General features: G+C 31.5%; 18 protein-coding genes, 2 long non-coding RNA genes and 6 pseudogenes across 31 annotated transcripts in view; 7 read left to right on the top strand and 19 right to left on the bottom strand.

Annotated features, from left to right (window-relative positions):
- Positions 1-23042: 23042 nt before the first annotated feature.
- LOC107163834 (tubulin polyglutamylase TTLL13-like) lies at positions 23043-29411 on the top strand (annotated as a pseudogene).
- Positions 29412-48606: 19195 nt separating this feature from the next.
- Positions 48607-50136, top strand: LOC149058157 (uncharacterized). The gene is made up of 3 exons (XR_016190303.1): positions 48607-48802; positions 49318-49539; positions 49835-50136. It is a non-coding gene; the product is annotated as an uncharacterized LOC149058157 (long non-coding RNA).
- A 3388-nt stretch (positions 50137-53524) lies between these two features.
- LOC149058156 (uncharacterized) lies at positions 53525-55457 on the top strand. The gene is made up of 3 exons (XM_089221008.1): positions 53525-54455; positions 54518-54738; positions 54822-55457. The coding sequence occupies exons 1-3, from the start codon at positions 53900-53902 to the stop codon at positions 55152-55154; spliced, it is 1110 nt and encodes a 369-aa protein (XP_089077134.1). The 5' UTR covers positions 53525-53899; the 3' UTR covers positions 55155-55457.
- A 2945-nt stretch (positions 55458-58402) lies between these two features.
- Positions 58403-222574, top strand: LOC107170766 (uncharacterized). Of its 4 annotated transcripts, XR_016190132.1 has the most exons (5): positions 58403-58801; positions 59016-59174; positions 74716-74817; positions 222058-222165; positions 222271-222574. XR_016190132.1 is itself a non-coding variant. In XM_089218728.1 (4 exons), the coding sequence occupies exons 3-4, from the start codon at positions 74775-74777 to the stop codon at positions 91285-91287; spliced, it is 339 nt and encodes a 112-aa protein (XP_089074854.1). In that variant the 5' UTR covers positions 58403-58734; positions 59016-59174; positions 74716-74774; the 3' UTR covers positions 91288-91556. The 4 variants fall into 4 exon arrangements, 3 of the variants coding, with proteins under 3 accessions (XP_089074854.1, XP_015376445.1, XP_089074855.1); XM_089218728.1 differs by lacking the exons at positions 222058-222165; positions 222271-222574 and adding an exon at positions 90992-91556 and having other exon boundaries at positions 58403-58734; XM_015520959.2 differs by lacking the exons at positions 222058-222165; positions 222271-222574 and adding an exon at positions 90992-91556.
- Positions 61097-63705, bottom strand: LOC149058155 (protein ZBED8L-like). 2 transcript variants are annotated; one of them, XM_089221488.1, is made up of 3 exons: positions 63429-63705; positions 63191-63363; positions 61097-63106 (listed from the first exon to the last, which is right to left on the bottom strand). In XM_089221488.1, exons 2-3 carry the CDS (start codon positions 63263-63265, stop codon positions 61394-61396), a joined length of 1788 nt encoding a protein of 595 aa, XP_089077614.1. In that variant the 5' UTR covers positions 63266-63363; positions 63429-63705; the 3' UTR covers positions 61097-61393. The 2 variants fall into 2 exon arrangements, with proteins under 2 accessions (XP_089077614.1, XP_089077615.1); XM_089221489.1 differs by having other exon boundaries at positions 63191-63353.
- Positions 68461-72000, bottom strand: LOC149058154 (uncharacterized). 3 transcript variants are annotated; one of them, XM_089220238.1, is made up of 2 exons: positions 71138-72000; positions 68461-71073 (listed from the first exon to the last, which is right to left on the bottom strand). In XM_089220238.1, the coding sequence occupies exon 2, from the start codon at positions 69671-69673 to the stop codon at positions 69011-69013; it is 663 nt and encodes a 220-aa protein (XP_089076364.1). In that variant the 5' UTR covers positions 69674-71073; positions 71138-72000; the 3' UTR covers positions 68461-69010. All 3 variants share the same exon structure in this region; 2 of them are coding, with proteins under 2 accessions (XP_089076364.1, XP_089076365.1).
- LOC149058153 (uncharacterized) lies at positions 92251-94714 on the bottom strand. Its single transcript, XM_089221287.1, has 3 exons — positions 94075-94714; positions 92830-93281; positions 92251-92767 (listed from the first exon to the last, which is right to left on the bottom strand). The coding sequence occupies exons 1-3, from the start codon at positions 94198-94200 to the stop codon at positions 92599-92601; spliced, it is 747 nt and encodes a 248-aa protein (XP_089077413.1). The 5' UTR covers positions 94201-94714; the 3' UTR covers positions 92251-92598.
- On the bottom strand, positions 94496-96364 carry LOC149058152 (uncharacterized). The gene is made up of 2 exons (XM_089218323.1): positions 95248-96364; positions 94496-94542 (listed from the first exon to the last, which is right to left on the bottom strand). Exons 1-2 carry the CDS (start codon positions 96362-96364, stop codon positions 94496-94498), a joined length of 1164 nt encoding a protein of 387 aa, XP_089074449.1.
- Positions 104963-105724, bottom strand: LOC149058151 (E3 SUMO-protein ligase ZBED1-like). Its single transcript, XM_089218322.1, has one exon. The coding sequence runs from the start codon at positions 105722-105724 to the stop codon at positions 104963-104965; it is 762 nt and encodes a 253-aa protein (XP_089074448.1).
- On the bottom strand, positions 105744-111697 carry LOC149058150 (uncharacterized; annotated as a pseudogene). Its single transcript, XR_016190075.1, has 10 exons — positions 111642-111697; positions 111264-111566; positions 110982-111204; positions 110611-110874; positions 110112-110489; positions 108200-108378; positions 108006-108082; positions 106863-107209; positions 106565-106799; positions 105744-106501 (listed from the first exon to the last, which is right to left on the bottom strand). The product of XR_016190075.1 is annotated as an uncharacterized LOC149058150 (transcript).
- LOC149058149 (52 kDa repressor of the inhibitor of the protein kinase-like) lies at positions 120530-122076 on the bottom strand. The gene is made up of 5 exons (XM_089218725.1): positions 121615-122076; positions 121366-121524; positions 121108-121300; positions 120703-121031; positions 120530-120643 (listed from the first exon to the last, which is right to left on the bottom strand). The coding sequence occupies exons 1-5, from the start codon at positions 122047-122049 to the stop codon at positions 120530-120532; spliced, it is 1230 nt and encodes a 409-aa protein (XP_089074851.1). The 5' UTR covers positions 122050-122076.
- LOC149058148 (uncharacterized) lies at positions 128957-129657 on the bottom strand. The gene is made up of 3 exons (XR_016190133.1): positions 129328-129657; positions 129114-129191; positions 128957-129047 (listed from the first exon to the last, which is right to left on the bottom strand). It is a non-coding gene; the product is annotated as an uncharacterized LOC149058148 (long non-coding RNA).
- On the bottom strand, positions 136234-137492 carry LOC149058147 (uncharacterized). 2 transcript variants are annotated; one of them, XM_089218726.1, is made up of 3 exons: positions 136838-137492; positions 136510-136767; positions 136234-136443 (listed from the first exon to the last, which is right to left on the bottom strand). In XM_089218726.1, the coding sequence occupies exons 1-3, from the start codon at positions 136886-136888 to the stop codon at positions 136345-136347; spliced, it is 408 nt and encodes a 135-aa protein (XP_089074852.1). In that variant the 5' UTR covers positions 136889-137492; the 3' UTR covers positions 136234-136344. The 2 variants fall into 2 exon arrangements, with proteins under 2 accessions (XP_089074852.1, XP_089074853.1); XM_089218727.1 differs by having other exon boundaries at positions 136510-136735.
- LOC107170792 (uncharacterized) lies at positions 143763-155601 on the top strand. Of its 2 annotated transcripts, XM_089218720.1 has the most exons (4): positions 143763-144428; positions 154363-155085; positions 155150-155287; positions 155349-155601. In XM_089218720.1, exons 2-4 carry the CDS (start codon positions 154378-154380, stop codon positions 155592-155594), a joined length of 1092 nt encoding a protein of 363 aa, XP_089074846.1. In that variant the 5' UTR covers positions 143763-144428; positions 154363-154377; the 3' UTR covers positions 155595-155601. The 2 variants fall into 2 exon arrangements, with proteins under 2 accessions (XP_089074846.1, XP_015376471.1); XM_015520985.2 differs by lacking the exon at positions 143763-144428 and having other exon boundaries at positions 153647-155085.
- LOC107170794 (uncharacterized) lies at positions 162561-163348 on the bottom strand. The gene is made up of 3 exons (XM_089218724.1): positions 163276-163348; positions 162730-163222; positions 162561-162662 (listed from the first exon to the last, which is right to left on the bottom strand). Exons 1-3 carry the CDS (start codon positions 163346-163348, stop codon positions 162584-162586), a joined length of 645 nt encoding a protein of 214 aa, XP_089074850.1. The 3' UTR covers positions 162561-162583.
- LOC149058146 (uncharacterized) lies at positions 186381-187928 on the top strand. Its single transcript, XM_089218722.1, has one exon. It carries the CDS (start codon positions 186902-186904, stop codon positions 187565-187567), a length of 666 nt encoding a protein of 221 aa, XP_089074848.1. The 5' UTR covers positions 186381-186901; the 3' UTR covers positions 187568-187928.
- LOC107170796 (uncharacterized) lies at positions 191649-193665 on the bottom strand. The gene is made up of 5 exons (XM_089218721.1): positions 193551-193665; positions 193282-193475; positions 192575-192749; positions 192274-192465; positions 191649-192192 (listed from the first exon to the last, which is right to left on the bottom strand). The coding sequence occupies exons 2-5, from the start codon at positions 193465-193467 to the stop codon at positions 191789-191791; spliced, it is 957 nt and encodes a 318-aa protein (XP_089074847.1). The 5' UTR covers positions 193468-193475; positions 193551-193665; the 3' UTR covers positions 191649-191788.
- LOC149058145 (uncharacterized) lies at positions 206723-208173 on the bottom strand (annotated as a pseudogene).
- A 2025-nt stretch (positions 222575-224599) lies between the features above and the next one.
- LOC149058144 (uncharacterized) lies at positions 224600-225947 on the bottom strand. Its single transcript, XM_089218321.1, has 4 exons — positions 225838-225947; positions 225417-225541; positions 225027-225308; positions 224600-224937 (listed from the first exon to the last, which is right to left on the bottom strand). The coding sequence occupies exons 1-4, from the start codon at positions 225945-225947 to the stop codon at positions 224600-224602; spliced, it is 855 nt and encodes a 284-aa protein (XP_089074447.1).
- Positions 225948-230226: 4279 nt separating this feature from the next.
- LOC149058143 (uncharacterized) lies at positions 230227-235728 on the bottom strand (annotated as a pseudogene).
- Positions 232848-234623, bottom strand: LOC107172717 (uncharacterized). The gene has a single exon (XM_015523013.2). It carries the CDS (start codon positions 234621-234623, stop codon positions 232848-232850), a length of 1776 nt encoding a protein of 591 aa, XP_015378499.2.
- Positions 235729-239297: 3569 nt separating the features above from the next.
- Positions 239298-240533, bottom strand: LOC149058142 (SCAN domain-containing protein 3-like). Its single transcript, XM_089218320.1, has one exon. The coding sequence runs from the start codon at positions 240531-240533 to the stop codon at positions 239298-239300; it is 1236 nt and encodes a 411-aa protein (XP_089074446.1).
- A 2840-nt stretch (positions 240534-243373) lies between these two features.
- On the bottom strand, positions 243374-245530 carry LOC149058141 (uncharacterized). Its single transcript, XM_089218319.1, has 2 exons — positions 244409-245530; positions 243374-244345 (listed from the first exon to the last, which is right to left on the bottom strand). The coding sequence occupies exons 1-2, from the start codon at positions 245528-245530 to the stop codon at positions 243374-243376; spliced, it is 2094 nt and encodes a 697-aa protein (XP_089074445.1).
- A 33409-nt stretch (positions 245531-278939) lies between these two features.
- On the top strand, positions 278940-287991 carry LOC149058139 (uncharacterized). The gene is made up of 2 exons (XM_089220288.1): positions 278940-279173; positions 287899-287991. The coding sequence occupies exons 1-2, from the start codon at positions 278940-278942 to the stop codon at positions 287989-287991; spliced, it is 327 nt and encodes a 108-aa protein (XP_089076414.1).
- On the bottom strand, positions 280324-284162 carry LOC149058140 (uncharacterized; annotated as a pseudogene). The gene is made up of 7 exons (XR_016190359.1): positions 283902-284162; positions 282336-282769; positions 282053-282184; positions 281768-281979; positions 281017-281611; positions 280599-280939; positions 280324-280538 (listed from the first exon to the last, which is right to left on the bottom strand). The product of XR_016190359.1 is annotated as an uncharacterized LOC149058140 (transcript).
- Positions 287992-288007: 16 nt separating the features above from the next.
- Positions 288008-288358, bottom strand: part of LOC149058138 (uncharacterized) — a 4450-nt pseudogene continuing 4099 nt past the window's right edge. The window contains exon 3 of the transcript XR_016190391.1: positions 288008-288358. This exon is cut by the window's right edge and continues 430 nt beyond it. The product of XR_016190391.1 is annotated as an uncharacterized LOC149058138 (transcript).

The raw sequence follows: 288358 nt of genomic DNA, 5'->3' as shown, positions 1-288358 counted from the left end.
AAATAAATTTTCTGAGTATGACTTTTTTTCATCTTTACGGCACTGAAAATGTTCAAGAATTATAAAACAACAATACATCTATAATAAAACGTGGTACGCAATTATATATGACTCTTTATTTTGATCCGTTGAAAATATATTTCTTCTTACATTTAAAACGGCCATGTTCACCATCACAAAATCTTACACCGACTATGAATGTAAAAAAGTAATCAAAGGCAGCTGCATACAGATAAGAATCTCTTATCGGCGAACAACAAATGACAATACAATAAATCGAAAAACGAATATTAAAGAGCAATAAAAAATAGTAGGTTCACTTGTCACTTCAATGACAATAGTAAATTGAAAATTGAAATACTCATGACAGGTGATAATGTTGATCGTATCTTTCAATGTATATGTCACAATTGATGATTTAATAATAACATACAAATATTAGGATCGTTTTTTATGTACATATCATATACTTATTACTTATTAGGCTTACTATTTAAAACTTTATGGTGTTTAATATATGAAAAAGTAATAATTGTTTAATAGTTTATGATTTAACAAAAATTACAACGATGAACTTAATATATCATAGAAATTATAAATTAAACAGGTAGGTAAGCAACAGGCTTTCATAAATCTGCTTTTTATCTTCCGTATACCTATTAATGAAAATATCGAATAAAAAATAAAATACCTACAGTCACATTGATATTTTTTTTTACCTAAACACAGTAATGAATACATTTTTAAAACTCATGATAAACACGTGATATAAAATCCAAATGAACAATAATAAATAATAATTAACTTACTATATATTGACGGTATCATGTACACGCATATAAGATAATTTAGGTAGGTATGATAACTATTATACAGTATAGCTGGTATTATGACGGGTACAATATGTACGTCATTCTAAATGAATATTAATCATTTATTTTTATTTTATTTTATTTTAAAACAAGACAACGAAGGGTTTATTTTACGTTGTTTAACTTATTTCATATATATATATATTATATATTGGATAATATAATAATAATGTATATATATTTAATATCATATTAAATATAACACACGCGAGACGTCGTTAGAAGTTAATGTTATTCAATGTGTTTCGTTATACTGTTGTCTGATGCTACCGTCCGATTTGGGCGTTACTACATTAGTTTTTCGAAGCTCATTTAAAAATAATAATAATAATAACGTTGGCCTAGTATAATTATACAGTATGGGTCCGGTAGTATGATGATAAAACATGCGTGAAGATTCACCGAACAAGGCCTATAATAGAACGTTGTCGGGATAATGTAATGAACTCCGACGCAGTGATTGCCCCGCGTGTGTATAAGTGAGTTATTCGAGGTTAGTTATTCAAGGTACGAGTTACCTGCAGTTACCTACAGTTACTACCATCATCCGCTACCGCTGTCGACGATCGGTATAAAAATGTAATGATGATTCTTTTGCTTTACATTGTCGGAAATATCACACGAAACACATGACCCGTCTCCTCTGTTCGGAATTCGATTTAAAACATTCTATACTGATCAACGTGTCCGAAGAAAACTTATATCCAAAAAAATAATAATAATATATGTGGTACATATGTTGCGTGTACACTATCAGTTATATGCTACAAACTTCATTGTAGGTACCGAGTGAAGTTATAGGTGAAAATAATAAAACGTCGTTTGCGTGTCAACTGCCGAGACTGAAATGCGTTGACACGAACGGCGTGTTTTTTTTTTAATTACGAAAAAAAAATTAAATAAAACTAACAACAAATATCAAAGTAAATATACACTAAACACACGACAACATTTAATTGAATAGGTAGCAGTGGTAGCACACACGTTTTGAGAATTAATGAGGTTACTTCTATATTATGCAAAAATGAATTACTTCAAATCAATTATATCCCACTTAGAGTAATGCCTTTATAATATGACATGACAAATTAATAAAATGCGTGTTTATGAATACATCTACTAGAAATGTATAGAATTTTACTAGCACTTACTTACATATTACATATATAAGATTATGTATCATATATTTATATATTATATGTCATAATATTATATTAATGATATACACACAAATTACGGAAAGATGAAACGAATTACCAGCTATCAAACTATCAAAAATAATATTGAGATAATTACTAGATGTATTACTTCAGCAGATTAAGTCCAAATTCATATTAAATAAAATAAGTATAATTTAAAATTAAAGTGTCAGCTAAAACGTTATAGGTTAGACATTTGCATATAATTAAACTACCATGATTCAAAAACTCATTAACTAAGATACCGTAATTTTTTTAAATCAAACACTAGAAGCATCAGGTCTTTTCAGAGGTTTGTCAAATACATGTTAGTATAATACAACAATATTATACAGCGTTCCTATGCAGAAATAATTCACTGAAATAAATACGAGTTTAAATAATTTCTGTCTGACACAATGTTTATGAAAAGTAGTACTTTTACTGCCTTTTCGTACCCTTTCCTATTTTTTTCGTTGCAAAAAGAGAAAATATCATCATACCAGCTGGCGTTCATGGTTCGCAAATTTTCTGAGATGACAAAATGAATATATATATATATATATAGGAGTCTTAGCTACCAGATTGAATTCCATAAACACAAGGGGTGAACCACAAAAGAAACCATCTAGTTGAATATTTAATTTAGAGAGACTATGTTTTTTTCGCCTCGGGCAAATGAGAATATTGGTGAAAAACATCACCCTCTTTTTTTCGATTCAGCGAATTCGTCATTATTTATTTATTTTTGGACAAAACACCGAAGTCAAATATCAAAAGACACGTTAGCTTAATATTCGAGTTTTCCTCATAACAGGGAGGTACCTCGCATTCATTCGTTTTGACTAAACATAAATCACTCAAAGAATATTTTATTATGTGTAGGTACCTATATCTCGACTAGCTCGATAAGACATACAAAATCAATAACGTTTTAAGGGGGATTGGGTTTCAGATATTCGGTAGAACTCGTTTTCCGTTTGACTAAAGTAGTTGAATCAATTGATTTTAGGGTTTTACTGTTTCACCGAAAGAAACTTGGCTTTGTATTTGTTTGTTATTATTATTATTTTCAAAGATAAAGTGAAATTCAAATTCAAAATTGCCGGAAGGTAAAAATCTGCATTCGACACTTGTTACACATCCACAATACGGCCAACTAGAGTTTTTTTTATTATTGTGAGTGGATTACTCTCAGGACCTCACCGTCATTGGACTTAATGAATTTTACATTTAGTTTTATGTTAGTTAATTAATTGATAATAGTGCCTTAGTAAATAGATAAAGGATAATACCTTTTACTTTATTTTAATTTCATTAATTCAAAAATTTGGATTTAAAAAATCCGTTTAAACGTAAGAATTTAAACATTTAATTGTATGAATAACTATAATTAGGCACACATAATTCCTATAATATTTTAATATAAGACAAATCAAATGATAAAATAAAGTCACTGTCAAAATAAAATAAAATAATATATTGTATTCATCATTCACATGCCACATGCGTTCCATATACCTCTATTAATTATGACAATTATTTCATAATAGAAACACAAAAACATATTTCCATAGAATGCAAAGTTAATTTGTTATCATATTCATATAACATTATTTATATGATGTTGACTATTTTAATCTAAATTACCTAATTTTCAAAATTTTTGATATCTGGTGACGGAAGGGTATACGTACAACGGTTTGATCAATCATATTTATTGAAAACGGTAGCAAATATCTTTTACACATCAATTAATTATTTAGTGAATTTTAAATAACAATTATATGGAATATTGAGAAAAAATAGTGGTGCCAACCCCAAATTTCCGTTATGTGTGTGTGTGGGTGCGCGCGCACATGTGTGCGTGAGAGAGTTGTATCATTTACCATATTATTATATATTCATATGTTTGTTGGCATGACGCATGAGGATCTATAAATGTTAATGTATATTGCAGTAATTTTACTCTTTGAATAGTCTTGAAAACAAACAAAAGCATCGTCCTCTCTCAGTAACCGGTAGCTCGAGTTGTTTGTGTTTTCGGGACGCCCCGGGGAAGACTCCTACGGCGATGCCCTTTAACAAGGGGAGAAGATTAAAAATATCTCCCGCAAATGTGAAACCCATAGATTTTGGAGCCTCAGACCATTATCGTAATTGCCACCACAGGCACGTTGTGTTTAAATTGATTCAGAAAAATGCGTAATTCAGTTTATTCAATATATATATATTATATATAACCTACTCACCTAATACAATATTTTATTTGTAATACTAGTTTTTCAGTTGTAATTTGTCCTAAGAGAAATGAAAACAGTACCTAAGTTACAAAAGTACAAAAAATAAAAATCCATTTCCGTCAGATTGGTTGATGCTGTTCATATAATATTATACGAATTTGGGAACAATAGTAAGCGTGATTAGCGTGAAACTGAAATTTAAATTAAGTAAACTCAATTTTAAATTAGTAAAATCATTCTCAGTTATCGTTTGGCATAACCTAACCTATATAAATTGTTATATATGAAACATACTTCTTACAGATAATAATTTATTTAATATTATATCTACACTATACGCTCGTTTAATCTTGTTACTATTTTCAATAAATAAATAGGAACTACTATTAAGGATCACTAAGACGTAGAGGTTGGTGAAAGATACGAAAAACGGATACGAGAAATACGTGAACACGGATACACGAAAGAATGGATTACTTTTTCCTTTTCACTGTTATCCATCAAGCCCTATTATTGAACGGCTTTCTTCTGTTCTCCTCGTATATTTTCTCATGACTTTATCAATGAAGACAAATTACTTTTTCGATGTGGCTATAACAACTAGAAAAATGTTAAATTGTATCGTCGAGTTGAAATAATAATAATTAAGTTTTACACAAGGCTTATTGATTGTAGCTGTCAATAAGATTAAAATAATTGTATTACGCAGCTAACACCGAATAACTGACATCAAATTTACCTACTCATATTCTGTATAACAGATATTAGTGTTAAGAAAGTGGATAAAATGAAATGTATTTGATATGATTATATATTTATAATATTTACTTATTAAATTATATTAGAGTCACAAACATTTTTTCGTGTATAAATTGAAAACTTATTTCTACAGAATTATACAATTTGTTTAGTTTTTTAGTCTGGCGTTTTAAAACTAGAGGTATAAAAAAATGTACCTATCATTAACAATAGGACGTGTAATATATTTGATACATTGAAAAAACCTACAAGAATTTTCATTAAAGTATTTTGAAAACTTAAATTATTGGTTTAATTAATATTTTATGAAAAAATAAATGTAAATATCATAGGGTAGATGTTAAATTCCCTGTTGAGGGAAATATTTTAGTCCTATTATTTTTTAGATTCCGAGCGTATAGTGATTGTATTGGTTTTACAATGATGTTTATTTCTTTTTCTTTTTTATTCTGTAAACACTTTTTCTCCCTCTAAACTTGCTCAAAAGTATCAAGTATACCATCATTTCTGAAAGGTAATGTTCTTGAACTGGTACTTTAAAGAGGTCATTTTTTTTATAAGCATTTTAAGTTCAAATTTTGACTAAATACTTACAAATTACGACGATGTTCAAATTATCTTAGATAGAAATTCATAAAAGTTTTTCCTTTTATATTTAAGGTTTGAAAATGTAATACAAGGCTCCTAACACATTTTTACAATAGCAGTTGAAAAATAAAAGAAATATATAATCAATATTTTTTTTTTGCAAGCATTAAAATTTTAATTTTGACAACATACGTAAAAGTCACAAAAATTCGCAAATTATTTTAAGTTAGAAATTCATAAAAAATTTGCTTTTTAAATCTAAGATTTGAAAATTTTTAATAATCTATAATATATCCTAGACAGATAAACCGTCTCCGCTCAGAATCGTTTTTTGTATACAATGATATAATATCGTTGGATTCAAATTTAATTCCATCCATTACAATAACACACGTGTAACCTACTGTACAGCAAAGCAGTGGCGCCGAGAACATGATTCAAGTCTGGCAATGGCCAGACCTAATTTAGGGGGTGGATGTATGGTGGTAGGTGGTAAAATTATAAAAATGTATATGACTAATGAATATCATAATATTTTATAGGTTAGGTTAGACATGTTACCATTATTTAGATCGTAACTACATAGTGTATTTAGCTATGTAGCCAAGCCGGCCAAAGGTAATACCACAGAATAAATATAAATAACACCACAAATTATGATTATTTTACCACCTCAACTTTAATGGTGTAGTTTTAAGGGGTGGTGGGTGGTTCATTAAAATGATTTTTTCCAGACCATTTTTATACAACTTCGTCGCCACTGCAGCAAAGCAACGTCCACGACTTACCCGCTTTTTTTTTAATTATCTAAAAATACTTGATTTGGTAGGTGTCCTATATTAGTTGGACAATATTGACTGATATTTTAACTGATGTTTATTATTCGATATAGGTAGTCTGTGATTTATGTATTATTATTCATAATGCAGTTAACTGGTATATATTGTATAGATTTCAATTATTACTCAATTTATGTTCAGATTCAGTTATTACTTATCAAAAAAATAAGCTCATATTATTAGTAGTACTAATAATATAATATGACCATTTTACTATTTTGGGGATGTTACAGTAATATATTCTTAAGGGGCGGTGTTCACAGCTCACCGTGTCATGTAGGTATAATTTAGTAGCGTGTATTCACAAATTGTTGGTAGGTACTAAGTACCTATAACGTGTTAGATGCAAAAAAATTGAATATAAGGTATTTTGTGACGAATCAGTGAGATTTAATGATTTAATATTTTTGATGTTAAATTTACACGTATATATATTTTCTATATATCTACAACTGTTCAATTTTATTTTGAAAGTATCAATTTAGACATATTCTGCTACAGATCATTCTTAAAATATTAAAATTATCAATTGAAATTTCACTAAATGTAAATAAACAATAACTAATTACAAGTCACAATTAATATAAAGTTGCCTATTTACGTATAATAATTGTAGTAGGTGTTTTATAAAGATTTTATAAAATATATAATATTTTATAAAGATCGTTGAATTTCTTAATAATAATTTTTTTAGTTAAAATTCAAAACTGAATTATTCTCCATATACTTACCCAGAAATTTTGTAAAACATTTTTTAAGCAAAGACAGTAGCACACAACTATGCCTTTACCAAAATGATAATTGGATTGCTAAATTTGGTAAATTAAACAGTAGTATTTTTTCCATTTATTCCATTTCAATGTTTCAAATTGGAAAGAAACAGAAGCATGTTCACAAATCACAATAAGTAATATTTACCTAATATTGAGATATATAAGAATAAAAGGTAGATAATAATGCTATTAGTAATTACTGAATATTCGATAATGTTTTTTAGGCTGTAGCCCATAAGCTTAAAATATGACGATATTAATACCTATTCGATTATTTTTTTTTTTAAATCTAAATCTAGAGAGTTATACAATTTCGGACCAAGATAATCCACAAATTTTTGACCAAAAGAAGTAAACGTATAATTAATTTTAGCATCATAATATGCCCTAATTTCTCTTGTTTGTTTAGACTTATCTATATTATACAAATTTTCCATATTTTTTACTACCCACTTAATAGCAATTTTCTCACACAGTGAGCTAATAGGCAAAACTTTGTATTCTTTATAATTTTGAGACGTAGATCCTTCTAAACTGTATTTATTTAGACATATTATAATAATTTTATTTTGTTGCAGTTGTAGTGGCTTAATAGCTTTTTGGGTAAGACCTCTCCATACTTGAATACCATATTGAAAGACTGCTTGGTATAATGATAAATATATATTACGAACAATTTTAATAGAAAAAATATCTTTAAGTTTACATAATTTATACACTGATATTCTTATACGATTAACTATGTTATCTATATGTACATTCCACCTTAAGTTTTCATCATAGGTAATACCCGGGTACCGTGTAAAAGGTATTTTTGAAATTGATTTACAAATATTATTATTACATTGCTCCTTATTGTCTCTACAAAAATGGACAGTGATGTTATCGGAAGGAACATTTTCTTTGTTTATAGTCAAAGTCATAAAGACTTTTTAATAAATTTTTTTTTAATATTTAATAATAGTTTCTTTGAGCTTAAATTATTGACCACTCTTGTCAATCTATTTTCTGACTTTTGGTATACTGAATTCCAAGTGGGACCAAAAAAAAATCGGGTAAGTGGGTATCGCTCTGCTGTACATTAGTCGGCGGGGTGGACCTCTGACTAGGGTAGGTTAAATTTGTATGCAATGATAGGTATCATTGTATACGAAAAACGATTCTAAACGGAGATGGTTTATCTGTCTAGGGTATATTATAGATTATTAAAAATTTTCAAATCTTAGATTTAAAAAGAAAATTTTTTATGAATTTCTAGCTTAAAATAATTCGCGAATTTTCGTGATTTTTACGTATGTTGTCAAAATTAAAATTCGAATGCATGTAAAAAAAAATTGTGAGTATGTATTTCTTTTATTTTGCAATTGCTATTGTAAAAATATATTAGGAGCCTTATATTAAATTTTTAAATCTTAGATTTAAAAAGAAAAACTTTTATGAATTTCTATCTAAGATGATTTGAACATTGCCGTAATTTTTACGTATTTAGTCAAAATTTGAATTTTAAATGCTTATAAAAAAAAATCGTGCCTATGTATTTTTAATATTTTTCAACTGCTATTGTTACAATGTGTTAGGATCCTTGTATTTAATTTTCAAATCTTTGATCTAAAAAGAAAAACTTTTATGAATTTCTATCTAAGATAATTTGAAAATTGCCGTAATTTTTACGTATTAAGTCAATATTTGAACTTCAAATACTTATAAAAAAAAATTGTGCCTATGTATTCTTATAATTTTTTAATCACTATAAGGATAACTTATGAGGAACTTTGTAATTAATTTTCAAATATTTTGATAGGGCCAAAAAAATTTTATCGACACTTCAAAAAAATTTTCAGAAAAATTGAAAATTTCAGTTGTCTATAAATACCTTAAAAAAAGTCAAAATATTTTGAAAATTAAATCATGTAAAGAAAATGACAATCTTAATAACTGGTAAAATTTTCAAGTATCTACGACTTATACTTTTTGAATCATAACAAATATTAAAAATCGTTTGAGGATAAATTGTTATTGTTATGCTATTTCGTAAAAATTTAAATTTCAAACGCACTTAAAAGTTTTCCTATAATGATGCATCGAATTTTCTCTATAGCTACTTAAAGGAAAACTTATGCAAAACTTAGTGTTGTATTTTTAATCCTTAGTTATAAACACAAACAATTTTATGATTTTTAAACTTCAAAATTACTTGCGAATTTTCGCGTATTCGACAGATTTCGTAAAAAATTGAACTATAAACGCTTATAAAAAAAAATTGTGGCTAAGATTTTTAATTTTTTTTAGCTATAATAAGAACAACTCATAAGGAACCTTGTATTAAATTTTCAAGTTTTTTTGGTCATTCAAACATTTTTTACCGACACTTAATATATTTCAGTTGTCTATAGATAACATTAACATAAACATTTGGTGAAAATTTCAAGTATTTACAATGATTTATTTTTGAATTACAACCATATAAAAAAATCTATTTGGTCGAAAACTGGTTTTGCGTAAAAATTCCCGTTTTTCTGTCATTTTTTTTTTGTTTTTCTCGATTTTTTTGAAATGCACCAAGGATATTCATTTTACATCGAAAACTACCCCCAAAATTTGAAATTGAAGCATTATTTCGACTAGTTATGCTGTACACAGACACAAAAACAAAAAAAAAACACACATCATTGTAAAATCAATATATTCATCACTTCGTTCAGAATCTAAAAGTACCATCTATCTGTTTCTGCGTTATTATGAATATTTAATTAAGTATTTACAATGATATTGAAATTAGTTAAACAAGTATTATTAATAAATATATTAAGCTAATATAATAATGAGTAGGTACTTCAAAATTAAATTTGAAATTTGAAGCCAACTGTCTTCAAGTATTCCGATTTGGAAATTTTTTTTATTTATACAAGTTCCAAATTTATGCATTGGAGATAACTTAGGATTTACAATTTATTTTTGTGCTTTTGAGTTATCGAAAAAAAAAGGTTAAATTGTGCCTTTAGGTTTCATCGGTTTTTTATGTCGTCTATTAATTTATCGGTGATTACTTACAAAATAAATTCATAAAAACAAAATAAGATCATACTTTATTTTATTATGTGAACCGGTTCTATAATGATGATTATACACAATGCAATTGTACTTGAAAATAAATAAATAAATTTCAAAACCATCAAAAACCCATTTCACATTAGCTCAAACCCTACTAGCTTATTGAATGCGGTTAATGATATGAAATTAATCGGTAGAGTTAACTTATGTAAGGTTAGGTTAGATACATGTTTTTCGTTACCATTACACCTAGTAAAATTTACATATGTCAAAATATATTCTAGATACATGTTAATGGAATTTATAATATGTATCTATCTATCAACTATAAAATTCCGACCACATGTCTATTGTAAACATTTTGTAATTTTTTTAAATGCATTAAATTGAAAAATTACGAACAGTAATGTTCGAAACACACGACGCAATACCTAGATTTATCTACAACTCATAAAATTTGTTTAATTGTGTTCATTTTGAACAAAGAATGTACGCGTTGTGTCAACACCCGAATAACTGGATGCGCAGCGAAACGATAATATATTAGTTTAAGGAGCGCAAAACATACTTTAGGGATAACTGTATGCTGAAGCGATTAGGGAAGGGTATTCTGAATAATGCAGAATAAGGGATGTACGACAGTTGGGTTTCATTAAATCTTACATAGTTACATTCTCTGGCGGGAGCCTATACGGTATCATCCTCTAAACGTTTAATGAAATTTGTGATTAAGAACAATAAAATCACATATTGTTCTACCGTAAGATTTTTAATTTGATTATTCTAAAGTCTCGTGTACTCATTTTTTTTTACTAAAAAATGCTAGAAATTCAATTATACTCACCAGCTAAAAACTATGAAATATTTTGTTGATCAATTTTTTAGTCGTAAATATTTTTTTCTTTATTGCACATCGTATCCAAGTTATACAATAGTATAGTCTATATAGTTCGATTAGTTATACTATTCAATATATTACAGAATTTAACACTTTAATTTACTTAATGAAATATTTAAATACATACCGAAAACGTGCAAATATGACTTCAAAATTTCTCTAATACTGTAAATAATAAATTTACCTTATTATAATTTACTTTTTAAAGTTGCGCAGATGGTACCCGAGAAATGCATTTAAATATGCAATTGAGTGATACTCAAATAAAATTGAATATTGAAGTTGAATAATAATTCAATATTTTTTTGTTATTAAAAAATGCAAATTCAAAGAAAACTTGATTATTTATTAAGTACATTTCTTTTTACCTATCTACATGGTATGTTGACATTTTCATGATGAATCAACTATTGTATACAATATAGTAGTGTTGGTTATAAATTACTAAAAAAAAAAAATAATAATAGAAGTATATAATTGCTAAGAAGTAAAATATTAGATATATATACTCCTATGTTATACTTAAGCATTACAAATGCATTTTAAGATTTTGGAATATTAATATATTATAATATTTGGTAACGTGGGCTATAAACAACACGATCCTAGTGGGTTCATTGTTTATTTTATTGCTTAAAAAAATATATGCTTTGTAAAATAGTTCACAGCATAAGTTTGTATAACTACAATGAAAATATAGTTTCTGTGTCAGAACAGTGGGATGAACCCACAACTATAAAAATAAATTTAAATACAAATCAGTTGAACAAAAATATTGAATACCTATCTAATATATTTTGTTTTATTTTTATTTTTTATGTTTGAATCTTTCATTAAGATACAAAAAAGTGTATTTCGTTAAATTGAACTTCTATACAAAAAATGCTAACATTTTATTTTATACGTATAAATTTACCAATTCTATCAAATTGATATTATGATATAAATTTTATTTTATGTTTTTTCTACAATTAATTCCAGTACAAATAATAAAATGCAAATTAATTTGTGATAGTACGATAAATTTACCGTAATAAATAAGCAACATAAATTAACTATGAATGCAACTATTTTTCAGGATTTATCACTTAAAGACACCTATAATATACGTTTAATATATGCTTTAGTCGCTTTACATACTGCATTAGATTAGGAATTAAAAAAATACAAATTCAATGAACATTAATTTATGAATTTAACGTTTAATAACTCTAATATCATGTTCTTAAAGGAACCATTTTTATAGTTTACATAATTGGTGGGATTTTATTATTTGGTAGATTTTAATTTTTAAATGCAAGTTTTAAAACAATAATTGTTCAATATTCTGACCTTCTTTCATTATACATTAGACTGTCGAAATGTATTGTGGGCATCATAATAATTTTACTGGTAAATTCGTTAAATCACATAAGTCTGAAACTCCACTAAAAGTATCATAAAACAACTGCAATAGGTACCATGTAATAAATAATAATAACAATTATTACATAAAAACAAAACGTGGAGATATTTTTTTTTCTGGAAGGTATGATATATATATATATAATAACAATATATATACCTACCTGCATATCATAGTAAACACATACTCATACTATATTATAGTTCCAGTTTTTTTTCATCTGCAACCATACATAGGCATGTGTCCAGGTAATATGCAGCCTGCAGCCGTGTACTCGTCTCCTCCTAACCCCCCTCCCACCCCTTCACCTATACAACCACCAAAACACTATCAGACTATCGTTATATAATATCTGTCTGCCTGCCTACCTGTTGATATGCGCATGGGGGCTATAATTTATTTTTTAGATTAAAAACAAGATAATTACGAAACCCGAGCCCAAATGATTCCAGCATCAGTCTACCCCAATGGTGGGCGGCGACGGCTGCATTGTGTTTAGCACGTTCCAATTGCACCCACCAAAAACGAACTATTAATTTACAGTGTAACCGACCGCCTGTTTCTGCTTTCAAAATATACGCTAGGTGCGTTATATACCTGATATATATATATATATATATATATATACAATATATGATGAGTTTAAAAATTACGACTGAGTCGGGAATGTAAAATTTCTGTATGGATACCGGCAATTTTGTGGAACACCCGCCATTACTGCTATTAATTAAAGGCGTATATATACGCCTGCAGCTGGGTACCCACTAAACCCTAATAGGACACCCTTATTTTTTTTTAACGGAATTCGCAATTTGACACAGAAATATCGGTGAAATATTTCTGAACTGCATCATCATCACACAGTCAACTGCAGCTATTATAGACCGTATGCTCCATTAATATTGTACTCCTCTAAAATTATAGCTGTCGTTAGGATATAACATATTGTATTTGTTAACACGCGTTAGATAGTTCCAATTTAATTGCTAACGAAGAAATATAAATACATATACAAGTTTCTAAAGTATCAAAAATGTAACATAAATTAGTGTTAATACAAAATATACAAGTATGAAGTATAAAACAATATAATATATTATATAATATGTTATTATTTTAGATAATTGTTCGACTGAATAATTAGGTTGGTAAAACTATAATATTACAGCAATGGACTTATAGTATTGTATATAGATAAATAATTCCTATTTACCGAACTGAGATACTAACATGCTGTTTACGTATTACTAGCAGAATAACACAATATTTTTAAATTGGTCTTTGTAATTTTATGTAAAATTTGATACGTATGAGTAAAGAATTTCAAACTCTATTAAATTGCATATTGTTTATTACAGGTAGGTACTAACAATTATTACTGTATCACAATAGCCAAACTTTTCAATCGCTAAATGTTTCTTCTAAACCTAAAGCCCTACAGGTATTTTATATCTAGGTACAAATTCAAATACATGACAAAAACGTTGTTAACTGTTTGAGAGGAAACTCAATATAGATAAAAACTAAGCAAGTGGAAACTATATGTATTACATTTTTCAAAATCTGCTAAAATTTATTTTCGAAGAAGTAAAACATAATATTGTCACAATAACTTTCTTGCACTCTCATTAAGTGTAAAATAATTAAAATTTAGTCAGCTGTATATAAATTAATTCAATTCATTGTATATTTTTATAATATAAATTTGTTATACTTGATTTAAGTTTTAAAACTTAACTCTTCAATAACACATATTTTTATTTCATTCAATATCATATTTTTAAAAGTCAAATATCTATCTTTCAGTTTGAATTCAATATTCCATCGATTAAACACAAACTATGACCATTAATAAAAACAAAAAGTAACGTGTATTATTATTGCACAATAAGAGTAAATTAATACCATAAAATACACATGTAAACTCAATATTAACGTATTGAATCCGCTCAGGGAGTGTTGTTAAACTATTATTTATGATTCTTTGAACTGATGACACAAATAATGTAAAATTTAATAAAAAAAACCCCAATAATATTTTATGTCTTTGTAAATCTTAAGATTGCGTGATTGTAATTTTCACGTATTACTATTATTACTATATACTTAAAGTATATTTTTATTAAAATTCTATTATATATTATGTATTATTTTTGTGTACAGTTTTACAAGTTCTATATTATTTTAACAAAATAGGACAAAAAGTTAGTGAAATTTATATCGACTACTAAACTAATAGGTACCTAAACACAGCAGGTACTTGGTTTTACATTTTTACCATTTTATACCTGCATGTCCATAATTTTGAAGAAAACTGTTATTAGCCAAACATTTACTATCGATAAGTTTCTATTTGTAGAAAGTTTTTAATCCATGTATAAAAATATTAAATTAAATACCTTCAGCAAGAAATATTACAATTTTATTTTCAGCTCCGAAAAGTATTATTATGAAATATAAGATTCCATTGTTGCCCAGAATCTAGAAATTAGATACCTATGATCTTAATGTGTACTGCAGTCTGTGATAGTTGGTATGAAAATTAATTTAGAATGTATATACCTAAACAGTGATGATCGGTACACCTTAAAGCAAGGTACAGGCCATATAAACAAATGTAATATAACATTTTGAATATATTAAAATCGATTCGGTTTACTGTACACTCTGCGAGTTAACAGATGCGTGTATAGGTCCGAAATTCAGGACAAGCTTAGTTATAAAAATAATACATTTTTGAATTTAAGGAAAAATTTTTTATTAAGTCATAAGTATGTGTAACATGTCATCATAACAAGAATTATTTATAATACGTCACGACTATTTATTTAGTAAATTGAATCCACCTGTTTTTCATATTGGCCAGTTATATAATCAGTTTGGTCAATATGATCGATATATATACGATAACACTGTTGCCTACGCAGTATGTTGATGTACTTACATTTTACATTCAATATTCAGTGTGTTTATGTAAATAAAACAATTCTTGTTTTTAATTTTAAAATGCATATTTGGGCGTAATTAAGGGTTACAAATCAGGATAAGTCCATGTCTACCAGGTCTACCTACTGGACATTCTTCTGCGAGTAAAATTATCGTACCACATCAAAAAATTTTATAAACTCGCCACTCATAAAAAAAAAATAATCATCTGAAATTTATCCATAAGCAAATTACTTGATTATTAAATTTTTTTCGAATATTGGTGACTAATCCAACAATCAATTTTAGTATGATATTCTCAAAATAATTATTTCACATTCATTTTCGTTTGATTTTAAAGTTTAAAGTGTTCACTGCATATGAGAAATTTGTGAGTTTTATGTATTTTAGGTCATTGTTTCGTGTTATTCTGTTATCTGTAAACATTAAGTTCTATATTGAGTATAGTGTGGGTTTATAGTGTTGTAATGTAGGTTATAGGAATTTAATTTAAAAAGTGTATAAAATACCAATCTGCTATATTTACAATGAAATCTTGTAGTGAAATGTTGTACCAAGAACTGAATCAAAAGAACGTTTGAGCTTTTCAAATTATAAGATCTCTTTGTACATTAGAGATAAGAAGGATTCGAGAAACTGATTTATGTTAAACAATAATATGTTTTATATTTAAAACATGATTATCTGTAAAAATATATTCTTGCACGGAACAAAATTAGAACCATGGTAATTTTGATTCATTAAATACAAGAATATAACTTTCTTTATATTAAAGTGATCATATAGATATGGTTAAACATTTCAAATAATTTATAAAAATTTAAAGTAAAATTATTTTAGAAAGGGTTGAAAAATAATTATGAAAGTCGTAATCCTTCATCAGTTACTGAACAAATAAATTGTATAGATACTGTATAATAATATAGACTTCTATAGTTATTTGTTTCAATAAACAATATGAATATGAATATGAATATTTACTATTAATATAGTATCGATTATTTTTTTTTTTTACTTTTTGCCACTAGTTTCTAATTTTAACTATTGATTTTCTTGAAATTATAATAAAAATCATTATACATAATACTATACTATATATAAATAGTAAATAATAATACTATACCATATACATATATACATAATATGTATGAAAACTATTTAATTAGTTCGAATTTGTATTAAAGTCAATAAAAATTGTTGATAAAGTTTTTTTTATTTATTAAGAAGCTGTATAAAAATATTATTCATCTTTAATTTAATAAAATATTAAATAAATTTTTAAATTGAAGTTACCTTATCAATAATTAGGTACCTACTTGTCAGTTTCAGATGATTCGAATAATACCGATAAGCCGTCTTAAGAAAGAACGGAAAAATATATTTGAGTGCATGACTTTACGCAATACACACGGGTTTTCATTTTATTTTTATTAGCCTAAAACTCAAAACAGTAAACGTCTGAATGAACCTTGAAAAATTAAAAAATTCGTTTTGTTTTAGAGTTACACCAAAATAAGGAAATCGCTAAAAGTGAAAATCCAATGTTGTAAAAATTTAAATTTCAAATGCTCATAAAAATTTAATTTGAATTTCCGGTGGAATTTTAATTTGTGATAAAGATTGAAAAACTTATAAGGAATCTTGTATTAAATTTTTAAATCTTAGATTTAAAAAGAACATTTTTTATGAATTTCTAGCTTAAAATAATTTGTGAATTTTCGTGATTTTTACGTATTTTGTCAAAATTCAAACTTTGAATGCTTATAAAAAAAAATTGTGACAATGAATTTATTTTATTTTTCAACTGCTATTGTAACAATTTGTTAAGAGCCTTGTATTAAATTTTCAAGCTTTTCTGCCTAAAAAATGAATTTTTATCGATATTAATTTAAAAAAAAACTAATAATGATCGAAAATTTGAAATGCCTATGAATAGTTCAACTTAAGTCGAAATTTTTTGAAAATTATATAGTCGATAGAATATACTTATTTAAACATTCGGTGAGTATTTCATGTATCTATGGTCATTTGTTTTAAAGCTACATCAAAAATCAAAATCGATTTTGTCGAAAAATGAGTGTGCGTAAAATTTCCTGTTTTTCCCTTAATTTTTAGTTTGTTCTTCTCAATTATTTAGAAAAGTATTAAGAATTTTTTACTTTTGACCCCCAAAGTACCAACTAGATTCACTTTCTGATCGAACGAGGTACTGAAGTAAAAATCGAAGCACTTTTACTGCCCCAAAACATGATGACAGACACAAAAAAAAAACACACACACATCATGATAAAATCAATACATTCATCGCTCCGCTCAGAATCTAAAATGTGAAGATATTTGAATGCATAAACAAGATTACTTTACATCCGTCTGAGCACTTTTCATTTTTATTAATTTTTCTATTTAAAACTATTAAAAGTATTAAACTAAGCTTCAACCGATAAATTTCAAAATCAAAAATCTCCACATTTTTTTTTTTAAATCGAACCACTAGAAATAAGTACCTTATTTTTTGTCAGACACTAAGAATGTTCTGATAAAACAATAATAGGGTTGATGGAGCCTAAAGCAACAATCAATTTATTTCAAAAATCGATATTCATGGAAATATATTTTTAAGTACCTCACAGTGCAGTTATAACCATTCGAAATATAAAAACTAGATATTTAAGAGGTTCCCTGCAGAAAGAATATAATTGAATTCGTCATTGAAAAATTAAAGTGGTCCTCTATTGTTTTAGGTTTTATTACTAAAGTTTTAATCTCACCCTGATGTGCTTTGTGTATTATTATTATCATTATTGTATATAGTACTAATAAATTGTAGTGTATCAGCCAGGAAATGAAAAAAAAAACTCGCCAAAGATTTACTTTTCTGAAGAAATGCCAGTTAAGTTGAGTTTTCGCCTATGAAAAACTTTATGTACTTATATAATATGGTTACTTAGAACCTGCAAACGATTTAACAATAAGTAGCAAAACGCATTACCCATATCTGTGGGCAATAAGTTATTGATGGAAATCTTTCTTGCTATAAGACTTTTAATTTAAAGAAAGTAAACATCAAAAGCGATTGGAAAACACAGAGATGCAAAGAAAATCAATTAAATAAGTCGCAATAATAGGAGTCCAAGTCACTCGATCCAGTAACTTTATTTAGTATTTTTTTTTGCATTATTTTTTTCTTACCCTTAGCTTTTAATTTGAATTCGAAGACCCTTAGTTATAACACTGCCTTTTTTTAGAAGGGGTAAAGTTTCAAGAGTTTTCAAGGGCTCGTTAACCTTTTCCGCTTTGCCATTCACAAACAATAGTCGTTCAAAGTTTATAATGGGGTCGGCGACCATAACCCGGGCCAATGAAATAAGGTGAACAACCCATTAAATTATAAGAAATAATCACAGACAAAAAAAAAGACTAAAAATTAAAACAAAGAAATGTATAGCCAAAAATCAAAACTTAACGATGTAACAATGCAATCGATTTTATTAAGCATTTCAGACATTTGTTCTCAAGGTTTTGGAATCGAGATGCTTTTTCTGTTTCTTATATCAGTAGTTACTTGCCGTATTAAGTTATGTTTATACCAACAAATGTCTTACTTATGTATTGAAATTGTGAAAACTTCTGCTGCATTTCAAAACAATTAACATAGTTGTTGATCACTATATAAAAAAAAAAAAAGGTGTAGGGCATTAAAACAAACATATTGCTGACCGTAAGGAAAAACTTAAAAACTAGAATCATTTGCTACATAAATTATTGCAATTTGCATTTAAACACCATATTCATTTATTTTTTTATTTTTATTTTTTTTTAATATTGAAAATTGTATGAGATAAATAATTGTATTTATTTTTATTTCAAAATATTTCAATAATATTTACAAATGTTAAAACAAACCTAATCTGTACTTTTAACGGTCAACCACATCATTACAGAATGTCAAAAATATAACCAGTATCGAAATCAATACCATATCTCGGAACAAATTTGTCAAACACTAGGACCAAACCCACAGGACGTTAAAAGCTTAATCTCATTCTTAAAAAAAACAGAATTGTACAAATTAATTTAATGTAATCATGTAAATACTAAAATACTAACAATGTAATCAAAAATTCGTGTACTAATGGCCTTGTTGTCGATGTATATTTCAGATCAATAAAAAAAAAAAAAAAAAACCTAATCTATTAAGAAAAATCATAGGTAACGTATTCTTTATTTTCAAAAGTTTAAATAAATGTGTATGTATTCACTTGAGTATTCTACTAAAATATTGTGTAAGAAAAAAGAATAAGTAAAACTCGTAAAAATTGAACGTGTGTGTTCAAAAATAATATCACATGCATGATACAATTGTAAGTTACAAGTTAAAAGAAAATATACTTTTTATTGGTACATTATTTAGTTTACTAGGTAAAGAATATCATATCTTAAGTATTTGTCTTATAATATGTATGTATGCATTTTTCTTTCAATTACGAAAATATTTAAAAGGTATACATTTCACAAGTTAATTTTCCATACCAAATGTGTAAAAGTGGGTGGCATGTGACTTTACGGTACTCGTATAGAAATATTCCGCTTTGAACACAAATCAAAGTATTTACCTATAACATGATACTACCATGTATAGCGTGAAATCTGTTAACGGATACTTTTGATCTACAAAATATTTTTAAAACGAAAGTAAAATATACTAAAAGTATAAACCTTATACTCATAGACGGAATATAATAGTAGTCATAGGCGTGCGCAGGAAGTATGCAAGGTATGCAGCTGCATACACTGAAGCTCTTTGAGGGGTGAAAATCGATACTAAAAAAAATAATTAGGTAGTACATAATATATTAAAATATTTACTATAATAACAAATGATTAAAAATGAGAGAAATTATATCAGACTAACGGCAGTGACAACGTTTGATTCACGTATAAAATCATAATAAGGTGATTACTATGCTAACCTTCGTCTGGTGTATAAACATCCCTATAGCCGGGTGCTATTAGCAAATTGAAACATACAATTATTAGTTATTAACTATAGCAAGTATTTGCGAAATACATACTTTTTGTATTTTTTCATAGTATTTGTTTCAATATGTTTTTAATTAAACAGTAAGACTTTTCAATATTTGTGTATTGTGTAGGTATATAAATTATCAGAACTTGACATGCTTAAAATAACTTTCAGGGTACGCCAGTGGCAGCCTTTTGCATACCGTGAAAAAGAGGCGTACGCATACCTATGATAGTACTTACACATGTTGATGATATTCTACGCCCCACAAAACACAGAAGCATGCTGTACATACGCACTAGCACGCATTCATGTGTACAATATAAAATATATCTATTTAATTTGTGAAGATATACTTTTTTTGTCGTCATTAATTATATTTTCTATTATTAACACTAATTATGTGATAATTCTCTCAACCGGAACACTGTACCACGCCAATTCGACATGTTCCATCTATATTAGTATAGGTATGAGGTCTATGATTAAAAATCATTCTTTGTTTCACTTATCAGATAAGTGATAACACTGTACCATACAAATAAAAACATCGTTCAATTTTTTGTAAATTTATTGATTTTACTCGAGAAATCGAAATAGATATAGGTAGTGACTATTAGTTTTTTTGACATAATGTAATATTAGAACAAAGAATATTCACATTTAGTAAACTTATGAGTATGTAAATATAATATTACAACGAGATCACAAGATAGCTATATCTTCACGTGACTTGTGTTTTTTCCAAAGAATGTTGATAATCATTGTCACATGAATCAAATGTGCGACTAATAAAATATTTCCAACTCTGGTGCAGTAATAGTTAGTAAATATTGAAGAGTGATGTTTAATTTTAAATTAAATTACAATAATTCACATATTATTACAATTAAAATTGCTTTAATTATTTCCAACAATTTATGTTATCTAGCGTTTATATGTACCTACAGGCAGTGCTGTAATGGAGGGTATACGGCGGTATAATATGCCGTATACTTTCTGGTTATTTCTAATAAACTCCGTATACCTTCTGATTAAAGTCGTATACTCTCTGTTGTAGTGAAATTAACAAATAATATAAAGATAAAAGTCACTAGATTATTATTAATATTTTTGATAGAAAAACTAAGAATGAACTGATACCAGATAATTTTAAACCCATTTTAAATACAATCGCATCATTACCATGTTCGACAGCTGAGTGCGAAAGAGGTTTTAGCCTTATGAATAATATTATTACAAATTTGAGGGCATCACTTTTAATTTCAAACATATCAAGTTTAATGTTTATTAAAAGTAACGGACCACCTATGGAAGTGTTCAACCCAGAAATGTACGTAAGATCGTGGCTAGAAGACCATCGCTCAGCTGATGACAACCAATCAAGATTGAAAAAAAATAATTTAATAAAATTGGAATCCAGGCAACATTTATGGAATATTTTTCAATAAATTTATTTAGAAAAAAAATGTTTAGTTTTAATTTATTAATGTATTAATGTATGCCGTGCGTTGTGTTATTTACCCTCTACCAAAGACCAAAGTATTCAGTCAGATTTAAATAATAAAAAAAAACAATGTTTAGTTTTAATTTAAATTTGTACAATTAATGTATGTGTGTTGTGTTATTTACCCTCTACCAAAGTGATGACTAATGATAGTATAAATGTTTAATATTATAACTCATAGTATACCCTCTGCTTTTTTTAGGACTACAGCACTGCCTACAGGTACAGTGAAATGTTGTACCATTATGCAAAATAACTGAAATGTACTCTATTATTTATTTTATGTTTAGATTTTAAACTGTTTATATGGGTTTATAAAATCTGGATTTAATTCAATGTAAAAATATATATAAATTAAAAACCATTTGTTCACAATATTTTAGAAACAGGCGTTTATTTTTTATCGCAAGTAAAATGAAATCGACGTCCCGGATTATAGTAAAAGATATTATTACTTGTCTTATGCTATTTTCTCGTGTCTGGAGTTGAATAGAAAAAAAATTTAAAAACAAACAAAAGTATAAATTAGTATATTTACTGATTTAGACTTTTGATATTTAGTAGAGTGACGTCGTCTACCCTATAAAATTTACCCAATGGACTTGATGAACGGAAATATTTCAAGAAAACACGATTTTTGGCTTCTTTACTATTATTGTTTTATCTTAATCAAGCGATTAGCGAAACATGTAGGGAAATATTAAACAGATCAATATTCAATATTTAAAAAAATCAAATACATTTAATTATAATTAATTATAATTATAATTATAAAATACAATTACCACTCATCACAAATCATTATACAACATACATGCACTCTTTAAATTATAACAGCTAGGGAACGCATTGAAACAGTTCTCATGACGACAAAAAAATAACCCGAAACAATGAATTTTGTTTAAATATTATATTATTTTAATAGTAATTTTTTTTCTCATTTTCTGATTAGATTCTATGATGGATAAAAGATTTTCAATTCAACAGCTTACTGAGGAAAAGGAAATACAAAAAAAGTAATTGAACAAAAAATAACATTCTAAAAATAACTAGCATAGTAAAGAAACGTAATATTTTCCTAAATTTATTAGAGAACTACAAATGAAACATTTCCTTGAAACTCTAAATTTTTACCATTGTTATGTTGATACTAAATAGTAATACTAACATACTTAATCTAGACATATTTTTTAGTAAGGTATAAAATAACTTATAGAATGGTGGATAGTGTTCATCTCAGTCGGTATTTTCAAAACGTTCTATAATGTTCTCCAAGATTATCTACGTTGTATTGACTATTGACAAACTCAAATGTATAGTACCTAATAGTCTTCTAAGTTTTGAATTATTGAACACGATGCTTCATAACATTGCCTCATCCAAAAGTGAACGCAGTGGTTTTAGGGTTCTAATCACCCCTGAAATGTATTAGGTCTACAAAATAATCGTTATAATCAAGTGGATAAATAATTGTCAGTCATTTTTAATAGGTATAAAATAAATTGTATAGTATAAATTAACATCGTGAATCATAAATTCGGTTTTTTTTTTTTTGCTGATTCAGAACATTGCTACACCTTTACCCATAATCGAAAATCGTATCATCTTTCATTATCACGTTTATAACACCCTGAAAAAGAAATACAACAAATGACTAAGTTAAATACTCTACTAACTGAAATCTTGCGTACCTTACTAGCCTAATCTTATATATTGTTATCGATTATAAAATGTTAAAGAATGAATATTTATATACTAAATATTTTGTTGTAAATAGGGGTGCAATATGCTTGCAAAATTGCAATTATTCTATTGTACATGAAGTAGCACTATCAATGGGTATGCATATAGTAAAACCTGAAGAATCGTGGGATTTGTGGTGGTGTACCACACCCATGGACATTAAAAAAGCCAAAAATCTAAAAAAATACCAAGTAAGAAATTCTAAATATTAGCTAGTATTTGATATTTTATCATAGACAAAATGTATCGATACGTTCATGATACTAATCTAATGTAAACCGTTTTTGACGTAAAGGGAGTTAAAAAGCCTTTACTGTCCATTGGACGGAAAAGGGTCATTTTCCTAACGCTTCAGCCTGCATCATAAATTAAAATTTCGGTGTAAGCGTGATAAAATGTATTCGAAAACTCTTAGAAATCATAACTTTAGTTCTTGACTGTTTTCATACTATAATATTTTTTTAAATGCGAATGGTTGTCATTACTTTAAAATGTGTATCTCCCGATCCGACGATGGTAAAACTAACCATATATGTATAATATACCACACCATGTCCATGTATTGGGATTTACTCTTGAGACCAGTCTGGTTTTCCTTTAAATTCTATTTCAGAGCATATAGTTAGTTGCTAGTCAGGAGGAAACTCATTAGGACCATTAGCTAGAAACACTAGAGACAAAGTGGGTTGTGGATTCTTGCATATAATATAGTTTAGCAATGAAACCTATACAAAAACTGTCACCCGTTGGCTCAATAACTACTTAATTTAGGCAGTGGCTAATCACCCAAGGTGATGCTTTTGTAATGGTTGAACTTTTATATATGGACATATTTGCGTTTATAATATTATTTTAATACTAAATAAATTCTGATATACAATTTTTTTTTTCGTTTCGGTCTTCATATAGCAATTTTAAAAGAATATTTATTGATTTTTTAATTTTTTTAATACTTAAAATAAACTATGACTTATACAATTTATTGTTACTGTCATATAATATAAATTTATAAGTAGGAAGCATAAATCATTAGCCACTAGAGTATGAAATTCCTAATACTTTTCTGTAAGTCATGTTAGTATAATTATAAAATTACTAAAATCTAAACTACTACCTATTACTTGTAAGATACCTACTCAAAACATGATAATAAAAGACAAAAAAACCCAAATGTTTTCTCCCAAAATATATAAACTGTGTTGTATTACGTTGTAATTTTGTAGTAAATTCAAGCATTGCGTAAAATTTATAATTATTAAAATCAAATTTTAATTGTTTGAATATAAAATAAGTTCTAATTATTCAAGTGATAGCTTTAGTACCAACCCATAGTATTTCTGGTATTAGTTCATACACTTTTCTTTGAGTAGGTAGATACTAAGCATTAAGCATACCAAGCCCTAAAAAATATTAAAATGCATGGAAAAGTAATAAATTGAACCGATTATGTAGTTTGTAATTTTCAGAAGACGAATCATTTTTTGGGTATGTCAGAGATTTGTCGTAAGGATTCATTAGCTCGCAATCTCAACACAATGTCAAATAGTTTTGGTGACGATTACAATTTTTATCCCATGACATGGAATTTACCATCAGAGTTAAATGTTTTTAATTAGTAATTGACATGCAATAAATATAATTTATTTTATTTTAGTTACATAAAATTTCAAACTTATTCAAGTCAACATAAAACTTCAGCATATATTTTAAAACCAATAACAGGAAGTCGAGGAACCGGAATATCCATAACAAAATCTCCAAAAAAAATTAATCAATATGAACATATGATTTGCCAGATTTATATTTCCAAAGTAAGCCATAACAATTACAATTTATACATTTTAATACATATTATTACATAAAACATAAACAGTTAACTATGTTATTTTATATTGTTGTAGCCATTACTGTTGGACGGCTATAAATTTGACATGCGTGTGTATGCTTTAATAGCATCATGTAATCCACTTAAGATATACGTTTACAATGATGGTCTTGTCAGGTAAAACTAATACTGTAATATTTAAGACTTTGTAAATCCAACAATATTTGGATATGGGTACATAATCTTTGATATTCTCTCTCTCGTCATCTCCATAGAAAGTATTATTAAGAATTCCAAATACGAGTGTCACCATTCGATCCGGTGTTAAATTATATACAAAACAAAAGTATAACAACACATTTTTAAAAATTGACTTAATATCTTTTACAAAAAGACTGTCGACTGTCCTATGTTATAATGTTCAGTATTCAACAGTCCATCAAAAAATCTTTTTTTTTTTACTGAATAATAATTTACGATTACTGCCGAATAGGCTTCAATAATATAGTTGAACATGCACAAATTCAGGAACTCACAGGTATGGCGTCACCTCAATAATGGACAGCGCAGTTTAATTTAAATCTTAAAGTTTCAATCCACGAAAAATCATCACTTTTGAAAATAAATTTTAAGTTCAGTTTGAATTCAATATTCGGCATTTTTAGTTAAACTAATATTGATAGCATATATTTATTTAAGAAAATTTATTATTTCCACAATTATAGTGATACGTATATTTCATGCTAATTTTATATCTAACATTTACAAATTTCATAGTTGTTATTACAAAGACTCGGAACAAATCATTTGGTACATCTAGAGTTTTCTTTTGCGACTCATAAACGTATAAAAGGTGTTTATTGTATACGTGGTATGGTACTGCGTAGGTAAATAATTTATTTTACCTACTTCACATTTCGTTAGCAATGCGCTAATGCCATAATAGTTCCATAGACAATGCAATTCAATTTTCACCATTACCGTACACGATAACTTCACAGATTAGCAACAGAACCCTATGCAACGCCTACACACAATAATGTGAATGATCGATATATGCACCTAACCAATTACTCCGTGAACAAATGCAATAAAATGTACATTGATAACGAACTTTTTGGAAGTAAACGGTAAGATATTAAAAATAAGACAGAATCTGATAAAATTTTAGAATAGTATGCATCGATGAGTTTAGTCGAATTACAGCTCTCAGTGATTGGCTCCGTTCAGAAGGCTATGACGAGAAAAAAATATGGAACGAAATTGATGACGTGATCATTAAAACAATGATCTTGGCCTATCCGTTTGTCAATCGCAGCTATCAGACGTGTTTCTCCGGTCATAAATACACACCGGCATGCTTTGAGATACTTGGATTTGACATACTTTTGGATGAAAACTGCAAGCCATATCTCTTGGAAGTCAGATATTTTTGCATAGTTGATGTTTAATTGTTTTAACATCTAAATGTATTGTGCTTAGGTTAATCATTCGCCAGATTTTCACACGGATACTTCGATAGACAAAATAGTGAAACGAGAACTATTGATTGATACGTTTAAACTATTGCAGTTGAATAAGACTTTAAAAAAATTTGTTTCTGGAGAGGATAAATGGAAAATTCAACAACAAACCATCAATGCTGATAAAAACGTTTAGTATGTTTGATAGCCAACTTACGTCTCACCAGCCCACCCCATATGGATACATCGAGTTTGTCAAAAACTTGTTACCTTATTAGTACCTAGTACCTACACCATTTGTATGGATTTCAGAGACAGATCCAGGAGGTCTAAGAGTCCAACCTCCTCAGACATAATATTTCTCATTTTTTAAAATAATTTCCACAAATCCTTATATTAGTGATATTGCTATATTTAAAATCACATATAAGTCTAATAATATAGTATATTATTATACGTATAATTCTGAGGTGCACAAACTAAGATATAATTATTACAGTTCATGGGGGACAGTGATTAAAATATTGTATATTATAAGGGTGTATCAGATAGAACTGACAAAAAAAAAAAAATTATGCTAATTAAACGTACAACAAAAATTGTGAAAATTATATAATTAATAACTAATTTAAGAAATATACTCATTTCAGAAACAATATTGAAAATTATATTTGAAAGAAGTTATAACGCTCCAAATTAATTTATGCAAAAAAATATTGATATTTTAATATATATATATATATATTGTACGTGTAGCGCAAGGGTCTCTTAATAATAAACAAAAAAAAAATTAAAAAAATATTAATTAGAACAAAAGTTATTCTAAAAGTCAGTTCTATCTGTAACACCCTGCTTCTAAGTATAGTTTGTGTGTTACCTATAAGTGTAGCAGCTACACTGTAGCTACCACAGAACGAAATTTCTCTACTCTGGGATGGGTAAATATCTGACTACGCTCTAGAATGATAGAGGATCGCCTTACTTCGTTTTTTTTACTAAGTTTTCATTGGGAAATTGAAAAAAAAACATTGACCAAATAATTGACAGATTTAGAAAAGCAACACTGTAAAAAGACGTTTAGATTTTGTTATTTAACATATAAATATTATATTAAATAAATTAAATCGTATATTAAATAACAAATAAACAAAATCTTAACTTCTTTTCACATTGTCACCTTATATATTAAATAATCAATAATTTATTTATTACATTGATTACCTATACCTACTATTATGACAAAGTTTTTAAATTCTGAATAAAGTATAATATAATATTATAATTGTATAAAAAAATGTTTGCCCCCCTCCTCCCAGATCTTTTCTCTGGATCGGTGCCTGATGGATTTGTATAGACATTTCCATAGTGTTGTTTTGGTCATCATACTGAAGTTAAAAATAAACTAAGAAATATTATGGGTCGGTGAGACATCTCATTTATTTGTGATTATTTGATTTGATAATCATAATAGGAACTAATGTCAATATGTTTGTAAATTATTAAATGTGGTTTAAAACTATAGTATAACCACTCAATATTCATGAATAAACAATAAATTGCATAATTTTTTCCGTTAACTTAAATTATTACGTTTAATATTCTAAGTCTTGTGGTATTTTACCATAGATAAATAAATTATTTAATACATTTTGTTGGTCAACTATTTTAATCCGAGCCGAATAGTTAGTAAATAATTTTGTATAATTCCCCATTGTGGTTACTGGTTTAGGTACTATTGTACCATTGATGTCAACCAGATACCATAATTATTAAACTAAAATTTTGAATATAATTCTGAAATACGAGTAAATGACTTACAAAGAAAATAAACACAAATACATCTTATCTATTTGTGTATTTACAATATTTTCAATTTTTTGCTTAAAGTAATATAATATTTTAATATTTTTCCTTATTAATTTGTAAGTAACTTTATTTTGTATGAAACTTTTAAAATAATAAAATATTAGGTAATTTTAGTTTAATATTTTATTTAGTATCATTTAATAATCTACAATATTATACCAATGGTTTCTATACCTATATAGGTAATAATGTATTGTTTTTTTTTTCATATATTAATGTGTGTACATCATTTATAGCAAACAAAGAACGTTAAAGTGCAAAGAACATTTTGAACAGCAAAATAATTTATGGCAAAGCAAAAATATGGGCAACTATAGATTAGTGTTCTCAGAGAAAAATGCGCATTTGTATAAACATTTTTTTTACTGCAATGAGAGTGCAATTTACCGACACACGTGCCGTACATAATTAAACCAAGAATCTGAAAAATAATTTCAGGGAAAAGTATATTTAATTATTAGGAATAAATAAATATATGATTATTAAAAACTTAAGTAAATGATAAATATTTAAAAACCAAATATAAATAAAATGTGAAAAAGTCGGCGTTGACGTTAATGGTTTGCAAAAAAGTTGTATTTCCAATAATAATAATAATAATATACCAATAACTTAAAAAAAAATAAAACAATTATTGATTCTACAACAATTTTAGAGCTTACTATAAATTATAATACCTAGGTACCTATTTACTTAAGATATATAGGATATTCTATTATGCATGAATGAAGTATAACCCTTATGTTAAATTAATATGATGACCCACATGCTTGTTAGGTGGCATTCGCTAGGTAACTCGTAGTTAAAGCGTATATAGAATATAAATCATTAATATCATATATTTTAATCTATAGGCCATACCTAATCCATCCATTGTAATATTGTATATGATCTAAGGCTGTGACGATACAACCAATAATGATATATTAAAGCGAACAACAAAATCTGTTTATTTATATGGGGCGCAATCGGCCAGTCCAATACTTTTAAGATGCAAGTCTTGAGCTGAGCAACTGTGTTTTAGTTGATATATAGTGAATCAGATTGATACTTGATGAACAAATTGTTGGAAATTACGTAAGAACGTTTGACTAAATTCGTTATGCTAGACAGCCAGACGTCAACATGGCAGTTGAAGCCTGTTGGATAGAAGTCAAAATTGCCAATGGTTGAATGCGTTTGATAATCAGATTCAAAAGAAAAACTACTAATTTTAATTATGTTATTAACACCTATTATACGAATAGAATAATAAGAGGCCGTCATTACGTGAAAATATGTATAAAAATATCACAGATCGAATTTGTCTAATATAAAATTATAAACCATTATGAATACCTCCATTCAATAAAGTTATATTATTGACATAAAAATAGTGACGTATAAATAATGACTGTTTATTAAACACTTTCTCTTTACTGACAATGTAAACATGTAAACAATTTTATAATTTCTGTCAAACACTTCAATCCTAGTTGGTTCTTTTCCGCGCACAGATGACACAAACCTTTTATGTTATAATTTAAATTCCATCAAATTTCATAATTCTATAATTACGCTCTTAGTGATATTTTACTTACAGTAAGAGTTTTTAAAAAATACCTAAACTATATTATTAATATGTAGATACACTAGAAATCGGGAAAAAGTTCGAGTGAATACCATATGAATTGATCATTACCTTAGACGGATAAGTACGCTCAATTAAAAAAAAAAACACTAAAAAGTATGTAGTTACCTCATTTAATAAGTATGAGAAAACTGAAAATCAATAAATATCTATCAATAACAGATTTGGTATATAATTATTATTTTGTATTGATTATAAACCCGGAGACTATGGCCATTAGCTGTTTGAAGAGAGGAACGGTTGGTTTGGAACAGATAATGAATGTGTGACAACAATTTTGTTGCTAAAAATCCCGAGTGATTAAGAGCGAGTACGCAATATTAAGAGAGACACTTGGCAAACTCTGCTACACCAAACCACCTATGTAGCTATAATTATATTATTAGGTTGATAGGTATATACTTTTTTTTAGTAATAAGTTCTAAAAAATAAAGTTTTAAATCTCAAGATGTCTAGGCATAATATTTTTTACCTTATTTTACGTGTTTTAAATAATTAAAACCCATAAAATTAATTTTATTTTTTCATTGTACTATATAGATTATTAAACATTGTAGAGGCTTATTAGAAAGAAAAAACTTTACCTATTGATAAACAGTGGTTGATACACATATTTGATATTAATTTAAACTTGTCTAATACGTACTTCAAGTATTTTTTTTCTTTGTTTCTTTATTAATGTGATAGGTTGTAATTTTCAAATATATTATTTAATAGGTACCTATATACAGGGTGTCCCGCGAGGATTTACCCATTGCGATATTTCACGCAATGGAGATATCAAAATTCTGGTTTTATAATAAGATTCACAGGGATAAGAACTACAATTATTTCATTTTTTAATTTATTTCAATGTTTTTGTAAAAAATGTAAAAAATATATTTTTTTATTTAATTATTTCCAAAAATATTAAAGATAGACATTTTGTAGAGTTTATTTTTCTGAAAATATTGACGTTTTAAAATGTTATTTTAATTAATTTCCTGATTTTTAATATTTTTTCTAGTTTTGAAGAAATAAAATATAATTATAATTTATAACAACTATTATAGGAACACGGAAGGTATTCGGCCGGCCGTATGGGAATGCGCGCGGCGCGGCGGGTCACATGTTTGATAGTAATGTTATCTGAATTAAATAATTCACAATTTTTCTCGAAACTAAAAAAAAATATTAAAAATCAGGAAATTAATGAAAATAAAATTTTGAAATGTCAATATTTTCAGAAAAATAAACTCTACAAAATGGCTATCTTTAATATTTTTGGAAATAATTAATAAAAAAATATATTTTTTAACTTTTTTACCAAAACATTAAAATCGATTACAATATAAAATAATTTTAGTTCTTATTCCTGTGAGTCTTATTACACAACCAGAATTTCGATACACCATTATTTCGGGAAATATTGCAATGGGTAAATCTTCACGGGACACCCTGTATATTTACGGACATACATTAATCAATAATCACTATATTATTGTTATTATAACAAAATTATAATTATAATTAGGTATAGTAAACTATACCTAAATACAATAAAATAAATTACAAATGATCCATAATTTTATAAATTATTTAAATATACTGCATAATACACATACGTCTAATATATAAGTACCTATATTGTATGAGTTAAAAATAATACAATAATTTTATTACATTGAAAATTCAAGTTTAAAATGATATAAACAAAATGTTAACAGAAAGTATACTCGTACCTATTTTCTAAAGTTGCGTAAATATTATTAGGCGTTTTTTATTAGCTTAGCCATCGCACTAAACCATTAAACTCAAGTTACATTCTCGCTCGATGTAAGGAAACTATTAACAATTGATATATAGGGCCTTAGTCAAAAGTCGTGACTACGAAAAAAACACAAAATATAACAATTTAAAAATCTTATTATAATATAATACATATTTATTTATTATACGAGTATAAGGTACTTGAAACAATGTGCACCCTGGTTCCCAATCAGTAATGTTCATACGATACATAGCTAACTTCAAAATAGTACAACAATATATTTTTATGCTGCTAAATAAAAATTGTATTTATAAATCTAAATATTGATTTTTAGATTTTATATATATACACTTCGAAAATAATTTACTAATACTATAATACTAAAAATTAGCTTTATTTAGAAATATATTGATTATTTAAAAATTTGCCAACACACAATTTCTTTGGGACAAAATATAATAGGAAATTAAATTATATTGTAAAGTGCCGATGTTTACGAATCATACGATTGCAGTGTAAGCAGTAGTAGGTATGGCAAGTGTAGGCATTATTATATATATAGTAATACATTATACTTAATACTTATGTGGCTATTCTGTTATTCTGAATTAGATTAACCTCAGTCCTGAAAGGTGTCAGAGTTTAATAGATGGCTAAAATATGTTGATATGCATCTAGAAATCTGGTACAATTAAAAAAACATTTTATAGAATAAAAAATAATGGAAAATACAGCGTAACATACACAAGTAAAATTAATTATTTATGGAAACAAATCTTACACAACCGTCTCTCGCCATCATATATTTATAGCACTAGCATAGTACCTACACATTTTGACCAAATAAAACCATATTAAGTCATACTCGAACTATGTTTGAGTGTTAATTTATGTTTCGGTCGAGTTTGAGGTGAACTACAAAATAATATTAAGATAGGTACCTAAGTATTAAGCATATAATACGCATACTATATAATATGTAATTCAAAATATTAAATTTATATTTAATAACAAGCTGAATGGTATTTTTACCAAACCGATTCGTTCACGAATTAGTATATTATATTATATTTATTTATTTTTCTTTAACGTACCGAGACGTAAATAATTAGGCGATATATTCAAAATCCCATTGTCCCAACATAAGTGTAAAAAAAAGTGGTCTGTAACAAATTAGTATTCCCAGACAGTGCCATTTCAGACGTCCGGTAAGAATCCCATATAAAATATCCCTAGTATAATACATAAAATACAAATAATATTATGTACATGGTGGTCGCTTTTTTCCTGATATTGTATACTAAAACGAATAAAGAACAATTATATTATTATTCCAATAATAATAACATAAACAATGTGTTTTACTCGGCATAATGAATACAGATGGTACCTACCAATATTTCACTTGAAACTTGAAAATATAAAAAGAAATAACTTTATAATATTAGTTTTTGAATAAATAATATGATATACACATGCAGGCATTATATGTATAATGTATATTATATATTGATCAGAGACACGGCATCGACACGGTAAATTTTAAGTCACGCAAAACCACTTTTATAAATTACATTCATCATTTATTAATAGCATAAATATGTATTTTTGGACTGTGTTGAAAATAATGAGTGAAGTTTGTTGTATTATTGGTTCACAATTTAGTATGAATTTGATAGTTCGTCAAATGGCCGTTTAATTGGGGTGATTTTTATTCATTCCTTTAATGCTATATGAGTGTATGATCACTTAGGCATACATATATTATTATATAATTTTAATTAAGATATAATGCGCGTATGACATATAGCCTTTATAGACCAATGATTCTCAATCATTTTAAAATAACACAGGCCCGTGCACAAGGGTAGGGAGTTTGAGGGGTTCAACACCCCCGACCATGACCAAAAAAATCGTGTTATTCATTTTTGATCTATAACTTATACCTACCTATGTAATATTTTATAATATTATTTGTAATAATACATAACATATAATATAGTAAAATACTATAAACTAATATAGTATTATTATCTTCACGTTTGCTGCTTATCGACAATATGCTCGTATAATGACAATACAATTTATGAATAGATGCATAGAATATAGGTACACGACGCACAATAATATTTAATTCAACCGCAACTAGTAGAACACAAGATTTCACGATAACGGATTTTGGATATTTTAAAATTTGTTCATAATCATATAACGATTGTATACTCACAGTTATAGTCTCACTAGACGTTCGTTATACAAACAAGCCGTTAGAAATAACATTAAAATGGATATTCGAAAGTTTTTCAAAAAAAACACAGTAAGGAAATGATAAGATACAGTATTTAAGTACATTAAAATTAATTGTGAATACAATTAATTCGATGATAATTTTTCAAAATTAAATTGGGCTACTATATTATAGTGTAATGAGGTATGTTAATTTTTTGCTGGGTTTTTAGCATTTTCACTGTCACGTATATACAAAAATATTTTCGAACGTGCAGTTTTCGATTACTTGTGCATTCACGAACGTGTGCTATAGAACATAATAAAGTCGTCTGGTTCGTGATTTGAAACCTATTGTTATCTAAATATTTTTTACGGTAAATTTTGTTAAATGCAAAATTTAAATCTATGAAAACAGTTATTCGATTAATCTAATTAGTTTTTACTTTTGATTTACAGGAAAATAGTTTTAATAACCAGTCACAATCAACTGAACCAGCGAAAAATGCATACCTAGAAACAAATGTATCAGTGTTACTTACAGAGTTTGTGCACCAACATGACATAGGATATTATATGTGAATAAGCTTGCCACTGAAAGTATTGACTTGATACCAGAACTTCAAAATTTCAAAGAAGTTGGTTGCTCAAATATAAATGGTTGGCTTATTCAGCAATTATGAATGGCATATTTTGTAAGTATTGTGTGTTGTTTTCTGTCAGTGGTGGAAGAATTGGACATCAAACGTTGGGACTGCTAGTGAATAAACCGTTTACAAGCTGGAAAAAAGCTTTAGAATCATTTAGTCACCATAACTCACTAGAGTATCATAAAACTTTATTATTAAAATCAAATATGAAAGCAGAAATTGGTAACCAAAACATTTTACTGGTTGATTTACAAATTTCGGAACAACAATTAGATTTTATTAATGAAAGTAAAAAATGTTTGATTCCTATAGTCGAAACTTAAATATTACGTGGCTGGCAGGGTTTGGCCCTTTGTGGCTCAAATGATTCTCAGAAGAACCTTTAACTAACGATGGTAATTTTCGGGCTCTTTTGAGATATCGAGCAAAAATTGACGATCAGCTTAATACTTTTTTGCAAAATTCCTCAAAAAACGCCATGTACATCAGTAAACGTAAATAAACCGAATTTATTATCATCTTTTATAATTTAATTTAAAAAAAGATTATTGAACGAGTCAATAAATCTCAAGCTTTTTGATATGTGTAAGGTATTTTAATTATGAAAGTAAATTAAAAATATGTGAAGAACTTTTAAGCTTTGTACCTGTAGCAGATGTAACTAGGTAAGGTTTATCAAATGTTATTTTGAATTTCCTTGAACATTCTGAAATTGACTGCGCGTATTTATTTGGACAATGGTATGACCGGGCTAGCGTACTATGAGTGGTGATTTTCACGGAATTTAAGCGTATTTCAGAGAAAAATATCATTTAGCTCTACTCACACTTTGCTGACCAGTGACCATAGTTTTAATTTGGCTGTTAGTGCCGCATGTAGTATTTCCCAAATTAGAAACTGCCTTAGTACAGTCCAATTTATTTACAATTTATTTAATACACCAAAACGAAAAATTGCACTTCATGATGCAATACAAAAAAAATGACACTTTGTTACAAGAAAAGAAAAAAAACTTAAAAATACTGCGCAACAGTTTCAACTACTATTAAAGCAATATGTTGGAAGCATTTTATTAAATTGTCAAGCTTTTTGACCAAACCAATACAATTATATTGACGTTAATAGAAAAAAAAACTAAAAAAGTTGAAAAATTAAATTGTGAGTAAACAGCTCAAAACTAATCAAAATATTTTGAAAATTTTAGCAAATATAGAAAATGTCTATATCCATTCATTGAAAAATTCAATGTTTTAGAGTTATGAAAAAATAAAAAAATCGCTAAATGAGAAATCTAATGAAAACCCAATGTTGTAAAAATTTAAATTTCAAACGCTCATAAAAATTTAATTTGACTTTCTGGTGGATATTTATTTTATGATAAAAGTTGGCAAACTTGAAAGAAATCTTGTAACATTTTTTATGAATTTCTAGCTTAAAATAATTTGCAAATTTTCTTGATTTTTACGTATTTTGTCAAAATTAATACTTTGAATGCTTATAAAAAAAAATTGTGACTATGATGTTTGTATTTTATTTTTCACCTGCCATTGTAACAATATGTTAGGGGCCTTGTATTAAATTTTAAAGCTTTTCTACCCATCAAATACATTTTTATCGATATTAATTTAAAAAAAAAATAATAATGATCGAAAATTGAATATGCCTAATGCCTATATATAATTCAACTTAAGTCGAAATTTTTTTAAATTTGCATGGTGCATAGAATATACTTATATAAACATTCGGTAAAAATTTCATGCTCAAATCTATGGACATTTATTTTAAAGTTACATCAAAAACCAAAATCGATTTCGTCGAAATTTGATTGTGTGTGAAAATTTCCTTAATTTTTAGTTTGTTTATCCCAATTTATTATTGAGAAAAATATTGGGAATTTTGACCCCTCAAAGTACCAACTAGATTCACTTTCTGATCTAACAATAAGGTACTGAAGTCAAAAATCGAAGAATTTTTACTGCCCCATAACGTGATGACAGAGACAAAAAAAAATAGATATTCAAAATCGCCTCTTCAATAACCTAGTAAACTTGTTGATCAATATAAATCAGTTTTAAATATCAAAATACGTCTTAAAACATAACCGACTGCCTTAAGGAAGTTCCAGTCAATCACTTTCTAAGGAGTAAGAATTATGCAAAATATGTAGCAGATACTCTAATAGGTCTTGACAATGTGTGCATGTGCGAGAGTATAAATTAACATTAGTGTTTGTTCGCTTCACACCACAGAATATAATATCTTAACACATTCTTACATTCGTAGATATAAGTCAGTAAATTAAGCTAGAAAAAAGTATACGTACACTTTTAAAGTAGAAACACAAAAATTGAATATGTCCAGTACACCTAGAAAATAAAATTTAAATAGGAAAAATATTTTAAAATTTTTTTCAATTATAGAAAACGATAAATAAACATTTTCTGTAAATTTCAAATAGGTATATCTACGGTTATTCGTTTTTTAATTATTTGAATCATAGGAAAAAAATTATTTATGAATTTCTAACTGAAATTTACACGACTTTTTTCAAATATCGAACTTCAAACCCTCATAAAAAATTACCTTTAAATTTTTTTTTGATTTCTTGAACAACAACTTATAAACAATTTTTGAGCTTCTTGGACGAGCAAAATATTTATAAAAAACTCATACAACTCGAAAATTTCATATGCCTATAAATAGTACGTGAGTAAATATTTTGAAAATTATATGGTGTTTAGAAAATGCAATTATAAATATTCACTAAAAATTTGATGCATCCACGATCATTTCTTTTGAATTACTTTAAAAAACAAAGTCGGTTTAGTAGTTTAGTCGATAATCGATTTTGTGGAAAAATCAAGGTTTTCCTTGATTTTTTTTGGTTTTTCTGACGCTTTTAAAGATTACCCGGTAGGTGGTGAACCTAGCTTCACTTTTCCATCGGAAAAGGTATTTAAGTTGAAAATTGGAGTATTATTTATACTACTACATCTTGAACATAGACAAAAAAAAATATATATAGAAAACCTATCATTGTACAAAATAATACATTCGTCACATTATGGAAATATAATATATTATTTTATAAATTATTATTAGTTACTTACCAAATGACAATAATACAAGTTAAGAGGTTAGCATAATTTATTATTGTTCGTGTTGACTGGTAACAATAATTTATCATATTATTCTATCGACGCAGCCAAATATAATGATGACTGAGAACAATATTAATTTTATTATAATGCTAATTTATCATTGTTAAAATGTTAAGAAGTAATATTATTAGGTACGTAGTTTTTCCCCATTAAGAGAGTGATTGAATCATAAAATAAATAATAACGGCAGCGCCATCTAACGTCATGATTTCTAAACTTATAATATTTGTTATTTTGTCTGAAAAACGGCTTACAACTATCTGTTATTTTAACTAGAAGATAGCAGTGCCTATTACGATGTTTTACTAAATTTAATTTTAAGTTCTTCGTATTATTTTATTAGTATATTAGGTATTATTAATGAAATAAATTTTATTTTTGTATTGCTGTATAGTGTATACAAGATCATTCATAAATGTTTCTAAAAATAATTATTTCAAGAATATTTTTTTCACATACAATATAGGTACTGACGAGTCCAAAAATTATGTCAATGAAGTGAGTTTTGCAGCTATCATAATATTCATAGTATATGCTAATCATATATTTTCATTTTCTTCCAGCACCAACATCTACACAGCTGAAACCTATGCTATCTTTGAAGCGCTGAAAATCGCCTCCTTCTAAAATTCGGATTCCTTCGCTATCATAAGTGACTCTCTGAGTGTCTTAAAATAAATTTCAAATTTCTACTCTAAGAACGAACTATATAGTGCAAAGTGCAACATAACCAGGAATTGACATAAACAAGTAATGAATGTGGGTGGTGGGTCCCTTTCCACGTCATTATTTCTGGTAACGAAACAGCAGATAAATTCTCAAATGAAGCTACTCTTCCTCACAATGCCTTAAAATTAAACCTAACTACTTCTTAGAAGTCACTAGACACCAATAATATCAAAATTCCGGGTACATGGCAGAAATACTGGAACAACAGTCCTCTCATAAATAAATTAAAAACCATCAAGTCTTTCACCAATAAATAAAACTTGTCCCTTAGCCTAAAAAGAAGAGACAAGTTATCATAATCCATGCAAGATCAGGTCACACCCACCTCGCACACTCTTTTCTCATTTCGAATGAACCTGCTCCAGTAGGCAAAACCTGCAAGGAAAACCTCATGATCGACCATATTGTCATTAAATGTCCGAAATATGCTGAATCACAGAAAATTTTCAACATCCCAATTATTTACTCTTAGTGAAAACAACACCGAAACAATTTACAATTTTTTTCATTATTTACATTAAAACACAAATTATAAATATATTAAAATATTACATTCTTGTTCATATTTTTACCAATTATTGTAGACTAATTATTTCAAAATGTTGAAGCCTTTATCTTATTGTATAAAAAAAAAATAATAAATAAATATTTATACAAAAATATATTTTAGAATTTTTATGATCTAATTTTCACTATTTTGAATGACAACATCCAGTATTAATTTTATATTCCTAAGCATAATCTTTTGATTTTTGATAGGTACATACAATTTATATTTTGGACAAAAGTCGATAATTAGTTACTTACAACACCCGTCACCCACAAATTTGTTTGGTCTACATGTCATACATGCATGCGTTTGAAGTTGAATATTTGAAAATTGTTTTTATTAATCATTCATATAATATATTTAATTTTAATACCATAGGCTTGGAATCGTAATACAAGATCTTATAAGTCATTAATATTTCTTAGTGTAGGTAATTAAAAAAAAAAAGTTAGAGCCGCTAGTGATAATTAATAAAAATATCAAATATGTTGTAAAATATTAAAATATTCTTAGAGTTTAACTTGACTAGTTTGAGAGATTATCATCAGAAAATAATGGATACCTACAGTGACATGCCTTAAACGCTCAGAATGGTTTTTGGTCATTATCATTGCAATCGAATTTAATGGGTCTAAAACTTTAAGGCGATGGTGTTTTTCACATGAGTATCTGTAGATCTAAACATTTTGTTGGTATGTTTCACATAATTCACATTCTACCATTAAGTAGGTAACAGGTAAAATGTTAATTTTTCAATAGTAATAATATTTTTAATTTATATTGAAACTAAGTAGCTGAATATTTCAGTTAAATAGGTACTTTAAATTTTAATCAACTTAATGGTGTATTAAAATGTAAAGCCAGCTAGTGTCTAAACTCTAAACCCAATTGAATTTCAAAAGAAAATTTAATTAGTTTAACTTACTTTACAAATTTACTTCTCGTTGGGAAATATGTAGGTAAGCAACATAACTTACATGTTTTAATTTTATATTCACAAATTACAGACATTATCATCCATGACTATGCGACATTTAAACATAGTACACATCAAAGAAAAATCTCAAATTTGTAATGATTGTTTATTCTCTGGTTTCTACTCATAGAAAATTCAAATAAAACATTTTTATAGTGAACAATGAGCAATTGATTAACTAATCAAAAAATTCAAAACACAACATATATTATTATTATACGTGCATAGTTGAATTATTATGATATGGATATTAAACTGTAAGATCTTTGACTGTAAACCATGAACATTGGACACTAATATTAAAGGTATTATCATTTAATATATTTTCACCCCCTCCCTCAATGATGATCAGTCAGATACACACATATATAAAAAATGTATTTAAAAAATTATATTTTTACCATTTATAAATGAAGCAAATATTGTTCGTGTTGGGTATCATTAATATGAATAATAACACAAACGTAAATCATAGTATTTTATTGTCAAATATATAAATCGTAATGACGTACATTATAGGTATAATTCTACTAACTAATAAGTAATAACCGATGGACAGTCCCCACTGATCGTAATATGATACTTATGATATTATTGTTAAGGCGGTCACCGGTGGGTCATCAACATCAACATCTTATAGTGTCCTCGTATTGGCCGCATTTCTTTTTTTGAAACATATTATCTAATATAGGATTACTTTTGCGTTTTGACATAATTAATGGCCAAAAAGCATTAAAACACGACCATACTGAAACAAATCAACTGATGTTTGGCGTAATTGTAAACGCGTTAACCACTACACTGTCAGACGACCATACAGCATATTTTAAACATTACAAACATTCGATAACGGATAAGGTTAAAAAAGTACTTTATGAATTTCTTCACTAACTGGTGATAATATTGCTATTTTTTGAATATTGTTTTCGATTGCATTTGCCAAAAAAAAAAAATTGTCAATTTTGGCTAGAAAATTGTAATATCCATACCTGTTTCAAAGGTTACCCAATAACTTGATTGAAGTTCATCATGGACTCTGTCTAACTAGTTGCCATTTTATATTAGTATGAAAACAACACTTGAAACTTCTAATGCACTACAATTACATTATTATTTTATTCGTCGCCAATTTTTTAAGTATTGTTAATATGAATAATAACACAAACGTAAATTATAGTTTTTTATTGTCAAATATATAAATCGTATGACTATACGTACATAATAATTCTACTCGCTAATAACCGATGGACAGTCTCCACCGATCGTAATATAATACTATTATGATTATTGTTAATATAAACAGTATACGTGTAACATAATATAATAATACAATATAAATACTGAGTATACAACAGTTCGACCAGTTATTGGTTTTTGGGATGGTCACAAGTCACACCTCAGTTTACATAAGAGTAAATTTTGGGAGAAAATTGTGTATTATATATCCTGACTCAACACACATACTGTCACCACTTGATTTTGCTGTATTTGGACCACTAAAATCAAGATGGAAGAAGATAGTCAAACAGTGGTGTATCAACAAAGAAACATAAATACCTTAATTTAACGTGCTAACAGTTCTATCCCAAATTAATTATGAACTATTATAAAGAAATTACTACTAATACCAAGCCTAAATTTTGCACAACTGGGATATATCCTTACATTTCAGATAATGTGGATTATTCTAAAATTATTGTAAGAACTGTATCGGAGCATGATACTTTAATTAATCATAATATTAAATGTCGCTTAAGTTTAGTAGAAACAAAAATTTAAAAAATTGATATTAATATTAATAATATTAGATGAATTTAAAAGAACTAGATGAGGACAAAATAAGTGAGACGGAAATACAAACGCCACAGTGTTATTCACATGGAGTGTATGGACAGAAATAATGATGTGAATAATAGATCAGTGCCGGGGAGGACTAGGGAGCATACGCTCGGGACGCATTGATTAAAGGGGCGGCAAAAATTATTTTATTTTATTTTTAAATAAGTTTAATAATATTAATAAGAAAATAATTAAACATATTGCTATTTACTAACATAAATTTACATAATAATTAATAATTGTTTTTGATAAAATAATTAGGAATCAAAATTTCCGAAAAAACCCCCGGGTTTTCTGTTTTTTTTCTTCGGAGATTAGGTTTTTAAGGCTTTCAGTTTTTATTAGATAGAGCTAGATCATATTATTATGTTCATAAATAGAAACTGTTGGTTCTACTGAACAATCACTTGATTCATCTATCTTCTCTTCCTCAACAATAATTGTTGTTAATTTTGAGTTATGCTGTTTTTTTCTTGGTTTGGCCAATACTCAAGTTTGATCTAATGGCAACTAATTTTTCTACTCTATTATGTAGAAATTTATTCCTCAACTTAGTGTCAATTAAACCAAAACTGAACCAGTTTCGCTCACAAGCAGCTGATGAACAAGGTACAATTAGCAACCTTGAAGCAATAATTGGACAGAGGAATTTATTGACAGGTCAAGTTAACATTATTAATTAAACTAAAAAAAACAGTAGAAACAAGTATTCCTTTGAGAGCTTGCTGATTTTTTTCACACTTTCCATCATTAGGATACCATCAGCCCATCTAGTGTTACTAGGTATAGGTAATTTTAATGTTGAAACTGAAGCTTTATTTTTAAATATACCATGTAATACGTGAGTATTTTTGAAATTCTTGCTATTTGTTTAACTTTTAAAAGTATCTTACTTATAGTGGTAATAGGACATACATCTTTAAACAGCAAAATCAACCCATGCGCCAAATAACCAACTGAATATATATATGATTTTCATATTTGTCAATTTCCTATATTTTGGATTCCAATGTTTTGTATTTGATTAAAGACATGACCATTGGTTATAAATATAATAAATATTTATAAATTATAACCAATGATATGGCGAATATTCACAATTTCCCTTCCTTCAAGTTTTCTAAAAAATAGTATTTTGTATAACAAAAATAACTACAAAAACCTTAATTTCTAATATTTTTTTACCATAACACCACTGTATACATACTTTGATTCAGTAATTAGTGATGAATCTTGAAATGTTACGCTCAATTCGTGATTTACGACTGGTGATTCTATCGGTTCTAATAATTCATAACTAGAATATTATACAAAAATATTCATGTATTACAGTTGTTTTAAAATTCTATCTACTTTTTAGCTAGGTAATAAATTTAAAAAATTTAAATTTAAATAATTTTTTTTATGAGTGTCGTAGAATTTTGACAATATTATTAATTTTTAGACTCTAAACGGAGTGATTTAATTTTCCAAGTCAGAGTCGATTTTGAATTTTGATAGCGATAATTTAAAAAAATAATTTAAGGTTCAACACTTGGTTATCCACAAGTTTTTCTTCAAGTAACTATAAAAAAGAACTCGAGCGTTACATAAGAAATACATTTTATGAACGACTGAAATTTAAATTATTACAAAATTACGCATAACAACGATTTATCCAAAAATGATTTTAGATAATTGTTATTATTTAAAAAGAATAAATAACTTGTTATAAAATAAAATATATAACGATATTTAAATATAATATATTCTAGGCTGACAAATCATCTCCGTTCAGAATGATTTTTTGGATGGGTACAATGATATCTATAATTACATTCAAATTTAACACAAACATTATATAGTAATCTACTCTATGACCTAGTGGATACTCCACCCCCGACTGAACAGCAGAGCGAGTTTCCGATTTTTTGTCCTATATAAATGTAGATAAAAAGTGTTTTGATTGGTCAAAACTTAAAAATATATCATACAAAGTTACTCGTAAGCAAGGCTGTACACAGAAAAATTTAAAATGTATTTTTTAAATGCTTTTTATTAATTACACTTACTTTGATGTAATTGATTCATTGGAGTCAAACAATTTTAAGTTTCTTGATGTAGATGGTGAAGATTCATCATTTCCTAATACGGAAGGTGCGTCTGAATCTTCAATATTCAATGTACCTATTTGGGTTCACCGTATTACGGGTGTCCAAATAAGAATCATCCTCTTGCTCAGGAGTAACTTTTAATATAAATATATTTTATAAATTTAAATTCTAAATGGTATTGACTTGTATTTAAAAATTAAAATAAACTACTGATGTTATAAATTTTTTGTTTTTATTTTTACTAATATATTAATATATACATTAGGTAATAGGTATATTATATTTGTTTGTATACTTACCTATACCTATTAGCCTATAGTAACTATAGTATACCTACTTGGTATAGTTTAAATATAACCAAAGTAAAGGGTAATTGGGAGTTTTTACGAGAACTTACTTGTTTGTTGTATTGTAAATTCGTATGCAAACGGTAAGTGGTCTACCACCCTTTGGCATGGTACTTCTATTTTTATTGGTTTTTCCATTGTAAGACCAAACGAAAAAAATTTCAGAAATAATAATACAAATATCCAATGTTAGAAAAGAAAATTTTCTATGAGTTCCAACTATATTTGTTTAGTAAAAACAAAGAACATATCTATAAGACTATATTATTATAAAATTTTCAGATGTTTTAAATTAGTATTCAGATGAGATTTACATCAAATACGATTTTGGTATATTTCTACTTTACCGGGCACCCTAAATTTAAGATTTTTTTTTTTTGATTATATGTATTTTTTAACGGTGAAAACGATGGTTCAAACGAAAATTGGCGCAGATCATTAGTTTGGAAGTTATAGCCCATTTAAGTTTGATAACTTTGGTTAAATAGTCTACATTTAACTTCGAAATTTACAAATGCCGTGGTGCAATGGCTAACGCGGCACCACCGAGAACATCGCGGTCACAGGTTCAATGCTCCCTCTTTCAAACCAAAATTTTTGCATTTTTTTTTTCATTTTTTTCGACGATAGTGAATTATATTATATTATAATTGCTACGTATTATGTGTAATGTGGTTTTTTATTGTCTAAAGATTTAAAATCCATAATTAATTTAAAAAAAGTATATCCCGGAGCGTTATCATCGTCACTGTCGTCACTGTCGATGTTGCCGTCGTTATTGCCGTCGTTGCTGCCGTCGTTGTTGTCATCGTTCTCGCTGTCGTCATATTCATTGATGTTAATGTATAAAATCCCTGCTTGTTTAAAAAATTCATTTGTGGCATCTAATTTAAAGGTCCGACATTTTTTTTGGAACATGTGTTTGGCTAGGTAACCTGCGTAAAACTCTTTCTTTCTACAGTATTGAGAAATAGAAGCTTTAGCGTGTCTCCATGAGCTTTCTATAGCATTGGAATGAACTCCTGTATCAGGGATCCTTGAAATGAAGGCTGTGATTCACCGTTAGATGAACATAGCCTTGGTTGTTCAAAGTGTTGTAAGCCTAAAATTAGGTGATTAGAAGTTTATCTGTATTTACAAGTTTACTATTATAGAAATACCTTCCAACAGTCCGATATAATTGTAGTTCCAGGCTTTACCCAATCTTTAATTATTTTTAATAACGTGTCGGCGGTACGATTTTCAACGGGAATCATAAAACAATTTCCTGTTTCTCTTTCATAGCCCCCAAACACCCATTGTCCCTCGACACGGTGGCCTCGATGGTGCTTACGTCTACCAAATTTTGACTCGTCAATTTCAACGGTATGTCCATGACCACCAATCATTACTTTCCTAACAATCATATAATCGTAAACGACTTCGCGACAAAATGATGCCCAGTCCACGATTGTTTGATTCGCCAGCCGCAATTGTAGTTGGAGTACTGGGAATGAACAACTCATCACCCATATAAATTTACGAAGCCACAAATATCTAACAACGACAGGCGTGACTTTCCAAAAAACGTGTTTTTTCTCAACGACATGCTATAAATTGTATTATAATTATTTTGTATTTATTTTAATTTAGTTTAGTTTTAACAGTAGTAATTATAATTTAGTAGTTTAATTTAGTTTTAATATTTACCTATAGTTACAACTTTTATTTTTTTTATTTTGTTTTTCCCTGCATTTCCACTTATATTTGTCGAGGGATGCTTCATCGCGTGTTAATTTCATTCTGTGACCTCTTACGCATTTCGGTTCAGTGTGTAATGCACCGACACGTTGTAGCATTTCTATTAATCCTAATCCGTCATTGCGTATAGACAATTCTTTTAAGTCGTATAAATTTAAGTATGGGATACTCATTATGACTAATAATAATTAATGCAGTACTACAGTAAAATATTAAATTTATACAATTTATAAAGAAATGCTATCAATGGTACACAGTAAGTACGACACTGTTCAGTCTTTAACCATCATTTAAACATCATTTAACTTTTGTAATCTTATCTAAGTTGTTTTTGCTCAAAATATATTACTATCAATCTTAATAGATGTCGTTAAGATAAAATTAATACACGATATTTTCCATTTCAAACACGTTGTGTTGGAAGTAAACGTACCTACTTAAAAACAATATTGTTGAAATTTGAAGTTTACCTTAGGTGGTTTTATACAGCAAATCGAGGGATATTTTTGATTTAAATGTCCGAGCGAACGAGTCACCAAGCTTGGACTTCCGGTTCATGCGAAATGCATTTTTTTTTTTTTTGGTATTTTTGAATTTTAGCACGCAAGCGATTTTTTTTTGAAAAATTGAAACATGTATTTCAACGAGAAATTTTATTCTTCCAAACGAATGTCTACTATATACATTAAAGTTTAATGTCATGCGGAGGTAGCCACTGTATAATAATACTTAAATGTTACTTTAACAATCGGTTGAATCTGGTGACTGGTTAGGTTAAGTTAAGGGATAAGGGCTGTTAAGTTAGGTTACCCGTCTGCCCGAAGGGCATGGATGCCCTCCCCCCGCGACCCCCTCCCCGGTTAGGTTAGCTATTTTAGCCCCGGGGGGTTTGGGGGCCGAGCCCCCATCTAACGAGAGGTCCGGAGGACCTCGAGTTTGGCGACCGGAGCCGGCAGGCGAAGGGAGCCACTATACTTGATTATTTTGTTATTTAACTGTTAGCTCCGTTTTAAAAAAAGAAAATATGTTAATAATAAATATCATTAAAATTGTAAGATCTTAGTTTTTTTAAAAAAAAAAGTGCAAAAAAAATTTTGGGTGGAACGGGTAGGTTAGGTTAGGGTATCGATCTCTCGGTACCATGCTAATAAGAATGCGATGTTACCATTGCGCCATCAACGAACACTATTAGACATATGGCATTTTAGGTATTTAAGGGCTATCATATTATGTTAAAACTTCAATTAGTTATAACTACGAAACTAACTTCGTGCGCCAAATTCTGATTACACTAACGTTTTTTTCAGCCAAAAAATGACTAAGTCCACCAAAAAAATTGCAAAAAAAAAGGGTGCCCGGTAAAGTAGAAATGTTCCATAAAAGGGAATTTCAACTGTGCAACGTTGTTTTTATTTTTTTGATATTAGAACTGAAAAAAAAGTTATTCGATTTTGAAAAACGCAAAAATAATGAATTTTGAAACAATAAGAACTTTTTTTCTATTTGTGATATCGAAAAATTGAAAACAACGTTGCACAGTAAATGTTCTCCTTATTATGTGGTGAAAATTTTGTTTCTTAGTTATAACTGTAGCCTTCTCGGTTCTTTCCCGCGCGAAACAGTTTTTGCAATGTTACGCACTTGTAAGACGGAGACAACACATGCGGGTGTAGCGTCCTCTTAAGTGGTTGCGGGCTGCGGGCGCTGCGACAGAGTTTTAAAGTATAAATAACTATTAGGTACGTCACGCGCATTGTAGTGGAGAGGGACGCCGATGTGTACCGTGTATGACGACAGCCACTCGCGCCAGCACGCCCTCTGGTAGAGTTATCAATAGTCTTTATAGACGTTAGACTTGAGCTGTTCACGGTAGTGACTAGTCACTAGTGATACTCACGGTACACATAAGTAAGTTAATATCTGAGGTCTCTGAAATTTTAAATGTTTGTTAAACGCCACTTAATAGTTAACTGCATGTTGTCTGTTACTGTTTTTAGTTCATACAATGTATTATATCATGGTTCTCAAAACTGAAATACATGATGTACCACCTACTAGGAATTAGGAAGTCCAGCCAATGAATTGACAATTTTTCAGATGATGATTTTCTTAAAGGCAATTCTACAGACAAAGTATACATTTTAAGAATTCTAATTCAAGTTATAAAAACATTAATATTAGAGTGAATTCTAAAATTAAAAGCTAAAAATGTTATTGTGGGAACCTTAGATAATTTTATCGATATTTCAATTTAAAAATGAGTTATTTGTATGGTCATATTATTATATTGTCTGATATTTTATGTGATACAGTTTTATTATGGTATATCTAAATGTGTGCGTTGATTGATACTTGTGTCCAAAGTGCTCAGCCCGTTTAGTCATGATAAATATATAAATAAATAACAATGTAAAATATATGTTACAAATTTTAAATACCCATAACTTCATTTAAAAATAAAATATAAATAAATATTTACTTGTAAAACATTTTTTCTTTCAATTTTGATTCTATGTTAATTCTAATATTAAAGCTAACATTACAAAATTGGATCTGCTGTGCGCAAATTTGGTTGTTATGTTTATCTTAGGTCTGAGAGAAAATATATGGTGCATTGAAATATTTTTAACAAACTTTTAATTTGTAGGTGTTAAAATTTTGTTGAACCAGTATCCAGTTTTAATAGTACAGACAGCTTGAACATATTAATTAAATTGTAAAGAAACACTTAACAAGTATTAAAAATTCAATATTCCGACAATAGAACATTCGGAGTTTGCACTCTCGTTAGCGGTTGTTAACTACTAGCCAATCACAGCAGTCCTATCATCAGAGGCTGCACAGTTTTTCCAAACTTATTTGGAATATAGTAAGTATAGTAATATAATTACTTATGACCAAAATAGCCTATGAAATAGAAAAATAATACAAGTTCACACTGTACCTAATATATTATGCATACAACTACACATATATTAACTATAGTTAAATATGTCAGTATGCCATATTGGCAATATACTGTTTGTCCTCCAAGGTGTTATCAAAATAAATCAATAACACATAATTTGTGGTAGTTGAGTTACACAATATGATCTATATGGTTACACTTAAAATATATTTACAAGAATTACAATTAAATACATTTGTTTCTTTGTTGTAAATAGCAAAGGAGGGGTTCCAAGTTCCAGATAGACCAAGATATCAATGTATAACATTAAGTTTTCTTCAGTTCATTTGTATATTTCATCTTTGTCAATTTCAGATGGATGATATACTGAGTGATATGACTGGATAACCATTTGATCATTTTTGAAATTAATTATGATTGTGAGAAATGAAGTATAGACATTAAATTATTGTTAAGATTGTATGAAACAAATTTGTTTATTAACATGTTATAAATTAAAATTAGATTAAGTTGTGCATTTGTTTAATATTGTAATAAATTAGTAACAATTATAAAATATATTGGTTTAAATTTATAAAAAATAAAAAATAATTTATTTTTATTTAGAATTAAGCTCACCAGAAACTTAGGTCTTAAGTATTGAAAGTATTATAAGATATTTTAAATGTCTAACTACATAAATCCGACTCTTTAGTATAATGTGCAAACATTTCTATTTGCTGTCTAATAATTTGTCTTAAATATAACTAATGAGATTTTATATTTAATTTATAATTAATACAACTAATAACTTATCTACCGATAGGTACTACCTTGAATATTCAAATTAAAAATGTTCTTGAGAACTTTGCATGTCAATAGAGATTTGGTTACCAGCTTATTTGTTTTACATTATTAAACATACCATAAATTATTATATTTGTATAAAGGTGTATAAATTATATTTATATGTTTATATAATAGTTTAATGGAATTAATTATGAATGTTATGATGTTAGAAATGTAAAATTTTTTAGTTGTATGCAAGAGACTTATACAGTATTACAATTCACACAACGAACATCTTAATATGTTATTGTAATACACAGTACTTTAAAAAAATATAAAAATCACTTGTGTTTAAAAATTATTTCTAAATATATTTATAACACAAAGATATATTATAGGTACTTAGGTACATATTACAAGTATCTTTATAGGTATGTATAATGATTTATTTACATTATTTCTTCAAGAAATGTATTTTTGTATGGTCCTTTATTTAAGTTTGATAATTTAACCTGTGCATAGGCGTGCACAGACATAATAGCTTGCAGGTGGTCCATTCCTATTTTACAATTAATCACTATATTCGCTACTATTTTTGCCACCATCCAAAATGTTTTTCTATCCACAATAATAGAAATGCTTGGCATGGTCTATAAATGCAGATGTACCTAGCAAGCCTATAGATACCTTTTATTATAATATGTCCATGCCTATTGCCTATGATAATTGATAACTATTAAGAAAACAAATTTTAGATTTAATTTTTGATTGATTTATTACAAAAGATATACTAAGAGTAACATACTTGAATAAAAAAATAGTTTTCAAGATTCAGCAGGTGGTGTATTTGCATACCCTGCACCACCCATGCGCACGCATATAGAGCATAAGAGATTAATAAATGAATAATAAATTAACAATCTTATATTATGCTTACCTGTTTAAAGCCATTTAACATATAAATCCAATACAAAATACATAAATATAAAGTTTAATTCTATTACTTTTTTCCTTGCTATGTTAATAAACATAATCTAAATACCATTGTAATGTATGATTAAGAAGTTATAAATAAAACTATTTGATGCCATTATATTAAACTCTTATGAAACTACTATGTGGATATTAATAAATCATTGTCGATTTATAATTAACCAATTTATGAATAATATAATATTAAACAAAATAAAAATTTAAATATTATTCTATTTGGCGGCCAGCAATACTATAATTTGTTATTTATTCCAGAACAGATATGACACATTCCTTCCATGATACTGATATAAACCGTTTTTTTTTCTAGTGATATAAACCGTTTTTATTTACTGTCTGGTACGGCCTCTCTATATTACTCTATGATTTCAGTGGCGACGGGTATATTATGATAGTGATAGTGTGATAAATGACAATATTGATTAAAAAATAAAAATTATCAAATACTTTATTTAAAAAGTAATTTAGCCAAAAAAAGCTAAAAAAGGCAATATTGGTTTGGTAAAAATGCTAGTAAAACATGCACCTGCTAGATGAAGAATTTTATAGCTAGACGACTATTAAAAAAGCTAAGTCTAGCTATAAAATGGCTAGTTTGGCAACACTGCAAGTGGTGATAAGGTCGCGGTATCACCACACTCTTATTGATTTACATATTTATGTTTTTCTTCCAATTCGTGCATCATTTTCCATTTATAAGATTCTATAAATAATAATTTATAATTCAATATGATTCAATGTCTATTTAACTCGAATTAAATGATATGATATCATTGTACCTATACAAAAAACGATTCTGAGCGTAGACTGTTTTGCTTTGGACCACCCAAAAGTACCAAATACATTCACTTTCCTATCATAAAAGATGCTGAATAAAATCATATCATTTTTAGTGAATTAAAAAAAAAGATACATTCATCGCTCAACTCGAAATCTAAAATCCATTAGTTACTTTTAATGTATGAAATGATTATTATTTCGAAATATGAATAAAAATCTGACTTAAACAAATATTATTTTAGTGAAAAAACTTATTGATCGACATGTCATGCTCAGAATTTAAATGATCAATCATTAGAGTTTTCTTTTTAAAATTAAGATTAATGCAACTATTACATTTTGAAAAATGTGATTTTTCAAGAATAATATTTTCTAATTTGTGGACATTTTTTTTATGTCTCTCTAGTAAGTATTTCGTTGTAAAGGTTTTACTACAAATATCACAAGGAAAATCCAAAAAGAAATAACATATCGCGAATTAAAAAGAAGTTATACACTAACTAATATTATAATATTAGTAATATAGATCAGATTTTAGCGTATCATATTCACCAGTGAATATTCAGAAATTCCCACTTATTGATTATTATAATATAGGTTAGGTTTAAACTTATTTTAATTCTTATCAATTACCGGTGGTCCAAAAACATCAGTGATACTACCGAAATACATTAAATATTGCATATTATAATATATTAATGAAATTTATTTTTGATTATTATAATATAGGTAATTGTTATTAATTGTTTATTGTATTAAATTGTGTTCGTAATAAACTGTTATAAGTATTATTCTATTCAGTGGTGTTAATTTATAAGTATAATGGATTTAACACTAAGTAATTACATTAGGAGTATGACTAAGGAAGTTAAAAAAAGGTACCTAGAAAAGATATACAATATTGACTCCCATGATCCATATTTTATGCTTAAAGATCCATCTATTAAATGGTCTAACAATTTAGATTTAGTACCAGATGTAACATATCCTGATATATTTAATTACCTTGTTTTAACTAAAAGTGCATACACTTTACAAGAGTTTAAGGCTTATAAAAGTTTAGAAGCTTATAATTTTTTTGTAAGTGGATGGATATCCAATGTTAAATGGCTTGATATTAATAATAATACGCTTGTAGTTTCAGAGGTAAGTTTATATGCTTAAAAGCTCCTATTATAAATGTTTATTTTGCTTGGTGTAATTTTGCTTCTGCTTTTAACAATTTATAGGTGAATCATTCTCAACGGTTGAATGACACCAAACTTATACCATGGCTTATTTTAAAAAAGTCGGGTGATGTGTTAGCTGCACACTGTACTTGTATGGCTGGTCTAGGAGAATGTTGTTCGCATGTTGGCGCTGTTCTATTTTTTCGGCATAAATGCAGTTTGGTTCCCACGCGAATTTTTCGATTTTTTTTTTTCCAAAATGTGTGTTTCACGACACTGAATACAAAAGTCTAATTCCAAAATTCTCGCAAATCATTATTTTGGAAGTTATAGCCATCCAAAGTTTGCGATTTCACGTATTTAGTATTTACGCATGCATGCGCGCAAACCGGCTTTAGATACCCACTTTCTTACGTTTTCGTATTCTCGCCTCTCATTTATATGTTATTTTATTTTATTACAATATTATCTAAAGTAGTTTGATGAAAAATGTTAGATTATACCCTATAATTATATTTTTGTAAAAGTTATATTTAACTTATTAGTTTTATGTAGATATCTACCTCATTATAATTTTAATTAACGAGTTTCAAAAGGCAATAGAACTGATAATGTTTTATTTTCGTTTTAAATATTACTTTTTGAAGATTGCTATGTTAGTACCTACAAGCGTACTCCAGATCACTACAGTTTTTGTTACAGTTACGACAACATATCATTTTAAAATGACATCTATTAATTTTATTGAGTTGTATGATATATTTGAGCATAAAACCAATGGCCCCGTCTCAATGAGTGTTATACAAAAATTGCAATCGTGGAATTTGTTAGCCCGTGATGGTGTATTAAAATGTAAAAATGGTCATTATTTACAATTATACAGCGATATACGTTCTTTAGACGGGTTTAGTTGGAGATGTAGGGCACCTATAAATAAACAAAAAAACAAATGTGACTATTATCGATCGATTCGCATAGATACATTTTTTCATAAATCGCATTTGTCGTTATACCAAATAGTATCGTTTGCATATTTGTGGTTAGAAAACGTGTCACTGTCATTTATTGTTAAACAAATTCGAATTTCTCAACATACTGCTGTAGATTGGTCATCATTTCATAGAGAAGTCGTCTTCGAGGCTATGATTACGAATCATAATAAGATAGGTTAGTTTAAACTTAAATAAATCATTTTTTTATAGTATTAAAATAATTAATTCATATAATAGGTGGAGTCGGACAAGTTGTTGAAATTGATGAGTCCAAATTTGGTCGAAGAAAATATAACCGCGGGCATCGTGTAGAGGGGCAGTGGATTTTTGGTGGTGTTCAGCGAGAAACTGGGGCTTGTTTTTTAATACCCGTAGAAAAGCGAGATAAAGATACCCTATTAAGAGCAATCAATGATTGGATCTTGCCAGGGACTACAATTATCAGCGATTGTTGGAAGGTAGATTTAGTTTTTACTATGTGGGCTGTGCCGAGGGATATTGTGGTACTGAGTTGTGATATTGTGTTAATTTGTTTTACTAGAGTTATCAATGTTTGGAGGATGAAGGGTATGTTCATTTAACAGTGAATCATTCCATTCAATTCAAAAACCCAGAAACCGGAGCACACACTAATAATGTTGAGGGAATGTGGCGTCACGCCAAGGCTTCGCTTTCCCAATATTGTCGTAAAAAACGGTTTTATGGTGGATATTTAGCAAAGTACATGTTTTTGAAAAGGTGTCGTATATTAAACATTGAACCTCTAACGGAATTTTTTAAACTTGCTGGTGAGCTGTATAACTCAAAAGAAAACGATGTTTTGATAAGTGATGATGATAAAGACTCTTCTTCTACAGGAACGGATGACGATTAATAAAATATTGAAAAATTTAAATAAAATTAAAATTGCAAAAAATGTTTGTTTTCAATAACCCTCCCCATTCAAGTTTGATTTTTTAGCCCGGGGGGTTTGAGGGCCGAGCCCACATTCAACGAGAGGTCCGTAGGACCTCGAGTTTGGTGACTGGAGCTGGCAGGCGGAGGGAGCTACTTATACTTATTTTACTTTATCTGGCCATCAAGTCCGGCGACCGGAGCCGATAGGCTCCGGGAACCGGGGGTCCCTTGAATTTAAAGACATGAGTCATTTGTGTTAAATTAGTTTCAGATTACTTGTTAGGTCATCAGGCTGCCCGCAGGGCAGGGACGCTCTCCCCCCCGCGACCCCGGAGGGGTCGCCCCCCCCCCCCCCCCCCCCCCCCCCCCCTCCCCCTCCCCCCAGGTTTGCTATTTAAGCCCCGGGGGGTTTGGGGGCCGAGCCCCCATCCAACGAGAGGTCCAGAGGACCTCGAGTTTGGCGACCGGAGCCGACAGGCGAAGGGAGCCACTTATACTTATTTTATTTTATCTGGCCATCGAGTCCGGTGACCGGAGCCGATAGGCTCCGGGAGCCGTGAAGTTTATTGACTTTAAGACATGAGTCATTTGTGTTACTTAAGGTTCAGTTTACTTGCTAGGTCACTTACCTACAGCGAACGTGCGTATATATTGGCGATGTGCACGGCATTAAAGTAGTGTTGCGCGTATATGCGTATAAACATAAAATCGCAAACTTTGGATGGCTATAACTTCCAAAATAATGATTTGCGAGAATTTTGGAATTAGACTTTTGTATTCAGTGTCGTGAAACACACATTTTGGTAAAAAAAAAATCGAAAAATTCGCGTGGGAACCAAACTGCATTTGTTCCAAATACTCGAATACTTAATATGAAAGATATATTTTATATTTTGATTTGTGTCACTCTATTCTTTCAAGGGCTACAACAAAGATTGTTACCAATTCATAAATATTAAATATTGAGCGATATATAACAAATAGTTTGAAAAGTGAACAAATTTCAAATAAATATAATTTTCATTCAAGCAAAATCATGTTAAAATATTTAGTTCTCATTTTGATCATTTAATTTTGTTAACCTATAAATTGTATTAGGTACCACTATAAAAACAAAGTATGTATGTTATTGTATATATTTTACATTGGCAGTTATTTTTAGGGTTCCGTACTTCAAAAGAAAAAAACGGAACCCTTATAACATCACTTTGTTGTCCGTCCGTCCGTCCGTCTGTCAAGAGCGTTTTTCTCAGGAACGCGTGGAGGTATCAAACTGAAATTTGTATATGATACTCAGGTCTACTGTCCCTGGAAGCTGTAGAAAAATCAACCTTCTAAGCCAACGCAATCAAAAGATACAGCCATTTAGGCCGCAAATTTCCGCAAATTTTCGAAACTCGCACGGGAATCAAAACCTACAGGGTACTTCCCGTGAACTTAGAATCTTGAAATTTCGTACGAAGTCACGTCATATAGTACAGATATAGGAAAAATTACGAAAACCGTAAATTTTTAGTTTCATCATATAAAAAAAAAATATTTTTTTTTTTTTCAAATAATTTTAAACTTCTAATCCTTTTCCTCACGAACGCGTATTTATGATCCTCCAGCTTTCCATATTTTGATGTTATAAATTTAATTTTGCAATAAAAATACCATAACTATGACTCGATTGTCGTGATGGGTGAACTTTTACTTATATACCTACAGGTTTGTACGGACTACGGAACCCTCGGTGCGCGAGCCAACTCGCACTTGACCGGTTTTTTTTTTTATAAATGTAATATGAAAACTAATGGGATGAATGGTGTGGTGGTGTGGGGGCTTTGCGGCTTTGCCTCTATGGGCCAGTGAGCTTTTCACTATTTGTGCACCCCAAAAAATATTGGTCTAGTTGCGCCCATGAATTTGGCATTAGAAGTTCTTTTCATCACACATTATGGTAAAAATTAATTTAACATGATAAATGTTTATTCTAAAATGTTGTTGTGTGTTGAGGTATATGTTTCATTACTCATAAACTTAATGTTCATTTTAATCGAACTTAATTTTCAATAGCTTATGATTAAATTCTATAATTCTCAAGCACTGTACTAAGGGGTGGCGAGGGAAGGCTTTAGTCCTCTCTAAAAATGGTCCAACCCAAATAAACCAAATATAAAAAATATAACATAGCCCCACATGTTATTTTTATAATAGATAAATTATTATTTTTAAATACTTATAAAATATATTTTTTAATTTTTAAAAATTAACAAGTATTTTATTTATTTATTAGTTAGTTTATTAAGTAACTACTAAAAACAATAATTTAATTTATATTGATCAAACAAAAGTAAAAAGTACCTAGTTCAATAATTCAATCATAAAGGATCATCATGTTATAAAACTAAAATTAAATATACTTTAATTTGTACATCATTTTTAAAGTTTTTATTTGAAGTCTGTATTTAAATATTTCCTTATTTACATAAAACAAAACAGCCTTTTAGCCATATAGGTAACATTATTAAAACATTGTACCTACAATGCATATATTATCTATTGAGAACTTAGAATTAAAAAAATTTGGTATAGTGTTATAAAATTTAAATGTGTGGTATATGTTAAAATAAATTAAATTATATAATTAAGTAATCTCTTTTGTTTTTGAAAAAAAATAATGCATAAAATGTATCTGCTCAGCTCAGAATCCCTTGAAAAAAAAGTTTAGTGCCAATGTGTCATTATACTATTATATAGTTAAGTACAGTATAGTGTAGGAATATTGCAAGAATTTGGATTTGTTTTTTAAATTAATGTATTATTTTGATTATTCTGTTTATTAAACACAAAAGAAATTCACTATATCAATTAATTATTTTATTATCATTGTAGCAAAATACAAACAAATCTAACAAATTTTATATACTTATACAATTAAAGCAATTATAATATTTAATATGCCTTATTATACCATTTATTTTGTAATTTGTTGTTAGTATATTGATAACCATTAGTTATAATTGATAAGCGGTAGTTAGGTTTTTAGATATTTTAAAGGCGAATAAAAAGGATTTTAGTATTTTTATGTTGGCAAAGTTGGTCGGGTAAAAAAAAGCAATATCTTATGCGGGAATTTTATTTTTCCAATGTTGGCTAAACTGATCTCCCGAATTTTGATTTTGATGATATCTGCTGTTATCAAAATCGGGAAATCTGTACCAGCTGCCCCACTCGAGCTGCTCGCCTGCTCGACGTCGACTCTTCGACCTTCGTCACTTCGACAGTAAAGGTGGTAGTTATGTCTTGTGCGTGTTGTGTGTATTTTGTACTACACTTGTAGCCCGTTTTTTGTAGACTTAATTAGTATAATACTATAATTACTAATTTCTGAACATGTGTTATTTCATGACGTTCACTGTGTTTTTTTTTACCAGTTTAAATAATAATGTTCATCGTATTTTCAATATGATAGTATTATAATATGAGTTTAAAGTTTTAATAACTAAGTTGACAATTTAATAGCTCCGTGGTACAATTTGTCGTGTAACAGTTTTCAACCATCATCAATTATGGTAAATTTTATTCATTAATCACTGACTTATCGCCATGCAGTTCTGAATCCGTGCTTACGTAAATCCAGTGAGTCTGGCAATTATTTCTTTTTGTGTTCGAACTATGCTGTTTTCTCCAACTTTTTTTTAAAAAAAACGACATCACGATGTTGTGTTTAATGTAATGAGTAATGACACACGAGTTGTTTTGTTTTTGTTTTGTTTTTCGCCTGATTAGGACACGTCGTAAAGGTTTCACATTATATGGACTGCGTTTTATTGTAATTTTATTTTTTTACTAGTATTACACTTGTCAATTTCTCGATTCAACTGGATGAAATTGACCTGTTATGGATTTACTTACGTAGAAGTCCGACTATAGTGTGGTATTTGGATATCCATTTTGATCGTGTTGTGGGTCTCTCGGTATTGCTTTTCTCGTCTACAATGATGCGTTGCAGGTAAGCAGTTATAACCTATTTTACCTATTAAATAGATTGTTGTCTATTGAGTCTAACAAATTAATTAATTTAAAAAATTAAAACTACCTACCAATTTTATTATAATCTTGAGTGAGCTCTATTATTATCAAGATTATTTATTATTTTTTAAAACAAGGTACCTAGTTGTAGTTACTTATAATATAATACCCATGTATTTTATTTTTTGGAACAAAATTACGTAATTGTGTAATTTAAATTTTTTAATGATTGTTTTACTCATATGGTTTTATGGAAATTGTATACATTTGCAGATATTTTTGGTATAAAAATTATGGATAGATAGGTAGGTATTATGGATGAAAATATGATTATTATAATGAATTTAGTTTTTTGATATTGACTTTAAAAAATTGGAACAAGATACATAATACAGTAAAAACTTTTTATGAAACTCGTTACAACGAAAAACTCTATAGGTATAGGCCGAGGTATAGGCTTATATTGTATGCTATTGTTTGTAGTTGGCTTGTAGAATCATTTGGAGTGTTAATTTGTTTGTAGTTGGCTTACAGAATCATTTTAAGTTTTAATTGTTTGCAATTAATTTGCCTCACAATTAATAGAAGGTTGTAATATATTTTGATTCTGATAAAACAACATTTTATTCTATACATCATATAAATCTGAGACAGTCATAGAACCTTCCCAATCAGTGTTTCTATCTTTAGTCATATAAAACTCTTGAAGAAGATCAGGTTCAATATATTTTTAAAAAATTTTAAGCTATAATAAATTAGTTGATTGTTGTGTAGATTTTCTAGTTGGACATTCTTTTAAAGAACACTTTGTATAAGCTACATTATCTGCATTCCATGGGAAAAGTCCACACACTCGAAATCCAGACTTAATGGAGTTAATTAAGTTGCTATTATTTAAAATTGTGTGCAATACTGTAGGAACATCTTGTTTGCATATTTCTTTACCATCATTATCAACTCTCCATTGACGAACTGTAGATTTACACTTAGCTTTTAATGGAGCAAAAACTGAAATGTCAAGTGGTTGCAGGATGTGTGTGGTAGGTATTTGGAAATAAACATACCAAAATTATTTGGTTTTCTTTGCAGAACTTACCTAAATGCAAGAAAACAATCACAGGAAGTTTAATTTTACTACTCACCAAATATGGATGAAATACATTACTAACATATTCATAAAATGCTTCACCTGTCATCCATCCAGACTCCAGAGTCAGTTTTTCCAAGTCCCCAGTAGCTAGGAGCAGATCAAGCTATATCTTGGTTCATACATTTATACTTATACACTGTCAAAGGGAGGCAGGCATGCCAACTCATTTTTTACAAACTCCTTAATGTGGGTATTAAATTTTCCCTATTTTATCCATGATAAGTAATTGAAAAATTAGATGGGGGGCTCTGCCCCCCACACCCCCCTACTCACCAACAAAATAGATTACAATAATTATATTATTCATAATAATATATTATTTCATTTATTTCATTCAATAATTCACCAAAATAATAACAGTTACCAAATAGGTAGGTAAAATAATTTTTAAACCTTATTTTTTTTTTTACATATATTTAATGAACAAATAAACAGACAGTTTTCTTTTTTAATAAGACAATACATAATAAATAATTATAATTAATCTGTTTGCAAAATAATTATAGTTAACAAGTATATAATATAGCAATAATAACTATTGCTAAATGTTTTTTTAACAATATTTAGTGCACTGCACAGATAAAAAGAAAGTTTTGCTTTTTTCATAGGTATATAATATAATATAATAATAACTGTTGCTAAATGCTTTTTTAACAATATTTAATGAACAAATAAAAATAAGGTTTTCTTATCCTCATGGTATAAAACGATAAAAATAAATAATAATAATAATAATAGGTAGTTAACAAGTACATATAATAATAACAACTGTAAGAATGCTTTTTTAACAATATTTAGTGAATAGATAAAAAGAAAGTTTGTCTTTTTTTCATAAAACAATACAAAATAAATAATAATAGGTAGTTAACAAGTATAAAATATAATAATAACAACTGTTGCTAAATGCTTTTTTAACAATATTTAATGAACAAATAAAAATAAGGTTTGTCTTATCCTTATGGTATAAAACGATACAAAATAAATAATAACAAGTCTTTAGTAAAATAATATTGAGGAACATGACAGATAAATAGTAGTAATAATTATAATTATTTAAAATTATACATACTTTTATTAAAGAGATCAATATAATCTTTATCATATTTCATTGAATAACAATTTGTATCTTTAATAGCTCTTTTACTATGTAGTAAACCAATTAAATTCGATGTATTTAGGCGATTACGTTCTTTAGTTTTTATCATATTTATCATGGAAAAGATTCTTTCCACACAAGCAGTTGAGTGAGGTAGTGTCATGATGTTTTTTACTAAAATAGTCAATAAGGGAAACATAACTGAGTCGTTCCCTTTTTTTAGAGACATTATTTTAGACCAATATTCATTTACATTAGAATTAATAACTTTCTCTTCTAAGTCCATGATAATTAACTTCCTCCACTCCCTGTCAACATCATCTAAATCTAAATTTTTAAACAATATTGGTAGTTGAGAAGCCATCGGTCCTAAAGTTGTTATTTTACCACCATGAATTATTTTAGGGTCAATCATTTTGAAATGTTGTAATACTTGCATTGATCGAAAAGGAAATCTTAAATTAATTTGCTTTGCAGCTTCAACATAAAAATTTAAGCATCGTGTCTTCAATTCGATTACATCAGTTGATTTAATTTTATTTTCGGCTAACAGTGTTGATAAAGTTGCTGACACTTTACCACCAATATATATATCATCATTTGATAAATACAACTGAGGATTTCTATAATTGATTTCATGGCAACATTTATTTTGAATATGTATCCTTTTTATAAAACAACTTAATATCTCTTTATAAATGGAAGAAATTCTGTCATACACCACATGAATTTTGATATCTTCAGATTGCATTTCCAAATTCAAATCAATAAAAAAAGGCAAAACAAAAGATAGAAATTGTAAATAAACAAAGGTCATTGGAGCTGTAATGGTATTCAATATTGTTTCTGCGTTTGCAATTTTGTCTTCCAGAGCAGCCTGAGTAAAATATAATTTTAAGGCAAGAAATTGTAATATTAGCCTTTCAACAACTGACAACAGAGATAACCATCTGGTTTGTGACGGATGAAGCATTTTATGTGGTTTTAATTCCAAATATATTTGAAACTCTTTAAAAATGCTCAACCTTTTTGGACTGTTGTTGATGTAATTGTGTACATCCCTAGCAAAGTCTTCAACATATCTGGGTAACATCAAACATGCATAAGATGCACAAAGATGGAACGAATGGCATATACACGTCATCACAAATAGATTGGGAACATCATTGGTTAATTTAGTCTTCAAAGAGTTGTTAACACCTACCATATTGTTTGCTCCATCACTAGCATAACCGATCATATTATCTTTGTACGGGATATTGTTTTCCACAAAAAAATGTATAACATGCTGGTACAACGATTCTGCAGTAGCACTTTGTATTTCGATTAAAGTGACAAATTCATCTTTAACCGAAAAATGATTCCCAGTATTTTTTACTAAACGAACAACAACTGCTAAATGCTTAAGTGTTGATCGATCTGTACTTTCATCAAGCAATATTGAGAATTTGTTTACTCTGAGATCATCAATTATTCGAGACTTACTTAGGGCACCAATAACATTCGTAACTAAAGATGTCGCCTTGGTTCTCCCACATTTAAGTTCCTTGGCTATTTTTGAATCTGGACATGCTGCTTGTACCAATTTTGGTAGATGTTCCATTATTGTGAACGGGATGTTGTGTTCCGCAACAAACCCAGCCATTAAAAGTTCACAATGTTTTACCTATAATAAAGTACACTGTACTTAGTATAATATAAATGATAGTTATTTATTATTATAACAACATAAATGAAATAAAAAATTTACCGATTCGTTCAATTTTTTACTGGTTGCAATTGAAGGTAATGTTAGTAGGGTTTGTTGTTTATTACATGTTGACATTGAACGCTCATGTTTCTTGGTTACAGCATGTTTTTGTATCTCTGATTTTCCTGCGACACCATCAATATTGCACGGAGTGCAGTGAAAACTATATATACCTTTAGATTAAATTGAAAATATAATATTAATATAAGGTTTACTAGTTAAATAATTTATTACATACCTACTGTTTTTAGACTTAGTGAGCCATCCTTTAAATTTTTGTTCTCATTCCCATTCAGGGCAATATTTTTGACGATAGTAAGGAGATGTTAGTTTTTTTTTTGGAGGAGTCCTATGTACATCTTCGTCGTCCGACATTTTAGAACAATAAAATAAAATAAATAAACAAAATAAATTATAATATGGCAATTAACAATTTTTTTTTATAGGTTAGTACAAAGTACTTGAAAGTACAATATATTTTATATTATCACAGAAGAATTATAAATTATAATATAGTATATACAATTATAATTTCAAATACTTGATAACCATATTAACCGTAAACCATAAACGTAATCATTGGAGGTAAAATAAATCTTATCAATAACGATATTATCAACGTGATCCATACGACAAGTTGTTAGTTGTTTCAGCCTCCAAAACATTATATCATGGTAGTTTTTTTTTCGTCAAATACACTTGCAGAAATCAATTAGACACATTTTTGTATGATGATATACGAAAATCCCTAGATTTAATCGATTTTTAAATAAATTTCCCGTGTCCCTAAATGTTACAAGAATTCCCTAGAAATAGGGAATATTCCCTGTGGTTGGCATGCCTGAAGGGAGGGGCTATTACATCAGCAGCACTTACAGTTATCAATGTTGTTATATTTTCTTTATCTGATTTGGCATAGGATTTGGCTGGAGTACCATACACATCAATGCCCCAACGAAGAGTGTCGTAACCACGGCTTAAGATAGAATGGTTGCACATCGGGCTATACTACGCAATATTAGAAGGTGGTATACGAGAGTTCTTATCTAACAAACGAAAAAGTGAACTACTACTAACGCTCTTGGTGGTTGTTAATTGGTACTACAGTATTAAAATATTCCCATTTCCCGCCATAATATTAAATTATTGCATTTTCAATAATAAATATAATATAATTGAGTTAATAAGTAACTCAATTATTATAATCACGATTCACTGATCTCATACTCTATCTATATAATAATTAAATGACAATGTTATGTTTATGTATTATCTTTTAAACGAAATCTCATCACTGTAGTCTGTGTTTGATAATTGGTTTTGTGAATATTCAATTACGTTTATTGCCTTTTTGGTCATTATGCCTAATTATTGTGCAATTCACGAGTCACATTGTGCGTCCAAAACTCTTTTTGGCGTTCCTAAAGAGGACGAAATAAAAAAACATTAGGAGGATGCTCTAGGTATTAAATTTAAAAAAAGTTTTAGAGTGTGCGCCTCACATTTTAAAGAATGGGATATTATTAGCACATGGGAGTCTGGTGAAGGACTTAATAAGTACACCATAAGTTTACTTCTTTATTGAGCTACATACAATAAGAATTTGTTGTATTATGAATGATATGATATTATTCAATACACTATGTACCTATGTGTTAAAATATGTTGTAGTCTGTAGGTATTATTTTAATTTATAGATATGCTTAAAAAAATACAAATTAAGAAAGGGAGCAATTCCATTAAAATTGTGTGAACCAGAAACTTCAGAACCCGCAGTGGACCCAGTGGATATTGGAGTAAATAGCAATTAAAATTTGCTGATAGATATTATATCTTTTACTAATAGTATAGAGGCTATTACACACATTGCTATTTACGAAATAGTAAATTTTAAATTAGTGTTTATTTGTTTTGGGATATAAAGTTTTATTACATATGTGAAGCCACTATAAGCACCTTATTATTATTGATGAAATAATTTTTCATTTTATAATTTGATGAGTTTGAAACTTTAAAGGATTATCGGATTATCCATAAAATTTGTAAATTACTAATTAGTACTTTTTGAATACCACAATATAAAATAAGAATAGAATTTTGATGATGTATATGTAAGCAACTAGATAGCGGTGTAACGTAACTTTTAACAGATTTCTGATAAGAACAATTGGTGATCACAAAATAATGACTCGTTGTGCAACCATTCTATCTTAAGCCGTGGTCGTAACTCACTTTTACGAAATGTTCAGGAAATACAATATAAACATTCAAAAATAAAATCTTCTTCTGGTTTTCAAAAATTGTAAATTTAATAATTATTTTTGAAATCTTTCAGGTTCTTTCTTAAAATCCACTTATTCTATTTCCAGATAATTCTTTTTGTTGACCATAAAAAATAGGTTTAAAAAAAAATATGATAGTTATCTGAAAAAAAACTGAACTCTTCACTACCACTTTCCATCATAATTTTAATAAACTTCAATAATCATGTTGATATTTCATTTGAATCTCTATTAGCATCTGTTTCAGTCCACATAAAACAATACCCTTGTTTTTGCCCAATGTCATAAATGGTAAAATTATAGCTGGCAAACTTTCACTTGTAGTAGAAACTACTAACTTCACTTTGCGGTGAAGTTAACACTTTCTGTAAATCAAATACAGCTACACAAAATTTGGGATCAATTTCAGCTCTTTCTTTATCTGCTTTTTTAATGTTTCTTGCTAATGTCTTGTTCAAAATATGGTCTTCATAAGAAATTTGTAGATTATTTTTTTCTTCATCTCTGGCTAGTAGTTTTTACTGTACACACATCACAAAGATCTTTCTTCTGCTTCAAAAAGACAGATTAAAATCATTATTAAAAACATCATTATACTGCCTAAAAGTGGCATTTATTGCAGTAGAATTAGTAGGTTTTTCTTTCATCCATTCTGTGTACAATCTTTACATTTTTGAAACAGATAGACCAGTTTCAAGATATTCCCTTTTTGAATCTTGTCCGAGGGGCAAACCAGTATTGAAAATTATGTACACCAGATTACTGATTATCAAGATTATCATGATTATTTAAGATTACCTAAGATTATCATATGATTATCAAGATTATCATAGATTATCATAGATTATCAAGATTATCATAAGATTATCCAGATTATCAGAAATTAACATTTTAAAAAATAAGCGAGGAAATAAGGTTACTTTGAAAATGTTAACTAGGTACTATAATTCAGGGGTGTGTCCAAGGAGGGTTTTTGGGTCTGGACCCCCTCCCTGTTTACAAAGAGAATTTTAATTCTTAAGTTTGAATGAATACTTTTAAACTTATTAAAAAAAATTTGGACCCCCCTTGAAAAATTCCTTTGTATTCACAGGGAACAAATTAAATGCCTATAGCATTTGTAAGGTAGAAGTTTGAAAACCTTGGTAATCATCATGAAAAGAAAAACAATTTTTATTACTAATTAATTATAATAAACAACATTTTAATTAACAATACATTAATTATAATCGAGATTATAATTTATATATGGCTTAGATAAAAAGAAAACAAACATTATAATATCATTTATATTTACCTACCATAACAAGAATAATAAATATGAGTATGAATTGAGTAATAATAGCGAGTACTTAACAAATCTATCTTAAAATACTTAGTATTTTATAGTACCTTTAAAACAGTCTTATGTTTTAATTATAATAAACATTTTTTTAAATAAAAATATATTCATTATGATAATTTTGGTATGATTTAAATAAAAAAAAAACAAACATAACATTATTTATATGGTTTAAATAAGAAGAAAACAAACATAACATAATTTATTTGTACCTATCATGACTGGAATAAAAAATATGAGTAGGTATTGAGTAATAATATTGAGTACTTAACAAATTTATCTTAAAATACTTAGTCTTTTATAGTACCTTTAAAAACAGTCTTATGTTTTAATTATAGTAAATATTTTTTTATAACAATATATTCATTATGGTAATTATGGTATGATTTAAATAAAAAAATAACAAACATAATATCATTTATATGATTCAAATAAAAAGAAAACAAACATAATATTATTTATATGATTTAAATAAGAAGAAAACAAACATAACATAATTTATATGTACCTACCATAACAGGAATAAAAAATATGAGTAGGTATTGAGTAATATATTGAGTACTTAACAAATTTATCTTAAAATACTTAGGGCCGTATTTATAATCAATTCCCAAGTCTATTCTTATCTTTTACTTTTAAAAGTAATGCTTAATCATAAGTATTCATAAACAGGCTTAAGTCATACTTTTAAAAGTTATAAGCAAAAGTAATTCTTATTCTTATTTTGATAACCAAAGTCATGGTCACACATGGTTATTGATTGTTATCACTCATTATCACTGTTATCACTCACGAATTGTATATTATTATACGATATTCGTTTTTATGTAAATACATTTTCAAAAAAATATCATTTTTTTAAATACGACTAGTCAAAATGGGTAAAGGACTTGCCTATTCAGCATCCGAAAAATCTTTAATTATTGAATTGATACAATTAAATAAAGTGGTGGAAAATAAGAAAACCGATGCATTTAGCATTCACGATAAAAACAAAGCATGGGAAAGTATACCAAAACTTTCAATGCGAGTGGTGATCATCCAAAAGTGAGTTGAATTTTAAATATTATATTTTATGTTTAATCATTGTTTAACGTTTTTAGTATTCTGAAGTAGAAGACGTGTATTAGATAGGGACTATACCTATTTTGATTATCAAAAATAATATTTAGACAACTTGCTAAGTTCCTATTGATGGTATTATATAATTGTTGTATCTACTTCTAAGATTAATTTATTACCAATTATTTATATAATATAATATGGTAAACCATGGTAGTTTTCTATTAGTGATACGAACAATTTGTTAAAATTAATTTCACACCCCATCATTATTTTAAAACAATTATATTATTAATTTATTTGATTTTAACAATTTATTATTTATTTATAATTTTTTTGGAATCAATCTTGCAAACTGCATATACAAATAATACATTATTTTAGGAACTTCCAACATTTTTGTTACATTTTATATGTTAGTAGTCTACTATAATAAAATTAGCATATTTTCAATTTTTTTACTATTTACTAATTTTATAGAGAATATTAAAAAAAATATTGTTTTATTAATACCTAGGTAGGTTATCATTTAATTTTTATTTATTATAATAAATTTACTCACATGATAATAAATTACCCTTTGGAATATTTTTATTTTAACTTAGGCTTTAGGCATAAATAAAAATAAAATAAATGACCTCCATATGACCATATAATATGGTGATTTCTATTGAAAATTATTTCACTTACCTGAATCTGTTAAAAAATTCTTTATCGTCATAAAAATCAATTGGATTTTGTATGTCTCTAATATATCGTTTAGGAACACGTTCATTATTTTCTTCAGCACGTTTGTAAAAATTAACTAATTCTACAAAGTGTATTATATCCATATTTTCAATTTTTATAAAACTAATCAATGTGATATGGTCAAAAACAAAAAAAATCATGAACGTACCTCGTATACAATATCATTATTATTAAAAGAATTTCTTAAGCATGGTCAAGACCAGTCTTTTTAAAATCTTCTGAATAAGTCATACTTTTCATTTTCTTAAGCTCGAGTACTATTTATGAATCTCATTTAAGTCATAAGCATGACTTAAGCAATACTTATTCTTAAGAATCGATTATAAATACGGCCCTTAGTTACCTAACTTAGTTTGTAAAAAATCTAGAATTTAATTATAAGTGCTACTTTTCATTTACATCAACACTCCCAGGAAATTCATAAATAAATTTTCTATTGCACTGTATAAGTTTTGGTTCTGGTAGAATAGCTAAAATCATATCAATGGTAACACTTGATAAGTCATTCTCTTTTATAGAAAATTGGGTTTTTTGATAATTTTCTTTTTGTAAACCCTGTACACTGATACATCTATTTTGATTTTCATCCATATGGCTTACACAACATATGTATGTAAATTTGGTTTTTTTTCTATTACCACCAATAAATTGTACTAATAGAAAGTCACCAGTTTTGATATCTGTAAATACTGGCTTCCTATATTGAACTTCAGTGACATCATTTAAAACATTGTCCAATAATATGTCATCATCTTCATTGTCATCACACAGTTTTAGTAAATCATTTTCAACATCAGAGTTTTCATCCGATGGCAAAAGTAAATTAGGTGATTTTGAAGATTTATGTATATTTAAATCATGTTTTTTTTGTTTTTTAACTTTCTTATGTTCTAAATTATACTGTTGCTTCGATTTTATACTTCTTTTACTAAGTTTTACTGGTGGATTTTGTTCGGTGACATTCAGAAAACGACGAAGACGATCGTTGCTCACTCTATGGATTTTATTATCAAGCAACCAACATAAACTTGACTTTTTTATTATCATTTGTTTTTTATTATTTAATGTAATACGTGTAAATTCAGTATCTGAGTTTTGATCATCTGTTTGAGTAACAGTTATAGTATTTAAAAACTGTTCGCAATCAGAATAATCTTTTAAATTTAAAATATCACCAAAATGTCAAAACTTGGATATTTCACATAAATCTTTACAAGTGTCTTCTGATATTATGTCAACTGTTGAAGAGTTATTTAAATTTATGTTGGTTGTTGGTGTGATATTATGGTGGTCATCTTGACATTCATTGTCATATTCATCGCCTTGTATAGATGATTGATTATTCGCGATTGAAAGCGGAACAGGCGCTGCCTAGTGGAAGTCATCAGAACTATTGTAACGGGGAAGATGTATAGTGGTCCGCACACGCGAAGTACGAATTAATACGTTATTATTTATTTATTGTAATTCATTTTAATATTTTATGAATATATTATAATTATATTATTATTTTGTATGATGGATGATCATACTTATTACCTTAATAGTAGTCTAAAAATACAAATTAATAAAACCCATAAGGCTTGTTCTGTTCCACAGTGTTCAAATAGGTAGGTAATTGATACAATTATTTACATTTATTTTGGTGTAATTCAAAAACGAATAACTGTAGATACATGAAAATTTAACTGAATCTTTACATGTTCATTTTCTACACACCATACAATTTTTAAAACATTTTCACTCGTTATGAGTTGTTTTATGGATATTTCAGTTTTCATTTTTTTTTTTTTAGTTGTCAATTATTTTGTAGTTAAAAATGTATTAAATGTTGAACTTTTATGGCTAAAGATTGAACATTTTAAAACAAGGTTCTAAGTAATTAGGTTATAATAATATACTATAAATTACTTTATAATTTATACACAATATTGCAAATATACTTAGTAAATATCATAGGTAGGCTGACTGACTGACCGTCTTCGCTCAGAATTGTTTTTCTTATACAATGATATTATATTATTGAATTAAAATTTAACACAATACATTACAGTGCCTCACCTGTAACCTACTGTACAGCAGAGCAACACCGAATTTCATTTACCGAATTAAACATTTTAATAAAATATATTTAAATGTAAAACTTAAATATAATTAATATTATAATTTATAATATTGGACACTGGACACTATAGTTAGGTATGCTGTATAATATAATTTATATTATAAAAAAAACAGTAAGAAAAAAAGTGGAAAGTAAACTAGAAACACTGTCTAAACAGCATGGGCCTTGGCCGTTAAGCGACCATGTTCCCCGTTAGCCTTATCATTAGTATCGACTAGGGCGCTACCTATATTAGCTTTCAATCGCGAATTATCTATGTTAGCATCTTTATGTCTAGTCAAAAATTGAGGCTCTTCAAAGGATTCCGTAAACAATGGTATACCTAAAAATTAAAATTATAACACATTATACACATTTTATCTAAATTTTTATTATTTTTTTGTTACCTAAAATGTTGGCCATTTCCTTTACATCACTAAGGGATGAAGTACATATATTGTCAATTACAGAATCACTCATTGTTTCATAAGTGGCAGTCTCAGTTACAGTTGAATGAAATTTGGAAGCATTAATGAAATGTCTACTATGTTTATTGAACCGAGGAAAATTGAAGTTGTTCTGGTGATTCGATGAGCTGTCTTGATCAGATAGATTTTTGTTTTGAACTTCCACTTCATTTTCATGCAAATCATTCTGAACTGAATTTAATAACTCTATTCTGGTTAACCGGTTTAATATGCATTTGTTGCAAAAAGTGTTGTGATATTTTCTTTATCAGAATTAACCTGTTCATCATAAATATTTGAACCACGTTGCCCTAGTATAAGGTCTCCTTTTGGTGCCAAGTAAAAACATGTCTCATCCATGTTGAAAACTCTCTCTGGACATTTCAACACATTAACATGTTCTTCTAATAAATCATAGACTTCAGCAAACCATTTCCGAATCTTCTCCTCTGTAACTGAACCCCTTGCTCTATTCACATATTCAGCATGTTTTTGTGACAAACATTTATTACGGTTCATGAAGCTATAAAACCACTTTTTACCTGGACGGTTTTTTGTAAAAGGTGTCTTCAAATTGGCTTCATCAACTATTTTTTTCACAGAATTTAAAACACCATCTCGATTTATTGGAAATCCCATTTTGGCACATGTAAGAATCCAATCTACTGATGCTTTTTATGTATCACTACCAAGTATAGATGATACTCCACCATGCCCAATTGATTCTGTCGGTGACTTACCTTCAATTTTATTTCTCAATGTAGTACGAGGTACCCTAAATGTCTTACTTGCTTCAGATTTACTCATCCCTAATACAACAAATTATGTTAGAACTTTAAACAGTCAAATTATACTTTACTATTTACTATTTACCTTAATTGATTGCATCTAAAGCTTGCCTTAACCTTTGATGGTGAGTATAAACATCTTTTTGGAGTTTTAAATTTATTTTGAATTGTTGTGGGAGACATCTTCCTAAGGTATAAAATACAACACTAATTAGTACATTTATAAAATAATTCATATTAGACCCATGCAATTAAGTTAAATTGAAAATTTTTAAAAGTGGCCATTAAAGGAACTACATGAGACTCCATGTATGGCCATCGCTTGTCCATAGATAGATTTTTCAACGAAAAGGAGTTCCTTTTATGGCCAACTATAAAAATGTAGTGTAAAATAAATTATACTTAGAAACAATGGTATAGTAATAATTTGATTAATTTTACATACCTGATGGTTCATTGACAGCAATGAAATGTAATTTTATCCTTAAGAAAAAAATTTGAAAAGATTTACATTTCCTTAACAGTTTAAATAAGAAATATGAAAAATTATGAGATAAACATTTTGTAACAGTGATAAAAAAATAAAATCGAGGGAAAATGCTCCGATGCATATGTATTAGGAATCAGTGTATCCAACATAATATTAAATTACAATAATATCATGTTATGGTCTAAAATTATGCTAATAAATAATATATCAATTTTAAGTGGCCATAGCTGGTGTACTGGCTATAGATGGTGCCATGACCCTACTACTTTAACATGTTGGGCAATTAAATCCCATTGCCTAGTATAGTCACCTAATTCCCAATATGCATCAAATATTGCTTTACGATCAATATAGTTTAGTTTTTCATAACATTTACTACGGCACTTTAGTATGCATGGTGGTCCCATTTTCTTTTCCTTTATTAGTTTATTTTTTCGGTTCACATGCTCTTTCCCTTTGTTTAGGAGAACTTTTGACTTAACATCTATCCAATCACCATTGTTTTTTGAGCGTTTTCTTTTTAATACTTTTTCTGATGATGGTACTGTCACTTTTCTTTTGCGTTTCATTATAGGTGTAGTATTTTCCTAAATAAAATGTAATTAAATTAGTTTAAATTAAACAGTGGTACCTAATTATATTTAAAATGTTATACATATTATTTTTAATATTATAATTAATAATATTATGATTTATGATCAATTAATACAAATTTAAATAAGTGATATTTAAATAATTAGCACGTCAAGCTTAAGTGCAGTTGACAATATTCATAATAATTAAAAACAACTTAATTATTTTTTTTATAATATTAAGTTATAATTTAATTTATTTTTACAATTTTAACAATTACTTTACAATTACTTACAAGAGTTACATTTTCAACATCAGACAAAATGCTTGCATTATTGTTTTGTAGATCTACAGGTATATATTCAGGATCTTTGTCACTATAGACGTATATCCGTCTTAGTTGGCCGTGTATCATTTGCGCATCGTCTGCTTACCTGTACCAAATTATCGTACGTCAAATGCGCATCAATATTCTAAACAATAGAAGGGTATAACGAACTGTGTTAGGTACATGATGTATAATATTATATAGATGATAAATAATTTAAGATTTTTAAAATTAAAACATAATTTATAACCATTAACATTTTTTTGTTCAAATTTTGGCAAAATTCATCAAAAACTCGAAAATGTAAGTTACAAAATTACATTTTTACTTAGTATATTGTACATCATCTGATTCATATATGCAATATTACGTGAGCAAATTTAGAAATGAGCAAAGTTTAAGACCAAAGTCAGAAAAAATTGCATTTGGGGTACACATTTTTTTTTTTCATTTCTATTGTTGAATAATTTTGATATGCAAAATGATGTAGGACCTTTTAAAAGGTCAATGCGCAAACGATGTTAACCCAAAAACCGAACGATGCGCAAATGTCTTATAAAAAAGGTTTAAATTAACAATAGTGATGCGCAAATGATAACCAGCGTCTTAGTTACGGAATTTTAAAAACCGGAAACAACCAAACAACACAATGGGCTTTACAAAACACTATATCAGCTCTGTCTCTTTTTGTGTGATAATAATGATATGATTTATTTAAGTGATAATGCATGCCACTCTCTCCTAAAGACCGTGTTCAAGGCCACAGTCACCAGATTTTGCCATTACACACAGTGTCTATACCCTGATAATAGAAGGTATTTTCTCGTGCACAATATTCATTATACCCGTGGTAACTGGTAGGTAACCCTAAATGGTAAGTTATGGTCATCCATCTTTTTCATCATAGATACTAATTATACCATGATAAAATATTTTATCATGGATAATACTATACTACTATCTAACTTTGAAATAAAAGATATATATATATTTATATGTTGTTGGTATTCTCATATAAAAAGTTACGAGGATAGGTTAAGTTAGGTACCTCGTACAAATGGTCCAAATTCTCGTATGAGTACGAGCAGCATTTTTTTTCTAGCATTCTTATTAAATCATTTCAATTTTTATGGTGCATATTATGAACAGATAGAATAATAAGTACCTACTAAAATTATTTCATTTAAATTTATCTATTCAAAAATTAATGAATTAAAAAATGGCAATTTTTATACATATTATACTAAATTCTAGTTCAAAGATACTTATTATCGATTTATTATTTAACTATAATTTTATAATTATAATTATTTATTAAATTAAATTAATTGTATTTTAGGAAGTGCAGAAAACCCTGAAAATAGTACCAAATGTGTGGATAACATTATAAATGAAGATATGAAGATACCTAAATCTAAAAAGTTGACAAATTTCCAGAGCAGTGAGTATTACTTAAATATTTAATACATTTTTCAAACAAAAGTATTTTTTTCTAGCATTCTTATTAAATCATTTTAATTTTTATGGTGCATATTATGAACAGATAGAATAATAAGTACTTACTAAAATTATTTCATTTAAATTTATCTACTCAAAAATTAATGAATTAAGTATTTGTATGAATTGACCATTATTATCTTTTATTTTTAAATGATTAATATAATCTATAAATGTTGTACACATTTGTTAATTTCTTGAAAATGTTCTTTACAAATTGCTTTTTTAGCTCCAAAACATTTTCCACTTCTAGAGTTTAATATGTCAAAGGATTTATTAAACATTTCTATAAACAGAACCGTAGCGTCTACTCCTGAAAACTCTTTCAAATTCAGGTGATCTTTACAGAATGTTAGGGCATAAGCCACAGATTGGCTAAGAGGCTGGGTAGCAAGCTTAACCTTCATTTTATGTTTGAAGAAAAGTATTATGTTGTTTTCTGATTTTATTGTACAGTTTTAATATATTTACCTGTATCAGTGTAGGGTAAGATGGGGTAAGATGACGATGTTAAGCTCCTACGATTTTTCCTGGCCACTGTAATTACATTTAAGAACTGAAATCTGTATGAGAATTTCTTTCACATCTTGCTTATTATTTAAAATTGTTTTCAATTGACTCTTTCATCTTTAAATTGACGAAATACGGGTTTCCCTAGAAAATGTAATTTTCGTCATCTTACCCCATGGCTGGGGTAAGATGACGTATGGTATGGTGTAAGATGACGAACAAAAACTGGGATTTCAAAACATAATAAAAACCTTTATTAACGAGTAACTTAAATACAGAACTTCACTAGTACGCTCGTATTTTCGTGGCATATTGTTGCTTGAACCACCTATCACCTGGACCCGAAAAAAAATGAATTGTAGAACATATGTATATATTTACTTATAATTAAAGACCAAATTTATATGCATTTTAAATTGTAAAATATGCTTGCAAACATGCACTAAAAAAGGTCAAAATATGCAAGAAAAAAATGCATAACATGCGCAAAATAAAGGTTCAATTTTATATTAATTTTGTAGTGATAATTATTTATTAAATTTATTAAAATGTTCATAAATAAAAATTAAGATGCATAATTTATTAATATAGCAGATTACAATACAAAAATTTAATTTGTTAAATTGTAATTTAATTTTGAATCATTGATGCATTGCAAAAAAAATATTTTATTAAAATTAAATAGTAGATGATACATTAGTGATATAAATAGGACCTATAATCTGTATTTTTTATTTAAATATTCAAAAATATGCAGTATAAAATTTTGATATTTAATTAATCAAGTAATGATTTGTGGACACTTATTTACTGCATCTATATGATGTTGTAGATTACAACATGCATTTTATGCAAAATCTGGTCTTTACTTATAATGTATAAATAACTTTTTAATTAAATACTTCTAAGAATATTAGATTAATTTAATTTAATTTATTAGACGATAATATTATGCAATACATATATAATATATAAGTAACATAACAGATGTATTTTTAGACCAATCATAAAACCAAATATACCATTCAATTAGTATTGCAATCACAAATACCCCAAAGATAAAATCAATCGACTGTGGCATAGAATATCTTAAAATAAAATAAACAAATATTCAAAAAAGCATGTGGGGTAGATGACGAATTTAAAATTACTCGTCATCTTTCCCCGCTGAAAATTCGTCAACTTTCCCCGCCTGCTGTTTTTATGGAAACAATGTTTATCATTAACCAGAACTATTTTTAAAGAGATGGTTCTCGTATGAATAGGTAAGTATTATGTAGTACATTTCGAATATTATAGTAAAGAAATTAAAAAACTTACCATACAAAGTTTATTCGCTGCGTTTTCAAGCACAAAAATTACAATCAAATACGCTGTGCATTAACTTCTTATCACATCTTTCTTCAAAATTGACGCAAGCTTGTTTATCATAGTGACTAACATTATCAATCACCAGGGAGCTATTCATAGAGTAATATAGAGGTGGCGTTTATTCTAAAAAGTGTATCCAAAAACGTAGACTCAAATTACAGTATAACCATTTCATACGGACTAAAATATTGTACAGATTCAAACAGTATAGGCAATCTATTCAATTATAATTTACTTACTGAACCAGAATAATTATCGCCATAATTCAAAAATCAGTTTTCTCATAATGACATTACTTATTTCTTTATATATTATATTATATTATATACTAGCTGACCGTACATAAGATAGGACAGCAAATTAAATAAACATGCACCATCTCTTTTAATATGTACAACAATGTGAGGTACCATTTCACCGCTCACATTTAAAAACTCTAATGTCATATTAAAAGTTTTTAATAAATTCAGTTTATGCCAATTTATATCAACTCACGCGGTTTACCTCACGAAAATAACAAACCGAATAATATGTAATTTTATTTTAACAATAATAATAAAGTTATAAATGTAACACATAAATCAGGTTGTTATAGCAACCATTTAGCTAGGCATTTTAAACAAATTTAAATACACTTTTATTTGATTTAATTTAACAAACTTAAACTGCAATTGAAATATCAAATAAGTCACAAATCACAAATATGAAATAAGTAATAACATTAATAACAATTTAACAATACGAAATTCGAATTTTATTATATTCACTATCAACATAACAGCTAATGGTTATCACTTTTTGATGTAGTTTTCAGCGCAACCTAGTGAGAAAATATCGAGTTACTAGACACATTTTATTTAGTATTGGCTTCAATTCGGTTAACAGTCGTCATAGGGGACGCCACCTCTATATTACTCTATGGAGCTATTATACGTGCTGCGATGTGCTGCTATCTATGATAAATAATGATAAATACTGAATTCGTCATCTTTCCCCATTCGTCATCTTGCCCCGCCTTACCCTACATTAGATCAATTTTGTCTCCATAGAATTTCTTCATTATATTATAGTGATAGTCATACATTAAAGTTTTCGATATGTACACTGTAAATCCTGTAAATAATAAATGTATGATAAAAGTGTATATTATAAAAATATATTTACCGATATTGATGGGTGTATCAAATTTGATCATTTTGTTCTCTAGAGCGACAGCATTAAGGTTCTCATTGTAATTTGTGCAGTGTTTACATGTAGACTTATTTATTAGTTTCTGTAACCTCCTTTCGCACGATACCAATTCCATTTTCATCTCCTTCCTCTTCGATTGCATAGTCTTCCCTGTAAAAATAAAATATCATTAAAAATGTTTGTATATAATAAAATAAAGTGACATACCAAATAAAGCTTTATTCATTAGTTTAAGAAAGTTTTTCTCAAAATCATTCTTCGCCTTCTTCCTCAATTCAGTATTAATTTTAATTTAACCCTCGCGGGATGCTGTTCTGAGGCAGGAAAGGCAGATCGTTATGCTTATCATGCAAATGTCGTGGGTATGTCATGTCCACCTCATATACACGTCCTATGGGAGAGGTGTCGTTTAAGTCGTCCAATCCATTCAATGTAGGTTCAACCCAGTTGAAAAGTTCACAAAAACTCACAGTCCTGATATGTATGATTTCTCCTTAGTCTCGTCATATTCCGAGGTCTTCACGTTATTAGCCTTCTCATACCTCTTACTCGCCTGCACCAAACCACCGCGTATACCTAATAAAAATAAAAAAAGATTATTATATACACATTTTAAAAATGAAAATAATATACTGACCATTCTCATACATTAATAACATGTCGTAATTGCTCAGCAGCTCCAAATTTTGCCTCGTAAACTTTAACATCGCGTCGAAACTAAGTCCTGGGGCGGTGTATAATAGTGGACAGCGTCCAGGTTGTACGCCCTCATACACACGTCACGAAAGTTTTCGAAAACGTCTGCCAACCATAGCACATCGATCTTCAAATACAAGTCACTGTATTCGCCTATAGTTGTACAATCGAAGTGGTCCCAGACCTCCTTCGCGTGTTCAAATTCCTCCTCTTTAATTCCGGTCTCCGTCAACGTGTTGTAAAAACTCCTCTTGCTAGGTAACCTCGTTTCCTCCAACCTGCTCCAGCTATCGATGTACTCATACGGATATACGCCCTGACGTGTCACGAGCGGAATATCATTCGTGGCGAACACTTTGGCGGTTTCTCTGAAGTTCTCCAGACCCGGTGTTATAAGATTTTTGGCCAGAGTTGTCAGTCCTGAAGCCATGAATCTGAATGTGTCAATAAACCGCATGCTAAATGCATTTGATACGTATTTAGAGAAAGATATACATTTCCCCTCACTGTTCGGAATAACGTTAAAAGCTTGGGTGTCGTGACTCAGTTCCGTCACTATCAGATGCGCGTCATAGTTGAACAAGTTGTGGTAAAATAGAGGTACGAAGTTCGGTGTTTGAAGTTTCAGATTGCAGGTGTTACATAGTGTTTGTCTAAATTTCTCCGATAAATGACAGTGATCTGCCACTTTATGGTTTTGGATAGAAAAAATACACTTGCATAAATTACAATCTGTACATGTATCATGTGACTGCCGTTGTTCATCCGTGAAAACTATAGGTTTATTGGTCTTCAATAATTTTTCAACTTTTAACGCTAACTCGGTCACTGTTTCGATAAAATGTTTCGCCACGTCCGTCTTACTCTCGCTAGGAGTGGTATAATTAGTGAGACCAGGTCTCCTTATGCGTCACCAGTCATATTGGTCAATAAAGGAAATGGAAAGAAGAGGTTATGTGTTGACTTCAGGAGACCGAATAGTCAGACGATATCACGGCCATATCCAATGCCAGATGTAGATTCACAATTGCGTTCATTGTCGGCTGGTAAGATGTTCTGTACTTTAGATTTAGAAAGACAAGACTTAATTTATCACTCCTGGTGCAGTATACAAGTTCGAACGTATGCCTTTTGGCTTAAGAAATGCTTCAGCAGAGTTTTGTCGTTTTTTGGAATGATAAAATCGCTGTTATCATACGAAATGTTTGGTTATTTTTTTTGGAGGTAATGATAAGATCAATCACGTGGTTAATGATAATTTTTATTATTACAAAAATTGTAAATTTAATTTTAATGAATGTAGAATTAAATTATATAATTTTATCTCATTGATAACCTGATATGTTTACAGAAAAACCTAATCGTTTCATTTTACCTCGAACGACGCTGCTTAAAATATTGCAATATCTTTGTTTTTTTTTTTTTTTTTTTTTTGCAAACAAAAACACTTCATTTTTGCATTTTGAATTTTTCATTATGTTGAATGTTACTTTGAAAAAAGAAACAAACAATACTTATCAGAGTGTACTTATGCCATGAGCGTTCTTTAGATGTTTGTTAAAGCTGGACGTGTATGAAAATGTCGATGGACAAACAGTGCATGGAAAACGAAGACCGGTATGCTTATTTTTTTTGGTGGACGAGCAGATTGTCTTTACGGTTAAAAACCGACGGACACTGAACGCATTTAAACATATTTAAAATGTTTAATGTAAAAACAAACGGGGAGAAACATAAACGTTTAAAATAAAACACAAGATAAACACTGAGAAAAAATAAACAGAATGTAAATTAAAGCGTAAAGACTGAGAAAACACGGAGCGCGGAGTGTACGTAAAAGTATGGGTGTCTGCCTGTCTAGAACAGACTGACTCTGTCTCGGCAGACGACAGAGTTACTGACCACCGATAATAGAAAATTTGGTGTTGGTAACATTTTAAGCCAGGACTTGTTAAAATATTAATTAGGTATTTACTATGATAAATGTTTACAATAATATAGATGTGCGATTATTTTAGAAACCATATTTTTCTTCTTGGGAAGTTAATATATTTTGTCCACCATTTTTTTTAAGGTTTTGTTTTATTTTTTTTTTTTCTAATAGTAGCAGCGGATACCTACACCATATTTAATATTTGCTTCTCTGTATGAAAATGTTATTTGCCTTTCCTCATCGATGGCCTGTTGCAGTGTTTTGTCACTGTTATTTTTTATTTGTCCGGCTACCCGGTATATGCTTGTATTTGATTGGCATTTTTGGTGTTACAAGTCACCCACAATTTTTTTCTGTAAATTGAAACTTTATCTATAAAATTGGTAACAAATATTTTTAGACTTCCAACTACAAAATTCTTTTGAAGTGTCGTTTAAAGTATAAAAAATATAAAAACCTTTATACTTGACTTCAATCATCAAGATCTGAAGCACTTTTGAGAGCAATGATAAAATCGCTGTTATCATACGAAATGTTTGGTTACTTTTTTGGAGGTAATGATAAGATCAATCACGTGGTTAATGATAATATTATCATTTCAAAAATTGTAAATTTAATTTTAATGAATGTAGATTTAAATTATATAATTTTATCTCATTGATAACCTGATATGTTTGAAGAAAAACCTAATCGTTTCATTTTACCTCGAACGACGCTGCTTAAAAACTTGCAACTTTGTTTTTTTTTTTGCAAACAAAAACACTTCATTTTTGAATTTTGAATTTTTCTTTATGTTGAATGTTACTTAGAAAAAAGAAACAAACAATACTTATCAGAGTGTACTTATCATTTTATACTTATTTTTTATTTAAAATTTTGAGTTATATAATCCAGCGAAGTATGAGGGTATTAATTTGGTCTCAGAATTTTATAATTGTTTATAAATAAACAATTTATTTATTTTTCTGGTGTATTAGCTTTCACGATGTAATAAAAATAATTATTCTAATAGAGCGCAACACTGTACCCGTTCCAATTTTTTCTGCGATAAAATCGTGTGTTCCTATCGAAACTTAGATAAAACTACTTGCCTGACCTTATATTTTAAGACCATGGGTTTTCGTAGTTAAAAGAAACATCCCTATTTAAATTATAATCATTTATCATTTATCCTTCTTTTCCAAATCAGTTATTTGCAACCATTATGTCTAGATATTAAAAAATGTTGATTTTCACCTTACATGCTTAAATTTAATTAAGTATTGTGTTCAAATGCCCTTAATTTGCATAATTGAGTAAATAATCAAATTTTTTGAGTCCTACTTTTTCAACCAATAATTCCTTCATCAAATATGAATAAACAATTACTTTAAATTAGTATGTACCTATATTATATTAATTATTAACACAAAATTGGTTATGACGGGTTAGTTTTCACCGATAACTTATTGGTATCATCTTAGAACGTGTTCGTTTGTCATGTTTGGGTATCTACTATTTTAATATTTTTAAATGTGATTTTAAACTATAAATAATATTAAATTATGAAGTGTAAAAACTTATTATATATCTATCAACCAATGATTGTTTTTTTCAAAATATTCTAAATTTAAGTGTATTGTGTGTTTTTTGTTATTACACTCAAGACTCAACTAACCGTAATGTATTTAAATTAACTGAAAATATGAAGATATATTTATTCATAATGACAAATGTAGTGATATTGTCTTAATGTAACAATTATTATGATATAATAAATTAATTTGAACCTCTGGCATGGCATGGTGTTCTGTAAGTTCAAAAAAAAAAAATTAAATATATTTTTGATTTTTATATTGGCGTGTTAGCTCATGTCATACTTTTGTATGACATGGATGAGAAGATAGTTCAGAAGCCATCTGGTACTGTGGGTACTGTGTTCTTATAGTTGCTTGTTCTTGGATAGTGACCAACTAAAAATTGAAGTGAATACAGCATACCGTTAACTATCCTATACGTCATAATTGAGATATAAGAACAATAATTATGAAACTACAATTTGAAACTAGAGAAATATTATTGCATATTGAGAATTACAAATTGGGTACATCGTTATTATCAACCTTGTTAAATCAATTTAAAACATTGAAAATGTCTTGAGTGTTATAAATAATTTGCATACAATTATAAATAAAGTGAATGTTATCGTACAATTTTGAATTCAGTAATTTATATATTAAATTTATTGGTTTATAATTTAAAAAAAAAATATATTCTTAGCTACAATTTCAATCTTTAGTACAAATAAAAATTCAAACTTATTAATTTTTATTAAATTAAAATTTTGATCTTTAAGATTTTGTAATTCTAATGTAATACAACTGTATACAACCTGACATAACCATTGTGATTAATATGTCATACTTAGTATAATTTATATGATCAAAAAAATTATAGTTTCAGTTACTAATAATTATAAAATAATAATAAAATAGGGATGACTGGGAAGAATATATAAGAAAAAAATCAATTCTTATTCAAAAATATAAACATATTCGAAGGCCTTATCATTACTGTTAAATATTTTTCATGTCTCCCTAAACTTTAATTTACCTCCTTTAACTAAAATAATGACTGTAGTCGGGTACACGAAAAGTGGCGTTTGACCGACGATTATTATTTTTACAAAATACTATAAACAACATTATATACACAATTTTAATTTAATTAAAGTCGACATTAGCCATGAAATATGTCTTCATCATTATCTGTGTCTTCGTTATCACTCGACTCACTATCACCTGGTATTATGACCAATAGGTTCTAATATGGCATCCCTGTGCATTTCTCTTTCGTAGTCTTGTGGTTGAATAGTTTCTGCATGTCGTACACATTTCTCCTAGTCTTGCATAGTCACTGAATCTAACGCATCGTGAGTCAACTTCATTCTTTACTTGAGTCCAAATCAACTCAATAAGGTTATACTGGCAGGGAGAAAGTCGTATCACCTCATGATCTCTTTCTAATGTTAACTCATCAATGAGATAAGATTTTTCACATGGCATTATATTTTTCACCTTCATTTTGAGTTAAGACGTTACAATGTGGTGGGTACGGCTTTTCGTGCGCGGATGGGTGTCTGTTTTTCACGTCAAGGCGCGGTCCTAAGCACTCGAACTAACTCTAAACCGGTTCACGGTGTCGGCGGATCGACCGTTTCAGATGCGCTTATCGCGTGTCGGTGTCGTCCATCGTCGATTGGCGGTTGAAAAGAGAAGTAATTGCGCGGATTTCCGTGCAAAGACATTTTAACTCACACGGCTATTACACGGGACCGCGTCAACTCTTAGGATAATTTTCAGCCTAGGTCGAATGATACGATGCATTATTCATTACTATAATAGAGGGCTTTTCAAGATGATTGAGTAATTGATGAAACCACTCTTTGTACATCTCAGCATTCATTTGGTTTTGGTAGTCTGAAGTATTACCCGTGTTACAATGAAAAACTAATTTAGAATCCTTAATGAAACCGTAGCGGGCAATTTTAGATTGATCATTCATATCTTTATCATTAAAAGACATTTTCTATAATTAGAAAATAGTAGCACAGTAAATAAACTACTGAAATGCACAGGAAATACAACAATAAACACACGAATGTGTGACTTCACTCTCCACTCTCGTCAGTTGTGGTTATTAGCAAAGTAAATTCGATTATTATGATACACATATTACCTTTTGTTATATATATATATATATTAATTAACATGATACTATTATGCATGAATAATGTTTTGTTTTTTATTTTTTCCTATTGTTACTAATACACATTGGTTTGCATATGTTAAATTACTTACATCTACAAAGTATAATTAAAAAACGATTTATTATTTACTAATTATTTTCTATTTTCTATTTATGTATTAAACTCCTATCATGAGGTGATACGACTTTCTCCTTGCCAGTTCGTCTAGGTCTTGTACCACCACCTTTTGATACTGTATCAGCTCTTTAACCAGCTCCTTGCCACCCACAGCCGCCCCCAGAGCTTCGGCTAAGGGCGCCATTCCTTCTTGGCCAGGGTTAACTCGCACCAAGAGGTCATCGCTTTTGGTTTTTGTGAGCGCCGTTATTTTGTCGGCGACTACTTTGATCTCATCGCTGTTTCTTACTTTTTTGAGTATGTTCGTGTAATCTCCGTCCTTTACCCGCACCAATAATGCTGGAGGTTTTCGCCTCGTTGGCGGGTGTTTCTGATTGATCTGTTTTTTCCCCGTGGCATGATTTTTTCCTCTTTCTTCGATCACTTCTGACCGGGCTTCCGGGTCCCAATTCTTGTCCAGGTGTTCTGCCTGTTTTCTCGTAGTCGGTCTCCTCCTGACCACGTCTGTCCAGGTTCCACAGTCCTCCATACTGTGCTGTGGCAGGCACTGTTGTTGCTGTAGTCGTATGCTTTCGACTTGGCAGGCCATTTTGTCAATGGTCTCCCCTTGCATTTTGATCATGTTGATAATTGTATTGGTGGCGACCGAGGACTCTGCCGGCGACTTGGCACTTTTGTCCGCGGCTATGTCAATATCCATTTGCACATTGTTTGGTTTTGTGGTTCGGGGCTTAATTCTGGTGTTCCTTATTCTAACAAACTGGGATAGCACCAGCCTTGTGCTTTTAAGTTTGCTCTTTAATTCCTTGTGCACATTTCGATTAGCCTCTGCAAATGCTAACATTGACTTGATGCACCTCTGCATCATGGATAATAGCTCCTCTTCGTCCAGGGACGAAATGTTGACTGACCTAGTCGTGGGTTCCGTCACTCCGGCTAGCTTGATACGTGACTTGGGTGTAGACGCGCTGTCGGCGTCACCCTGGTGTTGCGTACCTAACGTAGACACGTCTGTCTCAGCGCTAGTATTTGGTAGAGTGGCAGGGGCCTGGCTGGCCACCCCCGCACTCTCACGGTCGCTTGATAACGACCGCAGTGAGCCCGCTACGTTGGACCCGGCTGTTACCCCGGATCCACTCACTGCTGCCGGCACCTGAGGGTCCGAATCCCCTGGTGCAGTAACAAAATTTCCGTCGTCGACTTCCATAATGAGTTTTTGAAAGGGGGCCTCTCCCTTGCGTTTTAGCCCTTCCGCCAGGGGGATTTTAAGTCAGTGTTACCTTCACCTATGTCTGTTTGCAGGCGCTTGCAGGTGGACCAAGCCTGACCCACCAGTTAAGGTGAGTCTCTGAAATAAGTCTGACTTAGACCGGGATCGCTTAGTAAGACTCAATTAAGAGCCCGCAAGCCCCCCCCCCTCCAGGACAAGGCGGATCCCATGGGGAGGAACCTTTTTTTTTTTTTTTTTTTTTTTTTTTTTTTTTTTTTTTTTTTTTTAATAATATCGAAGACCAGGAGGGAACTACGTTAGTATTACTTCCTCCTGGCCTCCATCGTTTATTGATGAAAACAATACAAATTAGCATTGGTCACGTTCAGGGGACAATTCCCCCTGTTCATGACCTTACAACAATTTTTACAATTTTATGACCCGCATAGTCTGGGACTATGCTCCTATATTGGCCGCGCTGGCCTACAATAAATAGCTTAACTACTTAATTTTTCTTTTCCGTCTGCCGTCAGCCACTCCTTACTGGCTATTCTTCGTGACCCGGTGTCCTGGACCAGTCAGTCTGGATTCCCGTACTAAGCCGCGTCTCATGCTCCTGCTCTCTGTTGAGTTTTCCTCTCCTCCTCTTCTCTCTTCATCATGATCTTGGTAAAGAGCTGGTTTATTCTCTCCCATGATGTCCTTGACTCCAGCATGAATCCAATAACGTTTTCCGCCGTTAGTTCCGTCACCTCCAGGTATACACACGCTTCACGTCTCCAGCGATGCCAGGCGTCGCACTTGAAAACCGCGTGTTCTGGGCTGTCCGGGGCTTCTCCACATTGCGCGCACGCGTCAGACTCAAGGTTGCAGTACTTGTTCAAGTACTTCCCAAAACACCCATGACCCGTCAGTACCTGACTGAGGTGGTAGGAGACCTCTCCGTGGTTTCTCCGATACCAAGCGGCAACATCCCTGATGAGGCGATGTGTCCATCTTCCGTTTTTTGCGGTATCCCACTGTCCCTGCCAACTGGTCATTAGTTGTTCCCTGGCAGCTCTTTTGTCCATCCCCTCACGGATTCTCCTTCTTTCTACTGCTAGTAGATCGAGGGGGGGCATACTCGACACTACGGCTGCCGCTTCGTGCGAGGTGGTGCGATAGCAGCAAGCAACTCTTAGCATTGCCCTTCTGTATGCGACCCTCATTGTCTGCATCGCTTCGGCAGTAATCGACTGCGACCATAACGGTGCTCCATACAACAGCCTCGACGTGACCACGGTAGCTAATATTCGTCTGGTTTTTTGTTTTGCACCTCTGAGGTTGGGCAAGATCCGGGTTAGTTGCTTCACTGCTTCCATTGCACGTTCCGCCGCTGCCTTTGCGGGGAGGAACCTAACCTAACCTATCTTAACCTAACCTAACCTAACCTCGGTGGCACCTCCGACTGTCTGTCAGACGTGCGCCTGTTCATCCCGTTCGTCAGATTCCTTCCGTGTGATGATGAGATCTATCATTATCACGAGTTCAGTGCGATTGGCCGTGCCTTCGTGACTTGTGCCAGAAGTTGTGTCCTGGCGGTCTGGTCTGCTGGGAGGCTCTCCGACAGTGGGCCTGTCAGAATGTCCTCGACATCTTCAGTTGTCGGAGTCCTCCTCAGCAACTCCGTGATAACCTTTTTTTTTTTTTATTTTTTTTTTTTTACATAGGTATCAGAACATAGTGTGGTACTAACCTTCCGGTTATTTCACCCCTATGTCCCATTATTTATAAAGAAAATTACACATATTTTAGGACTGCGCATAGGGACAATACCCCTATTCGCGGTCGAACATTTGAATTAACAGTGTTTGAAGTGCTCTATCCCCTCTAATTTCGCTTTCAGCGCACAATTTATGAGTTTAACTATGTTCATATGGTGGAATCGAGTTGCAAGGCTTGCCTTCTTCTTTCTTCATATTCTTTCTTTTTCATAATCCCTCTGGCCATGTCTGCAACAATGTCCCAGTTTTTTTTATGTCCCAGTTTCATTAAAATAGACATTAAGTATGTATATGAACTCACGATACTAACACTAAATGTATGAAAATACTTTAGATCGCTATAATTATTATGTATAGAAAGTTGGTATATGTAAGACCTCATCAGTAGCTATTATTTTAATGCTTTACATATATCTTGAAATATTTGAAAAATATACTATTTTTTCCTATATTTTATATATAATTAATAAATTCAATAATACAATACATTGTATTTTCATATAATATCATTTATTAAAATAATATTAAGTATAGTATTAATAATATTATATTACGCGAAATACTTAAAATTACTCTACTTTATAAATTGTCTAAACGTAGTTCGAGACGACCCGACACGGCTCCCTTCAACATAGCGTGTCACATACAGTAGGTTGAGATAGTCGAACGCTCACTTTTCACGTCCCTCACGTGTTAAGTCTCTAACGATTACATTAATTCATAATGTCCATATAAATATGGGAAATGCATCCATGCGAGATCCATCATTTAAAAACGTCATATCGACAAGGGAGTAAGTGGTAAAATGATTAAAAAATCCTTTGACTATAACACACAAATAAAATTATAAGAAACACTTAAGTTTATTTTAATTGTCATCTTTCATTGCGAGATCCAGAGTGTGAAAAAGTTATTTTATTACGTTGAGAGATCTAAAGAATAAAATCTATAACTTATGAAAACCATATGTGTTTCAATATTTTATAGCATAGTGCTTATTAGATCCATGTGCTGTTGCCAAATCATCGCAATCATAAATTAATCAATTACACCACTGCATTAAGATAGAACATGGGAACTACAGTTAACTGTACTCGCTACTCAGACACAGACCATAAAAATATATATTAGATCCAAGAAAATATAAAACTTAGAACTAATAGTAGTTCTATATCACTGATTAATACGTACACGTCTTCTTAAGAGAGCCATTTGTAGGCCCTACCCCCCCCCCCCCCCCCCGAATTCATGTCTGTGCACGTCTATGTTATCATGCCCATGGCCTGTGGCCTGTGTACCATGATTTTTGTTATGAGAACATTTATAAATAAAAAAAATTGGAGGACCTTCCTTTCCACTAAACCTCTGACACAAACCGATAGGGGGGCCTACATAACTATTTAGGTTTTTAGTGCACCTGGTACATCATTAATATTGTGTTCGTTTCCATCAACCCAAATGTGTATAAAAAGTTAAATACCACCCATTTAGTATTTATGGTACCTATAATGAACATTGTAATTTTTATTAACACTTTAAATAGCTTACCTAGTTATGTCAATGCTATTAAATAAATTTTAAATTTAAAAGTAAATTAGTCACAATAATTTATACAATGTTTACGGTCCTAAATACGAACATTACGAGATCTGTTTCAATATTATTATAATTATCATTTTAAGTGTGTCACACACACAAGATTCGTTAAGAGATCCGTTTAAATATATCATATTAAAAATATAAAGTCATACACACATGGTAGTTTAAGTACTATGATAGATCTCCAAATTAAATACCACCTACTTAGTATTCATGCACATTGAAATTTTTATAAACGCTTTAAATAGCTTACCTAGTTATGTCAATGCTATTAAATCAATTTTAAATTAAGAAGTAAATTAGTCATAATAATTTATACAATGTTTACGCTCCTGTCATTCGCTCTAGACAACATACTTTTGGCTTTTGAACTTACTGCACTGATCCTGAATTAGACCAAGGTATCTTAACAAGTTGATCATTTTGGGTTTGAATTTGTAAAAATGCTCGTATCTTGCTTAAAACCCAGCAATAAGAGATAGGTATAACGGTATCAATGTTAAGTTTAATAATATGTAAATTCACTCTTATATTAAAATAACAACACAAAATTGGAATGATAATATCTTTATTTATTACATTGGTATTTAAAACACCTATTTTAAATTTATGAACAAATTATAGAATTGTTTATTGTTATTATTAAAATGACTTAACTTGCAACAAATTAAATGTATAGGTAATAATAAATTGTAACGTAAAAATATATGACCAAAATAAACATTTCTTTTCAATTAGAACATAAAGTTTTATTTGAAAATAAAAATAAGATAAAAATAAAATTAAGCAACAAGACATAATATGTTATTTTGTTATTACAATAAAGTAATACTAATATAATATGACAATGGAATTTTAACATAATAATAATAAAGAAATATTACTCTATGATTACTACTTCATTTTATTTTTATAGCTATTGGCAGCATTGTGCACAAAATCTTTTTTTATATTTTTCACCCTTATATTTATTAGATAAACCACTTTCAACTTTTGATTTTCAAATAGCAAGGCTGGGCATTAACGCGTTTATAAGTTAAAGTTAAATTAATTTAACTTTTTAACTTAATAAGTTATTTTTTTATGTTTATTAACTTAATTAATAACTTTAGGAGCTTTTGAATTAACTTTTAATTAACTTGAGTTAATTTTACATTTAAACAAGTTAAGTTAATTTAATTTAATTTTGTGAACTATTGTAGGAATACAAATTTCTGGTAGGTACACATTTTATAAGGTTATAACTTATAAGTATGCTAACAAAATGTGTACTGTTAGCTTTTGCACACATAACATAGTAAAAGTTCTTTGGTCTAATAACATGAACAATTTTAGGTACCGATTATTTTAATTTTACCTGTAAGAAAACAAGAAACTTTTTTAAACTTAACTTGAGTTAAAAAGTTAATATTAAATTTTGGTTAACTCTTAACATAATTCAATTGATAGAACATTTTGAATTAACTTTTAACTATTAACTTGATTTAGATTTTAATTTAACTTAACTTAACTGACTTAAAAAAAAATCATTAACTTGCCCAGCCTTGTCAAATAGTAACCTATACTTAAAATTTCATAAATTAATAAAGCTATTTTTTTGATTAATTATTACGTTAAAATTTCGAATTTAGCGCTAGTAGTTTATGAGTTATAGGTATTTAAATTTTAGATTGGCGAGTGGAGTGGTACGGGTAAAAATAAATTATTTATACTACTTATAATTCATATTTATATTCATACACACATAAAATAAATATGATTCATTTTATTAAATCAATATAATACACATTATAAACATAAATATATTTTTTTAAAGCCTCTTATTACGACGAAACTATTAATATTATACAACTTGTTAAATGTATACCATTCGTTTCAATCGATTAAAAAATTATTATAGTGTCGGTTTAAAATATAAATAATAATGTATTTGTAAATGTTTTTATTAAAAATAATTATAATAGTAATAACTTTTAATAGAGAAAATCCATAATCGATGTCACTCGAAATCTATTATGAAGCTCCTGTTATGTATGCCTTTAAATATCAGGCTTACTGCTTGGATGGCGCCTATATTGAACTTTTCGGTGTTGACCGTCGAAATGACCACCGTGTCTTGGGTAGAGGAAGACGTTAATCGTCCTCCGGTCGCCTCATTGAACAGCACACATGCCACAGCCGTCACGAATTTTGTATCCATCGTCTTCATCAATCGTACAGGGTATGCATCCTCCTTTCACAATTCCCCGATTGAAAGGTTGACAATATTAACTTGACTTTTTAATGTGTTTAAGAATGCCATAAACTGATAATTGTACTTTCAACTAGATGGTAGCTAACCACCAGACTCGTAGAAGTTATGCCGGTGCATAACTGTTATTTTCTTTGAGTAAATGGTCGATTTTATCCAGTTTATTCGAATAGTAACTTTTAATCCATTAAGGGCTGATGTTAGAAAATTGTTAACTTTGTATAAAACTCTTATAATTTTAACCCTTATAATGTAAAACACTTATTCTAATAATTGAAAAAAAACTCGTTTTTAGATATCACGCTTGTTTTTATTTTACACAAAATTCTAAAACAGTATTATTCAAACTGTTTGCGTTTTGCGCTCTGCAAACGTGCACTTTTTAATTTGTAAGAAAATTGTAACAGTAACAATTTCCGTCAACCAAGCAGCAATGATCCGTGAATGGAGAGTATATCGATTGACTTAATAAGTCAGTGTAAAAGGTATATGACGGGCTAGAATGATGTTAGCAGACTGGTTGTATCATGTAAAGGGGGCTCTATTTATAGTATTGACCCTTGGTACTTGTTGACAGATTTGTTATGTTATTGTTGTTTATTATCAAGGTACATGGTAAAATATGCGTGTTTTTATTAACGCATTTTTGTAATATGGCTTATGGTATATATATGTATAGGTATAAAATAGATAGTAATTTTATATAATATTGAAGTTCATGGGTACAGATATGTTGTTATAAAAGTCGTAATATTAGTGTATTAGATATAGTAATGACATTTGATTAAAAGTAAGTATAAATGTTACTACTGTTAATGAGTATAATTTTGATTATTATAATGGGGTACAAAGATGTGTTATGGTAAGTTATATATTTTGATATTATGAATATTTTTTGATACCTATTGTATTAAGTACAGCGTTTATATATTAATCATAGGTGTTTTATGATTAACATCAGGGCCGGATTTAACCCTTTGAGCCCGGCTATTGGAAAAAATGAAAAAAGTTAAAATTTTTTTTGACAAAATTTTTTATTGTGGTGCAACTAAAGTCTATGATTTTTTTCAAAATTTTTTTTTAGGCCCTTCACTTACTTTTTTGTCCGGGACTTCAAAGTCCCGTCAGGTTGATATGCATTACAATGAAAATTAATAGCAAATCATTATTTGCATTAAAAATACGAGAAATCTACTTCTGATAATATAATTTTATTTAAATCGTAAACATAAAAATGAACGGACTTCTTGCCAATTTTTACTTTGTTATTTTACGTAAAAAAAAAAATAATACATAGTAGTAAAATTATAAAAATTTTTGTAAATAATTAAAAAAATTATACAATGTCAACTTGATGGTATTCTACAAAACAATTTTTCCTTTCATTGCAACACAGAAATACTCGGCAGTGGTTACACGAAGAAAGTGGCCGGGACTCTACTCCTCGAACGCTGCAAAGTTCACATCTACCTCTCTTTGTACCAAAACTTGGCCAATGAATACCCCTGTGATAAAATAAAAAATATAAATAATAATAAAAAATAATGATGAAATAGTTTTATTATACCTGTTGCCTAATCTGACGTCTTTGGAGTTGGATAAAGTTTTCTTTCTTCGATTTGATGGCGTTTGTGGAGCTGATCTTTTCAGGCTTATAGATTTTCTTGATGGAGTATTTCGAGCTGTCATCAGACCAAGGGCAACTGATCGACGGAAATCAAATACATCCGTTTTTTCAAACATTTGGCAATAAATGACATATGCGTTTACAAACGTTATGTCTAACAGTCCCCAAAAAATCCTAAGCCACCACTTTTTGGATTTACGGTCAACGTTATATAATGCCCTCAATCTGTCTGCGTGATCAACTCCACCCATATATTTGTTGTAGTCTTTGATTGGATTTGGGCACGATATGCTCAATCTAGAGCCATCTTTCATAGTCCTATCAACAGATACCGTGATAGTTTGACCCAATATGTACCACTTTGTTATCTTTCCATTTGAATATTCCAATACCTGAAGACTCAAAAAATATTTGGTTCAAACTATTTATCATAGGACGTAATTTGAACAATTTATCTTTATTGTTCTGAGGAATATTTTCATTATTATTGACGTGAATATTAGATAGTATTTCTACAAATCGATCTCTTGTCATAACTTCAGAAATAGCTGGCACATTTAAATCTTTGGCCCCCTTCCAATAATGTTTATATGAAGGTAGTTTATGATACCCCATACAAAAATTAATTCCAAAAAAAGAGAGTAGTTCATTTTCTCGTAGTTTGAGATTTTTATTTTTTTGAGTTGCGTACAGATTACTTTGGTCCAAAATATTTTCTATGATAGGATTAATAAGTTTTAAAAATATATCCGTTGCCGTTTTACAGTTACCAAACATCACTTGGTTGTAACCTAAACTTTTTTCATAATCTGGTAAAGCTGCTGTAATTTCATTTTTTTTACGCCATTGCCTATTAACTTCAACAGGATCTGGAGTATTATTAACAGCAAATTCTATAGTCGTATTATTATCGATATGTTCTGGTGTGCGTGTATTATCAAGTATAACATGGTCAGAAATAGATTTATTGGACAAATTAGTTGAATTTGATACTCGTGGTCTCAAAGTTCTAGAACAGTTTGGTGTATTAGTGGTTTTTAGACTTACGTCCTCGGTTTGATGGGAAAAGTCAAATTCCGGAAAATCAAAAATAATAACATCCGAATTATCAATTATTAATGGTTCTTTGTCATCTTTACCGGTTTCACATTCACTTTGCAAAAAAAAATTACCAAATTCAATTACCTCTTGTTGGGCTTGCTCGTCGGTATCACCATCATCTACATCGTATTCGTCCTCAGATTCTGGATCATCCGGAACATCCATTAATAGCCAATCTTCGATATCTTGATCTTTTTTACTTGCACTCATTTTGAAAAAAAATAATTCGAACAAATATTTTTACGATAAAAATTGACGACGAAATATACGAGACGTGCGTACGGAAGACTAAATTATATTATATTATATTGCGAACACACGATCGGGTGTTTTACGACTGACTAATACTGACGGGATATATGAGTCCCGCGACAAAAATGTTGATTAATTTCGTAAATATTGATAATATGACGACCAATCATATTTTATTTCATTATTGAGAAGTATTGAAAAATAAACAAACGATTAGCGTCGTCTGCAAGCAGATTATATACGCAGAATATAACTAGAAAAATACAATTGCTGGCAGATAAGAGTACGGTTGGGTTTCCCCTGTTACAGTGTAAAATAAATAGTCTATGAATAAGTATATTTCACTTTTTTTTTTTTCAACGTATATTAGACGGGACTCAGATGTCCCGCCAGGCCAGAACATACCGATATCTAAAAGCATATATTTTCTATTACCGATTAAAGTGTCCGGGACTCAAACGTCCCGCTAGTACCAAAAGGGTTAATGTTGTGGGGGCCCCAGGGCCCATACAAGATTGAAATATAAGATTTTTTAGTTGATCTACATGCTTTAAAACTTTAAAATTATATTACCGATGAGTTATTCTCTCATCATGCTATTAATTTCTTATCACGTCAATTTTGCTTATTGAACATAATTAATACAGATTTATATAATGTTAATACAATTAATAAGTAAGTACAAGTAACCTTTAAAGTCATCTCTTTTTATTTTTTTAAATTAGTACATCAAAACCATTAAATAAGTTGTTATTAAAATATATTTGATGCTAATGTAAACTAAAATAAATCCTTCAAATTATTTTCAATAAAAAATTTGATACATTAAATAATATTTAGTACATTAGTTCAAGGTACAACGTTATTTTATAATATACAAATATAAAAATAAAATACTAAAGAAATATAATGTACAAGTTATTTATAATAAACATACTTTTCTTGACTTTTTAATAGAAAATTGTTTGATGGTATCTTCTAAGTCCAAGGACCTAAGTACATCACTTTCGATACTTAAAATGGTTAAGTTGGATAGACGATCTTGTGTCATTGTAGTTCTTAATCTATTTTTTATTAGTTTCATTTTTGAAAACGAGCGTTCTCCACTACTGTTTGCCACCATTAACACCAAGTACATACGCAGAGCAATGTCTACATTTGGAAAGGTAACTTTTAAATTGTCTTCGTATAGTATCCTGAACAAAAATAATTCCCACGATTCTTCTTTTCTACAATCTTTTTGACGTAAATTAACCAAACCATTAAACTGCAGTAATTCGTTCCCTAAAGTTGATTCCAAATCTTCAGAATATATATTGACCAGATTTGTGGCAGATAATAATAATTCTGAAGTTTCTATAATTCCTAATTTGCTGAAAAATCCAAATCGTTTACATATTATATCATAGGCTTTTATTCTATCAGTCAGAGATGTATACAACTGATCGATAACAGGGAGAAAGTTATCAGATCGAAATTTTTCTGTTTGGGATAATTGAGTAGTTTCCTGATTTCTACTTTCCAATGGAGTGAGTCTTACATTTTGTGAGCGAATTCGAATTTCTGGGTAGTCGGTTTTTCCTGACATTTTTTTGGCCGCTTCTTTATATTCATCAAATGAATTTCGTTTATCTTGAACAAATAGTTTCAAAGAAGTAAGGGCTGTTACCGCAGATTGAAGAACCATCTTAGGATTTTGTAACAAGTGATTTGTGGCGTTGAAGCGGTCTAAAATGTCATTCCAAAATAACAAATAAAACGCAATTTCAAAACTAGTGATTTTTTTCAGAAGTCCATTCGCTTCATTTTTAACAACTTCTTTTTGCTCTGGATCTTTTGAAATATAGTCCAAAGTCTCTTTAAATACATTATAACCTAATACTAATGCTTTGGTGGCATCTGCTCTACATGACCAACGAGTATCATTTAAATTTTTAGGAACATGAAATTGTGTATTTGAATCTTTCAATGATAACTTCTTAGTTAAAATTTGATATCTGGCTGGAGATGCCGTAAAAAATACGTATATATTTTGAACGAAATCAAAGAATTTTATAGCAGAAGGACAAGAATTAGCTGCAGTTTTTCCAACTAAATTCAAAGAATGCCCACAGGTAATCATTTTGTGGGGGCCTCTTATTAATAGAATCTTGCCCCCCCTAAATCCGGCCCTGATTAACATAGTTGAAATGATGATATTCGTAATATTATGAATATCATTAGTGCAAATGGTTATGTAGATAACCATATTAACTTTTTCTATTGTTTATTTAAATACATAATAGCTAATAAATTTACCTACATATTTCATTTTTGATAGATACAATGCAACACATATGTTGGAAGACATTCAAATAAATCTATCAGGAAAATTTGATAATTTTTGTAGAATGTCATCAGGTGACTTTGAATATTTATTAAATAAGATTGGGCCTTTTGTTTCAAAAATGGACATCGACATGCGCAAATGTATACCAGTACAAGAGAGATTAGCAGTGACACTAAGATACCTAGCTACTGGTGACAGTTTTATCAGCTTGTCTTACTTGTTTAAATTCTCTCCACAAACTATTTCAAATTGTGTTCAAGAAGTATGTGCAGCATTAATAGAAGAGTTGAAAGATGAGATAAAAGTAAAAAACAAATTTGTTAACGTAATATAATAATGTGTATATAATTAATTAGTATAGGTAGGTAATATATAAATTTTGTAGGTCAAAATTAAAACTTAATATACGTTAACCTATGATTTTTTAAATAATCCATCAAAACTGAGTTCATTTTGAGGTACTGAAGTTTTCATTCTTTTATTTTGAGCAACATTAATATTTTTGATGACTGAGAATTTGAAATATCTGATGATATCTGGGAATTGAGCAAAGATTCAACATGATTTTGTGGTCACGGTACTATATATTCAGGTGATGGCTGAGGGCAAGGTGAAGGTGCCAGATTACGTTGTGGTGTCTGGTACTGTGGTGATAGATCAGTATATTCAGGTGATGGCTGAGGGCAAGATGAAGGTGCCAGATTACGTTGTGGTGTCTGATACTGTGGTGATAGATCAGTATATTCAGGTGATGGCTGAGGGCAAGATGAAGGTGCCAGATTACGTTGTGGTGTCTGGTAATGTTGTGTTAGATTTGTAAAATGTGGTGTTGGTTGAGAGTGAAATGAAGGAGCCAAATAAGCTTGTGGTGTCTGATTATATTGTGATTGTTGGGGACGATACTGATATCTCCATACTCTGGAGTTTTTGAAAAGGGTAACAGAAAACGGGTATACAATTATCGGCTGTCAAGAGCACGTCGGGTAGTTGAGAATGTATTTGGAATTTTGTCCTCAGTGTTTAGAGTTTTCAGAAAACCGATTTTACTGAGTGAACAGAAGGTTTCTCAAATAACTATGACGTGTGAACTTCTGCATAACTACTTAAGAAGAAGTAAAACTTCAAGTGGAATTTATTCTCCACCTGGAGTATTTGACAATGAAAGTGAACTTCAGCCAGGATCCTGGAGAGAAGATCATCGCAGTATGACCTCATTTATGCCAGTGCAAAGGGTGCCAAGAAGATCAGGACTAGAACCATTAAGAATTAGAGATTTATTTGCAGATTATTTTGTCTCTAACGGTGCAGTAGCTTGGCAGAACGACAAGTGATTCAATTTAATACTACCTTCAAATTTGTTACTTTTCATAATTATATCACTAACTAACTATTAGTATTTTATTAGTATACAATTTCATAATAAAATGTCATAAACAAAACTATTATTAAACTAATATTTTCAAAATATACAAATCATACAAAAATAAATAAATCTGAGTTTATGCCTATCTAAGTTTAAGTGTTTTATAATTTTTATAATGTAATAGACTAAAATATAAACTTTGCTGAAATATGTTAAATACCTATTAAAAATATTACTACATAAAAAAATAGTGTTAAAAGTAAGCCATAATACAAATATAACTTTTTCATTTCTATTCATGAATACTATATGTGTTAGTTACAAATTTGTATTATCTATAAATGGTACAGATGTACAGTCTAGAGTCACAACTGGCGAAGGGACTGGTGGTGCTCAAAACCGACAAAGGGCATCAGTTAAAATAAATTGGGGCCCAGAAGTTTATAGAATTATAGTGTGCACCTTTGATAGTAGGCAGTAAACAACAAAAATCAAGACATGCAAAAAAAAAAAAAAAATAATTGGAAATTTTTATTGGCTATTCATACTTATAGGGCTACAGACATCAGACATTAAATTGTTTAATATAATAAAACACTTGATTTTTGAAAAAAAGATGATCAATTTGTTTATTACTTGCTGTTTTTAATTGTAAATATAGTGTTAAGATCACAAGGTAACAAAAACAAGTTCAGTTATTAAGGGTGGTTTCTATAGGCAATTTAGAAACAATAGGGTAAAAAAGTTCTGTCTAGGTATGATTATATTATACAAAATATGCAGGGCCCCATAACATTTTTCGCACCAGTTAGTAGTAAACCTAGTTGTGGTACTCAGCACTGTGTACAGTTGTTAAAAATATTAGGTTTTTTAACATAAAAGTTTGATGTATTTGTTAATATCACAAAAGAATACAACTTTATATTATAATTAAGGTAGAGGTTGAACTGTAACTAAAAAAGGCTTAAAAATGATTAGGTAGGTACTAGCATAACAGAACAATAGTAAAATACTAAACTTTTAATACAATAATAATTATATTATTCAGACAGATATTGTACTGAGTACTTAGAAAATTATTTATTTATATAAAATAAATAATATAAACTCATTTATCTACTAGAATAATATTTTAAGATATAATGACAAATATTGATGATGACCAGGATAAGAGCAATCTTGAGCCACACCTAAGTACCTACCAAGATATTTTAGTATTTATGTTACTGCTTTATTTTTATTTTTTAGAAATATTATTCTTCAGACTCAACCATTCTAAATATAATTATTAATATACAATTTGAATGCAAAATGTATCGATTCACTTATTTACAATTTAATTTTTTTTCCAATGCGACGATAGCTTGTGATTCAGTGATTTTACCATATTCTGTTGCTTTCGAAGAAAATTGTCTATATTGTGAGAATCCGGAGCTTTTTAGGGCTCCGTAAATCACCCACGACAAAAGGGGAACACTTTTGCCGTGACCTACGAGCCGCACCGCGTGATGACCCGAGGGCCAAGTCGGTGGAGCTCATAGGCTTTAAACACGCAACGGCAAGTGAATGCCGAAGATTTATTTAAAGGGAAAAATAATATTAACACTTTGAGGACTACGGTTAATATTGAAAAAATTACGTTAGGGACGAATGTCGTGTGTAACACGTGATACCGGATTATGAATTATAGACTGAGCAATATTATCGGAAAAATACGTTGGGGACGAATCACGTGCTAAACGCGTTATGCTGATTATGCTAAATGTGGACGAATGATTTTTCCGCCATTATTCATCGTTATCCGGCGGTTTTTTTTAATTTTTCAAAAAATCACAATTTTGTAAATTGTTATCAGATTTTTTATTTTTTTTTCCCATATAATTATCGAGGTGTTACTTTATACGCACATATAAGTTACATATTACTTTTGTAAAAATGTCATTCACCTATGAGATATCAAAATTATCCTGTTTTAATAAAAAAAAAAAAGTCTAACTTGAACACTCATATGTATTTATACATAGGTAAATATAATTAAAAAAAAAAAAAATGTATCAAGTTTATTTTATTGTTTATTAAAATCCTTTGTTATTTAATATTCATATAAATATAAATATAATTTGTTTATAATTATATACTTGTGATGGGTAATTAAAAAATTATAACATAATTAAAACCTTTCAAAAAATTATAGTGAAATAATAATAAAAAAACCTAAAACATAAAACATAACACTTATAAAATCCTTTTTATAACAAAAACTAAATACGTACTTAACACTATAAAGTAATGTAACACGTACCTTCGTGTCAAATATAAAATATAATTAATTAAAAATAAATTTACAACCAATAGTTTTGTTTGGTATGGTAAATTTCAAAACATTCGTCAACACATAGTGGTTTATTACAGCTACTACAATAATAAGATGTTTCTTTTCTTCCTCGATTTCCTGTAGAACGCTTAGCTTTTTCAGCGCAAACTTTACATACCCTTCTTGGATGTGCTTTTGACAAAGTAGGAGGAATTTTAGAAATAAAATGACGACCTTTTAAACGGTTCTCCGAGTTTGAAACTTCATTAAATCGTGGGTAAGAATCTGATTGATTTGCCAACTGTGATGCCAAATTTATCATGAAGTTTCTGAGTCTCAAATTCTCGTTTTTGACATTTTGCGTTTTTTTGTGAAGAATAAAACTGTTCACTGTACTGACCATAAATAAATGGAAAAACATTTTTTTCCACCATTTCATTGTTTTTCGATTAAAAGGGTAATATGCAATCATCTGGTCACCATGGTCGACACCTGTTTTATATTTGTTATAGTCAATAATCACTTGTGGCTTAAACTTTTCTAAGGGTCCAACTTTACTTCTCACGGTTACCGGAGCTAAATCAGCATTATGAACTGTCGACATAACTAATACATCTCTTGTATCTTTCCATTTCAGGAACATTTGAGGACCACATCTAGCAAAAGTAATTTCACCTTTTAATAATTTTTGTTTAATTAAATCTTTTGGTAAATTTTTCCTATTTGACTTGACTGTACCTACTGCATTAGTTTGTTTATTCCAGAGGTGTTTTAAAACTAAAGGACTCGTATAAAACCTGTCCATATAAATTGTGTGGCCCTTATAATAATAATCACGCAAGAGTCTATCATACAACGCACATATTGAATTATCCTGCTGTTCTTTACCCGAGTATATTTCGAAATTTAATGTATATCCGGTTTCAGGATCAGATAATATATACAGTTTCATACCATATTTCTGAGGTTTGTTTTTCATATAAACTCTGAAACTAATTCTTCCTCTAAATGGACAGATCCCCTCATCTACTGTTAAATTTTGAGCTGGTTTGTAAAATTTAGAACATTGCTTACTCAAAAAATCGGAAAATGGACGTATTTTGAATAGTCTGTCGTGATTTATATTTTCCCTTGGTACATATTTACTGTTGTCAACTAAATGCAACATGGATAATATTGATAAAAAACGGTCTCGTGGCATTACTTTTGGAGCAAAAGAACTTTGTATAACGGTATTTTGAGACCAAAAGTCTTTAAGTTGAGGTTTTGGTATAAGACACATATGCAAAATTACTGCAAAAAAAGAATATATTTCGCACTCTTTTACGGGTAACCATTTATTCCATACAGAATTGAGCTTAAGTTTATTTGCTTTTTTTAATTTTTGAATGGTTGTATAAGCATACCTATTTGTTTCTTTTTTAATCATTTTTATAATATGATCAGGGAAAAATAATTTAAAAAAATCTAATTCATTAGATTGTGCCGATAAAGAAGTTGAAATATTTGGTGTAGACGAAAATACATGAGGTTTTGGTTTAGTATTTTTTACTTTCCATTTATATTCTTCTGTTAAACCCTTATGAATACGATTATTTCTAACACTACTCCTTACTTTAGGTCTATTCAGATTTTTACGTTTGTTAACTGCTACTAAATTAGGACTTGCAGTATTTGGCCTTTCTTCAAAAGAGTCTGCAAACCCCCATAATTCAGCTGCGTTTTCCAAGTTGTGTTCGTTTTCATTTACGGTTAAGTTATTTTCCAACACACTTATATTCAAATATTCATTAGAAATATTATTATCAACGACGGCTAAGTTCTCGGAGTATTCATTATAAATATTATCAAAGTGTTCGACCACAGGTAAAAGATCGGTATAAACTGGTTCATCACTTTCAATACAGTTAACATCATCCAACTCGGAGCCACTATCATCAAAAAACTCGTCTTCGAGAACGCGGATTATATCTGCGTCATCCATAGTTTAAAATATATTATAAACTTGTGCCACGAATATAAAACGTGAAAAATAGTATACAGAATATTTAAGAATACAAAAACAGGACGCGTCTATAATATTTTATTATAATAAAATACAGCAATATAGTAAATAAACTGTAATGTTATCAAAAAGTAGGTACTTCCTCAATCATAATCACAATGTCACGAATATTATTTATTATCACGGCGCGGCGCGGCAATGCGCGGTCGAGAATCGAATAAACTGAAATATTGTAGGTTAATAATTATTCTTTAGAAAAATCCTAAAAATCGATATTATTTTTACTATCGATTAAGAAATGAATGAATATTATAGGAGAAATTCTGTATTTAATATCGATACTGGAAATCGAAAAACGCGTCTAACACGTGTTTCGTCTTTTATCAGTACAAATGACATGACGCGTTTGGCGCGTGATTCGTCTCAAACGTAATTCAATAACTATAAACCATCGTGTATTATAGTTAACTATAATGTCACGCGCTCGGTACGTGATTCGTCCGCAATGTTATTTTTTTAATACAAAACATCGTTTATATTACGCTAAAGTATAACACGCATCTGACGCGTGGTTCGTCCCCAAAGTGTTAAATAATAAGAATTGTATTAGGGTAATCACGTGGATATATTAAATTAGCATTATAAGTTAGAGTTGAGATTTGACATTATCAAAAATAATAATATTACCGTTTATAAGGATATAATAATTTTGGCATAACATGTGGTTAATTATGAATAATAATAATATGACAAGTCTTTTTAAAGAATATAATAAGTGGCGCATGGCAGTTACATAGTAATAATAATTTGGTGCATACTTTCCCGGCCCGCAGGGGGCCACACGCCATATCAATCATGGCGTGCCCTCGCAGGGTTGCCGGGAAAGCGTGCTGGGCTTGTTAAAAGCCGAAAACGGGGGGGACATTAGATTTTGTAGGGACCCGCGTCTTGCGACGCTTTCCTGGCGCACAGGTTATACGGAACATGGATTTCGCATAACCTGTGGCCTACGTGCTGGTAAAGGGGGGACAGGGGAAATAGAAACATATTACGACATTGACGTGACTGCATGGTTGTTGTGGCTGGAGCAATTTTCGGCCGCCGCCCGGGCCCTCGTGGCTGACTTTAGCCCATCATGGTGTTTGACTGCAGGTGTCGAAATATGTTTACGGCAGTTGGCATGTACTCGGATGAGGTCGGTTGTTGTGTGGATCAACCCGGTTGCCGCGTGGTCTGTGGGTTGGTCGTCGAACAGACGAGTGATTCGCAGTTGACCAGGCAGGTGAAAAAGCCGTGAGAAAAAGTATGTGGACCAGGCAGGTAGACAGTCGGTGAAAGAAAAAAAAATGATTTTTTGTGAATACGGAGACCCGGCGACGGCGGTGACTTGTTGCCGGCGGCGGAGCTTTCCGTTGTTGGTGGGGCAGGTCAGTGTCGTCGTTTCGTGGGATCTTACAAGATTTCGGGGTGTACAGTATAATTGCCTGCGGGCCGCACCGGCGGACGCGACGAAAGCGCTGGAGGCGACGGGCGGCGGACAACTGCGGCACGTCGGCGACGAACACTGCATGGTGAAGCCGGGAACGGGGAACATTAATTGCATAACACTGCGGTCATTTCTGCTAGTGATGGGCGATTCTTGAAAGTGAATCGATCTTATGAATCGATTTAAATCGAAAATAAAAGATCGATTCAAAAAAAGATCGGTGGCAAAAGATCGATCTTTTAAAAGATCGATTCTTAAAATAACGATTTTTTAAATCACTAGATGTCTAGATGGCGTGCTTTGAGTTGTTCTAACTCTCCCTTGGTGACACCCGGGTCACAACGATTTATATATAAGAGTATTCCAAACACTTTAATGCCAGCGTGAGAGCTCCCTTCCTTAGTCCCTCTTGATTTCGGAGCGAGTATACACTGGAAAGTGTTGAAGTCCTTAGGGCTACATCTATGCCAACGGAACTCACCACTTCAATGGACAGTGACAGTGTTCAATTGGTGGATAGCTGATCACAGGGGGGGAGGGATCCGCATATAATTTTTTATTTAATGAATTATTTTATTAATTATTATATTATATAATATAATTTATAATTTTATATTTTTTATAAATTTATATTTTTATAATTATTAATATAATTATATAATATTAATTATTTTATTTATTGAATAAATTACAAAATATAAAATGTTTTTAATTATCATAATATATGGTACGTATAATACCCACATAACACATCCAATCAGAAACACAAATATTTATCATGTATAATAATTTTCAAATACTTTATTGTTTGGTTATTAAGCACTTGTTAATAAAATCATAATTTGATTTAATTATTTTACTAGGTAAGTAATTATTAACTTAAGAGGTATATTCAATTTTCAAAATTGATTTTAATTTACTAGCAAGTGAACTCAGTTCCTGAAGTCCCTATAGAGTATATACAAATAGAGGTCTCGGTAAATAATTACAACATAAAGTATACACTTTTTCACAATATCATTGTAATATATTATATACAAAACTGTAGGCAGTACAAAATATATACATATTTACAAATAATTTATACAAAATAAAGTATACAGTATACACTTTTTCACAATATCATTATAATATATATTATATACAAAACTGTAGGCAGTACAGATATACATATTTACAAATAATTTATACAAAATAATTACAACATATTTACAATAAATTCATCATTTTAAATGCCAGTCATCTAAATTTAGTGAACTTAAAAATAAAAGTTGCTGCAATTTTTCCCCACTTAATCTATTTCTTTTAGCATTCATTATATTACCTGCCTTGGAAAATAATCGTTCAGAAGGAACTGATGTTGCGATAAGTGACAAGTAAGGCTCAGCAATTTTAGCTATGTTAGGATACATCATTTTATGGACATCCCAAAATTTAATAATATTTTCATTTATAGGTATTGTTGGTTGATTTAAAAAATGTTTCAAATCAGTTGGCATGCGCTCATTGTTGTCTTCAGAATTTTCCGAGGCTTTTTTTGAGACCAATTCGTTATGAAAAGACCACAAACTATCAGCTGTTTCGGTATCATCATCACTAGACTCTTTATTTGAGCTACTAGAACTAGTTTTTAAATCTGAAAGTTTCGCGCGAATTGTGCGAATAGCTTTAGAGGATGCTAATGGGTTATTAGAATGTAGCGTTTTAAACCTAGGGTCCAAAATGGTAGCAATTGTAAGGTTTTGGATTTCCTCCATCCTACCGAACCGTCGATTTGAATTGTCCAATAGGGCATATTTTAATTGTAAAGCAATAGGATTAATAACATTTATTTGTTCGCATTTTTTTATGAGGCAGTGAATCAAGGGAATTACAGTGCTGCCGGTAATATAATTCTCCCCACATAATTCTCTGGTTGCCACTTCAAAAGGCTTAAGGACAAGATTTATTTCCCTGGCAATATCAATATCTGTTGCAGATAACATTGAGGGTCCTTGAGGATTGTTAATTAATATTGACGCAATATGGTTCGAACATAATAAAAAAACGATCAATCATATAAAATATAGAATTCCACCTGGTAGGTACTGATTGTTTAAGTTTAAATTCACATATTTTTCTAAGTTCATCACTGGCTTTGACAGAATGTTTGAAAAATGTAACAATAGTTTTGATTTTGGATATAATATTTTGAACATCAGAAATTTCATTTAAAGGTCTTTGAGTTACAAGATTTAAAGTATGCGCGAAACATGGTAAATGTTTATTACTGCCAAATGTGGTTTTTACAGCTGCCAATATATTTGCACCATTATCAGTAACAACAGTTACTACTTGATCTTTACAGATCCTCCATTCTGTAAGCAGTTTTTCAAACCACTCACTTATATGACTCGAAGTATGGGTTTCGCCAAGTTCTAATACACCAATTGTTATATTTTCCAAATTAAGTTTTGACATATTTAAAAAGTGAACCGTCATACCCAGGAAACTATTGGTATTTATTACATCTGTCCAAATATCAGCAGTAATAGACATAAACTGAATACTTGCTAATTTAGATTTCATTAAGGATGACAACACATCATATTTACCTTGTAGTAATTTAGTAACAGTTTTCCTGGATGGAATTTTATACATCGGCGCTGCTTTACTCATGCAGTAGATGAAACCAGGTTTTTGAGTGGTTGATAAAGGCATATTGTCTTTGGCTATCATATATACAATTGCATCAGTGATTGCTTGGGATTTGGAACCTCCAACTAAAACAAATAAGGCAATTTCAAATAATATTATATTTTTAATTCAAAACAAATTATTCTTACCATCATACGATCTAATATCTGAGAATAAATCATAAATTTTCGGCTGCTTCAGACTCTGAGAGCTACACACTGATGGTGAAGGTGTTGATGCACTTAAAATGGAATCAGAAAACTCAGAAGCAGAACACTCAGAACCAACATCGATACTTTTAGAATTAGAAGATTGGCATGAACTGGTACTGATCGAAGATCGAGGACGAGAAACGTTTTGTAGTGTTGGTTGCGTATTGTTAGCCTTAATTATAATTAAAATTTTAGTTTTGATTTATTTTAGTAATTATCTATTAATCAAACTTACAGTTACAACAATTTTATTTGCCATACTAGCAAAATTAGTCTCCGCCGTCTCTTCAGGGTCATCAACATTTTCGTCTGTTTCATGGATGCTTGTAGTTGTAGAATGCATGGAAATTGAATGTCTGGACATCTTAGACATCTTGTCAACATTGATAGACGGATGTTTTCGTTTAATATGGTTTTTCAAGTTTGTAGTATTGCCACTGGTCTTGACGTTTTGTTTACACAATTTACAAACGCCACCGTCGGTGGATTTGTCATAAAAATTCCAGAGCACACTTTTATATTTTGACGACATTTTAATGAAACGAATATCGAAACTGTAAACTTGGCGGTTATGCTTATGATCTGAATTATTAGCGATATGTTTAAAAAAAAAAACGATCTGAATTATTAGCGATGTGTTTAAAAAAAAACGAACTGAATTATTAGCGATGTGTTTAAAAAAAACGATCTGAATTATTAGCGATGTGTTTAAAAAAAACAAACGATCTAAATTATTAGCGAAATGTGAAATTGTGAAAGAAAACTTTACAATAATACAATTTAACATTAAAAATTTTTAGTTTTTACACGTGTGTGTCGAGGGAACGGCCAAGAAACACGTTTTCTTAGAGCAGTTCAGACTGTTCAGAGCGTTCGGGCACAGACGACGATAGGTGCAATATGCAATTGGTGCATTCGCAGTATTCGCACGGATAGAAAAAACGGTAGTGACCGGCCGCGGAGCTTGTGGTGGACGACGTTGTCGACGTTGTCGTCGCGGCGGCCAGGTCGAGCGCGGAGGGGAGCGACGCCACTTACAATGTTGCCAATCTTGAGCCGTCTCTGTAACGGAGATTGTGGTGGCCACACTTTTATAGTTCTATTATCCAAACATAACATTCGATTCCGATTCGATCTTCACAAAAATGAATCGATCTTTTAAAATATCGGGGACCAGGAGATCGATCCAAAAAATCGATTAATCGCATGAAAAAGATCGATCTTTTAAAAGATCGATTCAGATCGCCCATCACTAATTTCTGCATTAGCGCGCGATAATCATAATAATTTATCAATAAGGTACGCTCATTAGTGGCAATATGGGCACAGGTATGTTTGTGATATAATAATATTAGTGCAAAAAATGCTGTGACGTTACAATATGTTATATTATAAACCGTATTTTTGCACGATGTAGTTGGTCGACGTTTACAAACGCAGCCAAAATTTGACGCCGTGAGCCGATTTCTACGTTCAACGTGCCACATTTGGAAGTTGGCTTGTTCCCTTGATCGTTCTTCAATGGCTAACCGTTCACTTTTGTCCAACTGTAATGCATTTATAAAATTTTCTTTATATTTTTCTAATACTTCTTTTGAAATATTATCTTCCGGTAATGGTTCAGCTAAACCATAATGTTGATCCGGGCCATTATTACACCTTCTCTGAATTTCTAGAGAAAAGAAGTTTTTTAGATTTTGGTTGGCGTCTTTTCTTTTCACTAGCTCTAAGGAATTTTTTTCCAATTTCCCCTGTAGAAAAAAATTCAAATTTTGTATAAATGTTATGTAGCATGAATAAAGTTATAGTAATAATATTGTACTATATTATGTAATGAATCAAAAATAAGCTTGCGCGTTGCTATTGATGAAACTTTGCCTTATAATAATGTATTAACCTAGATATTATGGTTAAGTACTTTCAATTAATAATAATTGGTGAAGCTAGAAGTAGCTACTATCCTAACTCTACTATTATTACAGATTTAAGTATATATATTATTACGATTAATACAGGTCGTGAGTATTTGGATTTATTAAGATTATTTAAATTAACTAGGATGCCTGAGTCTGCGCATCGTGAATATATTTACCTATGATACGCTGATACTTTATTATTTACCAGATGTATTAATATAATTTCTTACCTGGACTGTGTCGAAGTTGTTTGATTGAAGCGAGATTATAGAGATTTTGATTTTTAAAAGGTATTGAATAGAATGAATTTAAAACACTTAATATTTTGATTTTTAAGGAATTATAACAGTAACAACTTCCGTCAATTAAGCAGCAATGGTCCGTGAATGGAGAGTATAGCGATCAACTCAATAAGTCGGTATAAGAGATATATGACAGGCTAGAATGATGTTAGCAGACTGGTTGTATCATGTTAAGAGGGCTCTATTTATAATATTGACCCTTGGTGCTTGTTGACAGATTTGTTATGTTATTGTCGTTTATTATCAAGGTACATAAGTAAAAAGTGCGTGTTTTTAGTAATGTACATTTTGTCATATGGCTTATGGTATATATATATATGTATAGGTGTAAATAGATTTAATAATAATTTTATATAATATTAAGGTTCATGGGTACAGATATGTTATTATAAAGATTGTAATATTAGTGTGTTAGATATAGTAATGATATTTGATTAATGACAAGTATAAGTGTTGTTAGTTATTATTATTAATAAGTATAATTTTGATTGTTATAATGGGGTACAAAGATGTGTTATGGCTTATGATTAACATAATTGAAATGATGATATTCGTAATATTATGAATATCATTACAATTATACCTACATAATAATGCGTGTAATTTAAAATATCATGATTAGAGTACGGATTTTGAAGGCATTTGCCTTTTTTTTCTATTGCTTTAAAACGAAGCTATATCAGCTACAAATTCGATTTATACTACTATACTACTATGCTACTATGCACGAAATTTTATTTTGCTTTTTTTGCGTTTTTTTTTTTTTATATTTATGCTTTTTTGGGCATTTTTGGTACATTTTTCAAAATGTGATCTAAATAAACGTATTTGAAATTTTAATTTTAATTTTTATATTAAATTATATGTTTTCTAAGGTAATAGCTGGCTCAATCAATTTTATCTCGTTATGTTTGATTTATGGATATATTTATTGATGTAATATTTTAAATACGTATATAGTAGATTATTTTATCTTGAAACGACATTAAACACAAAAATATGCTCTTGCTCGGGAAATTATCTACTCTTCTATAATATATTTCAATACCTTTTTTTTTTTTAATAATAATTTAATGAACTAATAAATAATTTTAATATTTTTTTTTTTAATAAATATTGTTTTAAAAACATATTTTCAATGCTTTAAAAGCTTTTTTGGAAGATTTAGACAGGTTTATTGCTTTAAAATCCTTACTCTAATCATGATCATTATATTTAGTGGGTGCTTCAAATTGTTTAAAATAATAATTAATGTATATTATTCACCTGGACTTATTTCATTGACTATATTTTTATGCATCAACCGAAGGAATTGTCCACCCGAGTTGGTTGATATAACCGCAGCTTCAACTCGAGCATTATACGAATTTCTTTGTGAATAATTTATTCCTTTAGCCACTAAATGTTTATTAATTACACTATTGAATTGTTCACACACATCATTGTCAACATTCATTAGTAAACTATCAACATTTGCGACTAAGCGAGATATTATTTGTGATACATCGCTTACAAGCCCTGATCGTTCGGCATCTTCAATCATATTTTGTTCATTTGGTAGCGGACCCTTACAAAAGTTTGATTCACATCGATCATGGGCACCCATAATGTGTCGAAAACTGTTTTTTATATCTTGCCGTAGTCCTTAAATAATATTATATTATAGGTATTATATTATAATACGATTATAATGTGTAGATTTATGATGTAATAAAAAAAAAAATATTAAATAACTATAATTACTAACTATAAATAACTAACTTGCCTACTGATTTTTGGTAATCTGTTTGCTCTAGTAAACTATTGCGATACTCAATCGCCTTAGTTATTGAAAATCTAAATCGTAACATATTTGATTTTATATGATTTCTCAATGAAATCGGGTACTTAGTATTTAATGCCATAGCTCTTAATTTTGTTCCATAGTTTCGCAATAAATGGTTGCGGCATTCTATTTTTATTACTTGTAGTCTAGGGCCATAAGGAATTATGTCAGCTAGTCTTTTTGTAACGCTTGAGTCTCCGTCTCCTATAGAATTTAATTTTAATTTAATTTATTTAGAATTAACTAAACTAAAATTAAATAGGTAGTTGAAAAAATATGCACGATTTAAAAACGTAGTGTATCTTACATACCTATTAGCTTATTGTATTTTAGACCGTGCATTTCTATACTCTGTTTAAAACCACCAGCAATACCATCAGCTTCCATACAAGTAGCACCCTTTTTCCAATTTAAAAAACATGTGTGTTCAGGTGGATCTAATTTTTTGTTTTTCGCCCTCTGGCAAATTACACAATATCGATTTCTAATGCCAACAAACAAAATTTTTTTTGATCTATAACCAATTATTGTTGCCTGAAATTATAAATATGTAAAATTAAAATTTATTAAATTAGTATTTGTACATTTCTTACCACTCCAGATAATGCATCATATTTAGTCTTGTAACTTCGCTTAGACCATTGTTCATCTGCGACAACCGTACACATGTGAATTCCGTCAATGTTTACTGATACAGCTTCTATTGCCAAACGACGTTCTTCGTCACCAGCATTTTTCATTTGAGCTTCTGTGACATCATGAATTCTTTTATTGATAAATTCTTAAACTGATAAAAAACTACATGATGCCATACATGGAATATCCATTGTCGCACACAATTCAGACAATTGCGTAGGTAAATCCAATTCCAGCTGATATGGATCCACTAACAGCGGCTTCGTTAATTGGTAAACAGTTTTCCGGTTTTGATTTTTCTGAGTCAATGGACATAATAATATTACAAATATCACATTTAAACTTAAAAGTTGATCTTAATCCATGTTTTTTTTTCCGAAATAAACGTCATGTTTAAAAATGAACCAAATCAAATAGCCCTTTGTGATAACTATTTTTAATTTGATAAAAAACGTAATTCATATCTACTATTCGTCTACCAGAACTTTCATACTCAATATTCTGATTACTAGTTATAGATTGTTCAGCTACTAAATCAGATTCTTCAATACTCAAATCATTATTCTTAAGTCCAGTATATTATCTAGGTTCATTTACAGTAAAAGATACAAGTGATACAACTACATATAATATACTTAGTGAAATATAACAAATTAAAATCATAATCATTATTTGAAAACCTCAGTAGACTTATACATAATAAATAATAAAATAAATCTTACCAACTATCATAAGATATCATACTAAAACTATGTATTAATTGATTATCTGTAACCTCTAAATTTAAATATTTAATTTCCCTAATCCTACCAGGGAAAACATTTTGAGGGAGGGCTGGTGCAAAAAAAAAAATATTTAAATTTTCCTTATTTATTGGTTATAATTTGTTTAAAGTTTATTGTATAAAAATCTGAAAAATCGTCCGTTATAGCTAATTTTATGTCTTTCCGAAAAATAAATAAGTATTTTAAAGGTAATTTGTATATCTTAAATAATATTGAAAATGCATTTAAAATAAACATCACGTGTAATGCACGATCATTTGTTTTAAAATCTAAATTATATTTATCTAATTTTTTTTTTTATAATATTTACTATTTAATGTATTAATATGTTCCTTAAAAAATGAAATAAACGAATTGTCAGGGCTTAGATTTAAATTCATATCACTCTTACTATTATAATTTAAATTAATTAACCTATTTTTATTTTTATTTCAATTTTTTGTTATTAAATTAAATTTTTTAGTAAGCTCATGTAAATACAGTTCATTGGATATGAATTTACGCTGTAAAACTATGTAAAATACTTTCTTCCAATAATTATTTCCAGAAAGAGCGTAATCATTTTCGCAGTCAATGAACGGGGATTCTCTGAGCATATTATTTTTAAAATATTCATGATTTTCATCTGATTCACCTATGTATAGTTGTTCATAGTAATCCCGCATACTCCTCTCCACGTCACATGAGCCAATTGTTAGTAATTCCATCACAACATTTTGTGGAATATGTTTGAAATAGTATTGCAAACATTCCTTGAGTTTAAACGGATACCTTTTCAGGTGATAATTTCTGCATAAAATTGCTCGACGTTTTTTACATTCAGCACACAAATTATTTAAATTACATTTTAACACTTCTGTATTGAATATTTTACTTTTTAGAATATTAAAAAAAGAATCATCCTTATGAATTGGTCGACCGCAATAGACGTTATACTTAAACATTTTATAAAATTTTTTTTACGAATACACAATAGGTAGCAATAATTCTATAAGTATAATATCACTAGTATATTGCAGTATAGTGAAGTAGAGTGCTTAAATACCGCTAATTCTAATGCAAATAACATTTTATAATCATATAGCTGTCATAACTAATATTATGTTAACAACATAATAGGAAATACATTAATAAATAAAGTTCAACAAATTTTGTTGAAATATTTTATCTAAAACTATATATTGACATTTGACAGTCTTAGATTTTCATGCTTTGTCTACACAGTGTAGTATGTAGTAAACATTGGTGTGAGGCAAGGGGCATGGTGTGGCAGTATAAATAAATGTAAAATTTTTTAAATTTCTTTTTCATATCATTTGTTTGTATAATTATTATTTGTAGTCTCAATGACAATGGGACGATTGAATTAAAAACTGATCATATATATTACTACCAGTCCGGGGACAAATGCACATTTCTTAACTGAAATTTTGATATTTCGTCACCCACTCAAAAAATTAGACAGAAATACAAACAAATAAACAATACATTATGATGAATCTTGTAGTAGGTGTGTGATATATGATATATATATATATGATAACATGTGTTCTATTTTAAATGCGGCACTGCATTGGTGTGCGCCGGGCCTTAGTCAAATGATACCTAGAATAGGTACTCAACTTAAAATTTATAGTATATTATTGCATAATAAAAAGTTTATAATATTACGTGGTGTAAAGAACCAACACTGAATCAAAAAGTTCTAACTAAATCAATAATGTATTTTTTTAGAATGAAAAGGTTCTAACCATAAGTAAATTATTTTTATTTTTAACACTTAGGACTACGGTTAATATTGAAAAAATTACGTTAGGGAAGAATGTCGTGTGTAACACGTGATACCGGATTATGAATTATAAACGGAGCAATATTATTTGAAAAATACGTTGGGGACGAATCACGTGCTAAACGCGATATGCTTATTATGCTAAATGTGGACGAATGATTTTTCCGCCATTATTCATCGTTATCCGGCGGCTTTTTTTAATTTTTCAAAAAATCACAATTTTGTAAATTGTTATCAGATTTTTTATTTTTTTTCTCATATAATTATCGAGGTGTTACTTTATACGCACATATACACCGAAAAAAAATCCTTGTTCATAATGATAAAAGCATATGAGTGACAATAATCTTGTAAACATAGGTCCAACAAATGTTTTTATCAAATCGATAATTATTAATTGTAAAATTTGTAATAACAAAACGATTGTCAAATCAATAGAATAAATTGTCATTACAACAAAAACATGCTGTTAATAAGTTATACAATTTTTGTTGTGGTGATATTACATTTGTCAAAACAATAATGTTATTTTATTGTTTAAATGGTATAATATTTTGCAGGGTGTTTAACTCCCCCCCTTCCCCATAAGTAGTAACTTCATAATCTCCTTCGCCATTTTATCAGCCACCTCTGTCTTACACCACAATATGGGGGCCATGTATCCCACCTCTTATTTACTCTCACCAGATTTTTTTAGCAATTTTATACTCTGTCAATCCATTTCATCTTTGATCTCCCTCTCTATTCCTTAATATTTATTTCCCTAGGTACTCTTAATTCCACTGAATCATATCTTCTCATAACATGACCGAACAATCACAACCAATTCTCCCTTATACTAATTTTGTCTACAATTTGTACCGCTCTTAACAACACCAAATCATATTTTTATTCTATCCTCCTTATTCGCTCATCCATACATCCAAATATAAATATAGAAAGTATAGAAATATTCAAAAGTAATAATTGTAAAATATTTTTAATCGAAATACAGGTACCAAATATTAACATCTGATTTGTAAATTATTTATACAGTGGTTTTTTAAATATTAATATTGTTAAAATATCAAAAGCAAAATAGTAAATTACATCTTGGTTAATTACTTAAATCTAATAAAATTTGTCCCAGCATTATGACTTGCCCAGACATTAATCAAAGCATATGTGTACAACTGTGCTCTGTGTGCAACTATGTCAAAAACTTACTTCACTTCAGAAGGAAACATAGCAACAATATAAGTCGCAATGCTGTCAGCAAGATTTATAGACATCGGTATTTTTTTAGTTATTACATAACTGATAATTGAATTAACTAACAACACACGTATGTTGTTATTCAATCTGCTGTTAACTTTAAAATAATCAATTATCATCTTTCCAGTCGAAGATGCATTTAATATTTCTCCTAAATTAAAAGTTACAGATGTAGAAGATAATTTTAAAGGTTGATGTGATTTTAAAGTTGATTTAATAGCTGTTGTTTCATTATGATTAGTTGTTTGTGAAAAACAAGTAACATCCTGCTGATCAAGAGACTTCTGCCAATTTTCAAGTTGGTGAGTAAAATGAACTTTGATACCGGTTGGATATGTTTTTAACATTTTAATAGCAAGGTCCCTTTTCAAGATTGCTAATATTTTTATATCAACCATTTCATCTATTTAATGAAAAATATTTCTTGGTAATACAAACAAAAGACCAATGTTATGGTACATAAAAAAAAAGGTTTACTTACCAATTAAGGTTTTAGATAGACACTCCAAATCCCATTTTTTCATATAAACATGCAACCAATTTTAATTGAAATATTAAAAATACTTGCTATATTCATCAAATCATCTGAATTATCATTATTATTTTCTATAACAATATTTTCACTTAAGTTGGCATTATTATCTTCACCAATCATATTTTCAAGCATTGTTAATTGTTTAATGTGATTATTTTCCATGTTACCAAGATCAAATTCAGCACTAAAATGATAATTATTAATAATAATTAATAATATTAATAAATATAAATATAATAATAATAATAAAATACATATAATAGGTATATTACCTAATATTATAATTAATAATATTAGTTTTAATAATGAAAAAAAAAAGTTTTAATAATGCAATTTGTTATTTACAGCTAAAAATATTTATAAATTATATACAATCAATAAAAAAAAGGTTATGAAAAATATTCTTTTAATCGAATCATTAATTTTCCAGATGAAATTTGAGAAATATTAATAGGTGGTCCACTAAAGTCATCTATTTCAAATATAACACAATTCTTAATTACATCTAGACTGCTGTCTACTTCATAAGCTTCAAGGTGCAAATGATAACCTGTTATTTTTACTTGTTTGGCTACTATGAAGACTTTATCAATAACATTACTTAAAACTATTAACTCTAAAATTTCAAATAAACATAATTCTTCAACAAATTTTGTTAAGTAATAACCTCTTTTATACAAAGTTCCTTTGTATTCTATTTGAGAATAACATTTTTAATCTGCTGTTGAAAGAGAAAGTATGCCAAACAAAGATTCTGAATATAAACTACAAATAGTATAATTTGAATTTACTATTGTCAACGTTGTTTCTGAGCGTAGAAAGTAGTGAGTTGAAGTTGTTGAAGGAAAAAGAAGAATACAAATCACGTGGAAGTGGATTTACACTGGAAAGTATAGATGGGTTATTGTTAGTGGTGTATAATTATTATACACCGATAGCTTGTTCGTCATTTATTCAGTTACCTGATAGGAAGGGTGCAACAATAAACCCACAAAACACGGATCAAAAATGTATCAAGTGGGCCATTCTCGCTAGGCATGTGGCAAATAATTTATCTGATAAATATAAATATTGTGTAGGAGAAAATTATTTTAAACACGTGGATAAATACAATTTCGACGGCATCACGTTCCCCACACCTTTATCGGACATTACTAAATTTGAGAAAAATAATAGAAATGTTTCTATTAATGTGTACGGACTTGAAAAAAAGTTCCAAATACCTAAAGTACCTAGGTTTGAGGTATACCCACTACGTGTACCTAGTCGATGAAGAAAAGAAGGATCATTTTGACCTGCTGTTAGTGGCGGACGGTGAGAATTCTCACTATGCGTATATTTCGAACTTTTCTCGGTTGATACGATCGCAAAAAACTAGACATGACTGTCGCGCTGTTTTTTGTAAGAGGTGTTTCACGAGCTTCGATAACCAGAATTTGAAGTACAAGCCGAGCGGACAGGAAGTTCTGACCAACATAAACTGATTTACGGGGTACACAAGCCTATTTTACCACAGATGCCGGAAGAGGGTGAATGTATGCAATTCGACGCGTGGAGAAAAACACAGAGACATCCCATAGTCATTTACGCGGACTTTGAGGCCTTGCTAGTAAAGGTTGACGAAAATAAAGGTGTAAACATTAAAGTTATTCAGAGACATGACGCTATGAGTTACGGCTTCATAGTTAAGGCCAGCGATGATGTCCCGCTCTAGCTGTTGTCCGATCACGGTATAACTACGGACCCGGTAATATACAGGGGCATCGAGGACAGTCTAGACGTCACAGGTCATTTTATGAAAGCAATAGTGGAAGTAAGCAGGAAAATAGAGAAACTTTTAAAGACAAACATACCTATTATAATAACTGAGGAATAAGAAAAAAACTCATCAAGAGTGTGCGCGATGTAATCTATGTAAATGAAGGTCAAGTTTCTGCCCCGTGAACTTCAACATCGCGTCTTAAGCCGGGGGCGGTTAAATAGTGGGCTGCGTCCAGGTTGTATGTCCGCATACATACATCACGGAAGTTTTCAAACACATCGGTGAGTAACAACACATCGATTTTAAGATACAGGTCGGAATACTCGCCCAACGTCTTACAATCAAACCGAGACCATGCCTGAAACAAACAAACATTTTAAAAATATATTATATAGAAATAATCATATAATAACATACCTCATTCCCGTGATCAAATTCGTCTTCTTCTATACCCGATTCGGTCAGCGAACTGTAAAAGTTTCTCTTACTCGGTAGTCTTTTATCCTTCAACCGTTCCCAACTATCCGTGTACTCATAAGGGTACACCCCCTTACGTGTCACGAGTGGCATGTCTCCGGCGGCAAAATGTTTATTGGTTTCTCGGAAATTTTTTAATAATGGTGTAATCATCTTTCCTGTAAAAATAAGAAAAATGTTAGTAAAAAATTATATATATATATATATATATATGTTTGTAATAACTTATTCTATACTATAATGTCCATGTGCTAGTGTGTGCACTTTATCTTCTGGAACCACCCTCTTATCGTCATAACTGTTGTAAGTTAGCTTTCTCGTTTTTATCGTCATCAACTGGTGTTTGAATGAGCGAATAGATACATTCTCCTTGTACTTCTCCACTCCGACTTCACCAAATAAACATTTTTTATGCTCATCTAGAGTCATGTGGTGTTTGACTACGTGAGGTCGAATCCCCTTCGTCTTTATGTACTCTCCTTCTACTCTTTCATCATCCTATGCATATATATTATATGCGTACGATTTTTCACGTAGTGCGCAAAACCCTGTCATGGTATGTCCATCAGTCTCATCGGAAAAGAATCCTGGTACCTTTTTCCTCTCTGCCACATAACACGGATGGTCACGATGAAGATTTGCGGTGTCCATCCGGTCTAATAAGTTACTGTTAGCCGTCAAATCAGCATAAACATCGTTAGTTTGGATATGATACACCAAAGAATCTAGAAAAATATAATGATATTAATTAATATATATATATATATGAGGTTAGTTTTAATAAATTTTGAGATGTGATCAAAATTTCCCCGGTAATTAACGTGTTATATTCAAACGGAGCCCTAGGCCGTGATAAGTCTAACATACTTGGTGAAACTGACGACAGCGAGTTGTAGTCCGGAAATATTTGAGGTGAAGTTGATTCCATTGACTTGGCTGACGACAAGGATTGAAACCAGGGCCGGTTATAGGCGTAGGCGACGTAGGCATAAGCCTACGGCGGCAAAATTAATATTTATATAGATGCGGAATATAAGAAAAGTTATAATAAAACAAGAGGCGGCAATTTTGATCTTTGCCTACATTTAAAAATTTGCTTGCACTTACCCTGATTGAAACCATTCAGCCATCTGTGATAGCCGTGGTGGGGAAGGTGTCGCAAATTCCATTTCCAAATTATTATTAGCATCATCCACCTGCAGTGCCGCGTAGCTACTATCTTCTGATGGAGTCTAAATAAAAATGATAATTTCATATTAGCTCTAAGTAATAATTCTATTTTATTTAAAACTTACCATTGAAGAAGATCTGAAGGGAGGCTCCATTATGGGCACACCGATAGGGACTCCTGGCTAAGAAATTCTACGTCCGTTTAATATACCTACAGCCTTAAATCATTGTACACGTATATTTATATTTGCCGTTAAATATTTTTCCGAGTTTTTTTTTTATTTCGCTCTTTATATTTTTGTTCAAAACTATTTACACGTTGTGTGTTTTTCTTTTCGTTTATACCTTACATATTTTTAAAATGTTTCAATGCGGACAGTGCACGTCGGTTTTCACCGCAAAACGTAATTTGATTCGTAATTCGACATTTTCATAAGTTTAATTAATTGTATCCTATGGTTGTCAAAAATGTCTTGAGTAAGAATATGATCCATTATTGTTTGTGTGTTAAATATTGAAGAGTCTGTACTAAGTTCATTTAATGATTGTACACTTAATTTATGCTTTATATTTTTATCTGATGATAAAATGCTTGTATTAAGTCTCAATATGTATTAGGCAGTTAAACATATTTTATTTACATCTGACGATTAATTTATTAATTTACCCTTTGATTTTATTTTTAATAATAATGATGTATCTAAATCTATTTCTTGTGATAAATGTAAGTCACATATTTTACAAAGATTTTTCTTTTTTTTAATTTTAGAAACAATAAAACCAGAAGTGTATTTAACAATATCTACTACATATTCTTCTAGTACTGGTTTTTTTTTTTCAATTCTAAATAATAGACTTTTACCGTAGAATACCAATTATTATTATTATTATTATTATTATTATTATTACTACAATGTCTTGAAAAAATACATTATTTATACTATTTATACACACATCAAATAAATATGATTCACCTCATTAAATGCATAATATAATATACATTTTAAGTTGTTTTTTTTAAAAACCTCTTATTTTAACGAAACTATTTAAATTATACATCTCGTTAAATATATATCATTAGTTTGTATTTATTTAAAAAAAAAAAAAAAAAAACATCATTATAGGATCGAGATAAACTAAAGTTAAGAACATATTTGTAAATATTTTTTATTGAAAAATAGTAATTATAATTTATAATAATTAAAAATGATGTAGAATGTACATAGAGAAGTGTTTTATTATTAAACTCACTCGAAATCGATAGTAAAACTCCTCTTATTCAACCCCCGGTTTATGATGCTCACCGGCGGTACAGCCAGTGCCGTAGACAGGAATTTTATATGGGGGGGGGGGGGGTTTATTATAATAATAACATGTTATAGTAAATTAAGAAAAATTAACACATTATTTATATTTTTATATCTTTATTTTAGTGTCTTATAAGTTATAAGTTATAATATCAGATCTATTTTTCTTTTTTTTTTTGCTAGTTCGTCCAGTACTTCTTCTGGCGTTATTTCGATATTTCGATAGTAGCTTAAGAGCACCAATCCATTTAAACGATCCTATTTAGAGTAGTGTTTAATTAATAAAATGAAAATAAATATATATTATTATAACATACTTCTTTCATGCTATTTCTAAGATAGGTCATTACTCTTTTCAAACTGGAAAAAGTTCTTTCAGGCGTGGCAGTAGACACTGGCAGTGTGCACAAAATTTTTAACAGTGTAAATATATTTGGGAAAATGATAGGATCACAATGCTTAATAGCATCTAATGCATTTGATGTAATCACTTCATCACTGCCAACTGCTACACACTTGCCCTTTTGTTTCCAAATTTGTAGCTCACAGATTGCTGTAGTCAAATCAATTTGTGGTAGATAAAAAGAAACCAGAGCCTCAAAATCTGTATGATCCGAATTAGTGTCATCAAACAAACACTGAAAACCTGAAATATTGTTTTGATTGTTTAGAATTAAAATATATAAGAAATTAATCATTGATATAGTTTTCGATACTTATACCTTTGAAAATATTTTGGTGAGCCAAGAATCTTTCATTTAATTGATATATAAAAGATTCGATGAAAGGGATACATATAGAGACCCGATAATAATCTTCAGGATCATCACTTGATATTATATAGTTAGAACGGTGTTTTTGACGGTTTGCTAACCGTTTGACTGATATTTCAAAGTCTAACATCTCAGCCAATCTCTATTTAAAAATATAATTATAGTTAAAAAAATGAACATTAAAATTGAATTTAAGGCATTCATTACTTGAGCTTCTTTGAAAATTTTTTTAAATTCATGATCTACATTTTCCCTTAAATTGTCAAGAACCTTGATACTGATATTGGCCAAACTGATCATTTCTCTCAAATCTATGTTTTTTTTTTGCAGCTGTTTACATAGTGGCAAACCAAATGAAAATAAAACCTATTCAACAAAAATAAAATTCAAACTAATATAATTTAATTGTGATTATTAAGTAGAATTTAATATATAGGTAAGGAAAAAAATTAATACTTTTATAACTTGAAGAGCCACAAGAAATTCCGAATCAATTGCATTTAATAACATGCTTGCATCAGTACTTGTACCACTACCATCATTCCATTCAGTTATGTTATTTAGTGCAGTAACAACACAAGGGAATAACTCAATAAAATCATTGATGGCGTCATATCTTTGTACCCACCTTGTCATACACAGACGTTTTAAAGATTTTACATTAGGTTGCCAATCACCATTATTGATAACTTCTAAAAGTTCGTGATTTCGTTTGGGGAAATTAAAAAAACAATAATATTTTTCAACAATTCCGAGGCAATTCCTAATCGATGGAATATTACATGCAGATGACACTGCTAAGTTGAGCGAGTGTGCAGCACAATGGACGTATAAAGCTTTAGGATGCTTAGAGCGTATAACTGTTTGAGCTCCTTTAAAACGACCAGCCATATTTGCTGCACCATCGTACCCTTGGCCAAATAATTTGTTATGGCACGCTTTTTGGTTTTTTCGTTAGGATTACTTAAATTCTCCATTTTGTTTATTTTATTTCAACCGAGTTAGAAAAATTCAACACGGTTTTAACTTTTAAAGTTTTAACTATAATACTGATAATACCTAATTAATATGTTATCTTAAATTGCAGTATTATCAACATGAACATAATAATAAGATTATCAATAATTATCACAGTAACAAAACAGTTATGGTAATGGTGATTTGTCAGTGCGACCATTAAACGATACACAAAATACCTTACTTATAACCGATAACAACACAAACATCCAAAAAAAAAAATATATTTAATTACTATTATTGATAAAAATTTTTTTTTAAATATATAAGATATATTAGTAGTTTTAAATATTTGAAATAAATTTATAAACTTCCCCCCCCCCCCCCCGTGTCTACGGCCCTGGGTACAGCACCAAGATTATACGCAGCGATATCCTCGTCTGACATTCGAATGGCTTTAGGGAGGAATACATTGACGATTTGTGTGTTTGCAATGTCTATTAGAACGCAAGACACCGCTGGGCCAAACTTCGTGTCGACATTTTTCATGGTCCGCACGGGGTACGATTCGTCCTTTCGGAGCTCGCCAATCGAAAGGTTCACAGTATTCACCTGGCTCTTCAGTGATTTTAGGAATGCCATAGTAGTATAGTACGCTGGGGACAGATATAACCAACTATGTGACGGGGAGAAACGAGGCTCTGGCCCCGGTGGCTGTGTCTCAAACCCTTATCCATCTTACGCGGGCGAACTCTCTCCTCGCCTTGTTGACACGGGCTCATCCCTCCAGCGAGTTTTTATGCGCGGGCACCCGGGCGCCAATCACGCTACCCGCCGGCGGCTCTCTTTACGAGATCGATCGTTGGGTCTCGAGTCCCGCGTCGGCGACCGCCGGCATTTTAACTCCGGACAAGTTTCTCCCCTTCTACTAAGACGTTACTCCCACAGTCTCCACGAGGCCGTCCTCATAGGCACGGGTGTGCGGCAGGTCGGGCGCGGGCGCGGGGCATGTGCCGGCGCGCGCGTGCGGCTTGCCGGGCACGCGTACCACTGCTAACCTGAACGCCGCTTGCCTTTCGGGCCGTGAGGCATTGTCGGTTTTCGCGGCGGGGCGTATTTCTGGTTCCCGTGGAATGGGATTTCGGAAGCCATTCTTCCCGGTACCCACAGCGACCGTTTTCCCGCTGGCATTATCGTCGGGGACGGAGTTTTAGTCCGCCGCGGCGTAACCCTTATTGGAGCGGTACGGTTTTTTTTTGTCGCGGGTTTCCGTTCCCGCACCGATTTCTCGGCGGTGCCTTCTAGCGGCGATGACTCCGAGCCGGTCTTCTCCGTGATCTAGGCGTCCTGAACGGTCTGGGTTCATTTTGGTGGACTCTCGATCGGAGTCAGGCGAGTGATAGCCGACATGTAATCGGAGCTCCGTGCATAGGATGGCGTGAGGTACCTACGCGCGGTTACTTGATCCGATCCTTCCGTCTCCATTCACCCGATTTCCCCAACGGTGTGTCGCAGATCAGCGGGCATTTCTTTTCAGTTTGCCCTTATTCCCACTAGGGTCTGGTTCTCTCGTGCGGATTTTGGGAAGGATTATTCCTCTTTTTCCCTCGATCCTGGTTTCCCAGGATTCCGTGTCGGAATCTTACTTTAACGCCGAAACACGCCTAACGAGCCAGCCCTTCTTCGGTACGCTTCTCAAGTGACTCTTGTGCGAATCTTTGAAGCGCCCGGAACATGACCTCAGATCCGGTCATGTGCTCTAAGCTGCACGGCCAGTCCGCTCCGGTCGCTTGCACCGCAGCTATGAGTTGTTCTCTTTCTTGATCAGCAAGTGGGCATTCAAACAGCAGATGCTCGGCGGTTCCTGCCGGGAACCCGCAACGGCAAGCTGCATCGCCAGTAAGGTTGAAACGGTGGAGTGAGTGATTGAAGTCCCCGTGTCCCGACACCAGCTGAGACGTGAAGTGATCTGGAATACACCACGCACGGCTCAGTCGCGTCCGGACGTCCGGGAACCACCTCTCAGTCCACCTTCCCTTACTAGAGGCGGCCCACTGTTGCTGCCAAAGGAGGATGGTTTCGGCGGTGTATTTCTCCGCTCTATTCGCGCCTCTCCTCACCGCGGCTCTGTCCCTTTCAATTTTAGCTAGTTTCCTTAGCTCGAGGTCCAGTGGGGGCGCTCCCGCTAGGACCTACAACGCCATCGTGGACGTCGTCTTGTACGCCCCCGTTATCGCTAGTAACGGTAACGGTAGCCTCTGAGCCATGTTGGCCCTCGCTCTCCTATGTCCTGAATGCATGGCACTTCTCCGCCCAAACCGATGCCGCGTATCCTATCTAGGGCACGAACACCGATTTGTAGATCCGTAGTGCCACGTTATTCCTAAGACCCCGTCGGGTCTTGGCGACTCCATGCAGTCTGCTGAACAGGTTTTTCGTCATTTCAGCCTTCTCCGCTAAGTGAAGGCTGGAGTCCTGTTTTTGGTCAAACGTGACCCCAAGGTATTTCGCCTTGGTGGTCGATCTTATTTTTGCTCCGCCCAGTCGGAGTTCCAGGCTTCGAGAGCGAGTTTTTAAGCCATAGCGTCTGAAACTTGGCCGCGGATAAGGTGAGTTTTCGCTGCTCCGCCCATTGCGACGCTCTCTCGAGTAACGCGTTTGTTCTGCTGGTGACTTCCGGACGGTGTTTACCAGAGACTAGAATCGCGATGTCGTCTGCATACGCGACAATTTCTGTTCCCTCAGGCAGTTCCTGCGTTAGCAACGGGTTCATCGCGTAACGCCACAGGTCCGGGCCGTAGCTTGAACCCTGCGGCGTGCCCTTAGTCAGGGTCCTTGTTATGTCGACGCCGCCGATCCTCATGCTGGCCCGACGGCCGTCAAGATAACTCTTTGTCAGTTCGATGAGCCCGCTGCTGCAGCCTGCTTGTTGCATATCTAGTATAAGCTGGGGCCACCAGAGGCAATCAAACGCGCCCGATATGTCCAGGAATACGGCATGCACATATTTCTCTGTCCTGTTTTCGGTCCAGCTGAGAACGTGATTGATCGCATCGATAGTGGAGAGGCCTTTCGTGAACCCGAATTGTCTTTTTGACATACGGGGATCCGTATCTTTACGGATTCTCTCTACTATTATATGCTCAAGCGCTTTCGAGATCACCGGTAGTAGACCAATAGGTCGGTATGACTTTGGCTCCGCTGGGTCCTTACCCGGGGCCTTCCTGAACACTACTAGGCGTGCAATCTTCCACAATTTCGGGAAGCGCTTTGTCCTAAGACAGCAATTGAAGATCCACGTAATGTCCTTGCCTATCACCGGCCACGCCTGTCTCAGTATTTTTGCCGTTATGCCGTCCGTGCCCGGCGCCTTATTCGGAGACATTCTCCAGATGGCTCTTTTGACCTCCTCCGTATCGCAAGAGTCAATCGGTCCCGACTCTACTTGTTCCGGTCGAAATGTTCCCAGGCTGACTCCCGCCTTCTCCCGCGTTTCTCTTTGTACCAGGTTTTCGCCGATTTCCGTATCACCTGGCACCAGGGCATCAATGAGTGCATCGCCTGTCTCCTTAAGAGTTTGCGTGTACGATCCGTCCAGCTTGCGGATCGAGGCCGGAAGGTCTTCCGAAGGTTTGGTTCCTCCGGTCTTTAGCCATTTAAAGACGGGTCCCCACCGGTCGCTATTCCCCGTGTCCGTGACGAATTTTCGCCAAGCGCTTCTCGCTCTGAAGCAGTGCTTCTTGAACGCGCGCTTTCGTCTTCTGTAGACCGTACGGATAGCCCGTCTTCTGAACGCAACTTTTGCGTTCCTTAGCTTTACCTTCCAGTGACTCAGTGCGCTCAATTCGCTTTCCAGCCCTTCATTCTACCACGGGGGGGGGGGGGGGGGGGTCTCCGTCTGGCCCGGATCCTCTTGGTCATATTGACCTCACAGGCCATCTCCAGCACTTCGGCGAGTGCTGTCGTTTATGTTAATAATATTTTAATTTACTATTCTAGGACATTTTTGAGTAAGGCAAAGTATACTATTCAAGACATTATATTCAGATCTCTTTTTAGTAGAAAGTGCAACAGTAGGATATAATAGCCGATTCGAAAACACTGACCCTGCTGACCCTCCTGACCGCTGACCACCGGCGGCACATATATGTTATGACACATATGTGTCATATACAGTATACACATACCATGTGTATGGCAAAAACAATCTATGGGAGGCCGACTTGGTCGATATGATTCCATACTCAAAAAAAAAATAAAGGTTATAAATATATTTTATGTGTCATTGATTGTTTTACAAAGTTTGCCTGGGCGACACCATTAAAGTCTAAAAGTTCAAATGCAATGTCTAAAATACTGCTTAAACGCGCACCAAAACTATTACAGCTCGACAATGGTAAAGAATTTTACAATACAACATTCGACGCGTTGATGGAAAAGCACAGCATACACAAATATTTAACGTTTAGTACAACGAAAGCATGCATATCGAACGTTTCAACCGCACATTGAAATAAAAAATGTTTAGTGAGTTTACTGCACAAGGATCACACGAATGGGTTTCTATTTTACCTTCATTGATTAACGAATATAATAATTCAAAACATAGAACAATAGGCATGACACCTATACAAGCTGATGAAAATCCTTCTTCAGTGAAATTAAAGCAACGTCAAATTATTAATGGAAAAATTAAATTTAACATTGGCGATAACGTTCGTATAAGTACATATAAAGGGGTATTTACAAAAGGTTATTTACCAAGCTGGTCTACAGAAATATTTAAAGTTACCAAAACAAACAAAACTTCTCCCACTACTTATCAACTACAAGATTATACTGGAAAACCTATTGCAGGCTGTTTCTACTCTGAAGAAATTCTAAAAACCAATCACCCAAACGATTATTTAGTTGAAAAAATTATTCGTATGAAGGGGAATACAATTTTCGTTAAATGGTTAGGGTTCATAAACAATTCATATACATAAACAATCATTATAATTAATACTTACACAAATCTGATAAAAAAATACATAGTAAAAAGCGGGTAGAACACGATTACGTACGTTTGGCCTTTTTGGCAACACGATTGCGTATGTTTGTAGATGGGTTAAAAGTAACCTAACCTTTCAGAAAAAATAAATAAACACGATTGCGTATGAAATTGTATGCTACGTTGTCAAATTTACCAATTTCATCGTATATAAAATAAATAATAATATAATATAATATGTAATAATAATATAATAAATATCGAATACATTTACAGTTCTATAATAAAACTACATAAAAATAATAATAAATAAAATGAGATTAACTTAATAATATAAAATAATTAATAAATAAATAAATCGTCAATTATTATTTTAATAAAATTATGGTAAATAAATAAATAAATAAATATGTGAAAAAAGGACGTTGCATCAACGTAATCGTTCTATTTACTTATCTATACAGTTACAACTTACTTGATAATTCGATTGACAAAAAAATATAACTTCATAAAATAAGACCGATTTTAATTCAGAAACAGTTAAAAGTCCAAACAAGTCTCAAAATCCAAAAATAGCACTAAAAATTACAAAAATCATTTTTATTTCGTTCATAAACAATCCAACGTTAATAATGTCTTTTCTATTTTTTTATTACAATATTATCTAAATTAAAAAAGAAAAAACAAGTACCTATATTTTAATTTATATTTAATATACTTTTTTTAAGTTAAAATTTTATTTTGCGGGCTTTGAGCTCAGCTTAATCAATTGTTAAATATTAAATGACTATATAATAATATAATATAATATATATTTTATAAAATGTTATTTTACAATATTAATTAATATAAAATAAGTATTTCTACTAAAATTTCAAAAATTACAAATAAATTTCAACGGGCCCACCGGCCCTTAAAGTATTCGGGCCCCTGTACCCAAGGTCCATCAGACCCCCTTGTGGGGGCTCTGTATACCGGTATGAAAATTGGCAACAACGCTTAAAACATCGTACGCAAACGTGTAGTTAAAAAATAGGTAAAATCGTACGGAATCGTGTTGCTTAAAAAGGTATCGCCGATAACGAACGTACGCAAACGTGTTTTACCCTAAAAATCATGATTTAATCTTTTTTTTGTCATATGAAAAACTAGGTAGATACTTTGATAGGTATTATTTTTACCTGGTTATGATGGAACCAGCAACCCACAGAACGGGCACCTGGAAACACTGACATTAACACATCTCTCAATGCTGTCTCGTAGTCCGTAATAATAACACTTGGTGTTAATGTTGGTAATAAATTATTTTTGATGAACCGAAAAACAGATTCGTATGAAGTTCTCGTCTTCTTCTCCATTAGTACGTAAACAATAGGTATTGACTAAATAATGTTTTAAATATTTAGGTAGATTAGCATAAACATGCGCACTGGGGGTTCCGGGCGTGCCTGAGCACCCCCCGACATGTAATTGGGGCCCTAAAATTTAAGTAATATAGTTATTATTATTATAATATTATATTTATTATATCTAGATAAAATGAAAATAAAAACATATTTTTAAATTTTTTTATTGAAAACAAGACATAAAAATATTTTTTTTTTTTAAGTTACATTAGACATCACCCGATAAACGAGCTTAAGCGGGTACGAATTTAATAATAAAGCTTCTTTTACTCATCCCCCGAAAAATGAGGTTTACCGGGTCAGCCTCATGTTGATTGTACCGTTGTATTTCATCACTCGGCAATTGCACCGATTTGGGGAGAAATACGTTGATTATCCCACCGCCAGCCGGATCTTGTAAGACGCATGCCAAAGCCGTTCCAAATTTCGTCTCCACATTATTCATCGATTGTACACGGTATTTCGATGTCCCCGATAGATAGATTCAACACGTTCGTCTGCCGCTGGAGCGAATTTAAAACATCCATAATTAACTGTGAACAGAAAAAAATAAACGTTAGAAAAAAAGTAAATTATTTAAATTAATTGAATTAACTCACTTCTTTAATGAGACGACGTGTGTGTAGAGTCGTGTGATGAAGTCGTCTTGATATGGTTGAATGATGATGAATTCAGAACTAAAAAAAAAAAAAAAAAATTCGTCTGTTAATTTTATATAAGATATAAAAATTCTCCACTGACATTAGACTTTAACAAGACATTAGTCTCGTGTAATACGTCAGCATATAATAATAATAATTAAATAAAACTCACTTTATTCGTACGGAGGCGTTGTAATATTTATGTTTTGAACTGGCGAGTGATGATATCTGGAGAGGTCTGCTTAGTGCTGTAGAGAAAATAGGACTGATTCAATATTGAGTGGACAGCGGACAAGTGTCCAAAATTATCGTCGTCGACGGCCACCCTATATCGTTCGGCGTGCGCAATATTGAACGGGTACACCGATTGATATACACGCATGTGTAAATCACAGTGAAAAAGGTCGATCCTCGAGCGGATTCTGCGCGTCGTATAGCTAGCGGTATGTATTGTCCGAACCACATGTGACTGCTGGCGGATGACCGTCACAGCGATATGATGATACTTCACAACCTCCGTCTATAAGGTCATCCAGATGCGGCTAACGAATACGATTATTTGTGTGAAAAACTCGATATTCGTAGACATTCTATTATGTATATGTATCTACTTGGAGACTATAAAGTGTATACAGAAACGAAATTATATTATTCTAAAAATTATTTTTAAAATTCGTCTTATGGAATGCGAGGTCGTTTGTGTGACGTCGACCAGCCATCAACCTCAGATGTGGAGTATATATGTTACCGGCAAAGACGTAAATTAAGGAGTTAATGTTAATGACTAGTCAATAACGATATTTCCGATCAAATTAGGCAGTACACGATATTGACTAGTAAATATCGTTAATGTCTATTATAATCAGTCAATGATGCAATTAGAAATATCTCCTAGGTAATGACAATAACTCCGGGATTTTTCAGGCATAATTGACAAAAATATAAAATATTCTTGCGTTGTAAAATCGATTTATCTAGATATAATAAGTACGTACGATAAAGCTGATAAATCTAATCCTTTTTACATTTTTGGATTTTTGTAATATCTTAGATTCGAACAAAGATCAAATTAATAATCATAGACAAAGGGCCATAACTAACCTTTAAAAGCAAGCACAAAAAATGATGAAGTATTCTAATACTAAGTTAACAGAACTTCAAGTAGGAATTACTGTAAGAGTACTTATACCTGACGTGGATAGAGCACGTGGCTCACCCCTTAATCTTTTGGCGGTCATTGTTTCATATGAAGCTGATATGTATAAATTATGTAAGTACAATAAAAATTAATTGTTAAAATAAATTAATAACAATATTAAAATAAATTACTATGTAGGTACGGAGTATGGCATGCTAAAAAATAGGTTCACTAGAGCACAACTCGTTCCGTGTCCTGAAAATATATTGAATTATGAAAAAACAATCGCGACTGCCGGAGTAAAAGAAATTACGGTTCGTGAGGCTGCTGGAGATTGTGAAAATAAATAATTATTAATTATGTATAATTTATCTTGTATTTTTACATTTCTGACCTAATTAAAATATTTCGTTAAACATAATTATCAACATTGCCTATCAGTATTAGACATTAAAGTAAGTTCCTAGTCATAGTTCTAAATGTGTTAACAAAATATTTAAATTTTACAACCTTGCCTATGTTGTCAGTTAATTCCTAGGCATTGACAATATCGACTACTAATGTTAGGAATTTATAATATTGGCTAGGCATTTACGTTATTAACTAATTTACATCATTGACGGTAACATATACATGTTATACACACACACACACACACACACACACACACACACACACACACACATATATGCGTAATAAAACTCATTACAGATTATATAATCGAAGAGTCTCGCTAGAGACTCCTTTCTGTGCATAAGTAACACCGACCGATAGCGTGACTATTATACATTAAGTTTCGTCTCGGCGCTCGGACCTCTCACTCGCACGCGTTGGTTGAATGCGGAGTGCGAGAGAGACAGAGCTAAAAACTGCAGTTTTGTGGGTCTTTTCTTTCGTTCCGTCGTACGGCGAGATGCGGCTGCCCAAACTTCCCCTTCCAACGCCGTAGCAACCGCCACGCGCAGTACCGCTACCGCGAACCTCATACACAACAACAGCTATTCACTCTGCGAACGCCGATGTGTGTGAAGTTAGCCCCCCAGTGTATAAGACCTTTTGAAAAATGGTTGTAACCTTGTTTTTTCAATTTGTAACCATTTGTAACCAACTTTTTAAAATTTGTAACTTAATATTTTTCAAGCAACGGATAATTTCTCATTGAGGGGCTAACTTCACGCAGCCCCCCCACCTCAACGAAATCCTCCAAAACAGTTTGTAACTTATAAAACTCAATTTGTAACTATTTGTAACCGACTTTTTAGAATTTGTAACCTCATCACTTTTGAGTATTGACCGATTTCCCTAGGGGGGGGAGGCTGGCCCCTCCAACTCAACGAAATCCTCCAAAACAGTTTGTAACTTATAAAACTCAATTTGTAACCAACTTTTTAGAATTTGTAACCTCATCATTTTTGAATACTGATCAATTTATCCATGAGGGTAACTCAATAAAAAAATCCACTTTATAACTTATAATTAGTGATATCTAACTATTGAAATTATTTTATTTTATTTTTTATTTATTTTTTATTTTTTATTTAATAAGAAAATATACAACTATACAATTAAGCACAACAAGTAATAGTGATGATGAGGATTACATAACATGAAATGGCACGATGTAGGAGGGCTCCCAATGGAGCTACCTACTTGGGTATTTTATTAATTAATTGTTTGAGTAAGAGTTTGTCATTTAACTAGTAGAGTATCAATGAGTTTAGTGAGTAGTGCGATAAGGGGGCTTATCAGGGATTGGAATTGGACTAGGAAATTTGTTAATTGGGTTGTAACGGAATCGGTATTTGGATTTACACAGGGTTCCGTGAGATTTTGATTTTTTTTTTAGGGTGGGAGTGGGCATTGGGGAGGTTTAGTTTTGTGGTAGACTGGGAGGTGCTCCATTGGGGTTGACAAAGTGGGGGAAAGTTATTATCTTGGATGATGTTGGTTTTGATTGAAGTTGTGGAGGTGTCTTGGGTTTCGGTTGGCCTGTTGGTTTTGATTGAAGATCGTCCTTTCTGGAGCAGTTTGAATTTGGGACAGCCTTTGTATGATGCTGGGTGATCCCCAGAGCAGAGGGCACATATTGCTGGAGTATTTGAGTCCTTTTGGCATTCGGAGGAGAGGTGGATATCACCACATTTTACGCATCTGGGTGTGTGATGGCAATAAGTTCTGGTATGTCCATAATTTTTGGCATCTTAGACATTGAACTGGGTTTTTTTTTGGATGGGGTGCTTCGATTTTGATTTTGGTATAGCAAATTGAATCGACTTTGTAGATGTTATGGTTTGATGGAGAAGGTTCCAGATCCACAAAAAATAATGGGAGGGGGTTTTTAGTTTTGTATTGAAGACAGTTTGTAATTGAACGAGTGATGAAACCGAGAGAATGGAGCTCTTCTTTGATGTAGTCTGTTGGTGTGGTATGATGGAGGTGGCGGATTACTACTCGTAAAGCTTTTTCTTCGCTCGTTTGGTAGGTGTGGAAGTTCATATTATTATTTTCGAGAAATTTGATTATTTGTCTATATGCGTTAATTGAGTACGTTATTAATTTTAAACCGGATGATGAGCTCTTAGTGTTAAACCCGTCGGGGTCAGTGAACGGTTTAATTTTCTTGCAGAAATCGAAGAAATCGATATCGCCTTTTATGTATATAGGTGGTATTTTGGGTTGATCGGTTGAGATTTCTTGGGATAGCATTTCGACTTCATTTGAATTTTCATATGAATCTTCGTTGGTGGCGAGAGCTGAGAACCGATTTTTGCTTGAAAAAGAGTTGGTTTTTTGTATTTTTGGATTGGGGGAAGTTGGAGTGGTAGGTGATCTAATCGGTACCGTTTGCCAATTATTTGAGTTGACATTGCTTTTAATAATTTTAATTGGGTGTATTGGTGAGTGTGTGTTATTTTTGGTATTTTTAATAAGACTGTGAGATACTGATGATTTCACTGGTGGATTCATTATAAAACTATTAGATTGGTAATTAAATTAAATTGGTGGGCAGATTGAGTAAATTAAAATATTCATATTACTTGGATAACAGCAGTGTAGATTAGCTGAATTACAAAGATAAGGCAGGTCGTTACGGCACTGTACGTCTACTCACGAGGAGTGCACACGTAAAACTGATTGAAATTATTCAACATTTAAAATTTGGATTTTCACATATCTCATGATTATAAAGGAAGGTATTTATGGCATAGCTTTTCACATTTTCATATATTAAATTTTTTATTTAAAATTAATGACTAAAAATGTATTTAAATATATATATATATATTAGCTGATATTGTTTTTGGCCTTAAATATAAATTATGGTATTTCTTTTCTTTTAATACACTCAAGGTATAAAAGTGTACAAACGCAATAAAGTCAATTGTTATTAACTGTAATACATAGTACCTACTTACTTACCATTCATCAGAAATAAATGATTGAAAATTAACTATAAAGTAAATTAAACCAAATATTTTCTTTTTATTATTAAAATGATTAGAATGAATAACACTTATTCTGTAATATTTATATAAAATAATAAGTGTGGTTTCACATATTTTGTCTCTGGACACTTATATATTGTTCTCTTTTTTGACAAGTCGTTATGTATTTCCCAATACCTTTTAACTCGTTTGCAGTGTGCTACGTAGTGGCCCATGTTTTTTATATCTGAATCTCCTATGTATGAAATTATTGATTGTAATGAAAACCTAAATAACAAATTATTTATAATTAGTATGTAATATAATATTATAATTTTATATATGAATAGTTTTTTTTAAATATTAAACCAGTTACCTTTCATCCCCTACAGATAACTGGGATGGTATATCCTTGACCAAGATTTCATTTTCATTACTCGTATTATTGCTATGAATATCTGTTTCCAATAAAATATGTTTCTGCAATACTTTTATGGAACTTCTACTAATTTGTTTGCACTTTGGACACCATAATTCTTGTTTTTCAATATATTTATTTAAATATGTGTTTATTTCTTTTACACTTCCATTATTTGTTGACAGTTCATTAAGTATTATTGTTGAATTATAAAACACAGTGCTTCGATTTTTAATTTTTAATTATAAAATTCTTAATACTTTTCTAAATAATCGAGAAAAACAAACTAAAAATTAAGGGAAAACGGGAAATTTTACGCACAATCAGTTTTCGACAAAATCAATTTTGGTTTTTGATGTAACTTTAAAACAAATTACCATAGACACATGACATTTTCACCGAATGTTTATATAAGTATATTCAACCAACAAAATAAAAAAAATATATCGGCACAATTTTTTTTACAAGCATTCAAAGTTTGAATTTTGACAACATACGTAAAAATCACGAAAATTCCCAAATTATTTTAAGCTAGAAATTCATAAAAAATTTCCTTTTATATCTAAGATTTGAAAATTTTATACAAGGCTCCTAAAACATTTTTACTTACAATAAAAAAACCAACGTTTTTATTAACAGCACACCGACCGATAACGTGACTATTATACATTAAGTTTCGTCTCGGCGCTCGGACCTCTCACTCGTATAATATATTACAAAATAATTAAATTGTCCCGAGATATCAAAGTAAAACGTACTTCGAAAAAATAATTGAAATCCTCAAAAAATCTACTTCGGAGAAGTAAAAAAGGCTTTCTGTGCGTAAGTTGAAGAGATTGGGAGAAAAGATAGAACTTTGGTGTTAATAAAGATGTGAAATCAATCTCAAAGTTCTGTGCCAAAAAGGACCACGGTTGAAAAAATAGAATTTGGAGCTTATTAAAGAAGTGAAATCAATACCCAAATTATGTGCCTCAACTTGAAAAAATATCTTATTCAAAAAATGTCAAGATGTTCAACTGTACAAACATTGAAAAAAATATTAGCACAGAACGGCGTACAATAATAATGAATTACCCATAAATCGGAGTGGTTGACTTGTTTAGTTGTTTACGAGTTTAACTGTCTGACTAGAACTTTTGTTGATTATCTGTAATTCACGCCGTTCTGTGCTAATATTTTTTTTCAATGTTTGTACACGCATAGAAATTTGGAGTTGTTCTAACTACAACGAGTGTCAATGTTATACACATTTGAACGTCGATTTTGCGCCAAGGATTAATAAGTGTTACTTTGACACCAGAACTGTAATCAAATTTCCAAAACTACCAATCGGTCATTTTCACAACCCAGGACAGTTATTCAAACAACAACATGTTTTAAAATAACTCTAGATCGATAGTCAATACAAATTATTTATAATATTGTATGTAACAATTAATCGAGTGTTAATTTAACCATCGAATATACTGAGGTTAAAATAATAATAGAGTCAACACAAATTTTCGCAGGTAGTCAAAATACTGAGTATTTGTAGTCAAGTTAACCTTTTTTGTTATTTTATTAAACTTCAAATTAAGAGTTATTTTAAGAAATTTTGAATTTAAAATATTTATTATAATATGATATTATAGTAGCCGGTAGATACCTATACTTACTATACTTACTAGCTACTAATAATTAATTAACTAACTCACATCTACTCAACTAGTCTCAACACATATACTCAACTACTAACACACATCATAGGTATTACAAATCAACAAACATGTGATGACTCATTATAGAAAAGCACTGGAATTAAAAATGGTATTAGGTTTAATTATTATAACGAATAAACAAATAAACATGTAAGATAGAATTATAGTAATTAACTTTATTGTATAAAAATATTAACATAAGTAGGTAATACAACACGTCATATAAGTTAGAACAAATTAAAATTATTCATTATATATAGGTAAAGATAAACTAATTACATACTTATTGGTAGGTAACATAATATATTATATAATAATTTTCAGATTAAAATTATTAATAGTTACAATATTTACAGAAAAAAAAAAAAAATAACTAAGTAACTAACTCTGTGAATTATTATTTATTCAAATTATATTGCATATTTTAATGTAGGTACCATATATTTTTCCATTGTAAAAAATGTCAGATAGAATAAATGATACAAATTTATTTTATTTTATACAAGTATTAACATAAAAAATACAACACATGTAATAAAATAATATTTTTCATTAGAGATAAAACAAAACGGCCATCATTGGATGTATGCAAAAGTTCTAAAATTGTCTAGAAAACAAAATTATTTTATAAAACATTAAACAATATTCACACAAGTTATTTTTATTAATATACCTTAATAGTCCATTCTAATGGTTTATATTTTCCATATTTTTTATGTGTTGATGTTGTTGATATTGAAGATGAAGAAATGGATAATGAGTATGGACTTTGACGGTTAAGGGTTAAGTAATATTTACTTGGATCACTAATATCAGTAATATCCTGAAGATTTTCGAAATGAGGCACTTCAATTATGTTAGGTGTTGGAACTAAAAAGTTGCTTTCCATACTCTCTGTACTTTGAAAATAATCTTGATTAATAAAGCAGTCCTAAAATTATTCTAATATTTTATGTTTTGCCATGCAACATATTTTTTAAATAAAACAAATAGGTACTTACTTTGGTGATTTCTGATGCGCTAATTCCATTGAAATTATTATCTGAATTCATCTTAATAATTAATATATAAAATGTTCGAACTATCAATTATAACAGATAGGTACTAAACTCAAATTTTATATTATGTAACAATAACTACAAATATTACAATATAATACAAAATACATACAATTATACAATACTAATAACAAATTGAATTATAATATTGTGTAAGACAAACACGTGTATCGACTCATGGACACTGAACAGTCGCATTAGAAATGAGAGGTTAGTGTTAGTAAGAAGTTCAATACCAAACAATGTTTACATAAAGCGCGTCGGCGGCCGTGTTAACACGCGATGTTGAGTATTTTAAGATATCTTGGGGTTATTACATCGTTCCGTGTAATTGAACTGAAATAGGTTCGGATGTTAAAACAACTCCAGTGTAGAGTTAATTTGAAAACAATAAATAATTTTATACAACTCAACAACCTGATTTAGATTAACGTTAATTTAATATCAAACTGAATCCGACTTAGTTTAAATCAATATTCAATGCTTTTGTACCAAATACTCTTGATTGTTATGGCACTGGTATTTAAAAATACCACCGATTAAGAGTTAATTTAACTGCATATGTCACTTTATTCAACATTTCCTTATTGACTCTCCGAATTGGTGTTAAATTACCGCGGATATTTCTATGCGTGTACAGTTGAACATCTTGACATTTTTTTGAATAAGATATTTTTTCAAGTTGAGGCACATAATTTGGGTATTGATTTCACTTCTTTAATAACCTCCAAATTCTATTTTTTCAACCGTGGCCCTTTTTGGCACAGAACTTTGAGAATTGAGATTGATTTCACATCTTTATTAACACCAAAGTTCTATCTTTTCTCCCAATCTCTTCAACTTACGCACAGAAAGCCTTTTTTACTTCTCCGAAGTAGATTTTTTGAGGTATAATATACATTTATTTTTTAAATTATAGGTAATACACTCGTGTAATACGACTGCGCATAATAATAATAATAATTATGATCACTAAACATTATTTCTCATAATATTTATTAACGATACAAATAATTTAAAAAAATAATATATTAAGAGCTAAATAACTTGCTTATTACATCGCGCGATACAACATCGGATAACCCCCATACCGAGGTTATCTGACTCTGCGAGGTTAGCTGTTGCGCGGATACATCAAAACGCCACAACGTCCACAGCACACCCGCCGTCAACGCCCGTTCACCCGTCGCACGCTTATAGTTATATGTCTATTACACCGTATAGAGAAAATGTACGCTCGTTTAAACACGAAGTGCGTACAATAAGATCCATGAAATTAGTTCTAAACAGGGCTGATGATAAGCGGTACGTGTAACCTGATAACATTTCCACGTACGCGCACGGTCATTACCTCGCAAATTATTAAATTATCTTTGTTAAATTAATATTATTATTATTATTATTATTATTGCTATTATTATTGTTATTGTTAAATTATCGCATATCTGTATGCATAACCTGTGAAAATAATGAACGGTGTTAAAATATTATATAACACAATTTTTTATATATAATCTAGTCTTTAAATTATTTTTATTATTTTAGTATCGCTTTTACTATCAGATCACGCCTCGTGTTTCGTCGTGTACTGCACAGGGTGCAATATATATATATAAACTATACATTACCCCTTAAAGAAATATTGCATACCACACCACGCCTTATTCAAAAAAAAAAAAAAAAAATCGTCCTTATCTACACGGTCTTAATATTATTTAAAAAAAACCCCACCCATTCGCACTGTGATAAGGTGTCGATGAGATTTAGGGGAAACTTATATTCCTATACACGGGAATCCGCTGTCGATGGTGCTCCAGACAGTCTTCAGAGCCCGCCATTTGCACTGAACGTACTCAACGTGAAATAACAAGACATTAATATTATGTCGTCCTCGTGTTCATTTTACGACAATATGCCCACGTATTGATGTTTGGTAAGTTTTTCAACTATTATTATTATTTTTATCATCATATTTAAATCAATCTTTATTTTATTGTAGTCGCCGCAATTATTCCCCGCTACTTATAGACTGGAGGACTACACGCTCCGAGTCGCGGAATATGGACTGCCGGATGACAAATATTCGTTAGGATTCGAAGTCGGTCAACGTTTACCCTGGCAGACAAGCGACACAGATTTACCACCAATATTAGACCTTATATCCGGCCAATTTCCATACGGCGTGAACTTATCAAGTGAGTCTTAATAATAAAAATAAAACTAATATATTTTAAATCACATCTTACATTTTCAGACGACGCCCAATCATTCCATCCGAGTGATTATTCCGATGGAGGCAGATACGACGAGAGCCGGGTGTACAGAATTGTACATTGGAAAAAAAATGATATCCAATTTTATGTAGAAATAAAATATCCTATTATAAACACTTAAAACTTTTTTTTTTTTCAAATCTAAATAATAGATTTTTACCGTAGAATACCAATTATTATTATTATTATTATGTCGTCGAGGCATCAAGTATATATTATTATTTAAAATACTGAAGTCTAGTTTTTTTTTTCAAATCTAAATAATAGATTTTTACCGTAGAATTCCAATTATTATTATTATGTCTTGAAAAAAATACATTATTTATACTATTTTTACACACATAAAATAAATATGATTCACCTCATTAAATGCATAATATAATATACATTTTAAGTTTTTTTTTTTTTTAAACCTCTTATTTTAACGAAACTATTTATATTATACATCTCAAAACTCCTGTTGTGCAAACTTTAAAATATCAGGGATACAGCTGGGATGTCTCCTGTGTTATATTTCTCGATGTTTTCAACCGAGACGGTAACTGTCTTTGGCAAGAAGACGTTTATCGTCCCCCCGCTCGCCCCGTCAAACATACACACGCCACAGTCCTGCCGAATTTCGTCTCGACCGTCTTCATTGATCGCACAGGGTATGCATCATCCTTCCGCAATTCGCCGACGGAGAGATTCACGTTATTCACCTGACTTTTTAGAGCGCTTAAGAATGCCATAATAAACTGGGAACAGAAAAAATAAATGTTAGATAAAAAATAAATTGTTTAACCGCAAGCGCAACGTGAGGATAGATATATTTAATAAAAATTAAATTAACTCACTTTATTTTTAAATAACCGTCAATTTACAGACGAAGCGTTGATGATGATGATGACGGACGATGTGATGTCGCTGGTGGTGGTGGTGGCGGTGACGGTGGGCGTACGATGGGTATATGAATTCAGGGCTAGATAAAAACAAAAATATTTTTTATTAATATCAAATAAAAATTTAGTGTGGCAAGATCGCATATAAATATTAAATAAATAAAATAAACTCACTTTAATATAATATTATATATATATTATATAGTAGATCCCTGCAGAGATGGTTTGATAGGACTGTATGTTGGCGGTGACGATGAATTCGGGTGAGAACAAATTTAGAACTACAATTATAAAATAACATCTATTAATTTCGTACATAAAAGTTCTCCATTCAGAATTGAAAGATTCTTTCAAATCTAAAAACGCTATAGTCGTGTAATACGAGTGCATATATAATAATGATTATTAAATAAATAAAATAAACTCACTTAATAAGTTTAGCGATGTGTCAAGATTTCAATGTTCGAATGTCGGTAGAGATGAACTTGAGTGGACTGCTTCGGATAGGAGAGAAAATACGACTGATTTAATATTCACTGGCCAACGGTCAGGCGTCTAAAATTATTATCAATAGACGCCCCCACCATAATCCATTAGCGTGTACAATATCGTGCGGGTACAGGGATTGATAAGCGCATGTACGTGCATTACAGTCGAAAAGGGTCGTTCGCTTAGCGGATCCTGCGCGTCGTATAGCTAGCAGAATGTAATGCCCGAACCACATGTGACTGGCGATGGCGGGTCGATTTTTACCGTCAAATGAGATGATATTTTACATCCCACTTGTAGGGTTGTCCAGATGTGGCTAACGAATACGATTATTTGTGTGAATAACTCGATATTCGTAGACATTATATATTATGTATATGTATCTACTTGGAGACTTTAATAACTCGACGTATACAGAAATGATATTATTCTACAAATTATTTTTAAAAATCGTGTTATGGAATGCGAGGTCGTTTGTGTGACGCCGAGTAGCCGTTAAACCCCAGATGTGGAGTATATATACTACATAAAAACTGTAATAAAACTCTTTACACGATTATATAATATATAATTATTTTTTTAAATTATAACCAATACACTCGTGTAATACGACTGCGCATAATAATAATAATAATAATTATGATTACTAAACATAATTTCTCATAATATTTATTAACGATAAAAATAATTTTAAGAAATAATATATTAAGAGCTAAATAACTTGCTTATTACATCGCGCGATACAACATCGGATAACCCCCATACCGAGGTTATCATCCGAATCTTAATATGAAATTCCTCTATTTCAGCTTCATCTCGAGCTAATAATGCATATTCGAATTTAAGTTGAAGTAAAACTTCAGCCTGTGAATGTGCCATCACCACGTCTCTGACCTCCATTATTGACGACGATGCACTCAAATACGCCTACGCAGATATAATCGTTTTAAAATAATATGAGTGAAATATTTATGTTAGTACTTACAACATTTTCAGCTCTTAAAATCAGCCCGGTATCGCCTTGAATATCACAATCTACATATTCAATGTAATTAGACCCTCGGAACAGGAGCAGAGCTACAGTCTGTTCTAATTGCATGAGGTAAAAATGCCTCATGATTTCTTCCCAGAATTCTGTCACCAAAGTATTTCGATCGCACAGATCTATCTGCGAGTAGTAAGATAGATCGTACTCCATCAAATTTAACATATCCCATATGCGATCGTCTTCACTATTCAAAATAAATAAATTAATTAATAAACATATTTACGAAAACTTATTTTAATATGATAAATTTAATTACTGTATTTCATCGTCGGAATCGTTTTCAAGACCGCTTCCGACTTCTAAGCGTTCATTGGGGAAAGGATCACCGATGTCATCGTCATCTTCGTCATTTTCGTAATGGGAATTGCTAAATAACAATAAATAAAAAAATAATTAAAAACAGATATTTTTTCACGATAATATAATACTAAAAATTTTACCTTATTTTCGCATGATTGTTTAGGATGCACGTTAAAAACGAGAAAAACATTAAGTAATACCAAATACATTTTATTTAAATAAATAATACAATTATTTAGAAATAAATATATTAGAACATGCGTGAATATGTGTGTTAAACACTTAGAAATAAACTGTGTAAGCTCGAAAATGACACGTTGTTAATGATGAAAACGGGTGGTGCGCAGTCCCCGTAAGATCCTGAAACATTCTAAATCTCGAGTATCAGTTTTAAGGTTCAGTGGATGTTCTAGTGCACCGGTCAATTGTATATGTCGTCCATTCAGTGCTTGCAGGGTAATAATTACGGACACATACGTGCAAACCGAGTACCACGTAGCGGGGGGTTTATACAATATATGTATATGGAACTATGTAGATGAATAGTAGTGTCGTAGGATAATGTCGTGTCTCGTAATAGTATATATATTATATTGTAATGTGTAGAATACGATTCCTCTTAAGAGGACGCGACACCCGCATGTGTTGTCTGTATCGTACAAGTGCGTAGTATATCAAATTTTACGCTCGGCAGACCACGTTTATCTCCGTTAGTTTAAAATTTAGAATGAATTAAAATATAATAAAAGTCTATTAGATGCCCTAGATAGTAATTTTGTCTTAATTTTTATAATTGTTCAATTCACTCTAAATTTTAAACTAACCGGGATAAAAGTGATCTGCTGAGCGTAAAATTTGCTATTCTACACTCTACACACATGCGGGTGTGGCGTCCTCTTAAGAGGAATCGTATTCTACACATTACAATATAATATATATACTATTACGAGACACGACATTATCAGCAGCTCTAATACAACTATACTGCGGGCCCACAATTTTAGCTGAATTCTTATTATGCTCGACAACTAATATAATATGCGGAGTATATTATATTATATTATTTTAATATTATAATATGGTATAGTAATATTATATTACTTCTCTCTCTCTCTGCCTCTCCCCCTTTACGGTGCATAGGCAACATATAACGATTATGCGTAATGTATATGTTTTAATACATGTATGTATATGTTTTTACGCGTGTATGTATATGTTTTTACGTAATTATGTATATGGTTTTGAACATTTATGCATAATGTGTATGTTTTAATTACATATGTATGTATATGTTTTTGTACATGTATATACATGTTTTTACGTAATTATGTATATGGTTTTGAACATTTATGCATAATATGTATGTTTCTACATTATGAGGTGGGATCACTTAAAAATAAATTTAGTAAGAAACATAATAAAAATCGTGATAGATTACGCCAATGTTGGTGATAATATGACGTTAACCGCGAGGGTGGATACGCCAGATACTGCTATGGACTAGCGTCCCGCATTGTCTAGTTCACAGTCAACTAGAGGTACTAGCCGAACCAAGATAGGGTAGGGTGCAACCAACTTTGTAATTATAAGAGAGAAAGCATTTCGTGGAAATCATTAACGTTAGGGCAACACGAAATCATGCGGTTAGACGACCATAAAAGATCGTTGATAGGTGTGCACAGGATGTGGGGTTATGCATCAATACAAAAGTTACAAGAAACAATGTCATAATGTAATATTATAATGTATATTTTTACATAATAATAATGTTAATAGTAATATAAATTATTGAGGTCTGTAGCTGCATGGGATGCGCATTTAGCTCGTACGTGGGCGAGTGGCATTTCCGTCAATCTAGATAACTATACCACATCCGTGAGAACAGCGACAAGAGCAAGTAGACTATGGGGAGTAGAGGGAAGCACTATATAAGAGACCCCGAAACGGCCTGTATTCAGACGCGACTTGACCAGACTAGCCAGAGCACCTTCACGCCAGTCTGTTGTTTAATTTAATTTATTGGACTTAGAAAAATTCTTATAAACAATATTTTGAACTTAGAAAATATTCGAGTCAAACCGAATTCATTCTAATCATTCAGAATACTTAACTTACATTCAGCTTTCATGTTATAAATAAATATATGTTTTACCACAATAAATAAACAATTAATCTAATTAAGAAGAATTCTACGTTGTGTAATTAACTCAAGAGTCACCTTCCAAACATCATCCTTGACTACTGATACCTGTAGTAGGCGACGTGATCACTACATCTGGCGCAGTCGAGTACGGAACCCTAAGAAGAACATCAAAAAAAAAAAAATTCAAGAGGAGAAGAATCAGAATTTTCGAAAATTTTGAAAAATTCCACAACTTCGAGTCAAGAATTTCACAGAGGCAGTTCGACAGAATCACCGTTGGGGAACTGATCACTTTCCAACAACTCCGAGGGTCAAAAGAATCTACGTAGAGGTCAACAGTCGATAGCGCAGGAAAATCAGCTTCAGTCAAGATGAACCAAAATACGAAGACGACAGTATTGTGAGTTATAATTTTTGTGTAGTATTTAAGAAAATGTTTTTTTAAGCTTTGTAGGGTCGCGTCTCCTTTAGATTTTTTAGGATCTATCGTATAAAACACTTTTGGTGTGTGCACCTACACCACCATTAGAACATTAAATTCCTAAATATATTATTTTTATATATAAATATAAATTAAATGATAAACTCAGATAATATATATACGTTTAATGAATATTATTGATTAATAATATAATAAAATAAACAGGCACAAATAAAACCTAGGTAAAATAAAATAAAATAAAAAATAAAAAGATAACGTTATAACGAGAAATAATTTAATGAGAAATAAATGAGTATTGATAAATGAAAATAAGTGAATTGAGAATAATTGAGATTTTAAGTAAGGCAAGAAATAAGACCTTAGATTATAAAGTAATTGGGATATTGATAATTGTGATTTTTTGAGAAGGCAAGAGGTAAGACCTTATGATATATAGTAATTGAAATAAATAATAGTGATTTTTTTGGAAGGCAAGAGGTAAGACCTTATATGTTGATAATTGAGAATTAATTTGGAATTTTAGAAAAGGCGAGAAAATAACTCCTTAGTTTTATGAATAAATATTGAGAATAATTATGAGATTTTGTTGAAAAAGATATATATATAATGTGTGCGCGCACAGTTTATTGAGAATAGATATTGAATATATAGTAAAAAGGAAATTATAGAAAAATGATGAATAAATGATAAATGGTAAATGAATAATTGAAGTATAGAGAAAATATTTGAGAATAATAAGAAATATCGTACAATTTTGAAGTGAAAGAAAGTAATTTTAGAACCGGTTCGAATTAGATTTAAATAGCATATAATATTAGATATATAATAGTATATAACATTAGATATATATATATAATAGCATAAATACCCTCCACATTAAGTAAAAATAGTATAATAAATAAATTAAAGTAGTCTAGAATACGTTATAATAGTTTAAATAAATTTGAATTAGAATTATTAATTAAGATTTAATAAAATAATAATAAATAAGTTTATAAGTAGTTTTGCGATATATTAAGTTAATTATTTTATTTGGAGTAATTAACCAAAAGATAAACAATTATAACATAGAGGCGTAATATTTAATAGTAGTAATGATATAATTAATGCGTTAGTGTGAGTGCAGTTTATAGTAAAACTGATATAAAATTAATACATAATATAAAACAAAAACATCGCGGAACACGATTTTTTTTTTAAATATAATAAATGACGTGTTACAAATCGAATAAATAATAAAATTAATATTGAGTATAGAAATCGAAGTTGAGAATAAAGGTATTTAGAAAATAAAATATATAGTGGAATAAATAAATAAGAATAAATATTAGAAAGTTATTGAGGGAAGAATAAATGTTATTTTTATGAAATAAATAAAATTATTTTTCAAAGTTTAAATGAATAAAAAATATATTGATGAATAAAAATTCAGGGGAAATATACAAGATATTTTGACAGGAAGCATAATTAGTAACATCTGACGACGAAACTAGAGACGTAGGTGTTCAAGTAGACAACAACGAGGGGGCTGTAGTAGTCCAAACAAATACAAATATCGTTAAAACAGAACAAAAATTAATTAATTTAGATATACCAGAAGAGTATAAATATTCACAAGATTGTGATAGGGAAAAATATTTAAGAGCAGTTACAGATAAAGAATTTTTAAATTTAACTTTTAATTCCCCTACCATACCACCAGAGAAACGCATACGGCAATCAGCTCATGCGCGAAAACGACGAGTTTTGGTCTGCCGCCGTATGCGTTCTCTCGTGGTACGGAGTATAGAGGCAACAAAATATAGAGACACAGAAAAATGGGAGGATATAAAGTCAATTTTAAAGGGAACATTTGAACATAGAGCATCTGAGAGAACGTTAACAATAGGATTAAATTTCGCACGGATGAAAGACGGACGGACGGACGTAACCAGTTTCGCAGGACGAGTTGAGGAATTATTTTATAAATTATGTAAGGAAGGTTCGAAAGATATGACAGAAGAGGAAAGCAAAGTTTATAAAAAACAACTTAAAAATCAAGCATTAATAATTTTTGTAAACGGTTTACCAAAACATTTAAATTTAGCACTAAAAGCTAGGGATCCAAAAACGTTAGAAACTGCTATGCAATTCGCAAAAGATGAGGAAATGGAACATAATGCTAACTTACAAATAGAAAAATTACAAAAAGATTTAGAAAAACAAAATTTAAACGGAAATAGTAATTCATCAGGAAATAATTTCAAACAAAATAATAATAGTCAACATTTTAATCGCGGTAACAATAACTATGGTGGTCAGAATAACGGATATAACAATAATAATGATAATAATTTCAGACGTAGTAACGGTTATAATAATTTTAATCGAAGTTTTAATCGTGGCGGATATAACGGGTATGGACGACAAAATTTTGCTAATAATAATAATCAGCGTTATAATAATCAGAATATCACAACTAATAATAATAATAATAATAATGCGTTTAAATTGTGGAAAGAATGGTCATTTAGCAAGAGATTGTAGATTACCAAGGCAAAACAACGATAGACAGTTCGGTACCAATAATAGGCAACAAAATGCAAATAATAATACGCGTACAATTAATAATAATAATGGACAACTACATCGTAGCTATAGCAATAAAGTGGGGCATGAAATTGTAAACTGTTATATCAAATTACGTAACGAAAGGAATAATTCTAATGTTTCAAAAAACTCGATGGTGCCAACTCAGGGCGTCAGGTTGGTGCAGGAGATAATAGACGCAGAATCGCCATTAAACAATGTTTACATGTAACAACCGTAATATATAATAATCACGTAACAATAGAATCACCTAATTTTAGTGCAAAAACAATTAAGTTATTATTAGACACAGGTAGCGATTTAAATATTGTTAAAATAAATAAATTAATAAGCAAAACGGTAATAGACGAAAATCAGAAAATATATTTAAAAGGGATAAATGAAAAAATAGTACCGACTATAGGAAAAACAAAAATAAAATTAATAATTGATAAAAAAGAATTTATAACAGAATTTCAAGTAGTGAATAAGCAATTTCCGGTTGAAGGCGATGGCATTTTAGGACATATATTTTTAGTGGATAATAATGCAGTTAAAGATATTGCAAATAATATTTTAACAATAAAAGATAATAATGAAATAAATGATGATAAAATATGTTTTAGTTTAGAACCTAGAACTGAAACAATAGTATCGATTAACACTGTAGATAAAAATATGAATAATAAAAATATTTTAATAAATAAGCAACAGTTATCAGCAGATGTATATTGTGCTAATATATATAATACAGTTAGGGACGGGAAAATTATAATAAGTGTGTTAAATATATCGGAGGCGAAACAGAATATAAAAGTAGGTCAAGTTAATAGAATATCATACGAATACGACATTGGCACTGACATTAATGAAATAAATAATATACAAAATAATAATGAACGCGTAAATAAAATAAGGAATTTGATTAGGAGCGATCATTTAAATTCGGAAGAACGCGAATCGATAATAAAAATTTGTGAACAATATGCCGACATATTTCATTTAGAAAATGATTATTTAACAATAACAACAGCAGCGGAACACGTAATTAAAATACCTAAAGACACTCCACCTATTCACAAACGACCGTATCGTATCCCCTTTTCACAACAAAAAATAATTCAAGAACAAAGAGAACAAATGGAACGGGATAATATTATAGAAAAATCTATGAGTCATTTTAATGCACCACTACTATTATTAGTAAAGAAAAAATCTGATGCGTCAGGAAAAGAAAAATTTAGAATAGTTATAGATTTTAGAGCACTCAATGATGTAACTATAAATGAATTTCACCCTTTACCAAATATTACGGAAATATTAGATCAATTAGGACAGTGCCAACTCTTTTCCATAGTTGATTTAAAGAGTGGGTACCACCAAATTTCGTTATCTAAAGATTCTAGGGAACTTACAGCTTTTTCGACAAGTCAAGGACACTATCATTATAAACGTATGAGTATGGGACTCGCGTCCGCACCAAGTACATTTGCTAAGGCTATGGCTAATGTAATAGCAGGTTTAATAGGTATAAAATGTCTCGTATATTTAGATGATATAATTATATATGGAAAAAATTTGAATGATCACAATAAAAAATTAATCGATGTATTCGAACGATTACTTATTCATAATTTAAAAATAGAACCAGATAAATGCGAATTTCTTAAAAAGGAATGTTTATTTTTAGGTCATATAATTTCAGAACATGGAATTAAACCAGATCCAAATAAAATTACTTCAGTTATGAATTTTCCGACACTGAAAAATGTTAAACAAATTAAAAGTTTTTTAGGACTTAGCGGTTACTACCGAAAATTTATAAATAATTATAGTTCTATAGCTAATCCAATGACAAATCTTTTAAAGAAGGACGTAAAATTTAATTGGGATGATAAATGCCAACAAGCTTTTGATAAATTAAAAACAATACTTTGTTCAGAACCAATTTTGCAATACCCAGATTTTACAACAGAATTCATACTTACAACCGATGCTAGTGGTAAAGCACTAGGGGCAATTTTATCACAAGGCAAAATAGAGAGTGACTTACCAATTTCTTATGCATCACGAACATTAAACAAATCGGAATTAAATTATTCAACGACAGAGCTAGAATGTTTAGCAATAATATTCGGAGTAAAACAATTTAGACCTTATCTATATGGCAGAAAATTTATAATATTTACTGATCATAGACCATTATCATTGTTATTTAATTTAAAAGATCCATTATCCAAATTAGCGAGATGGCGTATTGAACTTGGACAATATAATTATGAAATTAGATATAAACCGGGAGTACAAAATTCGAACGTAGACGCATTAAGCAGAATGTATAATATTAACGAAATTAAAGAAGAAAGTTACGCAACATTTTTAGAAAAATTCGGAACAATAATGATAACAAATAAAAACGTAAAAGAAGTACACGGTGAATTATTAGAATCGCCAAGCAAGTATCATATAGTATCAGAGATAGAAAAATATTATAATTTTATATCAGGAATTAATTACGAACTAAAGAAAAAATTTGGGAAGGATAAAATATTAAAAGCAAATATAGACTTAGGCGATGTCGTAAAGTTTAAATATGAAGATAGGTATATAATATTTTTAATAACAAAAACTAAAGAAAAACAATTAACAACATATGAAAATATGCATTTAGCATTGTTAAATTTAAAATATTTTTGTGAGAAACATAATTTAAGTAAACTAGCTATGAACCAACTAGGACGGAAAGATGGATTAGAATTGGCTAAAATGAGATCGATGATTCGATATGTATTTCGTAATACAAATATAAAATAATGATTTGTTCTAAATTAGAATATACTAGAGAAGAAAAATTTATAATTTTTAAACAATTCCATGATTCTAAATTAGGGGGGCATGGTACACAGAACATTAAAAAAGATAAAAAGACAATTTAATTGGCCAAATTTAAAGGAAGAAGTAAAAGAATATATAAAAAATTGTCCTTCGTGTCAAACGAACAAAAATACAAATAAACACCATAGGAGTCCGATGGTCATTACTACGACAAGTACTAAACCATTTGAAAAAATATTTTTAGATATTGTAGGACCTTTATTAACCACTGAAACAGGAAATACGTATATTTTAACAATGATGGACGATTTATCGAAATATTCGTTAGCAATACCTTTTGAAAATCATACAGCAAATAATGTAGCGAGAGCTTTCATAGAAGGATTTGTTTGTGTCCACGGTCTTCCAGAGACAATTTTGACAGATCAGGGTACAGATTTTCTTAGTAAAATTTTCGCGGAAGTATGCAAATTATTAAAAATAAATTAAATAAATTCGAGTCCTTACCATCCACAAACAAACGGTAGTTTAGAACGATCACATAGAACACTAGCCGAATATCTAAGACATTACGTAGATAAAGATTTAAAAAACTGGGATAAATTATTAAGATACGCATTGTTTGTATATAACACAACGGAACACACGGCGACAAATTATCAGCCATATGCGTTAGTATACGGGAGAGAAATCGATATACCAGTTAAATTAAAGTGTAATCCGGAACCTAGATATAATTATGACGGCTATATTTACAATTTAAAATACAAAATGCAATTGTTACATCAAGTTGCTAGGGAAAGATTAATTAATAGGAAAATAAAATCGAAAAAACAATACGATAAAAAAGAGCATAACGAAAATTATAACGTAAAAGATTTAGTATTGCTTAAAGATAATACACAAAAAAATAAATTAAGTCCTTTATGGGAGGGACCATATGAAGTTTTAGACGTGTTAGACACGGAAAATATAATTATTTCACGAAACAGGAAACAAGTGACGGTACACAAAAATGATTTAAAAAAATATTACGATAATAATGATACTACATAATAGGTATAAATGCGTAGATAGAAACAGATATAGGTACGCGATGCAACAATTGATGGAAATACCAGAAATTGAAGTAACGAAAATTTAATATAAAATAATAATATATTTATAACATTAAATAAGAGTTAGAATAAGTAAAATATAAAATATAATAAAAACATATGATAATAATAAAATGATAATTATGGTATAAATAATTCCGATTAAATTAGATACATTAGAAATTAAGAATGTAGATAGAATATTTAAGTAAATTTTTTTTTTTAACGAAATTTAATAACATTGTAGGCAAGATATAATAAAGACAATTGTGGTGTATGACACCCAGACAACGAGTGAGGTGATCAGATTTGACATCAATTCATGGGAAGCACCAGAATATGGGTTAAAGCTAATCGAGCGAGCCGAAGGTCGACTTGTCACGGTGGCAATGACGAAAAAAGGGAAATTAGTAAGAGAGATGGAGATATACAGGTATGAAGACCAAGAACCTTTTAGGAGGCGAACACCATATACAATGGAAAATGCTCACAACGAAATATGTTGGGAACAACATGAGTCGGAAAATTCGCGTATGTGGGAATATTGTAGGTGCATTTTGGAGGAGATTAGGGTAAAAAACCTAAAAATTAGAATTGTATCAGAAACACCTATGACATACGACATCAGGGAAGCACCTTTATCAATTAGAAATATTGAAAAACCAGTGGGGGTGGCAACTATAATTTATAGAGAGATCATAACACCAAGGTTGTCAGGGAATGAGACAACAGACGAATTAAAACAATATGTAAAATTAGCAATTAGGGTAGAGAGAGAATTTGCTAAAAATAATAATAATATTAGAATAAGTGAATGGAATAAATTCCACTTGGAATGTTTCTTTAGAATTAGAAATAGACATGATAGTATTAGGCGCAATAGGAATAGAAATAACTAAAATATATATAGGAAATTAAAATAGTAAAAATAATTATAAAGTATAATAATCTAAACGTGTAATAGTCATTAAATTAGAGGTAAATAATAGAATAATAAAAAGTGAAAAATGATTGTATGTAAGAAACGTGATTAACTGATTGCATATCTGTGTCAACAGAGAAAAGAAAAAGAAGCCGGTGGGTGTTGCGACTATATTCTATTGGAACGAGCAACCACCGACACTAAAAGGAGATGAAACGATAGAGCAATTAGTTATTTACGAAAAAGTGGCGAATTCAGCGCTTAAAAGTTTCAATGAGACTAGAGATGGGACATGGATTTGGCCAAACGATGATAAAATGTTAAATAATAGTATGAGAAATAATACCTGAGTAAAAATAATAATAATAAATTTAGAATCATAAAACCAAAATATAGATAAGTTAGAAAATAATTAGCATATAAGCCATTATATTATAAAACATAATTATTAAAAGAAAAAAAAAGAAAAATAACTTATATAGAGAAACTTTATTGTAACAGAAAAAGGTCACACAAGTTAGTGATAATGGACTTTGAGTTTTCAATGGTGAATAGGACGAGTATGTATGGTGTTGATATCAGGAGCAATATCAAACAGTTTGGACAAGTGTAAGGTACGAAAACTTGAAGGGAGAGGTCTTGCCACTTCATGACGAGATACGACCAATGAAAAATCATGAACTACTGTTGGCCAAGAAGGAGATAAAAAGAATATTTAAATGCAAAGAAGTTCTGCAAAAAGCTTGCCTAGAACAACTAGACAAAAGTTTAAGAAAAGCTCTAAACAACCTAAGTCCATCATTTATTGAAAATTATATCACGAAAGGAGACACAATTAATGTAGTAGTATTTTGGAACGGAAATTCAGATTTAAACGTCTCAAAAAGATTAGACATAAATAGATTCCCAGTATTAAACATAACGTGTTATGACACTAAATTCGATGGCACTTTTACCATACTGTTAGAAAATTTAAATACAAAAAGGACAACCTTCGAGTACGAAATAGGTACATTCAAAAAAACAGGAAGACTATTGAATTTAGAGGAAACACACGGGATGGTTTGTAATAAGAAACATAGATTAACGTATGCTCACGATCCGAGAACTGATGTAAAATTGACAAAATGTATTTTTGATTTTATGGTAAGGAAAGTGAAATACGATAATCTAATAAGACATTTTAAAAAAAAAAATACGTAGGAATTCAATGTAAAGTAAATACACAAAAAAAAAATACTACTACAAAAGTAATAAATATTAATAGGTATAAAGTTTAATTTAGATTAATTTTAAAAATGAATATATATATATATATAAAAAAAATTTAAATTTTTAATAAGTATAATTAATTTAGTAAAATCATTAAATATAATAAGTAGGATATAAAGGGGGGTTCTGGACCCTCGTCCTCGTCTTTGCTCGTCTTTGGCTCGTCCTATTGTCATGCTCGTCTTATGCTCATGCTCGTCTTATGCACGTCCTATTGTCATGCCACCGCCCCACACCTCGTCCGCCGCCCGTGCACGTTCACGGCATATTTGCTCACCCCGCCCTCCCTTCGTCCACCTACCAAAGCAACCTCGCATAGATCGTCCGGTCATTACCGTACATGCACCATATTACCGTACATGCACCATATTACCGTACATGCAACATATTTCCGTACATGCAACATATTACCGTACATACATCATATTATCGTACATGCACCATATTACCGTACATGCACCATATTTCCGTGCACGCACAACATAATTGTAAACGATGTAATAACTGCTTAACAGAATTAAGAATAATATACTTGTACAATCTTCAGGAATATGCATGCAACGACGTGTGTGATCCTGCAATCTCTATCTATTTTTAATCTGACAATAACATTCTTCATCAAAGGTTAACAATGTATACCCAACCCTTTGTATACTCAAACCTTAAATGTTGTTAGCCTTCACATTCTTTAGCGAAACATGTGTATCGATAAACCCTATCTTTTGTTAATGTAACAATAACATTCCTCAACAAGAGTTGAGTCTGCTCATGTATAGGAAAACCTTGTAGGTTCACATAAATTTAGATCGCCCATCACGTTGTACGGCATGTGTTGTTATTTAACTATAACAATAACATTCCTCCACAAATATTGAGTTAGCACATGTTTAACATTCCTCAACAAGGGTTGAGACTGCTCATGTATAGAAAACCTTGCAGCTTCACATAAATTTAGACCACCCATCACGTTATACGGCAGGTGTTGTTATTCAATTTCTCGTTTATTGTCGTTGAGGAATTTATCCCTACCTAACAATGATTCCCCCACTTAATAATCTCTCAAATCGTTAGACTCTTGGGTCTTGCAAGAGATGGCATGCAATCAGTCTGTCATCAGCCTTATAGTAATCTTCATTTCTCGTCAGTGTTTTTTTCCAAGTCCTTAAAATTTTTCTTCATTTATTATTTCAAAATCAAGTGAATTTTTTAAAACATGGCTGGTTCAATCGAAGATAACGTTGCGTTATATAAGATGAAGACATTTATCTACGTACCTCCATCACCTCCTGTCGTTCTCATTGATTCAACAAGCTACACCCTCGACTTTGGCACCCGTAAGTTTATTCATATCGGTATTGACCCTTCATCAAATTTCAAAACTGTACTTCATATATTGACTTCTTCGCGATACGTATATATTACTTCGGATTTTATGAAAAAAATATTCTCGTTTATGGGGCATATATTGTCTTTTATACTAGACTCTCCGCTGACATATAAACGAATCATATTCCTAGAGAGCGATTCGTATAAATTATCGAGTATGGTATATAATAAAGAAAATGTATTAGTAATCGAATCTAAGACTGAAGACGGGTGTAGAGTACTATTGAATAGAGGAGATCTGATACAGCTCCAGAAATTAGAGTGGAGTATTTATTCAAGCATTCAAGAAAAAGATATAAACATTAAACCCAAAATTCTCAATCAAATGAATCAATATTCTGAGTATATTTTGCTCGAGAAAATTCCTCAAGTGGATTCTCCGCCCGAAAATGCACATGAAATGTACATTTTCATTAATAACGTTGAAGACATGCAGTCCAGTCGAAATCACTTCATCAGTCAAATCAAATTATGTGCACCCACACAACTAGCAGAACTTTGTATGGCTCGTTTGAAGACACAAAACTCACCAGAGGTAATCCAGAAATATATTATTACTTGTTACATAAAATATTTAATACTTTTATTTTTTATTTTAGTCATATGACAAGAATTTTAATAGCCTCTCAGTAATGTCACCAAGCTATTCTCCTGTAAACGCGGCTGTCATTGAATTGAATGACGATTCATCTGCACGTGATGGATTTGATCATTCAGGGAATGATACTTTAGCCAAGGTAATTTATAAAATTTTTTTTTTATAAAAAAAACAATATTTATTTTATTTATTTTATACAGGAGTTTGATCAAATAGACGCCCCACTGTTATCTGCAGACGAGATTCTTAGTCCACAGTCGGTGGACGAAAATGACGGACCAGATTTTTACAATCGATCCTGGCCACTTTCACCATCTATGTTAAGAACCCCACTATCGTCTCAATCATCTCTCGTTGAACATCCAGCGCCATTTCACAAACGCTCACGATCAAAATTCACTCGTCACTCAGCTCCATCACAAAACGTAATACGGAAGCTTTTTTAATATTTTTTGTTGGGAATTAAATAATTTATGTAAAATAAAAAAAATGATATATATTAAAAAAGTATTTTTATTTATTAATATTAAGGTTTACAATAAATATTTGCAAGGTTCTTACTTCTCCATTATATTAATATTAAGGTTTACAATAAATATTTACAATGTTCTTACTTCTCCATTAAATGGATTATAAGTTATTATTTGATCGTGTAATATTAAGCAATATGCTGAAGTGGAAGCAGGAAACGCTTCGTCAGCTTCTAGTTCAATTCTGAGGTCAACAGTCGACATTTTCACATTGTCGTTTTGTCTGCTCATATCAATCACTATAATTGGCGAGTTATTTTTGAAATCTGATCGGTTCAATAGAGGAGTCACATCGTCATGGCCGTAGTAAGACTTTTGGAACTCAGCATACGCGCGGTATAATGTCGACATCTTATTCTTGGTGAAGTCGCTTTGAAAATCTTCATAAGGGTATACTTCAGAGTTTAAATAAACCTTTACGTTTTTAATTTTACAATGGTCGAAATATGACATCGCTTTACTCGAACTATTTTTCCTATCGGTTTGAAAACCGATTATAACATATCTAGGTCTTTCTAATTTATTGGAAGTCTTTACTTTCCACGAATGCGAAGTGTTTTGAGGTAAAAACGGATATTCACACAGTTCCCACGATCGAAACGCGCATGTAAGCGGTTTCTGATTATTGATTACTTTCAACAATCGAATTTTTTCTCTATCACTCACTTTCACTATAGGCATTCTCCATAATATTTTCGTTATGTTTATTTTAACGTCTTTTAGTTTAGGCGCGTCTGCAACAACTTCATTATTTTTATACTGTTTTATAGCATTGATATCGATCGAGACTCTATTTAATATAAGTTGCTGGTTACAGTTTATTAAAATACGTTTATAATCTTCGCAAAAACCAAACAAATCTTTGAGATTAATACATCCGTTAAAATTGTTGCTATCAATAAAATCTTTATTAGCATTTTTAATATCACTGTCCCAAGCAGAATTGTGATGTGAAGTAATATTTGTTTTATTGTACGAACAATATCCTTTTAATGTGGTCGATATACCTGGATTAACGAGTTTCTGAATTTGATTACCGTTTATTTCATATTTCATTTCGGAGAAAAGAAACGACAGTCCATTGTTTATAAATCTAATCTCGTCAGTTATTTCTGCCGGTTTGGTTATTGATCCCTCGATGTAAATATAACTCTCACACGGTAAAGTATAAGACTCAGTGTTATGTAAAGCAATACGCACCTCATCGTTATTGGAAAGAGCGGATGTCGAATAAGGTAAAAAAGAATGATAGTCAATTTGAGTTATTCTACAATCATCCACGTAACCAGCAGTGACATTTAAATAAGTATCATCCATATTAAATAGCCTTTAGCGAGCGTAGAAAAGCCAAATTGTCAGCTGTTAGACCAACTTGTTTTCGTTTCTTTTTTGTTTTTTTCTTTAGAGATGATACCTTGTTAGTGATATTAACACGACTAACGGGTTTTACATATGCAGCCGTATTTATATTATAAAATTGCAGACCCATTTCACAAGTCTTGAATTAATAGTCGTATTGATACAGGCTCACCTCGTAGATCGACCAATTCGTCGTACTGATTTTTTAAAATTATACTTGCGTGTGTTATTGATGAAGTATTAAGGGGGTAAAATACCAAATGTGGTGGTATCTCGATTATTTTATAACCAGGAGGAACATTTGGATAAAACTCGTGTATTGTATGGCACTGCTTCCCGTTATTGAATGAGCCCATAACTAAGTTTGATCCGATATATATGTATACAGTTTGTTCTGCTGATATTGACCAACGTATCTGATACATGATTAATATTAGCTTGGTATTTACCATTTTTGAACCCCAACAACTGACCTATACTATTAGTCATAGAAAGATCTACAGTTTCACTACAATACATTGAACATTTTAATGTATTATTATCTGCTCTCAACTCGAATAAAGTATCAGTATTATGTAATGCTCGTTTTATTGCCGTTTCGATTTCCGTCAACTCATAAGAGCCTGTAGGTATTACATAGCTATCACTATTATTATTATTACCATTATATATGAAACCAATTCGATTACACTTTTCGTTTACATTTGGAATAGAATTATTCGTTTGAAAACCCAACAGTCCGATTTTCGCATTTTTTCCGACTTCTATCGGTGGGAAAAAGTCACATGACAATTCGCTAGAGTTACCGGTTAACGTTATAGTATACATGATAAAAATTTTAAACACAAGTGTCCGCAGTTTGTTGTATTATATTTTTGATATCTGTCGTAATTATATTCGATATCACATCCGTTGAAATATTTCTCCAATTCTAGTGGAGGTGACAAGTTACCAAAACTGTCATAATATTTAACTTGTTTTCCGATTTTCTTATACGCTACCCAATGAGTACCTGTTCCGTTTTCTATGTCTAAATTAACTACAGCAGACTCTTGATTTTTTGGCCGTAGAGGCAACTTGTCTCTAGAAAATACACCAATGAAATGAGGTATTTTCAACATATCTGCGTATTTTATAATCTCGTAATCGAACAACGCTCTGTCGGGTAACGTGGAAATTAGTTTTTTGACTTCGATTTTTTTTTTTTAACTGATCCGCCCTTGTACGGTGCTAGGTATAAACCTTTACCTTTTACAATTTTATAAGAACTCCCCTTGTGAGGAGTAAGATATAATCCTTTACCTAAATGAATAGGAGTGTTTTTACCAGAATTTAATTCATTCACGACTTTAACTATATTACCAACACCACCGGTAAGCGCCCCCAATGCCGATAAACCAGCGAAAATAGGTATTAAAGGTAAAACTCCACCCTTTTTCGGTATGGGTATAATTCTTGGAGTTTTAGTATTTTTATTTTTCAATTTTTTCGATTTTTTCGCAGCTGTCAGACAAGTTTTTACTAATTTAGTTATATTTTTCTCGTTCACTTTATTCTTGATTGCTTTTTTAGCTGCCGAAACCATTTTTTTAAAACCACATCCAGCCCCAAGCTTACGCTTTGCCTTCATAGCTGTAGTAACTAACCAAGACGCAGCTTTTTCCTTAATGCCGGTGTTTTTGGACTTGAACACTTCCCAAGCTTGATTTTCTAAAACTTCATCCGCTCTATGTCTATCAGTGAGCGAATTACTTTCGTCGTATGCAATATCGTGAGCTCTGGCCAACTCGTCAAGGCGGTTTATTCCGCGTTCTCCACGTGCTAATCTTTCTTTTAATTTGGTTCCAGGACCGGCAAATCTAGAAACATATATTTATTTAATTTTTAATTATTATTAATAATAATATTTTTGTAGTGACTTACCTATAACCGGGTAAATGTAATTCCACGGGTAGATGATTTATAACAGAGTTAATAAGTCCAGATCCCTTACTGTTGTTTCGCTTACGAACGCGAGAAATCGTGTGACGCTTTCAATGACAGAACATCCGTATTTATAGTTAAAAATTTTAAAAATGCGCTTTATCGAGCAAGAGAAAAAACTCCGAATTTATAACATTGATACCCCCGACACAATTCAGCTGCGACATGGTGAGCTTTTCCCAAATACGATACGATCGTTAGTCTTGGGTAGTTCGGGTTGTGGTAAAACAAATTTAATCTATTTTTTACTTGTTGATGAAAACGGACTGCGTTTTGAAAATGTTTATATATACTCTAAAACTTTATAACAACCTAAATATAAATTATTAAAACGGATTATTGATGAGATCGATGGTGTCAACATTTTTACTTTTTTTGAGACTGATAAAGTTATTCCACCCGAGAAAGTTTTACCAAATTCTATTTTTATCATGGATGATGTTATCGGAGAACATCAGCACGTAATAAGGGAGTATTTTTCTCGAGGTCGTCACAATAAAATAGATATATTTTATTTAGCCCAGAGTTATTCAAAAGTACCTAAACAGTTGATACGTGATAATGCAAATTTAATAGTATTATTCAAACAAGATGAAACCAATTTAAAACATGTATACAACGAACACTGTTCGGGTGATATGTCCTATATTCAGTTTAAACATTTTTGTGTTACGTGTTGGAACCGTGAAAGGTTTGCATTTGTTGTTATTTGTAAAGACAGTGATCGCGATAACGGACGTTATCGTTATGGTTTTGATACATATGTGGTTATATAAGACTATGCAAAAAATATATATTAACATTTAAAACGTAGTCATGGCGGAAGCAACTTCTGTTTTAGATGAGCTTGTCAAAGCTAAAGAAAGCAAAAAGACGGGTAATAAATATTCTAATATTATTAGTAAATTATTTCCTTCGGGTGGTGAACTGTTTATGAAATCACGAAAAAATAACTTAGTGTACTGGGACGATCCGCGAATGAACTAGTCGTTAGATTACGTCTACTTATCGCGTCCAAATCAGCTGGTAATACAAGTGTTTCAAACGAAATAATTTCGATTTTCGAAGAGCTGCGTGAGGCTGGGTTAATTAAACGGATTCCAAATGTCTAAACGTGAAATCGCTTTAGAACTTCACAAGCCAGCGAGGAAAAATTTCGAAAGACGTAGAGTTAACGTGTATGGAAAAAATGATTTATGGCAAGCTGACTTGGTTGAAATGATTCCATATTCCAATAAAAACAAAAATAACAAGTACATTTTGACCGTAATTGACTGTTTCACGAAACGAGCCTGGGCATTACCATTAAAGTCTAAAACAGGAAAAGAAGTAACTGGCGCAATGTCTAAAATATTACTTGAAGGCTCACCAAAACTTTTACAACTCGATAACGGAAAAGAATTTTATAACACCACTTTCGACGCATTAATGACCAAGTATAACATACACAAATATTCGACATTCAGTATTTTAAAAGCTTGTATTGTAGAAAGGTTTAATCGAACTTTAAAGGAAAAAATGTATAGAGAGTTCACCGCACGTGGTTCTCAGGATTGGATTTCTATTTTACCGAAGCTGCTTGAAGAATATAATAATTCACGACATAGAACTATAGGAATGTCACCAATGCAGGCAGATGCTAACCCTGAGTCGGTGAAAATAAAACATCGTAAAATAAAATATAATGCAAAAAATAAATTCAAAGTCGGAGATAACGTTCGGATCAGTACACAAAAAGGCGTGTTTACAAAAGGCTATCTTCCAAACTGGTCTACTGAAATATTTGAGATTATTAAAATAAATAAAACATTACCAGTTACATATCAGTTACAAGATTATATGGGTAAACCTATTGCAGGTTGTTTTTACTCTCAAGAAATATTCAAAACTAATTTCCCTAATGAATATTTGATCGAAAAAATTATAAGAAGGAAGGGGAATCGTGTGTTTGTCAAGTGGCTAGGATTTGAAAATACTCATAATAGTTGGATAAATACACGTGATGTTAAAATATAGCGTCAGTCGTTTTATAACTATGAACGTGTTTGGTAGTTCTCAAGCTGGTGATACTAAGAGAATTCTATCAGATATTCAGTCAAGTAATAAATCAATTCTAAATGGTGTGGAACTCCAACAGAAAGAAATTAATAATTTGAAAAAACATTTCGTTAATCTACAAGAGAAGACACAATTGTTGGAAAATAATATACAAATAAACAATAAGTCTTTATTAAATTGTGAAAATCGTATGTCGAAGCTATTTAATGACTGTGCTGAAACTAGTACAGCAATAGGTATTCAGGGACATGACTTGTTCCAATTAAAAGATGAAATAAATCGCATAACCGGAATATTTGATGAAAACTCATTACCGAATCATGCGGCATATATTTCAGAATTAAATTCACGTTTGGCAATAGTTGAAGGCAGTTATGAAAAGAAAAACTAAATAAATACAATAATTGGTTAAATATATGAGATATAATTTCAATCGAGCTGTCAACCACATCGTGACTGGTATACGGTATACCTCTGTAAATTATTAATATTTAATGAGTTCATGAAAACAAGTCATAATGTCTTCAGCCATCTTAGACATGCAATGTGTTCTTGGAGCAAACAATAAATATTTTATTAAAGAAATGTCTGTAGTCGATACAGAAACATGGGCAACTCAACACTGGATTTTTAAAAACTCGAAATCTATGCAGGACAACAAGAGTCGAAAAACAAACAAGTGGTTGGAGCATAACTATCATAAACTAACTATAGAATATGGTGATATCGAGTATGAAGAACTAAGTAGAATATTGAATTCTTTAAAGTTCACCTGCATTTACGTCAAAGGCGAGCAGAAAAAACAACTTCTTATAGAATTTATACCTCACATCGCACTCATCAATATCGAAGACCTTGGATGTCCACGTCTAGACCAAATATGTGACGATGAAACTCTTCCCTGCTGTATTTTTCATATGGAATTTAATCCAAAACAATGTACATCCCATAAAGTATTTGCAATAAAGAAATGGCTTATAAATAATTCATAAATATATAATTGTATACATTTTTGTTTAATAAACATAATATAATTATATTTTACATTGTTTTTTTTTATTTATATGCTAACATATAAACATACATTTATATATATGTTAGCATTTACAAGGATTTAATTAAATATATATAATAATAATAATATGGTTCTCCATCTATCTGAAACAGAAAAAACATGTTAAGTATATTAAGAATATTATAATATTTACATTTTTTAAAGAAAAAAAATTATATAAAAAGTAAATTATAAAATATATCCTATCTTAAATATATAATAATTAGATTAAGACACAATACAATATATTTTAAGAAATATTTTTACAAAGCTTTTACTTGATATTTACAAAGTATTAAATATTCATAAGATTTTTATTTACAGGTTATTTAATTAGATAGAACTAAAAAAAAAATAATTCAATATACAGAGCAAATATACCACAAAATAAAATAAAATATACAAAGTATTTATAATACATAAATAATATATTCAATTATCATATTAAAACTTAATATACACTATCCTCCATCATTGCTGACATCTCTGATTCCACTCGCTCAAGTTCACGCTCTAGTTCTTCAGCTTCCCTATTTAATTTTTAAAATAATATAAGAAAAAATAAAGTAAATTATATATTTATTGGTTTTTACTCACTCTAAACGATAATGGCCATGTGCTAAGGTGTGTATTTTATCTTCTTGAATGACCCTCTTATCATCATAACTATTATATGTTAATTTTTGAGTCTTAAGAGTCCTCAACTGGTGGTTGAAAGGCCGTATAGAAATATTTTCTCTATACACGTTTAAACCGGCTTCACCAAAAAGACATTTCCTATGGTCTTCGAATGACATGTGGTTATCAACGACATGTGTTCTTATACCTTTGGCCCTAATCTCCTCTTTTGGACTATTCCCCCCGGCCCCCATAATTTTAAAAGCGTACGATTTGGCACGGAGTGCGCAAAACTCCGTCATTATATCGCCCTTCGTCTCATCCGAAAAGAAGCCTGGTACCTTGCTACGGTCGGGAATATAACAAGGGTGGTTCTGTGGAAGATTCGAAGTATCCATCCTGTCAAGTAAGATGGGGTTGTTAATTAAGTCCTCATAAAAATCTTCAGTGTATATATGATAGACCAGTGAGTCTGAAAAAAAAAAATGTAGTGCTTAACATAAAACATATAAAATATTTATTTACCTGTATCAGTGTACATAAGATGGATTTTTTCCGCATAATGTTTCTGCATCACATTGTAATGATAATCATACATTAATGATTTGGATATATCAAGTACAGCAAAACCTAATAGTCAACATAAGTCAATTTCAGGATAAAAAATATATATATATATATACCTATATATATCGGTTTACAAAAATCTATGATTTTATTTTCCAACGTGACGGCTGAAAGATTCTCGTTGTATGTAGTACAATGCTTGAAAGTAGATTTATTAATAAGTTTTTGAAGACGTCTATCACTTGCTACTATCTCCATTTTCAACCTTTTTCTCATCGATTCTAACGTCTTTCCTACAAAATAATAAATACTATACAATTTTCAATTTACAAAAAAAAGTTTAAAAGTAACAAACCAAATACTGCATTATTCATTAATTTATAAAATTCTTTTTCAAAGTCATTTCTCGCTTCCTTTCTCATTTTGGTATTTAGTGAAATATAATCAGCTAACCACCCCGACTGTTTAAATTGAACTACTCTATGCACCTATAATAATAATAATAATAAAGACAAAAATATATTCAAGCTTATAAAAAATACAATATTTTTTACTTTTTCAACTATTAATCCATTTTTTATGCACTGCTGGAGGTTCCTGTAATGAATTATATAATTTTTTTTGGGCTCTAGTGTAGCCATCAGTTTTTGGGCTCTCGAAACTGCAGGAATAGTGTTTTGCGGAAGAAATGGAAGATCATTGTGCCGATCGTGCAATTCTTTTGGATAAGCTACATCCACCTCATAAATCCGACCTATAGGCGAGTTGTCATTCAAATCGTTCAATCCATCAAGTGAGGCTTTAACCCACTCAAATCCTCCACTGGGCATGTACTCACTCATTGAATAACCATACAAATTATTACCTAAGAATATTTAATAAGATAAGTTTATTAGTCTATTATTTAAAAATATTAATACTTTTTTTCTTACAATCTTGATAAACCAACCACGATTTTTCTTTCTCTGCATCATATTCGGGAGCCTTCTCATTATTTGCTTTTGCATACCGCATGCTTGCCTGCACCAGTCCACCGCGAATACCTATTTAATTCAAAAAAAATTATATATCAAAATTTTTAAACTTTTAAACTTTTAAACTTTTAAACTTTTTTTAAAACCTTTTTCAATCATTAAGACCATCTCATAATCCGACAGAAGGTCCAATTTGATCTCAGTTTTTTTCAACATGCAATCAAAAGACATTCCAGGGGCTGTGTAATAAAATGCCGGGTCGATTGAATACGCTTTCATGCACACATCTCGAAAGTTTTCAAAGACGTCAGATAGTAGCAGCACATCGATTTTTAAGTATAAATCTGAGTATTCTCCGAGTGTAGTACACCCAAAGTGTCTCCAAACCTTCTCGGCATGCTCATACTCTTCGTCTTCAATCCCACTTTCCTTAAGCGTGCTATAAAATTCTTCTTTTCTAGGTAATCTTTTTTCATCTAGTTTCACCCAACTATCAGTATAGTCATAAGGATATACCCCCTTGCGAGAAACGAGTGCCATATCTCCGGCGACAAAATGTTTTGCAGTCTCACGGAATTTTTCAAGCCCTGGTGTTATGAGGTTTTCAGCCAATCTTTCCAAGCTCGACGCCATAAACCTTATAGTATCGATAAACCGAATAGTGAAAGTACTACTTAAATATTTTGAAAAAGATATAAATTTCTCTTCACTATTCGGAATAACAGTAATAGTTTTAGTATCGTATGCGAGATTAGAAATAATAAAATTAGAGTCGTAGTTGCTCAAGTTATGAAAATAACACGGAACAAATTTTGGTTGTATTAAGGCAAGATTGCATTTAGAACAAAGCGTCTGTCTAAATTTACCACTCAAGTGACAGTGGTCTCTCACTTTTTCCCTACCTATTATATCACGTTTACATAAATTGCACACCTTACACTCTTGATGTGTTTTTTCTTCTTCTTCAGTTATAATCATGGGTACACGGGTCTTTAATAAATTTTCGATTCTCCGCCCCACGTCAACAATTGCTCCTACAAAATGCCTACCCACGTCCTGGCTAACCTCACTTCCACGGAAAATAACTGGAGATGTCGGGATATTATATTTTTCTATCAGCTCTGGTGGAACGTCTTCGCTAGCCTTCACTACAAAACCATAACTCATGACTTCATGTTTCTGTATTACCATAGTTTTTTCTCCTCTTTTCTCGTTCGTTTTTACTAACAACGCCTCAAAATCATCATAAATCACGATTGGGTGACGTATTGAATTCTGAAAAGACTTAAATTCTAGTGTTGATCCGGGCGTAGGCATCACGGGCAAAATTGGTTTATGCCCCCCACATATTTTCATGTGCTCCTCAAGCCCAGCACGTCCATTTTTTCTATATTTTAAAACTCTATCGTCAAATGATGTAAAACATCGTTTACAAAACAACCGTTTCTCATTATGTCCAGTTGATTGAGCTCGAATAAGGCGGGAAAAGTTATTAATGAAAATAAAATGTACTTTTTCGTTTTCCGTAATAAAAAGCAGATCAAAATGATCAGCTTTTTCTTCATCGACGACTTTCAGTGGAAAAACAATGTAAAAATCTGTTTTTAAGATGGGGTTAAATTTTTTTTCTAATCCATATACATTTATACTGGTTAAATGGTTGTTATGTTCAAAAATTTTTACATCACTTAATGGAGTTGGGAACGATAAACCCGTAAAGTTATATTTGTTTTCGTGTTGATAATAATTATTTCCTATACGTGCTTTATTACCGCCAGTGACGTGTTTCGCCAGAATGCTCCATTTAAAACAAAGTTGATCGTTGTTCAGCGGATTGATAGTCGCCCGTTTATTTTGGATACTACTTGGTAATGGAATATATAACGTAGCAGTCGTTACAAAATTATTCTGTATTTGATTTATATTTAAATTTCTACCGTCTTCGTTAGCCCCTTCTAAGTCTCCACCCTCACTATTATTATTATCCTCTGCTTCACTATTATCCTGTAGGTTAATTATATTAAAATTATTTTCGTCCTCAATTTCTCCACTATCATTTTCTTTCTCGCCTTCACTACTGTCCCTATCGTTATTATCCGTATACTCGTTAAGACTTGAATAGGACGCACCAACCATAGGCGTATACCTATATACAGTCAAAATAATTCCGTCGATGAATTGCAGCGTGAAGCCGCTTCCGCGGGCGGCATACATTTCTTCCTCGACTAATAACTTGACGTACGTCTGTTCAATTATATCGTCTAAGTCTGAATCTAAAAAAATCGCCCTGGCCGATGTCTTAAAAGATCTATTTTCCGACGAGTCTTCAACGTTGTCTTTGTGATATGTAGCCTCTAGTTTTAAATTGAATTTTATCGGATTTTTTTTGACAGCTGATTTTAGTAATTTTATTAAATCTGATTTAATTGAGGAGAGAAAAGTAATATAATCTTGTATTTTTTTTAAATTTTTAGCGAAATAGTTTACAATTATTCTATTATTTGATGCACTTATTTCTATGAATCCTAACTCTTGTACTGTCCGCATTCGAATCTTTTTAGAATTCTTAACAGTTTTCGTATTTTCTACATGCACACGCTTCCCCTCTTTCGTGGTTATATAAAAATCTAAACAAAAAACACCTAATTATCCTTTACCCCATATACACCTAGTATTAATATAAATCTTACCTTGGCCATCACATAGTCCAGCGTTCTCAACGTGTTCCGAAACTTCCATACAAATATCATCTCCCTCGTTATCATACCATTGCTCGTTTGCTGGTACCGGTGGAATAGTAGTATTTGGTATGACATGGTGACTGTTTGACGCTCCAGCTGCATTGTCGGGGACAAATAGTTGCGGGCCAATCTCTATGTATCCGTTCGGGATGTTTTGACGCTGGGTCGATGGAACTGATTGAACGACGGATACACCGTCGCGTGGAGCTACAGCTACCTCGTTACGTTGAATTGTAGGTACACGAGCAATACCTGAAATAATAATAATAATAATAATAAAGAAAAAAAATTTAGAAACTAAATAAATTTACTTCAGAAAAAAAATTATCATATATTAAATGTTCTGTACATACCATGCACGTTTTTCTTATGGCGTAACAAGTTAGACTTGTCGGAAAATGTTAAAATGCAAGATGAGCAAGAGAGCCGGACTGAATCATGCGTTTTCTCGTGCCTAGTCAAATTACACTTACGGTTGAAAGACGAAGGACACTTACCACAAAGAAACATGTTATATATTTTTAAAGTAAGAAGCGAGAAAAATATAACAGGTATATTATACTTGCTAAATAAAAATAATGTTAAACACTTTGAAAAATCTCGGATTTAAAGACTAAGAGTCACAAAGGCAGCGAATTTGAAATACGTGTACACCAGGACAAAGTAATGGATGCACACTGACCAACCATAGGCACTTGCCGAGGTAAGGTAGCCGGCGCCCGGTGATCTCAAACATGTTTTGTGGTGGTGGTAATATTTTAAGCCAAGTATTACTAAAATATTATTTAGAAAATGGCCATGATAAATCTGTAATTCGAGTAAGATTTCAAATTATTTTGGGTAACATTTTCTATAGAAAAAAAATTGTTGTTATGTTATCCGGACTTGATACGTGTGTGGTCTTCAACAATAGATTTTCTCCCCATTGTATCTCTACATAATACACCGTCAAAAATAGTTGCTAACATACCAAGAAATGCGACCATATGCTACTTTAAAATTTACTACTAACATAGCCAGCTAACAATATATTTATAAATATTAATATAGTTTGAAAATATAGAATGCGTGGTTTTAAAATAAATATATATATATTTTAAAAATAATAAATAAATCAGTTATTACTCCCCCCTCCAAAACTTTCATATGCATCCATGTGCCGGTTGAGCTCTTCATCATCTTCATATGTATCCATATAACGATTCAACTCCTCTTCATTTCCGTCATCAAACCAATCCATTTCTAACGGCCGCTCTCCAGAATGTCGCGTTGTGTTTATAATTTCACCGAAAATTAGCATGTTATGTTCGGAAGACGCTCTGACCTGAGAAAGGTCTAACATCCTAGGCGAAACTGTTGACTGAGATTCGATGGCTGGAAAAAGGTCGTTTCTCACCCTCAGTGGGTATACTCTCGGTGTCGGCGACTGGAACATATCGGGTGAAGCTTCTTCCAGAAAAACAGGATGAAGCGGCGACAAAGATCGCCCCCAATTCTCCATCTGCGAAAGTCGTGGTGGTGGTGAAGGTGAAAATACTCTGTGCCAATCATGATTTTCCACTTGCGTGTCTTGGTTGGTCGAATACCCGCTATCACCAGATTGAGTCTAAATAATAATAAAAATAATAATAATTATTTTAATTTATTTTAATTTATTTTATTTTATTTTTAAAATTATTAACTTACCATCTCACCATATCCGATAAAATTATGTGCGTCGAGTTGAAGGAAAACTGGAGAGTAACGATCTGAATTTGGGCTATCTTGCAGAGGTAATGCGGCCAGACGTCTACGATACTCATCTCCTCCATACCACGGTGTACTAGGCGATGAATTATTTGACATCTAAAAATATGATAAAATATTATAATTCTTAAATATTTTATGAATTATATAAAACAAAATACTCACATTTTTACTGGCAATGGATAAGATACTCGCGAACGAAATAATAAATATAAAAAAACTGAAATAACTACTTACGTAATGACTAATAAAAATCACGTATAAGAGGAAGGCTAGCTGAAATAATCTGATAGCAGACTGAACTAATAAATAATCACGAAGTTAATAACGTATTGACAAAATACTGTAAACGCGAAATATGTGTACACCGGAGAAAATACTGGATACACACTGATCGATCACAGGGACAGGCGGGCAGGTAGCCAGACCTCGTTGATCACGAAATACGGTAAAGGTGGTGGTAACATATAATTTTAAACATTTGCTTTGATACATTTTTTTTTTTTTTTTTTTTTTTTTTCTGAAATAATATAAACCACTGTTTGGTTATAAAAAAAGTTTATTATTAAATATTTAAATAAGGGTCCTTATTCTATTTAATATAAATCGTGAACTATGGAAGTCGAAACCTATACATGACAGAATAATAAATACATTAGACAACCATTTCATTTCAAATCTCTCCCTCAGGTTTTCACATTGTATACCCGCTATTCTTCGGAGCCCATACATCAACTGCATGATTATATAGTATTGAGTATGCCTAAAAATCATAATAGACGAGTCCGTTAATTCGTCATACGTTAGCTGGATCTATAATGAAATAATGGTTATCAGCAAATCTCATAATATATTTACCTAATAATTACTATAATATGTATGTTAAAACTTACTAAAGTCTCATCTTCGGGGATTGAACCGTCATGATGAGTATCACGCATCAACATAATCAATAATCGAAATTCTAAATTGAACTGCCGAGAAAAATTTCTCGCACGTTCAACCCAAGTCCTCATCCTCTCAGCAGACAATCCCACATGTAAAAATTCATTTTGGATCCGTCTCAAATAAATAACCATGTCAAGATTAATATCTCTAATGACATTTAGATCATTTATCTCACTAAATAAATTAAACATAAGAATATCAAAATAATAAAAAATTAAAATATGCTAACACTTACCCCTCGTTATGAGTATTATCTCCAACCGAAGAAGGGAAGTTGTCTACTTTTTGAATACGACACATATTTAGTTTTTAAACGTAAAAAAAAAAATCGAAATATATTGTCTAATGGATAAGAAACGACTAACGTTCAATGAAACCTTAGAAATAATGGACGCAATAATATTATGGTATGTGTACAATAATGTAGTGCATGCACGAAATTTTGGTGCATGTACGGTAATATGGTGCATGTACGATAATATTATGTATGTACGGTAATATGTTGCATGTACGGAAATATGTTGCATGTACGGTAATATGGTGCATGTACGGTAATATGGTGCATGTACGGTAATGACCGGACGATCTATGCGAGGTTGCTTTGGTAGGTGGACGAAGGGAGGGCGGGGTGAGCAAATATGCCGTGAACGTGAACGGGCGGCGGACGAGGTGTGGGGCGGTGGCATGACAATAGGACGTGCATAAGACGAGCATGACAATAGGACGTGCATAAGACGAGCATGACAATAGGACGAGCCAAAGACGAGCAAAGACGAGGACGAGTGTCCAGAACCCCCCTTTATATCCTACTATAATATTTAAATTTCTGCAATAAAAGAGAATATTAGTACAGTCATTACGAATAATGAGAATTCTAACAGAGATGATCGTATAATCAGAATGGATCTGTGTTTGATTCTTGAATTTAACTTGGGCATATATCTACACGAAAGAGTAACAGAGAAAGTTGAACAATTAGAAATCTGATTATGAATTTTAAATATTTGAATAATAATAGTTGTGACTTCTAGTGGTTCACATGTTAAAAATACTATATAAAAATACATAAAATCATTATAATCTGAGCTATACGAGAAAGATAAACTTACAACGGTAATTAACAATCAAAATAATAACACTTCATTCGACCATGGTTTTTGTCTTGCAAAACTTTTTTTATAATAGTTTTGAGTCGCGCATCAAAGATTGAATGGATGATAATCCACTAAAATAAACAATAGTAAAACAAAATGACAAATAAAATAAATGACAATAACATATTATATATTATATATAAGGAATTTGAGAATAAATTTAATAATGATCATAAAAAAGAATAATAAATAAAATATTCTCTAAGTAAATAACATAGAAATAATAAAGTGGTGAGGGATGATATTAGACATAAGATATTCATATTATATTAATCAATTAATTAAAAAAAAAAAAAAAAAAATGTATTAGGTATTTAATCACTTTATATTCACATAGAAATAAGAAAACATATGGGAATGATATATTTTAATGTAATTATATGGGATTATGGGAATTAATATTATATAAAAGGGTGAGTAACACTTAATATAAAAACTAACACTAACCAAATATACTAACATTTTAAAGGAAATATATATATATATATATATATATAGTAATACTAACCGCATATTTTAATGTAATAAATAAAATCGTAGACTTATAAATATATATTTTATTGTACTAATAAAAATACTATTGTAATCAAAAATGACAAACATGAAATGTAATAATATATAATTGTAAATGCTTCATGCATATATAATATTGAATGTAAAACATAAAATATGAAATTAATGAAAAATTGTATTGTAAACAAGTTGTTTGAACTTGTGAAAATATTATTGTAACATAACTATATTGTACACAGATTGATTGATTTCTGTCTTTAAAAACATAAATCAATTTTTTAGAGGGGAGGTGCTATGGACTAGCGTCCCGCATTGTCTAGTTCACGGTCAACTAGGTACCAGCCGAACCAAGATAGGGTAGGGTGCGACCAACTTTATAATTATAAGAGAGAAAGCATTTCGTGGAAATCATTAACGTTAGGGCAACACGAAATCATGCGGTTAGACGACCATAAAAGATCGTTGATAGGTGTGCACAGGATGTGGGGTTATGCATCAATACAAAAGTTACAAGAAACAATGTCATAATGTAATATTATAATGAGTAGTATGTTTTAGTAGGTTCTGGGTCCCCCGCAAATCCGGCGAATCCGGCTACCCCACCCGCCCTATGGTTCGAGCTATCGCGACCGTGCTCGGCCGTGCCCCCTCCCCTCTCATCCATGTCATGCACTGCCCATCACCCTCCCATCTATACTTATCACATACCCCCCCTCCCCGAAAAAAAAAAAATAATAATATATTTTGAATAATTTTAAAATAAGTAAATTAAATAATATACCTACCATCATTTAATACATATGATCTGAATATTACATAAGAATGAATAATATTCTTAACCTTAAGTTAAATAATTATACTGTGAGTGAAAGTGTACAACTTTTAATTACTATTTAATGATCTAGTAGTAAACAAAACTATTAACCCTATTTCATCATATCCTCCTCCATACCATGCCATGCATATACATGCTATCATGAAAGTGTCTAGTCTAACCATACCCTCCCATCCATGCCTTTCACTTACATACCCCTCCCCCTCCCATCCATTCATATCTATACTATGCTATCTATTATGAAGTCATCATATTATCAAGTTATCACTATCATATTATCAAGTTCCCACTATCATATTATGATATCCTATGATGGATATTTATATCTTTATTATCTATGTATTAAACACATCATATTATCATATAATACATAACATATTATCATTCACATACCATTTTATTATACAAAATAATCCCCCCTCTACAACCTACCCACCTATCTGATTGATCATACCTCACGATTGTGTTTGTATGTGAAGAAATAAAATTAAGTATTATTCACATAAAAATGTATGTTCTGATACGTAGTCCTAGTCCATACAAGTCAATGCCGCGCGCTGCTATTCCCCTTCATACCATGCCATGCATATACATGCTATCGCGAAAGTGTCTACCCATCCCCCCCCCCCATCCATGACTTTCGCTAAAAATATATACATTACATGATTCTTATAATTTAATTTAATATTATACTAGTATTTAAACAATGTATTATTATTAAAACAACCTACTTAGTTGTATTATAATACATTAATTATCAAATGTATATATTACACATCGATATATTGTTTAAATTATATAATATAAAATTAGAAAAATGTCCACATTGTTAGCAAATCGTTACAATATACATGAAACATTATAATATATTAAACCTAATTATTAGCTATTATTTTAATAATTTAAATGTATCCTAAAAGAATTGAAAATATTATATAGATTAATCTTTTAACATGATAAATTACTAGCTAATATCACACCAATTCATGGTTTAAAATGTTATCATAACCTAAATATATTAGAAGTTAATAATCTAATAATTTAGTAAAACATATTATGATATAATATAGTTGGTAGACAATAAATATCTTTATCAGGTTGATAATCATATTATATTAATCATACATAATCACTATATTATCTATATAAATTGTTCAAACTCGTCGGAATTTCGCGCACAGACTAAGCTGTTCCAATACGCTTGGCGAATCTTCAGCATCCGCTTCAGAATATAAATCATTATCAACATCAACTTTACCGTCAAATTTTGATCTTACCTGAATACCGAAAGTACCAACACATACTGTGGAGGGAGTCCCCACACGATCGTCTTCAAGATTATGTGCTTAACACGGTAACATATGGGGTAAATTGCGCGCCTTTCCTTGCGCTGCGTGTGTTACAATCAATAGCGTCCGATGACTGCGGTAATTACGAACTAGTACGTTATACTTTGGAACGTCAAACGTATGTCGATGACATTTGTGTGAACCGCAGACTCGGAAGATCAGGCGCTTGAACTTCAGTCGAATTTAATGTCAGTTTTAAGCACATCCGGGTTAGAATTAAAAAAGTGGGTGACAAACACAGCTTCGATTTTAAAGGTTGTCCCGGTCGAGTGCCGCGGGTCAGGTCCGTTACCATTTGATACGGCCGATGCATTCAGTGTTAAGATATTAGGAATCGAGTGGCACCACGAGTCGGACGAATTTTGTTGTGCGCTTCGATTAGACCCCGCACCTGTATACACCAAACGAGGTATATTATCATTAGTCGCGCGGATATTCGACCCGTTGGGACTTTTCGCGCCGGCAACGTTCTTGGCAAAATCAATTATGCAGCAGACATGGCACGAGAATTTGCCATGGGATGCTCCTTTACCGGTTGATATTCATTCGAAGTGGGCCGCCTTCGTCGCTGACCTACCGTCCTTACTCACTGTCCGAGTTCCACGGTACATACAATCACGTAATGGCGCGCGGTGTATGTTGTTAGGGTTCTGCGACGCGTCACAACGCGGTTACGCAGCTGTTGTCTACGCGCGGATCATGGACGCCCCGTCGGATAAATGTATATTTTTATTAGGTACAAAAACTAAATTAGCGCCATTAAAGGCATTGACAGTGCCACGTCTCGAGTTGAACGCGGCGGTATTGTTAGCCCGTTGGCTAGGACGGCTGAGCCAAGCTCTCTCATCGCAGTTGAACATAATTGGCATTCACGCGTGTTCCGACTCGACGATAGTATTATCGTGGTTGACGGTTCCCCACGATTTATTTAAGACCTATGTCTCGAACCGTGTGCACCAAATCCAAACTTTGTTGCCGAATTGTCAGTGGCATCACGTGCAATCCTCTCTTAATCCTGCTGATTGCGCGTCGCGGGGCGTCACGCCATCCGAGTTAGCACAATTTTCGTTATATTGGCACGGGCCGTCTGTAATCTATACTGATCATTCTGATTGGAAAACAAGCTTCCCCCCTCCGAGTGATCTTTCTGAGTTACCCGAAGTTCGACCAATTGTATGTGCCGTTCGTGCTGACGATGCGCCCGTCGTCGAATGGTTCAGCGTTTTTTCATGTTTTGATCGAATGGTCCGAGTGACGGCTCGCGTTATCCGCTTTATTTCATTATGCCGTAACGGTAATACAACGCCGCGTCCACCCGCGTTTCTAAATAAGTCAGAGCTTGACCACGCCACAATCTGCGACGCGAATTGTCCAATAATGTCCGTGTGTCGTCGAGACCGTTATCACGATTGTCCCCCTTTGTGGATGCGAACGCTGTAATCCGCGTCGGAGGCCGATCGAGACATTCTCCGCTGACGTACGAGTTTAAGCACCCGGTATTATTGGCAAAAAGGTCGCACTTTGCCCGGTTGTTATGTGAGAAATGGCATAAGTTGACAGGACATTCTGGTCCACGAGTAGTGGCGGCTCTCATTTCTCGCAAATATTGGGTCGTGTCGGTGCGATCAGTACTACATGAGGTATCGTCACGCTGCGTAGTATGTGTGCGATTGACCGCCAAACCGGTCCAGCCACTCATGGCAGACCTGCCCGCAGCGCGGGTACAACAGTGTCGTCCGTTTGCGCGAGTCGGTATCGACTATGCCGAGTCATTGATGATGCGTGAACTTCGTCTGCGCAAGTCCCGCACTTACAAAATTTACATTGCAGTTTTTGTATGTTTTGCAGTCAAAGCCGTACACCTTGAAGTCGTGTCAGATTTAACGACCGACGCATTCTTAGCTGCTTTTGACCGGTTCGTCGCCCGACGAGGTCTGCCAAGTGACATTTATTCTGACAACGGTACTAACTTCGTCGGTGCTGATGAAAAAATTACAGGCGTTAATTAACAGTCCGGAAGGACAACTGGCTATCGCGAACTCCCGGCCCGATTGTGTATGGCATTTTAACCCACCGAGCGCTCCCCACTTTGGCGGGTTATGGGAAGCCGCCGTACGGTCAACGAAACGGTTGCTCGTCCGCATAATTGGTATCCATGTTCTTACGTTCGAGGAATTTACTACAATCTTGTCCCGCATCGAAGCCATACTGAACTCACGCCCTTTAACGCCCGCTTCGAATGATCCTCATGATTTAGAATGCCTAACCCCAGGCCATTTCTTGATAGGCCAACCGTTGTTGACAGTTCCCCCTAGATCAACTCCCGAATCCTTGTGTAATGTTCGCGACAGATGGAAGCTAGTCGATCAATGCCATCAAGCTTTCTGGAAACGTTGGTCGAATGAGTATTTGACCACCCTCCAAGAAAGATCGAAGTGGTCTGGTAGCGTCCCTAATCTGAAGGTCAATGATATGGTGGTGGTAGTGGACAGTCAAAGTCCCCCGTTGGGTTGGCGACTCGGCCGTATAACGGAAGTGATGCCGGGGGCCGACAGCAAAGTTCGTGTGGCGCGGGTCCTGACCAGCACTGGTCATATCACCCGCCCCGCAGTCAAGTTAGTTTTATTACCCGTCGATCAGCCGGTCAATTAAAATGCATCAATCATAATATTTTACCATGTAATTATTTATTTGTTCTTTTGTTGGCACTATCCTATGTACCTACTGGATGCCTTGGCGGGTGCCCAAAAACGGAATGCGCCTTTATTTTATTTGTTACTAATGTATTATTTGTATTTTTTTTTGTTTGTTTGTATAATTATTTGAATACTGTTTGTATATGCGCTTAACCACAACAACACGTATCTAGATTGTTTAGACAAAAATATTGTAAACACTGCCTTTGTCGTTCCGTCTTCGGAGTGGTCTGACCAAACGTCGTTCCGGATTGTATCCACACACCCAACATTATTGTCACGTCGGCTATGTGAGGCTGAGCCTCCCAAGGGGTAGGATGTTCAAACTCGTCGGAATTTCGCGCACAGCCTAAGATGTTCCAATACGCTTGGCGAATCTTCAGCATCCGATTCACCTTCAGAATATAAATCATCATCAACATCAACTTTTCGTCCTTCACTCACTTCATCATCCAAATCAGTACCTCTAATCATTTTTTCTATCTCCGCAGATCTCTCATCAAGACTAGCAGCAATACTCTCCTTCTTCCGAGGTGATTTATTCGTCTGAGGAGTGACTGAAGGAGTGCCGGATGACTTCCCTTTCAAAGGGGTTGAAAGCCGAACACTATCCCTTTCCTCTTTCCTCTGACGCCTCTTCTCATACCTTGCGTCAATCTCATCCCTACTCAAAACAGTTATAAAATCAGGCATATTCTCTACGCTCTCAACCAGCGCATCCTGTCTTGGACCAATTTCTTTCGTTGCACGATAAACCGTTGCGTCGACACCGCCAAATAGATTCGCCTTTGCCATTACACCTTTCACAATTTCAAATGACACTCCCTTTGCTCTTTTTGTATTAAAGACTTTGATGCCATCATCACATAACCTTAGTATACATCTCTTTCCATAACGTAAACCGTAATAGCTGGAAACTCTTTTATTATCAAATCAATATCATCTCTTCTTTCTACTCGGGTCTCAAGTTTAAAATTTATCTCTTCAATTTTGTCGTTTATCATTTTAATTGCATAAATCCCCTGGAACAAGGAGCTCGAGGAATTGTCGCAAACATAGAACAAACTGATCGATACACGTGACGCCATTGCGAAAGTTGGCCCTCTTTTTTATGCTGTGATCAGCTTAATACAATTAAAGCACATGTTAGAATATGCAAATACCAACAGGCATTACCGACCGCTGCATATCACATCGTCGTTGTGACTAGTACGACCATACGGTAGTGTGTTTTGTATTATTTTTCCGCCGTGATCGTCGTTCGACACACAGAAGTTGTCCCACGTGCAGTGTTTTATGTGATCGGCTTCGTGCACGTGTTTTTAGTGCGCCGCAAAACCATATCGTCTATTATGCGTCTTGTTGTGTCGATTGTACTCGTGCCTTTATCTTCGCGAGTTACTGGTCCAGACGGCGGCCGCATATAATTTTCAAGGTGTACCCGGAATCCAGCACGTGGTTTATAAAGAGATTGCTGCCGTGTTACGCGAGACGAAGCCACGAATGAATTCGGAACATCGGCAATGATCAGTGTATTTGCTTAATCAAATTGTATGCTAGATACGGGGTTATATTATATTGTTCTTTATTTGTACATTTGTTGTTTTATTTTATACTTATATTATTATAATGTGTGTATCATTTTAGTGGGGCGCCCTAAACAATTTGTTCTGTTATAATAATTAATAATTATTATCAATTTTATTATTCACTATATTATACATCGTTTGGGTGCTTGGCCACCAATTAAATAATACTTGTAGTTGCTTATACTTATACGGAACATAAACCGTTTGAAATTTGGTAACCGTTCGTCCTATCATCGATGCGAGTTCCGACTAACAATCTCGATTTATCGGAGTTTTCGAGTGGACTGTCGTTGTACTGGTCCCGCGTTGACGGTGTCGGATTGGACCTCGTCGTCGGCATCTTCGTCGGACAAGGACTCGTTGGTGTCTCCGTCCTCGGGTGGTTCCCAATTGTCGTCTTCGCGGAGAATCCGCCAGGATTTGAGTTGCGACACATGAGCGGTAGTCGCGAACGTCTCGTGTCCGTCACTGCTCAGTTCCGCGACGCGGTATGTATCACTCGGGAGAACCTTCATCACCTGTAGTGGCTTTTCGCGGTACTTGGCCTGTAACTTTGTAGGCTAGCCCGCTGTGGGTTATTTCAACATGACAACAACTTCGCCGACTTCATATCGCACGCCTTCGTAGTGTTTCCGATCGTACTGCTCTTTCATCTTGGCTTGCCCGCGAAAAATGTTTTCACGTATTTCTGCATGCACTTCCGCTGGCGGCACACTTTCGTTACGGGTGCGGCTCAGCATGGACAACGTGCTAGACCGGTATCGGGGCAGATAGCCGTGAAGGGCCTCGTATGGAGTTTTGGTTGTCGTCTTGTTGACAGCGGTGTTCAACATGCGCTCGACATCTTTGACATGCGTGTCCCATCGTCGTTGGTCCACGGTTGACATGCTAAGTAACGGCAAAAGCGTACGATTTACCCGTTCCACCTGACCGTTCGCCTGTGGATGTCTGGTGGAATTGAGAGTATGGCTGATCTCTCGGTCGCGGCAAAACTCCTGGAACGTCCGCGACGTAAAACATGTACCCCTATCCGATATAATCCTACCCGGAATACCTCGTTCGTCGCAAAACCTTTTTAGTATTCGTATGACGCCGGCCGCGTCAGTGGTTCGGCACGGGTACAGATGAACGTACTTCGTAAGATTGTCGGTCAACACCAACAAATACTTATTGTTGGAGGTAGCGGTTTCGAACGGCCCCAGGTGATCGACGTGAACGATTTGGAAAGGTCGTTTTGCCGGCGGTATCGGGTTCAACAGTCCGGGCCTCTTCCCGGCCGGACGCTTGTGCGTGAGACAATCAATACACATACTTATGTGCTGACGGACGTATCGACGTAGGCACGAAAACCAATAGTCTGCGGTAATCCGCGCGACGGTCCTGTCGGTCGAAAAGTGACCTCCGTGGTCATGGGCCTCGATAACTATGCGCTTCCTCATCGTTTTCGGTATGACGAGTAGCGACCGTCCTTTGTAACGACGATATAAAATACTTGAAGACTGTCTTTGATTTCGTTTTGTTCCGACTTGGTGAGTTTCCCGTCGCACTCGAGGAGCCTGATTAGTTCACGGGAGTTTTCGTCGACCTGTTGCATGAAACAAACACGTTCCTCCTTCGTGAGAGCGACGCACACCTCAAGTCGTTCGGTCACCTCCGCATCGACGGACGTCGGATCCTTTTCGTCGTCGATTGCTCGGCTAAGAGCGTCGACGTGGGCCATATGTGAACCTGGACGATACTTGATTTCGAAGTCGAACTCATGCAGCACCTCGAACCAGCGTGCTATCTGAGGCTTGTTAGTTTTGTGGATACTCAGATACACCAAAGCTTGACAATCGGTGAAGACAACAAACCGTATGCCTAGCAGGAACTGGCGCAGACGGTTGAGGGTCCAAATTATGGCGTAAAGTTGGAACCGGGACGAATGGTATTTGGATTCCGCGGACGTCGTTTTCTTGCTTACCGCGTACACCATATGTAGCGAGGTAGTCGAGGAGCCTTGTAGCAAGACGCCGGACAGAGCGTAGCTGCTCGCGTCCGTGTGCACTTGTGTAACAGCGGCACTAGGATCGTACATTTTGAACACGGGCTCGTTACATAAGGCTTCGCGTAGCGCGACGAAAGCATCTTCTTGCTCCGGTGACCAGCCGAACGGCGTGTCTTTATTGGTTAAACGTGTGAGCGGTGCCGCAATTAACGCGTGTTTTACTATGAACCGCCTGAAGTAACCGGCCAGGCCCAAAAATCGTCGCACCTCGTGTCCGTCGTTCGGACGCGGAAACCTCGCAATCGCGTGCACTTTGCGACCAGGTTTGACGGTTCCTTCCGAAATGCGGAATCCCAAATAGTCCAGCTCGCGGGCACCGAAAGTGCACTTAGATGGTTTCAGCGTCAGATTAGCGGCGCGTAGAGCGCTCAACACCCGACGCAGGTCGTACATCATGCGCTCCCAGTTTTCTGACGGTAGTATGATGTCGTCTAGGTACGTGCTGACTACTCCTTCGTCTTTAAGTTCCTTGAACACGACACACATCAATTTTTGGAACGTCCCCGGCGCCCCCTTCAGACCGAAAGGCATTCGTTCGAATTTTGCAGTCACCTCCTCGGTGACGAACGCGGTCTTTTGCTTAGCTGCGGGAGTCAGTGGTATCTGCAAAAACCCGTTCGACAAATCTAGGGTGGTGAAGATCACGCCACGTGACAAAGCCGCGAGCTGCGAGTCTACATCGGGCATAGGGTACGGCTGTGTTTCGGTCTGCTGATTGAGACTCTGTAGTCTACACATAAACGCTTTTCGCCCGACGACTTGTTCACAAGCAACACCGGACTAGCGTACGAAGAAGTTGAGTCACTGATAATTCCTGCTTCCTTCCAGTCGCGTAGCGTGTCCGCGATTATACGGCGATCGGTGGGCGACGTGCGGTATGGTTTTAGGCTAAACGGCGCACTACCCGGTGCCTCGGCGATGTCCATTGAAATAACGTTTATGCAGCCGAGCTCCATGATGTTCTTTGCAAAGACATCTCGGTGTTCGTTCAACATCGTCACGAGCGATTCGCGTTGAGTCTCGGTAACGTCGGCGTCGATCACGACGTCGTCAGCCGTAATAGGTTCTTTCGCCGGACGGACCGGTTCGGTTTCGGCGACGTAAAATATGTCTTCGGTGTGAGTCTCGGCGAGCGCATCGGCCGATACACAGCTGTTCGTTTCGAACACTATCTCACCGCCCTGCTTGAAATAATTCACGTGTGGTAAGTTGAGCCACGTCCGACCGACCAACACGTCGACCGGTAACGAGTGGTCCAATACCACTTTCAGCGGGTGGTCGGCGGCAAGTACGTCGTCGATGGTAACATCGGCGTCACCCTCACCAATCGTCATGGTGCTGGGTTCGTCAGCGTTTCCCACGGTGTAGAGCGGGCAAACGGTATCTCGTACGATTAGGCCACATGCCCGGGCAATCGACGATCGTATTAACACGGCGGAACTCCCGGTATCGATCAGCCCATTCACGGCTCGGCCGTTCACGTCAACGGTTTTAATGAACGGATTTTTCGGTTTCGCACCCACGGTAGTTGCATCGGCGTGATACGCTTGATCGGCGGTCGACGCGGTATCGGGGCGGTCGGACAACGTCCACGAGTGTGCTGATCTGAATAGCAATTGGAGCACTTAATCGGTCTTCGAGGTCTCGGGCAATCCTTCGAGATGTGCCCCGCGCCCCGGAAGTTATAACAATGCACTGTCGGTCGGTCTTTCGTCGCGTTCGACGTCGATACGGCACTTGACATATACGGCTTAGCGGTTGCGTCGGTCGCGGCTTTGGGTGGTGCGATGGTTGCGGCGGGGCTCGTTTTCGCTCTTGTCGGTTCATCTGCGGACTTCTGTCTAACCAAACGAGACTTGATAGTCGATGGATTTAAAGACTCAAATTTTCCCTTACGTCTCGCGCGCAACCGTTCGAAATCTTGGATATCCGTCAGCAGTTCGTCGCGGGTGCTGTGTTGACGGCTATACACCCAATCGGTTAGCGACTGGGACCTCAACCCTTCGAGGACGTACTCGCGCGCGTCGAAGAAAGACAAATCGAGCGAACGGCACAGCCCGAGTTTAGCATAAAAATAGTCGATCGTCAGCTCGTTCGGATCTTGTACGCGCGACTCGAGCTGTCGCCACAGATCGGCTTTGCGCAATATGCGCACGACAGTTCGTCTAAAGCTTTGGACAAAGGTGGTCCAATCCGGAAACTCTTCAAGTAAGAACCAGCTTCGCGCGGCTTGAGTGACGTGCGTACGGACGTAAAGCAAACGGTGTTGCAGTGGCCACTGACTAGCTTGGGCCAACGCGTCCACCGAACTTATCCAGTCTTCCGCCTGGCTGTTGGATTCGTGACCCGTGAACGACCAAATCGATGTCCCGATGTCAGGGAATATACGGTTGTAACGAGCTGTGACTTTATCTATATTTACTTATGAGTCCCTGGTAGTAATATCATAATAATAATGCTGGAGAACAGCGGCGTAGTGCTAATAATAGTAATAATACATATGACACTATATATCTCACTACTCATATAAATATTCTTTTAAGTAGGTCACGCAGGAATTGTGTGTTTTATGGAGATCGAGTTACAATGTTTTATATAAGGAACATCCGGTTAAGTGTCGCGTGTAACCACAAGCCACAGTCACACGCACCATATATGACCATGGGAGTTACGTAACATAGATATGACCACTGGAGTAGGGACTAGGGATTTCTCTACAAGAGGAGCTCGTAGACCGTACGATAGTCAGACGAACTTACCAACAACTAGCGACTGGAAGCTGAACACACTAGAAGTCACATCTCGTTATTACCATTAAATAAATTAATTGAACTTAGTCATTTTTTCAATATTATTAATTATTGGACTTGTAATAAATAAAATATTATTCAAAAAACATCAAGTGTTGATTATTCCATTCAACTTCTTGACAATCCTAGAAGGGCTCGTTACAATTTGGCGCTGTGGACAGTGTTGTTTCAAGAGGAAAAAAGAAGAATACTTAGAATATTTTTGAAATTATTTTCGAAAATTTTTCTTCTTTCTACTTCTAACGGAGGTAATTCATATCCGATCACCGTGAGAAGACAGGCCATCTTCCCACGACTCCGTGAAAACGAAAACCCAGCAGTAGCAGTCAAGGAAAATCAAGGAATAAGGATGGCATCATCATCATCATCCGTCAATTCAGCCGCTTTGGTGTGAGTATTAGAATAAAGTTGTGAAAATTAGTTTGTTCGTCTCCTGTGGTATTATTGACCATAGTATAGTTTTAATTAAGGAATAAGATTGGGGAATAAATAATAATATTAGTTAAAAAATATAATAACAGAAAAACAATTATAATAATAATTTATTAAATTAAAAATTTTTTTTTTTAACGTTTTATTGAAAATAAATAAAATTCTAAATTACGCAAATTTAATTTAAATTTCTACGCTAAATTTTTAAAATACTTTTAAGTATACTTGTACGGGCCGGGAACTACACAATAATAGGCCGTGACGCCCGGTCACCAAATACTTCGCGCGGCGCACTCACACACTGACCGACCGTGTGTATGTGTGTATATGTGTGTGGCAACTCAAAGGAAGTGGACGGGGTCGCCGAGCAAGACCAGAGAGTGCTAGTGTGTGGTGGGCGTGTAGGTGTGTATATTTAAAATTAAAATAAAAGGTAACACGGTTTTTGGTAACTAAGTTGCTGTAATATACAAATAATTTAAAATCCACAATATAACATAAAAATCACAGCAACAGCAAGGTATATAAAAAGTATAATAATGTGTATGTGGCACTCCTGGCCCAACAGATAAAATATATATACGGCCCTCCTGGCCCAACAGGTAAAAATGATATGGGGTGCTGCTATTTAAGCTGTAGCTCGTATAAAGACAATAAATATAAATATAATAATATGTATAAGGGCTCGACCCTTATGCTCAAACTGACAAGTATAACAATGTACAATATATACCTACGTGGCCTTCTGGCACGACAATAATAATAACAGTAATATAATATAGATAGCTATTAGAGCAGTAATAACAAATAATATATGGATATAAAATAATAACAGTTTAGTATAAAATAGACTCACAGTTTATCGTCGCACTGCTGGCCAGCTGCTACCAAGATCTATATAATTAATAATAATACACGACACACTATGTCTACACCCTAATTAAAAAACAATATAATATAATTTGATGAACGAAATACAATAAACGACAAATTTACTAATTTAATAAATATAATTTTACAGTAATGGCGATTCGCACCAGCGGTATTAATAAGGTGGCGATTAGCGCACACACTTAGAAAAATACAATGTAAATTTAATAATATTATAATAAATGTGGCGATTCGCACCAAGCGGTATACAATAAGGTGGCGATTCGCGCCCGTACAAAAAATAATAAAAAGGTGGCGATTAGCGCACTCACAATTTTACACTTTTTTGACTATTCGAGCCTTAAAAAGTGTACTTAAAATTTTAATTTCAAAGGCGATTTGCGCACATAAGTTATTCCGAACACACCACTTATCGGACTGGTTGACTGGGTGACGTACGGACCGTACGGTACGTAGACTAAATGTCACGGCGGCTGTGTTAAATAATAATCGCCAGCCGATTCGGCTGCGTGCGATAGCGCTTTAATCTGCATATTACATAATAATTCACAATATACATTTAATATAAAAATATACAATACAAAAATAAAAATATAATTATATGCGTTTGTGCGTGTGTGTGTGTCGGTCGGCGGCGAGATATTCACGTACGCCCCACATAGGTACCAAACTATATTATATTGGCGTCGACAATACTTTTAATACTTTAAATAATTTAAATATTTTAATAATTTAATTTAATTTAACATAATATAAAGAATTAAATAAATAATAAAATAATAAAGAAAAGTCAAATTAAAATAAATATAGTAATTAAATTAAATTAAATATTTAAAACAAGTTTAAATATAACGAAATAATTAATGAAATAATTTTAAAACTAATAAAATATAGTTCAACAAATTGTAAAATTTATAAATATAAGAAATTATAAAGAATATAAAGAATAATATAAATAATTTTAATTCGTTTGCGTATTTATTTTTATTTTTAAAAAAAAAATAATAATAAAATTTTTATAGTGTACACTGTACACTAAAACATAAAATAAAAATAAAAATAATTTTTATTTATTTCCCTAGTTAACAATTGTTGTAACATCGAATTGAGAATTTATAATTGAGAGAATTTTATAATAAAGAATATTGTGAAATTGAGAATTATTGTAAAGAATTTATATTTTTTAAAGGCAGAGAAGTCCTTATATTTTATTTTGAGTAAAAGAGAATTATTATTGAGAATTTATTGAGAATTAATTAATTATTGTTTTAAAGGCCGTGAAGTAAGTCCTTATATTTTGTGAATTTATTTGAAGACAGTTGAAGTCTGTATTTTTGATTTTTATAGGCCGAGTAGTAAGTCCTAATATTTTGTGAATTTATTTATTGAAGTTATATAGGCCGTGAAGTAAGTCCTGATATTTGAGAATTTTTTTTAGACAATTGAAGTCTGTGTTTGAATTTATTATTGTAGGCTGTGAAGTAAGTCCTGTTATTTTGTGATTTTTTTTTGAAGATAAATGAAGTATATTGTGAATTGTTTAATTGGAATTAATTTTATAAGGCCGGAATAAGTCCTTTTTGTAGAAATTTTGTGTATTATTGAGATTTAAATGAATTAAAGAGAATAATAATAATAAGGCCGTAATAAGTCCTTAAGTAAAAAAATTTATAATTGTGAGAGATAATAAAAAAATTTTATATATAAAATAAATAATAACGAATATTGTTATGTGTAGGAATTTATGAGTTTAATAATTTTGAGTTGAATAAAAAGTTATATATAATTAAATATTATTTAATATAATTAGTAAAAATAAATAAATAGGAAATAGAATTAATAATTAATTTGAAGCGAATAAATAATAAATTATAATTGATAGTAAGTTGAAAAATTTGAGTAATTAAATTATTTACGTATTAGAAGTATTAATTTAATATGATAAGACAGATTAATGAATAAAGAAAATAATACATTAGAAGTTAAGGAAACAGATAGTAAAAATTTATTAACGGAAGAATTACAGGAAATTAAGGAACTTGTAAAAACTGAACCCACTAACGTTACAATTGATAATAAAAACGTAGTAGATATTAAAGATAATAAAAATAACGATAAAGTAAAAATAGTTGAAAGTGAAATATTAATTGATTTAAGTACAGAAGAAGGTTATCAATATTCAGTAGATTTAGATAGGGAAAAATATTTGAAGTCATTAAGGGAAAAGATTTATTAAATACAAGTATAAGACCAATTTTAGTTAACGAGATAGAATTACGACAAATAGGAACACGTACCAAGAAAGGGTTAATACATACTCAATTAGAACGAACTAGAACGCCAAAGAGGTAATCTAAATGAAGATCATCATTATTTAATATATAGAATAATAGGGTTATTATTGTTTTCATTAATTCTTATATTGATGTTGTATGTATTGTATCGGTGTAATATGAGTATAAATAAGGCTTATACTAGAGGAATAAGGAAATCGGTAAAACCACATGAAAAATTTAGTTATGAGGTACAAGAGTTAAAGGGTAATAGTACATTTTATGATAACAATGTCAGGAAGCCAACTACTAGACAACTTAATTTACATGCCCACGATTTACAAGGACCTATAGTGCAAAGTAAATCGTGTGGAGAAGGTGAAGTAAAAATTGAAAAAGAAACATCAGTAGAACAAATAACTGATACTCCTGATAGGTTATCTATTACTAATAGTTTTCCACCAATATTAACTAAATAAAAAAATGAATTACAACAATTTGTTAATACTAGAATTAAGATTAGAATTGATTGTTTAATGATATATATGTATAAATTTGTAGAAAGAATACACATAAGTTCGTAATAATGGATTTCGAGTTTTCCATGATACATCGAACAAGTATGGTTTTAATATCAGGTGCAATTTCAAACAGTTTAGACCGATATAAGATAAGGAAGCTTGAAGGTAGACCATTGTATTTACCAGTGAATGAAGAGGTTAAACCAATGAAAAATTCGGAAATACAAGTAGCACAAAAGGAGATCCGTAGGATTTTTAAGTGTAAAACTGAACTAAGGGATGCTTGCTTGGACCAATTGAATAAAAGTCTGAGAGCAGATGTAAACAGTCTAAATGCAGATTATATAAAAAATTATATTTTAAGGGATAATAAAATAAATATATTAGTTGTGTGGAACGGTAGTTCAGATAAGGTTATTTTAAAGAAATTAGGTATCATCGAATTTCCTATGATAAATTTAACGTGTTATGATAAATATTTTAATCAACAATTTGTAATACAGATAGTGAAATCAGATACTAAGCAGATATTATTCGAGGTGGAAGTAGGAACTTTCGATAAGAAGGGAAGATTACTAAACCTAGAAGAAACTCATGGATTAATATGTTCAAAGAACCATAAATTAACTTATGCTCATGACCCTCGTACAGACGTAATCTTAACTAAATGTATATTTGATTTCATGGTTAGAAAATATAAATATGAAAACCTCATAAGTCATTTTTTGTAAAAAAATAATAGTATAAAAATAATAATAGTATAAATAAATAAGAATAAACAGATAACATTTAAATAAAATAGTAGGAATCAGTAAATAAATCATAATGGATAGGAACAATCAATTACTGCAAGAAATAAATATAAATTTAGCTATACAAACACACATTAATCCAAACCAAGGAGAATGGTATAATTTTACAACTTGTTTTGATTATCATATAATAACTGCAAATGAATCTATATTAGTACCGTATGAAGATAAAGAAATTTTGGAAATAATAAATTCTATAAAACGATTTTTAGTAGATATGATGATAAATAGAAATTTAAATAATCCTATATGTATGGAATTAGCCAGATTTATAGAAAGGGTGCCAAACGCCACTGATATGTTATTCTATGAAAGATAAAATAATAATCATTTTAGACAAATAATTATGAATGGTCAATAATATTAAGAGAAAAAAGGTTTTATATTAAAAAGGTTTTAATATTTTCGTGATTTTTACATATGTTGTCAAAATTCAATCTTTGAATGCTTGTAAAAAAAAAATTGTGGCTACGCATTTCTTTTATTTTTCAATTTTTATTGTAAAAATATATTATGAGCCTTGTATTAAATTTTCAAATCTTAGATATAAAAAGAAAATTTTTTATGAATTTCTAGCTTAAAATAATTTCTGTATTTTCGTGATTTTTACATAATATGTTGTCAAAACTCAAACTTTGAATGCTTAAAAAAAAAATTGTGACTATGTATTCCTTTTATTTTGCAACTGCTATTGTAAAAATATGTTAGGAGCCTTGTATTAAATTTTCAAATCTTAGAATTAAAAAGGAAAACTTTTATGAATTTCTATCTAAGATAATTTGAATATTACCGTAATTTTTACGTATTTAGTCAAAATTTGAACTTTAATTGCTTATAAAAAAAAATTGTGACTATATATTTATTTTATTTTTCAATTGCTATTGTAAAAATTTATAATGAGCCTTGAATTAAATTTTCAAATCTTAGATATAAAAGGAAAATTTTTTATGAATTTCTAGCATAAAATAATTTACGAATTTTCGTGATTTTTACATAATATGTTGTAAAAATTCAAACTTTGAATGCTTATAAAAAAAAATTGTGACTATGTATTTGTTTTATTTTTCAACTTCTATTGTAAAAATATGTTAGGAGCCTTGTATTAAATTTTCAAATCTTAGAATTAAAAAGGAAAACTTTTATGAATTTCTATCTAAGATAATTTGAACATTGCCGTAATTTTTACGTATTTAGTCAAAATTTGAACTTTAAATGCTTATAAAAAAAAATTGTGCCTATGAATTTTTAATATTTTTTAACTTCTATTGTTACAATGTGTTAGAAGCCTTGTATTAAATTTTAAAGCTTTTCTACCGAACAAATAAATTTTTATCGATATTTATAGAAAAAAAAACTAATAAAGTGGAAAAATTAAAATGTCAGTAAACAACTCAAAACAAATCTAAATATTTTGAAAATTTTATCAAATATATAACACGCCTATATAAACATTAATATAAACATTCAGTCAAAATTTCAAGTATCTGTGGTAATTTGTTTTAGAGTAACACTAAAATAAGGAAATCGCTAAAAGTGAAAATCCAATGTTGTAAAAATTTAAATTTCAAATGCTCATAAAAATTTAATTTGAATTTCAGGTGGAATTTTTATTTGTGATAAAGATTGAAAAACTTGTAAGGAATCTTGTATTAAATTTTTAAATCTTAGATTTAAAAAGAAAATCTTTTATGAATTTCTAGCTTAAAATAATTTGTGAATTTTCGTGATTTTTACGTATTTTGTCAAAATTCAAACTTTGAATGCTTATAAAAAAAAATTGTGACTATGAATTTATTTTATTTTTCAACTGCTATTGTAACAATATGTTAAGAGCCTTGTATTAAATTTTCAAGCTTTTCTGCCTAACAAATAAATTTTTATCGATATTAATTTAAAAAAAACTAATAATGATCGAAAATTTGAAATGCCTATGAATAGTTAAACTTAAGTCGAAATTTTTTGAAAATTGCATGGTGGATAGAATATACTTATATAAACATTAGGTGAAAATTTCATGTATCTATGGTCATTTGTTTTAAAGTTACATCAAAAACCGAAATCGATTTTGTCGAAAAATGAGTGTACGTAAAATTTCCCGTTTTTCCCTTAATTTTTAGTTTGTTTTTCTCAATTATTTAGAAAAGTATTAAGAATTTTTTACTTTTGACCCCCCAAAGTACCAACTAGATTCACTTTCTGATCGAACGAGGTACTGAAGTCAAAAATCGAAGCATTTTTACTGCCCCAAAACGTGATGACAGACACAAAAAAAAAAAAAAAAAAAAAAAAAAAACACACATCATGGTAAAATCAATACATTCATCGCTCCGCTCAGAATCTAAAATTGTCCAGTATGTTTCTATTAAATAAATAAAAAATTTTCATATGTAAATTTTTAATTAATAGGGCTATAATACATTTAGGGAACTAACAATTCATCTTCAACCAAATTGTTTGCCTGTAAGAGCGCCTGTTGCAATTGATAAGAAAATTGCAATGACTATTTACAAATTGGCTAGTTGTTGTGAGTACAGGGTGGTAGGAAATGCTTTTGGAGTGCATAAAAGCACAGTCAAAAAATGTTTTTATCAAGTTGTCAAATGTATAAATACTGTACTTCTATCTAAGTATGTTAAGTTTCCCGATGAAAAAGAAGCTTTACGTATAGCAAATGCTGTGGAAAAAAAACTGGGATGGTACAGGTAGATATAAATATTAAGCTAAAGAGACAATTTCATATTGAACACTGACATATCCCTGATAATTTGTTTAAGAATATATTTTCTAACTTTTATTTAAATTTAAGGTTATTGGTATGATAGATGGAACACACATTCCTATTTTAGCTCCAATTAATGGTAGATTAGACTACATCAACAGAAAAGGTTGGACCTCACTCATTTGCCAAGCAGTGGTAGATCATGAATATAAGTAATTAAACAAATTAAACATTTACTAATAGATCACATTTTGGTATAACTACTAACTACTAATGTAATATACCTCTAGACATTTTGTGTTCGACAATAGTCAATAACTATGATTAAATACTGGTAACATCTCATCTAGGTATATCTATAACTATTCTTTTTTAATAATTAGATTTACTGATATATGTTGAAAATTTCCTGGAAGTGTACATGATGCTGCTGTTTTAAAAAGCTCAAACTTATATAACCACTCTCATCAAAAAATACCTTCAATTAAAAAAAATATTGATGGTATAGATGTACCTTATTTTTTGCTCGGTGATCCAGCTTACCCACTCCTTCCATGGTTAATGAAAGGTATATTAACTACTTTTCCTTACACTAAAAATTGATATATTGTATATTATATTTATTTTATTTTAAGGATATACTGGTAGTGTAAGCATTGAAGAAGATAATTTCAACACATATTTAAGTTCGGCACGTATGGCAGTTGAAAATGCTTTTGGAAGGTTAAAAGGTAGATGGAGATGTCTACAAAAAAGGATTGATATTCACCATAGTTTTGTTCCATCTGTTGTATCTTGTTGTGTTACACTACACAATATTATTGAATTGCAACATGATCATTTTAATACCACATGGTTAAGAAATGTTGAAGACTCAGATGTAGTTTACCCTCAACCCACAACCTGCATAACAAATCGTAGAGACACAAGTTCAAATGTTGATGATATGAAGAAGATTAGAGAACATTTAAAAATGTACATGGTAAAAAATTATCCATTAAGAAGTTCTTCAGTCAGGACATTATAATTTCTATTTTTTTTTTTTATTCAAATAAATACCTAACAGATATTAATGATGTGTATTGTGTATTCTTTTTTATTTAAATAAATTGAACAAAAAAAATTATTTCAATCTTGTTCATTGACTTTGAACTTATAAAAAACTTTAACATTTATAATAACAAAAACTTTAAAGTTATTAAAAAAAAATTTAAATAATATTTAAAATATATTATATAATATAATAATTATACTTGAAAAACAAAAAATAATTTCAGCCTTGTTCATTGACTTTGAACTTATTATAAAATACTTTAACATTTATAATAACAACAACTTTAAACTTATTGAAAAAAAATTTAAATAATATTTAAAATATATTATATAATATAATAATTATACTTGAAAAACAAAAAATAATTTCAGTCTTGTTCATTTGGAAATGAAGAAGGAAACAACTGTTGAGTAGATAAAGAATTTGAAGGCAGATCTGTGTATGAAGTAGAAGGAAGATGCATGTATGAAGTAGATGGATAGGTAGCTGGAATATGCATCGTTGGTGTATATGAATTAGTATGATTAATTTGTCTTTCCATAAGTTTTAAAATATTGTTCATCATAAATTCGTTTGATGCTCTGTCCGCTAATGCAATTTCTTCTTCTTTCTGCATTACTTTTTCCTCCCATGTCTTTTGTTTCTCAAAATACTCATTATTTAATTTTGTTTGTTGCTCAAAGAAATCTCTTTGTAGCTGCCTTTGTGACTCCATAAACTCTGTGCTAAATCCTTTAAGTGCTCTTGCATATGGTGCAGATCTGACGGACTCTAGTAGTAGAAGACAGTAAAGACAATGTATATTAGTTAAATTAATTAATTTAAAAAAAATTAACTCTTCAAATAAATTACTTGTTTTATTCAACAATTTTGTAGTTTTTTGACTACATACAGAATTGTCACTGTTTCCAATATCTAAACAAAATGTCTCATTTTTTTCACAGTTAACAGGTTCAATATTGTTTTCAGATGTATCTTCAATTACATTGAACAAATTGCTAGTTACTTCTTCTGTATTTGTTTGATCCTCATCAACTTCATCCACTAATTATTCATATGATAAATATTTATTAACAAATTAATGAGTATTCCATTTTTACAAATAATAATTTTTTAGGTAATTGTATACATGAAAAGTAAAATATTTTATTACCATTCAATGTATCTGAATCTATCCCATCTGCAAGGATACCTGTACCTGGTCTATGACCTAAAAGGGAATCAAGTTTGTCATAGTAAGGGCAAGTGATTCTATCAACACCACTACAACTATTGTGCTTGATTACATTTTTATAAGCTACCTTCAGTGCTTTCCATTTGATACGGATCTAAAATTTATTTTAACAAGACACATTAAATTACACATTGCACTGTAGTTATATTATTATATTTTTTTTTCATATGTGCTATCATTTCAAAATTTTATCTGATTGTGTAAAAGTAGTTCTAAATTTAGGAATATTTATATTAATATTTTTTTTTTTTTTTTGAAACCTAATATTATGACCAAGTGTATGTGCTGAAAAAATAGTATATTTATACTTAAATAATACTGTATAAACAAATAATAAATGCAGATTAGGAAAACAAAATATTTTTAATTCTTTATATAGTAAAAAAGTAAAGTGATGAGACCAGTTGCCAGTTGAATAGGTATTTAATTAGTGAGTTTAATGTAGTCTCTAATTTAATGGTATTGGACAAGGGTTTTATAAACAGAACCCCAGAGAGAAATGCCATGTGATACAATAGATTGTATTAACGCTTTGTAGACTATGATCTGAGGCTTATCATTTAATATAGGAACCTACAATATTTATAGTTTTGTAATTATACCAAGTGAAAAAAGTTTTAACTTACTTGTTCAGCACTATAATTCAATCCCTGTTCGACCATAGACTTTTCAACTGTTTTAAATATGTCAGAGTTCCTGTATTTTGAATGATCCAAATGACTTAAAATATGTTTTTCTTTAAATATATCCAACATGCATAGGACCGTTGATTCGGGCCAGTTAGTGCGAGTTTTCTTCGTAATTTGATTCATGTTGTATACTTTATAGTAATAAATAATAATATATAATAAGTACACCACCTGTTATATTAATTAGTTTGTAAATTAGTACTTACGAGTTCTTTAATTGACTGTCTACTTAAATAATTAATGAATAACTATTATCACAGAAACAGATAAAATTAATGAATATTATCATTAATTATGTGGTGATACTCCGACGTATCATCACATGCAACATTGTACCAACGTTACCGCCCGTCCTTTTTGCATTGTATAAATTTTAACACACTTGCGTTCACGAGTAATATTTATGCTCCTTGCACCGACCGACCGAACTCGCGTCTCGCCCCCTCTACGTTCCGCCGGCTCGACTCGCCGCCGGACGCACGACCGACCGTCGCGCGCGCTGCGCAACGGAGCGACCGTTGCACCGTCGCGCCCGACATTCCGACACTACGTTTTTTCCCGTCTTACCGACTTGACTCTCCGAGCCTGATGCGCGCATGACCACCGCTGTACGCTCGCGTCATTGTTTTTGTTTTACCACTGTTAATACTTAACATATGTAAACTCTTTTATTTCTTTGTCGACTTGTAACGAAATAAATTCTTCCGTGACGCACTTGCGTCACTCGACCGACAAATCAGTGCGTTGTATTATTGACTTTTCCTCCTGCACGAGTCAGATTAGCGTTTTGGTGATTAACATAATCACCAAAATTATAACTTTTATAATTGATAACATTTATTATCATAACCAGTTATCGCAATCCTGATTCGGCTAATTCGGTTGTTGTAGTTTGATCCGTTTACATGCATTTTGTACTCCCGTAGTTATTTCCAATGCGCATTTCAAATGTGGATTAATTAAACCGTTTTAGGTAAACCGAATTGGTATTGAACTGAATTAACAATCGTTTACATGCATTTAACTCCGGGAGTTAATTAATTCGAATTGAGTTAAATCGGTTTTAACTGTGCATGTAACCGCGGTATATAACTATGATAGTAATGTAATAACACAAAAATAAAAGAAAAGAATTTATAATAATAAAAATAAAACTCTAAAATAAATAATAATATAACTAAAATATTTAAGTTAATATAACTGTTATATAACTAAGGCTCTTGCCAATAGTTATATATTACTAGATATAAATATTAAAATTGCGCTATTACCTTCCTCCTGATCGTCGGAGAGTTCTCGAGGTCGTGATTCGAGAACGATCAAGTACACCGTAGTAATAAAATATTAATTACCTATTAAATTATAAAAATCTAATAAATACAATATAATATATGAAATTATATAAATATATGAATATTGATGCGCATGCACCTTACCTTATTCGCAGCTGTCTTTGATATGCAGTTGACGTAATAAAATAAATAAAGGTTTTTATTAAACACTCAGATTAAAGAAAAACAACACTGTTAAATTTCGATTTTAAAAAAGAAACGGTCCAGCTGTCGCTCGCAATGTCTGGTGTTGAAAAGTTTTTAAGTGCTCCTGCACTCTTGAGGTTGTTTTAGTTTTGGGTGGTGCTCATGCACTCAAGAGTGGTGCTCATGCACTGTAGAGTGGTGCTCATGCACTGATGGAAGGAGACGACGTGGTCCAGCCAGCCAGGGTTGTAGGTGGCTCCACCAAAGGCCTCTGCGTTTCCAAAGACTTAGCATTGTCTTTGGCAACAGAGATCCTCATTGGACCATCCCCTGCTCTGGTGGCACACGAAATAGCTCACACGTGTTGTGCCAAATAGTCACAACTACGTATAAGTTCCCATGTGATTAAATAATACAAATCGTTCCTTTCATCAGTGGAAAATGGTGTTTTTTTTTGTTGGATTTTAACTGTTATCTGCGTGCGACAACTTGACTGTTATTTATTTTATTGAATATTAAGGCCCTCCGCACACTACGCGACTTAGACGCGACGCGATGTGGGCGCGTTGTATGTGATACGAGCGATCTGTGCGATACGCGTACGCACACGAAGCGATTGTCGTGCGATTAATATTATTATTGTTTATGTAACATTCGATTATTATCAGTCATTTTACGGAGGTTTCACACACCAGTTCTTCACATCCTTTTTTAAAATGTCGAGTTCATCTAGTGACGAAGAAGCAATTGCTACGTACTATTTGTACAAAAAGTTGGTTAGTAGAGAAAAGCGACAACGGAATCAAAAAAGGAAGTTTTGGATTCATCCATATATTCAAAGGAATCACCACTGTCGGCTATTTGTTTCTGCTAGAGAACTTCAGGAAACCGACGTCAAATTTATGGCATTCTATAGAATGTCGAAGGAATCCTATTAAGAAATTGTTGACATTCTCTCTCCTGCCATTCATCAGAAGAATACTAACATGAGAGAATGTGTGGGCGCAGAAGAACGAATATTAATCACATTAAGGTACATAAATTATATTACTATTTTAATAATATTATATTATTATTAAAATTATTTTATACCTATAATAGTTTTAATATAGTTTTTAATATTAGCCTTTATAAAACTAATCATAAAAAAGGGGGGCAAGTGAAAACAGCCCAAAACGAGTCAAAATATTGTCAAAATGTTATGCTGTATAGAACACAAGAATATAAACATTATAAACATATGTTATCTTATTATCAACGTATGTGATCAAGTGAGGCTCGATAATAATAAAGTATTATATTATTCAAAGAAATTAATTCAAATTTGTTTATTACCTTACCATGTAATATATCATTATATACATTTAAGGCCTAACCAATTATTATAAACTTCTTAGACAACTTTTAGCTTAGCGACCTTTTCTGAACACTAAATACTTCACATTAAATGAATATTACTGCCATAAAAAAAAAAAAATCCGTCTTTTTAATATAGTTTAATATAGCAAATCATAAACAAAACAAATCCTTCTTATTTAGCATAATTGTTTATAAAATAAATCATAAAAAAAACAAATCCTTCTTATTTAGCATAATTGTTTATAAAATAAATCATAAAAAAAAACAAATCCTTTTTATTTAACATAAGTGTTTATAAAATAAATCATAAAAAAAACAAATCCTTCTTATTAAATATACTATTTATAAAATTAATCATTACAAGACTGTGTAATTTGAATTTTCTGAGCTTTCATCTGATGTAAACGAAGATAAATAGGTACCAACTGAAGAATGACTGTTCACTGGGGGAGGACAAAGTATTGCGTCTATAAGTTCAATAAATCTACGCTTATAAGTTCTCAGTTGTACATCTGACATTGTTAAAAGATCTGGTATAAGACTATTCAAAAATTGTTTCACTGAATCTGTTCTGGCATCAGAAGTACTAGCGGCCAATTTGGCTTTCTTGGTTTCAAAATATTCAGCAAACGCTTTGTCAGCATCAGTAGAACTAGAGTTATTTTTCTTAACTTTTTTACTTGTAGTATATTTGGACTTCAAAAATGTCGATTCTGGAGTGTTAACGCGCTCAGTTTCAGATTGTCTCGTAATTAGTGGTGTGGTGCTATTCAGAGTAGAGGGATTAGGAGAAAGTGGTAGAAGCATATCTGGTGATGAGACTGGATTGCTGTCCTGCTGGTTTGGTTCAGGATATTCCGATATGTCTGAGTTTTCCCACACATCGGGAGTCTCAAAATCTTCATTAGGAATAGGTGACAAATTTCCACTAGGTATTGCAGAGGTTTTGACAAATGGTATCGTGAACTGCATTGCCTCGTTCAAATAATACGGTTTTTTGGCTTTGGATCCACTTTTAGAGTCTTTCATTCTTCTCACAAACGTAGTCCTTAGATTCCTCCATTTTTCTTTGCATTCATTCACTAAAACATTCATATTAAGCATCTACTTAAAGGTGGTAGATATTATTTTTGTTTTGAAAAAAAAAAAAAAAAAAAACGATGATACATTTACATTTATATTTTACAGATATTTGGCAACAGGGAGTACATTTGTCTCGCTTGGGTTGTACTTTTGCCGAGGAGAGACAACAGTTGGGCAGATCGTGGCAGAGACGACTCAGATAATATGGGATGTGATAAATGGATATTGGATGTCGAAACCGAATAAGGATCAATGGAAAAATATTGCAGAACGTTATGAATTATTGTGGAATCTCCCTAACTGTATAGGCAGTATAGATGGAAAACATATTCGTATAGAGAAATTACCGAATACAGGTTCCAGTAATTTCAATTATAAAGCCTACCATTCCATAGTATTATTGGGGTGTTGTGATGCTGATGGACTTTTTACAATGGTCGAAACCGGATATGCCGGTAGGAACAGTGACGGTGGAATATTTCGGGCTTCAGCAATGAAATATCATATAACTCACTCACAACTTGATATTCCACCACCTTCAAAGCTACCTTATGATACTAACAACTGTAAATTTCCTTACTATTTTGTAGCAGACGAGGCGTTTCCATTATCAAAATTTCTAATGAGACCCTACCCCAGACGGACTCTAGACAACATTAGAAGAGTATTTAACTACCGATTGAGCCGAGGAAGAAAAACTATCGAGTGCACATTTGGAATGATGACGGAAAAATTTCAAGTGCTGAGTACCGCCATTCGTTGCCGAGATGTTGATAAAGTCAATAATATCGTAAAGGCGTGTTGTATACTCCACAATTTTATTCGTAAAAGAGAAGGTACTCGATATGCAATGCGAAACTTTGAAGAAAGTGTTGGTCTGCGTAATAACACTACCAACATCACAACAGATGATTGGACATCAAATGAGAGTACCGTACGAGTAAATGATCAATCATCAGGTTATGACTTGAGAGATTATTTATCACGATACTTTATTACTCCTCAAGCATCACTTCCGTGGCAGTGGAATAATTGTATATAGTCTGTAATATTTTGTTTCATTTAATAAAATGTTATTTAATGGTATTCTCTCTGTATTTTTATTATTAAAATTAAAAATTATTATATTAGCATTACCTACGAGATTTTATATTATTTCGTTATATTTATAAATGCGTATACTGTATACATTATAAAGAGTACTGATAAGATGTTTCATTGGTTGGCAAATATATAAATAATTTTATTTATGTTTAATAATAGTGGGAATTAAAACTATTAATACTCGGAACGTGTATTGCGTGATAGCGTGTTTTTGGAGTATTTTTAAAATTAGGTTTTTAGTTTCTGATTAAAAATAAAAACAATTATTAATATATTAAAATAATTTTTATTTTATTAGTATATTTGCTTACCAGATAAATTAACTGCCATTGACACATTATGCCAACTCTTGTCTTGACAATCCCTTCTTGAATACTCCGGTATAGTGAAATTATAAAGTTCTGGATGTTTTTCAATTTCACCAACAAATTTGACGTTGAACGCTTCCATCATTATGACATATTATATTAGGTATATTATTAAAAAATATATCATATATTATATATTATAATATATTATAATATTATATTATTTATATTATAATATTACTATATAATAATAATATATTATGCGATCCGCGCGACGCGACTGCCAAGCGACCAGCACTGTCGGTCGCACGTGTCGTCCGTCGCTCGCGTCACAGTCGCGTCGCAATCGCGTTGTTAACAAATTGCGCCATCAGTGGATTCCCAATCACTTTGCTAGGAAATCGCGAGAGGCAAAAATCGCGTCGCGTCTAAGTCGCGTAGTGTGCGGAGGGCCTTAAACAACATACAATCATGATGTGTGAGCATATCATTACAGTAATGACATAAATAGTTGTATGTTGTATTAAATATATATATATATTAAATATTACATACATTACATTTTAATCAAGCGAAAATATCCACTTGATCGTTATAATATAGTTAGTAATAATAATATCATTAGAGGTAATCCCTGCTTTTTCTAGAGCGTGGCCTAACAGGAGCCGACACAGTTTGAGTAGACTCATCACGTCTCAGCACAACGCGGCTCGGCTCAGCTCGATACGGTATAAGCGTGTGATGGGTTGAGATAGTCGAACACTCACATGTTAAGATTCTAACGATTACATTAATTCGTAATGTCTATCATATAAATATCTTTGCCTACATATCGTGAGTGTAGCTCACCATACTACACTACGTACGCATACCCTGTGCGATCAATGAAGACGGTCGAGACGAAATTCGGCAGGACTGTGGCGTGTGTACTGTTTGACGGGGCGAGCAGGGGGACGATAAACGTCTTCTTCCCAAAGACAGTTACCGTCTCGGTTGAAAACATCGAGAAATATAACACAGGAGACATCCCAGCTGTATCCCTGATATTTAAAGGTTTGCACAACAGGAGTTTCATCATAGATTTTGAGTGAAATTGACTATGGAGCTTCTGCATAAAATGTTTTTATTAATATAATTTTAAATAAAAAAATTTACATATACGTTTTTATTTATATTTTATTCCGAATTCCGATCCTATAGTGTTAATAAGTTTTTAATCGATACAAACTAATGATATATTATATATATTTAACAAGTTTTATAATATAAATAGTTTCGTCGAAATAAGAGGTTTTAAATTAAATATATATATATAATACATATTATACGCATTTAATGAGGTGAATCATATTTATGTGATATGCGTATGTATATAAATATAAATTATAAGTAGTATTAAACAATATATATTTTTTTAGGTGTTATAATCATTATAATTGGTATTCTACGAAAAAATCTGTTTTTATAGGTATTTAAAAAAAAAAATAATAATAATAATAATACCGAGTAATACACAGGAATACACGCCTCGTGATAAGGCTATAATGATAATGTTTTTTTTTTTTTTTTTTTTTTTTAAATAAATACAAACTAATGATATATATTTAACGAGATGTAGAATATAAATAGTTTCGTTAAAATAAGAGGTTTTTTTAAAAAAAAAAAAAAACTTAAAATGTATATTATATTATGCATTTAATGAGGTGAATCATATTTATTTTATGTGTGTAAAAATAGTATAAATAGTATAAATAATGTATTTTTTTCAAGACATAATAATAATAATTGGAATTCTACGGTAAAAATCTATTATTTAGATTTGAAAAAAAAAACTAGACTTCAGTATTTTAAATAATAATATATACTTGATGCCTCGACGACATAATAATAATAATAATAATTGGTATTCTGCGGTAAAAATCTATTATTTAGATTTGAAAAAAAAAAAAGTTTTAAGTGTTTATAATAGGATATTTTATTTCTACATAAAATTGGATATCTTTTTTTTTTCCAATGTACAATTCTGTACACCCGGCTCTCGTCGTATCTGCCTCCATCGGAATAATCACTCGGATGGAATGATTGGGCGTCGTCTGAAAATGTAAGATGTGATTTAAAATATATTAGTTTTATTTTTATTATTAAGACTCACTTGATAAGTTCACGCCGTATGGAAATTGGCCGGATATAAGGTCTAATATTGGTGGTAAATCTGTGTCGGTTGTCTGCCAGGGTGAACGTTGACCGACTTCGAATCCTAACGAATATTTGTCATCCGGCAGTCCATATTCCGCGACTCGGAGCGTGTAGTCCTTGTAACGAGACAGAATAGGTACCAGGCGCGCCATCCGGTGGACGAGGCCAGTACCATCTAAACAGTTATCAGCGAGGTACAATTTACGCGTTTTCTATCATTTTGCACTTCAATAACTGAACAATCCTTCGCGTAAAACATTATAGTCAAGGCAAATTACCTATAACGTACGACTCGCATCACCAAAATCATACGTACGTTGAGAAAACATGCAAAACAATGAAATGTTGTTGATCGCACCTACGCCGCACAGAGTGCGCGACGGAGCGTGCACTCTACGACTACGTCATTCACTGCAACTTTTAGAAGCAAATAAGTTCAAAAGTCTTTTACCATCAGGAGTAAAGGATAAAGGGACAATAACTACATCGGTTACACATCACCGCCCACCATCAAAGGAGTGTATATCATCCAAAAACCACCAAACCTGATCGATGTAACCAGTCAAACTAACCGCCACGCGTTCACACTGACCTACATAAGTATAGGCAAGACACCAGGCTATACACAATCCGAGCACTATATATGCTGGCCTAGGACGTGGTATCAACCAGGTCAAACTAGACAGCAGATATCTCGTTGCCGCCGCCGCCGCTGTTATAGCCCTTTTAGCCCGAAGATATTTATTAGCTTTTTAATACTATGGACCTATCCCACACTTTTGTGTGTGTTACTACGCGTACCACTTGTGACCCGAGGCTTATTTTATTTTAAGTACTATTATGACCTATCCCACACTAACGTGATGGTTGGGTGAAATATTTTGTACCTAATTTACGGAATGAGTTACAGTGTTTAGACCTAGCCCACCCGATTGTGCGTGTTATTGTGTTTGAATTAAAATTATTTTTATCAATTTATATTAATAATATCATGGGTTTTTTTCTTTTTTCGGATATGCATTCAATATGGTACATTTATAGTCCATAATTAGTCACTGGGTTTATTATATTATTCTACGTATTATACATGATATTCTTAAAATGTTATAATGCTTTGATCAGTCACATAATTTAATCAGTTATCGTCCGACTTGTGTGCGGTTATATCGTTTTTAATTTACCCACACATTTGTGCGTGTTCGGATTTTGTGTCATACATTTTGATTATCATACGTTATTTCGCCTACGGTTTCTGTTTTTATTTGAGTTATAATTATTCAAGAATGCGTCGCGCAAAGTTGAACGCGAAAGCTATTGAAATGTTGGCCACATTAAGTGACGATTCGGATTTAGATTATGGAAGTGACGACTCAGATGTTGACCGTACTTGGCATCCCCAGAAAGTTCAAATAATTGGCGCATCTGATTTTTCGGATTCGGGCGAAGAAGACATTGTAACCGAAAACGTACCTGTTGTCTCTACTTCAGGCTAAAATCAAACGCTTTCACCATCATCCCCCTTACAACAACAAATAGACCAGAATCCATTACCAAATGCGACTATTCTGAATACTGGTTGGACTCAAAAATCATTTATTGGAAAACCGTTACCAGGTAATAATTTTGGGCCTTATTTACCGATTAACATCAGAACTCCATTTGATTATGTCAAAACATATCTTCCTGATAAACATTTTGAGGAAGCAGCATTGTATACAAATATGTATGTAATGAGCAAAACGGGAAAAGAACTGAAAACTACTGCAAATGAAATACAAAGTGTGTACGGTGTCCATGCTATGATGAGTGTGTTTAAGTACCCTCGATTAAAAATGTATTGGGATAGTAGAGGCATGGGTTTTGGTCCTATTTCACAAGTTATTACGAGGGACAGATTTTTGAAATTGCGCTCTAGTTTGCACTATGTCGATATTAATAATCGTCCAGCTGGTAATATTAACCGATTTTGGAAAGTTCAACCAATAATTGATCAAGTTCGTAATGCGTGTAGAAATATTCCCCGTTTAGTTGACTGTTACTCGGTGGATGAGCAAATGATTCCGTTTACTGGTCGATGTCCAAGCAGACAATATGTTAAAAACAAACCACGACCCACTGGCTTAAAAAATTTCGTAATTACTACGTCAAAAGGGAAAGTAATTGATTTCGAAATTTATCAAGGTGTCGATACGCCATTCCGAGACAAATCGTTGGGGCTAGGACCGGCAGTCGTACTTCATTTGTCTCAAAGTATTCCGCAGGGATCAGTTCTATTTTTCGACCGGTACTTTACAACAGTATCATTATTGGATCGGTTGTTTAGTGAGGGACTAATTGCTACAGGCACAATAATGTCAAATAGATTAAGGAACGTGCATTTTAGTCAAGACAAAAAATTCCAAAGAGGTGTTTGGGAGGAGTTCACAAGGTGTGACAATCAAATATCTGCGACCAAGTGGAAGGATAGTAAATGTGTGACTTTAATTTCTAATGCTACAGGAGCAGAACCTCATAGTGTAGTAAAAAGATGGAGTAAAACGGAAAATAAGGAAATCGAAGTACCCTGTCCAGATGTTGTAAAGTCATATAACCAGTACATGGGTGGCGTAGATATATGTAACCAACAAATGGAATGCTACCGTACGTGGATCAAATCAAGAAAATGGACATTAAAAGTTGCACTACATTTCATTGACTTAAGCATCGTAAACGCCTGGATGGAATATAGAGAAGACGCGCAAAAGTTACTAAAACGTAAAAATGAAATTATGGACCTTATGAATTTTAAAATCGCTGTTGCTAGAGAATGGTTAACTAAATCGCCAAATAAACGTGCACTATCATCTGAAGAATCAAATTCGTCTGACACCGAGGAAAATCAGATGACAACACAGAGACCACAAAACTATAGGACACCAGTCCCACCAACAACCAAAGTGAAGGATGGATTTGAGCATTGGCCAGAAGTGTGTAACATACCAAATCCAAAATGCTGTAGGATGAAGGGATGTAAAAGCCGATCAAGAATCAAATGCACCAAGTGTGATATTTATTTATGTCTAACTGCTAAAAAAAATTGTTTTACAATTTTTCATAAAACATAAAAACAACATTTTTTTAAATATTATTACTATAAAGAAGGTACTTATCTATAGAAATAATTTGTTTTTAAAGGATAATAATTAACTTAAGGTTTGTATAGAAGTATTATGAATGATAATTTGTTTTATTTTAAATTAAAGATTAAACAATATACTTGTGTTTCATGTAATATGAGTATTTCAAACCTGACCCACACAAATGTGTAGGTAATATATCTAACTGAATAAAAATCTAATAATTTTTTTAACAATTTTTTGAAGCTTTATATAAATAATAAAGCGTATGTACAAAATATCACAAAGTTTGAAACACTTTACATGTCTCAGGTCTTTGGGGCTATACTGAATAACCCACACAAATGTGATGGTTAGTCTTTAAATAGATCTCAAAATAAATATTTATCAGGCAATTAGTTAATAGTTATTTACCTACACAAATGTGAGGGTTAGAGCTGAAAGGGATAGTACGCACCGTCGACATATCAGTGCCACCGCCGTAATCATTGTTCGCGTCGTCAATATCATTATTATTGCCGCCGCCGTTATTGTTGCTCGCGCCGTCGACATCTCGTTGCCGCCACGGTTATAATACGCACCGTTGACATATTAGTGCCGCAGTCACAGTTTGATACGCACCGTCGTCAATATCATAGTTGCCATCGCCACAATCGTTGTTCGCGCCGCCGACAACTCATTGTTGCCGCTGCCACTGGAATAAGTTACCAACGCATTGCTGCTGGAACCCAATCAATTGTTGGTTGAATTCCATACACGTGTTCAATCATTACCGGATCCAAATATTATCAATTTCAGTACTCAATCAGTCAATAGCACCAAAAGGAAATCGTGAGTCAGTCTACTCAATATTCTATTACTTGTCGTTTCCCTGTTAGATGTATTTTTAAATGTTAAATCACAATTAAGTGATACAATTGATAAATAAAAGAAAATATTGTTATCTAAATAAATAAATTATATATATATTTCAATAAAGATAATATTTTGTATGAACAATAAAATCATTCAGCATTGTGTTCATTATTAAATATTACATCCTCCAGTCTATAAGTAGCGGGGAATAATTGCGGCGACTACAATAAAATAAAGATTGATTTAAATATGATGATAAAAATAATAATAATAGTTGAAAAACTTACCAAACATCAATACGTGGGCATATTGTCGTAAAATGAACACGAGGACGACATAATATTAATGTCTTGTTATTTCACGTTGAGTACGTTCACTGCAAATGGCGGGCTCTGAAGACTGTCTGGAGCACCATCGACAGCGGATTCCCGTGTATAGGAATATAAGTTTCCCCTAAATCTCATCGACGCCTTATCACAGTGCGAATGGGTGGGGTTTTTTTAAAATAATATTAAGACTGTGTAGATAAGCACGATTTTTTTTTTTTTTTTTGAATAAGGCGTGGTGTGGTATGCAATATTTCTTTAAGGGGTAATGTATAGTTTATATATATATGTTACCGTCAATGATGTAAATTAGTTAATAACGTAAATGCCTAGCCAATATTATAAATTCCTAACATTAGTAGTCGATATTGTCAATGCCTAGGAATTAACTGACAACATAGGCAAGGTTGTAAAATTTAAATATTTTGTTAACACATTTAGAACTATGACTAGGAACTTACTTTAATGTCTAATACTGATAGGCAATGTTGATAATTATGTTTAACGAAATATTTTAATTAGGTCAGAAATGTATAAATACAAGATAAATTATACATAATTAATAATTATTTATTTTCACAATCTCCAGCAGCCTCACGAACCGTAATTTCTTTTACTCCGGCAGTCGCGATTGTTTTTTCATAATTCAATATATTTTCAGGACACGGAACGAGTTGTGCTCTAGTGAACCTATTTTTTAGCATGCCATACTCCGTACCTACATAGTAATTTATTTTAATATTGTTATTAATTTATTTTAACAATTAATTTTTATTGTACTTACATAATTTATACATATCAGCTGCATATGAAACAATGACCGCCAAAAGATTAAGGGGTGAGCCACGTGCTCTATCCACGTCAGGTATAAGTACTCTTACAGTAATTCCTACTTGAAGTTCTGTTAACTTAGTATTAGAATACTTCATCATTTTTTGTGCTTGCTTTTAAAGGTTAGTTATGGCCCTTTGTCTATGATTATTAATTTGATCTTTGTTCGAATCTAAGATATTACAAAAATCCAAAAATGTAAAAAGGATTAGATTTATCAGCTTTATCGTACGTACTTATTATATCTAGATAAATCGATTTTACAACGCAAGAATATTTTATATTTTTGTCAATTATGCCTGAAAAATCCCGGAGTTATTGTCATTACCTAGGAGATATTTCTAATTGCATCATTGACTGATTATAATAGACATTAACGATATTTACTAGTCAATATCGTGTACTGCCTAATTTGATCGGCAATATCGTTATTGACTAGTCATTAACATTAATTCCTTAATTTACGTCTTTGCCGGTAACATATATATTGCACCCTGTGCAGTATACGACGAAACACGAGGCGTGATCTGATAGCAAAAGCGATACTAAAATAATAAAAATAATTTAAAGACTAGATTATATATAAAAAATTGTGTTAATATAATATTTTAACACCGTTCATTATTTTCACAGGTTATGCATACAGATATGCGATAATTTAACAATAACAATAATAATAGCAATAATAATAATAATAATAATATTAATTTAACAAAGATAATTTAATAATTTGCGAGGTAATGACCGTGCGCGTACGTGGAAATGTTATCAGGTTACACGTACCGCTTATCATCAGCCCTGATTAGAACTAATTTCATGGATCTTATTGTACGCACTTCGTGTTTAAACGAGCGTACATTTTCTCTAAACGGTGTAAAAGACATATAACTATAAGCGTGCGACGGGTGAACGGGCGTTGACGGCGGGTGTGCTGTGGACGTTGTGGCGTTTTGATGTATCCGCGCAACAGCTAACCTCGCAGAGTCGCCCGCGATCATTTTCCCCGTGCTCGCGTCAAACTCGTCGTCCCGTTCATCGGATTCTACGTCGACGTCCAGGTCGGCGAATAAACAACGCTTATGATCGGCGAGTGTGAGGTGATTCCTGATCACGTGTCTCATGACGCCTTTCGCACGGATGCTGACTTCGTGTTCCACGTCGTAGGCATATGACTTTGCGCGCAGCGCGACGAATTCATAAATAGTTCTGCCAGCGGTCTCATCCTTGAATAATCCTAGAATCCTTTTTCTTGAGGCCGCATATCCCTTGTGATCGGTCGGTAAATTAGATGTGTCCATGTGCCGCATAAGGTTCGGATTGTTGATCAAGTCGTCGTAAAAATCTTTAGTCGACACTTGATAGAAAAGCGAATCTGAAACATAAAATATTATATTATAATATAATATAATATAATAGATATATTATTTCAAGAATGCATATATTGTAAACGCACCAGTATCGGTATACAACAGCTCGATCCTATCTCCATAATGACGCTTCATGACGCCGTTATGAAATCCGTACATTAAAACTTAACTAAGTTCTAGTACGGTAAATCCTATGTAGATAGGCTTGCAGAAATCCACTTCTTTGCCGTGTTGGGTGACCACCGAGAGATTTTCGTTGTAAGTCGTACAATATTTGAACGTTGGTCGATTTATGAGCTTCCGCATTCTGCGCGGGCACGAAACAAGCTCCAAGTCCAGTCGACGGCGCATGTTTTCCATGGTTTTCCCTACATACACACAGTAGACGTTATGTAAAGTTTAAGTAGTTCAAAGTTCAGAAAAAATATTTTTTTTCCGCAAAATTTATGAATAACATACCGAACACCAAATTGTTTAAATCTTTAAAAAACTTTTCATCGAATTTGTTAGTCGCCCGCTTACGTAATTCGGTGTTTAGATTTATGTACGGGGCCAGCCATGGTGATTGTCGGAATTCCAATACTCGGTGCGTCTGAAATGCACGAAAAAAGTAATAAGATGAGTATGCACATAATAATAATAATTATTATTATATAAATAATCACTTTTTCTACTACGACGCCGAGGGCCATGGCTTGTTGTAAATTCATATAATGAACCACGTAGTGTTCTTTTTGCATAAATGTTACCATCAACTTTCGCACAGTGGATCCGCGTGGTATGCTAGCGTGTGGCAGGAACGGCATATCATTGTGGACGGCGTGTAGGTGTTGAGGATACGAAATGTCAACTTCGTAAAATCTGCCAATGTCATCCGTCTCGCGCATCCATTGTAGCTGGTCGAGTGCAACTTCCGGGTTTCCTGGATACCATACGAAATCGCTAATCGGTATATATTTACACATCGCGTACCCGTACAAATTGTTTGCTAGAAAGTGAAAAAATTGATCAATTTATACACGACAATATATAATTTATATTTTATAATCACCATCTAAGTATATGAGGGACGTGCTGGGTTCGTCGGCATTGTATCCAGGCGCCTCGGGATTGTTTGCACGCGCGTGACGCTTGCTGGCCTGCACCAAGCCTCCGCGCATACCGGACTCCAAAAAGAGAACTTTCTCATAATCATCCAAAAGTGAAAGTTGAACTTTCGTAAGTTTCAACATACAATCAAAGCTGAAGCCGGGCAACGTGTAGTATTGAGCTGGGTCCAGGTGATATGTGGTCAGGCATATATCCCTGAAATTCTCGAACACGTCGACGCTTAACAACACATCGACTTTAAGATACAGAGCGCCGAGCGTCGTGCAGCCGAAATGGTTCCAAACCCGAGTCGCGTGATCGTAGTCTTCGTCGCACACGTGCGTCTCCGTCAACGCGCTATAGAATAGAAACTTATCCGGTAACGATGGTACTTGTAATTTATTCCACGAATCCGTGTACTCGTACGGATACACGCCTTTTCGCGTGACCAACGACATCTCCGACGGGGCGAACACTTTCGCGACTTCTCGAAACTTATCAAAGTTCGCGGAGGAGAGGTTCTACGCCAAGTGTGCCAAGCTCGACGCCATGAACCGGCACGTGTCTATAAACCTGACGGAGAACGTGTTGTTTATATATTTCGAAAACAAAATATATTTCTCCTCGGTGTTCGCGATTACCGATATTCGGTCAGTGTCGCCGTCGTTCACCAAATTTGTAACGATGAAATGCGCGTCGTAGTTCGACAGATTATGCAGGAAGCACGGCACAAATTTCGGTGTTTTCAGTTTGAGGTTGCACGTGTTGCATAACGTTTTTAAAAAACGTCCCGATAAGTGATCATATATAATGATATAAAATGTTTACCTTTATATTTAGAAGGTCCTGCTTTAACTTTCTATGATAATAATGAATCAAATTTAATCAACGACACAAAATGGGCTGATTTAGAAAACAAACTAAAGTGAATTTAAACCAACAGCTCAGCTAGATATGTTAAAATTACTACTTCAAAAACAAAAAAAACTAGACGATGAACAAACAATAAATTACGCCAACGAAATAGAATCCTTATGTAAAAGAATAAATCCCTCAATGCCTGAAACAGAATTAATACACACAATTATCAAGGGCTTAAAACCAAATATTATTAGACATATAGGAGTTCTGGATAATAATACTCTTAAACAACTAAAAGACAACATAAGAAAATACGAATTAATCGAATTTATGGCAACAGGAGAAACAACTCAGTCTCAAACGGACATAAAAAATGCTATTATGTACGATCAAATAAATAAAATAACGGAAAAATTCAATGTACAATTAAAGGTGTCTAATGACAATAATGAGAAGCTAAATAAAAAAATTGAAAATTTGTTAGAAAATAAAAAAATAAACACGAACAAAAATAGTTATTTCAAACCTTCTAATTTAATGTGACAAAACAATTTTTATAATCAAAACTTTGATAACAATAAAAGGCAAAAGTGTGAAATTTGCTTACTTAGCAACCACACTACAGAGACATGCTTTCGAAATAAAAATAATAATCAGGCTCAACAATGCAAAATATGCTTAAAAAATAATCATAGAACAGAAAACTGCTATTTCAATAACAAATCCTCAATAACATGTCAAATCTGCGACAAGGTAGGACACTCAGCAAAAACATGTCGATCTATAAATCAGAACCAAAAAAACTAACTTCTAGGTTAAACTTTACTGAAAGATGTTCCCCTTTATCTTCAGATTTACCAAAACATAAACATAAAATAAATAACATAACCGAACCTCTATTCATTAAAGCTACATTAAATAATATTACTATTCCAGTAACAATAGACACAGGAGCAAATATATGTTGCATTAAACACACCTTAATGCCCCCTAATAGTGATTTAAAAAAAGAACATATTCTACTAACAGGAACAAATAATGAACCCTTAACTCTATTCGGATCAATTTTAATAAAAATAAAAATAAACTCCCATGAATTTGAAATCAAAGCATATGTCATCAAAAATTTATCGTGTCACATAATAATTGGAAATAAATTTTTATACCAATATAATGCTAATATAAATTTCAAAAATAGTACGTTAACATTATGTAAAAATAATAATGATAACAAAATTAATAATGATATAATTATACGAACTTACAACATTCATAACAGCAACAACGTGCATAATATTAAAGAAGATGTAAAAAACATATTTCAAACGAACTCTGAATATTCAATTGCTCACTGCATTTCCGCAGACTTAAAAATGAGCAAAGGTTTGGCTGCACAAATAAAAAATAAATTTGGAGACGCCTCAGCTCAATTAAAACATTTAAAACCAATAGTTGGTGAAGCCATCCCAATAAGTATAGGGAATAGGATAATTTATTATCTAATAACGAAACAAAAATATTTTCTTAAGGGGGCTGGAGCAACCTTCATATTCCACGCATTTATACCAATAAGCAAAAGTAAAATAAACATACTTCAAGTTGCTTGAATTTAATTTTGAAAACTACATCTGATTTGTGCTTATTTATTCTAGGTTTGCTCGGAAGTGAATTTTTGATTTTTTAATTTTGTGACTATCTAAATTTTAGTCAAAATATAAGTATTTTTTGAAAATAAAATAAATTTACTATGCATAATACTCTATTAACTAAAAATAAAATCGTAAATCTATTTCCGAACAAACCTAGAAAATAGACCAACGAATACAAATCACTTTTCAAAATTAATAGAAGTCGATCAAAACAATACGAATTTTTCTTTCTTTTTTGGTACTGTTGGCATAAAATTTGTGCCGGAGAACCGGAACAGAATATTATTCCTCGTTGAATTAGACATGTGCATGCGCGTACGGGCATTCGAACATTTCTAAGAATCTAGGTAGCCGCAACAAAAATAATACCTGTATGCCGGGCGATTATAAATCGATTAGTGATAAGTTGGTTTCCTACTCGATCAAATTTATACTATTACGACAAAACGAAAAAAGTATTACTTGTTTCCAAATAATCGGACAGTGAAGTTCAATTTTTCGTGTCACTTATTTTGTTTGAATTTCAAAATGAATAAAGACTGGCGATTGGGTAAAAAAGCGCGCCTCAGTTTGGGTGCACCACGAAAAAAACCTAACCTGGCTAATCTTAAATGTAAAAAACTTGAAAAAGAACCTGAAGATCATGGAAACAATAATGAGGTAATTATAATACATTGATTATGGTTTGATATAATATGGTTATATTTTTAATGAATAAAAACTGTTTTGTTAGTAACATAAGATTTTATCAATTTTAAATATAATATAGAATTATATAATATATTATATAGGTAGGTATGATTAAATTATATATTCAGTGGATAATTTATTGTATTGATATTACAATGATCTGTGTGTGTGTGTTGACAAATTGGATTTTTGTATTTCGCTGTCATTCTCAATGAATCAGGTACAACAGAAATTGAGCGAATATCTAATATTGTAATTCTAATGCTCATAAAAATTTAATACGACTTTTCCGGTAAAATTTTTTTTTTGATAAAAGTAGACAAACTCATGAAGAATCTTGTTTAGAATTTTCAAACCTTAGATTTGTAAAGAAAAATTTGTATGAATTTTTCTAACTAAAAATAAATTGCGAATTTTCGTGATTTTTATGTATTTTGTCAAAATTTGAACTTTCAATGTTTATTAAAAAAATTGTGACTATGTATTTTTAATATTTTTTAACTACTATTGCGACAATATATTAGAAGTCTTGTATCAAAATTTGAAGCTTTTTTACCCAACGAACAAAATTTTATTGTCATTTGTAAAAAAAAACTTAAAAAGATTTGTACGAGAATTAGTTTTAGAGTTAAACCAATATCTAAAATCTAGTTTTTCAAAATTTGAATTTGCGTAAAAATTCCCGTTTTTCGTTAATTTTTTTTTTGTTTTTCCTGGTGCTTTTGAAAACTATTGGAAATTTCAAAAAATATAGGCATGATTTTTTCTTATAACTATTTTAAGTTCAAATTTTGACGAAATCTATTTAATTATTTTAATTGATATTAATTGAATATTAATATTGTATAAAATATCTAAAACTGAAAACTCGTCTCCGATCAGAATCGTTTTTCGTATACAATGATATTATATCATTAAATTCAAATTTAATATCATCCATTACAGTAGGTAAACCCACTTGTAAACTACTGTATAGCAGAGCGACATCCACTTACTTACCCGCTTTTTAAAATTATAAATTAAAACAATACACTCGTAAAACTGAATAGCCCTCATTTTTTTTACAATTATTATTGTAAACAGAATGTATCATAAATCGATATATCACATCATATAATATACCTAACAAAATATTCAATAAATATAATATAATTTAAATATAACACATATTGATCATTGTTAATTTAATGCATTCCTAACTTAAAAATAATTTGTATTAAAAAAATATAATAAAATGAATAAATTATTATTTTTAAATATTTTTTTTTTTTTTATTATTATTAGATTGAAAATCAAAATGATTCGATACCATCAATTTCGAATTTTACCGTATTAGGAACTTCAACTCCCAGTAATGAACTAATTGTAAATCGTGAAGTAAGCAATAATTCAAATTTATTATCTTTGTCTTACGATGAAGAAGTGACCCATGGAAAAATTTAGAGGGGCGAAGAATTGTAAATATGCGACACATTTTTGATTCAATACAATCGGTAAATCACAAAGGATTTGAATGTTCATTTCGTGATTTGGAATTTTTAAAAGAAGGAAGAAAAGGATTTATCAGCATATTTTACTTCACGTGTAAAATATGTGGCATAAAGGTTACAATTAATAGTGAAAAGACGATAGTGACATGAACATCAACATGGCCATAGTTTCGTCTATAGTTAACATCGGGCAAGGATATTCTCAACTGGAAGAGTTCTCTGCTACCTTAAATATGCCAAATATGTCAAATCGGATGTACCAAGAAATGCATACGAATATTTTCAATCACTTCAATGACCTTGCTTTGAAAGAGATGTTATTGGCTGGGAAGGAGGAAGCTAAATTAGCAATTGAGAATGGGGAAGTCGATCAACTAAGTAGACCAAAGATAGCTGTTATTGCTGATGGAGCATGGAGTAAACGATCATACCGTACTAAATACAACGCTTTATCTGGAGTTGTAAGTGCCTATTTATTGTCTGAATAATAAATTAATAAGTTGTTACTGGTTTACCAAATATACTAATAAATATATTTTTAATTAATTTGAACCAGGCCTGTATAATTGGAGCTAGAACAAAGAAAATGTTGTTTTGTGGGGTTCGAAATAAATATTGCTGTATATGTCAAATGGTGGAGAAAAATGAATCATCACTTACTGATAATTTGTGTTTTAAAAATTGGAGCGCTCCATCTACTGCAATGGAAGCGGATATTATCGTAGAGGGATTTAAACAAAGTTTATCAATGCACAATATAATATATTCACAATTAATTGGTAAGATAATTAAATTGTAATAAATAATAAATAATATATATATATTATATGATTTAAACTATTATTAGGAGATGGTGATAGCAGTGTAATGAAGCGATTGAGAATGGAAAAACCTTATGGTCCAAATTTTTTAATAAAAAAGGTTGAATGTACCAATCACTTATTGCGCAATTATATAAATCGAATGAGGGATATAAGTGTCAAAAGAAAAAACGACAAAGGAGAAGTTATACCAGGGATCTATCGTAAAGCCGTACAAGATAGATTACTCAGGTAATGTGCATATTTTTTGGTTTTTATAAAATATTCTGTATACAAAAAATTACACTATAAAAATTAACAAAATGATTAAAAATTATATGATATAAGTTGTTTAGAAATTATGTAAATTCAATGTATATATTTTTAATACGTTTTTCTTCATGCTTTTAACATATTCTGACAAAAAGTAACATTTTATTTATATTTTACCATTTTAGATTACATATAAATCATCATATCACCAAATTTTTTCATCGGTACAATTTTTACATACGTTTTATTTACATTTACTTAGGCTTCGTTATGCAGTAACTGAAGCGATTAAATATAGAAAACAGCATCTTAGTGATAAGCCATATGAGGAAATTTTAGCTCTTTTAAAAACTGATTTGACAAATGGACCATTTCATGTATTTGGAAGTCATAATAACTGCAAATCCTATTTTTGTAAAGGAAATAAAGAAGGTAAGATGGTACATTCTAATTTCAATGATTTTTGTATTAAGTACTCAGTACCGTTTCCGTACATATCAGTGGTGTACACAGATATTTTCAATGAGGGGGTTTTATTAAAAATTATACATAAATATATTTATCAAAATATGTCGTTTAACAATTTTCATATAGGCACTGTATATTTAAAAAGTTAAAGGGGGTGGGGGGTTGAACACCGCCCATGTGTGTACGCCACTGTAGAATATTACCCCTGATCCTAATTTGTTTTAAAAAAAAAAATTAAATATCGACATTTCATACAGTTTATGTTTGACAAATATTGGTGTTTCAATATTTTATTTCCATTAATCTCATGATTATTAAAAATAATTGCCAAAATTATATACTGACCGAACTTAATGTCTTCATACCTATTTACTAAAAAAATTATTAAAAACCATATGGTTATAATGAAAATAAAATTTTGAAATGTCAAAATTTTCAGAAAAAATAACCTATCAAAATGACCTATTTTATTTTTTTTCGTAAATAATCAAATACAAAATTATTTTTTAACTAAAATATTAAATTAAATAGAAGCTTTTATTCCCACTAGTCTTATCACAGAAAATATCGTAATGTATCCTGTATAATATAATATAATCAATATATAATATATACGTGTGTGTTGTATAAAGGAGAAGAAAACCTAGTTCTGGAACTTTCAAGACTAGGTGTTTGGAATGACATAACCAAAGCCCGGAGTCTAATGACTTACCACACAGAAAGCTTGTTACTTAATTACAACAATAATGCAGCAGAACTATACAATTCTATATTGACTAAATTTATTGGAGGAAAACGGGTAAACTTTTCGTTAAAAGGTTCATATCAACTTAGGTGTAATGCTGCAGTTATGGCTTATAACACTGGATCAAATCGTTTATCAATCTTTAATAAGCACGTTACAAATAAAAGCCCAGGGAAATATACTAAAATGTTTATTAAAAAGTATCAAAAAACGGCAGAGGCCCGTAAAATCCGACGTAAGCTTTTTTCTACAAAATCTACAAGAAAAACTAAAACGACTTACGTTGGACCCGACGAAAACTATGGGAACGTCTCGAATAGTAACTTAACAAACTTCACAACAGAAGAAATAGAAAAGTTGAAAAATAATTTCTTAAAACAATTACAACTAAATAAAAATGAAATCCATGATTTAGAAAAAAAAACTGTAAGGCAACACCAATGCGAGGAATGGCATTTAGAAAGAAAAAAAAGGTTTATTTCAATTATTTTTTGATTAAAAATTATATTTTTATTGTTACATAAATATTTATTACTTTTTACTTTATATAGATTAACAGCCTCTGTATTTGGTAAGATATGCAAATTACGTGAATCCACTTCACGAGACAAAGTCGCCAAGGAATTATTGTTTGGGACTTTTAGCGGCAATGCTGCCACCAGATATGGAATCGAGCACGAAGACATTGCCAAACAGCAGCTTGAAAAAGTTTTAGGCAAAAGTATTAAAAATTCAGGCTTAATAGTAGACCATGATTTATCATTCTTAGCAGCATCTCCTGATGGTCTGGTGGACCATAATACTTTAGTCGAAATTAAATGTCCAGCATCAGCGAAAAGTATGAGCCCTGAAGACGGAATCACTTCAAAAAAAATAAAATGTTGTGAAATAAAAAATGGACAGCTGCATCTCAAACGAAACCACAACTATTATTATCAAGTTCAAGGGCAATTACATATTTCGTGTAAACTATACTGCTATTTTTGCATTTGGACCCCTAAAGGTTTTTAAATATCACTGTACTATATATTTTATGCTTATTATCATGATCATATCTATATTTAAATAATTAACTACCTATGTATATTGTGTATGTTTATACAGGTTTAATGTTTGAAAAAATAAAACGTGAAGACAGTTTTTGGGAAAACAAAATGAAAGATCAACTAAAAACATTTTATTTAGAAAGCATGTTGCCTCAACTAATTAATGAAATTTATTAATTTATCATAATCTAATAAACTTATTATTGTATTTATTAGCATTTTTATTTCATGTAATTTAATTTTTTTTAATATTGTGTACAGTTTACAGCAGTAGCGTAGGTAAAGATTATTGAGGGGGGGGGTCGATATGTATTTTTTTATATTATTTCACATCTATTTACTCATAAAGAAATTTTCTATGTGGGGGCGGGGGGGAGGGGGGGGGGTTGAATCCCCCCTTACACATGCCCTTGGTTTACAGTGATCACGGCATATTATGTACGCAAGTGGCTCCTGCTAAAATCAATTAAACGGCTAATAGGAAAATTCGACGAATATTTTGATAGTTATCGTAGTTCCGGGAATTCGTATTTCGTCGTGAATAGGTGATAACGGATTACTCACACTAATGTTCGTTTACATCTCACACATTGACAAGGCAAAATAGTCAATGTAATATTAAATGCCTAAACACTACTCCTTAAAACATGCCATGCTCCAGCCCCCTTAAACCTAAATATAATAATATAAAAACTGCATTACAAAATTTTAAAAAATTATGAACAAATTACACGACTACAAAATTGCAATTCCCACTATAGCGGCTGGACTAAACAAACGAAATTGGTCCGTGACAAAACAATTAATTTATCAAGAATTTCAAAATTCTAACATAGAATTACTTATTTGTCACAAAAATATAAATAATATAACAAATAGTTGGAAAACAAAAGAACATGAAAAGATTGTTAATTTAATATATGACCATTACCATTATAATGATTTTATTACGCATATTATATCCTTGTGTGTATAACATGTATATACTACACATCTGGGATTGATGGTTGGTCAGCGTCACACAAACGACCTCGCATTCCATAACACGATTTTTAAAAATAATTTGTAGAATAATATCGTTTCCGTATACGTCGAGTTATTAAAGTCTCCATAAGTAGATACATATACATAATATAATGTCTACGAATATTGAGTTATTCACACAAATAATCGTATTCGTTAGCCGCATCTGGACAACCCTACGGGCGGGGTGTAAAATACCATATCATCTGGCGGCGACGGTCAACCCGCCAGTCACATGTGGTCGGACAATACATTCCGCTAGTTATACGACACGCATGATCCGCTTAGCGGACGATCCTTTTCGACTGTAATGCACGTATATGCGTTTATTAATCGCTGTACCAGCTCGATATTGTACACGCCTATAGATTATGGTGGGGATTTCTGCTGATAATAATTTTGGACACCTGACCGCGTATTTACATATCCCACTTGATTTGAGCACCATAGTGCTAAATTCAGGTACGATTTGGAAACCAATAAATTAAATACATTCCCTACTGGTATTCAGCACTCTTATTTTATTGTCAATAATCTTTTAACTACATTATAAACTTAATAAGTATTTTACTGAAAATTTTCAATGAGTTACTTTAGAACAATGATAACTGATTTAAGAAAAAAAAATTGTTCACAAATTGTTACTTTTATTAGGTACCTAGGTATATTTTAACAGTATTTGATTGTCAAACATTATTTTTTCTTCTTCTTTATTTGTGTTTATGTATAGGTAACTAATAACAGTAATAACTATTGTATAATATTTTAGTAATCTAATTACTTAATGCTATTTTAATTATTCATAAGTATTTAGTACAGCAATGGTTTGAAATAAATAAATTCAAACAAAATTAATTATTATTATTATAGTTGAATTATTAGGTTTTGTTATTGAAATTAATAGTTTATTTTAAAAAGATATTTATGGGTTAACTTAATAAGTTAAAAAGAATTAAATATATTTACTTTTATTTTTTCTAATATATATATATATATAACAATAGGTTATATCATCATTGTATAATAATAAAATAAATAGGTATATCATAGATATATGAGGTTGGGTAAGTTACATTATATGGTTATAAACAAAATACTGAAAAATTAAATATATTTAATGAGTTTTTGCGTTTGGAGTATTTTCATCAATATTTATTGCCAAGCATCTTTTCTTTTTCCTTTTAACTTGAAAGTTTGCTTCTGTTTTTGAAGGACGGCCAGCTTGTATGCGTTTAGCACCGCTTGAAATAATAGACTTGCGTCTAGAACGTGATGTAGGTTGTGTTCCAATAATTTTTCCATGTCGTTTACGGACTAAATGTTTTGAAAATTCAGATAATTGTTCAACTGAAGTAATGCGACTCAAGTAATTATTTATATTTTTAAAATTTTTAATGACAAATTTATCATTTTTATTTTTTTCCACTAAACATTTAATATTGTCCATATCAGCTTGAAATTGTTGAATTTCTGAATCAATTATGACCCCAAGTGTCTCATCAACCTCTGAAGTACTCGTTTTCTGAAAACTACTGTTACATGCTTCATTGCTTTCGTTCATAGAGCTTATAAATTCAGATCTTGCTTCAGTTAAATTCAATTGTTCTTGTATAATATGATCCTCATGTTCTTTATTCATTTTATTAAAAAAGCTGTGATCAAATTCTTCACCTACAGCTAGTATCCCATTCTACTTTTTAATTTACTCATATGATTTGCAAATAATCTGTTGTCGTTGTCACACAATTCATTCATTGTATTATTAGCATTTTCAAGTTACCTATACATAAACACAAATAAAGAAGAAGAAAAAATAATGTTTGACAATCAAATACTGTTAAAATATACCCTAGGTACCTAATAAAAGTAACAATTTGTGAACAATTTTTTTTTCTTAAATCAGTTATCATTGTTCTAAAGTAACTCATTGAAAATTTTCAGTAAAATACTTATTAAGTTTATAATGTAGTTAAAAGATTATTGACAATAAAATAAGAGTGCTGAATACCAGTAGGGAATGTATTTAATTTATTGGTTTCCAAATCGTACCTGAATTTAGCACTATGGTGCTCAAATCAAGTGGGATATGTAAATACGCCGCCTGACCGTTGGTCAGTGAATTTTAAATCAGTCGTATTTTTCCAACTATCTGAAGCAGTCCTCAAAATTTCATCTCCTCCGTCATCTAAAGATAGAAATCGTACTAAATCACCTGCATACTTATAAAGTGAGTTTATTTCATTTATTTAATAATTATATGCTATCACATTACACGACTGTTACGTGCATAGTTTAGAGAGAATCATTTGATTCTCAATACAGAATTTTTGTATATGATAGGTAATATATATATTTTATTTTAAATTAAGTTCTGAGTTTATTTATTTAATATTTGCCTTCTGCAATCTTATCACTTAGCATTTTTATTTGATTATAATAGTGTAGCGTCCCAGCATACAGGAGGACAAACGACTGGTGTTGAGGTAGATGGATTGGGTGTAATAAGTATAACAACTTAATTTGTGATTAATTTATTAGATATTTATTTGATTACTATGTAAATAAAACACTTTTACTGCACAAAATGATTTGGTTGTAAAATATTCTAAGTCCGAATAATTAAATTGGACTGGTGTCTGGCGTGAAGGTGCTTGTTCTGACTCTGGTGGCTCACGTCTGAATTGGGTCTAATCGGGGCTCTCCTATATAGTCCAGATAGTCCTACTCTCTGCATTTCCTCTCCTATCGATAAGACACGTATGTGTCCATGGCCGAGTCGTGCAAAAGCGTACGCGTGTATTAGTTTAATATCGCAGCTTCCCACGCCCATGCGACCGGTCGGCCACATCCTGGTTATTCGCGACACGTAATCTCCATAGCCCGACGACATTAATGTTATCTCTAGATACGCCTGCCAAGACTACGATTTCATATTTAATATTTCGTATATTTAATTCCAATTATGGTAATATTTTGGAAAGGCTAGAAGTTTGGCCTTCGATATAACTATTGAGGTCCTACACAATATAATTGGTTGGCGAAATCATACGCCCCAGGGTCACTTATACATATCTACGTGTATATGCGTGTTTAGATGTCTCAGCGGGACGTCAGTACATAGCACCTCCCCCCTAAAAAAAAGGTTTCTGTCCTCAAGACAGAAATCTTTAAATAGTATCTGTAACAGTTACTTTACATTTTTACATTTACAAGCTTTAGCTTGTGTACAAATTCAAATGTCATATGTTTTACAAGTTCTTACAATTTCATAGTTTTACATGCAATGATTATAATGTATAAATATATCTATATGCTTATCGCATTTACAATAATTAGATTACAATAATAATAATGTTTTATATAATATGATATATTTTTGGTTAATAGTTATATTAATAATATATATTTTTTTTTTTTTTTTTTGTTCGTACTTATATAATAATAAAGATTGTGTTAGTAGTACATGTATATTCCATTAATTGTTTATTTATTTGATTAACATAATTGTCCTATAATACTAATAATAATATTTTCCCATAACCATAGTTTACATTATTTTTTTTTTTTCATTTCATTTTTTTTTCTTTTATAACAATATTAATAAAGTTCCTCTAACTAACTTATCCCTTTAATTTAATTCCCTTAACCATACATTCTATTCGTTTTAAGTGTATATATATATATTCTAGTTTATAGGTACTATCCGGTTTTTCCGGTGGTTTTTAGCTATTCCAACCTATGGACATATCCGTTACGACTCTTTTGCATAGGTCTCAAGTCGTAGCGGTCCATCCATAGTTTTCTTTTCTCTACCTATAGTTATCTAAAATGTTTAATTAAATTATCATACCACATTTTTTTTATTACGTGGTCAAATATACATTTTGTAAATTGTACATCAGTCCGAGGATCATGGGCATGTGTTATATTATGCGTCTTTTTACAAACTACATCATGCGTTTCTTGGAGGTTCAGTAATCTCCCTATTTTGTCGAACTTTCCGATATCGGTTTCGAATATTATCTCTTTATTTGCTAGTTTTTCTAACCTTATACTGAAATTTTGGTCGAACCTCGTGTCGTAACAAGTAATGTTAAGAACCGGAACCTGGTCTATTTTTAATTTATGTAATACTCTTACATCCGAATGTCCGTTCCATAGTACGATTATATTAATTTTATCTCCATGTGCTAAATATTCCTCTATATATTCCTTATCTAAATTATTTAATTCTGTGTTTAAACTTAACTCTAACTGTCCTAAACAAGTATCTCTCAACACTTCCTTACATCTAAAAATACGTTTAATTTCTTTTCTTACTACCACAACCTCTCGGTCCAATATAGGTCTGACCTCCGTGTTGGTTGGTAGTATTAACGGTCTTCCTTCCAATTTCCTTATTTTGTATCTGTCCAAACTATTGGATATGGCCCCGGATATCAGAACCATATCAGTCCTATTTATCATCGAAAATTCAAAATCCATGATGACAAACTTGTGTGTTTCTTATAAATCAGTACATAGCAATAGTCAATATATTTTTTTTTTTTATTTAGTTACGAATCCATACTCAGCGTACTACCACCAACACCGCCTGCACCACCACATCGTCGATCATCTTCCACGATTCATCTAGCATTCTTCTTATAACACGAGCGAATAAAGTGAGTTAATTTTTATGTTAATAAAATAATAAAATATTTAAAAAAAATTTAAAAAAACGCATACGCTTGACAATTCTATCTAACATTTATTTTTTCTGTTCACAGTTTAATACCATGGCAACTTTCTTGAGTGCGTTAAAATCACAGGTGAACTCAGTCAACATGTCGATCGGGGACCTCACGAAGGACGTTCCATACCCCGTGCGCTCTATGAAAGGGGCCGACACCAAATTTGGGACGGCTTTGGCATGCGTATTGGCTGATCCCGCGGGTACGGGCACGATTAACGTGTTCTTGCCGAAGACTGTGCGGATGACGGACGTGGACATGACAGAGTATAATCTGGGTGCGGTGCCAGCGGTCAGCCTCATTTATCGAGGGATGAATAAGAGGAGTTTCATCATAGACTTTGAATAAATTCCCTCCCTTGTATATAATTATTGATAATATTATTTTTATGTTTTAATATTTTCAATAAAAATGTTTAAAAATCTGTTCTTTTTTACATTTTATCTCGACCCTATAATGTTAATAATAATAATAATATTGGTATATTTTACGCATTTAATGAGTCGTATAAAATAATTATATATATATATATATATATATATGTATAAAATTATTATCGCCGAGATGGGCCAGTTTAAAAAAAAATATTTTATTTAATAATATCGATACGCATTTAAGGAGTCGTATAATATTTGCATATAATAATAATCTTACGGAGCACGCAATATTGTTTTTGCAGCCTCGGTGACATAATAATAATAATAATAATAATAATTAGTATTCTACAGAATAATAATAATAAAAAAAAAAAAATCAGTATATATACCTACAATAATAATAATATTTTATTCACGCTAAATTATTTTACATTAAATATCTACAATTGGATATAATTTTCTTCTTCCAATGGACTTTGCGGTATACGCGTTCGTCGTAACCCCACTCGTACTCGCTTAAGTGAAAAGATTGGGCATCGTCTAAAAACATGATGCGAGATTTTTTATAAAACGATAGTAATTTTATTTATATATGTATATTAATACTCACTTAATATTTCGTCGACCGGATAACATATTTTGCATTGGCGTCTGATTCGGGTCGGATGGCTTCCACGGAAGGTGTTGTCCGCATGAAGATGGCGACCTCAAATCGGGTGATGTCCACGGAAAACGTTGGCCAGCATTAAACCCGAGTGAATAACCGGTGTCCGGGCCTCCGTATTCGGCTACACGTAGTGTGTAGTCTGCCAGATTGTACGTTTCGGGGAATAATTGCGGTGACTGAAAATAAAATATTAGAGTAGTACAAAATGTTGGTTGAGAAATAAAACTTACCATGCATCGAGGTGCGGGCACATCATCAAAAAATGAACACGACGACGACGACATATTAATATATATTAAATTAGAACACGATCACAAATGCTCAGCTCTAGAGGCTGACTGAATCGATACCGAACTCTCACGCGTCAGCATATAAATTTTCACTACATCTGATCGATGCCTTATCACAGTGCGGATGAGCGGCGATTTAAAAAAAATAATATTTTCAAGACCGTGGTATAAGGTCGACCAAGTATGTTCTGAGATAAGAACTGTTTATTTTTATTTTTTCAAATAAGAGTAATGAGTAACTCAAGCGACTTCGAATGTATATATTTAACCTCAGAAGGATAATATCAGGCGCAGTACACGTGTGTATATTTTTTAAGGGGTGATGTATAGTTTATAAAATATATTTAACGCAGTACAGTATACGTTGAAACATGAGGCGCGTAATAGGTACATTCGCAGGTTATAATATTACATATTAATAATACGTAATATTAACTAATACACAGAAATACACGTCTCGCGATGATGTTAAGTGCTTTAACTACGAGCGATTCTAAAATAATAATAATAATAATTTTAAAAACAATGTTATATAGAAATTGTATTAATATTATATTTATCATTGTTCATAAAAATTATTTTTCTACACATGCGACAGGCATATTTCGCAATTATACAATATAGATGTACAGATATTTTAACAGAATATGTATATTATATTATATTTACAGATATTTGCTAATTAAGCAATAATAATTAAAATTAATTTGCTCGGTAGTGCCCGTGCGCTAGCGTGTTTATTCTATCGGGTAGAATACAACGTTTGTCGTCTGCCCTGTTCAAGACGAGTTTCATTGACATAATTGTTCGCACTTCGTGCTTAAACGACCGTATAGACACATTTTCTCTATACGGCGTGAAAGGCATATAGCTGTAAACGTGGGATGGGGGCGTGATCGTCGACGACTGAGTCGAATGCGTAGCAGGTATTGAGGCGTTCCGGTGTATTTGGGCGACTGCTTTTAGCGCTGAATCGGCTGAGATCATTTTACCCATAGTAGCGTCAAATTCGTCGTCGCACTCGTCGGATTCTACATCGTCGTCCGCTCGTCCGCGTCGGCAAATAAGCACCGCTTATGTTCGGCAAACGTCAGGTGATTACGAATCACGTGCCCCATAACGCCCTTAGCATGAATGCAGACGTCCTGCTCCACGTCGTAGGCGTAAGACTTGGCACGCAACGCTACGAATTCGTACACAGTGCGGGAATCGGTCTCATTTTTGAACAGGCCCGGAATCCGTTTCCTAACAGTTGAGTAACACTTGTGATCGGGCGGTAGATTGGAGGTGTCCATAAACCGCATAAGATTCGGATTGGCTGCCAAGTCGTCGTAAAAATCTTTTGTCTCCACACGGTAGAATAGGGAATCTGAAACACATAATAATAATAATAATAATAATAATATAATATAATATAATAGATATATTATTTCAAGAATGCATATATTGTAAACGCACCAGTATCGGTATACAACAGCTCGATCCTATCTCCATAATGACGCTTCATGACGCCGTAATGAAATCCGTACATTAAAACTTTACTAAGTTCTAGTACGGTAAATCCTATGTAGATAGGCTTGCAGAAATCCACTTCTTTGCCGTGTTGGGTGACCACCGAGAGATTTTCGTTATAAGTCGTGCAGTATTTGAACGTCGGTCGGTTAATGAGCTTTCGCACCCTGCGCGGGCACGAAACGAGCTCTAAGTCAAAACGCAGGCGCATATTCTCGATCGTCTTCCCTACGTACATACAGTAGACGTTATGTTAAGTTTAAGAAATTCAAAGTTCAGAAAAATATATTTTAAAAAAATTTTTATATTTTTAAATAAATCTATAAAAAAACATACCAAACACAGAGTTGTTTAAATCTTTGAAAAACTTTTCTTCGAATTTGTTTTTTGCCTTCCTGCGTAATTCAGTGTTCAGATTTATATACGGGGCCAGCCATGGAGATTGGCGGAATTCTAACACTCTGTGCGTCCGTAATGTGTGTAAAAGTTATAAGAATCGTATACACATAATAATTATAATATTAATAATCACTATTTCGACTACGACGCCGTGGGCCATTTTTTATTACTAATTTCTCGGGCAGATACTTTACGTTCTGTCCTCAAATTTATATTATTTTATATTTTTACTTAATAAAATACTTAATATTTTCAACGTTGCGTAACTTGTAACTCTATCACCGTCTCCTTTGAAAAACCTGATTGTCAATCCAACGTCGCTGAACTCAAATAATAGGCGTTAGTGAGGGATCACTACACGTTTTTGGTGTCAGGTGTGGGGTCACCTGAAAGAAGTATTTTGGTATCCAACCCAGAATCAAGTACATCAGCGGACCTCGAGTTCAACCACGTCACCGATCCACGCATTAGGAATAGGAACGGACAGAGCAAGTATATCAACGACGAGCTTAGCGGAGCATCAACGGCGAGCCAGCAGAGCAGTAATCAGCACGCAGGACAATTTTTAGGACCAGACAGCATCATGAGCATTTTTATGAAACAGCAAACTTTCATGAGAGAACTTAGCACAATAATAGGGAGACAACAACAACATAACATTATTGACTTATATTCCGACGCAATACCAAATTGCTTACTAATTCACATTGACACAGCCAATAAAAATTTACTTCAACCATATTCCACAGCGGAAATCGCAACTATTACGCGTGCTATCAACCACTTTTCGCATGACATGCCAAACGCACAGAGGCCATTACGCAAGCCCTTGTGTCTCTATTTAAAAGAATTTATTGACACTACCGAAGAACTAACGGACAATATTAGACTATATGATATTAACTTTCTTATAAAACCCATTTATAACACAATTTTATTCCTCTTACTTTTGTATTTTTTTTTCTCTCTCGTACTCTATTTTAATTCTTTTTTTATTACTACTAATCATATATCTACAATTTTAGCAATCGACACAAATACGTTATAGTGGATTTTGAATTCACTAACTTGGGACGAAATAACCTCATACTTATTTCGGGAGCCTTTATGGGCCAACACCCAGTCAACTGCCTTACCAAGTTGGAAGGTCGCACGTTGGTTCTAAACCAGGATCGACCTGTGTCAAACGACGAATGGCAAAAAATGGTTCAGCACTTAGTCAATATATTTAAAGATAAACCGAATACTTTATTACGTGTTAGCACAAATCTATGACTCCGACCATACCACCCGACCAAATCTAACGACTATACAAATTCAGAATTTACTAAAATATTACGAAACTGTAATATTATGGGAGGGGAGTACGGATATTAAAATCTTACAACAACTTAGAATAAATAAACCAACCTTCACGCTAAGGGGATGGGACGTAAATATGGACGGAAAATTTTATTTACAATTAATTAAGTGCAACACAAAACAGATCATCGCATCCATGCTGCTAGGGTCTTTCAACAAACAAGGGCGAGCCCTCAAATTACAGGAAGCGCACCAACACATTTGCCAATGTAAACATGACTCGCGCGAACCGCACAACCCACTAACTGATGTCCTTTGGACACGTCGTCTTTTTACGCAACTCTATAACAAAGCCTCGGACATTATAGATAGTGCACGACAAGATGAATAGATAAGAATAATGTATAAAAAAAAAATATATATATATATAATTAATAAATAAATAAGTAATTAAATAATATAAAGAATATATAAGTACATAATATGCGTATTATTAGATTTAAGTATTAAAACACACAATATTGGAAAAAAGGGAATCATTTTTTTTCATCATTTTTTTTTATATAAGGTTTGGGTATAATGATAATTGTATTTTAAGTATAACTAATGAACTGAAAACATTTCCAGACTTATACTACTAACAATACCATTTATGTCAGGAACTTTACGATTCACCGACGAACATTTAAACCAACATTCCGGTATCTACTACGAAAATCGAGGACCGTTGAAACTTATAACGTCTCAATGGGACCTTACTGCGTACATTAGTCTAGCCAAATATAACGGAACAATTTGATTACATAGATACTATAATAGAAAAAACAAAAGCATTGTGTATTGAACATATACACCCAGTAAACAATAATTTTGACTGTAGTAATTTACTTGTTGTAGCTAACAATATAATTCAGAATTTACAACAGAAAAAACAACAAGTCTTAAACTCTATAGGGCACGTAATTATTAAACGTAATGCTCTTCTTAAATTCGCAACAAAAACAGCTATAGGTTAATCTACGGAATATGTAACTTAGAATGCATAAGAAAATTTAACTTTAACATAGGAATGGCTCAGAATTCTTCACAATCTAAATTAATTAAAGAACAAATTAAAGTAGTACAACTGAACCATGGTATAGGAACACACAGATATTTTAATGTGTCATTAGACACAAATGATCTAACAAATATTACAAAGGAACAACAAATCAAAAATTACTTAACCAAACATTTTATACAGGTTAATTTATTAATTACAAAACATATATTAGAAACCAATACCTTATTAGAAATTATACACCAAGCAAAAATAGGAATTTTACACCCAAGTTTAATAACACCACAGGAGTTATTAGAACATGTTAAAGATATTAAAGTATCACTACCAGGGGGAACAGATTTACCCACTGACTTAGAAATAACTAACATTTATGAACTAGTGAAACTCTCAGATATTGCTATTTATTATGCTAACGACAACCTAGTTTTTATAATTTCTTTACCTTTAATATACCAGAATGATTTTGTTTTATATAATTTAATACCTGTACCAGTATGTATTGACAACGATTGTGTTTATATAAAACCTATTAATAAGTATCTAGCTATAAGTAAATCTAAAGAACATTATGCAACTTATGATGAATCTTACTATACTCATTGTAAACACGCTAGAGATTTCCTATTATGTCCTGAAGGCAATCCTTTACATCCTCGCAACACACGACCCACATGTGAAGTACTACTATTGCAAGATCCTTCCGAAGTTCCACCCAGTTGTGAAATAATGCATGTTCAAATCGGTAACACTATTTTTCATAAAAAAAGGTTCAAAAATGAATGGATATACGTAACCAACCATGATGTACTATTCATTACCTGTGATGAAGACAAAGAATCAACCAGCCACACACTCAAAGGAGTAGGAATCATTCACTTAAACGAAACTTGCAAAGGCTACGCGACTAGAGACATACTATTACCAGGAAAAGTCGACTATAAATCTGAATACGCGGATTTTAATCCAAGGGCAATAATAGACCTAAACCAAGTTTTTTTTAAGTTAAAAGTTGGAATATAATGCAACCGGGTAATGTGTTTTATATTTTATACAAAATTAAATGGTTAATGATAATATGATTATAGAGCTTATACATATAATATCGGAATAGTGTAAGTCCAAATTTGAGGCTTGAGTTTTCTTCCACTCCTATTCCATGCTCTATCTTAATGCTCTATCTATATAAATTTTAAAAATTTTTGAATTTCCTAACTGGTGAATTATGTGATTGCTTTACAATTTTATTGTAGTTTGACATATGATATTATAAATTGTACATTATCTTGTTATTACTTAATTTCTAATTTTGTATTCTAGCTTACTAACTAGAGCCTATGTATAATAATAGTAGATGGCCCTATATATATATTTTTCTATATCCTATCTGCGTTTATTTTTTATATGACAAATCTTGATTGTATTTTAATAAGAATTTGTCTGATTTGAATTTTTGTATTTTATTAGTTTATTTGTTGTTTATTTATTTTTATTTTTGTTTTTATTTTTATATCAACTTAAGTGATTTTTTTTTACAATTTTTTCTTTATATATATATTGCAGTATTATGCAAACAATTATTGTGGCTCCACTACATAACTTATATGTTAACTTAACTAAGGTTAATTTATTTTAACAATTTTTTTTTTTTTTTTTGATAATATAACACCAATCAACTTAATTTTTACTAACTTAGATTAGGTTATTTTTTTACATTTTTTTTTTTTTTTTTTTTTCAATATCAATCATGGTTTGACTTATATTATTGATTAGTTAAGGTTAATTTTTTTACATTTTTTTTTTGATTTGTGTATAAACAGTTGTGTTTTAACTTATACTACTGATTAGTTAGGGTTAATTTTTTTACATTTTTTTTTTTTGATTTGGGTATGAACAATCGTGTTTTAACTTATACTATTACTGATTAGTTGGGGTTAATTCTTTACAATATATTTTTTTTTTTTTAATTGATATGCAAGCAATTTATTTCTATTAATTCTAATCTACTTATATTAGTTTTAAACTACAATATTTTTATTATATTTTTTTTGTTTTTGTAACCATTTATTAAGTATCTTATACTAAGTTAATTTTATTATTTACTTTAATTGTTTAGTACAGTTTTTTTTTGTTCGTTTTTTTTTTTTTTTTTTGATGTAAAATGATTTCAACCTATTAATTTTAGATTACTTACACTAGTTTTGAATTGAGTTATTTAATATTTATTTTTTTGTGTTTGTTTTTTTTTTTTATATATGTCACTTATACTAACTTAATTATTAACTTATTCTTTTTGTAATGATTATTTATGAAAAGAAGTGAGAATTGTCTCTATTTTTATATTTCTATTACTTTTCTTATTTTATATTTTTTTTTTTTTTTTTTTTAAACTGAGAGTCTTCTCTGGTATGGGGCTATTGATGCTCCATTTTTTTCATACTTATCATCTGTTTTTACTATTTTGTAATCAGAATTTTTTGAATTATACTGTTTCTTGTGCTTGTTGTGCATCAAGTGGTGTGTTACATTGGAAAATAACTCATCAATTAGCTTGATACTCCACCCAAAAGTATCGTATAATAAAGATATATTGAGCCCAGTGTTTATAAATGTTATAACCATTTTGAAAATAATTACTATCCCTAATACGCCTGACATTATGTTACCGAAACTCGTGAACCTGCAGCCCCACATGTTATAAAGTTCTTGATGTAGGTACTAACTTACTAATAGTTTGTTCATCAATTAAATTTTTTACATTAATGCCCTGATCTATGACACTGTGACCTAATGTTTGTCGAATTAGATTTCTTTGAACTGTCTCAGATTCCTGAGGAAACATTAAGTGATTTTGTAATGCCTTCATTATGTAAGGTGTGTATATACCTGCTGTCATAAAGTTGTCCGAACTTTCGTAAGACCATGTGAGTGCAGTGTCAGGTTTTAAAGATAGTGGGTTGTTTACTTTATGTGGTTTTGGTGTTAAAGAATACCATTTTCCGTTTTTCTGAAATGCGGGGGGGTAAGTATTCGTTGCAATCTATTTGAGTGCCGTATGTTTGTAATATGTGGGTTTTCGGAGTCATGAAGAATGTTTTATTGTTGAATAGAATTGGAAGTTCATTGAAACAAGAATCTTGTATCGATATCTCTACATTTACGGGTTTGCACTTTTGTAGGTAGATTATTTCGCCATTTTTAATGGTGTAAGCGAATTCAGAAAGACTGTATGAGGCTAGTGACAATTTGTGCAATAAGAGTTGCCTCTCGAAGTTACATTGTTTTTTAGTCAAATCTTCGTAAATATTTGTGACTGTTCTTTTTATTGTATATTCTAGATAGACGAATTTTGTATTTATATATGAAAATAAATCAGTATTGAATGGTTGAATTTTTTTGGGTGAAAATATGTTAACGTACATGGGGTTAGATAGTATGAGTAATTGATTGTTTTCAGTTTGGGCAACTGGTATATTGCAGGCAAATGTCATGGAAATGTTTTTTAACGCAAATGCAATATATGTTGTTTCTACAATGTACCTACATTTTGGTTTTATGATTGTTACGACCTAATGATATAACTAAGGAGGCCGGTCCATCGTATAATACGTCGTATTCTGTAATACTACAGTCTGACTTCTCGTTCCTCCAAATTACTTCCCCTTTGTATTGGTCAAGTCCATATGACTCTGATAATTTTAGCCTAGAACCCGTTGGTAGGGGAGACCGGGGACAAAAGTAACATTTTTCACTTAACTATAAATTTAAAAAAAACTATTTGTAATTTTCAGATAAAACTATTTCTATTTGATAGAACAAGTTAATACCTTTCAAATGATATCATAATATCTTCATAAATTTAATTTAAACCTTAAGATATTTAAAAAAAAAAAAACAAAAAAAAAAACGTTTCTTTCGACCCCTTGCAAGTACCGAAAGTAACACCTATTGGGTACAAAAGTAACATGTATGGTAATAGTACAATAAAATATTATAAACAAAATCAATTAGGTACATTAGCAATTAGGTACATATTATATTCAAATAAAATAAAAACAATAGGTACAATTGTTTATCTGAACTAAAACTTAAAAATATAAAATATTAATATACCTAATTATGTACCAGACTTGTACTGAAGTAATGTATATCAATATTAAATATTCATAAACAAAAAATATATATAATATAATAGTCAGTCTTGACAGTAAAAACTTGTAAGAAAAGTTAACAAAACAATATATTTAAAATAAAATTTAAGTAACTAACTTTTATGTGCCAGAACTTTCAATTAAGACACTGTAACTAAATAAATACAAAATATTATTCATAAATAACAAAAAAAATTAAATATAATAGTCAGTCTCGACAGTAAAAACTTGTAAGAAAAGTTAACAAAACAATATATTTTAAATTAAATTAAAGTAACTAACTTTCATGTGCCAGAACTTTCAATTAAGACACTGTAACCACTTAAAAAATACAAAATATTATTCATAAATAACAAAAAAAATTTAATATAATAGTCAGTCTCGACAGTAAAAACTTGTAAGAAAAGTTAACAAAACAATATATTTAAAATACAATTAAAATAACTAACTTTCATGTGCCAGAACTTTCAATTAAGACACTGTAACTATTTAAAATAAATACAAAATATTATTCATAAATAACAAAAAAAAATAAATATAATAGTCAGTCTCGACAGTAAAAACTTGTAAGAAAAGTTAACAAAACAATATATTTTAAATTAAATTAAAGTAACTAACTTTCATGTGCCAGAACTTTCAATTAAGACACTGTAACCACTTAAAAAATACAAAATATTATTCATAAATAACAAAAAAAATTTAATATAATAGTCAGTCTTGGCAGTAGACATTTAAAAATTAATAAAACAATAGGTATATTATATTATATTTGAAATATGATATTATTTATCTTATATTTATAATTAAAATTGTTGAAAACAATATGTGCACAGAGCTATTTAGTTACCTAACTCATCACTCATCGGCCTCACAGTTGTCACATTTATAAAAAGCAGTCATTTTTGTTGAATCAGTACAATTTTCATGTGCCCATAATTTACACTTCAGACACTGTATCCATGTTTCTTTATTTTTACTATTTGAATATGTATCTCCACAAACTAAACAAAAAGTTTCCTCTTCTTCTTCTTCGCTATCAACAATCTTCTTTTTTTTTTTCTTAGGAACTGTTTTTGATTTCTTCACTTTTTTAGGGGTTTTGTTATTTTCTTTAAATTTAAGACTTCTTTTAGCAGTATTGGTTACTTTGTTTTCAAGTTCTATTTTTTCAGGAGTGTCTGTTAGTATTGCTGTCTTCCCTTTTTTTCTACCTCCTTTCTTTAAAGCTTTTTCTTGAAATTGTACTTTCGGGTATGGTTTTATTTGCTCTGGTGATATCAATGTTTCTGATGGCTGTTGATCCACTTCATGTAGTATTATTTTTTCTGGCTGGAAACTAGGAGTATCAGTAGCTTCTACATGTTTTACTGGTTCTGAGGATGTCTGAGCCTGTATGTCTATCATTATGTCTGTTACAGATGATGGCGCATATTCATCTTCGCTAAATGCATCTCTGTTAAAAGGCCAAATTCCTGATACTGAAAAACCATTTAATATGTTTTTGGGAGTAGCAGCACTAATTAAAGCTCCGGAAGAAATATGGGGTATATCGTATATGGTTATTCTCTTTCCAGGATTATTGTGCATCCAAGCAGTCATATTTTGATTAATAAATTTTTTAAACGGTCCATAAACTGATCGATCCAATGGCTGGAGTTTATGAGAGCAGTGAGGGGGGAAAGATAATAACACTATTCCTACTGATCTACAAAAATCAATAACAGGCAAAAATAAATGAGACTCATGGTTATCCAATAACACAAGTATTTTTCTATCAACTGAAGGTCGTGTATGATTTGCAAAATGCTTCATAAATGTTAGAAACTCTTCCCCCTGCATCCACCCTGATTTGTTTGCAGCACCGATACAACCAGTAGGTCCACCTCTTATGAAAAAATCTTTATAGTTGACTCTGGGAAAAATAAACATGGGTGGAATAAAATTACCTGTAGCATTGACAGCCAAACACATAGTAACTAATGTCCCACGTTCACCAGACGTAATGGCTCCGATTTGTTTTTTCCCTTTAAGTGCTACTACTTTTTCAGTATTTTGGACAGTTGTTATTCCTGTCTCATCTAAATTGTAAATGTGTTGTGCTTCAAATTTGTATTTTAACATAACAGACTCATATTTATCCATGAATAAGTTAACATTGGCTCTGTTAAAATTCATAGCTCTTGATATGCTTGTTGCTTCTGGCTGGCGAATAGATAGTGTTGGGTTTCTTTTTAAGAAGGCCGAAAACCAATCAATTCCTGCCTGATTTTTTTCAGTCCACGTTTTTGGTACTTTTAAATTTAGTTTCAGAGAAAAATCAAATGCTAATTTTCTAATAGCTATAGGAGATAGCCCAAAATACATGTCTGCTGAGTTTTTAATATAGTCAGCGAGTTGATCTTCTTGAAATGTGTTAAACACTTTATTATGAGCTCGATATCCAAACACTGGTTTATTTTGATGAAGTTTCAATTTTTTTATGTATCTACTTAGACTGACATGGCAAATATTTAAGCTTGCAGCTACTGACCGTATGGACTGATTTTCTTTTAAACAAATGTCTGCTGCATTTTTCATTTCACTGTCTGCAATTGTTCCTCTCTGGGTCATTCTTTTACGTGTACGTGGCATGTCTGTAAGTTATATTAGAAAAATACTCAAATAAATGAAAATGAATTCATATAAAAAAACATAGTAAAATAATATAAGCTAAGATATGTAGGAGCTACATAGTGTTACTTCTGACCCCACAAAATTTGTTTCTTTCGACCCCATACAGACATTTTTTCTTATGTAGATTAAAAAAGTATTAAACATACCTGATTCGACGTTTCTGATACTTGCAAAAGAAAAAGGACAACTTTTGGCAGATTTAAATGTATTAAGTTTGCTTCTAGTGTTAAAATTTAATTTTTTAAAAAAAAAACTGTTAACAATTTTATTATCACTTTTGTATGGCGATATCAGTTTATGTTCTTTTTGTGATAAGAAGAATGGGACTACGACAAAACAAATATGTGCAAATATGCCACGTATAATGGTGCAAATGATACACTACATACTGGATTTAAATAATTATCATGGAATAAGAAATTGAGCATGTTACTTTCGCCCCGTGTTACTTTTGTCCCCGGTCTCCCCTAATGGCTAATATTAGTGTGTTATCTTTGTTGTTCGCTAGCGCTATACCCTCGGATAAATGAATTTTATATTTAGCTTGCACTATGACATTGATCCATGTACCCCTAGCATTAGTGAAAGTGGTACCTTCGCAATTGCCATATTTGTCTAGTATACCCCCACTTGTATGTGAAGTGATGAAAGTTTCGTTTATTCTTAAACCAGATATGATGCCTCCGAGTGGGGTCTGATAAATTAGTTTTTGATGTAAATCATTACATCGGGCATGACCTAATTCAATGACTTCTGAATAATAACCACCATCTACCATTTGGGCGTCTTCAAATGTGGAGCATATAGTTATCAAATAGTCTACTGAAATAAAGCATGACCTAAAGTATTGTGCATGAATTTCTACTTTTTGTAACAGTTTTATTTTTGGTAGTGATTCGATTTCTGTGGGTTTCGGAGTTTCGCAGAGATCTACATCTATGCTGCCGAATGCACTAATATTTATTTGTGGGCCTCCACAGTCATATGCTATGAAAGTTCGTATAGGATTGAGCTTTAAAATACAGATGTAAGTGAGTATGTACTTTATATAGAGTGGAAGCATCTTTGGTTATTGTTATTATTTTATTATTTTTATTAATATTATTAGTTGCGTTTTGCACACCGAACAAGCAACACGTATGTTTCGCTTTCGCAGTTCGCGAGATAGTGCTGACTAAGTTATTATAATTTTTTTTTGTTTACAATGCAAACCACGGCCTGTCAATCGACAATATCTTTGCCTAGACAAGACGTTGGAAAATTAAGATTAATGGCGATAAATCTGTGCACGTTAACTATACGTTACGCAAAACCGAAACCATCCAAATAATATTGAATCAATCACCAATCCCACAAAAAAATTCAGCAAAATATCTTGGAATACACCTTGACTCTCATCTAAACTGGAAACACCACGTCCGTCAGAAAAAAATTCAGATTAAAGAACAAATGCGAAAACTTTATTGGTTAGTCGGACCTCTCTCCGAGTTAACCATAGAAAACAAACGTCTACTGTATGTAGCAATTATAAAACCGATCTGGATATATGGCATTCAATTGTGGGGTTGTGCCAGTAAGTCTAACATCGATGTAATACAACGCTGTCAAAATATTGCACTTAGGACCATCACTGCAGCCTACCGGTTCGAAAGAAACAATGCAATTCACCGTGATATGTGATGCTGCCTACAATAGCAGACGAAATCCAAAAGTTTGCTCGCAAACACGAGACGAGGCTCGATCACCCAGTGTTGCCAGTACATTTAAATCTATTTTCCCACTCAAAATCAAAAAATTTCCCTTTGGATATCAAAATTCCCCGCATCTATATTATTATCCTAATTCCTATATATTATATATATACATATTTAATACATTGTTAATGGTGACCATTAACTGTATAAATTAAGTACAAAAACTCAATAATTTTAGTTTATAATTGATTTAACATTTACAAATTATTTTTTATTTAAATTTTTAAATAAAAGTTACTTATTATTGATAAGATAATAAAGAAAATTAATAACGAATTATCTTTTAATCAATATATTATACAAATCAGACTTTGGTTTACATTTTTAAAATTTAAATTAGGAATATAAACCACATATTATTACAATATAATAATATTAATAATAAATAAAATTAATAACAAATTATAATTAAATAAAGATTTGCAAATCAATGAATCAGACTTTGATTTACATTTTTAAAATTTAAATTAGGAATATAAACCACATATTATTACAATATAATAATATTAATAATAAAGAAAATTAATAACAAATTATAATTAAATAAAGATTTGCAAATCAACGAATCAGACTTTGATTATCATTTTAAAAATTTAATTAATTAAATTATTTTTTTTCATACAAATTTTGATAATTATGAAGTTGAATATGTTTATCTTCAACTTTAAAAGTCATACAGGTTTGATTTTTATCGTTAAATGAGGATCTTATCACTGAAACAGAGTTCAAAGATTTGTCTCCAATTCTATTTCTACTCTTTGTTTTAACATGGTTTATAATAGAGAACACTCTCTCAGCTTCTGCGTTCGAATGTGGTAAAGCTAGAACTAATTTAGCAAGTTTGCTTATGTTAGTAAATATTGGTGTTTCACTGGTAAAGTTTTTAATCATTGATAATTCATGCCACATTTCTGGAATACTTAAACTTTTTAGACCTTCAATTTCTTGTGCATTAAATTGACAAGGAAGTTGTCGCCATTCTTCAGTAATTTTATTTGTATCAATATATTTTTTGAATTTCAATTTTAAAGCAGGAAGATCCTTAAATTGTTACCGAGTTTCCAAGTCTAAAGCGATATTAGGAGCTATAAACTTTATTTCTTTGTACATTGGATTATCGAAAGGTAGTCGTTTTACCATTTCTTCAGATGCAGTTACAAAAAAATTTAAACATTTCTCTTTGAATATAATAATTTGATCTTCATTTTGCTCTAACAGTAGTGATTCGAATTCTGTTCCTACAAAAACTTCAGATAATGGAATTATATTTTCTTTATTTTTAAAATCAATCATAAAAATATTTTCTGTAATGAATTTAGGTTTAATAAAATTTTGACAAATAGATTTTAATAAATTTAATGACAAATCGAATAGTTGATGAATTATTACTTTGCGACTTTGAAATAATGCGTTGAAAGTTGTAACGTCACAGCATTTTTTGCACTAATATTATTATATCACAAACATACCTGTACCCATATTGCCACTAATGAGCGTACCTTATTGATAAATTATTATGATCATCGCGCGCTAATGCAGAAATGACCGCAGTGTTATGCAATTAATGTTCCCCGTTCCCCCCCTTCACCATGCAGTGTTCGTCGCCGACGTGCCGCAGTTGTCCGCCGCCCGTCGCCTCCAGCGCTTTCGTCGCGTCCGTCGGTGCGATCGCCGCAGTGCAATTATTTTAATTACCCATATTATTGTAAAATCCCGCAATACGCCTACCCTGACCTTCCCTACTACGACATCAATTGCGACAACAACGGCCAGCGACCGGACACCGTTCGCCAGCCATCTTCACTTTTTAAACCAACGTATTCCCGTCAAGACGTAACGAACACCACCGGCCCACTCATTCTGCGGTCCGATCATCCTCGTGGTCAATAGTCAACTTATAGTTTTTTGCATTGTCATCCATACTCATAATGTACGAAATGATGGGCTAAGCGACGACGTCGGGCCCGATGTCGGGCGAAGCCTCCGTTTTCCCAATGACCGACGCCGATGGGCCATGTCGACCACGTGTCTTGGGGGTCGACGGCCAACTGGCCAGCCTATCACAGCCGTCGGTCATCCACACCTTCGTCATCCAGCCACAACTCAAGTCATCATTAGTTGTGTAATGTACAAAACTATTCCCCCCTTTTCATTTTGATTATGTATCACAACTTTTTCTTTTCTTTTTTCATTTTGATTATGTATCACTACAACGTATTTCTATTTATGCTCCATTTTTTCCTCATCGGTGCCCCGGTAACCGTCATGCGGAGCCGTGGGTATTTTCCTTTAACACATGTAATAGTATAATGTGTCATACCGACGTATGATGATTATTCCGTGCCGGTAACCGCTTTTCGGAGCCGTAGCATTATATTATATTCTTTTCCCTGTAATTTGTGCATTTTGCCATGTGCATTATATTATATTCTTCTCCCTGTATTTTGTGCACGTTGCCATGTGCATTATATTATATTCTTTTCCCTGTATTTTGTGCATGTTGCCATGTGCATTATATTATATTCTTTTCCCTGTAATTTGTGTATTTTGCCATGTGCATTATATTATATACTTCTCCCTGTATTTTGTGCATTTTGCCATGTGCATTATATTATATATTATTTATTACAACCATGTAAAATATATCCCCATAGTTATCCTAAGACTTGACGCCTATTATTTTATTAATATAAAATTTTTTGTTTGTTTTCCCCCTTCTAAATAAATCTTTGGCGTTCATTCGCCACTGCGTGTATCAAAGCCTGTGAGTTCCACCGACTTGACCCTCGGGTCTCACGTGGTGCGGCTCACAGGTCACGAGGAAATTGTTCCCCTTTGCTCGTGGGTGGTTTACGGAGCCCTAAAAAGCTCCGTAATCTCACAAAGTATTAAAGTAATCTAATGAAAACTTTAAAAACAGTAAGTAACACTTGGTAAAAGGATTTTGTAGTTCTGTATAAATATATTCAGCAGATTTTAATTTGTCTTCATAAATAGCAATTCTAAAATACTGTGTAAGACTATCCCAACACTCTAACAACCTAACGACACATTGATGCATTGCTAGCCATCGAGTATCAGCTAGCTTTAACATTTTTTTTCCATCAAAATAATCTTGAACTTCATTTAATTGTGCACATCGTTTTGCACTACCAGAAACATAAGTAGCTACTGATCTTATTAGTTGTTCAGCAGACCGTGGTAATTGTGCTGTAGCTTTGCTGGCTATAATAGCTGAGGAATGACATATACAACGCATAGTAATGACACTAGGCGAATCTTCAGTAATATGTGTCATGAATGAGTTATGTTTTCCAACCATTACACTTGCTCCATCACATGCAACCCCAATGATATTGTCCAAAGGAATATGCTTTTTTATCAATACTTCTTTAAATTCACTATAAATGCTCTTAGCTGAACAATCCCTAGCATCTATACTAACAAGTTCAAGTAATTTAGTATGTATAGTACCATCATTTGGATGTACAAATCTTACTAGCAAACATAAAAACTTTTGACTTGAAATATCAGTGCTCTCGTCTACAAGTACTGAGAACGGGTTCTTTAATATAATATCCGTAATATCAGATGTTTCAACCGGTGCTATTATTTTGTTTATAATACTGGTACATTTAGTGCGATGTAATTCTAACTTAGAACAAATCTTAGAATCAGGAAATATCTCTTTTAGGAGTGGAGTTAAATGATCAATCAAATGAAATGCTAAATTGTGTTCGGCAAAGAAAGCAGCAATTTTTATTTCAGCCATTTTAACTTCGTTATTTTTAATTTTTGGTTCTTGTATATCATTGTACATTGTAAATATTTTAGAAGTACCTTTGAGTCCTTTGCAGTTGATGATATGTTTCTTTCCATTTCTATGTTTATCCAACTCACTTTTGCCACTTGTCAAAATAACATTGCATACAACACACTTCGCCTTTAAAGGATCTTTTGGTACTTCTTCCAACCAATGCTTGAACTCATCCTTCGTCAACCATTCTTGACGAAATAGTTTTCTGTTTGTCCTTTGTTTTTCAATTGTCGACAACTCATTTCGAATAGCGCGAGTTTTTTTTGGTGTCGATGGTCCTCCATCTGAATCACTCATTTGGCTGTATTGGTGAGTACCTATTTATCTTATACACACGGTTACGGATTCCTAATTCCTAATATTAGTAATATTAATATTAATCCGTTCCCAGTACTCACTGCCCACAGCTAAGAAATGTATTTATTTATTAATTATCATCAATAATTATCAACTGATTATTTAATTGTTGTGGGTGCTTATCTTATACCATGGTCTTGAAATATATTAAATATTTATTTATTATCAATAGACAATAATTATTATCAACTGATTATTGGATTGTTTTATTAAGCGCGTTTTCGCGAAAGGTACCGAGAGCAAACAGTTTACTAAAATCCGTTTTGGCAATAATTTTATGTCAAAACTGTTTACTGTTTACTAAAATGTTTGGTCCTATCACTAAACGACTATTTCAAGTAGTTTAGTGTTTCTGGTACCTTTGATAATACATTCGATCATTTGATAAAAGAGATTATTATTAAATATTTAAATAAGTACAATAATAAATTTGCATTTTCCGACGTGTTTAGTTGTTAACTTGAAACGTCTTGTAGAATTGTTGTTATACAGTATACTTGTATAGTTGTATAGTTGTATTTTATATTACGTTTTTAATACAAAAATATATATAAAAAGTGTTTACAAAAATGTCGGATTGTAATGCACTAAAATTTGTAAGACTGGTTTTGAATGAAGACAACATTCCAATTTATCATGAAAACAACGCAAATGAAGTGTAATACACACTCATAAAATAACGCAACTCATATATATATATTGGTTTAAATAAAAGTCACTTTATTGCACATAATAATGAAAACAAATATATAAGGAAATAAATCTAACTATTAAGTGCCAGCACCCGAAGCTGACCATGTGTGTTAAAAACACTCGCGAGGCGTCGACTGACTGCATATGGCCACCTCTGGTCACCAACATGCTCCTCTAACAGTGCTGACACCCTACCCTTGATATAACATATAACATTCGGGCGTCCTGACCCTTAAGTGTCCTCACTTAAATGAACACTTTACATTCTAAGTCATATCCTTAATATTTAATAATTCTTAATAGTTAACATTTTATCACAAGAATTAGTTAGTGCTTACTCGCACATATCACATAGTAGTTTTTTTTTTTTTTTTAAAACAGTTCATATTTATTTATTTACATCTGGTAAGTTGAATGCCAAGCTGGTGTCTGCCTTACTCGCTTGGATTGTTTGTCCTTTACTTCTGACGGTTTCGTTTCCATCTTCTCGGTGTTGGGTAAATCTCTTGGTCTGTCTTCTTCATCATGCCCTGTTGATGTGGAGTCTTCGCTGGGTTCCTCATTTACTGGTAGATGATACCCCTTAATATGTGAAACGTGAGCGACAGTCACATAACGCTTTCCTGCTTCAACGCGTAGCCCTGCCACTCGATACACATCGTTGGGTAGTACCTCAGTCACTACCAGTGGTCCACGGTATTTGAACTGCAGTTTTGTCGACTCCCCTGTAGCTTCTGGTGGTCTGCGTATGAACACCACTTCTCCAACCTCATATCGTATTGGTTTGACATGCTTAGAATCGTACCGTTGTTTCCATTGCTGATGTTCTCTGGATATGCGTTCTCGGATTTTGTTTTGAATCTGTGCTGTGGAGTCCCATACCTCATTTGTAGTCACATGATGCAACACTCCGTCCCTGAAACTTGGATAATATCCAAATAACACATGAAAAGGTGTATCACCAATGGTTTTGTTATAAGCATTATTCAGATGGCACTCAATGTCAGATATACGCTTATCCCAGGTCCGATCTGACTCCATAGTTGACTGCATTACCGGAACTAGGGTGCTGTTGACACGTTCCACCTGCCCATTAGATTGTGGGTGTCTTACCGAGTTCAACGTATGTCGGATACCATATTGGACACAGAACGCTTCAAATGCCTTGGACGTGAAGGCCGTTCCCCGATCACTAATAATTCGCTTTGGCGTCCCAAATGCCAGTACAAATGTCTGTAAGTTAGTTACTACGCCCTCTGTGCCACAACTCTTCACTGGAAATAGCTTAACATATTTGGTTAGATTATCAATCAACACCATAATATGACTGTTACCTTTTGTTGACTTCACAAATGGACCAATGTGATCAATGTTGATCACCTCAAACGGTCGTTTACCTGGAGTAATGGGGTGAAGCTCACCAGGCTGTCTTCCTCGAGGAGTTTTAATTAGTATGCACTCAGGACAACAATTAATGTGCATTTTCACGTATCTGCGCATCATTGGGAAATAGTACTTTTCTTTTATCTTACCGACTGTCCGGTCCACTGCGAAGTGACCCGCTAAGTCATGGAACCTTACCACTATACTCTTACGCATTGATTCAGGTACTACCCACAATAACCTTGTTTCGTTGTCGTCCACTGTAACCTTCCTATATAACATTCCATGGTGGAGTTGGTACTCTTTCACTCTTACCGCTTCGGTTGTTGTACGATCAGATTCTTCTTGATTAAGGATCCCCATGATCGCTTTAAGCTTCACATCTGCCTGCTGCATTGCTATCACCTGATCCTCTTCAGTCATAGTAATAAACACTTCCATGTGTTCGTCTAATAGTTCAGTTTCAGTGTCCTGTGGCATACTTGTTGGCGCACGACTTAAGGCATCAATATGATCCATCTTGCTGCCTGGACGATGTTTTATATCGAAATTATACTCACTTAGAAGTGTTGCCCAACGCGCTACTTGGGGGTTCAGAGTCTTTTGAGTATTTAGATGCACGATTGCCTGACAATCTGTAACAACTAAAAACTTGATCCCGATTAAATATGGTCGTAATCTACACATACTCCAGACCACTGCCATTAACTCCTGTTTGTGCTAGAGTGGTAATGTTGTTCAGCTGAGGTAGTTTTTTTTGATACGGCATGCACCAAGTGTAACCTCTTGTCTTCACCTCGTTGAAGTAACATGCCACTCAGGCCCACACTACTAGCATCACAGTGTAGTTCAGTATCCGCATCAGGGTTGAAAACTTGGAGGACTGGTTTACTGACCAACCTGTCTCTCAAATTATTGTACGCTTCCTCCTGAGTCACTCTCCACACAAATTGCACATTATCCCGAAGTAGATCACTAATTGGTCGGGTTATCTCCGCATATCGTGGCATGAATCTTCTAAAAAACCCACATAAACCAAGGAAACGTCTCACCTCATGTTTGTTTTTAGGTTTTGGATATTGTTGTATGGCTATGACCTTTTGATCACCAGGTCTCACTCCATCTGCTGACAACATAAACCCCAGATATGCCACCTCAGTGTATCCAAAATGACATTTACTCAACTTAAGAGTCAATTTCGCTTCTCTAAGAGCGTCAAATACTTGTCTCAACCGATTGATCATGTCCTGGAACGATGTTGATGGTACCAAAATATCGTCCAGGTACCACATAGCGACTCTATTTTTCAATGGTTGTAATATTCGTTGCATTAACCTCGAAAATTCATAAGGTGCGTTGATGAGACCAAAAACCATTCGCTCGAATTGCCCCGACTCACTAGGTGTGATAAACGCAGTCTTCTCTTTAGCCGTTTCAGTTAGAGGCACCTGTAGGTAACCGGAAGCTAGGTCAAGAGTTGAAAACAACGTTGCTCCATGTAGTGTTTCCAGGTGCTCATCCAGGTTAGGAGTAGGGAAGACTTTTCTCACCGTTTGAGCATTCAATTTTCTATAGTCAACCACAAGTCTTGCGTCACCATCTTTCTTCGTTACTAGCAGCACAGGTGATGCATAAGCTGATTTTGTTTCCGTGACAATGCCCGCCTCCTTCCACTCCTGTACTATGCGACTGATTGTTTCTCATTCAGATGCGCTGGCTCGGTAAGGTTTGCTCATTACTGGTTTTCCATCATCCACAATATCCATCGCAAGGACATCGGTACAACCGAGCTCATTTAAATTAAATGCGAAACACTCACGGTATTGATTTAATAATTGTACCAATTTGTCTACTTCATCATTTGAAAATGTCGAACCGTACTTCACCATTTCCGCAGTTATGGGTGTCTTTACATTATGGTTGTTTTCAGTAGACTTCTGGCCTCCTCGGATAACTCCTACCGTTTGATTCCTGTTCAGTCTTATCTCAGTATCTTCATCGTTGATAAGCATTACCTCTACGTTATGGTCACCTGCATTCACCTTTATCATTTTCATACTGTTAGCCGGTATACTTTCGTTTTCACATATTACTCGCACTATTTGTTTACTAGTAGACTCATATGGGATGCCGCCCTCCTGATACGGCATCATCATACCGTAGGCAAACTGTAACTGATCTGTTGTTTTGATAAATGTGACGTTTTCGCAGTCTGTAAAGGAACGTCCAATTATCATGTCATAATGTTGGACTTGGTCGTCAACTACCACCAATGTGATGAGCTCACTCACTTCATCAACATGTATGGTCGCTTGTGTTTCACCACAACTTGCGATTGATTGAGCATTCCCGTAGACGTACATGTTTACTGTTTTGGGTCGCACCTCCAGACCATAGGATTTTGCAATAGTCTTAGTTATGATAGTGAAAGCACTACCGGTATCGACTAGACCTCGGACGGTTTTCTTGTTGTCGTTGATACGCACTTCTTTCATGTAATACATAAATTTACTTTTATTTTGACAACCCACTAAACTCACTTCTGGCGTATTGGTCACTTGACAATATTTAGCTGTATGTCCCTCCAATTTACACTTAGTGCACTTAAGTGGTCGTCGTGGTTGCGTACAATCCCTCGCAATATGTCCGGTCAGTTGACAATTGTAACACCGAGGTCCGTCATAAGTTCTATGAAACTCTTTCTTAATCGGATTACTCGTAATTGCACCCGGTTTATCCGTACCGACCTTTGGTACAGTTGTACTTTTCGCGGTGAGTATTTGTCTACCTGGTGCCGACGTATTACGGAAACGTTCACCACGGATTAAACTCACCTCATTGAATTCACGAATATCAGCCATCACTCCTCTTCAAGTACATGTCCATTACTCATTAATGCGCTTGACAGGTCTCGTGAATGTAACCCTACACAGATCATTTTCTTTGTTTCACTCATGGATAATTTCAGCCGTCGACACATTCGCACTTTATCATGGAAATAAGCGTAGACCGTTTCATTCTTTTGTTGAACACGCTCGTACATTCTTTTCCATGTTTCTGTTACCTCTTCTGGTGCCATAAACATAGCTTCGAACGATTTAGAGAATTTATCAAAAGTTTTGAGTTCAACCATGTGACTGAGATACCAGTTCCTCGCTGCCCCTTCTAAATAAGAGCGTCCCGCTTCCAACGTGCTCTCATCAGGCCAACCGTTTAACTGTGCGGCGGTTTTCAACGCATTCAACCACTCTGCAGCCGCATCAGTATCACCTGTTTCACCATTAAACATTGGTATCGTTTTCGTCAGATTTGGTAGCATCATCGGTGTCGTCGTACTCTGGTTGTTCATTAACTTGGTTATTATTTGTTCCATCTGCTGTTCACGCAGTCTGTTCTGTTCGAGGATCGCGCGCACCAAATCCGTCATATCACTCTGCATAGGCGAACTGTTGTTTTTATTTGCACCGGTTTCGTTTGCCATAGCCCTTGTTTGTTTATCTCCACTAAGATAAGGTGATAAGAGATAACGGATACTGCAGTTACCAAGGTACACAACGATCACTACGGTTATCGTTAATCTCACACCAATATTTAGGTTATGTTCTAACTAAAAAAAAAAATATCGCACAAACCACGTTTTTCTTATAATAAAGAAATTCGTTTAAAACGAACGAAACTCGTTTACATTAAGGGACGCGTTAACTAATCGCACTCACGACGGTACCGCAACCGTTTTCGGCGTTTGCTACGGACGAGATCGCACTTTTCCCGTTAAGGTAGCAATAAATCCCACTTCTGAATTGTAATACACACTCATAAAATAACGCAACTCATAATATATATATTGGTTTAAATAAAAGTCACTTTATTGCACATAATAATGAAAACAAATATATAAGGAAATAAATCTAACTATTAAGTGCCAGCACCCGAAGCTGACCATGTATGTTAAAAACACTCGCGAGGCGTCGACTGACTGCATATGGCCACCTCTGGTCACCAACATGCTCCTCTAACAGTGCTGACACCCTACCCTTGATATAACATATAACAGAAGTATTGTGTGAAGTATTAACACCAGGTACATATGAATAATAATTATATTTACAGTAGTGTTGTAAAGCTAAGTAAAAAAAAATTAAGGTAGCAGTACGGCCATGTATATACTAACTATATATACCTACTGGAAACCAAATATTCCTATTTAAAGGGTGTAAATACTTTGGTGATATTGGTTTAAACCTACAGGCCTAATAATTGAACCAAATTGTTAGAATGAGGTATCAACAAATTGAGAATCAATTTCATTGGCTACCTATGTGCTTTTGTAATTTTCAGTCATTATAGTTATTAGAAATTAGTCTATCAGTTATGCTCAAAAAAATATACATTTTATTTTATTGGTAATTTTATATTATTCTGACTGCTGCAGTCCATGTGATAGACTCACTCCCTATATTAAAAATAGGCAAACTATTAAATTGATTTCAACTAATAGAAATTATCAGACTATTTAGAAAAATGTCTTTTGGGTTGAAGCTGTTAGCATACGTTAAATTAAAGAATTAAGAAAGATACTATTAATGTCCTTAATATATCTTAGTACCTAAAACCAATAATTTAAAATAATGAAGTAATGGACCTTCAGTCCCCCCCCCCCTTGGCTATGTCACTGTTATTTGTACCTATTTAAACTAATAAAATATAAAATTTTTAATGAATTTAATATACCAATTGATAATACACATTTTACAGAAGGAAGTCATGACTGGGCATATGTTGATGTTAAAATTTTAAGTTCGCATGGAGTGGTTATTCCTAGTGTTGAATGTCAAAAAAACCAAAATGAAATTATTGAAAAAATTAAGATTCAAAATTTATTTGATAATTTAGATGACAGCGATGATGAAATAGGTAAATATCAATATATGAATAATATAAATTGTGACAGAATTATGAATGAGTCAATGACTGCATAAAACTGTAAGCATGTATTATATTACTTAATCAGAAGTACATTCTAATTTTTATCCAGCCTGGACTATAGGTAATCTATAAATGCAAATTTAGTTAAAAGCTGAAATTATTTTGAATTTATTTAGAACATTATATATAAGTCATAAATAGGGCCCGGATTTATATACACTTGCATGTTTTTTTGATCTGGTATACATTGTTTTATTTAGCATGTTTTGTTTCAAAAATATGTATAAAATTGTGTAATATTCATATAATACTGCTATTCCAACTACATACCTACACGTATTTCTGCGGCTCTTAATGTAATTTAGAAAATGCATTTTTTTTAACATATTTGAATGATAATCAGTGTATAAATGCATGCATATTTCGTACGTTTTTAGTACATATAATTCCAGGCCCTAGTCATAAATCATAATATTGAATAAAAGGTGGAACTTCTTAAATATAAGTTTCTTAACAAATGGTTTTTTTTTAATAATTTTAGGAAAGTGTGGGAACCTTAACACCAGTCATGACGATAATGATGATGATTGCAATACTCAAGTTGATACAGGTAAATAGCAAGATACTGTATTTCTGGCTGTATGTCTAAATTCCTTTTTATGTAATAAAAAAAAATTAAGGTATTTGATACAGAACAGACCTTAAATATTGTATAGAAATGTACGCTCTTCCAGTGTCTGCTGTCATTATACGAATAGTGGCACTCAACAATATTAGTTAGATTTGTTAAATATTGTATTAGATGTGAGATGATCATTTAAAGTATAAATCACTGTGACTATTAAACAGAAAATTAAAAGGATCCGTGGCTCTTATTATTTCATAGAAAACTTAATAACAGATAATAATGCATTTTTAACCTAAATATTTCTGTTCCCTAATTGATAGATATTACTTATTACTACTATATTATATTGAACTGTAGTATTTTATTGTTTTTTTTTTATTTAATTTAAAAAGTATTTTTTTTTTAGACTTTATTTGGTCAACATACCGTTCAACACCACGAGACAATGAAGCTACTGAAAAGTTTATTGAAATAGTGACTTCTGAGCTTTATCAACAAAAATTAAAAGATAAAAGAACACCAAAGTATAAAGTTTGGCAAGATATCAGTATTGAACTACATAACCTGGGTTACAAAGTGGCTGCAAATGAAAAGGAAAGTGGTAAAAAATGCGATCAGAAGTGGAGGAACTTGGAAAATAAATACATTGCTTTTAAAGATAATGCAAATAAAACAGGAGAATCTGCAAAAAAGAAGCCAATGTATTATGATGTTATGCATGCCATCAAAGATAAACATAAAGTCTCCCCACCCACATTGCTAGACACTCTTAAGGCAACTAGTACAATAGTAACTCCATTGAATAATACTTTAGAAAGTACTTCACAGGCTAATATAGTAAACTTTGAAATAGCTAATCCAATTATAACAAAAAGTATGCATAAAAACACCAAAACTAGTCTTAAACCAAAATCTAAAGTGAGTCCATCCGATATATTGGATCACATGACCAAACAGCATAAAGAAGTCCTCGAAATGCAGGAAAAACATTATGAACGTATCAAAGAAAATATGATTACCCAAAATAATCAAAGACAAGAAATGTTGAATATATTTGCTAAGCTAGTAGAAAATACCACTAGAAAGAAACGTAGAAGATCTGATTCTGATTAATTAAATATGTCCTTTTATTCTTTTTTTTAATGATCTCTAAGAGTGATATCAAAGTCACTGTATTATTTTTTTTTGTTTTACATTTTTTAGATTATAAATTTGCAAGATAGTTTACTCTAAGTCAAGTGGAACTTTTAATGTTAAGATGTTTTTATGTTTTTATTAATTTGTTAAAAAATGTTAAATTGTAATTAATATATAAATAAAAAGAAACTGTTGTTATAAACTAAATATTCAATAGATCTTGATCTCTTGATTTCTGTATATTTTTATACAGTGAAACTTCCCTTAACGGACACCTCTAAATAACGGACAAAATAATACTGACCAAGAGTGTCAGGTATTTAGAGGTTTCACTGTATTCCTATTTATATTTATATGAAGAGATGTATAAAGAAAAAAAAATATTCATGTAAAGTATAAATGTAAGTATATAATTATATATAAAAATGTATAAACAGTTAAAACATATATCTAGATGGAGGGGGATCCCTAAACTAGAGAACTAGAACGTTTAATAGTTCATCTCTTTTTGCATTGCCAGATTCAGTTCCATATATTGCATTTTGTATATCAGTTTGAGAAGTGTTATCTAGCTGGACATCATTAACAATCTCATCTAATTCATCATCATTCACCAAACAAAAGTTATGTAATACACAACATGCAAGGATGATATTAGGGGCTCTTGAAATATTTGTGACATTCAGGTATAATAATCTACGCCATCTTCCTTTAAGTAATCCAAAACTTAATTCAATGTCGACCCTTGTTTGAGAATGAAAATAGTTAAATTTCTTTTTTCTTGCTGACAGATTTCCATAATTTTTATATGGGGTTATTAGGCATGATAAGTTTGGATAAGCTGAGTCACCCAATAAATAATATTTGTCATAGAATAAATCTTGGCCCTTCATTTTGCATAATACTGAATATTTCAGAATTTTTAAACACCCGAGCATCATGAACACGACCAGGATACCCAACACAAATATTTGTAAATATCTTGTTGGATGTACAAATTGCTTGAATAATAATACTTTTGGTCATCTTTCTGTTTGTGTAGCTGTCTTGTTCTGAAGATGGAACTTTTACAGAAATATGACAACCATCAATCGCACCAATGACATCTACAAAAGTGACAAACAATAAAGATAAAAACGTTTTGCTGTATATTAGTGAGTTATAGTGAGTATATTAATGAGTTTTGGCAGTAAGCCGACAATATGTAATATAATCAAATTTTTTATTTAACTTACTAGGAAAATTAGCTCTCACTCTAAATCCTTTTTCAATTATTGTACATTCTTTAATGTTTGGCCAAGTGATAAATTTTTTAGCCATACTATTACAAAGATAATCAGTGACTTCTTGAACAATATTATAAACAGTTGAAGTTGCAGTATTGAACTGGTGACCAATGGCATGCATAGACATTTCTCTACCATAATACCAGAGACTTATAAGAACTTTTTTATGAAATGAGACCTGTGTATGGTTTTATTAATTCAGAATTGACACTTAATGCTGTTAATAACTTTCCATATGTATCTTGTGTCATTCTAAATAATTTGTGAAAATCTCTAGCAGTAAATTTATTGATCCAATCTTCACTCCAAATTGAACGAAAATGAGTTTCTCTTATTAGATTAATTAATAACAAATTATAATCCTCATTCGTCATACGAAAATCAATACTGTCAATAACTTCTGCTGGGTTAAAAAACTCTTGAAGAAGCAATCCTAAACATGAAATGGTTACTTCATCCATCTTTCCAAAAGAAAAACTAAACACGAAAGATTAATTATTTTCTTCAGTGTTTATTATTTAATAATAAATATAAACAAAGAATTTAATACACTGACAACATTAGGAAATACCTTACAAGAAATATAAAATTTCAAATTTTAGTTAAATAACTTAAATATTTAATATTATTAAAATTTAAAAGTTACGAGCATAAAAAATGTATTAATAATTGTTTTATTTATATTTTGACCATAATTTAATTTTATTATGGTGATACCAGTTACCATTTACCACTTACCAGTGAACTTATCACTTTTAATATTAAAATCGACAAAATAGCGTTTTGGCGATGAACAAATTTGATATGCCATATCACTAAACAATCGGCAAAGTTGACCAAACTGTTTGCTCTCGGTACCTCCGCGAAAACGCGCTTATTATTATTTTATTGTTTTATTATTGTTTTGTTATCATATAGTTCAATGGTAACAGCACGATTAAAGATAGTATAGTACTATCTTAAATCGTGGTAACAGTAAAAAAAAATGGTATAATTATATTTTAAAATGTAATTTATGATAAGTGTATATTTCCCATTATTTGATGTATGTATACTCTAGATTCCCCGCATTCCCTTTTTATGATTTCCCTACAGAATTTCCCCGCGCCGCGGGAATTTCCCGGAGACCTGGCAACACTGAGATCACCATGTCAATCCATTGGCCATTCAATTATTAGATAACTCCAAGGATATCCGACGTCTTGAGCGTCTGAAACCATACAACTTAGTTTAAGATTTTAGATTAAGGCAGGAGACACTTCATTGGAAGTGACTCCATCAACGTGTAATATACATATATATTTTATGTCAAGTATGTAAAATATGTGTAATTGTCAAACATATTTATAAAGACCTTTGGGTCGTTTAAATAATAAAACCCCAGGGCATTAAAAAAAAAAAAAAAAAAAAAATTAATATTATTATGTTTTTATTTTTATTTATCAATGTTATTATGCCTAAATAGTATATGATAATATGTTGTCACCTTGATTTCTGAAAAAAAAATGTACTGCAATTGTGTTTTTGTAGATATTATATTGTATTAAAATACAATATATTGTTAATAAGCGATAGGCATTAAGAGTCATGCATAATATTACAATTAATGATAATGGCATTAAAGCTAATTAAAAAAAAATTAAAGTAAATATTTTTTTTTTTATACGCTTCTACAAACTAATTAATAACAATAATAACTATTTTATATAATTAGTTCCTATAATATGAACTATTACATATTACATGATTGTATTAGTAACATTTATATGATTTTAATTTATATTAGCGTTATATATATTTTGAGATATGTATATATATGTTGATTTTTTTTTTATAATGATTGGAGAGAGAAGTGAATATTATGTATATATATATATATATATATATATATATATATATATATATATGTATTATGTATATATATACCTTTATTTGTTACTCTCTTTTATGGTATGGTTTTAGCCTCCTGATGTGTATAGTATCGATAACCTCTTTATTATTTAAAATTAATTTTATTTTGTAGTTAAGTTCATTAACTTTATCTATTATCTTAAATGGTCCTCTATATATAGGCCCTAATTTGGGAGACTTGCCTACTTCTAAAAATGGAAATTTTACCATAACTAAATCATTTATATTGTAATTTACTGTCGTATGAGTTTTGTCATGATATTTTTTTTGTATTATTTGAGCTTCATGAACTCGTTGTGGTATTTTATCTCTTATTCTATTTAGTTCTATTAGAGATTGTTTTAATTGATAAGGGATATTTTCGGGGATAATTTTATTGTCTATTGGGAATGTTGGTTCAAAACCATGCATTAGATAGAACGGACTGTATTTTGTAGTAGTTTGAGGTGTGGCATTATATGCTAATGTTATGTATGGTAGGAAATATGACCACTTTGATTGGTCACCGTTTTCTATGTAATTTTTTAATGAACCTGTTAGTACTCCATTAATTTTTTCAACTAGATCCTGGGTTTGAGGTGAATAGCTTGTCGATAGGGTTTGTTTTATTCCCAGATTCGAACATATGTCACTGATTAAATTATTTCTGAAATGAGTACCTCTGTCAGATGAAAAGTTTCTAAAACAGCCCCAGTTCGATACTATTTCTGTTATGAATTTAGCAGTTGCTTCAGCTGTGGCCGATTCGACTGCTTTAGTAAATATGTATTTTGTTGTGTTACATGCAGCTACTAGCACATATCGTTTTTTATTGCTTGAAACAAGTGGTCCCAAGTAATCAAACGTTACTCTATCTAATGGTTTTCCAGTTATTATTGGTATTGGATTTAATAAACCTATTGGTTTGCCACTCATTTTTTTATTTATTTGACATTCGTCACAGGATTTAATGAAATTGGTGGTGTCTTTATATAAAGATGGCCAATAGTATTTATTTTGAATTTTATGAATAGTGCGTGATATGCCTGTGTGACCACTTGTGGGTGAATCGTGATAAGATTTTAGTATATCATTTATAAGTGTTTTTGGTATTACTAAGATTGGATTATAGTTTTTCGGAGGTGTGTATTTATTATAATATAGTATTTCATTTAGTAATATGAATAACCTAGATTTTCTTTTTATGTTGGTGGGTACCTCTTCATTATTTAGTGCTTTTATTATATTATTACAAAATTGGTAATTTTTTTGTTGTGTTTTTATGTCATGTAAGTTGGTCAATGTGTCGATATTGTGGTCGATTTTGTTAATGATTTTAATGTTGTTAATTGCGTTTCTCAATAATGAATCAGCGACTTTGTTTTCTTTACCTTTTTTATATATTATTTCAAAATCAAAGTCTAGTAATTTTAGTGTTAGTCTGGCTATCCTAGCGGAGGGTATTTTTAAACTGTTATAATATTGTAAACTTATATTGTCACAAAATACAGTAAATTTATGTCCCCATAAATATTTTCGAAAATACTGAATACCAAAACAAAGTCCAAGTAATTCAAGAGTGGTAGAAGAATAAGTTTTTTCCGAGTCTAAGAGTTTTCTAGAAGCATAACCTACAGGTTGTAATGTATTTTTGTCATCGGCTTGCTCAATGCATGCGCCTAAACCCATTATAGAAGCATCTATTGTTAAATATACGTGTTTATTATCGTCGAAATGCATTAATAAAGGTTCCGAGATTAAACATTTTTTTAATTTATTAAATGATTTATTATGTTGGTCAAGCCATGTTATATTATTTGTACCTGATTTTATTAGTTCACTAAGTGGGTGTGCAATTTTCGCAAAATCTTTGACGTGTTTTCTATAGTACGAACACATGCCTATAAATGATCTAACGTCTTTTATTGTTTTAGGTATTTTAAATTCAGTAATAGCTTTGGTGTTTTTGTCTAGAGGTTGTATGCCGATAGTTTATATCTCATGTCCTAATAATTCAATTTTATCAAAAAAGAAATTACATTTTTTTGTTTTTAAAGAAAAATTTATTTTATCAATAATTCCGAATGCTTCGCGTAAATTGATTATTGCTTGTTCAAAATTATTGCCATAGGAAACTACATCATCGACATAAATTATAATTGATTTATATAATATATTTGAAAATGCTTTATTTAGTTCTCTTTGAAATATTGCACTACTATTTTTGAAGTCTTGTGGAAGTCTTATGAAAGTTAATATACCTAAAATGGATGTAAATGCAAGTTTATATTGGTCCTGCTCTTTGACAGGGATCTGGAAAAATCCGCTGTTTAGATCTAATGATGAAAAGTATTTTGCTCCTTCAAGGGCTCTAAATAAGTCAGCAATACGAGGAATTGGGTATTGATCGCATTCTACTCTATCATTAAGTTCTTTATAAGATACAACTAATCGGTATGATCCAGCCTCCTTTTTTTTTACTAAAAATGCCGGGGCGGCAAATTTTGATATTATTGGTTTTAGTATATTTGCTTTTATTAATTTATTTTTTTGGTTCTCTAATTCGGTTCTTTGTTGTGGTGAAACTCTATGAGGTGCATTAAATTTTAGTTCCTTATAATTTCATTTCATTTTAATTTCACACGGTTTTATATTGGCGGCTTTTATGTTAGAAGTGTCGATTGTGAAAATGTGTCTGTATTCAGTTAATTGCTGAACAACTTTATTATGTTGTATTGTACTTAGGTTAGGAGAAATCGAAAATGGTGTACCCTCGTAATCTGTTATGGATAGTTTAGTGAAATTATTTACTTGATCTGAGATCGTAATTATGTCATTTATTTGGTTATCGGTTTGTTTGATTTGTTTGTTAACGATACTTTCTAATGATTCGACATGTGTTGGTGTCTTTGTGAAAGAGGGTGTGTTGGGATGAGTCCTTTTTATACTTTGAGATGCCGCGTCTGTGGACTGCGGTGAATCCGTTATTTTGGGGATTATTTCCGGTTTATTATTATTATTTTTTATATGGTTGTCGTTTGGGATTATTTGTATATTGTTAATTGTATTTTTATTATCGTTTTTAGTGCTCTTGATATTTAAGTTATGTGTTTGGAAGTTGATTGTCGGTGTTTCTTTTATATGAATTATATGATTAGGGATTTTATTTGATGTTTTCGGTGTCACCGTACCTGGGATCCAATGAGTATTTTTATTAACATTGTATAAGACTATAGGTGGTTTATTGCCATCCCCATATACTATACCCGTATTATCGTTATCGTTATATTATGTACGTGTCATGGTTATAATAATATGCTATTGCGGCTAATTCTTCATTAGACCACCAATAGTTTGGTAATTCATTTAATTCTAATAATTCTATACCTCTAAAATTGAAGTTATTTTATTTATTTTATTGTCATTTAATGCGTTACAAACGGCATAGAGTCCACCAAGCACCAGTTGCCAAATGCTTTTCTGCAAAGTTCACAAGTAATGCGCTTGGTGTAATTTTTAGTTATGTATCCACAAATGTAATAAATAACGTAGTCTTTAGTTTCAGCTTTAAAGTAACTGTGTATACTTGTATCAAACACAATATAAATTTCGGTTTCTTGTACAACCAGCATGTCCAATTTTTGTTTCAATAAATTAATTTTATCACGCTCTGTTGTATCATTATTGAAGACATTTTTTAAGTCATCAATAGTTATTTTTGGTGTACCACTGTCCAAAATTTTGCAATTCCCTGTTTTTGGTGGCTTCAAAATAGAGTATACAGATAGGATCTTGTATATTTGCAAAAATGTTGATGAACAGGGATGATCATTTGGTCCACTTACTATAGCAATACCAAAAAATTGCTTGTTAAAAAAAAAAAAATACATTAATTAGGTACCTAGTTACTAGTATTATATTATGATTTTTTATTTTTTATTGTTACTTCTAATCGATCTTGATTGAACTTGGATGACAAAACATATTTAAATTGGCATTGTTCCAACAGAAACCTGGATAACTCTATTGTAGATTGAATAGTAACCCTTAACCCGTCTGCAGTTGATTGGCTTAAAAATTCTTCTTTTGTTATAGATTGATTAGTCATCTGATTTTCCCATTCATTTAACCAAATTAGAGTATCTTCTAAAACCTAATTAATAAATAAATAATTTAAATTTGAACATTTTTTAAGTTAAGCAATTAGTACCTACCTCAAAATCTTTACTATTTTGTTTTATGCCTTCTGCAGGGTATTTTCGGTTTAAAATATCAAATAAACTATTAAAACAATCTGTGAATTTTTGGGTTTCATAACTATTTTTTAGACTATCTATTTTGGCATATGTCCTGTAAAACTCAATACCCTTTGCCATAGAGTTACTTAAAATCTAAGAATAAATGAACAATATATGGTCAATTTAAACATTAAATTAGATACCTATTATTATATTGCAGTATAAATTGTTGGAATATAGTAACCTGAGTCGCTAACCGTACATTCATTTTACTAAAACTGTCTACAGTTAAATGCCTTTCAGTTATTTTGGGAACCACTATTGTTGGAGCATTTGAACTTCTTGCAGTATCACAATTGAATACATCAATATAATGACTCCATCTGATGTAAGATTTTTCTGATGATACCTATATTAATGTAAGTTCATAAATTTATAATTCGATTCAATAATTTTACTTATAAATATTTTAATAACTACTTTTAATTATTTAATAGGTAACTTGCCCGTAAACTTTTTTTGTTATGTAGTCTATTTCTAACATTTTTAATAAGGTGGGGTGCATCAGAGAACATAAAAATATGTCTCTTGTTATCTAAAGGATGGTCAAATTTGTTATTCATTTTATCTTTACTTCCACTAATTCCCAGTTCAGTCCATAGTTTTCTGTTACTTGCAGCAGCATCAGACACAATACCATCTACTTTTGCGCCAGCGTTTTCTAATAAACATATGGCTTTGATGATTAATTGAGCAAGCACTATACCTAAGATAGTTGGAATTTAAAATAATTGAATATGTATTAAAATCAATATATTATTTAAATTAATATTATATATTTTAATTATTTCTAAAACACAAACATTTAACATGCACCACAAGCAGGTAGATAAATACAAATATATAATAAATAAAACATAAATGCAACAACAAATTAACACAACATAGATATTCCTTTTATTTATAATAATTATATACCTTTAACGGGACCTCTTGATGCAAACACAGCAATAGGCTGTGTGAAATTAGCAGCAAAACTTTGAAATAAAAATACCAATCCATGGTTGGCTTTTAATCCTGTTGTAGGCACTTCACCACCAAAATCTTCCAAACCGGTATACGTTAAATTTTGAGAATCTACACTTAAGCTTTCACGTAGAAATATCTCATCGAATACTAATAAACCACGCCTTTGCTCTTCTCTTAGCATTATAATTTTTTTTTTTAATATTTTGAAAAATTGTTCATCAAAACCACATTTTGTTATGACTAGTGACAAATACTTTTTTATTGTGCGAGGACAAGGTAAAGGTAAGATGTCTTGTTCTCTTAGAAATACATAAGTTGATGATGAGCTATAGAAAAAGTTAATTTATTTTAGGATAATTTTATTTCAGAAACATTATATTCTGAACCTACCGGATTTTTAACAAAATACATAAAAGAATCCAATCTTCAGAGTATCGTCTATTTTTTTTATTTGGAGTTTTACTAGTTTTAATTATTTCTTGAATTAAAACTGATTGAGGAGCACTTAGATTTGTTGAACTCATTATCTCATTTATGATATCAGATAAAATTTTGGTTTTCTGTTGCACTTTTTCCAAATCAAAGTTTAATTTTCCAATGATAGTTCTCAGTCTAAGCATACATTTAAAATGTAGATATATATTATAGAATAAATTACCTAATTAGTAATAACTTAGTTGCAATAATTTCTTTAACTACTTGTAGTCTGTACCTACACTTTTTAATGTGTTTAGTATAATTTAATTAATTTACCTAATTTACTTAATTAATGTACCTACTACCTATGTAAACATAACATTTATAATTTAAAATATTAAACTGTTACCTAATATTGGTTTTTTTCAATATTTTTCTATCCTTTAAAATTATTTTAAAAGCTCTACGCCTTCTTGGTGTAAGTGTTCCTCCGATATAAGGTTTCTGACTCTCCATTCTAGATAATCTTGATTTTCGTTTGTGGAAATACCAAATCAAAGAATCACAGGATTGACACCTTTTTTTCATATTATCCATTATAATTGGACATTTTATATGACGCCATAGTGTATTGTTTTCCAATACTGCAGTTCGTACAGAAATCCCTTAATGGTATAAAATCAAACAGAATGAGATATATTTTATTATTTTAATTGTTTGATAGATGAAATCCGTTGGGTACCTACCAGGAAAATTCATTAAGTTTGGACCACCTCTACAAATTTGTTTGTAGTCAATTATATTAATGAACGTTGATATATCTCTTGTTTACTGGAAATACAAGTTTAGTGCTCTGTTTATCAATATTATCTGTTGATATTGATAAACAGAGCACTAAACTTGTATTTTGGTACACGTAAAAACAAATTTCCAAAGTATTTTTAAATATTAATTGCTTTTCAATTTTTAATTGACCATCAATAAAATTTGATTTATAAAATACTATTTTTCTATTATTTGAATATGTAGTCCATCCTTCAGGTAAATTAACTCTTTTAAAATTGATTTAAAGAGCTTAAAATGACAATAATTCATCATTGTCCACCTAATAATTAATATTGATATTTTTTAAAATTAATTTAAATTATGATTTAAACATTAAAACCAAGTTAGTAATAAAGATATTACTTTAGATATTTTTATGCATTAATTGAGCGGCTCTCCATCCAAGTCAAATTCATTTAGTAACACTTTTTGTGGTTGAATTATTGCTTTAGGTTCCTTTTAAATTATGATCATAATAATTAAAAATCACACAGTAATTTGTGCACAAGTACTTAATATATTATTACAAAAGTATATGCAAATTATTAGATTATTTTTTTTTAATTTGATAATCTGTAACTTAAAATTACAGGTACCTATATTTTATAATATGCTGTACTTACATTTTCTTCAAATAATTCCTTACGGCATGATCTTCGGTCATACAATTTGGCATAACTGTGATCTAACAATAATCTCTTACCTTCCCTTATAGCTTTGTTTTTTAAATTAAAAATAGTTGGAATAGTTCCTTTTTTCAGGCCACATTTTATCCTACATCCAACATCCTGTAGGTACATTGGTTTTAAACAAAGAGTAAATCTAAGATATAATTGTTACCCTATATAAATAAATTAAGCATTTAATTAAATACAAACTGCAGCAATATCCTGTGGAACTGAATAATTAGAAATTATATCTTCGGGTAAAAAATGATCAGCACATACAAATTTCACCAATGTTTCATTACAATTTGCATTGCTTATAGCTTCTTTCCATTGCGAATATAGTGCTTTTGGTGGAGCAAAAAAAGAAATGTTTGGTGTGCGTTTTGTACTTACACACCCTTCAACCGAACACTTTTTTACTTTCATTTTTTAATTCATAAGATAAACAAGTTGTTTCAATAGTTTAACTTAACATTCAAATGTGTTTATTTACAATAATTTTATGTTATTATTATTTGTATTCCATTTATTTTTAGTATTTTTAAATTTGCCTCGATGGATCCATGATAGATAGTCAATAGTTTAAAATTAAACCACTATTCGCGCTAGTAACAGTTAAGGTCCCATACCACTGTGATAACGCCAGACATTTGCGAGTTCTACTCCCTACCCCGCTCACCATATCGATACCAGTCCATTATATCTTAGTCCGTGATTGAAACCTTGTTTTATAGATAAAATAGAACCCTGTCAATGTATATTGCTGATGAAAATTATCAATTTTGTCTTTGGCTCGGACTTACGACAGATACTTGGTTTTGGTTTGGGATTCATGAAGTGAATTAATTTCAATAAAAAATACAAAACACAGTAAAAGCCAATACTGTGTTTTGTATTTTTTATTGAAATTAATTCACTTCATGAATCCCAAACCAAAACCAAGTATCTGTCGTAAGTCCGAGCCAAAGACAAAATTGATAATTTTCATCAGCAACATAAACTATAAATTGAGAAGGTCTTATTTTATCTATAAAAAAAAAATAGAAAACCAGATTTAAATATCTCATTATAAAAACTTTTTAATAAGTTCCATATGGCATATTAATTTAAAATTAATATAATTTAAAATAAAACATGAACAAAATATGTTAGGTACTAGAACTTTATTATTTTAAAATAGGAGATGATATTTAACATAATCATATTATATAATAATATATTAAAAATAAAACAATGCCTTTAGTGCAATATATATTGTTATCCTATTTAAAATGTGCAGTCTTTGCAGTCTTAATTATTTATAGTAAAAATACAATGTTTATCACAATATGTTGCAGTCCTTTGCTCACAATTCAATAACAAAATTAAAAATATAATGAACAATGACCTATATTAAAGGTAGTAAATCACAAAACTTAAATTTTAAAATGTATTACTTCACAATATTTTTAATATGTTAACAAAATAATAACAACATTTTAAAATATTTAAAAAAAAATAGGTATGTATAAAATAATCATATAATAGGTATAATGCAATAAAATATAAAAGTTCATAACATATAGAGGTACCTTATTGACCAACTTATCCTACTATATAATATTATAATTAAAATAAAACAATGCCTTTGGCTTTAGTAAAATACACATTGTTATCCTATTTTAAATGTGCAGTCTTTGCAGTCTTAATTATTTATAGTAAAAATACAATATTTATCACAATATGTTACAGTCCTTTGCTCACAATTCAATAACAAAATTAAAAATATAATAAACAATGACCTGTATTAAAGGTAGTTAAAAAAATTAGGTATGTATAAAATTATCATATTACTCTTATATAACACATTCATTTAAGAATTCATCTGGTAGACCAATGTCTTCTACTAGGTCTGTAGATGTCCTGGATACTGGTAAACTAATCCAAAAATTTGCCCTGCTTTCTGGCATCAATGGTACTAATTTAGAGATGATTTCATTTTTTTTTTTTACACATACACCTCTTGGCTGGTCAATTTGTTTTGGTTCATAGGTATTGATATTCTTTAGGAATTTCTTTAGTATAAAATCTATTTCTTTAAGTTATTTTTCATCAAAATTGGTAGAATACAGCATTTTTGTTGAATTTTTTTTAAATTGTACCATAACTACATCTTGTAGTTTAAAGTTTTTGAGAGGATCTAAAAGAATGTTGGTTGTTCTTTTTTTATTAGGCCATTGAAAAAATGTTTTTTGATCGATGATGCTTAAGTTTTGCCTGCTTTCTTGAATTGTTAGTTTCAAATCATCATAGTCATATATATTCCTTACTTTTTTGATTTTTTTTTCAATGTTACCATGTATACCATCTGCACTCATATGCGTATGGCCTTTGGTTAAGTACTTAATTGTAATACTTTCAACAGTGTTATGAGTTGTGTTTAAAATACAAACTAAAGCAGTGAATAAGATCCAATTTTTATTTTGTCCAGAGCAGTTATCTGCCCAAAATATGAAATCTATCACATCTCTTTCCTCTTTTATTAAGGCTAATATTGCATCTGTTATATTTTCTCCTTTTCTGCTTGCTATAGCTTCATGCCAAAGCACACAATACCCTTTACCTTTTGGTTTTAATGTGGCAAATGTCTCATTAAAAACTACTAACCTACTCGTAAAGAAACTAGTTTTTGATTCTGGTAGGATAGGAAGTAACAATACTTTTTGTAAATAAGTATAATATATATATAAATACTTAAAAACTGTCTTATTAATTTGATTTGCTTGTGGGTTGGATGATTTACAATGAACAAATTTACCTACATGTAAACAGCACATATTTTTTTATGTTCTATACTTATATAATAGGTTAGTATTATTTTAAGTAGCAATAGTTATACGGGACAACCGGTAATAATTTAATAAATTAATTGATTGGTTTTTGATCATTATTAGGTCTCTTATTTGGAGGTTTATCTTTACCTTGTTCATCTTTTTTTGCAGTTAAAAATTGATTTGAATTTTGAATCAGTATATATTTTACGTAATTTAGTGTAATATTAAGTGAATTTAAATAAATAATTGATAAATTTTTGTTATAACACATTTAATTAGCATAAAATAAGAATTTAGAAAAGTTAGTTTAACATCAATGGAACTTGAGTACCTACCATTTAGGTGAGTTAATTTGCTCTAAATTTATGACTAATAAAGTTTAAGCCTTTACTGTAGCTCTGTAGCTTCAATTATATAAATATATCATACCTACTTCATATTGTTTTATATGTGCTTACCTAGAGATATTGTACAGTTGAGGACAGTTTAAAATACACTTGTTTTACTAGTTACACATTCTTTTTCAAAAAATTGGATCAAAGTATTTTGCAGAAAAATTTCATTAAAATTAACTTAATTTAAAGTATAAAATAATTATTAGTGCAGGCATTAGTGCTTACTGTTTTCTAGTGACTAATATTATAGATTCTATATACTATGAAACGATATTACAGTAAAATATATCTATACTACTGTACTCAATAGTCAGTAGATTTTAAACACATCATTTCAGTATACCGTATCATATCGAATCATTTCGGTTTTTCGGGGGTAGAACACGATTGCGTACGTTTGGCCTTTTTGGCAACACGATTGCATATGTTTGTAGATGGGTTAAAAGTACCTTTCAGAAAAAAAAAATAAACACGATTGCGTATGAAATTGTATGCAACGTTGCCAAATTTACCAATTTCATCGTATTGTTAGGATCTTTTGGTGATACTAACTACGTTGTCAGGATTAGAAAACAAACTTTACTTAAACAGTAAAAAGAAAACTTTATTTGAACACATGCGGCACATTTGCCAAAAACAAAACGTAGGAAATAAGCGTTAACTAATAAGTCGTCCGTTAAACGTCAGAGACTAGACTGAGAGAGTCATAAGCATAACACATAACAATACTGATAATATCTTAAAAACTAATAGTCTGAATTGCTCAGTGCAGCCAACACTCGGCCGTCCTGACCTCCAATGCGTCCTCGTATTGTCACTGAATATAGTCTTCAAGGTAGGCCGGTGGGCGTCTGCTCCTCTTTGGCGGCTCTCCGACTACCTTACTGCCTGACTCATTAGGTTCCTCATTGTTGAGATCCTCCCGAACAGAGGTAGCATCTTCTTCCTCTGACAGAGGGTCCTCTTCATCAGATACATTGTCTTCCTCGTTCACTAGCCGCCACTGCTTCAATTGGGATACATGAGCTGTAGTACTGTATACCCGTCCACCATCCCTTGGGATACTGGCTACATGATAAGTGTCGCTAGGTAGAACTTTTATCACCTGTAAAGGTCCTCTGTACTTTACTTGTAGTTTAGATGACTCTCCTGGCGTCGGTGGTACGGTCATTGCCACAACTTCCCCTTGGTCATATGTGACATTGTCAACCCGTTTACGGTTGTAATACCTGGCCATGTCTTCCTGCTTCTTGAGTATCCGTTCTCTGGCCTCTTGTTGAAGCACCTTGACATCTCTGGATTCTGGACTGTTAATACCAAATTGTTGAATTACACTGTTAGTTAGTTTGGGGGCGTACCCATGTAAGAGCTCATATGGTGTCATCTCAGTCGTTTTGTTGTGCATGTTGTTAAGATACATCTCCACCTCACCAACCACCTTATCCCAACGGTTGTGTTCTTTTGTGTAAATCATCAACGTGCTAACCAACGTTCGGTTGACCCGTTCTACTTGCCCATTAGCTTGTGGGTGCCTTGATGAGTTCAGTGTGTGTCGTATGTTGTGTATTCTGCAAAACTCTTCAAAATTCTTGGATGTGAATCCGGTGCCACGGTCGGAGATCACTCGGTCTGGGGCACCTCGCACTCTTATGAATTGTAAGAGACTTTTGGTGACCTCTTTTGTGTTAGGGCTTCTTGTGGGGTATAGATGGACATACTTTGTCAAGTTATCTATCACCACTAATATATACTTGTTCATCTTAGTTGTCGTTTCGAAGGGTCCTACATGATCCACGTGTATTAGAGAAAAAGGACGAGCACCAGGCGGTATAGGGTGCAAAAGTCCTGGCCTCTTACCTCCTGGCTTTTTACTCACCAAACAATCTATACACATTTTAATGTGTTGTTTTACATATCTCCTCATTTTTGCAAACCAAAAATCTTTTTGCAACTTTTGTACTGTACGGTCTACTGCACAGTGTCCTGAGAGTTCGTGTGCCGCAATAACTAATCCCTTCCGCATTGTTTTGGGAACAACAAACAGGTCTCTGCCCTGGACGTTTCGGTATAGTATTCCATCTCGCAGCTTATAACCACTAACAATACCATTTTCTTTTTTGTTTCGTTCTGCTGCATCCATCATCAAAATCTTGATTACTTCACGAGTAGCTTCATCCCCTTGTTGCATATAGGCAACCCTGTCATTCATTGTAATCAATGTAAACGCCTGAGGATGTGCATCGCATATTTGGTCTGCTGGACTGTCTGCTTCTTCTACCGGTGCCCTGCTCATAGCATCAACATGGGCCATGCGAGACCCTGGTCGATACCTTACTTCAAAATCAAATTCCTGAAGTATATCAAACCAGCGGGCAATCTGGTGTTTAGATGTCTTATTTTCATTGAGGTACACCAACGCCTGACAATCAGTACAGACCACAAACTTTCTGCCCAACAGGAAGGCTCGCAGTCTCTTCAGCGTCCAAACAATCGCCATCAACTCTAGACGACTAGAGTGATATTGACGCTCTGCTGGTGTTGTCTTCTTGCTAACACAATAAACCAAATGTAAAGGGGTGTTCAAGTCCCCTTGCAACAACATGCCTGCTAAGCCATCAGCACAAGCATCAGTATGCACTTCTGTTACTGGTGAGTTCGGATTGAACAATCGTAGTACAGGCTTACTGGTCAGCAAACGTTTTAGCTCGCTAAATGCTATCTCCTGAGCTTCTGTCCATTGAAAGCGTTCGTTTTTCTTCGTCAGTCTTGTTAACGGTTCTGCTATGTGTGCATATTTATGTATAAAACGTCTGAAGAACCCTGCCAGTCCAAGAAAGCGTCTTATATCATGTACGTTGGATGGTTTAGCGAAACTGCCAATAGAACTTGCCTTCTTTCCAGGACTGATCAGGCCAACTGATATTTGAAATCCAAGAAAATTCCAGTACAGTTTTTCCAAAACTACATTTGTTCGGTTTTAATGTCAGCTTGGCGGCTCTAAGTGCATTGAAAACTAATCTGAGTTTCCTAATCAGATCTTCCCAATCATTAGCCGGTATGATCATATCATCTAAGTAATATCGTAGAACTCCGTTGTTCTTCAAATCGTGGAAAACCTTATACATTAGTTTCCAGAATACTGCAGGAGCGTTCTTGAGGCCGAAAGGTAACCTTTCAAACTGTGCCGTTTCATCCGGGGTAATAAATGCGGTTTTCTGTTTAGCTGCTTCACTTAATGGAACCTGTAGATAACCGTTAGACAAGTCCAATGTAGCGAAAACTTTACCTTGAGAAAGAGTACTTAACTCCTCATCTATGTCAGGCATAGGATATGGCAGATCAACTAACTGCTTGTTTAATCTTCGGTAATCAATACATAAACGTTTGTCGCCTGTGCTTTTGTTAACTAATAACACTGGACTAGCATATGGAGAATGTGTTTCTGTAATGATACCACTTTCTTTCCATTCCTTCATAATTGTAGATATGTACTGACGATCGTTAGGAGATGTCTTGTACGGGTAACATGTTACCGGTACACTGTTAGGATTTTCAGTCAGGTCCACCTTTATCAAATCGGTGCAACCGAGCTCCCTAAGATTTTTGGCGAAGACGTCCCTGTATTCATTGAGTAGCCGCATTAGTTGTTCCCTTTCTTTTGGTCCCCTACTGTTGTCAATGTGTACCTCATCCGCAACGATCGGTTCTAACTTATTTACAGTGGTGGGTTGGATACACTGTTCACGACAACGTGTGGCCTCTCCCGTAGTCTGGTCTGCATGCCAACCCGGCAGTGCACATTGCGGACCATCAACTAAGTATATCTCAATGCTATTGTTGTTTAGATCATCTCCTTGATTTGGTAGTTCTTTTATTAGTACTGGGTCCGCTGCCGTAGGGACGACCACAATTTCATTATTACCTTTATAGTAACTTACTTCGGGTCGGTCCAACCAATCTCGTCCAACAAGCATGTCTGTTGGTATCGCGTTATCCGGGACCACTAGGATCAAATGTCCTTTGATCTGTACCTCTCCAATCTTAACGTCAGCCGTCACCTGCCCTATGGTCGCCATCCCAGGTGTGTGGATATCACCAACTACAAACAACGGCTGTGCAACTGGTTCCCAAGTCATACTGCTACGCGTTGCAGAACTGGCACGGATCAAACACACTGAACAGCCGGTATCAATAAGACCCTGCAACTTATTATCGTTAACAAAAACGGTTTTAACATAAGGATTAAGCTTTTGTTGCAATGGCCACAAGGTCTGAGACCACACATATATTGTTTAGAAAGTATTCACAAGATGTACGTGTTGTACATGTACAAATGTATCACGTAATGAACACAAGGAAAAGTTAGTTTCTAAAAGTATATCGAAAAGCCCACTGCGAATACTCAAGTGGGACCTTGTAGAAAGACAATGCATTCTGACTGTTGTCTTTCCTATATAAAGACGCTCGTAGGGCGATCTCAACACACTATTTCTGCGTGACGACTAGTTGACAGTATTCATGCTAGAGATATTTGTCTTAAGTTGTACATTACTCTGAGTGTTTAGAATAAACTTGTTAAAAATACTAATCTGTCAATAAATCTATAATAATATTTAAATTGACTACTGTGTTAAATTCATTTGATTCGACCCTTGTCAACCGAGCTCCATAACTGGTTCGCAACAGAAAAAATTTGGTGCCGAAACCAGGGATCTTTACAAACATCGTATCAACACGACGAAGATTTCTACCCGAATCATTCAAGGGAAATCTGATCAACTTCTCAAGAATAAATTCAAAACATCTGCCGTGGACCAGCGAGTTCTAGAAGTGTCGACATCAATTCAATGAAAAATTCAGTACCTAATGTACAATAGTTGGTAAGCGTAACTCATATGTCAGATAGTCCAAAAAAACGTAGTAGTTTAAATATAACGTTATACGATAGTCCTACGAAAGTAGAATTATCCAAAACACAGGTTTTTGAGATTGTGGTGGGTACTCCGACAAGTGAAAAAATGTTAGGAGACAATAGTAACGCTGGGACAACACTGTCCACAGACACCACACTATCAGCTTGCTCTATAGGGCTCGATAAAACCGTGGAGCATGTAACGCGTATGGTACCCGAATTTAGTGGGGGTATCGATGAAAAATTAATATTTTTTATAAATGCATGCGAGTTAGTATCGGAAATAACTCCGGTAGCTAATAAGGACATAATGTTGAGAACTATCTTAACTAGAATAAAAGGGCAAGCTTACGAGGTGATAAGATATGAGGAAATCACCAGCTGGGGAATGCTAAAAACTTTGTTAAAAAACACGTATGATAAACCTATAAACGCGGCATACTTACAGATAGAATTATTTAGCGCGAAACAACGTTATAAGGAATCGTTAATAGAGTATGCCACTAGAATACGTAATCTGGTGCAAGCGGTATCAGAAGGTAGCACCCAGGGAAAGAGCACGAGTGATGCTCTCGCCGTTAAAACCAATATAAGGGAACAGGCGTTATTAGTATTTTTGGAAGGGATTAATGATAAAATAAAAGTAATGGTAAAAAGTAAAAATCCCTCCACATTAGAGCAGGCAATACAAATTGCAATAATTGAAGATAAAAATATAACCCCAAGCGAATTAAAAAATAATTTTAATAATAAGGCTAAAGGGGAAGCGCAAAAATACAATAAAGGTAATTATCATGTATGCGGAAAATACTCGCATTATGCTAGAGATTGTAGGTTTAAAAAGGGAAGTCCTAAAAATGAGGGTGGTAAATCTAGTACAAATAAACCTACAGCAAATACATATTTAATATGCACATATTGCTCAAAAAAGGGGCACACTATAGATAAATGTTATAAAAAGAAAAATAAAGATAAACGTGATAAAGGAGAAAATTCCAATTCGGGAAACGAAACCCGACTGCAGGAATAGAAAGTCCCTCTGTGGTTGAGGATTTAAGGGAAATATATGATATAAAACAAATAACGGTAGCAATGGAAAATCAACATATTAAAAGTAGGTCCAAACATTTTATGAATAATCCGATAGAATTTTTAGTAGATACAGGTAGTAGCGTAAATATAATTCGATTATCCGAGTTAACATCGGACACAAAGTTTATACCAGGTGAAACAATTTCTTTAAGAGGTATAAGTAATACGCTAGAAACTACCATAGGTATAGTCGAGATACCGATTGAAATAGGAACCGAAACTTTTAAGAAAGTAAAATTTTATATAGTAAAAAATGATATGCCACTTATTAAAGCAGGTATATTAGGTAGACCGTTCTTTCAATTGCAAAATACCACAATACATATGCCATACGGCTGTGGTACGCACACGTTAACATTAGGAAATCACATAAGAATACCTCCGCGGGTAGAATACATAATGGCGGTAGGTGTTGACGCCGGCACGGTTGAAGATAATGAAGTAATAACTATTCATCAGGAGGAGCTGCAAGAGCAAGTGTTCTTGGGCAACGTAATAAATACAGTGAAGGACGGGCGCGTGCTAGTAAACGTCATAAACATATCTGATGAGGAAAAAATAATACAACCGGTGTCGCTAAGTCAAATAAAATATGAAATTTATAGAGAGGAGTCAGTCATGTATATAAACACTAATAAAAACGAAAAGTTGTCAAACTATTCAGAAAGGGTACAAAAATTAAAAAATGAATTACGTACTGAACATTTAAATTCAGAAGAGGCCCGTAGTGTTGAACAAGTGTGTATAGACTTTATGGACATATTTCATTTAGAAGGGGATAAGTTAACTTATACAACGTCCATAGAGCATGAGATAAGAACTCCGGGGAGAGAACCTCCCATATATCAGAGACAGTATAGGTTACCACATAGCCAAAGGGACGAAATAACAAAACAAATAAAACAAATGGAAAGCGACGGTATAATAGAACCAAGCAGTAGTCCATGGAATAGTCCTATACTTTTAGTTCCGAAAAAAATAGACGTATCAGGAAAACCTAAATTTCGTTTAGTAGTGGATTTTCGAAAATTAAATAATATTACAGTAGGTGACAAAATGCCATTACCACAAATACAAGACGTATTAGATCGACTAGGTAGGTCTAAATACTTTTCTATACTCGACCTTGCTCAAGGTTTTCATCTAATTTCGTTAAATAAAGAGTCACGGGTTAAAACAGCCTTTAGTAGTGACATAGGGCATTGGCAATATACTAAGTTACCCATGGGATTAAAAAACAGTCCTCCCACATTTCAACGATTAATGAATAATGTACTTTGTAATTTAATCGGTTTAAAATGTTTAGTATATTTGGATGACATTATAATTTTTTCCACTGATTTACGTGAGCATGACAAACGAATTAGAGAGGTGTTTTCTCGATTACGTACACATAATTTAAAATTACAACCTATAAAATGTGAATTTTTAAGAAAGGAAGTAATCTATTTGGGACATAAATTAACAGAAAAAGGTGTACAACCCGACGAACGAAAAATTAAAAGTGTTAAAACATTCCCTACACCCACAACGGTAAAAGAAATAAAATCGTTTCTCGGATTAACAGGTTACTATAGAAACTTTGTACCTGACTATGGAAAAATCGCTAAACCAATAACAAATCTATTAAGAAAGGGAATAGAATTTATATGGACACCGGAGTGTCAAGAGGCTTTTGAAAAATTAAAAAGTATACTATGTAACGAACCACTATTGCAATATCCGGATTTCGAAAAACCATTTATTATTACGTGCGACGCTAGTAATTACGCGGTAGGATGTGTTCTCAGCCAAGGTGTTTACCGGCCGACTTACCTATCGCTTACGCATCACGTACACTCAATAAAGCTGAAATAAATTATTCAACAACCGAAAAAGAACTAGTAGCTATTATGTTTGGTGTTAAACAATTCCGACCATACGTTTATGGACGAAAATTTACAATCATAACCGACCATAAGCCATTAACATGGTTATTTAGTGTCAAGGACCCAGGCAGTAGACTACTTCGATGGCGAATAAAGTTAGACGAGTTCGATTATGAAATTCAATATAAAAGTGGTAAAACTAATTTAAATGCGGATGCATTAAGTAGAATAAAAGAAATTAACTTAATTGAAACTACAACCACATACGATAAATTTTGGGAACAGTTTAATTCTAAAATAATTATAAATACTCGAATAAAAGAAATAAGTGGACAAATAGCAAATGCACCTAGGGATTCAATAGTAGTGATAGATATACCTAAGGATAAAATAATAACTAACGAATTAATCCAAACCATAACTAGAGAGGTTGACCTAACTAATATTAATACCATTATCGGGGATATAGCGTATATAGAAAAAGACAAATTAATTTGTTTAGTAACTAAGGAAAATGATAGCGACGTACCTACTTACGAAAATATATATAACACGTTAATAAAGCTAAGACAGTTTTGTGAAAGTAATCGGATAAATAAACTGACAATACTTAAAAATGAAATAAATTATACGAAAGATAAATTAAATAGACATAGTAGGTAAACTACCCACATCTTATAGGAATAACTCTTATATATTAACTATTCAAGATGACCTAACAAAATTCTTATTAACAATACCTTTAGAGGACCATACAGCTAACACAATGGCTAAGGCATTTGTTACTAATTTCGTATGTATTCATGGGATACCTATGAATATATTAACTGATAACGGTCCCGAATTTGTAGGTGAAATATTCACGGAAGTATGTAAAATTCTTAAGATTAATAAAATGATGTCTAGTGTATATCGACCACAAACGAACGGGGCTCTCGAACGGGCTCATAAGGTAATAAAAGAAATGCTTAGGCATACAATAGATAAGCACGCACAAAATTGGTGCGAGCACCTGCCATTTGTAACATTTGCATATAATTCAGCTGTACATGAAAGTACCAACTTCCAACCATACGAATTATTATATGGAAACCCCGCAGAATTACCATCACCTTTGCAAAGGCGAACCGAACCTTGTTATACATATGATAATTATGCATATGAAATGAAACAAAAAATGCAAGCAGCACATGAACTTGCAAGAGAACTGCTTATAAAGACGAAACATAAAACAAAAGAATACTATGATAAAGGACAGAATGAACAGAATATACATGTAGGAGATAGCGTATTAATACTTGACCATGCTAGAAAGCATAAGCTGACACCAATATGGGTGGGACCGTATCCGGTAATAAAAGTATTAGACTATAATGTAAAAATACAAAAGGAAAAACGAATAGCTACTCTGCATAAAAATCATGTTAAATTATTTAAAGAATAATAATAATTAGTTTACTGTACATTAATATAATTTAATTATAGGTTTATAATAGTGATAGGAGCTTTCCAAGCAGTTCAATCGCAAAATTCGTCATATAATGTTTCAACGATTCCGCACGAGAGTGGGATCTACTTCGAGAATCGAGGTTCACTAAGGTTAACCAATTCGGATTGGAAATTATTAATATATATTAATTTAGATAATTATAATAATAGGCATGTAGAAACCATTAATTTTTATAACAAAACAGTTAACATATGCGAAAATCTACAAAAGGAGCATCCTGAAATATTTAATACTACGTGCGGTAACTTTGCATTAACCTCCGCGTCATTGTTACAAGAAATTAATAGAAAAAGGTCCAACATGTTACAGTCCATAGACGTGGAAGAAATAAATAAACGCGAAAAAAGGGGACTAATTAATATGGTAGGACATATACAGAAAACGTTATTCGGAACGTTAGACGACGAGGATGGGGAAATGTATAATACGCAAATAAGGGAGCTTCAAAATAGTAGAGTAGGCATGTTAAAAATAGTTGATAAACAAACTAGCATATTAAAATTAACCAATAGTGCATTTAAAGACGCACAAGGAATGGAAATCCAAATAAAAAGCTTAAATATAACGTGTAACAATCTTGAAACCAGTTTAAGACGTGTATGGTATCAGGTAGATATGTTAGAAATACGGACGACAATAACGAATTTAATAACAACATTGTTATTGTTACTCCAACAATTAGTATTCGAAACGGACATGGTAGGTGAAATAATATCTGCAGCACAGAATGGTATAATACATTCAGGTATAATAACCACAAGAGAACTAAGGATGCAACTGCGGGACATACTAATAAGTCTGCCCGGGCAGTTAAAATTACCATTCGATGTAAACTCTATATCGCTATATGAATTAAGTAAAACATCAAAATTGGCTATAGTGTATATGAACGGAACTCTCGTATTCGAGTTAATAATTCCATTACTAAATCCAGTAGAGCTGACACTATACCACATAATACCACTACCAGTACGAAGGGAAAAACTATATATGCATCTCACACCCGAATTCGAATACATGGCCATTTCAAAAACACACGAATACTATCTAACGATTTCCGTAACACATTTAATGAAATTTAAAGAACTAGCAGGCATAACTATGTGCCCCGAAACCCAACCATTACGTATAGGATCCGCAGGACTACCTTGTGAAATTGAATTATTCATGAAACCAACGGTGGTACCGTCAACCTGTGCAATAAAATACTTAGAATTATCGCGTAGCGTCTACCATAAGTTAAAATATCATAATAAGTGGATTTATATAATAAACACGTTAGACAATGTAGCTGTCACTTGCGATCGGTGGGATAACGCTAAGAATATACAATTAAGGGGTGTAGGTATAATAACTTTAGACGAACATTGCAAGGCACACACACCGCAGGTAGTATTAACACCTAACCGGCATCTGAAGTCTATTCAGTATCTCGACTTCATTCCTCCGGTGAACATACCAATTAGTGCTAAAATTCCGTTACTACCCAGTGCTAAGCTCGACAGTTTACTTACCCACCAACATCCAGTAGTCAAGTTAAACGACATTAGCGATTTCTCCAAGACAATCGAGGAGTTGGAAAGCGCAGTCCAAGAGGAAAAAGATAGGAACATATTAGAAACGACGAGTGGTATGCATACAAAAATAATCATTATATTAAGTATAATATTAGGTTTAATAATAACTTACAAGTTATTTAAAATATATAATAATCGTAGATATCATAATCATAGGATAATAGTGCCTAGAGTAGAGGTAACCAACTTATAAAAAAGGGAATTTTATTATAGTGTAGTATAATATACCTTACCATTCTAGAGAAACACACAAAAACAATGAGCACGATAGTCATTAACAGGGCATTACTAGAGCAGTTCATAGAGCAACTGAAGTTCACTTTAAACCAGGAATACCATGTAGTGCCAACAGACCCGTACCGATACCGAAACCCGTCCTGTTTAAGGGGACACATAAGCACCACCAGCAGAGATCTAGGGGATCCTTTTACCGAGGATCAAATTGATTTAATTAATGCACACCTGTGCAGTTTCATACATTTTTCAAAATTAAGGAGCATGGCTGATAAAGCACCATGTATGTTATTGTATGGGTTTCAAGGGTTAAGGAATGTGGTAATTAATAGATTGATGGCTATGCTGACAGTAGGAATACGCTAACTTACTATTTTAATACATGTAATATTAAAAAAAAATTTTTTGTAATATTTATTAATAATGAATTTCGCTGTACGAATATATATATGTAATTGTAAAAAAAAAAAAAAAAAAAAAATGATAATACTATACTAACATAGCATAAGAAATAATTGTACCACCAGAGTAATAAAAAAAAAAAAAATATTTGTACAGTATGGATACCGAATATTAGTCGTAAGACAACAGTTAGAGGTCTTATTTAGCATAAGCCCTCGTTTTGTGGGGGAGGTGTTGCAATGGCCACAAGGTCTGAGACCACACATATATTGTTTAGAAAGTATTCACAAGATGTACGTGTTGTACATGTACAAATGTATCACGTAATGAACACAAGGAAAAGTTAGTTTCTAAAAGTATATCGAAAAGCCCACTGCGAATACTCAAGTGGGACCTTGTAGAAAGACAATGCATTCTGACTGTTGTCTTTCCTATATAAAGACGCTCGTAGGGCGATCTCAACACACTATTTCTGCGTGACGACTAGTTGACAGTATTCATGCTAGAGATATTTGTCTTAAGTTGTACATTACTCTGAGTGTTTAGAATAAACTTGTTAAAAATACTAATCTGTCAATAAATCTATAATAATATTTAAATTGACTACTGTGTTAAATTCATTTGATTCGACCCTTGTCAACCGAGCTCCATAACTGGTTCGCAACACTTTGATACTTCCCTCAAATTTTGGTTTTGCACTTGCAGAACTTGTGGTATAGTTTCTGTGTCTACCGTACACTTTCCCCGTGTATGTCCGTCGGCCCCGCACTTTGAACACTTCAACGGTCTCTTAGGTTTTGGACAATCATGACTAATGTGTCCATAGACATTGCAATTGAAGCATTTCGGTCCTACGTTGTTGAATGTTTTGGTTTTATTGGGCGGCGGCTGCATCTGCGACAATGACGAATTTTCTTCACGTGACGTCTCGATTCTATCTGGTTTTATAGCATTGGTGGTATGTGCGAGTGGTTTTGCCGTTTGAGTAACCGTTCGCCCGAAATGTGCATTTCGCCGGTCCATCAAACGTTGCCAATCTAACATATCGCTTATAAGTTCTTCCTCACTGGTGTGGGTTTTACCCAGTGCATACACTGCTAGTTCTCGAGCCAACACACCCTCCAACACATGATCTTTCGTATCCGTAAATGGTAAGTCGAGATCCCGGCATAACCGTATCTTGTCCATGGCGTAGTCCATTAAGTGTTCCGATTTTGTTTGATACCTTTTTCTTAATAAGTCCCACTTGTCCGATACGCGTACCTCGCGAATGAACACGCGTTTGAATTGTGACTCGAATTCTGTCCAATTGTTGAACACCCTGCCCATGTACCAATTTAACGCTGCCCCAGCTAAACGGGAGCGCACATATTGAATACGGTAGTTGAACGGCCATCCGCTCAAATCAGCGAGACCAACTAGAGTACTGTACCACGCCATAGCTTCCTGCGACGATTCTCTTCCGTTGAACACGTCGACGGATTGGTTCAAATTAGGGAACATTCGGTAATCGACGACCGGAGTCGATGATATCGACGAGTTAGCTACATTATTATTGTTGGTCGGTGTACCTTCTCGACTTCTTTGTTCCAATCTGTCCAGTTGTTCGCGTAACTGCGAAACTTGTAAGTATAAATCATTGTACGACGGCGCTTGGATATTGTTTCGATCGTTATCCATCTCAATTTTGATACGTGTTATCGTTATTATTTTTACCGGGATGGTATCTCATCGGTAACGTTAACGCGTAACCGTTTGGAATGTTACCACACGAACTTTGATAACAAGAACCACGGTATATTATAATATATCGTGACAAACTAACCTCACTATGGTTGAACGTCGTAATTGTAAAACCTTGTGACTGAACGACTTACAATCGGCGTTTTTGAAGCAAATCCCACTTCTGAATTGTTAGGATCTTTTGGTGATACTAACTACGTTGTCAGGATTAGAAAACAAACTTTACTTAAACAGTAAAAAGAAAACTTTATTTGAACACATGCGGCACATTTGCCAAAAACAAAACGTAGGAAATAAGCGTTAACTAATAAGTCGTCCGTTAAACGTCAGAGACTAGACTGAGAGAGTCATAAGCATAACACATAACAATACTGATAATATCTTAAAAACTAATAGTCTGAATTGCTCAGTGCAGCCAACAGTATATAAAATAAATAATAATATAATATAATATGTAATAATAATATAATAAATATCGAATACATTAACAGTTCTATAATAAAACTACATAAAAATAATAATAAATAAAATGAGATTAACTTAATAATATAAAGTAATTAATAAATAAATAAATCTTCAATCATTATTTTAATAAAATTATCATAAATAAATAAAAAAATATGTGTAAAAAGGACGTTGCATCAACGTAATCGTTCTATTTACTTAATCTATACATTTACAACTTACTTGATAATTCGATTGACAAAAAAATATAATTTCATAAAATAAGACCGATTTTAATTCAGAAACAGTTAATAATCCAAACAAGTCTCAAAAATCCAAAAAAAAAGCACTAAAAATTTAAAAAATCATTTTTATTTCATTCATAAACAATCCAACGTTAATAATGTCTTTTCTATTTTTTTATTACGATATTATCTAAATTAAAAAAGTAAAAACAGGTTATATTTTAATTTATATTTAATATACTTTTTTTAAGTTAAAATTTTATTTTGCGGGCTTTGAGCTCAGCTTAATCAATGGTTAAATATTAAATGACTATTTAATATATATTTCATAAAATGTTATTTTACAATATTAATTAATATAAAATAAGTATTTCTACTAAAATTTCAAAAATTACAAATAAATTTCAACGGGCCCACCGGCCCTTAGTAGGTATTCGGGCCCCTGTACTCAAGGTCCATCAGACCCCCTTGTGGGGGGCTCTGTATACCGGTATGAAAATTGGCAACAACGCTTAAACCTTCGTACGCAATCGTGTAGTTAAAAAACAGGTAAAATCGTACGGAATCGTGTTGTTTAAAAAGGTATTGCCGATAACGAATGTACGCAATCGTGTTTTACCCTTTTTTGGTATACCGTTTCAAACCGGTATAAAAATCAATACCGTAATTCCGAAAATTAATTTTAATACCGTCAGCCCTAGTTCAACCTAGCAATCAACTTTAATTTGTTTAAGAATAAATATAATTTTATTTGTTGAGTTTACTAGAATAATCTCTAAAATTTCATAAAAACTAAGTTCATATGTAAATTTTGTGACATCATAACCAATTTTATACATTGTACCTTTAAATTTCAATTGAGAGTAACAAGAACAAAAATTTTGTCGTCTAATTAAACCTTCACAATCCATTTTTCAAAAAACAACCCTCGCTTATTAATTGTGGACGCGTGTTATTAGATTACGTATATTATTTTATTATTATTTTGTATTTAGAGTCTGTAATTTGTGTCGGTTTCGTTCGATCTTGATAAAAACGAAATGCGGGCCGATCCGATAACACATTATAAGAGACTTATATTATAATATTGTATGAAGTATGACTTTTGTGTCACGATGTAATCGATGTAATCGATGTAATCGTCACCGTCTTTCGTAATCGTAATAAAGCAACAACTAATAAAGTACCTACATAACTTTCTTGCTATCGAAATAAGGTGCATTACACATTATTAATTAAACTACTTACTCCTATCCGAGAACCAAAAAGAAAAAAACGTTACAGTCCACACTCCGCAACACTTATAATGATGAACAACCGACTAAATGCTGTGATGTGATAAAGCATCACAATAGAATACATGACAGTAGTGTACTAGTGTATTTCCAAACGTGACATCACCGTTTAAATGTGTTAATGACGTTAATGTGACGCGACAATAGTCTGTTCACAGCTTAAATCGTAAAATAATCAACCCTAATAATATTCCATGTTATAATACATTTTTATCTATACAATTTTTATAAGCGCTAAGTAAGAGAAATACCTATTATTGTTTTCCTATCAAAAATGTATTCAATACATTTTTTCTAATGCAAAAATGTATCAATATGTTCTCAAATTTAAAAATCTCTTGTATCAAACCTGTGTGGGTATATTATAATTATTCGATAGTCGATACATAGATTCCTTAAGTGGATTACACGCTAGGCGATTCGAACGCACGTCTACGTGCGTTTCGAACGTCGCGATTTTAAGACGCAAACGCACACTCCTTACACATTAGACGCGTGTTGACGCGTTTTTCGGTGCGTTTCTCAAAAATAAAAAGCGCGGCAAATGTTATTTGAACCATTATTTGTACTTTGTTGTAAACTAGTTTAGTACTGCTGTTACCTCCCATCGTGGATGACGTCTGCTGTTAAATTCGTATACTATTATATCATACTTCGTTGTATTTCTTTCGTCTATTTTTTTTTTTTTTTTTTAAAATGGAAGTATTAGATGATATTGAAGCTGCATGCGTTATTTTTGCATTATACAAGGAACATGAACTCAGCAAAAAACAGCAACGAGACAAAATTAAAAGAAGACATTGGGTCCATCCTTTAAATTTAAAAAGACCAGATAATGGTCAGTTTCAGGTGACATTTATGACCCTTCGTAGCTACCCAGAAGAGTTCATGAAATACTACCGTATGTCGATAACATCGTTTGATGAACTGGTAAGTAAAATTATATGGTTTACAATGTAAACTTTACATAATATTATTTCATAGACCAATGTATAATATTTTTTAGTATGAAATATAAATCATTATACAATTAGTAATTATTAATTAATATTATAGTACTAATACCTATTATAGTAATTATATTATGAACATGGACATGGGAATGTATAATGTTAATATTAAAAATTAAATACTAAATCATAAATATAAATAATTGTATACGAAAAATGATTCTGAGAGATGATGATCTGTCAGACTATATTACTAAGTAGGTACTGTTCGCGCCGCGATTAAATTAGGCTATCGCGTTTTGCTAATCGCTGTGCGACGGCACCTGTCGTAATCTGGTCTCCCGTCTCCTCCATCCACCACTTAGCCATGTCGGCTCCAACTATTCCGATACTGATTATGTTTATTTAATTTCTTTGTTTTTGTCTTTTGTCTTTTGTGTAATCAATTATTAATTATTATTCGGCCTTTTGCATGGATTTATATTCTCATTGTGTTTCTCTCGTTTTATCTGTTCTGCGGCCAACGCCCTTATTATCTGAATTATTATTATTATTATTTTTTTTTTTTGTCGTCTGTGATGCTCGCTATTAAGGGGATTGCAAACGGATAATTTTTAAGGGGTTCTGTATAGGCAAAATTATAGATGTTTTTAATCAAGTCGTGCATGTGTGTGCGTAGTAAATTATCATTAGTGTGTGTATACCTCCCAACCATCACCCGCTACCCGCATGATTACACAGTTCATGGTTTATTTCCTTATCTAGTTTACGGTGGCGACGGTCAGACACAATTATTTATATATATATATATTATATAAAATGTATATTGTATATATATATATATATATTTGCTGTAATATACGTTTACCGTTTATGATTATCTATATTTATTGAATTTTGTAACCAAAAAATAGGTATAATAGTTTTATACAAGCGATAAAAATCCGGGTATGTTATTTGTTTATAATAGGATAGGTGTCAAACTGTCAATCTTACGCTTACCTCATTAACTTATATATTATATAATGACATCTTGATCTTATAGAATATAATATGGTTGTTACTATTATTAAGTACTACTGCCACTTATGTGATATCATGATTAATGATAAATAAATAAATAAACGCAATTATAGTATAATTATTTTTTATAACGTATAGTTACAAATATAAAAAAAAAGTTACACATCTGTATACGGGTTACTATTCCTTATGGGTAACCCTCTATCGAATCTTGAATCGATCATTTCCGGAAGAAGGGATTCCATGTAAAATGTGCTCACATGTGGTTTAATTTTATTTATCCAAAATTCAGTATCCCTGGTTATTTTATCTATGACAAAACCTATGAAATATTTAAAAATTATTTTTAATTGAATTATAAATATTAAAATAATACTGGTACCTTTAGGAGTCCACACAACAAAGTAACAAAACTTTTTCTCGCTTATATTTAGTTGTCCCTGGACTTGATAATAATAATTATCGGTTTTCTTTAAAATAAGCTTTCCCTCACAATCAATCATACACTTCAATTTACCATTTTGTACAGCTTCCTCGGGGGTAAATTCTTTAATGCTAGGTGGACATTTTATCTCTATAATAGAGTCATTGTCAATTAATCCATCAGGACTTGCTGCCAGATATGGTAGAGATTTATGTATAAATAAACCAGCGGATTTTATTTCTATGTTTAATTTTTCTTGTACTGCATTTCTAGCTATTGGTTCATTTTCAATCCCATATCTATACATAATTTTTTTTTTAAATAATTAAAATTTAAATAAAATAAAATACATTTTGTAATACAGTCAAAAAGATACCTTGTCGCTGAATTTCCTTGAAAAATGTCATACAGTATATTTTTAACTGTATTTGCACGAGATGTCGTTGGTCGTAGTTTGCAGACTTTACCAAAATTAGATGCCGTTAGCCTTGATTTTCTATGTATTCGCCATTGATCATTGTCTTGTTGCCCAATAGTATCTCGTTCAATTGCTGCTATTTCGTCAGAATTCAACATTAATTTTTGCATAAACATTTTTTTTTTATTTTGGTATTCCTCAGGTGACATATCAATAATTTCACATTCCAATTCAAGAGCTCCATAGTCTTCATCTGGACCAGCAAACAAATTTTTTTTTTTTTACAGCTGTGAAATCAAAATGTTATAATTTATTGTTTGTTTATATTTATTTCTATTATAACAATAATAAAAATAATAAAACAATAACCTATTTTTTTCAAAGTTTAAACGTTTTTTAGTTAATTTTTCACGTGACGTTTCTTTTTTTTTTATATATTTCTTAGTAAAAATTCCTGGACTGATGTTTGTAACTTTTTTGTGTATGTGGCTCAAAAAGCTAGGTCCATAGTTGAATGATGTAGCTGCAGTGTTACATCTAGCGTTATAAGATCCTATATATAAAATTAATTTTATAAAATGTATATTTATTCAAATAGCAAAGAGTAGTTCCTATTGAAATGAGATTAAAAATAAAAATACTTATTATTTATTAAAAATACGTATATATACGTAAAAACATATATTTATTTATGTATGGATATTGTTACCTCGACAAGAAAAATTAACTCTTTTTCCACCAACATGCTTTGCAATGACATTATTGAAACCTTCTACGACATTATTGTTGACATTATAAATTAAGCTTGAAGAATGATGCGCGACTATATTCCTCGCTCCAAGTATATCTATCCATATACCACAGCTTTCCATTTGCGGGACCAAATTCACCTCATTTTCTTTCGGCCCATTACAAAAATAACTAAATTAGGTAAACAGAAAATGTTGTATATAATTTAAAATTATGAAATAGTCATCAATGAAATAATATTCACCTAGCACATCCGTTATGATAACCAAATACATGATATGGGCTATTTAAAATATCCTGTTTCAAAAGGGCTACTTTTTCAGAATGCGTGAGGTTCATTTCTTTTCTGAATGCTATAGCTTTTGTTACAGCACATCTATTATTATAGGTACATCATAAATTAGCATAACATTGGATAAATAAAAAAAAGAGCAATTTCATAATACTTTCAAATTAAAAACCTGTTTATAAACGTTAGTATATAAGTACGCATTCTATTGAATGTATGGTAATTAATTTACACTCACCGTAGTTTAAGGCGTCTATCTTTCAAAGTTTTTCGCAAAAACCCAGGAACAACTGTTCCTGATGAACACTTTCGACGAGTAGATATATCTAAGATACGATTGCAATAGTTCCTCAGTATATGATTTATGCATTCAATTTTTTTTACATAAAAATCAGGTCCATAAGGTTTAGAAAGTGTTAATTTTTTCATTACACTTGAGTCACCATCTCCTATGAGTTTGTCATAAATAACATTATGCATGGAGAGACTTTTACGAAAACCATCTAGAATTATGTCAGATTCCATGGAAGTGGAGCTTCCATCCCAATTTTTAAAGCATTCGTGTTTTGAAGCTTTTTTCCCACTTGATTCGGCTTTTTGACACACAGTACACAATTTATTTCGAATATCCATGAAAAGAATTTTTTTAGTTCTATATCCAATAATTGAGGCCTATATAAAAGTTAAAATGAGCTGTAAATTATACGAACAATTTATTTTTAATAAATGGATTAATGAATGCATATATTTAATGTTTATATTACATCAACAATCAACATAATATACATTATAAGTAAAATAAAATAAAATAAAATACAATATAATAATATAACTTGCTACTTTTAAAATATTTTATGTTTTTTTCTGTTATTCATGAATATTTGTATTACATAAACATGTATTTTATCAATTTATATAAAAAGGTAGTACTATTGAACTTATTTAAGTCTTGAACAAAGGGTATCTATGTGAAATTTTGGAAAAATTTTAGTTTTTTTTTTTCAAGTAATGTCGATTAAAATTTAATACATGGTTCTTCATACGCCGTTTTAAGTGGAATTCGAAAAAAAAACTTGAGAGTAAATCCATAATCCATAATTATAATTTAGATAACATTTTATTCGAATAAAAATGTATTCGAATGATTTTTTTACAATTATTTCAATAATTTTCAAACATTAATATTCGAATAATTTTAAAATATGATATTCGAATAAAAAAAACTAGGGAAAATGCAAAAATATTATGAATAAAAAAATAGATCTATTGAGTGAGTAATAAATTAGATAATCATAATTTAATGATCTTATATTTTGAATAATATTGAATGATAATATTTCGTAACAATTACAACAAATTTAAATAGTAGTAGATAAAAAATTATTCCAATAATAATGGTTTGAAATTTAGTCGAATAACTTTTTATTCGAATATTATAGTTTAAAATTATTCGAATAATAATGTTTGAAAATTATTCGAATAAATAGGTATTCAAATAATTATCTAGATTAAATTTTGCCCAACTCTGTTATAGGCTATAGCTAAGATTTGAAAATTTATCTGAAGTTTTTTCCTAAGTATTTCATATTGGAAGCAAAAATCTAAATATAGTCACAGGATTATTTTAAATTTAAATTTGGCTGAATGTCCGTTGTACACTTGCAAATTAAATCAATTATCATAATACATACATATGAATAGAATTTGAAAAGAAAAAAACAACGACTTCACTAAATGTGGTCAATTGACCATAAAAGATTATTAACATTAAAAAGCCCAACCCAAAAGATAAATAAATACTCACCGCACCAGAAAGGACGTTATAATTTGTTTTATATGACCTCTTCGACCATGTACCATCAGCTACAACGGTGATAAGCGATATTCCATCGTCGGTTACACTATTATCCTCCAATGCAAGTTTGGCCTCTTCTCTGCCAGCTTCTTTCATCGCATCCAAAGCTACTTCTTGAGTATGTTTAAGTATTTCATTATGAAGTTTTTGATATATTGGATTGGACATATTATGCATGTTTAAAATGGCCGAAATCATATCTAGCTGTGAATAACCTAGACCCGCGCATAAAGTTGCAGACACAATTGCCGAATTTATTGACATGGACGTACTGTTACGATTTTCATTTGAAATATATTCCATTTTATTACAAATATTACATTGAAAAACAAATTCGGAAAGGAAACCATTTTTTATTTCCTTTTTCAATGTTAGGTCTTTAAAAGTACAACTAAAAGGCTTATGTTCTATTTGTTTAATAGCTTCAAATAAATGTTCTATGTCAACAAAACGTCTACCTTTACATTCCCTAAAATTAAATGCATATTATAATTTAAAAAAATGTATAAAAATCATTTTCTTCAAAATATATATAATATTCACAAAAACTAACCCTGCAGTATTTTCCTTCAGTTCTTCATTTACTGAAACATTAACTGGATGGTCTCTGAAATTAAATTTATAGACTGTGTCTAAATTTGTATTGTACAATACATTAATTTTTTTATAACTTAATATAGCTTACAAATTAATCTAAGTATTTTTAAAATTTCAATGAGTATAGTAGATAATAATAAACATAATTCTAACTTCTGACTTCAAAAAACTAACAAAATACAAATCTAAATTTTCTTATGCCTAAAAAACATTGCATAAATTTGCAAAATATCCTCAAACTATTATGTACATAAAAAAAACCGTGGAAGTCGCTTTGTTGTTTAGAATTTGTAATGGTTGTGTTAAATTTGAATTCAATGATAAATTATAATACGAAAAACGTATATTCCGCCTCAAAGAATGTATCGCCCTGGAGCAAAAGCTCATTTTGCACCATGGACCTAACAATGCTAATCTTGCCATCAATATAAATTTAATTTGAATGAATACAAAAAGAGTATTATAAATATATTTATAATTTATTTATTTTTAGAATAATATATTCACTTACATATTTACGTTATCGTGACGAATTGTATTGTCAGTAGTAATTTCTATATTCTTAATATCATCTATCAAAACATTTTCGGACACTAATAAATGTGTTTTTTCCTGTTACAATTAAAATAAAAGAATAATGAATAGGTAGAGAATAATCTTCAATTTTTTAGAATATTTATATTATTGTAATTTTAATATCTGTTTATATAATTACCTGATCATCGCAGCTTTGATCTATAACACTTTTTTTCTTTCTTGATTGTAAATTGTTCAATCGGTGTTTTTTTAACCTAGGTGCACTTAACTTACACCTAGTTTTTTGGCCAAAACGCCAGTCTTTACCCATTTTGTAAAAGAATAAAATAAAAGCACAAACCACCGGAAACTTACAGACAACTTTACTGATCAGAGTGTAGTGTTCAAATAAAATGATTCATAGGTAGTATATTATAATATATTGATTGTATTTAATTTTGGAAAAATATTATTATTATTATTGTTGCCTATTACTTATTCTTGTATACCTATCCAGTTATCCTTATCTGCTAATTGTTTCCGAGAATCGCTGTCACGTCGAGCAACCGCGCCGGAAGCAACTCTCACACGCGCACGCACATGTCATTCTATCGCGAAAAATTAAGTATTTTCTTATTTGCATGACTATAAAAACTACTAAAAGCGGTAGTAAATTAATCATACTTCCCGAAGTTCGATTGTAATTTCGAAAAAATGGTTGAATTTATAAACTTCTAGACTATGCTTCTTAGGAGTCACTTTTTTAAATTAAAAATCAGATGTGCCCAAAATAAATACAAATGTAATGCAATTATTTCATAGGATTTCTAAAAAAAAATGGTTATTTTAAGGGCAATTTAAATTGAAAATTGAAAATCGACTTCCTAAGAAGCCTAGATATTTTATCAATGAATTCAAAGAGGTATAAAAAATTTAAATCGGACATTCCGAAGTATGTGTAATTTACCACCGCTTATTGGTCTAAAACGTATGAAAAATACGTGCGTTGCAATCCCCTTAAAGCGACTCAACGTTTTTGTTGTTGTTGAAATAGTTATATTGTAAGTCGCATTGAGCGCATCGTGAACATTATTCTTGCCGTGATAAACACAAGTTTGAGCTTTTTGTATGTACCTTCATTGTGAAGAACAATAAATTACTGTGTACACCAAGGCGCATCTCGTAAGTTTATTTAAATCTAATACCTCACGTCATCCATTTGTTGGCCAGTAAATCCCGCATATGGGTGTCGGCACTGTCGTTGCTGTCGAGGCCATCTTTCCATCAGCGTGAGCGCGCCGTTGCATAAGTCCGCCAGCACCCACTGTGGGTGTGTGAGAGGCCGCCCAGGTCGTCGAGTCCCGCAGTCCTGTTCACCTCTTCGGCAGACCACCACCGTGACCGGACTTCAAATACCTTTAAGTTTTAGTTTTAAGTATTGTCCCATGGTTTTGTGAGCTCTAGGGTCATTGCACCAGACCGGATCGATCACAGAGACCCCCGCCCCATTACTAAACTGAAGCATCCTAAGTCCAAACTCCCTTGTCCCGTTCCTCGGTGTCGTCGTGCCCGTCTAGTTGCCTATCCGGACGGAATTTAGGCGTAGGCATACCAGGTAGTCTACCCGACCAATACGCGGCGGTCAAGTAGGCAGTGGCTTAGTTGTTGGCGTAGTGTGGCTTGGTGGAAACAGAATAGTTTGGCTCGTACAGGTACTTACCTATACATATTTTATATCATTGCTATAAAAGTATTTTATTTTACTATTATAGGCATTGGTACAGTAGATTAATGTTATGTAATTGTGGTAATTGTGTGTATAAAATATAATAATATACTTTAAAGGTTTCATGTACCCACGAATATTTTTAAATTACAACAAAATAACAAAATCGTTCTATGAGAAATTGTTAATTTACTGACGTATATCCAAAGTCTTTAAACGCTCATAAAAAATGTATTTGAGATTTAGTAAACTTTTTTTTGTTAAATGTAGTAAATGTTAGGGGGAATCTCTTATTAGATTTTAAAATCTTAGGCAAACATATTATAACATTTTTTATGAATTTCTAATTCAAAATAATTTTCAAATTTTCGTAATTTTGGTGAATTTTGTTAAAATTCTAACAGACTCATAATATTTACTCTCAATTTTTTTTTAATTCCCAGTAATAAAAACTTATGAGGAACCCTGCAGTTTTCAAGTTTTTTGACCAATCGAAAATGTTTGATCGATAATGATCAAAAAAATAATCAACATCAGTATTTTCTTATGCCTATACATAGTTAAAAAATAAATTAAAATATTTTGGAAATTGTATGCCGTAACAAAATTTCTGATATTCAATGAAAATTGCATGTACCAACCTACGTTTATTTTTTTTCAGAGTTAGCCAAAAAATATAGGTAAACGATTTTTCAAAAACTAGTTTTGCGTAATAAATTAATTTTTTAATTTTTAACTTTACCCCCTAAACATTAACTAGATTCACTTTCCTACCAGAGACAAAAAAAAAAAAAAAATAAATACTGCGATTCGAATCTAAAATAAATATCGAGTCCATTATGAAAATCCAAAATATGGTGTATATTGTCTAAGTACTGAAGGAATCTCAAATATTGACTGCAATTTACGGTGTAATAAAAACTTAACACTATACCTAGATACCTAATAATTAAAGTTGCATAATTCACATTATGTGCAATAATTGGTTATCACTATATATCATTATATATAGTATATAGTATATACATTATATATACACACAAACAAATATACAATTTATGATGATATTACACACAATAATAATTACATTTATTTAAATTTATTAAGATATCGCTGGTTAGACCAAAATTGTCAAAACAGCACACTGGTTTGCGTGTGCCAATATCACCTGAAGAGCGTCTGACCGTGACACTGAGGTAGGTATTCAAAAATAAAATTTAAAAATGTAGAAACTAGTATATATTTTATTTATTAATTTTAGTTTTTATACAATATTCATGGTGTATTTTTATTGGAATAGTTGTACGGAGAAGTAGGCTGAGAGTAATTGTTTATATAGTGATGGGAATGATGTATTGGAGGTGTAGACATATTTTGTGGAGTTGGAGAAGACATGTTGGAAAAATTGTAAGAATTTTGTTTTTTAGTTGAATTAATTGCAGGAGAATGAGGTTCTGAAAAGTTACTGGATTCATCATGTAAGCTTTGTGGAGAAGTAATGGTAGAATTTATTATAGCTGTAGGAACATTCTGTGAATCATTGGCATAGTAATATCCAGGAGAAGAA

This window comes from Diuraphis noxia, unplaced genomic scaffold (genome assembly GCF_037042655.1).
Source record: "Diuraphis noxia isolate RWA-SAM2 unplaced genomic scaffold, SU_Dnox_SAM2 contig0002, whole genome shotgun sequence".
In the NCBI taxonomy this organism is placed as follows: Eukaryota; Metazoa; Arthropoda; class Insecta; order Hemiptera; family Aphididae; genus Diuraphis; species Diuraphis noxia.
The sequence above is the reverse complement of the archived record's forward strand: the minus strand, read 5'-3'. Positions and strand labels throughout refer to the sequence as shown.

What these genes read in the sequence shown, in the direction of transcription:
- LOC149058156 (XM_089221008.1), top strand. Translation starts at nt 53,900, where the DNA reads ATGTTTTATTTTCGTTTTAAATATTACTTTTTGAAGATTGCTATGTTA. An exon ending in TACGAATCATAATAAGATAG is followed by an intron (nt 54,456 to 54,517) that starts GTTAGTTTAAAC and finishes TTCATATAATAG; the next exon opens with GTGGAGTCGGACAAGTTGTT. An exon ending in TTATCAGCGATTGTTGGAAG is followed by an intron (nt 54,739 to 54,821) that starts GTAGATTTAGTT and finishes TTGTTTTACTAG; the next exon opens with AGTTATCAATGTTTGGAGGA.
- LOC149058155 (XM_089221488.1), bottom strand. Translation starts at nt 63,265, where the DNA reads ATGTCAACATGTAATAAACAACAAACCCTACTAACATTACCTTCAATT. An exon ending in GTAAAAAATTGAACGAATCG is followed by an intron (nt 63,107 to 63,190) that starts GTAAATTTTTTA and finishes ACTTTATTATAG; the next exon opens with GTAAAACATTGTGAACTTTT.
- LOC149058154 (XM_089220238.1), bottom strand. Translation starts at nt 69,673, where the DNA reads ATGATAATAAAAAAGTCAAGTTTATGTTGGTTGCTTGATAATAAAATC.
- LOC107170766 (XM_089218729.1), top strand. Translation starts at nt 74,775, where the DNA reads ATGAAGATACCTAAATCTAAAAAGTTGACAAATTTCCAGAGCA. An exon ending in GTTGACAAATTTCCAGAGCA is followed by an intron (nt 74,818 to 90,991) that starts GTGAGTATTACT and finishes AACTTTTAATAG; the next exon opens with AGAAAATCCATAATCGATGT.
- LOC149058153 (XM_089221287.1), bottom strand. Translation starts at nt 94,200, where the DNA reads ATGAGTGCAAGTAAAAAAGATCAAGATATCGAAGATTGGCTATTAATG. An exon ending in ACGAGCAAGCCCAACAAGAG is followed by an intron (nt 93,282 to 94,074) that starts GTAATTGAATTT and finishes TTGAGTCTTCAG; the next exon opens with GTATTGGAATATTCAAATGG. An exon ending in GACGTCAGATTAGGCAACAG is followed by an intron (nt 92,768 to 92,829) that starts GTATAATAAAAC and finishes ATTTTATCACAG; the next exon opens with GGGTATTCATTGGCCAAGTT.
- LOC149058152 (XM_089218323.1), bottom strand. Translation starts at nt 96,364, where the DNA reads ATGATTACCTGTGGGCATTCTTTGAATTTAGTTGGAAAAACTGCAGCT. An exon ending in AACCATTTTAAGTATCGAAA is followed by an intron (nt 94,543 to 95,247) that starts GTGATGTACTTA and finishes ACACTGTAACAG; the next exon opens with GGGAAACCCAACCGTACTCT.
- LOC149058151 (XM_089218322.1), bottom strand. Translation starts at nt 105,724, where the DNA reads ATGTTATCTGCAACAGATATTGATATTGCCAGGGAAATAAATCTTGTC.
- LOC149058149 (XM_089218725.1), bottom strand. Translation starts at nt 122,049, where the DNA reads ATGGCTGGTCGTTTTAAAGGAGCTCAAACAGTTATACGCTCTAAGCAT. An exon ending in TGGCTCTTCAAGTTATAAAA is followed by an intron (nt 121,525 to 121,614) that starts GTATTAATTTTT and finishes TTTGTTGAATAG; the next exon opens with GTTTTATTTTCATTTGGTTT. An exon ending in TCACCAAAATATTTTCAAAG is followed by an intron (nt 121,032 to 121,107) that starts GTATAAGTATCG and finishes ACAATATTTCAG; the next exon opens with GTTTTCAGTGTTTGTTTGAT.
- LOC149058147 (XM_089218726.1), bottom strand. Translation starts at nt 136,888, where the DNA reads ATGAATTCAGATAATAATTTCAATGGAATTAGCGCATCAGAAATCACC. An exon ending in GCGCATCAGAAATCACCAAA is followed by an intron (nt 136,768 to 136,837) that starts GTAAGTACCTAT and finishes GAATAATTTTAG; the next exon opens with GACTGCTTTATTAATCAAGA. An exon ending in CATTAGAATGGACTATTAAG is followed by an intron (nt 136,444 to 136,509) that starts GTATATTAATAA and finishes TTTGTTTTCTAG; the next exon opens with ACAATTTTAGAACTTTTGCA.
- LOC107170792 (XM_089218720.1), top strand. Translation starts at nt 154,378, where the DNA reads ATGGCTGGTTCAATCGAAGATAACGTTGCGTTATATAAGATGAAGACA. An exon ending in AGACACAAAACTCACCAGAG is followed by an intron (nt 155,086 to 155,149) that starts GTAATCCAGAAA and finishes TTTTTATTTTAG; the next exon opens with TCATATGACAAGAATTTTAA. An exon ending in GGAATGATACTTTAGCCAAG is followed by an intron (nt 155,288 to 155,348) that starts GTAATTTATAAA and finishes TATTTTATACAG; the next exon opens with GAGTTTGATCAAATAGACGC.
- LOC107170794 (XM_089218724.1), bottom strand. Translation starts at nt 163,348, where the DNA reads ATGTATGATTATCATTACAATGTGATGCAGAAACATTATGCGGAAAAA. An exon ending in TCTTATGTACACTGATACAG is followed by an intron (nt 163,223 to 163,275) that starts GTAAATAAATAT and finishes TTTTTTTTTCAG; the next exon opens with ACTCACTGGTCTATCATATA. An exon ending in CATGGCCATTATCGTTTAGA is followed by an intron (nt 162,663 to 162,729) that starts GTGAGTAAAAAC and finishes AAAATTAAATAG; the next exon opens with GGAAGCTGAAGAACTAGAGC.
- LOC149058146 (XM_089218722.1), top strand. Translation starts at nt 186,902, where the DNA reads ATGGATTTCGAGTTTTCCATGATACATCGAACAAGTATGGTTTTAATA.
- LOC107170796 (XM_089218721.1), bottom strand. Translation starts at nt 193,467, where the DNA reads ATGAATCAAATTACGAAGAAAACTCGCACTAACTGGCCCGAATCAACG. An exon ending in TGAATTATAGTGCTGAACAA is followed by an intron (nt 192,750 to 193,281) that starts GTAAGTTAAAAC and finishes AATAAATTTTAG; the next exon opens with ATCCGTATCAAATGGAAAGC. An exon ending in AAAATTGTTGAATAAAACAA is followed by an intron (nt 192,193 to 192,273) that starts GTAATTTATTTG and finishes TTCTACTACTAG; the next exon opens with AGTCCGTCAGATCTGCACCA.
- LOC149058144 (XM_089218321.1), bottom strand. Translation starts at nt 225,947, where the DNA reads ATGCGTGGATCGGTGACGTGGTTGAACTCGAGGTCCGCTGATGTACTT. An exon ending in TTTAAACAACTCTGTGTTTG is followed by an intron (nt 225,309 to 225,416) that starts GTATGTTTTTTT and finishes GTATGTACGTAG; the next exon opens with GGAAGACGATCGAGAATATG. An exon ending in GCTGTTGTATACCGATACTG is followed by an intron (nt 224,938 to 225,026) that starts GTGCGTTTACAA and finishes TATGTGTTTCAG; the next exon opens with ATTCCCTATTCTACCGTGTG.
- LOC107172717 (XM_015523013.2), bottom strand. Translation starts at nt 234,623, where the DNA reads ATGCCACGTACACGTAAAAGAATGACCCAGAGAGGAACAATTGCAGAC.
- LOC149058142 (XM_089218320.1), bottom strand. Translation starts at nt 240,533, where the DNA reads ATGAGTGATTCAGATGGAGGACCATCGACACCAAAAAAAACTCGCGCT.
- LOC149058141 (XM_089218319.1), bottom strand. Translation starts at nt 245,530, where the DNA reads ATGGCTGATATTCGTGAATTCAATGAGGTGAGTTTAATCCGTGGTGAA. An exon ending in TTGTGGATGATGGAAAACCA is followed by an intron (nt 244,346 to 244,408) that starts GTAATGAGCAAA and finishes CGCATAGTACAG; the next exon opens with GAGTGGAAGGAGGCGGGCAT.
- LOC149058139 (XM_089220288.1), top strand. Translation starts at nt 278,940, where the DNA reads ATGGAAGTATTAGATGATATTGAAGCTGCATGCGTTATTTTTGCATTA. An exon ending in TAACATCGTTTGATGAACTG is followed by an intron (nt 279,174 to 287,898) that starts GTAAGTAAAATT and finishes AAATTTATTAAG; the next exon opens with ATATCGCTGGTTAGACCAAA.